This window comes from Passer domesticus, chromosome 12, assembly GCF_036417665.1.
Source record: "Passer domesticus isolate bPasDom1 chromosome 12, bPasDom1.hap1, whole genome shotgun sequence".
NCBI lineage: Eukaryota > Metazoa > Chordata > Aves > Passeriformes > Passeridae > Passer > Passer domesticus.
Window position 1 is genome coordinate 8,305,746 of NC_087485.1, and position 224,475 is coordinate 8,530,220.

At 45.9% G+C, this 224,475-nt stretch overlaps 8 protein-coding genes across 36 annotated transcripts; 4 read left to right on the plus strand and 4 right to left on the minus strand.

Annotated features, from left to right (window-relative positions):
• Positions 1-1,662: 1,662 nt before the first annotated feature.
• Positions 1,663-11,722, minus strand: TRADD (TNFRSF1A associated via death domain). Of its 3 annotated transcripts, XM_064386312.1 has the most exons (5): positions 11,581-11,722; positions 8,831-9,108; positions 6,998-7,190; positions 6,691-6,767; positions 1,663-6,043 (listed from the first exon to the last, which is right to left on the minus strand). In XM_064386312.1, exons 1-5 carry the CDS (start codon positions 11,720-11,722, stop codon positions 5,825-5,827), a joined length of 909 nt encoding a protein of 302 aa, XP_064242382.1. In that variant the 3' UTR covers positions 1,663-5,824. The 3 variants fall into 3 exon arrangements, with proteins under 3 accessions (XP_064242382.1, XP_064242381.1, XP_064242383.1); XM_064386311.1 differs by lacking the exon at positions 6,691-6,767; XM_064386313.1 differs by lacking the exon at positions 6,691-6,767 and having other exon boundaries at positions 8,831-9,521; positions 11,581-11,718.
• Positions 2,512-39,512, plus strand: HSF4 (heat shock transcription factor 4). Of its 13 annotated transcripts, XM_064386299.1 has the most exons (17): positions 7,175-8,402; positions 8,451-9,049; positions 9,903-11,368; positions 11,497-11,683; positions 15,890-16,110; positions 20,892-21,000; positions 22,061-22,188; positions 23,037-23,161; positions 25,379-25,454; positions 26,868-26,932; positions 28,573-28,672; positions 29,357-29,481; positions 31,237-31,461; positions 32,680-32,785; positions 34,107-34,172; positions 35,710-35,797; positions 36,879-39,512. In XM_064386299.1, exons 5-17 carry the CDS (start codon positions 16,030-16,032, stop codon positions 37,073-37,075), a joined length of 1,491 nt encoding a protein of 496 aa, XP_064242369.1. In that variant the 5' UTR covers positions 7,175-8,402; positions 8,451-9,049; positions 9,903-11,368; positions 11,497-11,683; positions 15,890-16,029; the 3' UTR covers positions 37,076-39,512. The 13 variants fall into 13 exon arrangements, with proteins under 13 accessions (XP_064242376.1, XP_064242374.1, XP_064242375.1 ...); XM_064386306.1 differs by lacking the exons at positions 7,175-8,402; positions 8,451-9,049 and adding exons at positions 2,512-2,652; positions 2,808-2,921 and having other exon boundaries at positions 9,903-11,683; XM_064386302.1 differs by lacking the exon at positions 7,175-8,402 and adding an exon at positions 5,925-6,063 and having other exon boundaries at positions 8,844-9,049; positions 9,903-11,683.
• An 830-nt stretch (positions 39,513-40,342) lies between these two features.
• Positions 40,343-52,376, minus strand: DNAAF1 (dynein axonemal assembly factor 1). 3 transcript variants are annotated; one of them, XM_064387266.1, is made up of 12 exons: positions 52,150-52,376; positions 50,861-50,996; positions 49,947-50,038; positions 48,892-49,113; positions 47,990-48,156; positions 47,614-47,735; positions 46,928-47,112; positions 46,208-46,465; positions 45,496-45,605; positions 42,785-42,853; positions 41,481-41,829; positions 40,343-41,174 (listed from the first exon to the last, which is right to left on the minus strand). In XM_064387266.1, the coding sequence occupies exons 1-12, from the start codon at positions 52,277-52,279 to the stop codon at positions 41,077-41,079; spliced, it is 1,938 nt and encodes a 645-aa protein (XP_064243336.1). In that variant the 5' UTR covers positions 52,280-52,376; the 3' UTR covers positions 40,343-41,076. The 3 variants fall into 3 exon arrangements, with proteins under 3 accessions (XP_064243336.1, XP_064243335.1, XP_064243337.1); XM_064387265.1 differs by having other exon boundaries at positions 41,481-41,832; positions 52,150-52,372; XM_064387267.1 differs by lacking the exon at positions 52,150-52,376 and adding an exon at positions 52,023-52,043 and having other exon boundaries at positions 41,481-41,832.
• Positions 52,377-52,391: 15 nt separating this feature from the next.
• HSDL1 (hydroxysteroid dehydrogenase like 1) lies at positions 52,392-57,799 on the plus strand. 2 transcript variants are annotated; one of them, XM_064387270.1, is made up of 5 exons: positions 52,392-52,526; positions 53,300-53,532; positions 54,156-54,601; positions 56,427-56,654; positions 57,518-57,799. In XM_064387270.1, exons 2-5 carry the CDS (start codon positions 53,313-53,315, stop codon positions 57,617-57,619), a joined length of 996 nt encoding a protein of 331 aa, XP_064243340.1. In that variant the 5' UTR covers positions 52,392-52,526; positions 53,300-53,312; the 3' UTR covers positions 57,620-57,799. The 2 variants fall into 2 exon arrangements, with proteins under 2 accessions (XP_064243340.1, XP_064243339.1); XM_064387269.1 differs by lacking the exon at positions 52,392-52,526 and adding an exon at positions 52,727-52,982.
• A 136-nt stretch (positions 57,800-57,935) lies between these two features.
• On the plus strand, positions 57,936-82,331 carry MBTPS1 (membrane bound transcription factor peptidase, site 1). 2 transcript variants are annotated; one of them, XM_064387262.1, is made up of 23 exons: positions 57,936-58,360; positions 60,047-60,539; positions 61,631-61,888; positions 62,326-62,529; positions 62,899-63,009; positions 64,121-64,230; positions 64,600-64,716; positions 65,665-65,732; positions 66,304-66,406; positions 67,107-67,258; positions 68,086-68,247; positions 68,752-68,896; positions 69,927-70,115; positions 70,661-70,833; positions 71,441-71,556; positions 73,492-73,648; positions 74,409-74,533; positions 74,930-75,007; positions 76,582-76,722; positions 79,018-79,149; positions 79,623-79,755; positions 80,402-80,532; positions 81,538-82,331. In XM_064387262.1, the coding sequence occupies exons 2-23, from the start codon at positions 60,353-60,355 to the stop codon at positions 81,732-81,734; spliced, it is 3,189 nt and encodes a 1,062-aa protein (XP_064243332.1). In that variant the 5' UTR covers positions 57,936-58,360; positions 60,047-60,352; the 3' UTR covers positions 81,735-82,331. The 2 variants fall into 2 exon arrangements, with proteins under 2 accessions (XP_064243332.1, XP_064243334.1); XM_064387264.1 differs by having other exon boundaries at positions 79,629-79,755.
• A 2,082-nt stretch (positions 82,332-84,413) lies between these two features.
• On the plus strand, positions 84,414-89,958 carry SLC38A8 (solute carrier family 38 member 8). Of its 10 annotated transcripts, none has more exons than XM_064386676.1 (10): positions 84,418-85,199; positions 85,535-85,849; positions 86,055-86,208; positions 86,343-86,447; positions 86,758-86,815; positions 87,076-87,190; positions 87,305-87,455; positions 87,547-87,746; positions 87,919-87,970; positions 89,131-89,535. In XM_064386676.1, exons 1-10 carry the CDS (start codon positions 84,755-84,757, stop codon positions 89,423-89,425), a joined length of 1,890 nt encoding a protein of 629 aa, XP_064242746.1. In that variant the 5' UTR covers positions 84,418-84,754; the 3' UTR covers positions 89,426-89,535. The 10 variants fall into 10 exon arrangements, with proteins under 10 accessions (XP_064242753.1, XP_064242751.1, XP_064242755.1 ...); XM_064386677.1 differs by having other exon boundaries at positions 84,420-85,199; positions 87,308-87,455; XM_064386678.1 differs by having other exon boundaries at positions 84,422-85,199; positions 89,296-89,535.
• NECAB2 (N-terminal EF-hand calcium binding protein 2) lies at positions 89,467-162,952 on the minus strand. The gene is made up of 13 exons (XM_064386687.1): positions 162,704-162,952; positions 153,953-153,977; positions 125,341-125,449; positions 107,567-107,592; positions 104,846-104,943; positions 94,719-94,855; positions 92,105-92,223; positions 91,908-91,987; positions 91,553-91,609; positions 91,336-91,448; positions 90,930-91,007; positions 90,468-90,559; positions 89,467-90,286 (listed from the first exon to the last, which is right to left on the minus strand). Exons 1-13 carry the CDS (start codon positions 162,899-162,901, stop codon positions 90,258-90,260), a joined length of 1,161 nt encoding a protein of 386 aa, XP_064242757.1. The 5' UTR covers positions 162,902-162,952; the 3' UTR covers positions 89,467-90,257.
• An 18,550-nt stretch (positions 162,953-181,502) lies between these two features.
• On the minus strand, positions 181,503-192,194 carry OSGIN1 (oxidative stress induced growth inhibitor 1). 2 transcript variants are annotated; one of them, XM_064386702.1, is made up of 6 exons: positions 192,034-192,194; positions 187,935-188,040; positions 185,412-185,548; positions 184,914-185,105; positions 184,502-184,593; positions 181,503-183,857 (listed from the first exon to the last, which is right to left on the minus strand). In XM_064386702.1, exons 2-6 carry the CDS (start codon positions 188,017-188,019, stop codon positions 182,864-182,866), a joined length of 1,500 nt encoding a protein of 499 aa, XP_064242772.1. In that variant the 5' UTR covers positions 188,020-188,040; positions 192,034-192,194; the 3' UTR covers positions 181,503-182,863. The 2 variants fall into 2 exon arrangements, with proteins under 2 accessions (XP_064242772.1, XP_064242773.1); XM_064386703.1 differs by having other exon boundaries at positions 187,935-188,037; positions 192,034-192,182.
• Between the last annotated feature and the right edge of the window lie 32,281 nt (positions 192,195-224,475).

Genomic DNA, 224,475 nt, shown 5'->3' on the forward strand with positions numbered 1-224,475 from the left:
CTGTGGCGTGGCTGATTCTTTGTCTCTGCTTTGTCCCTCCCTTATTCCTCTAACAGAGGTCAAGTGTCTGGAGAGTGCCCAGACCACTGTCACTTTAGAAAGGAAAGTTTTCATTTACTTGTCATAAAAGCGGGTTTTGATCTACTCTGCTGTTTTCACAAATACCTGTTTTTAAAACATAATATAAAAACCCCTCTTGGTAAGCATCTGTGCTTTATTTGATGCATTTTTTTATTTCAGCTCGAATGTAGTGCCTTACTGAACACACTGTCTCATGAAGAGTGGGTTCTCGATGGCCACCCTCAGACCCTGCACTCAGGTGCTGCAGGCTGGGAAGGTCCTTTCCTCGTGGCTGGCAGCTGCCTGAGCCACAGTGGGTGCTGCTGACCAGCCCAGCTGATCAGACACCACAGCCAAAAACATCACTCAGCTCCAGCTCTCCCTGTGCCAGCCCAGGGTACCTCTGCTCTTTCCTTGTGCAGCAGCAGCCCCAGGTTAGTGGCCATCCCTGCTGTGCAAGGAGGAGCTGATGGTCACAGAGGCACAGGCCAGCTCCTGTCTGCCTTTCTCAGCAGGGCTGGCTGGGCAGGGAGGGGGATGGCTCCCAAAGCCACAGGGACTCACAGCAGTTATTTCCACTGTGATCCCTCACCCAGGTTTTGGCACCTGCCACGCTGCCTCCCTGGGGTGAGAGTGAAAACAGAGGCTTCCACTGATGTGCAGTGCCTTCGTGGCTGCTGTACCTTGGGGAGTCACACAGGGAGCCTGGAGGTGGAGGAGTTTCTCCATGGGTGCTTCTCCTTGGTGTCTGTCTCACGTGGAGCTTGTTCCCTGGGCACTGATCCGTGGCTGGTTTATTCTCACTGCCAGCAAAGGTGCCCTTGTCCATCCTGTGCTTGTCACTGTCGTAGAGGACTGGGGCAGTGATCTCACTGAGCCCCCTCAGCAGGGCAGCCCTGGTGACCCCAGGGTGGTGTGTCCTGCCAGCTGCTGTAGGGCAGGGCTGCTCCCCTCACTCTGCTCCTGCAGGCATCACGCCATGCAGTTGGGAATTCAGCTTTGTGGTAGATAAAGAAGGGATGATCTTGTGATTGTCAAACAGTGTTTGAGACTTAAGGGATTCAGGGTAAAACACATCTCTGCTCCAGTTCATGGCAAAAGGAGTTTCCCTGGATTCAGCTGTCAGGTCAGGCAGTGGCTTCCTGTGCTAAGCTGCTGGAGGTTTTATACCCCAGCTCCTTGGCTCCCCACCTGTGGGGCAGCCTTGTGAGAGAGCTCCCTGGCAGTGAGGCACTTGAGATTAGAGAGGAGTCCCAGATATCCAACAGCACTGAAAGAAACACAGTGAGCTCCTCCAGGTGCCAGGGCTGGGACAAACCTCCCCTTCTGGCCATGCTGGCTGAAAAAGGCTCGTCAGAGCAGTGACTGGAAAGTGAACAAACACAGAGGCTTGGCTTGGTTTCGTAATCAGAGCTGTTCCCACAGGTGGGACACCAGCCTTGGTACGCCAGTTGAAATGTGTGACTGGGCAGAGCCCTGCTGGGAATCCACCCTCAGGCTGGATGCTCCTCTGGAGCTGGTGACCACCAAATGTGGCCAGAACTTCAGTGACCCCTGCTCTTACTACTGCAGTTAAGTGTTCAGTGAAAGTCTCTGAGGCAGTTTTCATCAAATATATATATTTATTTATAAAAAAGAATGGGAAAAAATATATACCAAAGATCTTTTTCTGTAAAATACAATTCCTTGGAGGCTGAATGTCCTAGACCCAAGTATGTCTGGCATTGCAGTCCATAGCTGTAGGTGGCTGATCCAGATCTGATACTGAATATCATGGGAATTTGGAATCAGATGGTCAGCAAGGGATTTTTCCACTGAAAACTAAGAGACATTAACCAAACACCACAACCAGGATTCTATTAGAGATGTACAGCCAGCTCCCTTCAGGGGGTTTAAAATACAAGCCAGAGAAGAAAAAAAAATACATATTTTTTGACTCTAGGCCTTAAATTGCTTCACTGTTTGAGTTCATCTCCATACAAAAGCCACATGGCCAGACCCCTGTCCAGTGTAAAGCACCAGTGTCATGCACACAGGCTCACAAACCCTCTGATCCCTCTTCTTGTGCCTCCTTGGTTTAAGGATATCAGATACAGTACCAGAGGTTCACCAGAATTTTCAGTTTATCAGCAACTTAAGTGAATTTGAGGCTCCTCATTCTGCCCATGCTCTCTCCTGGTTTCAGAGTCTGGGCAGCTGCCAGGGTGAGGTTCCTTGGGAACAGCAGAGAGACAGTGACCCAGACAGCAGGACAGATCCTCAGTGCTGCACCTGCCTTTGAATGGAAGGCAAAATAAACAGATTTTTTCCTTTCAGACAATCTTGTATCAGGGTATCCTGTCAGGTTTGCTTCTGTCAGATGGCTCATGTCAAAGTATGTCTGGTGAGCATTTTAACCTCACTCTCCTCTTTGTTATCATCTGTTTGAACACTGTAGGTCAGCTATGCCAAAACAAGTAATTCAAATTCTCCTTTGGATGGATCTTTTATCCCTTCTGGCAGACTGAATGGAGACTCCTTCAAATCTGAAACATGGTTAAAACTACAAAAACAATCAGTACCAGAAAAAAAAGCCCTCTTGGATCTCTTCCTGTAAGCACATTTTGGCCTGATTCCTGCTGCTTGTTCTATGGGGTTTTTTTTCTGTTTTAGATTTTATATGCAACTGATTAGCACCTTCATTTGCTTTTAGTATTGTGTTTGATTCTGAAACACTAGCATCACCCCTGAATTTTTCTTTTTCACAGATATATCTCAGTATATGGAGAAGAGCAGTCACTGGGATAAGGCAAATTTCTCCAGCAGCAGCACTGTCCATGGCTTATCTCCCACCATGACGATGATTGCTCATGGAAAAGGAGGTAAGAAACAGCCACTGCTATGTCCCAAACCATGCCATGTGCTCGAGACAATTTCACCATGGAATATTACTGAAAAACCTTTTTCCTTCAAGTCTTTGCAATGAAGGCACCTGTGAATGTTGCTGGAGATTAAGACATTCCAGAAAGGTTGCCAGGGACTCCAGCACTTAATGGCACTTCTGACAGGGAATTCTAACAGGGAATATGTGAGTAAGAGGAAATACACATGCCAGTTACTGGCAGAAAGAAAACATTTACATTCAGAAGAAAGCATTCATGGTTAGTCCTCTGTAAAACAGTAACAGCAGTAAAAAAAGTTTTCTGGACTTGAAGTAGATGCTGAATAATAAGACTTTGTCATTTGAGCATTAACAGATGCTACAAAAACTAGTAATTCTCACTACTCAGTGGCTGCCTTATGACTATATGTGCAAGTTGTGCACATAGAGCTGGTCTGAGAGCTTAGAAAAATTAATTGCAAATGAGACAGCAGGCTATGCATATGACCTTCTTTTCTTAAAAAAGTAATTTCTGCAAAATCAAGAGCAAACTCTCTTGCTCTTAAAGTAACTTTCAAGTTTCTGATTTTTAATTTTTTTTAAAATATGATTTGTCAGGTGGGTTTCTGCCAAACAGAGTTCCCCAGCTGGGATTTGGCAGGAAAGCTAAATACTTTGAGGTATGGATCCACAGCAGCCTAAATTAGATAAGATCAGCACCACTGTGTCAGTCCCAAAAGCAAAACTGTCAGAGAGGTAATTGGTTCATTTTGGGAAGAGCACTGGTACTACTGGAAGGGAGAGGGTAGGATGTGTGAGCAGGAATGGAGGGGATTAAACTGATATAAAATGGCTTAATAAAAGGTGATGGAGCCACAGTCTGCAGAGATGAAGTCCTGCTTCCTTGGAAGGTAGGGGCAAGATGGAAGCAGATTCATTCAGACCCTGAAAACCTTCTCCTCATATGTAATCCCCTTCCTTTCCTTTCCTGTTCTGTATGTAACTTCAGGGGTTCAAAATCTGCAGCAAACAAGTCATGTTTCCCTGGCTTACACTAAGGATGTGAACTCAGCCCATCTGAGGCATGTGGACCCCAGCTGGCTCAAAGCAGCCCATCTAAGTCCTGCCCATCCAGGTCTCCAGTGACTGATGCTCAGGTGTTGCAGGAGAAGGTATGGGAACATCTCCAGCTCCAGAAGCTTGGATCTGAGCCCACATAATCTGAGGTTATGTTCCTCCTTAGTAATTTACAGCTTTGACTCCAGGGAAGGAGTAAGATGTGAGCTGTGGTTTAAAAGGCCTCAAAGTTGTTCCTACCATGACTTCTAGCAGCCCAATATTCTCATGTGCACACAGACTTTTTGTGTGTGGCCAGAGTCCTCCTCTGCACCTGAAAACATTCCCATGGCCCACTGGCTATTCCCACAGATGGGAATGGGAAAAAAGGATAGAATTAATGGAAAAGTATTAGTAAAAACCTATCAGGAAAGCACTGGGAATATGTCAAAGGTAACTGAGCTGCTGTTGTGCTTCACAGGACCTGTGTCATGCCAGACACTCATTGGTCTGTGCTTTGTCACAGCAGAAGTGCAGCTGCTGCGTTGCAGGCTGCCTCAGCCATACCAGGAGACACTCAGCTTCTCCCACAGGAACTGAAAGCAGGAGTCAGCCCTGGGGTTTGGGAGATTTGTCTCTTAAACCATTTTTACCCTGAAAATCAGTGCAGGTAAATCCAGGCACGGTGGCAGGTGATGTTTGATTGTCACACAGTGACAGCAGTGCCAGGGAAAGGCTCTCTGTGGGTCCTGACACCTGTGGGACACAGCAGGGTCAGCTGTCCCCTCCAGGGGCCCAGCAGGCTGAGGGTGGTCAGGAAGTGAGGGAGGGCAGGAGCAGCCAGCTGGGTGTGGTGATTGCTCAGCTCTGTGGGCTGAGGATGGCTTTTGATGCTGCAATGCCCTGAGAGCAGCAGTTCCAAACCAGGCTCCACAGGTAACTTGCTGATGAGGAGACTCTTTTCCTTCCAGCACTGTGTTTTGCCTTCCATAGCTGCAGGCTCCCTCAGGCTGGCAGGCAAGAGCTAATCAACACATCACTGTCTGCCACAGATGAGAAAATGTTGACAATCATTGTCTGAATTTGAGTTTGTCCATACTGTTTGTTCAGTGTCTGCCATTTGTTGTACAGCAGCAATCTTTTTCCCTGTGGAAGACTGTGGCTGTCCCAGGTAGAAGAAAAGCCTTCAGGTGGTGAGAGGTGGGAAGGAGCTACAACAAAGCAGGGCAGAACAGATACTCTTGCCATGAATGTTCTTCAAACAAAGAAGGAAAATAACATAGATTGACACTTCCTTACTTTCTCCTTTTTCTTTACTTGATGTCATGGCTGAGGGCAAAAATGTTTTCAATGTAAAAATATATTGCAGTTCTCCAGGTGATGGCCCTGGAGACAGCCTGAGAAGCAGTGGCATTTTCTGCTTCCCAGAGAAATCCTATGAGGATCCTTGCTTGCTTTTCTCCTCTCCCTCATTCTCCCCTAGGGCTCTCTGTCTGGCTGCTCCCCTGCCACAGCCCTGAAGGAAGCCAGGGTGAAAGCCTCTCACCAGCTCACAGGAAGGTAGTGCTATATTTCTGGAAACACAGTGAAATAAGGCAAGTCAGAGGTCCATGCAAACACAGAACCTCTCCCCTGAGCATTTCCACCTCGATGGAAACCTCTGGTGATACTCAGGACTTTACATTCCCAGACACTGGCAGCAGTTTCATACAGTAGCTAAAGCAGGAAAGCCCTTAGCAATGGCACTGTCCCCTGGGCTCTAGGAGCAGTCCTCACTGGAGTGGAGGCCCAGGAGCTCCTCAGCCAAGCTGACGAGCCCGTTTTCCTCCAGGGCTGCGATCAGCCGTGCTATGGTGGCCTTCTTGCCCTCAGACTGGATGAACCTGAGCAGCATCTGGTAGGCCTGTTCATAGAGTCCCTCGCGGTCGTACTCCAGCGCCAGGTTGTCGATGACAGGGTCACGCAGGGCCCGGCAGGACTTCTGCAGAGAGCGACCCACTTGCTTCCACTTCTTGGACACGGACTTGGCAAACTTCTGGTGGTCGTCTGGTGTGATTGTTCTGTTGTCTGAAAGGGGCAGAGGCCAGGTAAGACACAGAAGTTTCATGGCTGATGTGATGCAGCTTGGGCAGTTCAAGGTTTGGTCAGTATTCTGTGGAGCAGAGTCTGAGCTCCCTCCCAGCTGTTCCCTTACAGAAATCCTCCCACAACAACAAAGCATCTGGGCTTGTCCCTACCCTGCAAGCTTGGCAAGGCCTATTTTCTTTTTTTCTCCCTCAGAACTGTCCTGTGATTTCCCAGAGCTCTTTTGGTGGTTTTTTTTTTTTGTTGTTGTTGTTTTTTTTTTTTTTTTTTTTTGGATGGACATCCTCTTATCTTGTTTTAGCCTTTCAAAGGCAACTTGGTAAGGTCTTTTTGACAAAGTCCCCTGTTCCCTACCTAAACATCCTCAAAACACTGAAATGCTGACAGGAGCTCTCTCCTCAGCTGTTTAGCACTGGAGACTATATACAGCTTAAGCAAGCTCAGAAATTATCTAGCTTATCTCAAGCTGATACTGCTACTGAGACTCTCTGAATGCTCTCTGTAGGGGCAGACCCCAAAGCCAGCTGGCGAACTGAGGCAGCCTGGACAAATTAGTCCTGTCTGAAAGCAGGGCTGACGGTTTCCACAGTACCTTCCCCAGTCTGATCCAATGTACACTATTAACTCACCTCAACCAACTGACATGGAAAAAGAGAAAAATACTCTCTATTCTTCCTTTCACTGTTAATTTTAAAATGTGAGGAACCTGGAAGAGACACAGACTATGAAACATCTGGTTCTGTGCCACCCTGGAAAACAGGTTGATGCCTGATCTGAAGCATCACGACAATATCTTAGGACTATTGTAATTCCTTTCTTATGGGATGCTGGGAAATCTTTGGTTTATCTGAGGCAGACCCCCATATGTAGTCATAACTCTCCCTCCTGGGCTGTGAGGCAGACCAAGGGCTCTGCTGGTCAGCTCTAGCTACTCACCAAACTGCTGTCCCTGAAAGATGAAGGTGAAATGTGTGGGAAGGGAGCTGCCTTGAGGAGGACAAGGCTGAGATGGGGACTTCAGAGATGAGCAGTCTTTTCCAGCCACATTGTTGTTGGTGCTCTGGTGCAGCATCAGGCTCTTGAGGCACTCCTCCAGCTCCGTGATCTCCTCATCCGGCAGGCGGTCAGGCTGTAACACAAACAGCAGCAGTGACAGCCAGGGCCACCAGCCTGCAAAGTGGTTGCTGATGTCAAGAGAGAAGCAATGAGATATAGCATGAGCTGTCAGCCAGCCAAATGAGGTGGTCTAGTGGAGTTCTGGCTGTGATAGGATGGCTGTAAGTGGATTTGAATCTGTAATGTGATATGAAATAGTCAATCTCTCCCCCATGGGTTTTTTACCTGCACCAGAGAGTGCTTACAAGTTGCACAAAACTGTTACTAGCACATGTTCATTTCCAGCAGCCCTCTGCAAGAATTAGAGTGCTCTGCAGGCAGCAAAGCTTCTCCTAACTTCCTGTGAGGGTGAGACCCACAGAACAGAGTGATCTGATCCAACAGCTCATGGCCACCCAAGCAGGCAGCTCCTATTACCTGCCTTCTCTCTCTCTGCCCCTCTGCTCCCTGAGGTTTGCTGTTCCCGAGTCCTCACCAAGCCATTTTTTTTCACTAGCCAAGAGAAAATTAGTCTGACCTCCAAAAAGCAGGTACTGAGAAAAGGAGTAAAGAAGGCAAAGCACATGAGAAGAGACAAGCCTGGCAGTGCTGTGCCTCAATGAGAGGTAAACGCTGTTTAGCTCACTTAGCAGGTACCCAGCCCTGCTCTCAGCTGCTGAAGGCTGTGCCCCAGTGCCATCTTTCTGCCTGCTGCAGGCAGGGTCAGACTGAGTCACTTTTGGGGAACTGAGAATAAGCCCATTTCTTTTGTCCAATCAGCTGGTTCAGCACAGGGAGGGAGCAGCAAGCCACAGTTCAGAGGGTATGGGATATCACATGTTGTTTGGTTTGGAGATGAAAGGTTTGAGTTTATTCTCTGTGCTTACAGAAAAGCAACCTGGAAAAACATGCTCCTGTGCACATTGATAAGTGAGTGCCTGTTTCTCAGAACCATTTAGAGGATCCAGAGCTAAAGTTCCAGATGGAAAAAAAAGAGAGGAGGGGAACAAGTCAGTGAGTTTAATCATGTCAAGTGCCTTGTAGTGAAATGACAAGATCTCACTGTTCTTGCAAGCAGGATTAGAGTGCCAGTGCCAAAGTATGCAATGAACCAAATGTCAGATGAGACTTTGCCTTCAGAAGGGCAGCCTACTCCTGCTGGCAGCAGATGCTGTGTGTCCCCACTCTGACACAAGTTTTGGTGTGATGTGCAGTGTTTGCACTCACTTCCACTGCTCCTTTCCAGGTGCAGTTACCTTTGACACCCTGGGAGGAGGTGTGTGAGACAGGGGAGGTGCAGAGCAGTGATGGCTCAAGCCAGGGCTGCTCCTCTCTGCCTGCCTCACAGCTGTACTGAGGCACACTTGTGTGTGAGCTGCACTGTTTAGAACTCCTAGTGGGGTTAACAGCCACACTAGCTGTTATATACAGAAGGCAGAGAGAGTTAGCAGGATCTTTGCAGGCTGCTTTAGGTAACTCTATTGCCCTTCCAGAAACGTGCACAGCTCTTTCCTGAGGAAGGGCAGAGCTATTTCTCCACATTAGAGTTAAGAGCTGAAGGACTGAGAAGTTTGTTAACCTGACATGCTGCATCAGAACAAGATCTGCACCCACCCCTGCAAGCCCAGTGCCACCCTCCTCACTGCTGTCCAGCCCCCTCCCTCTCCCGCTCACCTTTTCTCTGTAGATGCACTCCAGGCAACGATCCTCATCCTTCAGCATCTTGTCAAGGTGCTCACTGCCAGCCTTCAGCTCCACTTCCAGAGGCACCGTGGTTGTGGCCAGGGAGAGCTGGAGGTGACTCTGGAGGGACTTCTGGAGCGCTCCTTCGCGGTAGCTGCGCAGGAAGCGGCGGCAGTTCTCCCGCCTGCAGAACCTCAGCTGCACTATCAGGTGGGGGTGGCTGCAGTGCACCTTGAGCATGTCCACACCATTCACGCTGCCAGTGGAGTCTGGCAGGGACAAGGGAGCACAGTCACAGTCCAGGCATGAGCCAGCCCACCCAGACCACACCCATCCACAACAAGCCTGCAATGGAGGAGCTTTTGAATTCTCTTTGTGATAAAGTCCTCTGGGGTGAAAAGGTGTGTTCCCCAAGAGGGAAGGATTAAGTTCATGCTGCCCTGCCACCACTGACCCCCATGAAGTATGGTGTCCAACTGAACATGTATGGAACTACATCCCAGGTAATTATATCAACACTGTTTATTAGGGCAAGTTTAAATTTGAGGTTCCATTTCCAGGGCAGAGATGGTTATGATAAACTGGTAGCACAGCAAAGTTTTATAGATGAAAGCTCAGTTCACCTCAGTGCTCAGTCGGCCTTCAGTCCTTGTGGCTGGAGTTTTATGCAGTGATGGAGGTCCTGGAAAGAAACCCAGTGTTTCCTCTCCACCTGTGCCTAGAGGTAACTTTTGTCTCTCTGAGCCTTTAACACATCTTACAAACAGCACATGACAGATCCAGCCACAGGGATTAAGCTGCTTGAGATTGGGCCTTGACTTGTTATTTTGCACAGAGAATTAATTAATGGTAAAATCTAAATAAGGAGAAGCCAGGGATGTACCCTCTAACATTAGTGCAGGAGGAGCACGAGCGATGTGGAAACAGAAAATACCAGGACTTCATTCTTCCTTCTCCCAGCAGAATTTAATTTTTATTAGCTGTGCTCATTATCCTTATCTTCACAGGGTTTTATATGCTGCTGATGAGTTCTAAGTATGTGTTTTTCTCTTTTTTTTTGCAGCAGAGGCCTATGTGAAGCTGCTGTACTGCTTCCAGACCTGGCTGAACCTCGTGGGCTGTCACTGAGGGCTGTGTGGAGGCAGCAGCTCACACTGGCACTACAGCAGGTATTCCTAAACCACATGTCATGGCATGGAGCACAATCTTAAGGCAAGGCAGACTTGTGTGCTCCACCTTAAGCAGGGCAAGTGACCTTGCCTTTAAAATTAAGTATAGTATCCAACAGTGGCTTTGCATTTTTACTAAGTCCTGTTTGCATCTGGTCTAGTTTGGACCACATGTGTAACTGACACATGGGTTTAGGCACCTAGAAAAGACAATTTAATTCACTGTGGATGATTTTTTATCACTTCCTTCATGCTCTGCTTTTTATGAGTGCTTATTAAACAAAATTTCCATAATAGAGCAGGAGGGCTGTGGAGGGAAAGCTGCACAGACATGGAAACCTTTATGAAGAGCTGTAAAGCTGCCTCAACAGATGGGACTTTGCACCTTTTCATGTCTGAATAAGCATGGTAGGATTTCAGTTTTGTGAGCTGTCCTTTAAATGTGTGAGTAGATTCACATTCCAGTGGCACAAAGCAGCCATAAATCAAGCCTAACTGGACAACTGTGTTAGGCTGCCTGCTTCCTGTTTCCTGTATTTGAATGAGCTGCAAAATGAGCAGGCCTGTATTGGATAAACTGACTTGGCATCATTTCCAAAAGAAACTGCAGAAGAGTTAGACAAGCCCAATTAAACAACAGAGTCTCATCTGTGTGACAGGTAAAGAACACATGAGAGTGTTTCTAGGTAAGTTTGTTAAACTGTTCAAATTATTATTACCCTGCAGTGTGCTTGGTGCAAGGGTGGAGAGAGAGCTATAGTTTCATAGCTATTTGCATCTCAAGTAATTTTTTTATGTAAATAGGGTTACATACACCTCAAGCTAATGTGTGTCTGTTTATATCAGAATTTGAATTTGAATTATATCAGAATTTGAATAGAAATTAATTTATACTGGCTATCACTTGATTTAAAAACCAGCTTCTCAAAGCAGGAATCATGTTTCTGTGGTGGTATAAAGACAGCAATTAAATCTTCTTTCACAGCAATTACAATCTTTTCCCCTCTTACATAAATGGGTTTAAATAAATATTCATAATGTTGGATAATTCATAGGATGGTTCAAGTTGGAAGGAAGCCCAGGCAGTGTCTAGCCCAACCTCCTATGCAAAGCAGGGTCAGCTCTGAGGTCAGAACCAGTTGCTCAGGGCTTTATCCAGTCCCATCTGAAAGCCCTTGAGGATGGAGAGTACACAGTCACTCTGGGCAACTGCCTGACTGTCTTAATGGGGAAAATAAATGTCCTTTTATCTGGTGTCTACCTCTCATTTCAGTTTGTGCCTCTTGCCTCTCATTCCCCATGTAGCACTATGACCAGTGTGGCTCCATCTCTCCCTCCCACAGCTCTCAGCAGGCTGTTGGTAGGTCCCCTGAAACCTTCTCTTCCCCAGGCTCAACAGGTCCAGCTCCCTCAGCTTCTCCTCACAGCCCCAACCATCTTGGTGAACCTCTGCTGAGCTTGCTCCACTTTGCTGCCTTTCCTAAACAGAGTGAGCGTGAGCTTTCCTTGCCCGTGAGGGTGAGATTAAAGAAAGGCATGGCACTGCACACCAAGATTCCAGGGGATGGGTACCTGCTAATGCCAGCTTCAGGGCCTTGAACACACAAGGCTTCTTCTGGGAGCTCTCGTAGAGGGACGGCAGAGCGATGGTCTTGCAGGTCGACTGAAGGAAGAGGTAAGCACTGCCAGTCCAAGGAGAGGAGCTGCCTGCCATCTTCAGCACCCTACAGAATCACACAGGCAAGCTCAGAGACCATAAGGGAAGTGGCCTGATGCCAGGGGAGTGCTACAGCATAAGCACAACAGACTTATGGGGATTTACTCTTCACTTCTTAGAGCAGTGCTGATGTTGCTAAAGCAAGCTCAGCCTTTGAGGGGTTTACTGTTACTCTGGAAAGCAACCACAGTGGGACACCATATCCCAAAGACAGAAGCTCACAAAGCTTTGCTTTCATTTTCCACTGGAGTTCATTCATTTTATAGTCCAAAGGCACTCTGAAGCAGAGTTTCAGTCCCTGTGCCTCTGACTAGCCCAGCTGGCACAATGTGAAATGACTGAAGCCTGATGACAGCAGTCCTGGCTCTGGCACGCTCCCATGGACTGAAGCCCTGTGCAACCAGAGATGTTCTCCTTAAGGTCCTGGTCCCCTGGTTCTTCTCAGAGCTCTTGTAACAGGACACTCTACACAGGCAGGACAAGGGTAATCGTTTTAAACTAAAAGAGGGTAGATTTAGATTAGAGATCAGGAAGAAATGTTTTACAGTGAGGGTGGAGAGGCACTGGCACAGAGAGGTGGTGGATGCCCCATCTCTGAAAATATTCAAGGCCAGGTTGGCCTGGGCTGAGAGACCTGACCTAGTTCACGATGTCCCCGGTCACCAGAGGAGCTGAACTAGATAGCCTTGGAAATGTCCCTTCCAACCCAAACCATTCGGTGGTTCTGCGACCCAGGGGTGCCCCTCTGCTTTGTTTATGCCCTTTGTTCTTGTGCCCCCGCAGCGTTAACCCAGCGGGCGAACCCTCCGGTGCATGAGCGCTGCCCCATGCCAGCGCCCGCTGTGGGCTGCTGCCAACACCCAGCCCCGCACCGTTTGCCATCGCGGCTATTGCCTTTTCGCTGCCTTCTGCAGGCGTCAGGCGGCTGCCGCTCAGCTCCCGTCACAGCCTCGCTGGCAGGGGGCTGTCCCTAAGGGAAAAGCGCTGGAGCAGCCGCCGGCCCCGTCCCGCCTCGCCGTGCCGCCCTCGGGGCCGGCGGCTGCCGCCGCTGCCCGGCTGTCCGCTCGGTGCCCGGGGGTGCCCCAGCCCGGCCCCTCCAGCCCGGCCCCTCCAGCTGTGCCGCTGGGACCGCCCGGCCCCGGCCCCCTGCCCCGGCCCCCGGCCCCGGCCCCGGCCCCGGGCGGCGTTACCTCCTCAGCGCCGGCCTCGGCCCCGACACTTCCGCCCCGGCGCGGCGCCGCTCGGCACCCGCTGCAGGCGGGGAAACGGGAAGGCGAAAGTAATCCCAACAGCCCCTGGAACGGCCGGCGGCACTTCCCTTTAGCGCCTTCTGTGTGTCCCGGCCCGCCCCGAGGCCGCCGGGCCGCGCTGCTGCGGGGCAGCCCAGGCCGCGGCTGGTCGGGGCTCGCCGGCGCCTTGACGCTCCAGGTGTCCCCGCCGCAAGGCCGCACTCCCAGCTCCGTGCCTTGGTGTCTCGTGTAGGCGAGGATCTGTCAGAAAGGCTCCGCTCAGGTGGCTCCAGAGCTGCCCGGGGGCTGGGATGGACGGGTCTCTCCGGACCATTAGGGATGGAGGCGAGTGCGGTGGCTCGGAGCCCCTGCGAGGCTTGTGGCTGACACAGGAGAGGCTGGTGGGTCCCGGCTGGCTCTTGTCAGCTCTTCCCTGTAGTGCTGCTAGTGAGAGTTTGGAGAGGTTGAGAGAATGAAGCAGCATTTCCCCAGTTCATGAGAGGTTCTGTGCCAGTTAAAGCATGATTTGGGTCTCCTTGCTCAACCCCAGGTAGCAGCCTCCTGCCCGGGCTGCATCTGCCCTGCACAGGTGCCCTGAGAGCTGAAGGGTGACAGCAGCTCCCTTGCTTGTCCCCAGCTGGTGAAAAGCTGGCATGGGCCTGGGGCCAGGTTTGGGCTCACGTGCAAGCTGCAGTCACTCTGGCTTGGCAGTGGTTTGTGCAAACTGGGGGACTGAACTGCAAAAAAACGCAGGAAGCATTTTAAAACAGTAAAAATACCTGTATGTCTGATGCTATTTTACAACAACAGTATTTAAACAATATAAACTTAATTGGTTTGCTGAAGGAAGGGTGTGCTTCAAATAGATCTGTAAAGGGGTTAATCTGGGCTGGAACTCCTGGGTGCTCTGGATCACAGGATCAAATCTAGTGGGGCAGGCAATGCCCACAGCCCCCTTCAGGGTCAGCAGGTCTGACAGTGCCAATCCTTCTGGAAACAAAGCATTTACTTGCTAACAGTTTAAGCAAGTGAGTTCATACATTTAAGATCTGTCTGATGGGGCTAAATGAACCTGGACATGCCAACATTTCACTACAAAAGCCAAATCTGAAGCAGTGCTGGCTCCCAGAACCAGGTGGGAACTACAGCATGAATGCTGTGGGGAGCATCACCCACCCATATCCTGGAAATGTTTTGTCCATGAAGCCAATCCACCTGCTGTGTATTGTGGGAGTAAAAAAAAATAGCTAGGTGAGATCCTAGTTTCTCCTCTGCTGACGCTTGCTGAGTTTGTGTCTTCTGGGAGCATCCCATGGGATGAAATCAAAGTGCTTGATGAGCACTTGGAGTTTCATCTTGTTCTTTCCCACTTGGGAAGTAAAGAAGGCAGTGAGGGGAGCGGCTGTGGCTCAGTGGGACTCAGTTGGCACAGAACTGGGGTGTCAGGGTTTAGTGGCAGGTCTGCCTGGGGGCTGGGGCTGGGGTAGGACAGGCTGGCTGAGCTGGCAGCAGTCAGAAGGCTAAAAGCATGCTCTTGCTGTCAGTGAGATTCACAGCCCTTCTTAATGGCTCCAAAGGCTCTAAGGAAATCATCAAACAAAAGGAGCTGAACACATGAGATCTCATTTTGCCTTAACTCTTCGGCAGATGTGTGTTAGAGACAGTATTAAAAGCAGAAAATCAATGTCCAAGCTGTCAGGGTGATTGTCAGCAAAAGATGCTGGGTTCCCAGGAAGGAAGCAGGACGGTGTCACTTGGCTGCTGTAGCCGGGCTGGGTGGGAAGGGGGTGTCACTGATATGATGGCAGATAAGATAGCAGAGCTGCTGTGCTGCTGCCACCTCACTCTCCAAGTAAGGAGTCACGCTTCAAAGCAGCACAGTCTAGAAAAGCATGCAGTCGTGCTCCCCTCTGCGTTATGCTTTTTGTGTTGCTGCTCCCTTCTTGCTTCGTGGGTTTCACCTCCAGCCCTTCTTTGAGGCTCTCTTGGTGCACAGGTTTTCATTTAAATGAAACCTGTGCTGCTCAGGGAGTGCTGTGGCTCTGGGACCTGGGGCTTCCACAGCCCCAGAGAGGGCATGCCATGAAATTCAGAGTGAGACTGTGGGACTTGGCCCACACTCCAGTGCTGGGAAGGGGAATGTTTGCTTTTAAAAATCTCTTGCTTGGTTATGAGAGGGCTGAAAAAACATGTCATGGTGGTAGTTTAGTTTGTGCAGAAATCTGGAAGAGAGGTGCAACAATTTTGGAAGAAGGCAAATGGAAAATTAGGTAATGATCTGATGCTCTAAACCTTCTTCCCAGACACTCTTCTGCATTATAACTCACAGGAAAGGTTGATTAAAATACACTCATCCCTTATTGTGTCAGACATTGTAAGTGTGATTTCTGCAAACTGGAGTCAAAGTCAAAAAAGGTTTTTTTCCAAACTGCAACATCTCATCCCAGGCAAGTCATTAAGCTGCTGGTTTCTACTCTAGGCCTTCTGTTGCACTATCAGTAAAAAAATGGATATGTGAGGCTGTTTTCCCTGCAGAGCTTCTGCTTGCAAAGAGGTTTTTCCCCCACAGTTTGAGAAATCTGTCTCAGCTTTTTGAATACCAGTGCAGCAGTACCAGAAAATTCCCTTGCATTTTTATTACTCAGAGTAGCAAAACCTCACTGTAGGAAAAAGACCATTTTTTCCCAAAAAAGCTTTGGTATGACATTTTTAACTTTTGAAAAGTATCACTCAGCTTCTGAGGATTTATTGAAAAAAACTATGAAACAGCTGATCAAGAGATTTTCATAATTTTTAAAGTTCAAATTCAAAATATGGTGAAATGTCAAGTTTGATATTTTTAAACCTCCTCCGTAGTCCAGTTTGATTTGTTAGTTAAATCCTCATGTGTATCTCTGACCCTTTTTTGATGCTCTTGTTTTATTTTTCTCAACAGGGACTCAAGAATTAATTGCAGTTTTGGAAGTTTTCCCATGTTTAAACCTGACTGAATTGGCAAAATGTCTGCTCCAGTGCCAGAACCGTGGCATTAAATCCCAGAAGAAATCCTTGTCTGAATAGTGTGTTATCTTTGAGATGGACACAGAGTCTTCCAGGCATGCAGACAAGGGGCTGCAGCTGCTCCTCCAGCTCTGTGTGGCACTTCTCAGGGGTCAGGTGAGAGGAGTGGGGTCCTCTGTCCAAGCAGGAATAACCTGATCCTTGTTTCCAATGTGTGTCAAACATCTGCTCCACTCTGCTGTGGCACTGCTGACCTTGTGCCTTCTATGTGTGATGATGTTACCTGGCATGACTAGCACCTGCTTATATAAAATTTGTGTTACTTGCTGGGTTTTGTCAGTCCCTAATGGTGATTTAGGTTTTAGGGGAAATACCACATTCTTAGTACACAGTTCTAAGTTGCTCTTTGAAAATGGCAAGAAAAAATTAATGCATTGTTATCCTTATCATGACACTTACTTATCTTTTCTCACCTCCTGGCTCTTTCAGTGTTTGGCCTTAAAGGACTCTGTAGGCATTAGGTGAGAAGTCTGTTCCATTTTTTAGCAGGAATGTTGAGTTTTGCAAGTTTTTGCTAAGGACCTCAGGAAAATTTAATGTTGATTTTATATTTTATTTTGTTATTTAAAGAGCAGTTTCTGAGTTGAAACTACCCTGGCATTAAGGCACACATGTATTTAGAGCTATTTAAAGCTTCTATATTAATGATAATACCATCTTGTCTAATAGATTCTCTATGTAGTTGCTTTTAGCATCCTCTTTTCTCATGCAAGAGTTAAATAATTTCTGTTGACAAATAAGACAGCAGCTAAACCTGCTTACAATTTTGACTTTTCAAAGTCTTGCTGAAGATATACAGCCCTGAGTCTGCCCAGCTCTCGTTCGTCTATGCCAGCCAAAGTTTAGCACAAGAAAATTCCAATCTAACAACTCAGGTGCCTTCAGAAACCTGTGTTTTCTGTGCCTGGGTGTCCCCCAGCCTCTGGGCAGGTGGGTTTGCTCGGGTGCCTTGCCCACCTCCCAGCATAAGGTGGGCAGCACGTGTTCCCTTTGCATGACGCTGCGTATTTATTCACAGCTCTGCGGGATCGGCTGCAGTGCATTTTCATTCTGTGTATTGTTCTCTGGGGCTGGTGATGCCATCCCATTGTGCTGAGTTTTTAAGAGTGTGAGCAGCACTGCTGATGTGACTCCCTGGCTGCCTACTTTCCACTGGCCTGGGATAAAATTGGGTGGCTCATTCTGTGTGGGACGCAGGCGCGTGCAGGGGAGCAGGCGCGCCCAGGGCAATGGGGTCAGTTTAGCTGGGACACTGCAAAGCTATGCAGGATTCACCCAGCTCTCTGGTGATGGATGGATACTCCAGCAATGTCCCAGCCTTCCTGACAAAACTCTGGACGCTGGTGGAAGACCCTGAAACCAACCATCTCATCTGCTGGAGTTCTGTAAGTGCAACAGGTGTTGGGTGTCACCAATGCCTGCAACAACAGGGAGAGCCAGGTGTGAGCCCCAGAGCTGCAGGGCAAAGCAGCTGCCCTCTGCTTGGCAGGTGCTGCCCAGTTACTGGCAGGGTGCAAAAAACAGGATTCAAGTACAGACACTTTTGGATAGACTTGGTATTATTTATCTGAAATAGTGTGGCTTTTCTGTTTCAGAGGAGCAACTGTTTTGTGGGTGTTTAAATTATAATATTTACACGTTTCACTTTGAAACATCCTAAAAAATGTCTAAGGTTCTAATTCTAAGAATTCCGCATGCTTTGAGAGAAATATTTTTCACCTTGCTTGAGTCTGCAGCTCCCTGACATTTTCTAGGAAATGTGCAAAGCCCTTAAAAAGTTTCACTGCTGTTTGGTATTATCTCACGTGTGTTTCTTAGCAGCCTCTCACAACTGTCTAGGTGGAAGGCAGCAGATAAACAGCACTCAGACTCAAACCTATAATTTAAACAGATCTCAGACTGGCACCCTAAATCATTTTGGAAGAGCTTTACTTGATTTTTCAGTGAGTCTGTGTGATGATCATGGTGATGTGGGTACATATTGTCTGTACAGATTCATAGGGATAGATTGCTTTTATTTGGTTTCTTATTTGTCACAGAGGCATTAATATACTAAGTGCAATCAAAGAAATAAAATTGTTTTTCCCCTTTATAAAACACTTTGATACCACATTGTGCTTTTGACCTATGACTTCTGCAAATAATGTGATTTGTTTTCAGCAGGGAGTTACTAGATAAGCTGTGTGAATAAAATTGTTCTCCAAAATCAAGAATCTATAACACAAACAAATTTAAAGGGTGGTGGTAAAAAAGTCTAAAGCAGCCTTTCTTATATATACTTTGTGTTCAGTAGAGTTTTCATTTAAAACCTGAGACAGGATTGGAGCTGCATTGATATCTGTGACCATGGTTGTTTGATGCTGGTGTTACATGGCCATACCTCGGAGAACCACTAAGTTTTAAATAAAGATTTTAAAGCTAGAAATTATTTTCTAACCTGTGTAAATAGTCCCCTCTCTGTTACACTTAGAACACTGTTATTTTTGACTGACCACCACTGTGCTTTGCTTTCCTGCAAACTAACATTGGCTGCAACAGCATCCTTGGAGGTTTTGGTAAGGCTTTTAGGTGTCTCATTTTCTTATTGTTGCAGGCATCCATGTTTCACATATTCTTCAGCTTCTATACGTTGGTGGTGTTGGAGCTGAGAGATTGTGTGCATACCTAAGATTTCTGGGTTTAAACAGTACTTCTAGAAAACAAGATCTATAAGGAGCTATGAACTGTTTCTTAGCATGAAGAAGAGGTGGAGGGGAAATGCATTAATGGTTTATATATACACCAAAGTCTGCTGTAAAGTGGAAAGGAAAAGTCTGCTCTCTGTAGTAGAGTCTGTGGTAGATTGGGCAAGAGGTAATTAAATTAATTTTTAAAATGGAAGTGCAGTAAGGGAGAACTGGCAAATTCCTGGACTAGCACTTGTCAGAGCACAACATGTCTGTCCTGGTAGTTCTGTCAAAAGCAGTAAAGATAAACATCTGCCACGATTGTTGTGCTGCAGAGTCAGTTTTGCTTTGGGCAGAGAAGACTTCCAGAGTTTCTCTGAGTTTGTGCTCCCATGGTGTAAAACAGCCAAGGCACAGCTGCAGTGTGGGAACAAACTGACACGGGGAGCACACAGTAACCCCAAAGTTTCTTGTGTTTGTAGGAGCCCTTCTGAGTGTGCCAGCTTTTGTGAGCATTGTGGCCCTGAATTCAAAGGAATGGTCTCTCATGAGAGGCCATAAAGACTTGTTGAGGTATACAAAACTCATGCTTCTCATTTTCCATCAGTGGGTCCAGCCTGGGACACACAGCTGTATGCCAGAGTAAGGGGGCTGAAGCACAAGGGAAGCAGAATGAACCAGCTGGGTCCCAGGGCAGTGTCTGCAGCGTTGGGAAAGCCTGATCCCTGCTGTCCTGTCTGCAAACTCTCAAAGACAGGATAATTCCACCATGCAGGTTGTCAGTGAATCTCTTAAATGCTTGATCAGCCTTTGCTTCTGCTGCATAGGGTAAGGAACGATAGGGAAGTCCCAAAAAATGGTTCAAGAGCACTGTTGAGGCACAGTCACATTCAGTGTTTGCAGCAGTAAGCAAGGAGCAAGAAGTGCAGCTGACCCAAGGTCCCGTGTTAGTGGGTGTTAATTGTTAGAGCTGGCAAATGAGCCTGAGCTCAGAGACAGCTGGCACCATGTGGTGATGGAAATGCAGTGTAGGCCAGCAGGGTTTGCCAGCTGGCTGCAGGCACACACCAGCCCCTCGTTAGTCACTGAGCTATCTCATGGCCCTGATTCACTCCCTGTTTCAGAGATTTCCAGACTTCCCTGAGAGCACCATGGCAGCTGCAGACCCCCTGATGGTGTGAGATGGGACTCACACCACTGGTACCCTCCTCCTGCACACAGAGCCTGAGGACTCTTACAAAGCACTGTCCTGTGTCACAAACCAGCCCCTGTGGAGTGCCCACCCAGGCTGACACCTCTGTCTGCTGGTAGTAGCACTGAACACAGCAGGATGACTGTGCTGTGCTGGTCTCAGACCCCTCCCTGCCAACAGGGTGCAGGCTCTGGTGTCTTTAGCTCTTGCTTCAAACTCACCTACAGCTGAGGCAAGTCCCTGGTGTCTGCTGATGTCATTGCACTGATGTAGCTGTCAGCAGGTAGAAGGCCAGGCAGGGAAAGCACATGGCCTGCATCTTCTCTGCCAGCAATCCCAGGCAGTTTGCCTTGTTTGGCAGTCATGGATCTTTGCAATGCAACCCAGAAATGGAAGATTTATCTGATTAACACGTGTGTTGCTAGCTTGGGCTGCAGAGCGTGACTGTCAACATTTTGTGGGTTGCCCTTGTGGCTGTTTACTATTAAAAATAATCAATAAAATGTGCGTAGAGCTTCTGGGCAAGTGTGGTGTCTACAGAGATGATTTACTTCTGGCCTTGCTGTGTTTCTTGTGCCATGTCTCCTGCAGGCAGTGCTCCCTCCAGGACTGCTGTGCTCTGGAGCAGATGGACTGGGGTTAGATCTGAACAAGTAGGTCACAATGGCAGGGGTTATAATGGCAACCCACTTAAGACTCGAGTCTTTCTGTGAAGTCCATGCAAGAGGGGATGATCACAGACTATCTACCAGCTGTTTGGGCACAAAAGCCAGTGATTTCTTTCTCACATCTAAGATGTTCAACTAAGCAGTGACAAAAAGCAGAAAAGGATCAAACCTGCAGCCACAGAGGCCTGACTGTAGCAGAACTGAAAGGAACACATCTGTCATTGAAGGCTGTTGTCACTCTTGGCTTCAAGGTGGCAATTCAGAGAACCAGACTTCCCCTGCTGTAGGACTCCTCCTGGACCTCTCATGGTCAGCGATTCTCCCCTGACTTTGTCCTTCTCTCCTTTGCAGAATGGCACCAGCTTCCATGTGTTCGACCAAGGCCGCTTTGCCAAAGAGGTGCTGCCCAAGTATTTCAAGCACAACAACATGGCCAGCTTTGTCCGGCAGCTGAACATGTGTGAGTGCAGCTCACAGGCATGTGGGCCCCACTGATATGGGAGCCATGGGAGAGAATTGTGCAGAGGAAAGTTTGGGGTCTCATGTATGTGCCACTTGTTGTGGCATTATTGCTTTTGCCAAAGAGGTTCTGCCTCTCAGATCCCAGAGTAGTGATCTCCTTGTGTTTACCTTAAATTCCAGCATGGAATTCTGTTAGATTACGTTTCATGATGTGGGCTAAGAACCAGGTGTTCTGCTTATCTTGCATTGATTTGATGACCTATTATTATTAATTTTCTATTTTATTCTTTATGGAGTTTTATCCAGTCACCAACTGTGACACCTCCCCCAGAATGTGCTGCTCTTGTGGGTCCTGTGCCCTGAGCTTATCCCTTTCACCAGCCATATCACTGAACTAGTAACAGACAGTTCTTCTCCCTGCAAACCTTGCCTTGCTAATCAGATGTTTTTACCCCTTAAAGAAGGTGTAATTTAAATTTGGTGTAATTTTTAGCCACTTCAACAACATGAGTGTTCTTATAGTTGTTGGAATCTTTTCAGTGAGTAATTAAGTTCCTTAGTCAAGTTTTAACTTTGCTATTTCACTATAGTAGCATTTTTGTAAATTTTAGGCTAGTTCTTAAATACTGCTTAGAAACTTTTAAGGACTTCAGAGAAGTACTCAAAGCAGATTTCCAAATGTGCACATGACCCTTTGTTCCAGAAGTGGCACCTATTGATGGTCTGTGCCTTTGAAAAACCTTCCCCTGAATCCCTGCTGCTTGCAAATTGAGACAGGAATTCCCTAAGAGCTGGCATTTCAGCTCCTGGCAGACCAATGTGCCTGTGGTGGAAAGGCTTTCATGGCATAGGCTGCAGCCGGGGTGGCCAGTGGGGTACACAGGGCTCTCCCCTGCCCTGGGTTTCTGATGGTTATGACCCAAAAACATGTCCAGGGGTAAGCACTGGCAGCTCAAAAAGTGTGGAGGGCGATCAGAAATGTCCTCAAGAGTGATGAGGGTGGGAGGTGGAGGGAGTGCTGGCTCCTGTTGCCCCTCAGCCGTGTCCTCTCTGTGCAGATGGCTTCAGGAAGGTGGTGAACATCGAGCAGGGGGGGCTGGTGAAGCCTGAGAGGGACGACACTGAGTTCCAGCACCTCTGCTTCCTGCAGGGCCACGAGCACCTCCTGGAGCACATCAAGAGGAAGGTGAGGGCACTGTGTGGGAGGGGGGAAAAGGCACTTGCCAGATCCTGCTCAGCATAACTCCAGCATCACCCTGGTCTTGTTCCTGTCTTCCCCATACACATGTGCACCTAGGCTGCAGGTTCTTGGTTTGCAGGGCTTGGCTTGCATCAGTTTTGTCTGTGTTTTTCTGCTCTGTTGTGCTCTGTCACAAGATGTTTGTGCTGCAGGGCCAGGCTTGCTTTCCATCCCTCTGAATTGTTACTGCTTTCCTAGAGAAATATGGCATATGTCCTGCAGGGTCCTCAACAGCCATCTCTTTTTCTTATACAAGAAACGACCTACTCCTGCCCTCTGTTTTCTGTCTTTAACCTATTATTAATACCCCCAAAGTGTTGTTCTCTTACTGAATTAGCATAGTAACTTCTGAAAAGGGACTTGAATAAAAGCCTTTTGGAAATCCAAGTGTAGTATGTCAATTTGAAGCATTTGGTCAGGCTCATCCCTGTAAAACATGAGTCTTGATTGGGTATCTCTGTAGTTAAAGTAGAAAGATTAAATCAATCCAGATCAATTCCTCACTGATACTCAAAATATCTTTGTTTTCCCCCCAAGCTGATTTGAAATAAGTTCCCACTCTGACAGGCAATGTAATTCTGCCAGCAGACCCTGTGTATGAATAGATGTGTCCTGCACTTTGTTCTATTTATCTCTTGCAGTAGTACCACATGGATAGTTCAGACTCTTTGGCACGTGGGCTGTCCTGGTATTTCAGCTGGTGACAGTCCTGCACCTGAGCCACCACAATAACTGTCTCTGTCCATGGCCCTTCTTGCACAGGTAAAATCTACCTTTGATTTCTTTCACCTCAGGTGTCAGTAGTGAAAAGTGAGGAGACCAAGATGCGCCAGGAGGACCTCAGCAGGTTGCTATACGAGGTACAGATACTGAGGAGTCAGCAGGAGAACATGGAGTGTCAAGTGCAGGACATGAAGCAGTGAGTTGAATCCTACTCAGGCTGCTTCCTATGGGCATTTGCTTCTCTGGAGTGGGGAATGGTTGAAAGGAGGAGCCTTGCACACTTCCCTCCCCAGGGAGCACGTGGAGCCAGGGACTGACCAGAGATCTGTTGAGACATGTAGGATTTCTGTGCACATCTGATCTACAAAATGTGAATTAATGCTCAGCCTGTCTGTCTCCTTTGTTTTCCCTTCACAGATGAGGAAAGCACAGAGAAGGTCAGACAGGAAATATGTGCATAACGTGGGGACTTAGATAACTATTGCCTCCAGATGGAAGTGGTGACAAAGATGTAACTCTCACACATACAAGAGTCCTTGGCAGGAATGTGGTGGAGTCCACTCCAACTATTAAGAAATTACTTTTCTGGTATCATTGACCTCGAAAATTTATGACTGGCCTAAAAAACATAGTATGTTATAAAATATAACGTAAGAACTTCTGTATAATTTAGTCCATGGACTCATCTCCCTGAGACTGTGTCATCTGACATGGCCAGAATTGTTGGATAAGAGCAAACCAAGCTGATGCAATGCTTCCTGCATGTGGCTGCCTCCAGCTGTCTGAGACTCTGGGATTTTCTGACTCAGACATGGTCACTAAAACACTAGGAAGTGGATATGGTTTTACAAATCATGTACTTGGAAAGGTTTTTATTTGCCTCCAGAATTTTAATCTTTACAGACAGCTTTGTTTAAAAAGCACTTGAATAATCAAATAGACCCAAAACTTTTCTTTTGTAGTGAGAGCTGATATTCATACACCACCAGATGACACTGTCATTCTGGGCCTTAAGAGTAACACTGCATACTGGGAAACTTCATTCTAGACCAGCAATAGATGCATATTTTTATCCTGCATCAATTTTTAATGACTCCCACACTTAGCACATGCATGAGTTTGCACTGTGAAATCCAGGTACTGCAGAAATGGGTTTCTGGGCTTGCATTTGATTTAATTTTTAAGGAGCTCCAGTATTAGTGATTTGGCCTTGATTTTAATTTATTCTCCATTTTTGTTTGCTTGCTCCTTCCCTCCATCTGGCAAAATTGCATTCAACTGATGAAAATAATATGATTTTTATAAACTAAGACAGAGGAGAAATCCCAAGCTGATTCCATGTTAAGAAATTTACACTGGTGAAGAACAATTAGGACATAACTCCAGTACAAGCTGTCAGACTAAGGAATGGTGCTTTGCTGAAAATCCTGTCAGGACCAGTACAGAAAGCTCACTGCAGAGATTCTTGCTATACAAGCTGTTCTACTGTTCTCTTCAGATCTCTGGACCTTACCTTCCCAGTTCTAGCATCCATCCACACTAGGAAGACTAAAAAGCAAAAGGATTTATCAGTCTCACCTGTATGATAGGTTTTGCTGGCCTGACAGTTTAGGTACATCCATATACTCTAGAGATAAATTGGCTGGCAAAACCTTTAGCAGCATGGACTTGGCTGGCATCCAGAGCTGAAGGCAGCACAGTAAATAAACTCTGCCTCTCTCCATCCCACCTAGTTTGGCTGACTGTTAGAGGAAGCCTGTAAGCTCCCCTCTGTGCTGCTTTGTTTACAGACAGAAAATACATTTTCTTTATGCAAGCTGGACACAGGTCTGTGCTGGGTTAAATCAGTGGCTCCCACTGATATCATCATTACAGTCCTCCTAGTTCAAGGCTCTGAGATGCAGGAGCATCTTTTTGTCTGCTCCAGTCACTACCAAACATGCATTTGAACCACCACTTGTATGAGTTTTAAGCAGGTAGAATACACAGGGTCTCTGTTCATATTCTTGTCTTTGGGAGCACTGGTGCAGTTGTGGAGAGCTTTTGTTTTCTGGGCTCCCATGGAAGGACAGTCTGGGTGATCCAAATAACTCAGTCACAAATCAGGCCTTTCTGAAATTCTGAGTTTGGCCCAAATGTTCCACAAAAACATGTGTCCTCTTGTTACCTTCCCCTATAAATGTTGGCTTCTCTTTATGTTTTTCCTCCATGCTTTGGTCTATAGTTCTCTTGAGGTCCAGGAAGAAAAAGGAAGGCAATTGTGTGAGCTTGTTTGGGACACTGAAAAGAGCCAAACACTGCAAGAGCCTGGAAGTGAGACAGACTTTGCACAGTTGAATCTAGTGTGCATCATGGCAGCACCATGGGCTGTTGATGTTTCTGTTCTCATGGCAAATGTCTGTTTCACTTTCAGGCAAAATGAAGTTCTTTGGCGGGAAGTTGTTTCTCTGCGGCAGAACCACTCACAGCAACAGAAAGTCATCAACAAGGTAGTTACCATATAAACTCCAAACTTGCTTGTGCTGTCTGGTCTATGTCCTCCTCTGATTTTTTTTCTTGTCCCATAATTTCCACACTGTGATATCACAGTGTAATTATTTTCTCTTTAAGTTGTGTGATGCTTTTATGTGTCCTATAGAAACAGGTCATTAACAAAGCACAGACCCTTAAGCAAAAGATTTTAATTTCTGTGTGAGTCCTTCCTTTGATGTTAGAAACCACTTTTCTGTTGAAATCCTGGGCAGGAGAGCATAACTGTCACTAATTGCCCTTTGTTGGCTGTGTTCTGGTTGTACCAATGCCTTTGGGCTTCCCGAATCTTCCTCTTCCATTTGTTCACGAGAGGAACCCCACTGCTGCCAGCACCTGTGGGAAGCTGCAGGTGCAGAATTGGCCACCCATTGCCCCACTGGGGGATTGTAACAGCCACAGTTACATTTTCTGGCATTACTGGTATAGTTGAGGAATTACTGTACAACCTTTTAGGCTGCAGAACCATCTCCCTTAAAATCTAGCATGACCAGTATAGAAAAGGCCTCTCCAGTGATTCCTGGATGGTGCTGACATGACTGAGCACATCACACATCCCAGTCCCCACGTTCTGACCCTCACGTGGCATCATGGAGTCATAGGACTGGACAGAAATGCACGAGGCTATCAAGCCTTCCTCCAGCTCTGAGGCTGGACCAGCCACATGCTTCATTGTAGAGGCTTTTATGCAACTCTATTTAGTTATATTGAGCAATGAGTAAGAGCCAGCTGTGATATATAATAATAATGCTCTCTTTGTTTGGAGGTCAAAGCAGAGCATTAAGTTCAAGCTGACCTGGGAATATGTTGCTAAGTGATTCCTCTCCAAAGCTACTCTGCTTCCTTTTTAGTGTCCTGTTATATCAACACTGACATTCACAGAACTGAAAAACTCATCTGAAAGAGCTCAGACTTCCATCCAGGCTCTCCGTGGGGAGTTGCCTCTCTCACTTGCAAAGTCTTTGCCAGACTTTACAGCACCTCTCCTAAATGTCTCTGAAAACTTTAATGGATCCAGGTCTAACTCCAGGCCTAGGAATGTTTGCATGTGCACTTCACAGGTCTGTTAGGACCAGCTGAAGTTCTTCATGCACGAAGTGAAGAGAGAAAGTGCTGAGCACATGCATCCAGGAACCCTTGCACAAAGCAGGCACCTGGCTTTGTCCCTTGAAAACCAGGCAGGCTGTTTTGAGTTCTTGGACGGCTCATTTCTGTTTCAGGCTCCAATGTCTCATGCAGTTTGGCTCCTATATTCTATGGCTGTTTTGGGGTGCTGTTGGGAGGGAGGAATGTGTGAGACAAGAATGGCTGCGAGAGCAGGGAGTGCTGAATCACTCTGCTGATTAACACCGGATTTTGATCTCTCCTGACAGCTGATTCAGTTTCTGTTTGGCCAGCTCCAATCAAGCCCCAGCAGCCCTGGGATAAAGAGGAAGCTGTAAGTCCCCGTGTGTGGTGCACACGCTCACGGGTGCATAATGCTGCCCCCTCAGTAAAAGCACAAGCTCAGCTCGCCCGGGCGGGCGGTCACCGGACCAGGGCTCCATGGTGATGGGAGCTGAATGGGCTGAAGTGCAGAGTCAGACCTGCTGACAGGCCCCATTCACTGCTCTGTAGAGAAGCACCGTGTCAGCTCGTGACCTTTATTTGGGGAACACAGCACGCAGAGGGACATGGGAGTGCTAACTAGAGGGAGGCCAAAGGGCAGGACCCCACTGCTGCTCCTACACGTTCCAGTTTTGCCACTTGGCAGCAGCAGGAGCAGCCCACAGACACCTTTAGTTTGACCCACAGTCACTGAATGTGGTGTATATCCAACACTGGCTTGGTGGTGTTAACCTTCAGGCCTTACAAAGAGGAAGGTGGGGAAAAATTTTAGCTGAGGGCTATCTTTAGATAGGCTCTTAAAGGCAAGTGAGTAGAGTGACTTGAATTAGGAAGCTTAGTGCCTTTCAGGAGAGCAGCTATGCCTTTCTTGCCCTGGGGTGCTTGTGATTTAAAGAAGGGGAAGAGACAGTTGAATGGAATTTGCTGAGGACAGGGACCTGCCTCCAGTTCCCACCTTTATTACCTTGTAGGCTTTGACAACTTAGAAACTTCTCCGTGCTGAGGAGAAAGGAGCCAGACCTCCCACAAGCAGCTCAAAGGAGTCAATTTTCATTAAGTCAGTGTCCTTGTTCTTGACTGACTCCTCTTGTGAGGATTGTAAAGGCAGCACAGGATTGAATGAAGGAGCCCATAATCTGTACAAGCCAGCAGGGTATGTGCATCTCTGCCTACCTCCTCTGCTGAGCCTCTTGGAAGAGCTAACACTGCAAATAGCAAAGAAAAGGGCTGAAGGGGAGAATAGCAGCTGCTGGGGTTCATGACTTGGGAAATTTTCCTCCAGTAAAGTGAGCAAGCAGAGAAACGAGATGCCAGATCTGACCTCTAATTTTCATGGTCAGGGCTGTGTCCTCCCTGTAAAAGCTTTGCAGTCTAAGAAATGTCTTAGACCACTGCTTTTTTGTAAAAAGACAAATAATTAGTGAGAAACTGTGCTGAAAAGGGCAGAAGAGCACAGAACTACCTGCACAGCAACTGTATTGACCCCCTTATGATGGGGGATTACACTTTACAACCAGCTGCAATTTGCAAGGTAATTGGAGTTCCTGCTTCCTTGGAAACACAAAGGTCTGTCTTCCATAAACCTCAGCTCTTGTGTCTATATCTGCATCCTTAGTGTTTTATCTTTCACGGTTGTGTTTTCCTGCCTCTTCTAAATGGCTGCAGAAAAGGATGGTGTGCAGCCTGGAGCTTCTTGGTGCAGAGCAGAGTGCTGCCTGGGGGCTCTGGGTAGGTTTGGGCAGCCTGGGCAGGTCTGCATCCTTCCCCTCTCTGTTTGGGTAATGCTCTTTTTTGACGGTGACCTCCTCCAAAACTGTTGTTGGCCTTCCTTGCCCATAACAGCAGGCAAGAAAGACTGAGGAGAACTAGATTAGACAGGGGAGGAGAGCTCTTGCCTCAGGAATGTTTTGTGTGTGAGCAGCCAGGAGCCAGTCAGTACATGATGGAAGATAAAACTGTTTCTCTTCACAGACCTCTGATGCTTGACAACGGGATCTCGGCTGCACCGGTGCCCAAGTTCAGCCGGCATCTGTCCCCAGACCCCCTCCATGACCCCTACTTCATACAGTCGGTGGGTTCAGCCTCTGGCCTCTCTGGGGTGGCTCTGGCTGGGGGGAATGTTTGCAGCAATAATGGAGATTGTGGAGTAAGTAATTTGGCAAGAGTTTGGCAGTGAAGAAGAAACGAGGTTTGCTAAGCTGAGTGACATTTAAAACTCCTTCAGCTCCCCAGTTTTATGGATGCCTTCATGAGGGAGGCCTTGGGCTTTGTGGGGAAAGGCAGACCCTGCACATTGAACTGTCCATGTTGGTTCTCCAGCCTTGTTTACTTTGAGGGAATAAAAGCGGGATTTTTGTAGCCTCTGAGGGATCCCCACCATCATCCAGCCAGACACCAGACACTTCTGTCATGCAGTTAAAATATATGAGCTGGCATGAGAGGCTCATACAGCCCTGTTGGGCAGTGTTGGATCTTTCCCTCCAGAGGAAGCTGAGCAGTCTAGGCAAAATGTCAGACATGGTAAAACCTCTTGGTTGCTGACACTTCACAGGGTTCATTTCACACCTGTACCTCTGTGCGGTTGGAGGAAAAGTGAGAGGAAATTATAATGTTGCATAGTAGGTAAAATCTTTCTTGGTTTCCATAAAGGAGGACTCAAAATCACAGTGAATAAACCCTAGCTATCTCAGATAGGGCCTTAGACCTGTGTTGGGGTCAGAAGGATAAATGTATATGGCTTTTGCTTTCCTCTTAGCCATCAACAGAGCCTGCCTCTTGCTTAAACAGCCCTGCAATTGCTGGAGGACCCATCATATCTGATGTTACTGAAGCATCACCATCCAACATCATGAATATGCAATCCCCTCCTGAAAATGATAGGTAAACATGTTTGTGATTAAAAATAGGGAGAGTTGGGTATAAACATGCTTATGCAACTCTTCTCAAGAGTTTTTTAGGGCTGTAATTCTACCAAAGTTTCTGTCTGATTACAAATCTCTATAGAGATATGGGATGGAATACTTCTTTCCAGTTTGCAAAGTGGGTCAGATTTTCAGAATTAGAGGGGGTTAATAACAGCATAACTTTCAAAACAAAGTCCTGAGTTTCATGCTGAGAACTTCCACTCCCCACTTGGTGAAATGTTCCATGTTTCTTTAGTCCTAAGTCCCAAGACAGGGACAGTCTCAGACTTAATCAAATAATGAGATACTGACACTTGTTGGGTTTGTTGAGAGAGAGAAAGGAGGGTTTCCTTTTGGCTTTGGCAAAGAAGCAGCAATCAAATTGTGCATCTAACAGATGAGAACAGAAAGGTTGCATCACAACAACTTCCGATGTTTGACAACTTTTCTGTGAAAAGGCCCCAGTAACTTAAGAACTGAATGCAGAGGTATTTTAATGCTTATCTCTTCCTGCCACAGACATGCAGTGTATTTAGGGCTAGCAGCAGAACAGCTAAAGCTATGTCAGTGGAAAGTAAGTAGACAGATGAATCATGGAAACAGTTTCTCAGGCATAGAGGCAAGGCAGTTATACTCTAGAAATTGCCTGTAAATCTGTTGCATAATTGAAACCATAGCCATAAAATTAAATAGAAGCATGTAAAGAGCTTCAGATTAAAAAAAAAAAAAAGGCAAGCCTGGAAGCCATTTCTAAAGCAGAAAATCTTTGATATAACCTTCAAGTTAAGTTGCTTATTTCTACTAATTACTGAGTGCCATCTGGTGGCTTCTGATCTGTTCTGTGGCTGCACAACTTTAGCATCTGAGCCAGCCATGGCCCCAGTCAGGTCAGGTGTAGCAACTCCTAAATCAGCTGTGCTTCTGGTGGGAATTTAGGCCCCACGAGATAAGAAGATGACCTGAACGGAATGTTGAGGGAAGCTCTGTAGTGTCACAAACCATCCCTGTTATCTCTGTGCCTTTGTCACTTTGGCTCCAGCTGTGCAGGTTCATAGGGAGCTCTAAAATCTCCTACGAGTAACACAGAGTAGGTTTTTACACTTAAAATGCTTCTAAACAAAATTTCATTGTCATTTATCCATCTGGAAATAATGTGGGGTGCCTCTCCCATTGGAAAAGGCAAACCTCTGCCTCCAACCAAGCAAAACATCTGACTATGACTGTCAGATCTTAACAGCTTCTGTTCAAGTCCTGCAGGGCCACAGGATCCTGACCTGTGTCATTGGGATCTCTAGAGTGCTTGCTGATTCAATCCTAACTCCTGCATGGGATGGTCTTACTGATCCCATTCTTATCTCTAAAGTGGAAGCTTTTCTTTTTCAGGGGAATCTCTTTAGCCCAGTGTCCCTTTAACCTGGCCCTAACACTCACCCAAGAAATGATCAGTGCATAGAAATTTATTTTCCATATTTGCAAAACCATTGAATGGGACAAATTCATTATAGCTGTGACTGATGAAGTGACTGCAGATATTCCAGCTGAGCAGGTTTCTGGAGCTTGCTGAAAAGAAAGAGAGGCTGCTGCCTTCTTTTGCCCATCTGAGGAAATAGAAAGACCTTCTGTGTCAGTTTGGTGGGAAGTGGGAGCAAGGCCTCGTGCTGCTGCCCTTCCCAGTAGCACAAGGCCTTTGCAGAGCAGGGGTGTGTGGTGCTCAGCCTTGTCTCTGCTGCAGGGAGAAGTGCTTCATGCTGATCAAGGAAGAGCCAGTGAGCCCTGGAGTGAAGGGCAGCGCGGAGCCCGAGGTGCCCCTGCCCGGCTGCCGCGCCTGCGCCGAGCCCCCGGTGCTGCCCGTGGCCATGGTTCAGTCTGTCCTGGAGGGCAAGGGCAGCTGTGGTGCAGCCCCACCTGGGACCTCCCAGGCACCCGAGAGGAGAGGCAGGAGGGCCCTGCTGGACAGGTGAGGCGAGCAGGGAGAGCTGGGGCCCTGCCTGCTCATGGGCCTCTCCTCCCATGCCCAGGGTGGGGAGGGAGGGTCACTGCAAGCACCAAGCCTGGGGAGCTCCATCCTCTACCTGTGGCACCTGCAGAGGACCCCTGAATCCCAGGGGACAGTTCACAGAGGTAGAGGGCATGTGAATCACTTGCTTGAAGGAGCCAGCAGAGGAAGAAGTTCAGAGAATGTGCAGAACTGTGGGAGCAGGAAGAGGCTTTTTGCATTGAGAGGGATTTGCCCAAAGTCCGAGTGAAAGCTGGAGCCCAGAGCAGCATCTGTGTCTGTGTGCAGGCCTGCCCTGCACTGTGCTACAGCCCTGCCCAGGGGACTGGCACTGGGACATCAGGCTCAGCCCCAGGGTGATGCCAGTGCCACTTCTGGGGCTGTGCTCTGAGACTGAAATCCCAACTGCACCCATGTCATGGGGAGTGTCCAGCAGAAGGAAAGCATGGTGCAGCTGGGTGGGTGATGGGGAACTTAACTGCAGCTCATTCTTGATAGCAACTGCAGCACTGTAAGGAGGGGAACCCAAAACACTCAATAGCGTTATCAGAAAAGCTTCCATTTTCCTTACAGAGAATCAAAGTCCTCCCTCTGAACCCACTGGATGCTTAAAAACATACTACTAGAAGAAAAATAATCCCTTTTTTAAAGACCTGATTTTATGAGAAAATTTTTATAACTTTTGGGGGCTTTAATCACAGCAGGGCCTCACTGTTGCTCATTTAGCTGAATGTCTCTAGTAAATGCAGCCTGCAGCTAAAAGTCACTCCTTTCAAAAGCATTAATTAACAGTAATTCAGGCATCTTGGACCAAGGAGAATGGCAATGCAGCATGTTCTGGTTCAAAGTGGATTTCTAAAAGGATTTCTTCTAAGGAAAGCTTTAATTTTCCCAGTGTTGAGGAGATGTGCAGAGACTATCCATCCCCAAGCCACGTGTCACCCTGGAGAGGGATTGTCTCATTTGTTTTACCATCTGCCCATCCCCTGTGTGCTCTGCTGAGTTGTACTCTGGGATTAAACCAAGTTTTATGGCATAAACCCAGGCTGACAGCAGGCTCTTGGTTTTCAAAATGAGATTTAAACATGGACATCCTTTTGGAAGGCTGCTCAGTCCTGCTTTCTGTAGGTACCTCTGCAAGTTTCCTTTGTGGCAATGTTTCCCCTTGTGTTTTCTCAGAACAGACATTTCAGACCCGTTGGAGGGCACCGACTGGAGCCTGGAGGGGCTGCAGCTGCTGCTGAGGAGCCAGCAGTACAGCCTGGAGCCTGCCAGCCTCTTGGATGTGAGTGTTGCTGGGAAGGCTGCCTCAAACAGGGCTGTGAAGTTCACAGAGGTTCCTTTGGGCTGTGACTCAGGTCATGCTGCTTGTTCTCGTGTGGCATTTTGTCTGCCACATGCAGAGTCTCAGCTCTGTTTTGACCTGCTCATAAGATTTCAGCTTTAAATTGTGCCCTTCTTTTCTTTTTAATATACATATTTGAACTTCTAGGGGCACAAAACAGTGCATTTGTCAAAAAAATAGACATGAGACCTGACACATTTATGTAGAATTGGTTTAATGTGACTCTCTAGCTAGTTTAGTAATGCTTTGTGGGGGTTAATTTATTTTCTGCGTATTCTACATCTTAGATATTCCTAGATTGTGTTTAGCCTTTCCTTCCTTCCCCTCTTCCTCACATTCTGGGAAGTGTAGCCAGTGTAAAATCCTCTCTATTAAATCCTGAGCTATTTATCAGTCTCAGTTCTTAGATAATCTTTCTTTAGAAAACTGATGGTGGCTTTTTCTTAAGCAGACATGCAGAAATAGGAAGGTTTGTTTATTTCTCTGTTGTACATATAGTTGGTATATGAACGATTTTTTGCCAATAATCAAATAACTGTATGTTAGAAAAAAATCTGTATGTCAAATATATGGCCCCTTGAGGAAGTGCTTCAGGTAAAGGCACATTGTAAGCTTGCATGGATAAACAGAGTGAAAAGTCATTTAAAAAAATCAATCTTATTCTCTTCAAGCATTTCCCAAGTGTCTGTGAGAGCTTTTCTAATGGCTTGCTCTATCACTCACTGTTGGTTTCTGTTTCTTGTTTCTCATTAGGAAGTGTTTTCCTGTTACTGACACACTTCTCTCTCTGTGCAACTGTCACAGGAGTGAGAATGAATCACAAAATTGGCCTCAGATCAACAGATCCTTTTCCCAAATTGCTCAGACTTGTCAAGAAATTGCCACTAAAACCCTGATGCAACAGTAACCTGCCCTCTGCTACCAAACTCTGGAATGCTTTTAGAAGTCATATGAATCTGGGAGTGTCCTAGGACTCAAGAGCAGCAGAAAGGGGCTTTGATTTGTGTGTGAGCTGCCCTGGTTAGCGACAGGCCAGTGGCATGGGGTGTCTGTGCTGTCCCTCCCTGGCAGGCAGCAGGCTCCTGGCTCAGCACAAGTGCCCCCAGCCCAGCCCAGCTGTGCCTGCAGTCAGCACAGGAGCCTTTGTCTGCAGCTGCAGTCAGTGCAGGGCTGCACCCTCCAGCAGGCAGGGCAGGGCAGGGCATGGGAATCTCAAACCATTCCACCTTTCACAGCCCTAACTGTGGTTTTGTCCCAACAGGTCTTTAATCCCAATTTGTCTCTGAGCGAGTGGAATTTGACTGAAGTGGAAGCCAGTCTGCCCCCGGTAAGAGCTGTGTGTTTCTGAGCTATGAAACAGCAATCACAAAACCCAGAATGGCTGGGGTGGAATCACCTTAATGTTCACCCTGTTCCAAAGCCCCTGCCCACTGCAGGGACACCTCCTCTAGATCTATTTGCCTAAATAATAATGGAACTATGAAGCAGAGCTTGTGCATCACTGAGGAAGTTATTTCATAACCAGAGGGGAGAGTGAGCTCAAGCACAGCACGTAGGCATCTCCTGGGGGCAGCATGGCAGTGCTGTATTATACTCTTGACCTGTTTTTCCCACTCAGCCAGGCTTTGTCTGGGGACAACCTCTGACTGTTGGTGTCCTGGAGCCTTTAACTGCAACCGGCTGCTCTAAACTTTCTCTTAGTGAGAATGCCACATCCTACTAATACCATAGATTTATAAAGTGTCTTTGTGGCAGAGATCTTTATAAAATATGCCTTTGCAAAGTGCAGCCATCCCTGTATGTTTCAGGAGCAGTAAAATACCATGCAATTACAACAGAGGTTCCTGCATGCCGGTGCATGAAGAAGCAAGGAGAACTTTTTGGGCAGTATTTCTTTGGATTTGATACTTACACAGACATTTCTGCAGTGCAGAAAGAGCAGGTTTAATAAACAGTGAAGGAAACTGTAGACTCACAGAAGGATTAAGGTTGGAAGTGTATTGCATGGCTGGGCTCCTTTTCCTGTGTGAGAGAGAGTGAATTTTCAGAGCCCTTGCTGACAACTAAGTTGGATGAAGGCTTGAATGGTTCTGCCAGATATCTCTACAACATGCTCAAGTAATGAAATGCAAAAGGTCTCTAAGCCTTCTTCATGGTATCTACATCCTTTTTAAGTTTTAATAATTTTGAATTAGGTAATTCCACTTCCTGAGTATTAGGAAGAAGAGTGTCTAAGAAATAGTTAATATTGATTAGCAAGTCTTGGAAGCAAGGGCTATAACCTTTTAAAAAGAATTGCAATAAAAGGCCAGGAAAGGAGGCTGCAATGTTCAATAGTTCAGTCCTTGAGCCCACTAAATTTCCCAGGAGCTCTTGCTTGTCCTACAGTCATGAGCATGGAGAAGTGTGGAAGCAATATGTGCAGGAGCTCTGTGCTAGAGCACTGTGTAAGCAAAAACCAGTTTCACTTTAAAGACAGTCTTAGGAAAATGGAAAGAAAATCTCTTTCCCCTTTGTACTGGCTGCTGTCACTGTGGGTTTGCTTTGTATGGCAGCCACAGTGACAGCAGCCTGGCCCCTCATGTGACATGAGCTTCACACAGTTTTATCCAATGCTGACAAGGGGATTGCACCTCCCACAGCCCTGTCCTTGGGGCAGATCTGCCCTGGGCATGTGGTGTGGCTGTTCTAGTGAAGGCACTGAGGCTGGGGGAGAGGCTGGGCAGGGAGGATGGCTTGTGTTCGTGTGTTCCTGTGCGTGTTGTGCAGTGGGGTGAAGCACTGGGGCTCAGACATGGCCTAGTTCTAACAAGCTCCCCTGTCTTTGTATAATTGTACATTGTAGTTTATATTTTTGCATCAAGATGCAGCGACTCACGGTGGATCTGGAGAAGAGTGCAACTGAGCTGCCCCCAAAAGTGTTCAACCCACCATTGAACAGCACCTGCCCAGGTAAGAGCACCAGCAGCTCTGTGGACCTGGCAGTAGGATGCAGTTCAGGCAGCCACGTAGGATGTCCAGCATGGACAGTTGGCCATTTGAGGGACCAAACCACATCTGTCATTTTACTTTCATGACTGTCAGTCAGCAGTGTTCCCACAGCAGCTGCTAAGCCACTTCTTGAGCAGTGGGAAAAGGGTGGGGGATAAACTGAAGTGTAAATGGAATTGAACTGGTTTTGCACTGGGTCCCCATCATGTCTGACAGTGTTTTCCCTGCCTGTTCATTGCCACCTCAGAGCAATGTGGTGATCTCAGTGGGTAGGGGTGGTAAGAGCTGGTGCAATCTTGGGGTTCCTCTGGTTCCTGCTGCAGAGGAGGTGCCCCAGTAGCTGCTGGCAGCCAGAGGCACATGCTGTGTGTCCCTTTCTCCAGACCTGTTAGCAGACCTCAAGGGAACAGTCCAGCTGATCCACTTGCTGACTGATAAAGTGTGTTATTGACCTTAGACATGAATCCAGGAGTGTTGTCCTGGCTGTGGAATCATGATGTATGTTCATGTGTGTTCAGCTGTGACAGACCTGAAAGAGAAGCTCTTGTGAGCCCCAGTTTGGTGCTGTGGCCACCTGAACCTGCCCCAGTTTTGATTCATTGTGTGTCATTCAAGGACTTGCAGCCTCAGCCTCTTTCACGAGCACCTCAAAGGCATTAAAAGCCCAGGTACACTGAAGAGAGTCCTTGAGCATCCCCTGTTTGCAAAGCCTTTCCACAAAGAGGGAGAAAGACACATCTTGAGTGAAGGAGAGCAGCTGCTCTCATCCTCTTCTCAGTGTCTCCAACATTCAGTCCCTCTTTCACTTGTGAGGCATCTCAGCTTTCAGGCAGAACCCACCTGGTGATGTGCAGAGAGTCCCCCTTGATTTTAATGGGCTTTTGAGTGAGTCCAAGTTCAACTCAGGTATTTCCAAGCAATTTTGCTGGAGTGAGGCTCCTCAGTTGCTGCTGCAGTTGGGATTTGTCACTTTTCAGTTCTACATATGTAAAACTAGGCAGCCTGCCTTCCAGAAGCTGAATTTTCTGCTGCCTCTTCCTAGGGAAAGATGTCATCCTTGAAAGTGCCCAGCAGTTCCTCCTCGACCGTCAGTCCATCTTTGGGAACGACCTCATCAGCTTGCCTGAAAATTCATCACTTTATGTTCCTTCTGAAAATACAGCTTCCTACATGTCCTCTGTGGGTGTCCAAGGGGATATCCCTCTAAACCTGAGTTCTTCCACGGACAACAGCCAGTGATTTTGCTCCCAAGAAACAAAACCTCTCTCCCACCCATCCAAGCATCCACAGGTTTGAATGTGAAGAAACAAAACCGACTCAGAAACCTGCAATAGAGTTTCTTTTTGTGCACTTTTCTTTTTTTTTTTTTTAGTAGGTGGAAATGGTCAGTAGCTGTTGCATTATCCTCCCTGCACCTGGATTTCAGTGTTTTTTAAAACAAAATGCTACTTCTGGTGCTTGCTCCGAGGCGGAGTGAGAACTTGCCAGAATTTTTTTTCCTTGAAAATACTTTAGAAATTTCAAATCTTTTAATAAAATTTAAGTGAAGAGTAGCTTGAAAGTCCTGAGACTTCATAAAATAGTGATCCTGACTAGTGCCTGCAATGGCAAACTGTTAGATTAGCACAGATTAGCTAAGATGCCTGACCCTTGTTGATGCTGGTAATTGAATAGGAAAATAGTTCTACATGCCAGTCCAATGCTCTAAAAAGATTTTTTTAACCATTTTCTGGGTTTTATGGGATGCACCTCTTCCTCCTAGGGTGAGTAGGAAAAAAGATCTCTTGGGCTATGTAGAAGCTTGTTTTCTGAGTGACCCCACCAGGAATGTGCCCCTGGCTCCTAGGGGAGCTACAGATCATCACAGGCCACAAAACATCCCATGGTGAGTTGAGAGTTTTGTTGTTTGGGATTTGTTTTGCCCCACATTCATTTTCTCTTACATATAGGCAGGGCACTCCATACTTAGAAAAGGGATAGACTTTTCTGCACACACAATTTTCCATGTGCAGAGAGGGCTGAGGGAGTGCACTCTGGGTTTTGGTGCTGGCTAAGTATTTCATGTCCAGTCCAATGGGTTTTTTTCCCTTGGTTTTGACCTGTTCTATTTCCCCTGAAGATGTGCCTGTTGATTTATTGATGTGTAAGATCTGATTAAACAGTTTAATTTATTGGATCCCCTTTTTAGATGGACTCTCAGCTGCTCAGTGTAGGAGAGAGGCAGAATGGTTAGTCCACCATGTCCCACAAACTTTTCTTCTGTCCTTTGTGCATCTGAGACCAGCCTCAAAGGCTGAGCTAACCTTCCCCATCCATGTGGTTTCTGATAACTGAGTTCCTCAACAAAGCACAGCTTTGTTTTTTATGCTGTAGTTCTAATGAGAACGTATTATTTATCTCAGTATCTTCTCCCTGAGTTGCTTTTCCTTAGGAAGGTTACCCAAATGCAGTAGGACAGACCCAGGAAATTCAATTAACTCAGGCCTCCTCAGGGCTTAGACAGGGAGGTTTAAGCTGCGCCAGTATTATCTGAAAAAATGCTTGGCCTGCCTTCATTGCCATGACAATTCTTGGTTATGAACCACATTTCTGAGCATTGTGGGCAAGCAGCATCCACCCCAAAGTGTAGCTAATCACTCAGATGAGTGCAGGCTCAAAATCTCCTCAATAAGATGAGCACTTTTAAAATAGACCTTCCTGTCACAGCCCTTTCCTCCATCCATTTATCACTGTGTGAACAAATGTGTTAGTTCAGAAACATTCACTTTTGAGCACATTTTTGCCCAGCTGAGTCCTGTGCTGGGAGCTCTGTCACTGCCTTGGTGGTGTGGTCTGTGCAGGAGAGAGGTTGTGAGAGCTCCTGAATTAATCCTGGCCACTGTTTGTGTTCAGGACTAAGGGAAAATTCCAGCAGCCCCCACTGGCCTGGAATTTAGATGATGTGCTTGAGTGTATCCTGGACAAGGTTTTTCTTTTTGACAGATTTGTGCTTAGAAATTTCACCTAGATCAGCCCATTTCCACCCTATTTTGCCCTTTCCAGTGATGGAAAGTCATTGAGTTGCACTCTGTTCACTTCTTTTCTCATAGGTAATTGAAAACTGCCTGGTGTCTCCTGACACCGACAGTGTATGCTCAAGATTTACACCCTTGTCTGAGCTTCCACACTCCAGGCTGCTGTCATGTTAACACTGAATGTATTGATGCAACAAGTTATTTAAGCACATGCTTGACTTCCAGCTCCTGAGTAGTTTTCCTGTGTTTCTCTGGAGCCTGTCACGTGCTTGAGGCTGGGCACAGCTCGTGTCTGACGGGATGGTCTGGTTGGGGTTGAGAAATGAGCCCTGTGAGCACAGCCAGGTGCAGCTGGGCCCTGGCTCTGTCTCAGGCTCCAGCCTGTGCTCGTGGGGAGAAGCCTCTCAGGAGGGTTCCAGGGGTTTTCTTTAGGCTTTTTGCTCTACTATAAACATGAGATTGGAGCTTGATGGTGAGAGAGGAACCTCCAGGAAGAGCACTCGGGGGCCATTCCTGTGCAGAAGGAAGCTTGTGTTCCTTGGCTTTTTACATTGTAATTTCACTTGAAGGTGATGTGCTGAGACTGCGTTTTTGCACTATGCTGTACATTTGTAAAGTTTTACAGAAGACACTAATTAAACATGTTTCATTTTTCTCATTTAGTCCTGCTTTGGCATTTCTCTCACTCCTTTCGTTTGTCCCTTATTCCCTTTCTCCTTCCCAGGTCCTCAGTGACAAGTGAAGAAGCATTCAGACTCCCTTGTGAGGGCCCACGGATGGGTTGTGGTCACTGTGTGAACTAAATCTAAAATGTCCCATCTAAAATGTGGCCAAGTAAACACAGCTTGGAAAGCTGCTGAATTCTTCAAACTAAAATGCCACTCAGGGTGGATATAGCTGGTAAAATCAGGATCACAGTAAAAGAATCTATGCTTCTTGAAACTATTTGCTGCTCTTTTTTCCCTAATTTTTCTATTTTTCTTGCTTTCAGTGATAACAGAGCTCAAACTTCACTCTTGGATTATTTTTTTAAACCTTTTGTTTGCAAATATAATGTGATCCTTTCTGCTTACTTGTTTTTAGTGTAGTAAGTGGATACCAGGACAGGCACCAAACACAGCATGGAAAATGCAAAACCCAAAGTCCTAAAAGAGTCCTTATCCAGCTTTCTGTCAGAAAAGGAAGCAGCTACATTTTAGGATGGAGCTCATACAGGTTGGTGGCAGCATTTGCAGCTTTCTGAAGAGCAGATTCCAGCTCTGGTGCTTTCATATAACCCTGTTCCTGAGCTCCACAGTTCCTTGGCTCACCCCCACCCTGTCCTGGAGGCCAAGGCTTTGGCAGCATGTTTTAACTCGTGTAGGGGGAAAATGGATGAAATTCAAAGCAATCGTGTTGTCCTCTCTGAGGGCTTTCACAATTTTGTGTTACTGTGAGGTTTGGTTCTCTTGCCACCAGATGGCACCTAAGCCCAGGTGATAGGAAATACATCTTTTCAACAAGCCCACAGTGATACTTTATTTCTTTAAATGTGCACATCTAAAACAACTGTTAAATTCTATTTATTACAAATTATTACAGATGTATAGAAATATGAAAAAAGACATTAACCTAAACTTGGCTATATTCAAAATACAGATCCTGAGACACATCTCAATGCAAAACAATAAAAGCAGCAGATATAAGTGTATGTTTCATTACAGATGCCCCAAAAGGTAAAACCAGATTTTCTGTGCATGGATGCTATTTCTCTATCTTTTAAGGCATAAACAATCATAATGTTAAGGAATATTAGATCAGTAAAATATTCCATCAAGAAGCAATCTCCATTTGCCATTGGAGTACATCTGCTATGATGTACACTAGTATGGACTTAAAATGAAAATACATGTGGTTACAAATAGAATTTTTATTTAGTCAAATGACAGACACACTGAATTATGCTTGAAACTACATCTGTAATGAAACTCTGGTACATAAACATGTAACTAAGGCATTTCTAGAAGGATGCAAAGACACAAATAACACAAGACTGGAATTTAACCTCAAAACAATAGTTTTCAAAGCAGTGACCTGCAGCTGCCCCGAGGAGCTTGGAGCCAAGGGCAGTGAGTTTTGGTATCACAGTGTTACATCAGCTTTAACAAATGGTCCCATTGCCAGCCCCCATTCTTTGAAATATTTCCACACTGTGCTCCAGATTTGGTCTGTTTTTTCCCTAAGTGATTAATCCAATCCACTCTCATCATCCTTGTCACCTTGTGCTTTATGAGGACATCCTTCCCCCTCAGCCAGGCCCTGTGCTTCTCTGTCACTGCCATTCCCTGTTAAAAGCACAAAAGCAAAGGGCAAATGAAGCTTACTCATGGTCTTTAATACTGAAAAAAGAAATATAGAGCCCAATTTTTTAAAACCATTTAAATGAAAATCAGTAGGAAATTCTCTGTAGAAAAAGAAAACATTTTCATTCCTAATTTATTACTATTCCCACATAAATGAGTGGTAGAGGTGATTGTAACAAACAACATTCAATAGATCCTTCGTAGGATCCTTCAGGAGCTGAACAGATCCTTAGTGTGTCTGTACCAGCCCTGTTTTTTCCAGGATTAATAATGTCACTGTAATCTTACCATCCTCTTCCCACAAGCTTGGGCCATCTGGTTGGTGACAGACTGGTGACAACAGCAGATGATCCTTGGGCTCAGTGGTTACCTCTTGTATCAAGGGTTTCAAAGGGGCTACCTCTTCATCTTTGATCTCCAGGTATCCCTCTGAATTATCAGGCTCTGTAAATAAGCTTTTTAGAAAGGGTCTTAAGTGCTCCTTTTCATGCTCTTTATGGTTCTGACATACATTTGAAAAAATTGCTGTTGGAACTTCTTCTACTGAATTCTCAAGCATACTTTCATTGTTTTCTTCTAATGTGGAATTGCTGTCATTTGTCACTTCAGAAATTATTTCAATCTTTGGGTGATAGTCCTGCTGCAAAGGTAGAAATGTAATTGAAAAATTATTCTTAGATATAAAAGCCAAAGGATGGGTAAATATCTCCTGGATCCATGTAAATGTTGTCAGCTTTAATGTGCTGTTCTCATAAACTATATCAAATATATGCTTAATATGTAAGCTCTGCTGCTTTGTGAATGAATCTTAGATTAGCAATTTCTCAGGAATCACCAATGAACTGACCATAAACTAATTAACAGTTCATAAAAAGAGCAGTGTGTGGGCTCTGTTCTAATATTTTACTCCAAACAGAGGAACCTGACCAACATCTTCATCTGCTTCAGTGGAGAGCTGAGCAGCCTTTGGAGCAGGACAGCTGCTAACACATCCTCCTTCCCTGATCCTCTTTCCTTGCCTTCTTTTCATTGGAGGCTTTGTTAGCCAAGACATTTTGCAACCCCGTTATGAATCTGTGATCAAAAGGGCAAATCAATTCCATGCCTTATGCTGACTGTAGGAACAGTTGGCATTATCTTGGAAAGACTTTTCAGAGCATATCCTGTACCAGCCTCTGTCTCCAGCAAGGCCAGTGTGATTCTATGATCAGCAAGAGAATCAAAACTGTGCTTTTCAGCTTTGCTGTCTTCCTTTTTCTCTTCTTTTTTCTCATATTACCATTTTAATACTGGTACAGTTTAATCTTTAGTACAACACTACATGCTATTAAGAAATTAAACTTATGTAACTGTTGCATTACTGGTCATAAGTTTTTATTTTATTTTTGCTAGACAAGAATATAAAAAAGATTTAAACAAAGGAAGATTTACATGTAGATATGAACTGCTGAAACCATCCCTTTTAGTTTGTAAATTCATAAGTGATTGCATCTCCCAAACAAGCATTTCACAACTTGGATTATCCTCATTTTGCAAAACCTTTGCAAATGTGTTTAGGGAAATTTCATTACTGTAATTAATGAAAATGTTACCTTTTGAATAAAGATTTCATCTTCTGGGGGAAACTCATTTACAACTACATCTTCCAAATCAGGCAGTTCCTGAAAACAATCACAGATCAATAATCAGTGGGAAGAGCTACTGTAACCCATGGAAAATGACATCTCTGGCTCATTGGCCAACTCCTCCAAAGCAGTGCTCATCAGGTGTGAGGCCACAGCCAGCAGCACCCCCTGCCATCCTCTCATGGGCACAGTTTGCTGTTAAGCACATGTGGGAAAGGGAAAATTCATCTCTGTCCAGAAACAGCAAACGGGAAAGCATAGCCCTAATGTCAGACTGAATGCTGTTTTCTACTATGCTGTGTGATTATGAAAGAAAACAGGATAAAGAGTGAGGCATTACCAGGATTTTAAAAGCAAACATGGTTTATTCTCTTTGCTGTTTCCTGTCTATTCAATAGACAATCCCAATTGCAACCCCTCTCTATGGGTAAGTGCCAATTCCAGTCCTGCAGTCTTCCTGACACTACATATCAAATAAACTCTCTTAACCTAAATACACCTAATAAACCAATGTTTTACTGTGAATGCCTCATAATTAAGACACAGAACTGCAAACTTGCTGAGAACTGTTTTTCCTCAGACAGGTCTGATAATTTCAGCTTTTCACTAGAAAATATTATCTCAGACAACTATCATTTGCTGACATGAAAGGAAACACAGAAGGTGGGAATGCAAAATCACAGGTAGAAACTAATACCTTTTTGCCATTTTTTTTACTGTAGGTCAATACTGGGATAAGCATTTCATTTTGTTTTTAGATATTTTTAGCACTTAATGTAGCAGGCTGCTTGGCATGGAAGCATCAGGAACATCTGTAGTGTCTTGTGTGGTGAAGATGATTACACAATTCAAATCAAGAAAGGAAATTTATCCTTCGTGATATGGTTGCAGCTAGTGCAGCATGTCCTGAAGTCACAGAGTTTTATAAAAATTGCATTAAAAATGTACAAATTAAGATCTGAAACTAATGTGGAGTTTGATGTCAACAGGGAGATAGAATAAGTCTTAGTCTTGTTTCAGTCATGAGGTGCATTTGCAGATCAACTACAAGTTAACCCAGTCTAGGTATGTGGGAATGTGATTCCCACACTGCCAAGGCAGGTGCAGCAACAGGAGCTTGTTTCTGCTTGACACAGGGATGTCATAACCACTCAGTTATCCTCCTCCACTCTTCTCCCTTATATTGCCCCTGAGACCATCTAGAGACTCAGGATAAGAATAAGGACTGTGGTGCTGCTCCAGAGCCTCTCACCATTGGATCTTCCCAGCCATTCCCTGCAATGTCAGCACTCAGGTTCTTTGGAATATCTGCAGTGGGGTAAGTACTGGAGGCTGTGGGGAGAGGCTCTTTCTATTCCTAAATATTGTTGGAGAACAAGTAGCATAAAACACTGAAATTAGTGTATTAGTGTGTGATTTGGGTTTGTTTCCCTTCTGTAGAATTAAAATAGTCCCACATTTTACATCTCTTAAAACTCCACAGATGTCTGCTTAAGAGTTACTTTTATACTGGCTTGAAGTTTGTGCACAGGATCATCCTATGGTGCCATAGAGAATCAAGGAAAAACAAACAGTGAATCAAGGAGATCTTCACATTGTGGGTACCTACAGTGTCACTACATATTTACTTCAGACCCTGTAAGATCTACTTTTAATAATAATATTGTGCATAATTTAATTTCTGCCCATTCTCTCCACTACCTTTTTTTAAGCTATGATTAAAAACAGCCAAACAGGAGGAGGCAGCAGCAAACCCTCCAGTGAAGCAGTGGGCTGAGCCCTTCAAGAACATGGAATTTTTGCCTGGGAAGTTAAGAGCATGGCAGAGATAGGAGGCTTTTCTGCCAGTAGTTAACAATGGCAGTACAGGGTATCACAGAGTCTGTTAAGTGCTCTGGGAAGTCAGAAGCTTTTATTGCTGATTATATCATAGTCTGACACTATCAGTTTATCAGCAGTGTCCTAATTAGGACATGTTGAACAATTCTCCTTTGAAGTGAGGTTGTATTTTTCAGTGGTATCTATGTCCTCCTCATGGTTCAATGTGGTAAACACATTTAAATGTTGTATCAGATAGACATTTTAGATAATAGATAATGTACATCACTTATTATATGTCTGAATAATGTACATTTGCTCTTCCTGGAAACAGACATCAGAGTTCTATTTTGAGAATTAATTTATAGTATCTAATACTGCTGGGTAACATTTACAATGATGGGGGTGCTATTTCTTCCCTAGGGTTTTTCTGCAATAGGTCACATTTTCAATTGCACATTTCATTTGGGTTTTGATTAAGAGGACAAATGTGTCTACTAGATTTTTTTCACTGTAATTTCTGTTTTTAAATGAGAGCCCTCATTAGCTTCTCCAGAGAAATGACAAAGATAGAAGGTCAACTTTAGGTGATTCACAGGACAAAAGGATTTATAGGATAAAAAATTCAAGGACAAAATAAACTTTGGAAGAATTCTTCATAAATGCTCCAGTGGAGAGAATACCCCTGCAGCTTTACTTCTTGAGTTTTTCTTTCTGTCTTGTTTTTTTTATTTTTCCTAACAATAGACCTTTCTTAAAAACCTGACCATACAGTTTTATTAGCCAGAATGCTACAAGAATTAAGTTGGAGAAGACAATACACACATGTGAACTTCTCAAAGTCTGAATTCAATACATACATCAAGAGAAAGTGCTGCCAGTGTCTCCAGTTTGAACTGTTCAATTTCATATTTCTCCTCCCCCTCAGGAAGCTCAGCCTGGTCAGTAACTCCCTCCTGTCCTGGCAGATCTGCAGAATAATCAATAGTCAGTCGTAGAAAACTAACTGAATAAAAAACATGTACATTGCAAGCACTGCAGAACCAGACTGCTGGGGACTGACTACCATTGCAGGATCCACAGCTCAATCCAAAGCTTTGTTTTTCTATTATATTCTGGGTCTCTCTCCTTTGTATAAATTAATATTTGCATTTTGCAATAATGTGTTCCACAAATCTCTAAAAGCATTTCTCCATGTATGAAGGTACAAAACCATCTCTAGAGTGATGACCAGCTTCTGTTGGCAGACAGACTGCTCAGTTTATGTGGGAGCAAGGGAAGTCTGGAAACTCTCCTGGCCTTTCACTAAACCTGGCATGTTTGAGAAGTGAAGTTCCACCTTTAAGTTGCAGAAATGGCAGGTTAAGCCTTCAGAAATTTACTATTTATTGTATTTAAGCAATATTTTAACCAGTATTGCTTGATTTCACCTAGTCACTGTGGGAATCTAGTGAAATGTTTTTATGTATGAATTAGCTGGCTTGAGCCACAGCAGAAGCAGTGCTTCACTGAGAGGTTGGCTCATCATCTCTGCATGCTCAGTTTGGTTTGGCTCTTCACTGTGTACATTACCATCTGCCTCCTGGTTCAAATTTGCACACTTGTAAGAGTCTGGTTCCTGTGCATCCTCTTGAACTTCATCAGGCATATTTCCAGATGTGAAATCTCTGCTATCTTCTCTATTTGGTGGAAGTGTTACCACTTCATCACAAGCATCAAACCCCTCATTTTTAAGTTCCTCAGTCTTTTCTTGAGCTTCTTCTTCTGATCTATTTGAAGTTTCTGATGTATTAGAGATTCCATCACCATCTTTTGAATTTGCAGGTGCTCCTACAGAAGAAATAATTCATAAAAATTGCTGAGCTAATCTATCACTGCTCATTTTAAATTTCCAAACACTGCTACAATGGGCTAGAACATGCATCAAAAGCTCCTACTTTGAGCAGCTATCCATGGATGAGTAGTCCTTCCAATGCTGTTTTCCCATCTCAACTCCCCAGCAAACAGAAGTTCCCCAGGAAAAAAAATCATCTAGAGAAAATGCTTAAATAATAAATGTTTGGTATTTCTAATACTTTGAAAAGGCTCACAAGTGACTACATATTGAAATACATCCCTGAGGATTTTGATGGATCAGCAACAAGTGCTGGTTACCCTCTCCTTTGTGCAATCCACTTACTTGAAAAAAAGTTTTTTAGTTGTTAGCCAATCCAAAGATGTATCAGGTAAAGACTCTTCTGCACATTCAAATTGAAGTGGTCACAGACATCTTCCAAAACAGTAAGCACAAACCTTCTTGGGTATCTGTTGCAACTCCTTCCATGCACTTTTGTCTCCTCTTTTCCTGTGCTCTTTGCCTAATTGCTGCTAAAGCATCAATGCTATCTTGGATTTTTTTTCTCTCTCTGGTTTCCCATTTTTCCCTTTCTGCTTTCTCAGCTTCAAGCCCTCCAACAGCCCAGGCTTCTGCACAGGCTCTAATGAAAACACAAAAGCTCACTGTAATACAGCTATAAAAGCCCACCTTTGCAATGAGAGAGAAGTTTAAAAGATTTTGCAACAGCACAAAATAGCTGCAGGAGAAAAAAGCAGATAGCAGTGACAATCCCTTATGCAACAGGGATGTAAATTTATCTCACAAAAGAAGCAGAAATATTCAAATTACATCACCAGAGATTGGTCTGATTTTGGCTCAGCTGTTTCAGACACCTGCTCAGTTTCTGTTGAAGTCAGGATCTGCCTCTGGTCTACAGACATGGTGTGAGACAATTCTGTTCAAAACTATTTTGTGAAAAAATAATTTTTCCTAGGTATGTTAGATGTAGAACTCTGTAGTACAATACTCTTCTCCTCAAAGTCATCCACCTTCAATAAATTACACTGGTCAATCTTTCTTCCATGACAGTACTGACAAAAAATGGATGAGTGATTGTTAGCACTTGATTCTTATAGCTGTGTAAAGATGGCTGTGTTCTTACCTATCCTTTGGGAACACTGGTCTGTCATCCAGGTATGTCAGCTGTTTCAGTCGAACAGTCAGTGTTTTTCTATAGTTAGCAATTTTCCTTATCACCTCATTCCCCATCAAATTCAGCACATGCTAGAGAAACAAGGGAAACAATTTTTAAGCTTGAGTAGCAAAAACCCCAGGCTGGATATGTACTTCCTCTGTCATTTCAAAAGCAAGAAATGAATAAAACATCCAAGGTGTTACAGGTGATCTACCAGAAACAAAACAATGTTTAATGATGTATCTTTTAGACTGACACCTACTGTGCACTGAACTACCCACCAAAGCCACTCAATGGGGTTCACCCCCACACAAACACAAACCCTCAGCTCTTTTTGGCTTACCAGATTGGGCATGGTCTCCAGAATAGCTACAATACTTGGATCGCTCAGATTGTTGTGGGAAAGATCAAGAACAGAAATACTTGGGCATTCCTGCAAGTGCTGGATGTCTTCCACTGTCTGTAACTTATTGTGAGCGATCTGCAGAGTCTGCAGGACTTTCAGACAAGCTGCCAGACAAGAACAGTACAATGAAAGGAAAGGTAAGAGCTGTCACTTCACAAAGGGTTTTATGAGCAAGTAAAAAGCTGCATTGTCAAACTCATAGTTTATATTGAATTTGGAGCTTTTTTCTAAATTTTTTATTCTGCTATATATAATTTTTGGCTAGGCCTCCAAAGCTGCTTTCTTCACCCCAGGGAAAAATAGGTGCTTGGTTTTAGGATGGGAGGTTTTTTTTAATTCACATTTCAAACTAATCAGTTAAACAAAAGCAAGAGCTTGTGTTTCAAAATTCTCAAATGTATGCAAGTTGTAATGTACAGAAATAGTTCTTTATTTTCTGCTAAAGACAGAATCAATATTTTAGCAGGTATGAAAGATTTGGTAATTGTGCCTGCAACTGCCAAAGCACATCGTAACTGTAAAGTAAATGGTGAAAACGGGATTGTCAGCCTGCCTGCAACACAGATAAGTATTGAGATGGTATTAAGAAGTGAGGAAAAACTACTTAATTATCCTAGGTATCCATGTAGTTTTTCTGTAGTAGTAGTAGTATTGTCTGTTTCTCAACATAAGTTTTCTTCCTCCACAGAAGCCCTGTGGGCTTTGGTATGGATATTGTGCAAAATTCTAACACAAATTAAAAAATCCTTTTAAACTAGTGCCACTAACAAAGGCTTAGTCAGAGCTTAGGAAATATGGGCTTGCCAGAGGATAAAACCTGTTGCAACAACAGTTCTTACAGAGATTCTCAATGGTTCTAATGTAGTTGTTACTGATATTGAGGGAATCCAGCTTTTGTAAAGGTTCAAGGTTTTCAATTTTCTCAATTAAATTGAGTTGCAGGTAGAGGCAACGCAACTCTGTCTGAGCCTCCAAGTTCTCAATTTTTCTTAAGCCATTGCATTGCAGCCACAAACACTTCAGTCCTGTATATTCTTCAAGATTCTCCACTCGATCAAATCCTGCAGAGAAAAAAAAAGATGGTTTAAAATGAAATGGCATTGGCTGATAATGGCTCTTTGGATGAGAAAATTCCATGAAACCTGAAACAGCCTGAGAGAACACTGCTACTGAAGTCACTGCAGTATTTCCACTGAATTAATTCCTGGTACTGTTTGTGGCCCATACAGGGCAAAACCAGGTTGGTAGCTATTCTGGTCTGTATCTCAGCAGCCCTTTAGATGCTAAATAATACATAGCAAAACCAAGGGTGAATGCAGAAGGTAGCATATCCTTTTTATTTGGAAGAGTTCTTAGGCTAACTTGAACCAAGTAACTGCATCATGCAAAAACCTGCTCAGAGATCACCAGAGGATGGGTAATGTTCATTCTAACACATTTTGTTTCTTTTAGTAGTGTTTGCAAACATGCAGCAAGTATTTACTGTTTATTTTCCTCTTGACCATTTTTACATGGCAGTAAAAAAGTTCCAAAAGCTGGAAAGATTTTTATACAAACAATTTAAGGAAAAATACGTATATTTTCCTCTGAGTGCAACCCAGGCCAGTATGATAATTTACATTTCTCAGAGGCTCCTGTTTCAGTAAAAGAAACCAAAAATATGTCCATTGATTCCTCTTGATCCTTTGGGTGGCTCCACAAAGTGAGTTAGATGTACAGTTTACTTTTGTACCTTCTTATTGACTCATTTTGTTTCCCAAATCCAGTATTACACAAAATTGTGTTCTAATTTAGAAGAATGACTAGATACCTTACTTCAGTGAGCCATGAAGTAGATTCTCTGCTAAAATGCTACTTAGAATGCTCAAGCTAGGCAGTCATGTCCACATCTTACCTTTATAATGCAAGTACAGTGTATCATTTAAGTACGGGGTCCAGTATAATTTCTGCTGTTTACAGATGTCTAGCAGAATCTTTTTTGTCATTCTAAAATAGTACAGAAAGCAGAAGAAAAATATGTATTTCAGTGCATATTCTGAGATCTTTGGTTTCCTTAGAGATTCCACTGCAACACAATTAACAATTCTTTCATGAAAGAGAAATAGCTACAGCTTTCAAAATTATATTCCAAATTTTAAAAAGTGCTGGGTTTTTTTTAGTGTGGCTTTTCATTTCTACCTTCGAAGTGAGTTACCAGGGCCTTCTGCTAAAAAACAAGAGGGTTTATAGGAAAATGGGCAGGGAATTAGAGACTCCATATTCTTGGAAAAGGGCAGCCTGATTTTATGTTAGCTTCTGGTTCCAATGTTAGCTTCCTCTCCAGTTCCTTCCCCTGTTCCTTGCTGCTTTGGTACAGGACCTTTGGTGGCAGAGCTAAAATGCAATATTTTTCTCAGACGAGAAAAATCAATGGTGATCAACCCAACATTTTATTGAAATGCTGACTCCAAAATAGCACTCAAGAAAGTTTTGCTACACAGCTGTTGGTTGGCTGGGAGTGCCACTAGGAATGAACAGAATGCTTTGTCTGAAGTGATGCAGAGAAAGGGTTAAATCTCCTGGCACATGACTTCCACGGGAGTTTGCACAATTTTCTCCAGATCCATTAAATGATTTCATCATGTGGTTAGAATGTAGTTTGCTACAGTGGCCATAAAACCCAAACATCTCTCCAGATGCTGGAAATATCACTAGTAGCTGATTTATCCATTATTCTCAAGTTCATTTTCAAAACTGTTCTCCAGAACTGAGATGAACACACAGAATAACAAAACTTCTGATGATGCCAACACACCCACAATGTATTACCTCACAGAGCCTCTCTTTTCTTCTGTCATTTGGCTGGATGAGCTGGTTCCAGACTTCTGATCAACACCTGATTTTTGTTTGTTCTCTTGATCTGCTCTGGATACACAGCTGACTTCTTTCTCTTGAGTTTTATCAGCTTTTTAAAATAAGAAAATGAATTGCAATTTAACAGCAAGGGTGGGGAAATTGTGTCATAGAAATATTGAAGAGCACTTGAATATGAATTTAAAGAGAGTGTTTTAACCAAGATTTCTGCTGAGATTTTTAATGAAACTTAACTTTTTTTAACAGCATCATAAAATAAATAGTAGCAATTGAAATCTGCATATTTGATTTTTTAAAATATCTGGAAGTCAGATAGTACCCATTATTCTTAATATTCTTATAATGTACAGTCACAATAAAGTACTGACACCAATGATCTGATGGTGTTAGACATCTAATATATATTACATTTAATTAACACCAATTTTGAGTTTACTGGAAAGAGATTTCAGCAATGGAGTATCAGTCATCCCAAGCAACATTAGTCTAGCTCTTTTACAAATTTTTCTTTTTGTGCTCCTTGGAAGGTGTCTTTACATTGCCTTTGATTAATTCCAATTTCAGTATTTGTCTCTTCAGATACGTACCCTGAACCTTCTACTTGCACTTGTAGTTCATACATTTAAAGTGCAAACAAGACGATTGTACCAGCTTACTTAAACATGACTGTAATTAAAACACAATAATTGGACATAATTAATATCACAAGAGGCAATGGGCTGAAACTGATGCACAGGAACACCTGAACACGGTGAAGAACTTCACTGTGCTGGTGACCATGCACTGAACTGTTTTCCCGGACAGGGCGTGGGGTGTCCCCACTGGAGATGCTCCAGAGCCATCGGGACACTGTCCTGTGCCCGTGCTCTGGGATGGCCCTGCTGGAGCGCGGAGCTCGGACCAGGGACCCGCTGGAAAGATTTTTATACAAACGATTTAAGGAAAAATACGTGTATTTTCCTCTGAGTGCAACCCAGACCCAGCCTGGCACTTGTGATTTAGAGGTCAGGTTGGCTGTGTGATAGCAACACTGCAAGAAATACTTCTCCGGCAACAGTAAAGTAAAGAAATGTCGGGAAAGGAAAAAAGACCACAAGAAGACAGCCACTGAGTACACCTCAGCTATGTCAGGATTTCCGTGACTTTGCTGGCAGAAAGCACACACTCGTATTTGCATCCAGAAGAGTCTGAACAGCCGTGATGCGATGTGCAGGCCTTGGTGCTGGCGAGCCCCAGGGGCTCACCTGTGCTGCCAGCGCTGCCCTCCCGCTCCGGGCGGGCACCGCCGCTCCCGCTGCCGCCCAACGGCGCCTCAGGCGCCGGGACCTCCCCTCTGCGGCCGCTCTCCGGGTCTCCAGCGGGCGCCGCCTGCATTCTAGCACCCCCGAGCCGGGGTGGGATGTACGCTCTGCCTTTTTCAGACAAAATGTCCGCAGCCTTTAGTCGGCGGCAGGCGAGAGACGGAGCGGAGCCCGAGCCGCGGCAGCCGCCTCAGCCGTGGCCATGGCGACGCCGCGCGCGGCCCCACAAGGCTCCGCGGCCGCTCCCGGCGGCCCCGCGCGGCGCAGGCGGGCGCGGGCAGCGCGGCGGGCGGAGGGCCCGGCCCGGGCCGGCCTCGCGGGTGAGGCGCCGGCGGGTCGGGGCCGCGGCGGGGCGGGGTCCGTCCGGGGCAGCCCGGGCTGGGGCTGGGCGAGGGGCCGAGGCGCCGGGCCAGCTCGCTGGGGCTGCGCGGAGGCGGCGCGCCCCGAGCCCGCTGTCCCGCCCTGGGCGAGGGGCGGGCGGGATGTGGCGGTGCCGGGCGGCACGGCGGGTCGTGGCGGCGAGAGGGCGGATTTGTGCTTTTTTAAAAAACGGATTAACCAGTAAAAGCCCAGCGAGGCACGGGTAGTGCGGTGTGCGTGATGCGCTGCACCGTGCCCTGGTTCAAGGACAGTGGCAGACGCGGAGCTCTTGGCTGCGCTGGGGACTGACGTGCTGTCTGAGCCTGCTTTGTCTCTCTCGTGGGTTTTTGTCCTTGAAAGAGCTCGTTGTTTCTTTGTGTCTCAGCTCTAGCGTGCTGGTTATCCTTGCCTCTCGTGTAGGTAGTTTTTCATCTTCCAACATTGATTTTCACCTGTTCAGCTTCTTCTTTAATTATTTTATTTACAGAATCGGTGATCACTGTTGTTGCAGTATAACTGATTAATAGTTCAACCCTAGGAAAAGTGCTAAACAGTACCTTAAACCAGTGAGGTTGATGGTAGGTGACACCCAAATTTTAGCACGCTGTTTTTTCTGCATCAAAACAATGCTCAAACTGTAAAATGCTGCATCTCAAAGGTTATCCATACAGCCTGAAAAGTTTACATGGCTCAGGAGGCAATTGTAATTGCCTGTATATGTTTTTTTTTTCAGGCTTGTGATCACCATGGCTGCCGTGGATCGATTCTCCCTCTTGTACAGAGAAATCAGTCACTCCTGCAGTTTCTATATGGAAGCCCTGGCTGTTGTTGGAGCTTGGTACACAGTCAGAAAGGTTGTGTCTCTGGCCTTGGACACTTACAGCGCGCTCAGGCTGCATGTGATTCCAAGGCTGAGTGGGGAGGCTGATCTCGTCAAGAAGTACGGCACGTGGGCCGTGGTCACGGGTAAGAGATGAAGTGCTGAATTTCCTTGTGTTTGTGTAACATACTGTGCCAGTGCTGTGAAACTTGGCAGCTTGTGGTGCTGGGTGAGCTCCACGTCACAGGCTGGAGCCTGTATTATCTGTGGTTGCAGGTTAATCTGCCTGAGCAGTGGCTGTTGTTCAGTGCCTTTATAAATTAATTCCTCAGGAGATGGGCAAGCTAAGCGAGTTGACTGACTGCTGAGAAAGAATCACAGCAATTGTTGCTCAAATTTGCAAGGTGCATCTTGATCACCTACAAGTGTAGACAGAGATGTAGACAAGATCCTCTTTTTGTTATGGGGTGTTCATATATGCCCTAGTTCTTCAGCAGGGTTTGAGTCCTGCACCTCTGACATCCCTGCCTTTCATTAAGGTTCTCCTTTGAGCTCTCTTTTGTCATAGAAAATATGAAACTTTTATGAGGGGAATTGCAGAAGGTGGTTGACAGTGTTGTCTTTACTGTTGTGACTTTGAATTCAATATATTTAGTGCCACATGATCTCAGAAAAAGGAATAAAGCTATAATTGAAAGAACTGTCAAAATAGAAGGCTGGCGTTGCTCTGTTTTTCAGTTTTGTGTTCTATTGCTGTTTTCTCTTGCAGGTAGCACAGATGGCATTGGGAAGGCTTATGCTGAAGAACTGGCAAAGCATGGTGTCAACATCATCTTAGTCAGCCGGAACAAAGAGAAGCTGGAGGCTGTGTCCAGGAGCATATCTGAAACCTATAAAGTGGAAACAGATTTCATAGTAGCTGATTTCAGCAAGGGGCGTGAGCTCTACCCAGGCATTAAGGAGGCTCTGAAAGACAGAGAAATTGGGATTTTGGTGAATAATGTAGGAATATTTTATGCCTACACAGACTATTTTACTAATCTGTCTGAGGATATTCTATGGGACTTGATCCATGTAAATATTGCTTCTGCTACCATGATGACACATATTGTGCTGCCAGGCATGGTAAAGAAGAGGAAAGGGGCAGTTGTGAACATTTCTTCAGCAGTCTGTTGTCAGCCAACGCCGATGTCGACAGTCTATGGAGCCTCTAAAGTAAGTTGGGCTGTAGTGTTAAATGGCGTGCACTGGAAACACATTCAGCAAGGATGTCAAAATACTTGAATGTTTAAATTTTGGAGTGAATGATACATATATTATGCAGTAAACTCTTCATCCTCACCAGTGCTGAGCTTTGAACCAAAGTCAGTGCTCTTGGATTTTGAGTGAAGTGTGGCACAACAGTCATTCTAGGAGAAATGTTGCCTTTCTCAGATGCACAGAGAGGCAGTTCTGTGGGCCTCATTGAAAGGGTCAAGAATTTAATCTCTCCAGCTGAACTGTGCACATACCTCCAGTCTTGCATACCAATATTTGGTAGCAAAAAGGGTTATACTCATGCTCAAGCCACCACTGTGACATGGAGCATGGCCAAATCAAGCTGCTGCTTCATGTACCACCAATGAGTGTTCTGGCATATTTGGGGACAAGTGAGAAGAACTCCCCCAGAATTGTCCTTCCTGAAGAGATCCAAGCAATAACGAACAGGACAGGGCAGCTGGGTGGTGCTGGAGGAATGAATGCTCATGGTGATGGTGGATTGACACAGCATGACATGCTGCTGAATGCACAAAAGCAGCTGGGATTGTGGAAGGCTCTCACCTAGATCCAGTGTCTAAACACAAGTGGTTATTGCTCCAGCTGTCTGTGGCTGCCCTCTGTTGTAGCCTTGCTCCTGACATAGCTCTTTTATTTCCTTTGGCCTGGAGCAAAAGCAGCTTTTACTACCCCAAGGTGTAAAACTCCTCACAGATTTCCTTCAGTGTGGAAGCTGGCTTGCAATTACAGAATATCTGCCCCTTTGATTTTGCTAAGTGTATGTAGAACTGCAGTCTGAATTAAAACAATTAAAAGGCTTGAATGAAAAAGAAGAATCACAAATGTACCAAAGTTTCTTGTTTTAGCTGAGATAATTAATCCAAATGCTAGGTCAGCAATCCAGCTTTGAGCCTGGCCTCAGAACACAGAAGTGAGAACAAGCTGCTGTAACATCCTAAGCCTCTTTGTGTACTAACAATGAACAATGCTTGAAGTGGTTGCTTTAATTTTCCTAAAGCAGCTGTAAGAGAATTTGTACAAGATGCTTTCCCAACAAACTGTTGGGAAAACCTTTTGCAAGGCTGATGGAAGCAGCAAGATATCTGCTCACAAGCTGAGTCTAAAATGCTCTTTCCCAGGGAGGCCTGGCTGTGTGGCACAGCAGGGAAGGCATCAGTGTTGCTGCCCTGATAAAACTGAGCCAGGCTCATTTTTCAGTCTGATTCCAGCAGTCCCAGTTATCAGCCTTGTGCTTTTCTTGGTCTGTAAAAGTAAAATGAGCTAAAGGAGGTAATGCAGGTACACATTAACGATTCTTTTTGCCTAAGAGTGTCCCACGAAATGAATAACCTGGCTTCTGGAGGAGACAGTTGAATGCAAAATTCACCTGTAAATATATTAAAGAATGGGACTTTATTTTTTTCTTCTGACAGTAGTAGGTAGAGCTGTCTGCAGAGTGTCTGCAATGCTCCCAGACCAGATAAGGTGCTTGTTTTAGATGAAATAAATGGTATTGTCTTATTTTTAAGCAGAAATTGTCAGATTGTGATAAGCAGTCACTTTGTCCTGCAAGTTAGTATACTGTGGCAGGTTTATAGCAAATAACACAGAGAAATGTTTATAATACTTCAGAAAATAATATTTTTATATTATTTATTAAGATTTATTGAGCTGGTACATAAAACTTAAAAAACTTTTATGTAATTTTAATAAAACTTTGCCCTGAGATTTCATTGTTTAAAAAAAAGAAAAAAAAAGTGTCTTTCTGCTTTTGTTTTTCTAGAGCTACTTGGACTATTTCAGTAGAGCACTACATTATGAGTATGCCTCTAAAGGAATTTTTGTTCAGAGTCTGACACCATTTGTAACTACTACAAAAATGTTATCATTCAGCAGCACTATATCAAAGAGATCTATCTTTTTTCCTACTGCTGAAGAATATGCAAGTCATGCTGTTTCTACTCTTGGGTTATCCATAAGGACCACTGGTTGCTGGAAGCATGCAATACAGGTAATGGAATTCATTAAACTATTTCATGTTTGTCAGTAGAAGTAAATCAGCTGTTTGTTTTCTTAGGAGTCTGAATGAAAACTGCTCATTCTGAAAAAGTGTAATACATACTGTAGACTTTAAGGCATTGTGTCATATTTTCTCACAAGTTCTGCTTTATAAACTTATGCTTGGGCATGCTTATTTTTAAGATCAGAGAATGAATCCAATTCTCCCTTGAAATACGCAGCAGAAATGGGAAAGAGACAACTTTTAACTGAAAAGCAGAGTATCTCATTTCCCTTGGGGTGTTGCTGACTGGGCAAGTGTTTCACTGTCTTCTGTAAACAGAAATAGCTTTTTCAGTCTTCATATATTGAGCATATTTGTGCTTTGGGAAAGAGTGGGTAGGGAGGATGGAATAATAGCAGGAAAAAAACTGTATTTTCCTCCATTTGTTAGGGTTTTGATTTTTGAGGCAGACGGTTTTATGCGCATTGGTCACATCTCTTGTGTCCTACCTAGTGGCTTCCTTATGGAAATGAAGAAGTGGGGATTAGTCCAAAAGGAATAAAAGAGACAGGATGCATTCTGGCAAAATGTGGCAATTAATGGAAGTGGACAGAATTGCTGTTGAGAACTTGATCAAATCAGGATTCAGTATTTGTAGAACTTAACTGCTCAGCTGTGGGCACTGCATCCAAAACAGCTGAATGTGTGTGCTTCAAGGGGTTGAATTTAAGGCTCAGCTCATGATATTCAAGCACTTTTTGCCTTGCTTTAGTAGTGATTTGAGAAACTGTTTACTTTAATTAAATGTATCTTAATCTGTCCCTTCCTTTAATTTTTTTTCTGTTTTCTTGTCTCCCTGTGCCTCTCTGCAGTTGACGCTGGGCGAGTGCCTCCCTGAGTGGATGTGGGCATGGTTTGCTCTGTATTTGAGCAGAATTCTACGCAGGCAAGCTTTGGCAGCCAAAGCAAAATAGGAGTAGCTCGATGTCCCACGAGAGAATTCTGATCAGAGTGCTGCAAAAACGTGTAATGCACCTTGGGGACTTACTGTAACTTATCCATACCTTGTTAAGCAAGCTACCTAACCTAGACAGCAGAAGTCTGGATCCTCTCTGTATCCTTGTATTAAATAGCTCCTCTGTTGCTTTCCTTTATGACAGAGTGCTGATGTTCTGGATGTTAATCTCTATTCACTTTCTCATTGACATAGTTGGGCAGGAGCAGCTACAGTGTTATTTCTAACACTAAGTTACACTCCCTCACATAGTGCTACATGATATCCATTTGTAACATTGAGAGAGTGTGCGACTCGTCCGACTCCATCAGAAACGGGACCCGAGGAGAATCAAGCCGTTCAAAACGACAGCTATGAAGTTTGGGAGAAGATGGGGAGCAGCTGAGGGGGTACCAGGGGTCTGTCCACAGCTGACCCAACCTCAGCTGGCCTCAAAGCCGTTTGCTTCAGTCGTGCGGGATAAAGCTTGTGTTGCCAGCAACGCCTTCCGCTCGCTGGCAAAGGGGCTTTAAACCCGTACATTTAATTTGGGTCGGGGTTTGAAGCTGCCATTCCCGGGGTTAACGGGACCCCCGCGCCGCCTCCTGAGGGCTCCCGGGGCGGCACCGCCCGCGCCTGCGCAGCGCGGCCGCGCGGCTCTCGCGAGAGCGCGCCGGTAAACAGCGCTGAAGATGGCGGCGGGCCGGGCGGCGGCGGCGCGGTGAGCACGGGCGGGCGGGACGGGCCGGAGCCCGCGGCTCCCTCGGGGTCGGGGCGCGGGCGGGCGGCGCTCGCTGCCCCTCGGCTCCTCGCCTGCTGTCACATCTCCGCCCTGCCCGGGCCGGGAGCTGCCCCGCACGGTCCCGGCCGCGCTCGCTGCGGCTGTGGTCCGGCCGGACGGTGCCGGGCCCGGCTCGTCAGTGCTGGCGGGGCCGCACGGTGCTGCTGCTGCAGCCGGGGATCCTCCCGGCGTGCCCGGCCCGCGGGGTGGATGGGGCTCTGCCAGGGCAGGGGCAGGCTGCGAGCGTGGGTCCCGTCCTGACCCCACGGCGTGCGTGTTAAACAGCTCAGACTGTGGGTGTGCTGCTCCTTTGCTCTCGGTGTCCATCGTACTTCCTTATCGTGCTTGCGTACAGCCTGTTATTAGCCGCAAGGGTGTTTATTGTGCTCATTTGTGTGGTTGTTTTATTTTATTGCTGTAGGAGTTATTAACCGATGAAGTGATAAGGCAGGCAGAGCTTAACCGAGTCCAGGAGTCAGTGCACTGTAAGTTTGTTGAGTTAGGAATGAAGGGGAAACTTTATGGCTGCTAACAAGCAGTTCCTAGTCTGTCGTGGTGTTGTCAGTCAAATAAAAATAGAGGTAATTTCTGTCCCTATTCCAAGGAGATACTTGATAATGCTAAATAAAATTAAATGAAAATGAAGTAACAGCTGTTGCATTCAGACTCATTTCATCTGTTGTGCTGTGAGGTCAGCCCATCATTCCCCTGAATCCTGGGAATCCCCTAACAAGGCCCCTGGTTTCCAGTCCTGGTCACAGCTGCAATGTACAGTTCTGCTTCCCCAGGTGCTGTGACAAACCAGACACAAATGTTTCTCTTTTCTTATCTTTTAATGGTCTTGTATCTCTCAGTTGCTGGTTGGGTGTTTGGAGTTCAGAAGAATACTAGCATTGCAGTTTTCCTTGAGTGTATTATGCACTTTGGAGCATAAGGAGAGGAGGTTGGAGGTTGTCCCTGCATGTGGAAAACACTTTCAGCACCTTCCTTTAAATTCACATGCTGTTATCAGCTCTTATTTCCTCAGGTGCCCATAACACACACCCTGGCTCAGAAAAGTTTTGAAAGGCTTTTTTTCATGTAGATTTTCAAACACAGTCTCTGCAGCTTTGCCTCTTCTGCTATCTTTTGTCCTTACCTGGCTTTGGCATAGAGTTTGAATCTGATTTGCCTTGTGTAAAATGAGGTTCTGTGCATTATTTCTATTTGCCATGTTTCTGATTGGGGGAAAAAAAAAAAAAACAAAACAAAAAAACCCCATGCTTTTTTAAGTGTTCATGGACACTTTTATCATGTTAGTATTTTATTTTGCACTTTTTCCCTACCATGAGATTTGCATGTAATTTTTAGCTCTTTGCTCCACTTACGTGAAGTGTGGTTGAGTTTGGTGGTCATTGTTGCCTGTTCTCTTGTCAGGTTAATACCTGAGTGTTTCACTCGTGTTCTGCTCTGAGCAAGGGAAAAACTTCAGTGTTGGTGAAAAATTGTGACTGGAATATGAGGAACTTTTTTCTCTATTATTTCTAAAGGAAACTGCCAAAGGTGTCTTCTTTTTGGTGATTTTCAGACTACACAGCACAAATTATTAATGATTCTAATTATTTTCTGTATTGCCCTGCCTTACAGGTTGCCTTGCAATCAGCTTTGCTAATTCTTCTAGGGAGTTAAGTTTGCCATCAGAAATGGAGTACAGGACTGAGCTGGCACATCCTGAGTGACTGAATCATTTAATGCAAAATGGAGAAGAAGCGGAGAAAGAAATGAGCCTGTTCACTAGGCTTGACCTGAAAAGACCATGAAATCTCTACTTACTTTGGATCCAGCTTTCAGAATATCCAGTTGATCAGCACAGTGAAAGCAACGTTTACTGAAACAGAAATGAACTAGTTTATAAAGAAGAAAATTCTGATTTGAATATATGGAATTTTTGGAATGAAACCATTTTCTTCTATGATCATGAAGTTTGCAAACATCTGGCTTGTTCTGTTTGTTATTTTACTCTGTGGCAAAAAACACTTTGGTACCAGAGTAGGGAATTCCTCTCACGAGGCTCACATATGTCCTGGATGTTCTCGTCTTACTTTGAAAGTGGAGTTCACTTCGACAGTCGTGGAGCATGGTAATAAAGAGTTAAGCAGTAAAACAAAAAAATCCATGTCATGTTCATGTGTATGGCACTGATTTGTGGTGTTTGTGCAATTGTAACACTCAGGGTTTCTGTGGAAGCTCATCATCTGTTAAATTCTCAATATTCCAAAAGAGGAACACTTTCTCAAAGGTTGTTTGTTTAGCTGGAGACAGTGTTCCAAAAAGAGAAGGGAGAGGGAAACCCAGAGGGTTTTAAAAGTGAAAATGGAGTGGGAAGGCTTGGGTGGGCAAGAGTAGTGTGCTTAGTAGCTGTTTGTTTTGACCTGGCCAGTAGTAAGTATGCTTGAGGCTCTTTAATAAAATGTAACCACACAGATGGGCCTTGAAGGGGAGAGGAAAGCAAGAAGTCTCTGTGGATTTGTTAAAGAAAAAGTTTGGAAGTGATACTTGCATGGAAGGATGGCAGATAAGAGTGAAGGGAGAGGGTGGAAGGCAGATGCTGCAGCTGGGATGGCAGAGGACAGCAGCAGGACACCTTGCCCTGCATCCTGTGCTGCCTCAGGGACCTGCAGGACTGCAGTGGAGCTGGGCTGTGCCTGGGCGTGTGCAGGAGGGTGACAGAAGTGACATTCCTGTGCTACAGTGTGGTGGTGTGAGCTGGAGCTGAGCCTGCTGACAGTCACTGGTGCAGATCAGGGACTGGGCTGTTGAGTCTGACTTTGTTTTCTGAGGTTGTCATAATTAGTGTCAGTAATTTCCACTAAAGCTCAGTACCATGTAGAGTCTTTAAACCATACCAGTTAAGAAGCACGCTGAATTGGCATATCAGCTTGTAACAATAAATCTGTTCCTTCGCCCCTGCTCCTCTCATGTCATTTTGCTTTTCCCTAATATTTACAATTCTACCTTCCTTTCAAAGGCTTTTGTCCTATTTCTTATGTTTCCAACACGCCCACCCCTTTACATAGTGCAGAAATAAATTGCAAGCTTGTAAAAGCAGCAGAAAAGGGCCTCAAATTGTGATTATTTGTTCCAAGTAAAGAAAAATTCAGACTTTGCAATGTGAATTCATGTGTAAGCTGCTTAAACACCAGTTCTGATAAAGCTGTGCTCTTGTTCCAGAGTATATTGTGGCTTTCAATGGATACTTCACAGCTAAAGCTCGAAGTAAATTTATTTCAAGTGCATTAAAAAGTGGTGACATTGAGAACTGGAGGATTGTACCTCGCAACAACCCGGCCAGTGACTACCCGAGCGATTTTGAAGTTATTCAGATCAACGAGAGGCAGAAGGATGGAGTGCTCACTCTGGAAGATCATCCAAACATCAAGCGTGTGACACCTCAGAGAAAGGTCTTTCGGTCACTCAAGTATTCAGAGTGTAAGTTACTTTCTGTGTGCCTGCGTGGCCTTGGGAAAGTGTTCTTAGCCTTATTTCAGACCATTAGCTTAGTGTTACACAAATGTAAGTGTGTAATGTGTAAAGTGCCTTGCAGTTTTTCTTTAATTAACAGAAATCTGTTCTTCTGGTTATAAAATGGCGAGGATTTTGTCATACGTTTGCTGAAGCATGCTTTATTTCCATCTGCAACATAGAAACATTTCTTTTGCAGCAGTCACTTACCATAGAACAGGGACCTCTGTACCTCTGTATCCATAGTAGATAAACTTCTACTGATGTTGATTAGAGAAATTAGATTCTCAATATTCTAAAACATTTGTTGTAACAAATATGACGCCTTAAGTTTGCATAAGAATCACTTCTATTACGGCTTTCCTCGTGCTGTTTTTAATTTTCTCCATCCTAACTGTACACAGCTGACCCAGTGCTGCACTGCAATGAAACCAGGTGGACTCAGAAGTGGCAGTCATCACGGCCCTTGAGAAGAGCAAGTCTGTCTTTGGGCTCTGGCTTCTGGCACGCCACAGGCCGCCACTCGAGCCGGCGCTTGCTGAGAGCCATCCCTCGCCAGGTTGCTCAGACCTTGCAGGCAGATGTCCTCTGGCAGATGGGTTACACAGGTATGCTTGTGCTTCTTGCCTGAGAACAATAACCTTCTTGGAAAAACAAGTGAAGTGTAAGGAGAGGCTAATTGACTCATGTGTGTTAACCTTTCACTGGCTGCCAGGTTGCAATGAGTGAGAAATAATTTGGTTTGGAATGCATTGTGTATTTATGGAGTGCTTGTTTGTATGTGTGTACTTTACTTAGGGGTAAGTTCATCATGTTTGTGATCTTTGAATTTCTGAGTTGGAATATGAGTTTATGTATTACCTATGACTGACTTGAATTGTAAATTGCTTACTACATTAAACAAAAGTTCTCTTTTAACTCGATAGACTAGATTTGCTATGGAGCTGAATCAGAAAAAGCAATGCTTTCTTTAATAGGTGCTGGTGTGAGAGTAGCAGTGTTTGACACTGGTCTGAGTGAGAAACATCCACATTTCAAAAATGTAAAGGAGAGAACAAACTGGACTAATGAGAGAACCTTGGATGATGGTGAGTTACTGTGCAGTTTTCCAGCTGTTGCTGACACTGGTGTGTTTTGTGCTTGCTGCTGTGCTGCTAACATCTGTTAAAATGGTGTATATTGATATTTAATGCTTAATTTTGCAGTGTCCCAGGCACTTTGTAGTCATACCAAAGTTAGCAGGGACTACTAAGGTTCCAAAAGGGGGGTGCATAAGTGTCCTTGGAGTTGTATGTGACACTTCATCATAGCTGTTGAAAAATGTCAGGGCAAAAAGTTACTGTGCACCTGTCAATACGTTGCTAGAGAAGGTGGCATTTAGAGTAAACCCAACAAAGGTGTTTTCTTCCTTACTCCTTTTCATGTTGCTCTTTCACTGTGGTAGATAATTCCATATTGATGAGGGACAGCATTTTCTTTCCTTACTTTGTAGTCCTAAACTGATCAGAGTTGGGCACCTTCCTGTAAAGATTTTCTATTCTGTATAACTGAACCTCTTTTATTTTCTACACTGTGTTCCTTTTTTTTGTGTGTTGACCCTGACTTGCCCTGACTGTGTGCTTTCACATATTATTAACTTCATACAGTTTGGGTCAGTGAGTCAGTTGGCCATTGAATCTTCCTAGAGTTCAAAGTAGATGCTTGTATTGCTCAGGCTTGTGTGCACCTCCATAGTTTTGTTTACACAGTAATTACTTTACATTGCAGCACCTGCTTTGGATAGTTCTTTCTGTAAGTTCTGTGCCCAGAGGGTTGCTGGACAGGCAGATTTGGAGTACAAAAATGTAAGAAGTCTGCATTAAAATACATTGACTTTGAAATGAGCTGCATTTTCCAAAATACTGGTTTTTGTCATGATTTCATTGGTAGCAATCAGGAGTGGATGGACTGGACAATTAATCACCCAAGTTTCATCAGCTGGTTGTCTGGCTACAGTGTGCTGCAAATTCTGTCCTCACTGAACCTGGTAGCAAAATATGGTTCAAAAAGACTAGGACTGAACCCAGCACTTTTGTTTTGTTGTAAAGTCTGTTAAATGTATGTGATTTTTGCTATAGGTGATGTTCAGTGGTAAAAATTCTTGGCAATGGAATTCTTTGTGTTCTAATGTCTTATTTTGTTTCCTTCTCATGCTGACAGGTTTAGGCCATGGGACTTTTGTAGCAGGTGTGATAGCCAGCATGAGGGAATGCCAGGGATTTGCTCCAAATGCTGAACTGCACATTTTCAGAGTGTTCACCAATAATCAGGTAGTTATTTTACACGTGTTTCAATTCCTGCCTTTCCAGGTTAATGCTGTAATAATCCTTTCCTTTGGGGGTATTGCATGCAGTCATAAATGTAGACATTGATAAGTGGAAAGGATACAGGTTTCTATTTATAAATAGAACTGACAGATTTCTGTCAGTTTCCATATCTGGTATGTTTTTCAGAAACAGGATATGGAAGTCTTAACTGTATAATGGAGTCACTTAAATGTACTGAATGCTAGAAATTTAAGACCATTGTCAGTTTTGTGCTTTATTTTGGTGTTGTTTTTCCTCTCTGTCTAAAGTCTGCATTGTCATGAAATCACAGACTTTTTCTAATGGTAACTTTTTCCCCTCTTTCATGCATAGGTCTCATATACATCTTGGTTTCTGGATGCTTTTAATTATGCAATTTTAAAGAAGATAGATGTACTGAATCTAAGTATTGGTGGGCCAGACTTCATGGATCATCCGTTTGTTGACAAAGTTAGTATGAGGAAATGAAGTGGGCACAATGTTTGTATCTCTCACATAAATGCTGGACTTGCAGAGCTACTTGTTTGTGTCTGGTCCTGCTGACAGATTCTGTGTTTCATTTGTGTGACAGAAATTTTGTACAGTGTACAGGCTTTTAGGAATATGTATAAGGAATGAGTTAAAAAAACCCCAGGCACAATGCAGATGTTCACGGAGTTATGGAAAGTAACTTTAACAGAATGCTTGAAAATTACTCCCAAGCAGACAACTAAAAGGACCTTTTATATGAGACACTTAACTAAAATCCATTCTTGGTTTTGTTTTTTTTTTTTTAATCTCTGCATGGTTAAATTATTTAATGGTAAAAAATATGTACGACATGATTTTAGTGAATTTAAGAACAAATAAGTAAAAAGTGCAGGTAGTTGATTCAGCTCTGTGCTAAGAGATTTGGTTCAAGTTAAGATGGAATTAGTTTTTTGTCTTTGTAAATGTCATAGTTCCCTGAATGTTTGGCCTGGCCTTCAAAAGCATTAAGAGAATGAATTCACTTTTCAACTAAAGGATATAGTAATTCTTTGTAAAGGCCAGTTAAGGGGTTTGAAGCATATAAATTATTCCTTTTTTTTGATTGAAACCTGCATTGAAATTTAATTTGACAGTGACTTCAGTGTACTCCCCAGAGCGCTGCTGGAGGGGATTCAGAATAACTACTTGACTTTGTCATCTGCAGTGCTTTGTTACAGACCAGAGTTTTTCCATTGGTGTAAGAAGATTCTGTCAGCAGTGTTGCTGTCAGGGCTGGGTTATTGATAAAATCATCTTAGGAAAGTTCAGAGCTTAATACTGGATATACAGTGAGATGTATCTTATAAGGCTCAGAAAGAGGTTATGTTTTCTGTTGGAAAAGTCTCTTTTTTGGTGTCAGAGCCTTATTGTAAACATTGTTTTTTGTAGGTTTGGGAGCTGACTGCCAACAATGTCATCATGGTCTCTGCTATTGGCAACGACGGCCCTTTATATGGGTGGGTGTCAGCAACTGCTTCAAAGGGAACTGGCTGTGGTGTGCTGTGGGTTTGGAAGTACTTGTGCTTGGTCAGAAGTTTTCTCTCCTTTTTTCCTCTCTAATCTTAGAAAGTGACTCAAGTTAAACTTTTTCCTGTCCTTATTACTTGCATTTTGTGAAGTACTTAACTAAATGACTTCTTTGAAACAGTAGAAAGTCAGCAGCAGAAGAATGGCAGTGCTTCCAGCTGACATTTCCCTCTTAGTGTGAGCAGACAGCTTTGGGTACTGATCTTGGACTTAAGGAATATAGAAAGGATCAACCCAGAACAATTTGTGGTGTATTTCTAAAATAAATGCCTAAAACCAGGCTTTGTTTTGTCTTCAAGGTACATGATTTGATAGTTACTGAGGTTGTAACTGCCTGATAAGTTGCTGTCACTTGTGAAGTACAAGTATGTGACAAAAACCTGATGGCAGCATTTCTGTTACCAGCATAAACTTATGATTATATCTTGGTTTTTTGGGTATTGTTTTAATTTTATAATATTCCTGTCTCATATTATATATATGTCTCATATATTATTCTAGGACTCTGAATAATCCTGCTGACCAGATGGATGTGATTGGAGTAGGTGGCATTGACTTTGAAGACAATATAGCTCGCTTTTCATCTAGGGGAATGACCACTTGGGTAAGATATTTTCATGGTGGCTGCTCACATTTGCAGCCAAAATAAGGGCCTTGGAAGGGCAACCTTTTCTGAGTGGGCAATCCTATGTTGGAGAAAAGATTTCATCAGAGATCAGAATAGTTAGAAATTCTAAGTCTGTAAGCAAGAAGCTTTTCAGGGTTTCTCATATTAGTCTTGACTATTATTGACATTTTTGATGAATTTAAAAACATCCACTTCCTTTTGATTGACGGTGACGACTTGTCTGTGTGGTTAAATCTGCAAACATGAAGGCCTGCTCTTGTCCTTCAGTTGAAGAATCCTAGGATTTCCAGGTGCTACATGTGAAATGGCACTTACTTGCCTGTGGAGCTGAGGGGGTGCTTGTTGCACACGTGATGTCAGATGAGTCTGCACGGTGATCTTGATCAAGGGTACTGTCACATTCTTCTGTTTGTGTAACCAGTAATCAGTGTGGTTCTCATTTGGTCAGTGGTTTCCTGCTTAGCAGAAATGCTGATCAGCCTAACCTTGAAAAGTTGGGAACTTGTCCTGAACAGCTTGAGTCCTTTGGCTTAGTTGCTATTCTGTTATGCTGAACCTCAGATAATTTGGTTGCTAATTTTACTTCTGAATGACCTGCAGTTAATTTAAGTGCCCAAGTGAAGCCATCAGTGTTCATTTTACATTAGGGCAATAATCCTTTTGTTTTCTTTCACAGGAGCTGCCTGGAGGTTATGGCAGAGTGAAGCCTGACATTGTCACTTATGGCTCTGGAGTGAGAGGGTCTGGTATGAAAGGTGGCTGCCGCTCCCTCTCTGGGACAAGTGTGGCATCTCCTGTGGTGGCAGGTGCTGTCACGCTCTTAGTGAGGTAAGTCTTGTATAAGAACCTCTAGAAAGATACTAATCAGTAGGGTCATAAAAGTCTCTATAAAGGAATCCATCAAATAAAACTAAGCTGTGTTTACATGTAGGAAAACAAACTTGGAGAGTAAAATCACTGTTGTTCTGCGTGAGACATTACCTTATCTGGCTACTTCTGTGTTTCATGAAAAAACTTGAGAACTGGTTTGAATAATGGTTAGGTATTTGGGAATATAATTAGGCAGAACAGTACTATGAGACAATTTTGTCACATTTTTTAATAATTTGGAATTGCTGCCCTTCTGTCAACTGTTGTAAAAGAGCAGCTGCTCAAAGTAGGCATCTTTAGTAGGTAATTATTTATGTACTTCTAAATTTTATAGGATGCAGGGTTTTTTGGGCATTATCCTGTTGGGTAAGTCAGCTGTTGCACACTGAAGAATTTGAAAGTGGGAACTGCAAGTCCATACCTTTTGTTTGTCATAGCTATTCCATATGGATGAGACAAACCTTTATTTGAAGAATATGCAAAAAATTCAAGGTCGTCATCATATTTCCTCCAAGAAATGGTGTATTTTTGTTTGAACAACAGAGGTGTTTTACCCCCTTAGAAGGCAAATATTTTATTTAGCATATAAAGATACTGCCCTGATTGTAATGGCTGCTGGTCCTGGAGCACATTGTAAGGAGAAAAATTCATGTATTATTAGAGAAATATATCAGAAACTTGTCCCTCTTCTACATTAGTATCATGAGAAATCAAGCAATTATAGACAAATATGAACAGAGAATGTTACAGCAAACTGATTTTGTGGTCTATTATTAATGTTTCAGCACAGTTCAGAAGCGTGAAATGGTGAATCCAGCAAGTATGAAGCAGGCCCTGATTGCATCAGCACGGAGACTTCCTGGAGTCAACATGTTTGAACAAGGACATGGCAAATTGGATCTTCTAAGAGCTTATCAGATCCTCAACAGCTATAAACCACAGGCCAGGTTAATTTTAATCCTTAATTAATCATTGGTACAATAGAATTTGCTCTTTTGTTTAAAAGAGCAGGTGGTGCATGTGCAGCTCGGTTGAGCAATCTGTGCTTGTGCAACAGTGAGGACTTGCACAGATGTTGCATAATCTCAGGTATGAATTTTGATCAGAGAATGGATGAAAAGTCATGCAGCAGTGGAGGGGATGATCCTTTTCTCTTGTAGCCTTAGATGTTATGAATAGTGGAAAAGGACTTAAAATTTAACTTTTGAGAATAAGGACCTTCTCCCTGAACAGAGATGTTTCCTTTTTTGTGTGTGAAAATCTTTCCACAAAACTTAAAAAATAGGAAGGGAAGAAGATTTTGGGGCATGTTTGGGAAGTGAGATGAGAGCTTGGTAAACTATGACTGGAATGGTTTATCTGAAACTTTTGTGGTTATGTGTAGTGGTACGTTCTTCTGTTTATTGTTAATTTTTTCCTCTTTAAATTTTCCCTCCTCTGTCCTGCTGTAGTTTGAGTCCAAGCTATATTGACTTGACTGAATGTCCCTACATGTGGCCCTATTGTTCTCAGCCCATATATTATGGAGGGATGCCAACTATTGTTAATGTTACTATCCTAAATGGCATGGGAGTCACTGGGAGAATTGTAGACAAGGTAAGTATTAACTGTTCCAAAATCTGGCTGGTAATGTTGGTCAAACCTTCCCAGAAAATACTACTTTAGCTATGAGTTTCATGGAACAAACCTCACTGCTGGGAGCAAGAGATGCAAAATGTTTGATTACAGGGTGCACCCACATTGGAGGATTTGTCAACCTGAGTTGTCTGTAAGTTTTCAAGCAATGCTTTGGTTTCAGGGTGTGTAACATTTTATCTTTGCAAAACCGGTTTGAATTAGGAGGTGCTTAGAGATGTCTTTGTATTCTTTAATAGCATTTAAAATCTTCTGGACAGACCTTCTTGTTTTGTTTTTTGTTTTCATCTTGGAACCTAAATGATCTCAGTAAAGCATCCTGACACTAAATTAAGCCTTTTCATGGGTCAGGGTGTCCTGAATGTATCAGCTTAACCAGGCTCTGCTGCCAAACCTGTTCTTTCACACCCAGGATGTTGAGCCTGTTGGTTGGCTAGGGAGGCTTTTAATGAAGTGTAAATGTAGAATAGATTTGAGAATTGATACAAGTTAAAAAAGACACCTCTCCTGTAACTCCAGCCAATGTAAATGAGCCTAATTGTAACATTTTAGGGTGACTGTTGTGGTTTGTTTTAGATTCAAGCTTACATTAAAGGGCACTGAAGCTCTTGTCAAAGGTCATTTATCTTATGGTAATACACACAGCTGATGTAATTGGCCTGTGTCTGTTCTACTGTTAGCTGGCCTTGTTATCTAAGGGAAATCTTGTGCTCTCACCAATAAATGTTTGCACATGATCTCAGAATGTTAAAGCAGGGTCACTAGGGCAGCTTCTCACAGACCTGCTCTGGTCTGGGTCATTGACACTGTCACAATTGGGGTGATTCACTGACACAACACCAAACTTTGGGGCTTGGAGGGTATTTTTAAATTTGATGTAATCTTCAGAAGAGCTAATATTTGTTACTTCATGCAGAGGAAAAGGGCTATGTGTGCAAAAAGTAATGATTGCAAAGTGTGTTACCACTGTTCTGTGTTCTTCATTTCACAGCCAGACTGGCAGCCCTATCTCCCCCAAAATGGGGATAACATCGAAGTGGCTTTCTCCTATTCCCCTGTCTTGTGGCCTTGGTCTGGATACTTGGCAATTTCCATCTCTGTAGCCAAGAAAGCAGCATCTTGGGAAGGCATTGCTCAGGGTCATGTTATGATCACAGTATCATCCCCTGCAGAAAATGAAGTAAGTTCTGTGCATCTTGGATTTTCTGGGTGAAGAGTTATCTAAACTGCTTTCTGATACACAAATACCTTGGTTTTAAGGGTTTGCTCTAGCCCTGTCATTTGAAGGGTAAGTTAAATTTGGGTCAGGAAATTACAGAGTACAAATAATGTTCTTTATAATTGAGAGCAAATTGCATATAATTTAGAATCAGGAAACCTCTCTTTGGGACCAGCATCATAATCTCATTTGTTTATTGTGGATTTTAAGTAATGTATTTTGAAAAAGATTGCCTGAACCATGCTTAATTGTTCCTGAGAAACTTCTAAGATTTTGAACAATTAAACCACATCACAGTTTTAACATATGTTAAGTATTTTACATTCTGAGCATAATTATAAACTGTTGAGTGCAGAAAAAAATACTGCAGCAATTTAGGGCAAAAGTAATCTCTTTGGTGACAAAAAGTAGATTGGGTCCCTCCAGTTTTTTGGTCTTTTACAATCCATGGTGAACTGATTGCTGTGGGGAGAAAGCATTTCACTGCAGTTTGTTCTGTCCTTCAGTCTAAGAATGGTGCAGAGCAGACTTCAACGGTGAAGCTTCCAATAAAAGTGAAGATTATTCCTACTCCGCCTCGTAGTAAACGAGTCCTCTGGGATCAATATCACAACCTCCGTTATCCACCAGGATACTTCCCCAGGGATAATTTGAGGATGAAGAATGATCCATTAGATTGGTATTTATCTCAGGTTCTATTAAATCAGTATTTCTTGGTTGTGTGTTAATGATATGGGATAACTTTACTGAATGCTGTAGTTCTGGCCTTTTTCAGAGGGGCATGGGATTACAGAAGTCCATGTAAAGCATTTGGACTCTATGCTTTTGGTGCAGGATTGTTTTTTGAGCTCTGTGGTTTTATTCATGTGAAATGAAAAGCTTTTAAAATGCTCATATAAGATACTGAGACTTTTGTTTGGCTTTTGTATTCTGACCTAATTTCTCACAGGAAGTTAAAGGGAACGCTTTATTAACTGCTTCAGCATTCACTTACCAAACAAACTTGACAATTTAAAAGACAAGAAGAGACCCCTTGTCTCTTAAGGGAGACTGTCTTCAAAGACTTTGCTGATCTTTCATAGATGGAGCAGGGAAGCATCCATAGGAAAAATCATGCAGCAGTACCTCAGTGAGGATTAATTGGGTCAGTGACCAGGACACAAGCTTTTGGAAAGCTTTTGGAGTATGCAGAGGTGGCAGGTGGACAGGATTTCAGAAAATCAAAAGTGGAAATCAGATTTCTACATGCCAGATCTAAATGTCTTCAACACTTTTCTTTTTCTAAGGAATGGTGACCATATCCATACAAACTTCAGGGACATGTACCAGCACCTCAGGAGCATGGGGTACTTTGTTGAGGTTCTTGGTTCCCCATTTACATGTTTTGATGCAAGTCAGTATGGTAAGCATGAGTTAAATGCCTTGTCCTCCATACTGTTAACTTTTTCTGAAATGACCTTTTGTTGGAAGACCAAAAATGTGTTGAGGGTACAAATGAAAATTGGTAGTAGGAAATGGTAGTAGAAAAATGTTTTGGCATTGGGAGTATTTATTATGTATGTGCTGATATTTAGTTGTGTGGAGTATTGCTGGGGAAGCTTGCTTGGGAGTTTAGTAGAATGAATGCAGTTTTCTGTACTTACCATGAAAAAAGAGAGGGAAAGCCAGCCTCTGAGTGGGTTAAAAGCTCCTCAGTATTCAGTCCCACAAAGACAGAACTGTATTTGCCAAAAGGTTTTGGCACAGTCAAAATGAAGCGTGACCTGTTTAACAGAATAAAATCAAAGGTGCCCATCCTGGTTCTTTTTTTATGTTTAGTGATCTTTGATTAGATAAAAGAGTGGATAAAGTGTTCATCCAACCATATGCGATAGCAAAGCAGTATCTGGTTTGTTTCTGTGTTCATCAGGAAGGAAATTGGATAGCTTGGCCAGGCAGGGGACAGAGCAAGCTGTCTGTGCTCTTTTCTGCTTCCATATGCCCCTTGTTTAACCATGGCATGCTCCAAAACCCCTCTTCTGTTTTGGGCTGGGCTGTGTTTCAGTGCACTGTGAGGTGAGGGTGCATTCTCCCGAGTGCCAGTTCTGGGACTGTTGCCAGTGGTAACCTTTTGTTTATCTTGATTCTTCAGTGAATATCTCACCACTGCTTTTAGGTTCAGTGGATGTACACATGGATACATAAATGTTAGTCCTTTAAAAAGTAGCAAAATAGCATTTCTTCTGAGAGCACTAGTTTTATAATTCGTAGAGAGCAGCGTTAGGGGACTTCTCCCTCCTCCGATTCACCATTGTGTTGTACCTCATGTGACTGTAGTTTGTTGGGCTTTCGGAATTTCCTGAAGAAGAAGTGAGGGGAATAAAACTCAATGATCATTCATCTGCCACTTGTCCCTAGCTTGTATTGTTATCACACTTGATGAAAGAGGGTGCACTCTGTCCCATTTCTACAGGATCTTTATCAGAAGGCTTTCCAAATGCAGACTGCCTCGACTTGTGGAATTGGCTTGGTTGCAAGGACCTGTGAGACATGGGGCTCACAGTGGTTTATCAGATTGCTCAGGGTATCATCCTGTCAAGATTTGTGTTGTCTTTGAGGATGGAAATTTCACCATCTCTCTGGGTGATCAGAAAGTAAAGAAGCAAAAGGGCTGGTATTTAGAAGCAGTCTGAAAACAACCATGTTTTCAGAGAATAAAAGTATATTTTTCAGGTTGTGTTTTTTTCAGTGGTACAGAGAAGGTTGTGCTTGCTTCTTAACAGGAGTGGCAGAGGGTTGTGTGAAAGTGGCAGTGGTACTTTAGTCAAGCCTACCAGAACACAGCTGTAGTTTTCAAAGGATGAATCAAACAACGTTTCAGACTAATTACTGCCTACCTGGCTGCCAGGCTGCAGTAGTGAGGGGAGTGCTGTTAGAGCTGGAGCAGTGAAAAACCTCCTGACCAAGCTGCATCTGCATTAGCACTCCAGTTTGGATCAGTGGTGAATCCCCTCATTGTCCAGCTGTGCCACAGTTTGGCTCAGTTTATGGAGCATTTGGGTGACACAAAACTGCAGAACACACACCTGACACATGTGGGCATTCAGTTCTTGAGACCACACAAGCAGCAGTCATAAGGAACACGCTAAAAATTTCATGTGCTGCCAAACTAATTTTGGGATATGTTTGTCTTATGTTTATCATCCTTAAATATGACTTCATTAGATGAGCTGTCAGAGCACATGGACCAGATAACATGAAAGTGTGCATTTGTCTTGGCTTCTGTGTGGGTTCTGTGAATAGTGGTGACATCACAGTGACCAGCCTGGAGAACTCCTGTTTCTGCTTTTACACCCAGGGACTTTGCTGATGGTGGACAGTGAGGAGGAGTATTTCCCTGAAGAGATCACCAAGCTGAGGAGGGATGTTGATAATGGACTTTCACTGATAGTCTTTAGTGACTGGTACAACACGTCTGTGATGAGAAAAGTCAAGTTTTATGATGAAAACACAAGGTACTGACTTATTTCCAAGTGCTTTGGGAAATAAAATGCCATAGAATTGCACATATTACCCTAAAAATCCCAAATGAGATGCACTGTACTTCAGGACTTAGATGTTACCTGTAAGAAGGTGCTACCTTAAGTAGCAGAACTGACCTTAGGCTACAGCTTAAGGAGCATAGCTGCCCATTTTATCATGATTGTGGAGGCGTCTTTGGCACTGTGTTCTACTTTTAATGCCAAGAAAAACATTTACAATGAAGAGAAATAAGAAATTGGAGACGAGACCAACAAATGAAAATGGACATGGTTTTACTTTAGGGGAGCAGAATAGAAAGTAATTGTGCATTGCAAGAGTATCACCAGGTCATGTACCTGTTACTGAAATTACTGCATGTTATATTGCATATAAAGAAAAAATATGTCACATTTTGCTTCTTTATAAATATGAGAAGCAAGGTACATGGCTGTTATTTTTACCTCAGCTTAGCCAAACAAAGAGCATAAGACTGAATTTCTTTCTAGTAAATTGAAGTTGTTCATGCAGCTGAAATGTACTGAGAACTTTTACATCAGTATTATTTAACTTTAACTCAAAAGCAGTGTTGTCAAAGACAGCTGCTTGGATGCCCATGGAGTTAATGAAGGCTTTAAGATGAAGTTCATTGTTTAAATGGCTTTGGAAAAGTCTGTATGCAGGAGGACATGTTATCCAAACTCTGGGAGTATATTTTGTATACTAATAAACAGTGTTACACTGTAATTTTTACAGGCAGTGGTGGATGCCTGATACTGGAGGTGCTAATATACCAGCTCTCAATGATCTGCTTTCTGTCTGGAATATGGCCTTCAGTGATGGGCTGTATGAAGGAGATTTTACCTTGGCAAGTCATGAAAGTGAGTACTGGAGTCCATTGTGTACACAGGCTACAGTGGGGTGTTTGGAAAATGGTTTTCTGCAAGTTTGAGGTTGAGCAAGAGTCAAGGGAACCACTCAGATTCAGTGAAGAGAGTCTCGTAAATGATTTCTTAAATGATTTCTTCCTTTGTAGACTTTTTCATGGTATTTGATTTAGCTTTTTAGTTTAAAAAAACTCCTAAATTGAAATATTTGGAAAGTGTGTAAAGGTGAGCCTCTGAAAGCTGTGCTTAGCAATGCTTTCTCTGCAAATACATTGGTCAAAATGTGCAGATTCAGTGCAGTGTTCCTGGGAATGTTTTCTGCTGGGTTGTTGGGTAGGGAAGGGAGGGAGTGTCATTTTGGTCTGACCGCAGTTTGGTGATGTCTTCCAGTGAATTACGCGTCAGGGTGCAGTATTGCAAAGTTCCCAGAAGATGGCATTGTCATTGCACAGACTTTCAAGGATCAAGGTATGAACATTCTGGTCCTTTTTCAGTATTTTGAGTAGAACTTTGGGGTCACTGCACAAGAAAAGTTGCAAAGTCTAAAGGTCTAAAAACAATAAATGCAAACCCACCTTGACTGGTAGGTATTTTTGCATTTTCTCATTTTGCCTAGAACATGTAGCTGATGCCTAACAGGCAGCTGCAGTGTGACAATGTGCATACAACACTTGGATAGTGCATTATTTAATAATTGTTAATTATTAAATAATTAAATAATGCAATATCCAAGTGTTAGATGCAGCCCTGTGTTGTGATTGCTGTATGGAAACATGATCACACACGTACATGTGTCTCTGGAAGGGGAGGAGTTGTGTTGTAATTGTTACTGGTTGACATTTCTGGTAAGTTTCAAATACTACTGAAATACATCACCTTGCCATATTTAGCATGAGCGTTGTGGTAGCTGTGGTGATCTAAGGATATAAATAAGGAAAAGTTTAGTAGACAAAATGTCATCAGTGAAACTCTTGTAAGGGAAAATTTTATGCATACAGGATGCCTGTGGTCTCAGACTTGAGTGCTCTGTTCTCTGTGCATTTCCATTTTCTTTTATCATAATATCTTTTCATTTGGGAGGGGGTAATTCAGAACTGTAATCGCAGCAGGCAGTTTAAAAAATAAATCTTGTGTTTGATGAGCTTTTAGGAAGTGCTGTTCAGGGCTCTGTAAGCAGAGCTCTTAGGGTGTTGCAGGTCAGGTTTGTGCAGATGGGTGAAGTGTTTGAGTGTGAGAGCAGAAGCACATGCAGTGCTTCTGATACAAGTCAGCAACTGCCAGAGAAGATCAGTGAGTTCATTGTATTTTTGACTTGGCAGAGGTAATTACCCCATGGAGAAATTCTCTGGAGCAGTAGAGCTCATCTGTGTGAGCCTTTTGGAGGAAAGACAATATCCCTGTATGCCAATGACTTACATATTTCCTTATGAGTGAGAGAGAAAGACAGAGTGTCAATTTGACAAGTAGCCTGCTGGACCTGCTTTTTCTGTTGAATCCTTTTCATTGCAATTCCTGAGGCAGAAGAGCCCTCTGGTTTGCTTCTGCTATCTAAACAATGTCTCAAATAAAGGGGATAAATTTCAAATACAAATATGAAATTTGTCTTTATTTTTTCTAATGGATATAATTTTAGGAAGGAAATGTAGGAAACCTTTAACCTAAAACCGGCTTTCTGTAGAATTCTGGAGAAGGACAGAAACAATATAAAGAGCAGAACATTTTGATTTTAAACGTTTTGCTGAAGATGCTAGAATTTTTTATTCAAGGTTGTTGAAGATAATCCAGGTTGTGAGGTCTTTTTTTCTTTCTTTGCTGGAGAAGAAAAAAATTTATTATCAGTAGGAAATTTTACAATCAGGGTCTTGGAGCAGTTTAATTTCTGTCATAACAACATGGTGATTTTGAAAACTTCTTCCAAAAATGTGTGATGTGGTGTGGGGCATTGTTGCGTTTGTCAGCTGGAAATGTAGGCTGTGTTGTTTCATGGGTAGATTGATACTGACGCTCTGCAGGCCATGAAATTTATTTGTGCTTTGCTTTAGGTCTGGAAGTTTTAAAGCAGGAGACTGCTGTAATTGAAAACGTCCCTATTTTGGGGCTTTACCAAGTTCCTTCGGAAGGCGGAGGCAGAATCGTTCTGTACGGCGACTCCAACTGCCTGGACGACAGCCACCGGCAGAAAGGTGGGCACTGCCTGCACTCGCCGCTGTCCTCTGCGCCTTCCACTGCCCCACCAGCAGCAGATGGTTTTTAGGGACTCTAAATATTCCCTACAGGGGTTTAATCTCAGTTCTGCAGAGCTCTGCTGAAATGCAGTGAGGTGCATTGAGAGCAAAAGGGCGCCCCACATGAAGTAGCCCTGTGATAAATGGAGTTGTTTACCACACACACTTATTTCCTGTTCTATAAGCTTTGGGGGCTGATTTTTGGGGTGGGCTGTTTTGCAAGGGGGGGTTGGTTTGTGTTTTTTAAAAATTTTTTGGGGTGTTTTTGTTTGCAGAAGGCACTAATAGTTACACATTCTTAATCTGAAGTTGTGAAGAGGCCATTAGGAGATCCTTCCACTTTTTCCCTAGTTACATCTTCAGCATGTTTATATAGAACAGTGGATTTTATCTTTTGAGTTTGCACCTCAATCTGCCTTGTTCCCTTTGCAATGTTTCCTGTGAGGATTTATGGTAATGCTGAGTGTTTCAGTTGTGCATTACTACTTTCAGGTTATCCTACTTTGACACCAGCTGGTGTAAACATGTCAGAAAGTAGGAACTTCCATTTGTTGTTTGCAGCTCTAGGTAGCAGTTGTGTGAGTTGTGTGTGTGTTTTCTGTGGCTGCCAGAGGAGCCATGCTCTCTGCCTAACACTATGGCTGATTCTTAGAAAATCTTTTTTCTAGCAGTTTGCACATTTTTAAGAGGTTGCTTAGGTTTCTCATGACATGTAAAGCACAAGCTGGAAGATATGTGGCTTGAGGGGAGGAAGATAATCCAATATGTGAAGTCTTTTTCTGCATTTCCACTGAACAGAACTGAATCTTCCTTTTGTGATGAAAAGTACATCTATAATGTTTTAAGCTTTTGTCACTGACATTTTAAAATACTACATTGTGCAATCCATATCTTGGCTGATTTATTTAAGTTTAAAGGAACTTACTGCCTAAGGGAGCTCTCCATTTGTAGCTCATTTCTCTTTCTACCATACATTCTGGGGTTTTTTAAGAATTCTGTGATTTTTCCTTATCTGCCTTTGGGTTGCTTCCTTTGAGTTGCCCTAACACCTGCACATTTGTGCCTTAGTGCTTGCTGCAGGTTATTGAAAGCACATAACAATAGAGAAGATACATAGCTTTAAATTAAGTAATAGAAAATAATGCTCTGTGACCTCCCTCATACTGTTAAATTCAGTGTGACATCTGAAGCAAGAAAGAGTGGAATGCTCTAAAGAAGTCCTTTAAAATTAGCTTTTAAATTGTGAACCACGAGCTATGTCTCCTGCAGAGACATCGGTGGCTTTAACTGAGGAAAATTCCTAACATTTGTGAATATAAATCCTTAAAATCTGTTTGACCTCTTTGAAAAATCAAAGGTGAGGGTTTAAGGGACACTGGGATTATGAAGATTAACTCCCATTCCCAGCCAACTGTTCCTAGGGGCAGAAATTCTGAGAAAAATACTTTGCTGTGTGGTGGAAATAGCTGATAAGGCATTGTCCTACTCCTGCTTTAGAGCTGTGATGTGAACTAGCTGGAGTGCTTGTTCCTTAGGGGTAGCTCTGGATTAAGGTAGTAATAATTCAGGAGAGAATCAAAGCAAGGGATCATGAGCTTTTGAAGTGCAAAATAAACCGTGATCACTTGTATTGTGGTATTGATTGCCAGCCTGGCCTGTACCTCAGCTGCTGTAGGTTATACTTGTACCTTTAGCTGGGATGTATCCAGAATGATTCTCCTTTGTTTGTTTGTTTATTTTTTTAAGCTTGAGAAAGCAAATGAGTCATATCCTTGCACTGTAAACACTGCCTTGTTCTTACTTTTTTTTTGCAAGGTATTTATTTTGTTCTTTCAAAAGAATAGTTGGTTCTCTATTTCCCTGTTAAAAATTAGACCAGAAACTCAGAGCTTTCTTTGCTTCCACTGAAGAACCTCATGATTTTTGTCAAAACATTGATGCCTTGTGCAACCTGGAATTCCTGTATTCAAAACATTTTCTTGTGTTTTGCTCCCCAAAAGAGCCTGGTTTAGTACACAAGGGACAATATTTTAAGATGGAACAGTTTAAGGTTGTGTTTGTGTGTTGCAGGGGAAGGTGGGGTGAGTTGAAAGTTGTATCTTTCTGAAAGTGAGCCTAGAACTTCAGGAGAAAAGCAAGACCCAGCAAACTGGATTGTAACTCTAAATGTTGTTAAAGCCTTCTTAGCAGAAAGATAAGCCATTTAAAATGTGGCATCATGCATATCTTGTTTTGGGGCTGTGAAATCCACAGATTGCTTCTGGCTGCTGGACTCCCTGCTGCAGTACACGTCCTACGGGGTGACGCCGCCCAGCCTCAGCCACTCGGAGCAGCGGCAGCGGCCGCCGTCGGGAGCCGGCTCCTCGCTCCCCGAGCGCATGGAAGGTGAGGGAGCCTCAGTGGCACAAGCTGGAAGGAAGGCTGGGGCAGATCCCTTGAGTCACATGCCAGCAAGATGGGTTTGCTGTGAGCTCTGCAGTGTTGTGCTGTTTTGCTGGAAGAAAGCACATATTGCAGGGTTTTGTTGTGACAGTTTAGTTGTGATTAGACTGAAGAAAACCTTCTTTTCATAGAGTAGGAATGTTCAGATGCCTGGTTCTGTAGGGTGGCATTCTAGTTACTAGCTACAGAGCATTATAAAATGTTCAGTATTATCTCACTTGCTGCCAGAAAAACTTAGATTAACTGCTGTGGTAGATGCAGACTCTTACTGTTTTACGTTAGTTCTGATATTTAGCTGTGAGTCCTCATTACTGTAAACAGCCCCTGGTTTACAGCAGCACTGTTTAGCCCAGGGTCAGTGCTGGTAACTTTTATCTTGCCTGTCTCTGGGTAAGCCAGTCTGTCTCTGCTGTGAGTTGCAGGTAACCATTTACATCGATACTCAAAGGTGCTCGAGGCTCATTTGGGAGACCCTAAACCCCGGTCCCTTCCTGCTTGTCCTCACCTGTCCTGGGCCAAACCACAGCCTTTGAATGAAACTGCCCCCAGGTTAGTATATGTCTTTCTTGTAAAAGAAGTCTCAATTTTGAGTTCAGCTGAAAAATAATTTGTTCTTTCTGCTTTTGAAAGGGACAGCTGTAATGTCTTTTCCTAGGAAAATACCATATTGCAAAGAGGAAATAATGATTAATGCCTCTTCAGTGAATAACTCTGACTCACCTAATAGCTACACTATGAAACTCAGGGATTTTAAAAATAACTTCACAAGTCACTGTTGTGATTGAGCAATTCCAACTTTGAGTGAACAGTCTTGATGAAACCCATCGTCATTGTGTGCCTTGGAAAGAGTTTTCTGAAGCATCTTCTTGGACAGCTCTCCTGGTGCTGCCTTCTCTTGTGCCATTTGTCAGTCCCTTGAAGGAAAGTGCTCATAGCCCTTGTTAATCTGCTGGTGGTTACTTTTGGAAGTCTGTGTGCAAGGGAGTTGTTTGTAAATAGTTACTAATCTAGGTTGTGTCCCTTTGATGTCTGAATTTAAATTTGGAGGCCTGGAAACTGCAGAACCTAAAGAATGGGTCCAGGCTAGTAAGTTATACGTAGGTTGTATAGGTACTGTCACATTGTGTGTTCCTACAAGATTCCTTGCATTAATGAAGTAAGTGGGCAGACACCTCTGTCTTTCAATTTCTTCTAGCAACCTTTGGAAACATCAAAAATTGCTGTCAATTGACCTTGATAAAGTGGCACTGCCCAGTTTTCGACAGAACCGACCCCAAGTGAGACCATTGTCCCCCGGAGAAAGTGGAGCATGGGACATTCCTGGAGGTAAATATTGAAAAGTTTGAAAGTTGCTGGTTTGGTTTGGCTTTTTGCATAAGCTTTGGAAAAAACCCAAAACACAGCGCAGCCATATGAGAGGCCACTCTTTATTTTCAGTTGTGAAAAACATGCATGTAATACATGGCTGTATTATCAAAGGCTGTCTGATGAAGATTTTTTTTTTTTTTGTGTATGAATAGTTTGTTGAATAGAAAGTGTGCATGATATACTGGGAGGAAGATCTTGGTGGATGCATTTTGATAGTTGAGGTTTGTTTGGATGCTGTTCAGTCTGATGGGTCAGCAGCAGCCTCTGTCCTTGGGACTGTGACCACATACCCACTGCTAATTAAAATTCCTTCTGTGAGTGCACAAAAGTAGAGTCCAGAAGAGTTTTGTTAGAATAGTGCCTTAGTTACACTAAAAATTCTGTCTAGCACTCAGAACAGCTTTCAGGTGGGCAGCTCTCCTTCACAAGATTGGCATTGCAGGCTGAGCTGGAAGCAGTTGGAAAGCCTCATGTGTGTTCTTTTCCCAGTCTGAGCTGCTAGACCAGAGACACCTGCAGAAATGAAGGGTTTGTTTCTCTAGCTCATCCTCACTGTATGCACAGTCTCTGGAGCAAGCAACCATGAAATCACTTTCCTCGTTCCATCAGGATTTGAATTACAGCAATTACTTAGTAGTAAGATTATGGTCAAGTGTCTCCATCTCTCTTCTAATGCAAAACAGAAGACTGTTGTTACAGAGGAAATCTGGGCAATGCTTTCATGTGCCCGAATAGGTCAAGGTGGAAATGCTGGTGCTTTCCTGTAATGTTAGCATCCCATCTGATTTTCACTAATCGGTCTGCAGCTGTTAATCTTCCTGTCTGAAATGTAATCTGATTAATGGCTGCCTGGGCTTTGAACCAGAGTTAGGGGCAGGTCCTTCTGGTAGATGGCATTAGCACCGCAAAGCCATCGTGGCTCACGTGGTAACTGCTGCCTTCCAAACCTCTTTGCCTCTCCAGGTATAATGCCGGGCCGGTACAACCAGGATGTGGGACAGACCATTCCTGTCTTTGCCTTTCTCGGTGCCATGGTGGTCCTGGCGTTCTTTGTGGTGCAGATCAACAAAGCCAAGAGCAGGCCAAAGAGACGGAAACCGCGCGTGAAACGGCCGCAGCTGATGCAGCAGGTTCATCCACCAAAGACACCTTCTGTGTGAAAGCTCTGCCTTGCCAAAGATGACCTCCTGTGACTGCTTGCTTTCCAGGCCCATGGATCCAGTGGAGGTGCAGCGAGTGTGCACCTGACATCATCTCATAGTCTTTGGTTTGTGGAGAGAAAAAAAGAACCTCAGCTGATCATCTGTACATAAAACTGCAGCTTTAAGCAGCTGAAGCCACCAAAGACTTGAATACTGTTTAAATGGCTGCTTAGTCACTACATATCCCAAGAGGGGGAAAATGGACCTTTTTTTTTAAGCTGACCAAACTAAAATTTATTTGTTTAGAGGCTATTTTCTATATTTATTGTTGGGGAGGGCGGGGGAAAAGTCACTTTAAGGACCTCTGCTAAGGAAAAACAAGTGCATTTTTTTGGATGGAATGCAATTTTCTAGAATGGTTCTATGCTGAAGAGTATAATGTACACCATTAAAGGAGGAAGGGACTGAGAGAGACCAGTATAAATCAGTGAGGCATACTCCTGCAGTTTATTTTTATAAAGCCAACTACCATGACATTTTGTAATTTTTGGTCACGATTTCACCGTTGTTGGTGAAGCAGATTTTTCAATAAATATGTTATCTATATGAAGCAAAGACATCGTGCTAAGTGGCTCTTCTTTCCATTTGCAGTCAAAGAGAGCAAATTACTGGGTAGAGAAGATTTTCATGTCACCTCTCTTCCCACCACATCTTTGTCCTTACCACCGGTATCCCAAGTTGCAGGCTTTCTTTTGGAGCACTAATTGGGCAGTCATACACACAGTGCTTGCTCTGAGAACTCTTGCACAGAGTTCTGGAAACCTTCAAAACTCTGCAGCATATGATAAGGAGAGAGTTCTTGAAGAGCTGTATAGAAAACTGTCATGGGAATGGCACCTAGCAGCACTATGTGGTGTCACTGTCACAGAGATGAAAACCCAGTCTCCTTTGGTTTGTCCTGCTTGAAAGCCTGTGAATTGTCACTGGCTCAAATAAGGATGCAGGCACAAGTTTCCCCTGTCCGTGCAGTGCCAGTTAATGTTGCCATAATTGAAATAGCTTCTCTCTTTCCTAGTGAAGCTGAGCTTCTCCCTGCCAGCTGCTTTCATCATTGCTGCAGGTGAGCACCTTTTCCTAGGAGCCAGGAGCTGGTGGCTGCCTTATTTGTGAAAGGAATGGCAGCCTGGGCAGGTAAGCAGTGTGCACTGGTGAACTGTCCTGGGTGAGTTCGTGGGCAGCTCTGGGCATGGCTGGAGAGGAGGAGGCAGGGACAGCCCTGCTGGGCAGTCTGGCTGCCCCCATCCTCTTGGGGCTTACCAGCAGGGATGGGGTGGGCTGTGGGAAGTGCACTGCAGGAGAGAACTCTGCTCCATGTAGTCATGGAGCCATGGATAGGGTTTGTGAGTGTCCTGCAAAAAAGATTGGGCAAACCAATTTTCCCTAACTTGAAGAGTGGTTGCCTTTTTCCAGCATTTCTCTTCTGGAGGATGCACTGGGAGAGGCAACATTCTGTTGCCATGGCAGAGAAGGCACAGAGCTTTTTCTTTGGAAATGTTAGTGGAAGCTTGTCAGGGCTGAGAAGATGGTCCCAAGGCTGGGCTTGTGCCATCCCAGTGGGGCTGGAGCCTCTTGTTTCTTCCTTTCTGAACACAGATCCATAATGATAGGGAGAGGGTTTTCAGCATCTCAGCTGTAACGTATGGGTGAGGACCATCACAGGACCAGCCAGCAGCAGCTGTGCAGCTTTTCCAGGTTGTAAAAAATCAATCAGTAAAGGTATGAAATCTCAGGGGCAAACCCTCAGAAGGGATTGCAGGTAGCAAAGCATAATTGTGATCAGTGTTTTTATTTGTATGAAACAAGGACTGTCCATTTGCATTTTTGTACCTTTTACAATCTTCAAAGATAATAATGTGGAAAACATTAACAGCCTTTTTTCCACCTGCCATGCAGACCCAGCAGCAGGTAAAGCTGCCAACCCACAGGGACCCTCAGGTTATGGCTTGCAGCCCAGGGGCTGGAGCACCCAGATAAATGGGAGAAAGGGAGGAAATTATAAGGGAGGGAGCCCAGAGCCACTGAGCAAAGAAGCTGTCTGGGGCTGCTGTGTTGGTGTGGGAGATGAGCTACACCTCTCTGGTTTGAGCTGCACCTCTTCCATCAGAGGGAGACTGGAAAGCTTCGGTGCCACTTCTCAGGTCGGTGCTAATGAGGAGACTTGCTCCTCATCACAGCACTAATGAGAGATTAGAGCTCCACTGCAGCCTTGAAACCAGAATCAAGCTGTATCAAAGCACCAGTCCGAATTAAGAGCCTTTCCCAGTGGCTGGTATTTTACAGCCCAGTGGCCAATTTCTAAGTCGCAGAGGCCAATTATTTCCGAAGCCTTTGGTGTGCAGCTAATGAAGGCTTGGAAGGACCCTTCTAAGTGTTTATAAGCCCTGTAGGCGGCAGAGATGTAATGGAGGTGGCAGGCACAATTAGCCATCCATAATTCCTCCTAGCAGCTGATTAAAGTCTCTTTATCCGTCTTACGAAGATCAGAAGGGCACATGTTTGGGAAATCAAAAATGCATTAGGGGCTGTCAGCCAATGCCAGGGCCTTGGCTGAGCCTGGGGCAGTGGCATGTGGCAGGAGTGGCACAGAGCTGTGTGTGTCCCCCGTGTTGGGAATGGGTCCCTCATTCCTGTGGGGTGCAGCCTCCTCTGTGCAGGTCCTCTGCAGCATCAGTCACCCCATCCTGGTATCCTGGCATCCCCTCTGCCTGTGTGGAGCAAGGAGTGGGATGGGATGGCTCCTCTCCACAGTCTCCCAGTGCAGGAAAGCACGAGTGGGCTTTTAGCTGCTTTGGAGACACGCAGGGGTGCCAGCCTCATCCTGCACCCAATGAGTTATGAGGGGTGGGAGCTGCAGCCGCCTTCCTTCACCCTTCCCGGGGCACTCCCTAATGCCCCTTGGCGGCACTTTCATGCCTGGGTGAACAGAGCAGGATGAGGGTGGCCTCAGTCCGCCCAGCGCTGTGGTGCTAATCTCGGGGATGGTGAGAGCACGGGCCCGCTGCTGGGAGCTGGAGGGGCGCTCTGAGGGCCGGGGGCGCCGCGCGGGGCTGTCAGCAGCACGGGGCTGTCCATGTGTGAGCTCCTTTCAGGGCTTCCCACGGCCAACTCCCCCCGGCGCCCCCTCCCCACGGCCCGCGGGGGCGGGGGGTCCGCGCAGCCCCGCTCTGCCCGCGCCGCCCCCGGGGCCCTGCGGCGGGGCCGCGCCCCCCCGGCCACAGCCCTGCCGGCATGGAGCGGGCGGCGGGCGAGGCCCGGCCCCTGCTGCCGGCGGCGGGGGGCTCCGCCGCGCCCTCCTCGCCCGGGCTCTCCTCCGCCGGCGCCGTCTTCATCCTGCTCAAGTCTGCGCTGGGCGCGGGGCTGCTGAGCTTCCCCTGGGCCTTCGGCAGGGCCGGCGGGGCCGTTCCCGCCCTCCTGGTGGAGCTGGTAAGGGCGGACTCGGGGCGGGGGACGCGGGGCGAGGGGCTGCGGCAGCCCGGAGGAGCCGAGGGGCGCGGGGCCGGGCAGGAGCGGAGGGACGGGACGCACCTGCTCCGGTGCTCGGGGAGCTGGCGGGCACCCCCTCCGTACGGCACCCCCGTGCCGACCCCCGACACATCCTCAGGCTGGTGCTGCCGTGCCTCCTGAGGGATGCTTCTTGCAGCTGGAGCCACACTTGTAGCTCAACTCAAAGTAAACGGGTGCCTGCTCCCGTACATGCCCCCAAACCCGAAGTACCACATAAGGATGTATCTCCATCCTTTTGCTGACCTTTTGCCCAGGCCCACAGGGTGATCTGGCCGGTAACCTGGTCCCTGTCCGTGGGCCGGCTGTGTCCTGTCCTGCCCTGGGGGTGACGGAGGGCGGCGCGGTGCCTTTGCTGGCTGTGTCCCCGCAGGGCTCGCTGGTGTTCCTGGTGAGCGGGCTGGCCGTGCTGGGCTATGCCGCGGCCCTCAGCGCCCAGCCCACCTACCAGGGCGTGGTGCGGGCCGTGTGCGGCGCGGCCCTGGGCAAGCTCTGCGAGGTCTGCTTCCTCCTCAACCTCTTCATGATCTCCGTGGCCCTCCTCAGGGTGGTGGGCGACCAGCTGGAGAAACGTGAGTTGTTTCCCCTCGCTGTGTTTGGGGCTTGCTTAAGGCCGGCAGCTCTCAGGAGTGAGGGGAAGGTGCTCGCACGTGGGTTGGGGTCACCCCCAGGGTTTCCCTGGAAATTCTGGGCTCCCTGGTTCTGCCATGGTGTGATGCTCCCGACCTCCTTGGGCCATCTTTCAGGGTGCAGCTGACCCCCCACTGCCCCCCACAGTGTGTGACTCCCTGTACCCCAACGGGACACTGAGTGGGGCTCCTCAGCTGCCCCCCTGGTACGTGGACCAGCGCTTCACCCTCTCAGCTCTCTGTGTCCTCGTCATCTTCCCACTCTCTGTCCCCAAGGAGATCGGCTTCCAGAAGTACTCCAGGTACTGGGCTATCCCTGTGCTGGCCCACCCCTAGGCACCCCAGGTTATCTCCTTCCAGGAACCTGTGGGGCTGTGGGAACCCCCCTCCTCCCTTCCTCCTGGCTGTGTGCTGATGCTCTCCCATGCCCTGACAGCATCCTGGGCACGCTGGCTGCCTGCTACCTCTCTCTGGTCGTCATCCTGAAATACTACCTGCAGGCAGAGAGCCTGCGATTGACTGAGCCGCCCCAGCCCTCCAGGTAGGAGGGGCAGCCCCAGGTCCCTCCTGCCCTGAACGCCATGGCCTGAGCAGTGACATGGGGGCAGGGCTGGAGGTGGGGCAGGGGTGGCACTGGGCCTGTGTGTGGTGGGGCTGAGCTGGGTACAACTCACAGTGGGTGGTAGCTCCCAGCCCCAGCTTTCACCCCAGCAATACCCCTTTCTCCCAGAACCACTGGGAAGGAGATTCCCATAGGGTGCCATCCAGGCAGCACAGTTTATGGCATGAAGGTTTCTTCTCCATGAGAGCCTCATGCCCTCTGCTCTGTGCTTCCTCTCCACATGCCACAGGTCCTCGTCCTGGACCTCCGTCTTCAGTGTCATTCCCACCATCTGCTTTGGCTTCCAGGTAGGTCACCCTGGCCCCTCTGGCTGCAGCTGCCAGGGCAGTGCTGGCAGGTCTGGTGCCCCAGATCATGGGGATGCTGTCCCTTGAAGGGCAGGTTGCAGGAAAGGGGACCCGTGGCTGTCACCAGAGGTGCTGTGGGGCAGGACAAGTGCCTGGGAATGAGGCAGAGTGGGACAGGGCACCCATAGATGGGAGAGAGGATGCTGGGGGTGGGGGCTGTCCCTGCATGGGGCCCCAGCACCATCCCCCTTGCCTTGCAGTGCCACGAGGCATGTGTGGCCATCTACAGCAGCATGCGCAACCAGAGCTTCTCCCACTGGGTCACCGTCTCTGTGCTCTCCATGCTCATTTGCCTGCTCATCTACTCCCTCACTGGTAACCCCAGCACCAACCCTTCACTCCTCCTTGCCCCGGGGGTCCCCTCTCCCCTTGGCTCATCCATCCTCCTCAGAATTCCTCTGTCCTGCTCACTGCACACCTCCCTGTCAGCAGGGCTCTATGGCTACCTGACCTTTGGCGAGGCCGTGGCGTCCGACGTCCTGATGTCCTACCCAGGGGATGACCCGCTTGTCATCGTCGCCCGCCTGCTCTTTGGCGTCTCCATTGTCACCATTTACCCCATTGTGGTGCTGCTGGGCAGGTGAGTGGAGTGGAGTGGTGACAAGCCGGGTGTCCCCCGAGCTGGTGCAGCTCCCCTGGGTGCCGTCAGCCCCCGCAATCCTCCCTCCCAGGTCCGTGGTGAAGGACTTGTGGGCAGCCCCGAAGCGCGGGGCCGTGGCGGTGCCTGGGGCACACGAGCGGCGGAGCCGGGTGGCACTGACGGTCACCTGGATGGCTGCCACGCTGGGCATCGCCCTGTTCGTCCCCGACATCGGCAAAGTCATCGAGCTCATCGGGGGCATCAGCGCCTTCTTCATCTTCATCTTCCCAGGCAAGGGCAGGCACGGGGAGGGAGGAACGCAGTGCGGGGACACTGGTGCCAGGGGCATTGCTGCAGGGGAAAGTGGCCTGTCCTGGCCCCGTGTTGGGGGTGCAGGGCTGACAATGCAGTGAGGCTGGGTGAGGGGTGCTGTGCTGGGGCTGAGCTTCTGCGCTGACAGCAGGGCTGTGCCTCGTGTGTGTGAGCGGGACCCGCAGCCTTGGGCCACGCAAAAGGTGAGTGTCTGCGTGCTCAGCGGTGGTGGGGGCAAGGGAGGGCACAGGGACAGGGCCAGGGTGAGGTGTCCTATGGGCCGTGGCCAGGGCAGATTCCTGGGGATCTGGTCAAGGTGGGAACCCTGCAAGGAGGGGAATTTGGGTGCCCCAAAGTGCTCTGTGGGGCTGTGCCTGGGAATGGTCCCTGTGTACCAGGGCTGTGTCCAGGCATCAAGGAGGTGCCCAGAGTGACTTTAGGGGCAGAAGAGCTGTGGGGTTTAGTGGCACTGGGGCACAAGGTGGGGTCAGGTTGGGGGTCGGAGGGACAGGGTGCCCCAAGACAGGAGGCCATCAGGTGTTTGGTGTCTGTTGTGCCGGGGTGGTGTGCCCCCATCACCACTCCTGGCTGGAGGGGCTGGGGCACAGCAGCACCCATGTCAGGGGACCTGACATGGTGCTGGTGAGTTTGGGATAAGTGTGTGCTTCAGCCTGTCTGTGGTGCCCCTGGAGGAGCAGCAGAGTTTGAGGGAGGATGGCGATTATGAGGTGGGTGGAGGCAGCACCCCAGGACATTGGGGTCTTGGTCAGGAGGGTGCTCTGGGGACCAGTGAACATCTGGGGAGGGGTGAGGGTGTCCCAAAGGGTGCCAAATGCTGGAGGGGCCAAGGCAGAAAGTCAGCAGGGGCACCCAGGTGGGTGACAAAGGCTTGGAGAGGTCCCTTGGGGAGACCTGCCAGAGCATCAGCCCATCATGAGGAGAAGGGATGACATGAGCTGGGGCGATGGAGACTGCGAGGGGACAGTCCCAGCCTGCCCGGGACAGTCTGGGAAGGAGCACGGTGCTGAGGACCCTGCAGCAGAGCAGCAGCAGGGTTCGGGGTGAGTGCTGCATCCCGGGGGCTTAGTCTGGGGCGAGGTGGGCTGTGTGCCTGGGGAGGAGGGAACAGGGAGCTGCAGACCCAGGGCTCCGGGACTGGGGCTGGAGCTGGGGAGGGGACAGGGCTGGGAGCATGTGGGGACAGGATGGAGCTGGGGCTGTGTGGGAGTGGCTGTGCCCAAGCACAGGGTGGGAGATGTGGGTCTCAGCTCCGTCAGCAGGGCCACTGGGCACAGACAGAATTGGGAATGATAGCGTGGTGGCATCTGCTGCCTTTTTGACGAAGGTTTGTGTGTCATTGCAGTGGACAGGGGGGCTGCTGGGCTTTCTGCCATCGACTGGGAGCAAGGCAGAGGAGCAGGGCAGAGGAGACCCTGCAGAGAGCTCCACAGCCAGAGGAGCTGGGGTGCAGGGGTGGCCCTAAGCGAGGCCAGCTCTACCCCGGCAGCCTCTGCTCGTGTCGCTGCAGGGCTGCTCTCATCGCCTGGGGCGTTCTCTCCGTTCTCGGCGGTGCCTTTGTGTGCGGGCAGAGCGCTGCCCTGGCCGTGCTGGGGCTGCTGCGCTGGGGGAGCACAGAGCCCAGCGTGACCCCACCGTGACCCCCAGCGTCCTGCCCCCGACAGAACACAGCCACACACTGGATCCCATGGCGGTTTTATTTGGCATCACCGTCCCCGTTGTACAGTGGCTAATAAAGACAGGAGAGGGTTCTGGCAAAGGTCCTGTGCCACACACCCTGAGGGACCCCCACGCACGGCAGGGTGGGTGTGGGATTGGCACAGACAGACAGACACACAGACAAAGTACAGACCCCAGGAAGGAGGGGAGGCAGCCACCCTCACGCCTACAAGGCACCAGCTGCAACTGTGCACATGCAAAGGAAACCCCTGGGGACACCCCACAGCTGGAAAGGACTAAGGGGCACCTTGGGAGAAGGGAAACCCCCCTCTGCCACCACCCTGACTCCCCGTGGGGCACGAGTCCCCATCCCTGCAGGCACACACACACATCCACAGCAGGCACAGCCTCAACCCCCATCTCCTCCCTGGGGACCTGCACAGAACCCGACCTACTCCCTGCTTTCAGGGGGGGCTCCAGCCTCCCACCTCCCACTCCCATCCCTCCTTCCTAATGCCTGCCTGCCTGCACCCGTTGTCCCCTCCCCCTGCCTACCTATGTCTGGGGTATGTCCCCCTCCCCAAACCCTGACAGGGATGTCCCCCTGACCCCAAACCCAAGCCCCTCCCTGGCAGTCCTTGTTTCCCCCGAGACCACCCCACAGCAGGGAGAGATGCCCCAGGTGATGGGGTGGCTGAGGGAGGACTCTCTGGGGTGTGGGACACACAGGTGGGAGTTTCCTTCACTGCAGCCAGGTCACACCGACACCTCCCCCGGGCCCAGGGGACAGGTGCTGGCGGGCTCCCGGCACTGTCACTCTCGGCTCAGGGTGCACCAGGCAGCTGCAGGGGAACAGCACTGGAGGGTGACACCTGCCCAGCCCCACGTCACCCTGAACCCCAGCTCAGCCCCTGCTGTCCTTCACACCATGCCACCTGCCCCCCCTCGCTCCCCAACAAGTGGAGAGGTGCTGGCTGTCCCGGGGTCCCTGTTCCCCACCCTCGGGGGTGGCTGCCCTCCTACCTGGCACGGCCACGCTGGAGATGGCCTCAGGCTGGCTGAGCGTGTCCACCTTGACGTGCTGGAAGCTCTTGCAGGTGGCACTCTGCAGGTGCCTGTGCCCAGGTGGGAGAGAGTGGGTGACACCCAGCCCCCCCAGAAACACCATCCCAGCCCCCCACAGCACCAAGGGCTCTGGCAGGGCTGGGTGCCAGCAATCCTGCTCACTTCCCCTTGTGCAGAGCACCCTGCTTGGTTCAGGGCAATGACCCCTCTCATCGCCACATCCAAAGGCACTCCCAGGTGGGAGGTCTAGAGAGACCCACCCCTACCCCCTGTCCCATTTACAGGGACAGCCCTAGGACAGACAGACAGACAGCTCCTCAGTCCTGCCGTCAGACAGGGGACAGAGCTTGGGGCTCAGCTCCTCTAAAACCCCTCCACACCCAAGCATCCCACAATGGGCTTGTTCATCCCCTCCCCTACCTCTTCCAGTCCTCCTCAGTCTCCCAGAACTCATAGACGATGAAGGTGACCCCATCAGGCAGCTTCACTGCAGTGACGCTGGCAGAAACAGGGAGAGGGGGTGAGCCCCCAGCATGGGGCATCCCTCCCCGCTCTGTGCCCACAGGTGTGCTCCCTGCTCTGTGCCCACAGGTGTGCTCCTGGGTGGGCTATCGAGGGGGGACCCAGCCCCAGCAGCCCAGGTAGGGGTAGCCCCCTCCCCCCAATCCCAGCACTCCCCAGCCCACACAAAAGCAGTGTTGGTGGCTGACTGTGGCTACATCCCAAATCCTGGCTGCTTTGCCTCAGTCCTTCCCTTGGTCCCCCGCCCAGCCCATGCCAAGCCCCATCTCCCAGCCCCTGGTGGGCAGCTGCTGGTGGTACCCACTGGAAGCAGTCCCGCTCCCCGGCCACGCTCTTCAGGTACTGCTTCAGGGAGCTGCAGAACTCGCCCAGGTGCTTGTGTGACACTGTCATCTCGTTCCTCACCAGGAGCAGGTACTGCCGGGCCCCAAACACAGCACGTGAGACCCACAGAAACACAGAGAGCCCCCTCTGTGCTGCAGGGGCACCCAGCACCCACGGGGGGTGTCGGGCACACTCACCGTGCAGGCCGTGCTCTCGCTGTCCGACAGCCGCTGCTGCAGGTCAAACCACAGGGTCTGGGAGAAGGGCAACAAGCAGCAGAGGTGGATTGGCTGAGGCTGCGTGTCCCTCCCTGCTTGGTGGATTTCTGTCCCCAGAATTTGCAATGACTGTGCCCCCTTCTCCACAGGGAACGGGCTCCAAGAGCTGCTTGCACCTCCAGTCAGGACAATTCACAGAAGTTCCCTCTGCTCCCATTGCAGCCAACATCCCCAGCACCACATCCTCATCCCTGCCCCAAAACAGCTGGGGCAAGGTCCCTGAATTGTCCCTGGGATGGCAGGACAGTCCCATGCAGGGAAACACGGCCCTTACCTTGTCCTCCAGCTTGCCAATCAGCTTGGCCAGCCTGTTGATCTGCCCCTCCAGCCCCTCTGCCTTGGTGTCAGGGGAACCTGCGCAGAGCCAGGAGACAGTGATGGAGTGAGGGGCACCTGCAGGCACCCCCTGAGAGCCCTGTGCTGCTGCTGGGACGTGAGTGCTCCAAGCCACCCCAGGCAGCCAGCACTTACCAGCCTGGACGCTCTTTCCTTGCTCCCTGGGGACCATCCAGGTGGTGGGAGAGTAGCTGGGGACAGGGTTGTCATACCAGGCATCACTCAGGCCGTGAGCATCCTTGCTGGGGCAGTGTCTGCAACCAGAGAGCACACAGGGAGTCAGGACAGCAGAGCTGGGCGCACACAGAGTGGCATGAGCCACACTGGAGCATCCTTTCTGGCAGCTCTGCCCATGGTGCCAGACCCCTTGGAGGGGGTCAGAAACAAAGGAATGTCAGTGGGCTGCTCCCAACAGCCATCACTTTTCTTTCCTACTTATGGAACAGCACAGCCCTCCTGGCACCACCAGCAGCCTTCAGGGCCCTTTTCTGTCCTAGACAGACACCTGCAACATGGGGCATTCAGGCCCCTGTGCCCAGCCAGCTGCACCTTTCTGGGGCTGGTTTTGCAGCCCAATGGCTTTGGTGGCTTTCAGACAGAAAAGCTGGTGCCACCCAGACTGCCCATGCCTGAATGGCTGCCCATGGGCAGAGGCTGTGTATCCCACTGAGAGACTGCAGCTGCAGTTCTCCTGGAGAATGGAAACATCCACTCTAGCATTGCCTCCAACACGCTTTCTTTGTCTGGGTCCACAAAGCCCATTTGGTCTGGATGTTGCTCAAAGACCCGAAAAACTGTCCTGAAACACTTCCACAGAAGGAGAATCCATAATCACCACCCAGCACCAGGTCCTCAGTGGTCCTCCCAGGACCTCGTTTATTTGCAAGCCAGAGAGAATCAGAGATCTGCCATCCTCACAAGGGCTTGCAGCTGCCATCCATGTGAGTGACATGGGAATGAGTTGAGGAAGAATGACCCTCTCCTTTCTTCTCCACTGACAGAAAGCCTGTGCTACAGAGGGAGAGGCTGAGCAGCTCAAAGGATTTCCAGTGTTTCCTTCCAGCAAGAGCAGCTCTGTGCCAGCTGACTGCTGACAGAGGTGCCTGGGAGCCCTGGCTCCTCTTGGCATCTTTTGTTAGTCAAGCAGCTCCCAGCTGGAGACAATAAGCTGAGTGCCCTGCAGCCAATGGGCACCACACCAGGCAGCATCTCCCTGCCCTCCTGTGCCTCCCCTGGCACCTGGCTCCTCCTAAGCACAATTCCTGGGCTCTCTTTCCCCAACTGCCTTGTAAATCAGCCAGTGTGGGCTCCACCATATACACAGGGACATGGTGTGCAGGTCCCAAAGAACATCTCAAAGATAAGGAAGCAGGAACAACAATAAAGGGTGCAGGAGCATCCCTTTGCTACAAACTGTGCAATTATACCACTGCTGCTCCTGGATTATCTCCTGTCAATAGACAGGAAATTAGGCAAAAACAGACAGAGATTTATTTTAATCAGAATTTAATGAGGTGTCTCCATCTTGGACCTCTGCCTTTGCACTTTGTTCTACAGCCCTTTATTTTCATGCTTTTTAGGCCACCTCTTTGTCTTCATGTGGATGCAGGAGATAATTTTTTTGTGGGATTTGTTTTTCTTTTTAGCTATTATCTTCATGAGAAAACAACTGCAATACTCCCCATTATGATCTGGGCCCACACATCAGCAAATAAAAGCCAGCAAAGTCTTTCATGGGCTCTAATTGCTCTGTCTGATTCTGGGTTTGTTTCCTTTTTATTGTTTTGCAGGAGCTCCTACTTCTTTTTGTACAAGGTTTGCCACAAAACAAAGAGAAGAAAGGGAAGTGAGATGATGAAACCCACAGCATTCCTGCTGGAAAAGCTGCTGGGATGGTGGCAGAGCTGCTCAGGTCTCGCTGTGTTCCACAGTCTGTCTTAGGAGGGAGCTGGGATTTTCACTCTCCTTGTGCACCTCTGCCTGCCCATGGCTTTGGGAAGCCAAAACATCCCCATGCAAGCATCCCGAGGCCTCCTGGTTTGAAGGAACAGCAGGAGAAGGGTTGGTCTGACAAACAGACGGGTTTCCATGGCAACCTGTCCTGGTTAGAGCTGGTGACGGTGGCACTCTGGGGAGCTGCGTGACACTGACACCGAGGGGGCTGTGCTGAGGCTCTGCCTCTGCTGCTGGGACCTCCTTACAGCCCAGCCCTGGCAGCACTCGGGACATCTTGAGGTGCTCTCCTCTGTGCTGCCCAAGCTCAGTGGCGTTGGCACTGGGCTGCTGGCATGGGGACAGCCCTCACGACACCAGGGACAGCACTGCCTGTCCTCAGTGCACGGTGCCTTTTCCCTCCGGATGGTTACTGGCACGGGAATCTGTCCCTGCGGGCTGTCCCCAGCTCACCTGAGGCAGGTGCCCGTGTTTTGCCCTGGGTGGGAGCAGTGGTTTGCTCAGAGCCCCGTGCACCCAGCGCTGCCCAGCCCGGTGCCAGGTGCTGCCCCTGGTTTGCATCCCCATGCACAGTTCTCTTGTTAAGGGTGATGCTGGGGACTGCAGGAGAGAAAGGGACAGGGCAGGACAGAGTGGTTCCCAGAGTTCAGGAAGCTGGGAAGGGAAGCAAAGAGAAAGGCCCAGCTCCCCTTTGCTGCTGCACAATGTCTGCTGCGATTCCCTCACCCACAAAAGCATCTTCCTCCTCCTCCCTCTCCACCCTCCTGCACCAGAGGAGGGCAGGCGTGCTGCAGACCTGGCGGGGTTGGTTTGCTCGTCGATGGCATCCACAGCACTCTCCACGGAGCTCAGCAGTGACTGGGTCTGGTTGGCCGTCTCCTTCAGCAGGAAGCGGGTCACGAACTGGTCCACGTTGCTGCCGCTCTCGTACACCTGCAGAGGCACACGGGGAGCAGGGTGAGCGCCAGTGCAGCACCTGCAGCACCGCCAGGGTGAGCGCCAGTGCAGCACCTGCAGCACCGCCAGGCTCACAGCCTGCAGCACCGCCAGGGTGAGCGCCAGTGCAGCACCTGCAGCACCGCCAGGGTCAGGACCAGTGCAGCACCTGGTCCCTGGTCCCCTCCCACATCCCCACGATGTAAAGAGGTGTTCCCCAAAGCCTGTAGTAGCTCTCTTTAGCATGATCTTAAATGACTTTACTGTTGCCTTGCAGCCAGCGGGTGCAGGTATGAAAAGTGTGTCCTCTGCTTTGGAGATCCCTGCTTGGAGAGTTCAGCATGTGATACAGTGCCCTAGTCCACAACAGTATGGCCAGCCCAGCACTCATGTTAAAGGGGTTTGGGATGAGTCACAGGGCTCAATGTGTTTGACTGACAGAACCTCCCAGGGTAATACAAACTTTTTCAAGACAAAGAACACCTAAAAATATTTTAATAGAACAACTGATCTGCATGAAGCACCCGGGGCCCCTTTCCCAGCACAGCCTTGCTGAGCCCTGCCCAAGGCACAGTCCTGCTCCTGACAGTCACCAGCACAGGTGGGACACTGGCACAGGAACAGGGACACTGGCACAGACTGTCCAACACTGACCCAACCAATCCAGCACTGGTTCAACACCACTCAAACCAGTTCAACACCAGCCCAACCAGCCCAGTGGCCACTGACCTCACCAGCTCTGGCTGAAGCCAACCATTCAGCATCAGAGCTGAAAACATTTGCAGTGCAAAAAAGGCTCCCCGAAACCCAGGCTCAACAGAACCTCTTTTTCCCAGACTCTTTCCCACCCATCAGTGCCTGCTGGGACAGCACACTGCCCAGGCAAAGCTCTGTGGGCAGTCTGTCCCTGTGTGTTCACACCTCCTGGCATGGGACTCCTCTGGGAGGAATGAATGAATTTTTGGAGCCATGAGACAGGGATGGATGCTCCTGGCTCCCTGCATTCCATCAGCAACGACCACGCTCATGGGACTGGAGTGGTCCCAGCACCACTGGTTATCTGAGCATGCAGCAGTGCAGCATGAGCACCCCACGCTCCCCAAAGCAAATTATTCCTGTTTTATGGTGAAGCTATTAACAAGGGTTATTTCCATGGCAACTGGAGCAGCTCTGCGAGAACCCAGAGGGCCTTTATCTGCGCCTTTATCTCCTGTATTAAATCATAAAACAAGAACGAGCTGATGGAAAAACCCTTTGGGGGAACTGCTCACAGAGCTGATTCCTCACCCCTGGTTTGGTGTGGAAGCATTAGTTTCTTGACGGCTTCTTCAGCATCCAATTAGCAGCAGTTAATGACTTCTGTCTAACACAAGAAAACCTGCCCACAGCCCTAGTGTTTCTGGGGGATATGCACCACATGGTGATCCTCAGGAAATAGTGGTGCACGATGAGGTGATGGTGATGCTGAAGCTGTGAGAGGATGTGTAGCTAAATGGTGGATTTTTTATTAACTAACCACAGCCTATAATCTTGGTTCAGCTTTAGGAAAAATCAAACAGGTGATTCCCACATTCGTTGAATTTGTTGAAATGCCCTACATGCAGATTGGATGGATGGATGGATGGATGGATGGGTGGATGGATGGATGGATGGATGGATGGATGGATGGATGGATGGATGGTACAAAGGTATTCCAGCCAGTGTAGAGAAAACTGGGGTGTTTGTGAAGACCTGATGCTTTTTGGCAGGCCAGTAAGACAAATAGATCTGAAATCAAAACAACAGGGATTTTTTTTTCCTCCCACTTAACTAACTGGCCATTTGCCAGCCCAGCTGTGACATTTGCTCTCAGGAGCTGAATCAGAAATGCACATGCTTAGAGGTTTTTTCTGCAATCCCTCAGGTTCTCCTCTAGCACGTGTCTTCTTCAGGGCTGCAAAAACAAACCATTAAAAAGACCAGCTATAAAGGAATCCTTCCCATTGTCTTACTAAAACATTTGTCAGACTATCCTAGTGAGATTTAATGAGGTTTAGTCTTATTAATTCCACCCTGAAGAGTTATTTCCTCCTTGCTTAGCTTGAGAAGTTAAAATATTTATGGAGATCATGTAATAATTGCTGCTCAATGAAGCTGCTTTGTGCCAGAAACTCTTGCACGTCTCCAGGCCTGCTCTTTCCCATCCATCATTTCCAGACAAGCTCTTTGCTGAACTGCCTGGCCTTGACCTCTGCTGCTGCAAACAGGGGGCTGTGAGTGTTTGCAATGAGCAGCAAGTGTGAAAACATCATTGAAAGGATGGCCTTGAGATTTCTGTGCTGATGGCTCTCAGGAGAGCCTCGGACAGCGTCACGATCTGACAAAACAGAGACCTTCAAAAATGAGAGAGGAGTGGGAAAAGGACAGCGTGCATTATTGGGGAAACATCACCCAGGGCTGGGTCTCTGGTCAGCTGGCTGAGGTCCAAACCCCAAATCCACCCTCCTCCTCCACATCACAGGCTGTTCATGTGTCTGTAGGGCACCTTCCCACACACACTGGCAGCCAACACAGGGGCACAGTCTGCTCAAAGCCCCACCACAGCTCTTCCAGCTTTTGATTTCCACAGGAACCCACCCAAAATTGCCCAAATTCTGGCACAGATTAATGACAACACCCCTGGGATGTGTTACTTGTGCAAAGGATAACTGGGATTTTGATGCTGTTGAGTGCTTGGATTTGCCAACCCGTGCCAAGTTTCCCTCACCAAACGCTGCAAATGGATGCTTAAAAATGGGCTCTCATGGCCATGTCCTTGTGGGTACCAAATACTGGGGAATGAGAGTTTTTATGTTATTGAACATCTCAAAGCTTCTTTGCTGGCATTTTTAAAGGTCACTATTCAGCTCATTAAGACTACAGGATGTAAAATATAGATTATTTTGTACCACCCACGAACTCGGAGACCCACTGTGACCTCCCCACATCTTCCCTTTGCCTCACAGGGTTACAGCCTGACCAACAAGGCTTCCCAGGGCTGGCTTCCAGCAGGACTGGCCAAATTGGCTGACAATTACCACGCCTGGGGACATTGATGACTTCTCCAACTGTTAATAACTGCAGTCCAAGCACACCCACAGAGTGAGGCTGCCGAAATGAGAAGGCTTTTCAGTTGGAAACCAAAGGCAACTCTGTTTCACCCACACTTTTCCTCCAGTTAAAAAAGCAAAACCCAACAACAAACCTATTGCCATGCCATGTAACACCCATCAAGCCTCATCCCAGGATGATGGGGAGGTTATCTTCCACCCACCCAGCCCTTTAAAAACCAGGCATGTGTTGCACTGTAATCTCTGAGTGGCTGATTTAAATTCGTTGCTCATAATTGCCTGTTTGCTTCCAAGAGATATTTTCTTATAATTAAAATAACACTCAGACCTGCCTCTTTCTCCTCTCCCTCCCCCTACTTTTTAAATCCCTTCCAAAGCAGAGACCCAAAACTGATTGCCTGGCACATAATCAGTAGGAGAAACCTGAAGAGAACAGGCATTTAAATAGTTGATAAATGAAAGCATTACCATATGAAAGACCCTCAGCCTTCCCGAAACAGCTCTAAAAAACCAAATGAGACACCTGTTCAGATTTAAAACATGACAACAGCATCATATGGATTTGAAAAGTTTTTGCTATAAAATCCTCCTTCTGCAAATTTTAATGTTGGACTCTTCTCATCTCATTCTTACCTTGTCTGGTCCTGAAGGTTTCCTGCTCTGGACCTTTCCCAAGCAATTTATCACAGGACTTCTCCATTCTCACTGTCAGAGAAGCTCCCTGCTGCACTGGGACCCATCATTTCTCGTGCAGCCCAGGGATGTGAAGGGCAGGTGTCTGCTGGCCCACACAGGGGCTGGGCTGCACCCTGATCCCAGGGTCACCTGTGGATCCAGAGGCTGCTTTGCACCCTCACCCAGCAGGCTCAGAACTGGCTTGGAAGTGTGGCCTCCTACTTCTCAACACCCTGGCTATAAATCATCCTTTTGCTTCACACATGCTCCTAATTAGCTGTATTTAGTACCCACAAGGCAGCAATTTGAGACATATTTTATTTCAGTTTTCCAAGGAAAGTGCAGATTTTGTTTTCCAAACAGGACCTACTCAAAGGACCCTGCAGATGTAGCAGTGTGGGATGGTCAAGCTGCTGGAGGCTCAGCCTGGCTGTGCCACATGCTCACGCTTTGACTTGCTCCCTCCCTTCAAAGCTGCTCTCAGACTATTTGGCAAGACAACAGCACTGACACCTTCACCACACAATTTACCTAAATCCCAGGAGCAACAGACCTAAAATAGGAGGGAAGAGGAGGAAAGCCATGTCCTACAAGAGGTCCATGAGAGCTGGAGCCAGGACAGCACAAGCAAGACCTCCAGAGAAAAAGCTCTTCCTTTTCAGGGAGGATGGAGGGACATGAACTTTGCAGCAACAGATGAGCAGAAGAGCAGTGAATGAGGATCTTAATCTAAAAATAGGTCCCAAAAGAGACCTTGGGATTCATCTCCCTGCCAGTCCCTGCTCCCCACAGTCTGGCAGCCCAGGTGGATCTCCTGCACAGCCCTGCTGGGCTGGCAAGAGAATCACTCCGGATGGCACTGCACGGAGAAGCAGCTTTCTGGTCTGGAGTCTGAACAGAAAAGTTAGGAAAATTCAGTTCTTGCAGAACTGAAGCAGCACATTTTGTTTTAAACTGTGGTGCAATATTATCTTAAATCACCTCCAGAGAAGAGTTGCAAAAATATTTTCTGGGAAGCTAAATGAGCACCTCCTTTCCTTTTAGATTGCTCTTCCACTATGAAGTTCCGTAATTTTCTGGAGATCAGCATCTGTTTTTTGCTATAGAAATTGACACAGAAATTGTTCAGAAATGTGTCATTCAAAACACATGGAGAGTTGACTCATCCTTTACCATTTCATTGACCCATCACTATGCTTTTCTTTTTTCAGCCACAGCCACGCACCATGATTACACTTTAACTGCATCTTAGGAGAGTTTCAGACCTGGCTGTGCTGCACTGCAGTGACACCCATGGCCTTCAAACCCAGACCAGGGGTCTTCAGCTGCTCATTTACCCACCTTGAGGCAAGGCCAGAACAGGAGGTCTGTGAGAAGCCTTGAGCAGCTCACATTTTCCGGGCTGGGCACAACCCAGAACTGGCACCACTGTGCTGCTGTGCCACCCTGCCACGGGTCCATCCCCTGGCACAGCACAGCCCTGCCCCAGGAACCTGCCACCCTCAGTGTGAGCACCAAGCCCACTCAGCAGGGCAGGAGAAAACCTGCTCAAGTTAAATGAAAGGCTGAGATAAAGGGTTAGCTGGAGGATGGGAGGAAAATGTTCTTTTTGAGGATTATTTCTAGCGACTATTTTATCTCGAGGTGTCATCATTCAAAAAAGAGCAATATCACTTTTGGCAAGCTTAAGTTTGGCAGGTAAGAATGCAAATAAGAGCACTTTATATTGCTGATCTGAGCTGTGCTGCAAAACAAAAAACACCATCCCCCATTTTTAGCATCCAAGACTGCTGGCAGATGGTTCTTGCTCTGGGGCTGTAACTGAGCTGCTCAAACAAGTGCAGTTTGCTGCTGGGGGCTGAAAAGTGGGGGAGACCCATGGTCAGCCTGGCACCAGCAGCAGGGAGAGGACATCTGCTGCAGCACCTCCACGAGCCCCAGGAGCCCAACATCTCCTGTTCAACTACATCTCAAAAGGCAGAGACAAGAAGGGTGGATTGCTGCAGGAACATTTTAACTCACAAATAACATGCAAAGCTATTCACCTGTATGTAGATACCTCTGGGCTCCCTACTGCTACTGGAGCAACAGCAGCTGGTATTGAAGGTCAATGCACTCAGTTTTTTATGGTTTACATATTCTCACATCTAAATAATGAATTTTAAGGGGAAAATGCATTTGCAGCTGCTTTGGGGACAGTGCCAGTCCATAAGACACATGAGGTGTTTGGCACTCTGACAGGAGAAGGCTCTCAGGGGGTGTGTGTTGTGTCACCACCTGGTCATATTTCCTCTCCAGGTCCATTAAATGAGAGAACTGAGAGACTGGCAGCAGAACTGTGAGTGAGCAAACAAGGAGTAAAACACTGTCTGTCACATCCCTTTGCTCTCTCTCCAGGACCAAGAGTGATGCTGAACACCAAGCAGCAGCTGGTCCAGGGCCACCCTCAGATCCTCAGGGCTGCTCCATAAACCCTTCCTGCTGTACCCTACTCTTCCCTGAAGCCAGTCTCATTCTGGCATGTGCATGGCCAGTTGCAATTTCACCTCCAGTTTTGGGTAATTTTGCTTTCCAAGCACTCTCCTTCCATCTGGGACAGGGCATGCACCAAGGTCAGTCCCCAGTGCTTCTTGGACCTGCCTGCTGCCCAACAGGAGCATCCCCAGGCAAAAATTATTTGACTTTAAATCTGAGCTGTTTCATCCTTGAAAATATTCATCACTCAGCTTTTTTTTTTTTTTTTTTTTGATTCTTTGCAGCTTGCTTTTAAAGTTTACCTCCCCACTTAAGGTCAGCTTTGCTGATTCTTCCATGGTCAGTCCTGCAAAATGCTTAATTGGCAGAAGCTGGAAGCAGGAGCAATCCCAGTGCAGCTGACAGTGGCATCTGGACCTGGCAGGAACAAGGCTAATTGAGCCTCTCGGGCTCAAAAACCCACACTGTTTTTTTTATCAAGCTAAGTGCCATTTCCAGGGGTGTCTGGGTGAGGCTGTGCAGTGGTAAGCACCACCTCTGCCACCCCCAGGCGCTTCCCCTGTCACCCCCAAAGCTGACAGGGGTGGTGGAACACTGGGTGGGTGCTGTCCCCTAAGGAGGGGCAGGGACAGCACCCCCCTGGCTGTGCTGTCCCAGCTCCCTCCACACCCTCACACCCCCTGACCCTGGCACAATCCACCTCCTCCCCCGGCATCTTGGTTCTGGTCCTTGCTGACTGCACTACACAACAGTACAAGAGACTTATACAGGAACATCTCCCGCTGTCAGCTTTATTTAGAACCCAAAAGTTCATTTCCTTTCTCTCCAATTTAGCTCTGCATTTCCAATTGTCACCGGCAGTCGTTTCCATGCGGCACGGACATCACTGTATTGGAAAATCATTACAATGACAGATTTTGTTTTGCTGTGTGAGACCTTCCACTACTGAATCTAATTACTGCTGATACTTTACGAGCTCCTCCAGCACGAGATAATTGCTGCTTTCTCTTTTTATGAGCAAGAAATAACCAGTTGTCTTTTAAGGTGAGAAATATAAACAGCAATTAAATGCCATGGTTCTCCATGCCCTCTTGTCACCTGGCACCCCTCAGAAACACAACCCAGAAAAAGGTTAGGCTCCGTTTATTGTTTGCCCCAAATACATTGTTTGAAAAAGAGGGAATAGGGATGCTCCTAAATGATAGAGAGTGTTCTCCAGCTTAGGAAATGTGTCTTTTATTATGGAGAAGCAGGAGCAGCTCACAAGCAAAGCAGTTTGCTCACAATGCTCAGCATCATCACCCAGCCCTTTGCAGGGTCTGGCCACAAGAAAAGGTGTAGGGACAGCAACAGGCTCGAGCATCAGGGGGCACAAAACCACGCTTAACTCTAGCAAAAACCTGCTGCTTTGGTCAGCTTTCCCCTCTTCCAGTGTTTCTAAAAACTAAATGTATGAATCTTTTAAACATCCTGCTACCTCATCAGCATGGGACCCTTGGTTACAGCATCACATGGGGAGAAGATGGAGCAGAAGGAACCTACCCCATCCCTGAAAGTGCCCAGGGCCAGGCTGGATGGGGCTTTGTTCTCCACTGGTCCAGGGGAAGCTGTCCCTGCCCATGGCAAAGTGGTCGAACTGGATGAGGTTTAAATTCCTTCCAAAACAAATGTATCCTGTTTGAACACTGGAGACAGGTTTCTCTACCACCCACAACAGCTTCTTTACTCTTGTTTTTTTTTTTTTTCCCTGCTTTTTTACATGAACAAAGTGCCTGCCTTTGAATAATTCATTGATGAGGTTTGTACCACTTTGTTCACAAAATCACAGTGGGGAACAGAGTTTTTCATTAAATCCTTCTTTGCCAGCTCCTCTCTGTGATGGAGTCTTGCTCTGCTTGTTCTCTTGCCAAAAATCTGCCAGGCAGGAAGAGCAGCACACGCCAGGGGCTGATGAAATGAGGGGTGGGAGGATGCTGGGGCAGCACTCCCTCACCTGGCTTGGGAAACTCTGCATTTGGGATGAGGGGTTGTGATCCTTCAGTGTCACAGCAGGAAGGTGCCTCCAGTGCTCCAGATCTCCCTGTTCCTCTCCACAAATTAATGAGGGAGGTGACCAGCTCAGGTTTATGTACATAGCCTTGACCTGCTGCAATTAAGGCAGGTGAATCCTGCCAGAATTTGCTGAATCAAGGCAGGGAAAGGTGTTCTTATAAATAACCATCCTGCTTCTGCTGCAGAAGTCTCATCCAAGGTAGTACCCAAATGCTTAGATGCCTGATTTATAAGCAGGGAATAGACCATCTTCCTCTTGCAAAGTATTAGGAAGAGTTAGTCATGTATATTCACACCACATTGGAAAAGCAGTGATGGAAGGCATCACGAACAGCAGGCTGGAATGAATTACTAAGATCTCTATTAGCATGTTAACATTTATTTAAAATACATAGTTGGCAAACCTGATGGTCATGAAAATTGCTAATAATGAATATAAATGAGACATGAACAGACACAGATACTTAATCATTAAAAATTGGTGTTGTCCTGATTTTTTTAACCCTTTCATAATGTTGATAAGAAATCACTAACACTTCAGACAGATCAGTGCTTGGCCAAAGACTTTTGCCTTTAATTTATAGTGGCAAGACATCAACATGTTAAATATGTGCCTTCACTTTCCATGCTGCCTTCCTCACAAAAATCTAATGGAAGAATTTTAATCAAGCAAGGAAATCAAGCTCTTTACTCAGCAGCAAGAAGAGAGAGAAATTTGCCATTTCCCATTCTAACTCCTGAAACTTCTTATCATTGTCACTTCTTTAATGTGGAGTAATTTGAGTTTCTCTTTTAGCTTCAAAGATAGACGGAAGGGAGATTTTGATGTGGATTGCTTGCAGGAGGGTGTAGCTGGATTGGGAAGTGCTTACAACTGCTTGGAAAAAGCAAAACCTTCCTCCCTGGCTTGGCCCTCAGTGCTTGCTGCTCATCAGTGAAGAGGAAAACTGCTTTTTATTCATCATGGCACAAAACAACAATGCAAATGTGGTTGAAGGTGGAAGTGGGAGAAGGGATTGATTATCCTGAGGCAGTAAATATCACTGATACAGCCCAGTTGCACTATTAAGTGGTGTGGAAGGACAGGAAAATAATTTCAAAGGAAATAAAGCTCTATAAACACTTCTCTCAGCCTGGAAAGACAACAAATGACTGGTGTTCCTCTCAGCGGGGATGTTTATATGGTACATCAGCTGAGATTTTACAGGTATTCATAAATAAACTTCAATATGCTTCTTGGTCAGTATCACTGTCTATGGTAGTCCAGGATCATTATCACACGTGATGGATTTTTAAGGACCTAGGGTTACTTTGCACATATAAACCAGGTCATTATGTCTCAGTTGTGGTGCTTGCATGATTCCTCTGCAGTCCTTCAAGCACACAGCTCTCTAGCTTCTAATACAGCAGCTTCACACATGGCAACTGCATTTGGAAAACAGGTTGCCTTCCAAGGTGGAAACTCCATTTAAAGGCAGCTCTATAATATGAAGTTTCCAAAAGCCCTCTCAGTGATGCCAACAACAACTCATGCATTCCAAATCCCACCTGAGAGACCCCGTGCTATTTGCAGAGCAGGAGGACACAGCCCTGCTGAAGAGGATGAGACCTTTCAGATTTATGTGCTCTGTCAATGCAGCTTTCAGGCCGCTCACTCTGAGCCTGTGAAACGTGAGGTGCAGGAAGCAGCACTCACCCGTTTGGTGTAGTCCATGGCCTTCAGGATGGAGAGGTTCAGCATCTCCAGGGAGGCCAAAACATCCTCATAGTCTCCCATATGGTCAGCAAAATAGTCTGGGAAAACCAAGAGAAGCAGGATGGGAACGTTAAGGTAACCTGAGGCTACCTGGCACAGCAAGATCTATTATTGGTGGAAACATAAACCTGAGAGGATGGCTCCAGGGGTATTTTTATACTCTGTGTCCTCAGCCAAAGTCACAATTTGTCCTGCAGGGATGGGAAGTGGTGTGATTCCCATGAAGTTTGGGACCATTGCAGAAAGGAGATGTAAGACCCAGAAGCTCCCATTAAAAATAATTCATCAGGTTCTTTATTTCTATGCCGACTTCTGCATTTGATTCTTTATGGTCTCTCTCCCTTCTACTGCTGGCATGGAGGAAGGGGTCTCAAAAGAAATCCCCTTTCCATTCCCTTGACATTCTTTGCCTCTCAAAGCATCCAAATACCTTCCAATTCACCCCAATTTATATGAGCTGAGACTGGCCTTACATCTTTCCCAACATTCCTATCACATTTACACCTCAGCCCACAACCACAGGTTGAACAAGCTCTTGAGAGTAAAAAAGGAAGAGAACAGGGCTGCAAGCTGGGCCCAGAATCACGTGTTCTCCACAGAAGGAGCCACACGTCCTCTGTGCCATGCTTGTCCTTTCCCTGTTTCTCTGACTGACACAGAGCACAGCAAAAAGCTGTTCCTTAAAAGCCACTGGTGCTGCTCCTCGGCACTAGGACAGGGAGTTTCACACTGAGGTGACATCTCTGTGAAGTGCAGCAAGACAAACTCCAGGAAACAACCCCACTAATTAGGTTTTCTTGGCTTAATTAGAAGTGCCTATAGCTATTTACAGTCTGAGAACATATCCAAAGGGAAGAAGATTTTGGCAGAACCGGAATGTCACAGCATGACTGACAGCAGCTGTTCCGTGATAAGTAAACAGCTTACTCTCATTGCACTGTGTTTGTTTGGCTTTTCCTTCCTACTTGGGAAAGAAAAATTGAACAGATCTGATAGGAAAAGACTTTTTCTAAGTCCTGAAATAAAAAGCTGGACCCATCCATTTCAGGAGAAATGAGCTGTTGTGGGCACAGCACAGCCCTTGAGACTGACTAAGGTGCACATGGGAGCAGAACAGAGCTGACTTTAACAAGGATTCAACTCTGCTGCTTTATCATTATTTATTCATGTGAAGCTACAGGCTCAAGAAATAACTTTTGAGATGCTCTCAACATTTTATAACACACAAGAGACACACCAATTTAGACAAACTGAGGGTTTATGTTTAATACCTAGAAGAGAAGCAAGCAAATAAATCACAGGCGAGGGCAGGTATTCAGGATAACAGATCTAGGCAGGAGCTTGTGCTGATCAATCCTTTCTCTGGCTTTCCCTAGCTTCCCAGGAGGTGATGGGGTTATCTCCCTTCCCTCCTGGCAGCTTCACCCCTGGGAGAGGCAGTGAGATGGGATCACACTGGGTGACAGCCATGTAATTTCCTGATTTTATCAGAGTGATGGAGAAAGCTGTGAGGGGTTAAACAATGCCATTGTTACCCCAAAGCTGTGGGGGTTTGATTTCCTGGGTCAGCTGGCAGGGAGACCTCATGCAGGAAGAATGGAGGGATGGGAACAAGCCCTTCATATCCTCAACAGACCAAAAGGACTTTATGGCAGTCTTTGTTTCTTGCCTAGGACAAGCAGGAATAACCAGTGGAAAGGGGAAACATTGCTGCTTTTGCTGCCAGCTTGGATGCTCAGTGTGGTGTGGGCAGGGCTTGAGGACACCAGGAGGAGAGAAACCCTGGACAATGTCCTGGTGCAGGCACTCCCGGGGACAGAGAACTCCTTAAGGTGTCAGGAATAAGGAGTTACTGCCTGGTGCTGGCACGGGCACCCAGTAACCCCATCCCTGTCTGCACAACCTGCTCCCAGCCAGAGCTCCAAAGGCTGGAATTAGCTGCAAAGTGGTGAAGAAAAATGGTGAAGACCTGCTGAGGTGGCTTCATATGTTATTCTGTGTCCTGGCACAGGAGGGGAGGAGAAGAGATGGATGAGCTCTCTGCAAGGACACCCAGCTCTCTACCCATCTCCTCCCAAAAAGCCAGGGGGCAGGAAACACTTCCCAATGTCAAGCATCCATAGAAAAATACACCTGAGTGAGCAGTTTGAGGCACCTCCTAATGAAGCAAAGCCCTTCAGAAATCCCAGCAGGAAACATTCCCTTTCTGGTCAAGGTGTGGGACAAAATATTATCACAGATTTTCTGTTCTGCCTTTAATTTTGGCAAGCTGTGGGAGGTACAGCAGAGGTAGTGCACCCCTGAGGCAGCCTGCTGGGAAACAGGAAGGCTGGCCTAGGGAGAAGCATGTTACAGGTCTTGCAGGGGAAAATGGGTTTATTGAACTTCAGAGCAAAGCTGGAAGCCACGACACCTCCAGAAATTAAACTCCAGCTTGTTATTGAACAGGGTCCGTGTGCTTCGCTTAGCTCTGACCCCATTTGTGCTGCACGAAAATGAAAAAAGTTCTGCCAATTTTCCTGTGGAATAAGGAGCAGAGCAGCAGCAGGGCTGAGGTGCCCCAGCTGCACAGCCCTGCAGTCTCTGCTGGGTTTCATGCAACCTTCGAGGGCCTCATGCACACAATGATTGCTGTTGCCCAAAAGGAGGGACTGCACTCACCACACAGCTCCTTGGTGTCCACATTGCTGCAAAGGGGACAACGAGGCAGGGAGGAAGCAGGAAAAAAGAAAGAGAGAGAAAGAAAGACAACTTTAGTGACAAGGGCAGATTGAAGGCTGCAGTTAGAATTCCCACAGGCTTAACTCCTGGTGCTCTCCTGCAACATCACCCACCCCCTGAGCATCCCCCAGCCACCAGTGGGACAGCCTGTGGAGAAGAGCAGGGTTGGTGCACTCAGGGCATCTTCAGCATCTGTGCAGCTGGAACAGGTTCACAAGTTATTTTGGACGTTCCCTGAGAGGGAAATGGGTACTTGAACATCCCCCCTGAGGAGGGGGCTTTGCCCCAGGGGGACCCAGCACCCTGGAACATCAGCTCCTCTGACTTACAAACATCCAGCCTGGCAACATCTTGGTGAGACACTTGGTGTGGCACAGGAACGTGTTTGTTCCCATTTACTCAGAACAAAAATGTGCAAAATATACTTTTCTCAGTGGACCAATTCTCCTAATTCTGCCCTTATCAAGCAGCTCTTGCCGGGACTGCCTCCAGACACAATGGCACAATTACTCCTTAACACATGAACATTTAGTTTACATAACAACCTCTCAGCAGACAACCTGCTTGGGAAATAAAGATTGCTGCTAATCTCTTTGTGCCTCCTATTCCCACACAATCATTAGTGCCATTCAAGGACTGGAACGATCCCTTAATAGAATTATATCTTATCCATCCATTTATATCCTGGGAAGTTGTTTCTTTACCTAAACCCATCCCTGCTCTGTCTAACCTGCCAGCATCAGTGGATTAGGGCTTTCTCTGCCAGCCCTGCCTTGACACCCAGACCAAGGCAGGCACAGATGCCTGGAGCCCAGGAGGTGCTGCCTGAGCCTCTGCTGTCTCCTGCTGGAAAAGCACGGGGTGCTGAGCCACAGCCCCTCTGGGTGAGAGCTGCCTGCCATGGGGAGAAGGAGTCTCCTCTTGTCCTGGGCCCTGGTGGAGCAGGACACACTGCAGGGCTGCAGCTGCCCCTCCCTGCAAAATGAGCTTCTGCACTGCTTTATCTTTGTTCTCTTGGAGTCTTTTCTTCCTCAAACCCTGGAATTACTTCCCTGAATCCTGCAAAGCCTCCTGGGGCTGCTGTGGGCTCAGCTCCCCTGATGTTCTCATGGATGCACGGACCCCACAGACACAAAGCACTGTGCAGCAGAGTGCTCCTGATCCCGGGGGCTCTGGCACTGCTCAGCACTTGGCAGCAGGGGATTCCCAACAGGAGCTTCAGCAGTGCAGCAGCAGAGGAGTTCAGATGCATTTCCAGCACTGGCACAGCCCCGTGCCAGCCCCAGGAGCTGGCTGGCTGTTCCCCAAAGCACACAGCCTGGGAAGTCAAATGTTGCTTGCAGACACATGCACGAGAGTAGTTTTGACAGCAGCATCACCCATGAAGTGTTTCAATAATATTTTTCAGAAGACAGTTATTGTTTATAAACACCTACTGATGGGGTTATGGGTTTGCAGCTAGGGCATGTTACTGAGAAAAAAAAAAAAAATCTGTTATTTTATTCCATGTGATTCTGCATTGTAATAATCGATCTGCTGCTGCCAAAATTGGTCTTTTATTTCCTCACATCTTGGCATTGTATGATTTAACTTAATTGTGCTTGAATGTTAACGCAGCTGAGAAGTTGCTTTTAATTTTAAGCCATCTTGCCTTCAGAATAAGGCTAATGAAAGAAATTACTGAAGTCACAAGCTGACTTAATAAAAAAATATGATAATGTTGAGATGAAAAACTGTAAGGAAATCAATGGGTACTTGAGCAGGCTGTTTCCACCCCGCAGGAGCCTGCCTGCTGGGAACATCGCTGACACAGAGCCACGTCCCCACCTCTCTTACAGGGGGTTCTGGCCCAGCCTGGGAGCTGCACAGCAAAAGCCACGTGCAGTACCCAGCTACAAAACAAGTTACAAGCTGATCTGGTGGTTTAATACTTCAGCAACTGAGCCCCACCTGGGTTATGCCAGCAGGGATTTTTATTCTGTAAATATTCAGGATCTGGGGTTCAGGCCTGGTGGGATGGGGGTGGCAGCTCCTGATGAGCTCCTTTGTCATCCCCAGCCCTTCATCCCAGAGCCTCCCCTCAGAGGACATTTTTGGAGCAATCACATATCATAAATCCCTTCAGAAGAAAAACATTTACGTGAGCATTAGTTACCTTTTTTTTTTTTTTTCAGATGTCAAATATTTAACATTCCTGTACACAACAATAAGCTAAAAAGAAAAATCGTGACAAGTTGTTCTCGTGTTTTCAGGAAAATAATTAAAAAAGTCTTTCAAGTACCAGAACACTTGGCTGTGAATTAGCTTTCAATTTTTATTACATTAATATGACTAATTCAAGAGCTTATTGAAGCCATAACCCAACTAACTAAGCAGAATATAATGAAGTTTAAGTAGAAATTAAGGAATAATTAAAGATTTCTGTGTAATACAATTTTTTCTGCATAGTAGAGCCCACATATATCTGATCTTGTTCCAAAACAAAAATCTTTCTTTCAAAGGAGAGAAGAAAACCCAAGAAAATCTAAGTATTTTTGAAAATCCAGGCCTTTTCTCCGTTTTCCAACCAACGAGGCTGTAGCATGGAGCAGCAGAACCCTGCTGTGGTGCACCCTTTGAGGTGACTTTCCAAGGCAAAGATGTACTTTGGAGCTCCTCCATCTGCCATTTGGACCTACTGCTCCAAGAGAAGTATGAGGCAAAGACAAGAGCTCAGATTCCCACCCAGATCACCTTCTGAAAAGGCAGAGCCCAAGCCAGGAGCTACTTTGGCCACAAAAAAGGACAGTTTATTGCTCACCACTCCCGCCCTTTTAAAGACACTGATCTTTGACCAGATGAACATATTGGCAACAGGGAAATTGTTTTCTCTCCTGGTTCACATCCAGCTATTTCAAATAAAAAGAAAAAACCATAAGCACGATACTCCTGTGTGTGTGGGAGTTTAAAGAGCAGTGACCATGCTGTGAGAGCATCCCCTCAGTGGCCTTAATTAAGTGAATTGTCCAGAGAGTAATTACTGATGCATGGCTTGTGCAAGCAAGAGGCTGCCCAGAGTGATGTCTGTGCCTCCTGCATACTCCACAAAGAAGAACATTTCTCCCCACAAAGCCCAACCCAGCATTAAACTGTGGTTTGATGAGCACCTGAGCTATTGGGAAGTCACTTCTCTCTTGCCATGTCCCTGACTGGGCATTGTCCATGGACAGGCTTTTTTATCAGAGCTGTCCTGCACTGACTCTGCTGCTTTTCCATCAGTTCATAAGCTTTTTTATTTCTGTAAATGCCTTTCTTGAAACATGCTGCCATCTTTGAGACTGCCTCCCAGGAAGAAGGCACCATCAGAGAGAATCCTGCTGCATCAGGGTGATGGCCTCAGGCTGAGCATCCCAGCACCAGACCTCTGGGTGGGTGAGGGTACCATGCAGCCCCCAGGTCTTGGGTCAGAACCTCCACCAACCTAACACTTTCTTAAAGTAAATCAATGTTTTCCACCAGGAAAAAATAAATCTGGAAATTCCCTGTGCTGATGATTTTCTCTCAATAAGCAAGCCCAGTGGAGCACAGCACAGCAGGGAGCACCCAGAGGCATCCCAGGGGTGCCAGCATGGCAGGGTCAGGGGTGTCCTGGGCCAGTGCTGCTGCTGACTGCAGAGGTTCCTGAGCAATCCCAGCCAGGAATCTGCAATCCAGCCTCTCTCTTTCCCAGCATCTCCCTGCCTCCCTGAGGCAAGGCTGATGGCCTCTGACTTGCTGTCCTTAACATATTTTTCCAGATTTCAGCTGAAGAGAGGAGAGGAAAAGTTATCTCAGGATGAAAAAGATAATGTGGAGGAGAGGAGGATGAAATTCCCTTGCTGGGTTTCAGCTCAGCCAGAGGAAAGGTGTCCCAGGCACTCCCAAAGGGCAGTACAATCAAAAACTTAACAGGAATTCAGAAGTTGCAAATACATCAAAGTCTCATCTTCACGTTTCTCATGCAAATATCTGCCTGGATGTGCTGCTCAAATGCTGCTCAGTGCCCCATCAGCTTCAGCTGAAGATAATAACCCTTTTCCTTGGGCAGATGAAAGGTTTGCATCAGCAGCCACACGGCTTAGTCACTTCACCAGCACAGAAAATGGAAGGGTTTTTTCCTGAAATCACGTTCTACTTTTATTTCCATCTTTTATTCACAGCTTTGGGTTTGCTACAAGGCTTCAAACGAGCACGGAAACAAATTATCCTCTAGCATTAACCACCTGCAGAACTCATTTTCATTTAGGAAAGACTAAAAAACAACAAGTGCAGCTGGAGTGTATTATTATATCTGATGATAAGGCTTCCAGCCCCATCAGCAACAGTGCTGTGTTATCTCAACACCTCAGAAGTGGCAAATATGCATCCAGATGCCTACTAAGGGGTCACAGATGGTCACTTCTGATCATTAGTTTCTGAGCTCAGTGAAACATGTTTTACACAAACCCCAGAGTGAGAGAAATTATTCCAGGCAGAGCAAGAGAAATACCAAATACTGGAAGCCAGGCAGGAGCTGAAGAACTCTAAAGAATTAAACAACTTCCCAAGCCCATCATTGGATCTTCAGGTGAATCCTGGTAAATCCTTCCCAAGACCTATCCAAATACCTCCCTTATGCCCACCGGATTGCTTAAGGAAAAAACCAAACTACTCTTATGGTATTACTCATAAAAGGACCTCCAAAATCTGGTGTGCCCCATGCAAAGGAACAGCAGAAACCATGTGCCAAGGCTGTCCACAGCCAGAAGGGCATGCAGCCACCTGCAGCTTCAAAGGACACAGCAGAGGAGGATTCAGAACATGTACCAGGTTTGGGCTTCATTTCTTTAGCTGTGCCAAGCTGGCAATCAGGGGTTTCTCCCAAAATCTGAATTATAGGAAAGAGGAAAAGTTTTGCAGAGGGCATATGGATCACCACCTAACTGGGACATGTCCAGCACTGAAGCACAATGATTTAGATTAAAACACCTGTGGAGAACAGCTCCCATGGGGGCTCCTGGAGGGGAGGAAAATGCTGCCTTCTCCTAAGCAAAACAAATAACTTTATCCTTCCCTTGGCATGTGCTCCATCATTGAGCACCTGGTGAGCACAGTAAGGGTCTCTGAAAGCCCAGCAACAAAACATGTTTTTCTCCAAGGCCCTGGTAACATAGAGCATAAAAAACCAAACCAAACCAAACAAACACCCAAAAAAAACAAAGACAAAAAAAACCCCAAAAAATCCCCAAACCCCATAAAACAAAACCCCCAAAACAAAACAAAAAAATAGGGACAAAGAGTTGCCCAGAAATTGAGAGAAACAAAAGGAGGATTTTGTGTGAAGTTTTCCCATATTAATTTTGTTTTACAGTCTCACCACCTGTGGTGCAGGGTTGGGGTTTATAACATTCTATGTACTTTATAACACTGGGGTTTATAACACATGCTGTGTACTTTGAGAGATGGTCTCTCTCCTCCTACTTGCCCTTGCTCTCAACAGGATTTTCACTCACCAGCTGGGCTGAAGTCTGGTGCCCCCCAAGGATGTTCTGCTCACCTAAACCTGGGGTTTGGCTTCTTCCTGCTCCTTGCACACCTTTCCCTGGGATTCAGGCAGGTGATGAGCAAGGCAGGGGCAGCTTTGCCTCTTTCACACCCTGTGGCTCTCTGCTCAGCAGGATGGAAGGAGAGCAGCTCTGGGGCTGCCCTGCACACCTGCATTCAGGCACAGTCCTGTTTCAGTATTTAATATGCTTTAATAGCAATATTTTGACATGGTTTTCTCTGCAGCCCCTTGCCTTTTTAAGCCATCTGAGTTCTCATTAGCTCAGATCCGGTTTCCAAAGCACACTCCCACGTTCACTGGAAATGCTGGTGCCCAAAGCTGAGCTCTGCAACGTGTGCTTCCCCCTGGAGCACCAGGGCAGCAGAGTCCTCATTAAAAGCCAGTAATCTGGAAAACTGATTTTTCAAGGTAAACTGAGCTGACCTTCTCTACAAACAAGCACAGCAAATCGGGTGGGCTCAGGATAAAACACACTCCTTTATTCATCCTGCTTCAAGGCTGTTCCCTCCCTGCACAGGACGCTGTGAAGCTGCTGCAGTCACACAGGGGGTCCCTGGTGCAGCAGCACACAGAGAAACCAGGGGGTCTCAGCTCCCTGCAGGCTGGGCTCCCCCTGCCCAAGCCAGACAAAAAGCATCTCAGAGAGCCACCACTGTGGTTCCAGCATGGCCAAAGGTGCTCTTTTAGGTGACCTTCTGCTATGATGGGGAAGATCAGCAGAAGACCTTCTCCTCCTCCTTGAAGTGGAAGCCCCATGGCAGATCCCTGGGTGTGTCTGGTGGCCCTCCTGGGGACAGTCACACCCTCAGCAAAGTGCCCCAGCCCCCAGCAGCCACTGCCCAGCCCCTCTGCAGGGTTTACAGGCAGAGCTGCCATCCTTCCACCGTGCCAGAGCCTGAGCTTAGCCCAGGACAGCTTCATGCACCCTCAGGAAGGTGCCTGTGTTACCAATCCCATTCCAGATCTGATTGCAAAAGAAAGGACAGAGGGGGAAAAAAGGGTGGCTACCACTGAACACTGACTCCTCACTGATATGTCATGAGGCTGAACACCCCAGATGGGTGGCACACACCCAAAAATGCCTGGACTTGCTCCAAAAAGCCTGTGATACTGGAGTGCAGATGCCCTGCAAAAGGCAGTTGCCATAGCACTCCACAGGAGCAGTAATCAGGGGTGTGATGGGAGCTGTCTCTTCTCTAGTCACTGACCTGCAATACAGCTGCACTCCTCTTGTAACAAACATTATCAAAATGACATGAGGAGGCTGTGAAACTTGCTCAAAGAATCCCTAAAGTCCCAAAGCGTCCAAGGGCAGCTCTGGATGCAGCAGTGGGAGGGCTCTCTGCCCACTGTGACCTGATAGCTCAGCTGCTCTGGGCAGGGTGCTGTAACACCAGGCGTGTGAGTTTGATCCCCAAAGGGACCATCCACAAAGGAACTGGACTCAATAATCCTTGTGCACCCTTCCAAAGCAGAACATCCCGTGAAACCTCAGGTGCTGCCCTTCCTTTGGATTCACCCCCAGCTCTCCTGGCAGAGCCCCTTACCTCCACCACAGTTTTACACTCACCACAGTCTTCAAGGAGAGGGTTTTGGAGTGGCTTTCCCTGGCTTTGAAAAATGGGGAATTCTCCTGCAGTGGCAGCTCCTGCTCTCTCAGAGGCCCCCAGGAGTGACCCTGCTGGTCCCCATGGAACACGGCCCATGTCCCTGCTCTCTCCCCAAGGGGGTGGGAGCAGTGCCCGGGTGAGAGGGGCAATGGGCACGAGGTCCATGCACAGCAGGGTTTGCCTGTGGTGTTCTCCAGGAACACTCCTGCTTTGCTTCTGTAGCTGACAGAACCAGCTTGGGCACTTTGTCATGGCGAGGGCCAAACACTGCTTCTTGTAGCACAACTAATTTAATTTCCTTTCAGGGACTGAATATTTACCATAAAGATGGAGACCATCACAACACCACACATTATTTCCTAGTTTCTCATTTTCAAAGACTGCTGCTGTATTTCAAGGCTGGTTCTGCTCCTCACTCCCTTGGCATACTGATGCTTTCTGCAGCCACAGGCACTTGTCAAACACTGGTCATAGCTAAGCCAAGCCTCCATGGAACCCGATTTCCTCCTTACAGCCACAGGCAGGTGTCAGAAATAGCACAGTGAAGACCCCAGCTGCCTCTAGACCATCCTCAGAAAGTCCCAATCTTCAAACCATCCCTGACACAGACCAGATGCTTTCTTTCATCAGTAGTTTCATGACAACCAAAACAACATTTTCTATGTGCTGAAGTGTTTGACAGAACAAACACCCAGCTCTAATTACCAAGGGCAGCAGGAAAAGTGACTGAATGTGGATAAAAATGAAACCATGGTCTGCATGCTGTTGAAAAACATGCTCAAAGCTCTCAGTAGTTAAAAGAGAAATACATGTCACGTTAAAACAAGGCAGGAGCAGTAAACTGGCACCTGTGAAGTACCAGCCATTTGTTAGTTGATCCATCACAGCTGCAATAGGGCACTGCAGGCTGCAGGCAGTGCCACAGCCTCCAGACCTGGAGTTTGGGTGCTGCAGCGAGCCAGGCTCAGCATCCCTGAGCCCCTGCCCTTCCTGCCCTATGGCTTCTAGAAAATAACATCCAAAATGCAGCACAAAGGGACAATTTCCCACAAAGGGCTGATCATGAATCCCCAGAGTCTGGGGAGTGCAGGACGAGCAGCCCCAGTGCTGCCCTTCACGAAGCCCTGCACCTCTCTGCCCCTGGCTGGGGCACCACGGCCATCTGCAGCCCCCTGTGGGCAAGGGAAGGGCTTTTCCCCTTCCACATCCAGCCAGGATCTGGATGTTAAGAGCAAAGATTGGTGGAGCTGTTTCTGCACAAGGAAGAAACATTTTGGGTGACTAAGGCAATGTCCTCTCGGATCATTCCTTGTAGCTGGTAAAGCCATTTCATGGTTTATTGTCACAGTTGGCCAGAACCTCTAACCACTCACTCACGAAAAAGCTCTCACTCTTGAAAAGCTCACAAAAACTCTGAACAAGAGGATAACACAAAAAAATCTCCTGCTAACAGCACAGTTAATATCCTGAAAAATATATTAATGCAGCATACTAAGCTTAATCCAACAGTTTCTAAGCATAGTCACCACCTTAAATAAAATAGACATTTAAAACATTTTCAAGTCTCTACATGTGCCAAATTCCTAATAAATTACATCAAAATCCTCCTTTTTTATTTTTTTATGGATGACTTTTTCTTGAAAAATATCACTCTGCCCACAAGTGCATCAAAGAAAAGAGAAGGCAAGTTTAATTACAGCCTACAAGTAACCCAGCTGCTAGGAGGGATGGCACTTCCAAATGTATCAAATTGATGATTACTGTGGTGATTAAATTCATCACCTGGCAGGGCCAGGCAAAACTGGGACTGCAGCCCTTGGAAGGATGGGCTGGACACGTCATGGTCAGCACAGAGGCAGCACAGGCAACATCTTTGCTCTCAGAGTACCCACCAGCTCCACTTTGGACATGATTTTCTGTGATATTATCACCACGTTGCATTGAGACAGCTGATTATTTAGTTCTGACATCCTGGTCCCATGCAGTGTCTTCAGCCTGCATGTGGCAGCACAGCCTGCTTGTAAACTTCATCCCCTGCATGCATTTCAGGAGCAGTAAATACAGCAGCTAACAACACATAAATTTTGCTGTCAGCCTTGCTCAGAGTGATCAGCCTTGAGACAGACTTTTAAAATGCCAGCTGTTTGTGGTGCACTCGGACTGCTGCGAATGTAAACTCTTTCACAGGGATAGTTGCTGTAACTATTTTGGGTTTGTGTGCTATGGATTCCCCATTTGTAGAAAAAATATAAAATAAGTAACAGCAAGGAAAAGAACGGTTCCAGCCTGTGATGCTCATTCACAAAGTCCCGAGGCAGCCCTTGTGCTGTGGGGCGCTCATAAAGTGCTTCACAAACCAAAGAGACACAAAATCCTCCGCAAGGTGAACTCCCACACCCTGCTCCGCCACCCGAGGGAGAATTTCCAGCCCGGCCGGCCAAAGGACAGAGCCGGCGGGACCGAGCTCGGCCGCGCTCCGGCACCGGGAATGCGCCCGCACACCGGGAGGGATCACCGGGAGGGATCCCTGGGAATGGACACCGGGAATGGACACCGGGAGGGGTCACCGGGAGGGATCTCAGGGAGCGATCCCCGGGAATGGACACAGGGAGGGGCCACCGGGAGGGGTCACCGGGAGGGGTCAGGGGAGGGATCTCCGGGAGCGGTCACCGGGAGGGATCCCTGGGAATGGACACCGGGAATGGCCACCGGGAATGGCCACCGGGAGGGATCTCAGGGAGCGATCCCCGGGAATGGACACAGGGAGGGGCCACCGGGAGGGATCCCTGGGAATGGACACCGGGAATAGACACCGGGAGGGATCACGGGAGGGGTCAGGGGAGGGATCACCGGGAGGGATCACCGGGAGGGATCTCAGGGAGCCATCATAGGGAGGGATCCCCGGGAGGGATCTGAGGGAGCGATCCCTGAGAATGGTCACCGGGAGCGGTCATCAGGAGCGATCCCCGGGAGGGATCACCGGGAGAGGTCACCGGGAACGATCCCCGGGAGCGGTCACCGGGAGCGATCACCGGGAATGGTCACCGGGAGCGGTCACCGGGAGGGATCCAGCGGAGCCGGGCTGCTGGGCAGGGCTGGGCAGGACAGGGCAGGGCTGGGCAGGGCTGGGCAGGGCTGGGGCCACCGCCGGGCCCTGGGGACAGTGGCGCAGCCGGGGCTGTGTGCCCGCGCTGCAGGGACAGGCGGAGGTGGCAGCGAGCCCAGCCGGTGACAGGGGCCGAAAGGCTGCCGGAGCTCACACACCCACTGGACATCGCTGCCCGGCTTTCGGAGAGTTCCCTGCAGGGCTGAGTTCCCAAAAAGAGCCATCCCATCCCCGGCTGAGCCCCCTCGCCCCGCCGTGCCGCTGTCCTGTCCCCCCGGGCAGCCGAGCCCAGGATGCTGCGGTTTTTCACAGATAATGGCACAAATCCCTCGGAGCTACACTTCAGCTGCTTTTTCACACACTTCCCTCCACTTGTTGGCCCTCTCCTTTACAGCAAAAGAAGCCATCTATCCACGTTTTTAAGCTCTCATTATTTCTTTCTGCGAAATTTTGAAATCAAACCACTAAAACAAATGAATACTCTTTTTGTAGGGAGGAGAGGATCTCTTACGTTTTTATGCACAAACTGTCAACAGTATGAAACAGTCAGAAATGGTCTGTTTTTGATGTGTGAATATTTAACATTTTGCCTAGTTCCACTTGATATGGAAGCCTGGGCTAATCAAATTTCTATTTGTAATCTCTGTAATATTGAACTGCAAAAGAGAGAGGGATTGATCAGAGCTCAGCTGAATGGGTTGCTAATTGCCAGAAGGAAATAAAAAGATATTGAGAGCATGAGGTAAAATTAAATCAGCCTTCTCCTCCTTTTAGATTTTGTAGGTATCTTGTTTATTACCCAAGTTGTATGGAGGAGAGGAAGAAATCAGAGCAGCAAATGTGCAGGTTTGGATATGTAACACACAACTGGCAGGGAGCATGTAAAAGAATAGTAAAGCAAGAATTCCCTGGACCCTGTTGCTGTATTTTTCCCAATATCTTTGTTTCTCATGAATGCTTTTCTTCTGCCATTAAAAAATTATCTAAAAAACCTCTTCCCAAATCCAGTCCCAAGGCAGACAGATTGCTCTGCCCACCAAAGAGCAGCTGGACAAGTCTGCTGCTTGATGCTGGTGCCCTAAGCACATTTTTACCCAGAAAAACCCCAATAAATTTGCACAATTGGAGCTGCAAGCAAAGTCTCCAATCTCCTTGAATGCCTCAGACATGGCTCAAACACAAGTGGCTGGTTAGAATTAAATATCTTGATCACTTTTATGGTTTTAATGCCAGATCTTGGTATCTTTCCATTCCCTAGAATGGAAAACCAGTGATGCAGAATGGCCCAGCACAATCCAAAAAATAAGGTGCTGAGCCCCTTTCCCAGCTAGAAGGGTCTCTGATGTGACAGTTCTTCACTCCATTTGCACAGATAAACCCTCCCCAGTCCTCTCACTGCGGTAAACACCAGCCTGCTGCTCCCAGAGCCAATCTGCCTCAGCACAAGACAGCCTCTCCCCAGGGACCTGGCAGAGAGCCTGCCTGGGAACACACCTGGGAAATAGGATTAGAAACAGAAAAATGGTTTCAAACGTTAGTTCAAACAAGATTCTGTGCAGTTTTTCAGCTCTGTGCTTCTTGCAGTGACCTTCCCACCAGATTTGTTTTTAAAGCCTCTTTTCTATGGTGAGCTGAGACGTTCTGTGTCTCTATCAGCAGGCAGATGCTGAGCACCAGCCTTGGCACCAAGGATTTCTTCACTTACATGAAAAATAGAGCACAGTATAGTTTAAATGACATGTTTAGAGAAGAATAAGCTAGGACTCAAAAACATCTTCCACATAAACAAAATCCACCAAGTGCCCATGCTCTTGAGAGCCAGAAATTAGAGCAAGACATGTAATTTTTGTGCAATCATTTTGTCCCTTTCAGAAGAGACAAGAACTATCTCTTGAATCAGTTAATCAAAATCTTGGCTGATTAAACCATCCGTAGTTTATTTCCCAGGGAGTTAATTGAGAACATTCCATATTCAGAAATGAAGCTGGTTTCAATGGGCACAGCCATCTCTGTAGTGCAGGCTTCAGACAAAAAACATTCCACTGAATCAGGTTTGCAATGCAAATAGCCAAGATTAGGGAGGGGGAGAAAAAAAAAACCAAACAGGAAAAAAATACTCAATCTCAATCATCATTGTTCTTGCTTAAGAAGTAGAAGCACTTTCTGTTCAAATTTGATGGCTGGACTGCAGAAAGCCAGAGAAAAGCACAGAGAGCAGAGCACTGCTCCTGAAGTCTCCCTACACACAGGGATCCTCTCAGCTGGAGATGTCTCAGCAAATGAACCAGAGCTGGGGTGGGTAGTGGGAAGGGAAAGCACCTCCAGTAGTGCCTGGAGGGCCAGTGGCAGCCAAACAAAGCAGTAAAATACACCTTTTCCACCAGAGGAAAATAAGGCCTGGAGCAGAAGGACAGCAGGCTGCTGTCCAGAAGGTCCTGAAGGTGTCCAGGTCTGGAGCAGGACTGTGCTGGAGGGGGGTGTTGAGAAACTCATCTTCACCTTTGGGTATTGATGCACTCAAAGTAACAGAGAGCCAAAATCCATCTGTGCAAAGTGTAAGACCCATTTTGAGAGCTGCTGGCCCCACAGCTGATGCTGTCAGTGAAAGCAGGGGCAGTCCAAGGCTCCTCCCTGTCCTCCCTGGCACTGTGGGTCCCTCCCAGAGCTGGCTGCAGAGCTGGCTGCAGCACAGCCGTGTTGGCACAGTGCTCTCGGGCCTGACACGCTCTGCTCCACCGTGGGACTAATTAGTGCAGGCAGAGCAGCTCATCAGGATCATTACCTGCTTCTGGGGTGGCCCTGTACCGTCCCCCAGCTCTGGAACTGACCGGGCTGGTTCCTACCCTGACCACACCCTGCATCTCTGCACCCTGACGTGCCGACCCCGAATTCCTGATTTATAGCACAGCTCAGAGGAGGAAGGTGACTTCCTCTCCTGAGAAGGATGCTGTTCAGCACCCCAGGGTGGGTGACCAGCTCTCCCCTCCATGCCCTGCGATTTCCCCTCTGGAGCACACCCTGCCCTGCAGGATGGGAGGTGGCACTGCCAGGGGCACTGCAGGCTGGAGAGCTCAGGAGGCTTCAGTTCTCCATTTGTCACAATCCTCTGGCAACTGTGACAGCCTGGGGAAGCCGCAAAGTCTTCTGAGAAGCTGCTGTTAATTATCCTACATGCACACTCCAGCCTTTTCTAGTGTTTGCCACCGGAGAGAAGAGCTCATTTGGACTGGGGAGGGGGGAGAACAAAGCCATTAAAAGAAGAGCTGTAAGCCCAGCAAAGAGATAACAAATGACAGAGCAGCAGAATGCTAATGCCACGTCCTTGTGAATGGACCTGTGCAGCTCATCTGAGCAGTCCTGCTCCAGTGAGCAGATCTCTCCCCAAAGGATTGTCCTCTGCAGCTATGAAAAATGAACGAGATAGAAAAGGAGGTTTTAAAATCCCCTGCAAGGACTACACTTGTTTGGTCAACAGCCATGTCTGACATCCCAGAGCTTTCCCAAGAGCTGAGAGGAGCTTCTTCCTTCCAAGGGGATGCAGAGTGGGAGTGAGTGCCAGCCCAGGGAGCTGGCAGGAGATGGGAGCTGTGAGCCAGACAGAGCAAGCTTTGTCCAGTATGACAAATATATCACAGTAATACCTTTAAAGGGTTTCATCTGTTCATTTGTGACCCTAAAACTTGTTTGACTTTACATCTGCAAAGACTTTCCTTTTCAAATTGATACATCTTGTTAGAAAAAGTAAGCAAGTGTGTGGACAGCTCTGCAAATATAACTGAATTTCTCAGGTAACCATTAATCCAATGTTTTCTAAAGCCCATTTCTACCACTAAACAAAAAGTATGTATTTAGTTATGTGTGTCCATACATCACATGCATATATTGCACAATATTTGTGCTGTTCCAGTAGCTTTGGTATTAATTGTAACATATCATTATCCCTCCAGTAATCTTCAGGCAGCTCCCCAAAGAGCACTGCTGAAGCCTCCTGAAATAACAGCTAAAACTAGTGGTGAAAAACTACCCAGCAATGTCTTGTTCCTGCCCCCCAGCTGTAGCTGGGATGAGAGAATGGGGGCAGACAGTGTGAGCAACAGAGAGAAAAATGTTATTGTTTTGTTGTTGTTTTTAAGCAACAGCAGCTTTATTAATATAATTTTGCCAAAAAACGCCAAGAGAAACACGTGACACCTTTTGCATGTTGCTGCTGCCAGGTGAGTGATTTGGTGATGGTGGGACTCAGCACAGCTCTTGCATTGAGGTCCCTGGCAATAAAACCTGGGCTGGCTGCTTGAAGCCCCTGCCCAGCACCCCACACCATGAATGCCCCAGAGACACTTCCCAGGCAGCCAAGAAGAAGGGAAAAAGCTCATTAGTGCCGCTGGGTTATTTTGGAATCTCATTTGCAGTTCAGCATCCTGCTAAGTGCACCCTGCTGCCAGAGGCACCTCTGGGCTCTGGGACAGGAGCACAGAGTGCTCCAGCCACAGCAGCTCAGCCCTGACCCCCCGGAGCAGCACAGCTCCTGCACCCACAGCCCCCCTCACCTCCCACTCCTCTGCCCAGCTGTTCTCCTTGCCACTGCCTCCCCAGATAATCCCAGTCAAGAAACTGGTGGAGACATTCATTTTATCTACTCCAGTGAGGCAGCTCTCTGATTCTAAAAATACTCCAGGAAATTGAATCAACATTTTGTAATTGGCTGGTAGCAGCAATTACTAATAATCAGCAGGAACATAATTTTCTTCATTTTCTACTCTTGCTGTAATGTAATCTCAGCAGCAAACTTTGCTTTGCACACTAAACAAACACAATGGCCAATATTTTAAAAAAATGGGGAGATAAAGCAGAGTTTCAAAAAACTTAAAAATAAATAAACTTTTATCAAATAGCAAAAAACTGTAATTCAAACAGCCTTTGGGAAAGATCAAGTTAATATTGTTCCCCTGTAAAATGGAAAAAGGAAAGCTCCACTCCACTCCTCTTACTCAGGGCAGCAGCCCCAGTGCCAGAGGCAGCACCCCCCTGGGCAGGCTCCCCCAGAGCTGCCCATCCCCTGTGAGGGCACCCAAGGCACAGCCAGGGACAGAGCACACATGACCTGGGCTTGAAGGACTGTACTGGGTGCAAGGCTGCATCAAGCAAACTACCCAGCTCCTAGTGAAAAAAACACTTTTGCAGAAGGAAGCCTGGCTCTGAATAGGTCTTCTGAAGACTAAGACAGCTCTTGCAGATTAAAAATAAAGAATATTTTCCAGCTAGATAAATTTGCTGTAGATGTCTGTGCTTTCTAAATCAATAAACAAGTGCCAATTCATGCAAGGCTTTGGCTTGGAAGCGTGACCAACTCGTGGCTTTTCCTTCCAGCCAAGAGGAGCAGATGCTCTGCTGCTCTCTGCAAGCATCAGCCCCTAACAGGTATTGATGACTGCACCAAGCCAGCTTGGCTAAAGACAAACCTGCTGTTTGTGGGATGTGGGAGCTCTTGTCACGCCTGGGAGCTGCTCACCAGGACTCCTTGCCAGCAGCACTGTTGCATGGTATCTGCAAATGGCACATTTTCTCTCTGTCCAGCTTAGAAGACATCCCTTACTAAGGCTTGGAGAAGCTGCAAATTCCCTACAATCCCCAAGCAAAAATGGGCTGCAGTCAAATTTCACATTTCAAGGAATCCAGGAGAAACATCCCCACACTCACCCCCAAGTGCCCTGGATTGCACAGGAACCATCTGCATCCTTCCAAAGGCAGTGGGCACTGATAAGCTCAGGCAATAATATAAATTATTTCAGAACAGAGGCAGGTGAGCACCCAAGCCCCAGAGCCCATTGAGAGCCCATCTGGGAGCATCACCTGGAGCTGGATAAATAGACCCACAGAGCATGAGGCAGCACCTGTGGAAGAAGAGCCTTTGCAAAGGATGGATTCCCAGAGTTTAAGTAATAAGATCACTAAACTTTCTTTGGCTCAGGGAAAGGTGAATATCAAGCTGATCTTTGGTACTTTCAACCTTGGAAAACTTTGGGAAGTACACACATTGAAAGACACGATTTTGAGAAACCTTACATTTACTTTGCTCTTGGAAATTCTTCAGCAGTCCTTGTACTGTGTTGATGAGTTTTACAGCTGCTGCTCTGTGCCAGTGCCCTCCAGCACAATCACTGCTTTCCACTGGATCTTTTGGGTGAGTGGCAAAAAATGCACCTCTCACATGGGCAAAATTCCATCTCCCTGCTGCCAGAAGGCCTTATAATTAACCAGATTATTATTTTTCAATCACTTGCTTCAAGACTTCTCATGTGGAATTGGGTTCTCTTTTCTTCGGCTTTTTGGACAGATGTTCTCTCTCCAGAGGAAGAAGACTCACACTGGAATGTGATTCAAAGCTGGTTTTCATCTGTGTTTTCAAACAGACAAAAGCACTCAGGCTTTTGAAGGCAGATTCCTCTTGGAAAGGGAAAACCCACCAGGGGGTTGTGTCCTCTGTGCTGTGCCCAGTGCTCCTGCCAGACAGCCAGGGCTTCAGGCTGACCCCAAATGCTGCTGGACCAGACACTGCCAGGGTCTCACAAACACCTCAGACCCCACAAAGGCAAGGCAGGCAGAGGGAGCACTGAGGGAGAGACAGCAAACACAGAGCGGGGAAGGAAACATCAGCTGCTAACGAGTCTGTCAACTTAATTCGATAGCCTGGCACAGCCTGCAGATGCTTGATGCTCAGGGAGAGCAGTCAGGGGCCGTGTTTAGCTTCAACTTTGATGTTGTGTCAGACTAAAGGCATGCCTGGAGCCCTCCTCTGCCATCATTTTTCCCTGCTGCTGTTGTAGCCACGATGCTGACAGTGCAGGGCTGCTTCTGGTCCAGCCCTGGCTGCCTTGGCCGGGCTTTGTGTGGCCAGAAGGACCACTTGTGTCTTTAAGTGCTGGAACAATCACTGCTTTCCTGGGCATTTTTGGATTGGAACTGAGGCAGGCATTGTCCAGGTGCAGGGGATACAGAGACAGCACAAAGAGGCAGGAGAGGTCTATGCTTAGAGATTCACTCTGCTGCCTTTTATAGCAAAAGCTTTCAGATAAATAAACAAACAAACAAATAAGTATAATGTTATATATATATGTTATATGCTGTATAAATATATGCATATTTATACAGCAAAGCTTTCAGATAAAGTGATAGGGGTAAAAAGGTATTTAAATGCCCACATTAAACGAAGGTGCTGTAAAGGCCAGAAAATGGGCTGAGAAAACCACCAGGACAAAATAAATCATAATATCTGTCAGGATAAGGCACAAACGAGGCAGAAAAGGAGATTTTACAGAGTTTTGCAAAGCAAGCTGCACTCCTGCAGCCTGTGCAGAGGTGAAGCACTGCGGCTGCACACCCCTGCCATGATCCAAACTCTCTGTGGAATGGAAGGGTGTCAGCACACTGAGCTTACTTAGTGTTGTCTGAGTCAATGGTGTGAAAGAGCTTCTCAAGTTCTTCCTCGTTGAGTGTCCCATCAGAAAAGAAGGCCTGGAACTCCTCCAGGGACAGCTTCCCATCATCTGCAAACAGCAACACAGCACCATTAGGGAGCAGCAAAGTCAGGGGGGCAAGGCTGACAATCAAGAGTTATTTACAGATTTAAAGCTTCACACCAAAAATACCTCCAAGTGCTTCTACAAAACTGACCTTGAACCAAAGCAGAGCTCACAGGCCTCAGGGTGGGACCCTGCAGCTCTGGCTGACCAGGAGCAGATGAAGATGCTCCTGGGTATGGATGCACTGGCCATTGGCAACTGATTGGGCTCTTAACCCAAAAGCATGGCTCAAACCCAGAGGAGAAACCAGTGGGCTTCATCCTAAAACTGAATTACATTAAAGAAATTATAGACTGTTTTGTCTACCCTATGTTGAAATGATGCAGGATGCTCATTAAGGGACATTAACTAGGCAGGAAAGGACCCTGGGCTGGAATTAAAACAGACCCAGCAGTATCTTTTGCCATCTCTGCATCCTCTCCAGCACAGTCCATCTCCCTGCTCTGGACAGAAATGTTAAATGGAAGCTGTTTCACTGACATGGAAATCTGGCCATAGATTTTCTGTTATTTTATACATTGGTCCCAGTTCATCTAGTACTGGGGCTACTATGGACTCCTTAAATGACCAAGAAGAAAAAGAAATTATCAAATTCATGTACAAGGGGCTAAAAGAGGACTTTCACAAGTTTAACTGATAAGGTGACAAAGGCTCACATTTAACTGATAAATCTTGAGCCTTGCTCTGTGCTCTGTGCACAGGAACAGAGCTGGCTGTGAGAAAGCTCCTGTGAAGCTCAGCAATAAAGCAACAGGAGAGAGACAAAAGAAACTCTAAAGAAACTTTAATTTGTCATTTCTTGTCCAAGCTGCTGACACTACACTCTGGTGTGCAGCAGAGCCTGGGGGGGAATAACTACCCCAGTCACATATTATTTAAAATCTTTCCATTCATATCCACAGAAGAGTCACAGATTGGAAATGCTGCCTACTTTGTGGAAGGAGAATGTATCATTTATTATTTAATCAAATCAATAATAAACCCTGTTTCTTTTTCAGGAAATGATGCTAGAGGAAAAAATTAGCCAACTCTCCACATACACGTCGATATTTCTTCCCCAAAGCAAGGCTGCTGCTCCTATAAAACATACCTGCATTGCTAAATGCTAACCCAGTTTCCCTTGCCTGGCACAGACAAATTTAGAACAGAGATAAACTGAGTCTAAGATGCCCATTTAATTGGCAATTATGAAAGGAACACAGCAGGAGAACAGTCTACAGCAGCACTGGGTGAAGAGGGCACCATTTCCAGAGCACCACAATGGCTACAGACAGGGTCCAGCTGCCTTTATTGTTTTCCCCATTCCTTCCCCAAAACGTGACCTTTTGCAGCAGGCAGGGTGCAGAACAGCAATGCACAGCTCAGGGAATGGTCCCAAATCTGCTTTTTTTTAGTTTACAGAGCACTAAAGCACCTGTACTTCAGCAAGAACCTATTGCTTGAAGCAGAGTCACCTGGAGCTCACCCTGTGGTGCCAGTCTGTCCCTGGAGGAGATAAAAAGGCTGTGTCCACCAGGAGCCCATCCACACCACCCATCTCACCTCTCCACCCTGCACCACTGCAGGAGAAGCTTTTCCCCCTCAGTGCTGCTATTTATGCAGTATCCTAGCTAAGATCAAGGTTTGGTTTCTTCTGATCCTGACTGGCAATGAATGCACATCATCCAGCACCAAGATCAAAAGGATGACAGCTTTTCTATCCCACAAGGGCTAAACAATTCTTTATATATAGAACACTTCATTGTAAACTATAAATCAGTGCTTGTTCACCTTCAAACTGTCCTTCCACACACAGGGCAGCAGAAATAAATTCCCAGAAAAGTCACATAAACCAACTTCCTGGGAAGGAGAAACTCTGAAGTGGATTTTTTTTCAGGAGAGTACTTTGATTGGAATTTACAGTTTGCTTAACTCTGAAAAACAGAAGGTGTTGCTAAGTTTAAGGCAAAAAATCCACACCTTTTTTCTAGTTTATATCTTATAACTTCTGTCTTGCATTTTACTCTTGCTTGATTTGTTTTGCTCTGGGTCTTTTGATATTTTTTTTTAGCAATGTGCCCCAGGATGCATTTTTGCTGCAGCCTCTGAAATATCTGTGTTTAAAATCTGTGCCAAAACACTGCTCTGAGTCCTGTCTCAGAGGGTCCAGAGAGAACAGGTAGACAGATACCAACTACCATGACAGGCCAGGTCACTGGAAACCAACATGCACTGAATTTTTGGTGGCATTTAACAGCCTGAAGTAATAAAAAACCTGATTGATGTAAAGATCTAGAGGAAGAAGGAGGTGACAGTGAGTTTTATTTAATTTTTATTGTCTGGAGACCCCACAGCGCTGCTTGAATAATAGCATTCTGACCCCACAGAATTTGAATAAAAGTACCAATTTTATTTGCAAGCAGCCACCAGCACCAAGTACCAGTCAGCTTAAAGCTGATGGTTATTTAAAATAAACTGGAATACTTGTCTGCAAACACACAAAGCAAAAGCCTTTCTGAGTAACGAGATAATCCTTGAGCTGCATATCTATAATTGTGGAACAGCCTGAGAGCCTGGGTTTCTGGAGCCCAGCAGGCAAAATGCCTTCAGGGAACTTCAGGGCGATAAGAGGGAGCAGAAGGGAGGGGCTGGGATCTGCCAGCCCAGATTAAACTGTTAAAAAACCCCGGGTGAGGAGGACTGACCACAGTGGTGGTGACACCAGGTCCCCTGGCTGGCAGCTGCTGTGATAAGAGCTGATGGGACACTGTGGCCCAGGAGGAGCCTTATCAGGACAGTCCCAGCTTCTCCTGGCAGCAGAAGTGTCTACACTCAGAACAGAATGGATAAGACTTCCAGAAAGCAGCTTTTGGCAGAAAGCTGCTGGGTTCAAGAGGTACAGATTCTCCACAGGGACAGGCAGAGCCTCAGCTGGTTCAGCCTCACACACTCCCTGCCTTGTAGGGCTGCCCTGGGATCTTTCAGCCCTTGGGAGATACTTTTGACAGGAAGCATAAGGGGAAAATTGAGATTCTTTACCATATCTAACTAAACCAAATCAAATTTCCATCATTTTTAAGATCTAGAGATCTCAAAGAGATCTAGATCATAAAGATCTTAAAATCTAGAGATCTAGATCTACATAGATATTTGTGACTTTTTTTTCTGGGCAACCATACTACATGCAGGCAACCTATTTCCAGTGACTCCCTCCCTCCCCTTTAAGCCCAGCACTTGAAGGTAACACCCAGCTGCCAGCAAGGCCAAGTGCCACTAACTAAAAATTCCTCCCTCGCAGTGATCAGCTGGGAAAAGAGATAATCAGGCCACAGCTATCCTGCCATCATTTCTTCCTGAGAGTGCAATCTTCATTTTCCCCTAGCTTTTCAAAATAATTCAATCACATGCAAAGACCAAAGCAAATGACCAGCCTAACAGAGTTATCAAAGTTGGAACTAACTGAAGAGGGAAGGACATAAGAGAGAGCATCAGAAAGCCCCAACTGGGATGTTATTATATCTCCATTTGCCATCATCAAAATGTGAGGAGTCCAGAAGAGGCTTTTACACCTTCTAATTCACACAATCAAGCTGTTCTCACTCGCTAACACAGCCCAGGGAAAAATCAAACTGAGATCATAAATCGTCTGAAGTATAGGAAATCTGGTGGCTGAGTTTCTGGAAATTCACTCCGTGATACAAATGGCTTAAAGCAGCTACAAAATAAGGTCACTGTTCTGAGCCTGAATTTGCTAAATCTGTTTTCAATTACATGAGGTTGAGACTGCTCATATATTTTCCAGATATATTATGAATATATTTTCCAGCTATTATTATGACTCTACTTCATTACTTACTTTTATTGCTCTATGAGCTCTAAAATGCTCTAAGCTCTGCTTACTTGCAAGTGCCCAACAGCTATGGGTAAGTAAATTGGATTTTATTGGGGCCTGTGAAAAAAAATGAGAACTATTTTTTCTTATTTCTTGGGGGTATGCATGTGCAGATACATGAGCCAGCAAGAACAGGGAGTGGCTTCCACCCTGAACCTTCCATCCAGCCCCTCAGAAGCCAGGAGGAGGGACTTCATTCATTTAACAAAGGGGAATATGGGCTTGAGCTTTCCATCCTGGGCTGTTGGGGAAAGTGACCTGCAGCCCCAGAGATGTGACCTGTGATGAGCCTTTCCACTGGGCAAAGGAGGGCTCTGTGCTCTGCACCACCCAGCCTGCCCAAAAATCACCCACAGCTCCTCACCAGTGACTCAGGCAAAAAGAAATAAATTATCCACCCACTTCAACTGCAGCTCCCAGTGCTCTGCTGGGGCAGTTGCATTTAGCTGGAAGCAGGGCTGGTGATGCAGCCCCAGACCTGAGCTGCAGAGCCTCGGGAGCTCTCAGGGGCAGCACAGCCCACGTTTGGGTGGCTCTGCACAAGAACAGGGCCATTGGCACTGGAACCCAGCCCCTGCCAGTGCCTTTGCTAATGAGATGTAGCACACATCATTACAAGGAAATCACTACAATTACAGTAATTTTCTAGTGAAAGAAATTTATGGAGTGGATCCATAATTTTGAAACTTAACTAATGCCCAGCACAGCTGTTTTCATAAGGGTCAGTGCCACACCAAGCAGATAACCTGAGAGAGATATTGATGTTTCCAATATAGTGAATGATCTCTTTGAAACACTCCTGTGCATTTCTAATGCCAGCTGGGAATGCTGGTGGGTCCTACTTGGTGATGCTGGCACAGAAGAAAATTTCACATGCAAAGCCAGGGACTGAACTTCAGCCTCTGGGGTTTTGCTCACTCAACTCATTGAAAAACACTTGATAAATACTTCTCTGTGTGCTGGGCATGATCCCCTCCTTTGCCTTCTTGCCATGAGCACAGCTTTGGGGTGGTGTCTCCCGCGTTGTGGCAGTGAGCCCAGGACAGCTCCGGTGGCACTGCCCACAGCGCTCCCGTCCCGGGACAGGCTGGGCACCCCAGGCACCAAAGCTCACTGGCAGCTCCACCTCCAGATCACCATCCTCTCTGTGCCATGAGCTCATGGAAACCTCTGGGATTTTTATCTTCCCAGCACAGCTTTCCTTCCTGTGCCTGGATGAGGCCTTGGAGAAACATCGGGTGCACAAAGCGAATGGAAGAACATCCCTTAAGAAGTCAGCCAATTCCCCTCCCGAGTCATTCATCCCAGGAAGAAAGATCATCTCTTCTTTGGGAATTTGGCTAACTTTTGTCTTCATCAAACACAATATTTAGCCAATTTTGCACTTCTCCTTTCTTCTCTGGAGCATAGGATGAAGTTCTGTGGTAAAACTGAAACTGGGACATACCCAAAATCTGTGAATGGCACTTGATAGAAGGACTGAGGATCCTTTTTGTAACTGGATTAGCCTTTTTATTTCCATTAAAATATGGGAAAAGTGACTTTCATTTCAAAATTGCCACATCAGTCAGTATAAGATAGTGAGGAATGACTTAAAGCCTGGTTCTTGTCTAGGGTGATGGGTAATGCTGCATGCACCAAGCAGACAATGGCTGGGAATCTTCCCTGTAGGACTTGGACTGGAGAAAAATGGGATTTCATTGTAGTCAGAAAACTGCACCTCATTCCCATCAGAAATTGCCTGGGCATTAAGCAGTGTCCATTAGCATGCCAGAATTTTCCCCAAGCTGCTCAGCTTTTATCATGAAATCAAGCCTTTTGTCATCCTAGAGTTAGAAGTAATTTTGAAATTATTTTTAATGGCAGCTATAGATAGTTATCAAATGTAAGCTGGTAGGTAGGGAGACAGGCAGGACTGATATAACACATTTTCTCTCACTATCTTTTGTGAAGACTCTACTTCTTTCCCTCATAATTCTCACCCTGCTGTAATGACCTGATTTAAATGTGCATGTGTGTGTGGGGTGGTGGTTTCTGTGCTCACCCATTGTATTGAATGTGGACTTATAATCACAGGTATCTAGAAGAGCCTTCCACAGAAATTCCTGGCTGTTTACAAATGAAGTGCTGGAATTAGACTTCCTCAGGGTGTAAACAGCCTGGCTAGGTTTAATGTAATTGCTGCTTGATAGAGGTTATAGCAAAAATCACCCAAACAGTTAGAAGAGGATTCAGGCAGAAATGCCTGCAGCCCACAATTTCTCCAGCCACCATTTCCCTCCAGAAAACAGGAGGTAACGTGTTTCAGTTTTCCTCTCACTACCCAAGTTATTTGCTCTCAGTTTAAAAAGAAAGGGAATGCCAAGAGCTGATTTCAATGCATTTGCTCCACGTCTGTAGCAGCACAAGGAAAGCACTGAGTCAGCCCCTCCACGTGCAGTTGGTGGGAGCTGCAGGTGATCTGAGCCCTGGGCATGAACATTGGGTCTGGCTTGGGAGAGCAGTGGGAAAACACTCAGGCAAGGAAACCAGAGCCTGCAGTAAGCAACCACCTGGCAAGGAATTCATTTTGAGAGGCAACAGGTGAATTCTCCATGGCTCCTTGGGCTCCAGCCTGGGCAGCAAGGGGGGCTGGAGGGGAGGCTGTGGGGGTGGCTGTGCACCAAGGTCAGAGTCGTAGCACAGAGCAGATCTCTGGGCTATGAACCATAAATAGACAGTATTCAACGAATAAATAAATGGAATGTCCTGGTTTTGGTTAGGATAGAATTAATTTCTTCCTAGAGGCTGTACTTTGGATTTAGCATGAGAATAATGCTGATAACACACTGCTGTTCTAGTGGCTGCTGAGGGGATTGGGGACATACCTTCACCTCTGTTCCTTCACTCCCCCATCAGGAGATCTCTGTTTCCAAGCTGTTGCAGCCATCAGCAGACCCAGCTTAGCTCCAGACTCACAACTGCCACTGCCTCTCAGTTGTTTTTCATCTTAGTTGACCTGAGACTGCCTTTGTATATTGGGTGCTATTAAATGGATGACTGACTTTGAACAACCATAGCTTTTTAGCACCTTTGATTTATTTACTCATTTCAAGTCTCTGCCCTGTGAGCTCCCCAAGCACAGCCAGCACAGCAGAGCAGGAGGTTCCTGTGCAGAGCTTGCAGCCTCCTGACCCAAACTGCCTCACCATCTCTCCCAAAGGCTTTGGCTCTCCACATATCCAAACACCTGTCTTGCTCTCTCCGTTGCTACTCAGTCTCATCCCCTCTCTGTCATCCTGAACATCTGCTGAACATCTACTTCCTTCTTCACTAAAGTGTCTTCAGTGTCTCCCCTCCCCACACATCCCACCTTCTTTTTTTGTTTGAACTCTTAGGTGTAACCTGTGGCATTGTAGACACAGGTACACAAAATGTGAATTTCTGTTTTAGAGGAGATTGTGCAGAGAGAAGTGGTTGCAACATCATCAACCTTTGATCTCTACCATTTGATCCCCAATATTTCTGTTTATTGCCAGGCAGCCTTGTTGCAGACCCCTTCCTGAAACACGGTGCACAGATTGGATATTAGGAAAAATTCCTTTACTAAAAGGGTGGCCAAGCATTGGAACAGACTGTCCAGGAAAGTGGTGGGATCACCATCTGTAAAAGTATTTAAAAGACTTTTAGATGTGGCACTTGGGGACACAGTGATGGACTCCAAGGGCACTCCATGATCTTAGAGGGCTTTTTCAACCTTGATCATTCTGTGATTTCAAAAACATCAGCAAACTTTCCTCTACCAAACCCCTGTCAAAGCCCATGAGCCACTAGCAGCCCCTCTAAATATTTGATCTAAAGTGAAAATGAAACACAACGACAGCATAGCTTGTTGTTAATATGAGATCACTCTGCTTCAACCATCTCAGAGCAGAAAATCCTGACTTCAAAATTTCTTCCTTGCATTTAAAGAAAAATTCTTACAGGGAGATCTTGCTAAAAGAGAGCAGAACCTGTCTCCAGCAGTGCCCTAAAATAACTATTCTGGACAAGAATTACTACAGACAAGGAAAAATGCAATAAAATAAATAGTAGGAGGAAAAACTGATATTTGGATACTTATACTAAATTATTAAATAGCACAGCAGCTATTTTCCTATGCAAAAAAATAGTTAATTTTTATGCATCAGCAAACTGCAGTGTGATACATAATTCCCTGCAAGGTTAAGCATTTCTTTGTGTGCAGAGTAGAGGTGGCCTGGGAATCACAGAGAGATATTTCAGTCTGCTCCTGAGCCCTGCCACATCAAAGCAGAGCAAGGGGTTTATTTGGGAGACTCTTTTGCAATTCCCCACTCACACATCAAAAGCTATGCAGGGTTTCAAGCTGTTGCAGGGCTCTTACTCCTGCCATGCCATGGTGATCCTCCAGGTGCTCCCACTGGGGGAGATTGCTGCTGAGAGGGAGAAGTCTTGGGGTGATGGGCAGAGATGTAAAACCCCTGCAGCTCCTGGTGTGCTCCCCTTCAGGTCTCCTACAGGAATAATATGGGATTTGAGGGAGCTCATGGCTTTCTGAACTCCAAGTGACCTTCACCACACCTGAAGAAAAAGCCTCTGAGAAGCTGCCCTGGGTAACATCTGCCAGAGTCCCCTCTGCCCAGGCTGGCTGAGGACAGGTCACACACACACACACCAGAGCCTGGCCCCCAGCAGCCAGGAGGGAAACCTGGGTTTCTCTCTAGGGACAAGTTAAAATATCACTTCTGAAGCTTATCAGGTCACTTCCCATCCCTGGAATTGTTCAGTTCAAGGCTGGATGGGGCTCTGAGTAGCCTGGTCCAGTGGAAGGTGTCCCTGCCCATTCCAGGGGATGGGAACTAGATGAGCTTTAAGGTACCTGCCAACCCAAACCATTCTATGATTTACTTTATTTCCATCTCCAGGTGGGCAGCCAAAAGCTTCATTTTGCTGGAAATCAGTCCCTGAAGCTACAGTTCCCTCCTGCACCCAGACAGACCAGGAGAGTACAAGTGATATCCTCAGGAAATTGCTGGAGCAGCCCCAGCGAGGGCACAGCTGCTCTGGTTTGGATGTCCCGTGTATCCCACTGAGATTAAGGAACAGCTCAGTGCTTTGACAGCAGCAAACCCAGGGCATGGGGCTCACACAGCTCTCAGACTCCTGGAAGAGCAGCAGTGGATGCATGTCCATGGCAAAGAGGAGAGAGAGAAAGAAGAAAATTTTAGATGCTTCATCTTAAGATGTGGGGGAACACCATTACTTACTGACAGTAACCTCGTGCACTCTTAGAACACACTGCAGCCTACAGAGGGCCCTCACACTGTCCCCTGCCAAATTAATGTCCCCATTTCTGATAGAGAACAGCTCAGATCCCAGATTTAGAAAGGAGATGTCTGTAGTTCTGCACCATGCCCGCGTGGGAATGGACTGGCTGAAACATTTGTGCACTGTCAGCTCTAAGCAGACTGCCAGCTCCAAAGTTTTCAAGCTTTATCATTAAAATTTGTCAGAAACATCAAAAGAAAAAGTAAACCTGGGATGATTGATCGGGAAGTTTCAATCAAGCTGAAGCAGAAGCCAACACTCCCGACTGCAGTGCACCCCAGCTCTGCAACAGCCTATTAAATCCAGATTTCTTGGAAAGCTCAGAAACAGGCACCAAACAGCCCCAATTCCCCTCTGCTCCTCATTAACCAGCCTTCCTGCTTGCTTTTTTAACGTGCAGATAGATGAATATTTCAGAGGGCCAAGGCAGGGTTTGCACTATTTTCAGCTCATTATACCCAGCACTCAGCTTCAAAATGAGGAAGAGGCAAGTGTTTGAGCAAAAGAGGAAAAACTTATGAAAATGCATGGTGTGGCCTCTCAGAAGTGTGGTCCTGGTGTGGCCAGGGCATGGCAGGGACAGAACCTCCCAGGGGCTGAGGCTGTTCTTGGATGAGCTTGCAGCACCACGCTGGATCTGGGCACAGCCTGGTGGTGCTGCCAGAGGCTGCTCCATGAGGGATCACTGCTGCCAGATCCCTGGGAGCTGCTCCTGGGGATCACTGCCCCCTGATCCCTGGGAGCTGCTCCTGGGGATCACTGCCCCCTGATCCCCTGAGCTGCTCCTGGGATCACTGCCCCCTGATCCCTGGGAGCTGCTCCTGGGGATCACTGCCACCAGATCCCTGGGAGCTGCTCCTGGGGATCACTGCCCCCTGATCCCTGGGAGCTGCTCCTGGGGATCACTGCTGCCATGCCACAACAGCAGCCTCTCCCAGGGACAACCTGGACAGGAGCCATGGGGAGCATTTCATCTGCTGCCCTACCCAGGGAAGCACAGTGTTCATCTAAGGGAATTGCTGCAGGTAAAACAATAACACCTGGTTTGATTTCCTGATTTCTGACAGCAGAAGTTGCATTTGAAGCTAACTGAAGGATTTGGTACAACAGCCAGAAGCAGTGCCCAGGGTGCAATGACTCTGCTGGGTCCCTGTGTGATGGTGGCGTGTCAGGAATGAGCCGTGGGCAAATCTGAAAACTCACCTGGTTTCTGTCACTGCAACAGTTCCCCTGTCTCCCCCTTGTAAAATAAGCATTATTCTGTGCTTAGTAAAGCCCTTGCAGTGGATGAGAAGCAGTGGATGAGAAGCAGTGCTCTAAGTGACCTTCCACTGACAGCCACCAGAGGAAGGCAGTGGCAGCGGGGCTGTTTCCATGTGGTGGCCACTGGAGCTGTTGACTGTTGACAAATTAGCAGCAAATTGCTGCAGATTAGAGAGCTACAAACTCATCGCTTTCTGCAGTCCCATGGAACAATATCCAGATTGCATTGGCAGCATCAACAGTTTTCCATTCAGCTAACAAGCTGTGCAGAGATGAAGACAGCAAATTAAACTAACAGGAAAAGCAGATTCCTCATTTGCATTCTCAGAAGGCAGAAGAAGTTTCCCGACTGCTTTATCATCTGCAGCATACAGGACAACCAGCTCCCTGTGCCAGGGCTCAATAGGTGCTTGAATATCAAATGCAGAACCTGCACCATTAATTACTTGTTTCCTCATGTTAATTCCTGAACTGTGAAGTCCAGGTGGAAGCCTACAACATGACCTCCTGCAACACTAATGTTTCATTTTTTGAATCTCAGTGGTCTCAAAATCCCTGTTGAAAAAAGTTTCAGGCTCTAAACAAAACACCTGCTCATGTTTGATGGTCCCTCTCTGAGAAATCCCTTTGCCAAAAGATAATTCTTTTGGGGGTAGTCTCTGCTTCAGAATAAATGAGAGCCAAAGTGGTCCCCCACCATGGGATGCCCTTGCAGGTCTCCAGCATGGTCTGTCCTGGCTCCCCATGGCTGCATGGGGAGAGCAGCCAAGCCAAACCTCACTCAATCCACCACAGCTGCTCTTATTTTTATGCTTCCACTTAATAAGCTTCTGCATTTCCACATTTATTTCCACAGTGAAAATGTAAGCCCTATGCTCAGTGTCTCCAGCTATTTGTCCAGGGCAGGATGGGTGTCTCAGCCCTGTCAGAGATATTTAACTTCTCTAAGGCAAACAATGCAGATCTCTTCTACACTCTTTCATCCAGCAAAGCCTCTGAGCAGCACAGAACAGAGCAGTCCTGCAGGAAAGGCACATCTGCTCTGAAAAGATTGCAAAGAAAAAAACAAAACCTAAATACGTTTTTCTTCTCCAGCAAATTCAACTAGCACCTCTTTAATCACAGATTCCTACTTTTAACAAAGCTGCAGCATGAATAGTGTCTCTGTTTATTTTTTTGTAGTTTGTTCATTTCAAAAGTAGGTTATAAAACCTCCAGAACTCTAATCCAGTTAAGGGAGGAGACAGATAAAGTATTTTGCTGTCTTTTCTGCAGTGACCCATGTAGCAGAGACTAAAGTACAAATGAAAAAAACACAAACCAATAATGAAAACAATAGTACTGGGAATCAGCAGGAGCTGCCTGGCAGAAGCTCCCTGAGCCCCTTTCCCCAGGAGCTCAGGCTCTGCTCAGCATCCCTGCATGCCCATGCCTGCACTCTGCCAGACCGAGCTGCAGAGCCCCGTGCCAGCACAAAGGGCACAGGGAGACCCGTGTGCTAGCTCAGGATTCCTGCAGGGAAGCACCCTGGCCCCACCTTTCAGGTTCCCTATCCTTTTTCCCAGCCCGGTGGTCGAAGAAAGAGTCGGGATTCTTTGGCTCTGGTTCACAAGGTTGTTTATTATCTATTATCTAACATAATTTCTCTCAGACCTGCAGAGATCTGATCTGCAGGTCTGTCAAGGGCACACTGCCCGCCCCTGGGCTGGTGTCTACATTTTATACTACAAGTTACATATACTTTATTTGTCATTATTTTCCAGCACCTATCGCCTATGTTAGACTGACTGCTTCTACTCTAGACCAATCTAAGTGTGCCACCATCACCAGGAAGATGGAGGCTAGGAAGAAGAAGGAAGAAGAACAGGACAATTCCCATGTCCCTCCATCTTGCCTTCTAGACCCCTATAATAAAAAATCCCCAAAACTCCACTTTTCACCCAGTAATTTATTCATTATTACTCTACTTAGACTTCTGTGACTTGTGATTCTTCACACAAGTTTGGTCATTTGCCCCATGGGTTAAGATTGAAATCCCAAGTGTCTTTGGCTTCCTGCCAGGACTCCCCAGCCCCTGCCAGGGGCTCAGACCATCCAGGGCACCCAGAGGGGTGTCCTGGGTTCTGACACCCACCCGTCTCAGCATCTCAGCTCCTCCTGTGCTCAGCATCCCAGCCACCGACCCTGGGACTCTGTGATTCAACCAGGCTGCTTCAGTTTAGCCAAAGCCAAGATGAGGGAAAAAAAGGGTATCTGAAGGACAAAGTCACTGGGAAAATGCCTACAAGTTTGTCGGATTTTTTGTTTGTTGTTTTTTTTTTTTTCCCCTCCAGGGAAAAATGGGGTCATCTGGCTTTTCTTCTTAAAGAAAACTTTCAAAGGAACATTTGAAAATCCCAGACTTAAAGTACTTCAAGTTTTGTTTCAGTTTAATCCTTATATCTTCCCCTGAACACTGACAACAGCCTCTCAATTTTTAGTTTACTTTTCCACAGCAAACCTGAACGAGTCACTGAGTTCCTAAATAGGACAGGAAGAGAAAAAACCCTCTGCTGCAGTTTTTCATTGAAAATTGAGAACCATTGGGATGAGCTGTGCATGGGACTGTTTCCTAACACAGTGCATGGGGAAGAGTCTCCCTGCTCACTCACTCAGCCCTGCTGCAGCTCATCAAAATGCTTCTTTGGGAGACCGTGTTTCAGAGGAGTCTTTGTGAATTTTTAATGCTGTGTGCTACTTAGTGTTTGCTGAATTCACAATTTTTCCACGCCATCTCAGCAGCATCTGCTGCAGCCATGCGACCTGGAGCAGCACACAGCCCTTCCCAGCACAGCTGAGAACCTGGGATCAGGCAGATCCCATGGGCAGTGCAGGGAGAAGCTTCCAGACCCTTCTGCAGAACCCTGTGATGCAGAACTGCCCCAAGGCACCACCCAGGTTTAAGCTGGGAACACAGAGCAGCACTGCCCACACTGGCATCTGAAACCCAGCAGAACAGCACTGCAGCCTCTGCTCAGGCAGCTCTGCTCTCATTTCTTCTTTTCTCTTCAAGGTCTTGCGAAGCCCAGAGGTGAGGTTTGGAGAGAAGAGGGGGAAGAGCTGGATGCTGGCATGAGAAACCAGCTGGGAAGGAGGAGAAAAAGGGGAATGTGGCCTGTGAAAGCCAAGGCACACAAGCTGTCTGACACAAGGGTAAAACACAACCATTCTGCTTTTGGCAGAACCAAATTTACACACGAGAGCAGTGGGTCTCAGGGCCTCAGTCCTTAGGGTGATGTTTAACAGTTTCCAAGGTAAACCACTCTCAGATGAGCTCTCTTCTGCTTCCCCAGGCTCTGGTAAGAAAATCACTGGAATTCTTTTACAGTTTTTTTAAAAAAGAAACAACACCAAAAAACCTCCCACCAGAACCCAACAGCATCTAGATTCACAGAAGTGCCATGCCAGGAAATGCTATACAAGATGCTCATAGGAAATCCAAATTGTTAACACATTTTTTTTTTCTCCCAGAGCTGAGAAGCCCTAAATTGGGAACACAGCCCTGCTCTGTTCTGCTCAGGAGTACAGAGGTACTACAGCAGGAGTAAAGATAACCCAGCAACCAAGAAAGAAAACTCAGGAGCCACTCTGCAAATGGACAACTCACTGTGGGTGCCTGGCTTGGCAATAGAAACACTTGAGGGAACTCTGTACTTCTCTGACACACTGAGCATTATGAGCTTTAGGTAATGGAATAGAAAATGGTAGGTTTAGCCCTTGATGATATCTCCTGTGATGTTTGATCAAACCCTCCTCGAGTGGAGGAGGTGATTTATTAGCAGAGATTGGACTCATTTGAAGAAAGAAGCATCCTGGTGCAGGAGAAGGCTCATCTGAGAGCTTCATCAAAGCAGCAGTTTACAGAGAGGTTTTCTGTCTCCCAGCACTACCAGCTCACATGTCAGTGCCAAACCTGCCATGAAAAATCTTTCCAGAAAGGAGATAAGCATCATCAGAGCCTTGGAGGAGCACAGCTCTCTGCAGGCCCTCCTTTGCCTGCAGGAAACACACTAAAATTCCCTGCCTTCCCAAACTATTAGCACAGGCTGGATTTCTAGACTGGTTCAATGCACAAAGCCATGGGTGAAATATACTAAAAAAAAAAAAGAGGAGATAATAATCTAGGAGATAGGAAACAAAAATCCTGGCAAAACCAGTGGGGTTGGCGAGGGCCAGGGTGCTGGCCAGGCCATGCTGTGGTGCCTGGTCAGAGGACACAGCTGACTGAGGGCTTGGTGACAATTGGCTGTGGGAGATGACACAACATTTGCTGTTTCCTTCTATGTCCACCCTAATCAAAGAGAAGCTAATTCCAAGCCTGTCTCTCTCATGGAGCACACTGACGTGCTTTTGCAGAGAGAAGGAAGCTCACAATGGGCTGGGTGGTTTCCTCCCTGCCCAAATCCCACAGGATTTTGTCTGTCCTACAATGTGGCTCCTGATGCAAGCTCAGCCTCTGTGAATCTGCACCCAGTGCTGCTGCAATAGCCGTGCAGTGAGAAAGGTTTAATCCTCATTCTTGTTTTATAAAAGGATCAAAATGCTCAGCATGCTGACAATTCAAAGGTTTAGCAGTCCAGCACAGAAATACATACTGCAGGCTTAAAACTTGAATACTAAAATTCTAGAAGACAGACAGTAAAAAGAAAAAGAACCCTACTCATGCTGTACTGCAATGGCCCAGTCCTGCTCTGTACTGATTTATGAATATAAGAAAACTGCTTTCTTTCACAGTGCCTTGGCTATCCAGTCACTTGCTGTATGAACACATTTGCTCAGGTTGGTAAGGGGCTCTCAGAAAAAGCACAGGGGAAGGGAGCAAGTGGCCCCAGTGATCCAGAGTTTAAGGCTCTTGATACTGAAAAAACGTGGAGCCGTTTGCCCTGCTAAATCTTTCCTTCAGCTGCAGCCAGGTTTTGCTGAGAGCAGCCTGAGCCTTCAGCCAGGAATGCTGTGTGTGCAGAGGGCTCACCCTGCCCTCACAGGGACATGGGATATGTGGGAGGGAGCAGGGACATGCTCAGGTGCCACATGTGCCACCCACGGCCCCAGCTGGCAGCAGGGCAGGTATCTCTGCTCCTAAATGGTGCCTTGGTCTGCCAATGGACATCTCCTACCCAAATCTACCCTCAACCTCCCATCCTTCTTTGCCCACTTGCCCCATTATTAGCCCCATAGAGGGAGGGGAAATGGGAAATGGGAAATGGGAGAAGTACCAGGTGTCCTTCCTCGTTTGGGCATTGCAAATCTGCCTTTTTAGGAAACACCTGCAGAAATTGTCTGCCCAGGCACTCGGGCAGCCCCAGCCCCATGAGCACAGCTGGATTGCATTTGCTGAACAGCAGTCACCCTCTCCCTGGCTGCTGACCTTTGAAATGTCAGCCACCTCATTTAGAAAGCAACAATTGGGTTTGAAAAGTTTGTAAGGCTCTGTGTCCTGCTCCAGCCAATTCTGCAGACAGTGCTCTGCAGAACGCCTCCCACTGCTTGGTTTTTCCTTTCCCCTTCATCTCCCCAGGATTTCAGCACTTAGCACCTTGTTCTCTCATGCTGCTCTTGTTATAGGATGATTTAATATTCCTGGCTATGAACAGCCCCACTTTCATAACTTCTTTTCAGTTAATTCTTCCCCCAGTTAAATGCTAGAAAACCATTTTCCCCTCTGAGTTCCAGCTTAGGAAAACCTTTTGCAAGATCTAAACTCTGCTGCTTTCCTACAACCAGATTACAGGATACAGGAGAGAGGAAACAAGTTTAGTTCCTTTCTTTGGAAAATATAAATATTTTATCTTGTTTTTACAGTCTTATGCAAGTGCTTCCATTTATAGCACACACTTTTTTTCCCCACTGTTTGACATATACCAAGCGTATGAATTGATACCACGACCACTCCAGCTACAAAAGGATAACAAGACAATTCTGCACATGGCTGTGTTTGCACACAGACAAAGCCTGAGCTTCAAAAAGCCCAGGGACAGGCATGCATTCCCCATTCCCTACCTCTGGTCTCCAATCTGAAGCCCAGACAGGCAAGCTGTGTCTTCCTACCACTCAACTTTCCAGGCAGAAGTGTTTCAAATTAATTCATGGTCCCTTCCTGCCCTCTGTCCTTCCTTTCCTCTCATCCCACCCCATGGGGATGTCACAGGGGTTAATGAGTGCTGCACATTTGCTCTCTGCAGATGGTGCTGGTGCCAAGAAAGTGGCAGCGTGGTGCCATGGCAGCTCTGCAGCTGCTCCTGCCTGCCAGGGTGCAGACTGCCCCATACTATTATTATTATTATTATTATTATTATTATTATTATTATTATTATTATTATTATTATTATTCTACACTGCAGAGCCTATTAATGTGAATACACCAGTAAAGATTTTGATAAATCTTGAGCATTTTGCCAGTATTAATTCAATCTCTTTTAGAAGGTGGGGAGGGATGCATAAAGGAGAAAAGACAGCAACTGATGGTACTACAAAGGCGAGGGAGGAAAAGCAGCCTTGCTTAACAAAGTGTAGCATGTTTGAAAGCCAGCAAACCAGCCAGCTGGAAAAATAACATCTCCACAATGGACAGAAGATCCTTTAGAAGGGAAAATAAGTCTCAGTGCACTCATTTTTATTATCAGGCCAGGCCCAAGCCTGTGCTGGTTCTGGCACAGCAGAACAACACTCAGCCAAATCTCTGTGTGCCTCAAGCAGAGCTCCTGTGGGCTCCTGGAGTCAGCACGAGCACTAGGGACAAGAGCCCCCACTGGATGTGCAAAGCACCAGAAGCAGCCAAAAGCCACACTCAGCAAAGCCTTCGAGTCTTGCTGCTCTTGGAGCCCGAGAGGCTGGGAATCCACGAGCAGCCAGGGGCTGAGGGCACTCCCATCCCAGGCTGGAGCCTCAGCACCAGCACCCAGTGAGGGCAGAGGCTTGGCAGCAGGACCTGACCCTGGATCCAAAGCCCAGGTCCGGGCTGAGTCCACTCTTGAAGCCAAGCCCAGCTGCAGCAGCCCTCTGAAGTTCTGCTGGGGCAGCAGGAGCACTGCCAGAGCATCTCCCTTTGCAGCTGGCACTCAGCTCTGCTGGGGCTCCTGGCTGCACCTCTGCACTGGGCTGCAGCAGGGGCACAGAACACAAAGCTCCACTCAAACAAGAATTCCAAATTATTTCCACCTCTAAAACTTTCTGAAGGTGGTGCAGACTTTTTTCAGTGTATCACACCATGTTCCCAGGGTGCAGCCAGCCCTGGAACCAGAGACACTCAGGCTGCTGCTTCTCAGCCCATGAACACCCATTTTACTCTTTGCTCACACATCCTCCCATGAAAAAAGATTGGCTGTTCCTGCCCCTCAGATGATCCTTGCTGGGAGCTGCAGATGTGGATGTATCATTGTTTCAGCTTCAGATATGCCTTTCCCCAATGCAAGTCAGTAAGATACACCCTTCTCTCACATATATGTTATCTGGTATTTTAAATGAGTGAGAAAGATAAGAGGAAGAAAAAGATGCCCATGATTTATAGCTGTTCCTGGCCAATTGCCTGAACACAGGCTGCCAGAACATATTTTCTCACAATTGTCAGGCAAAAATTGCCAGCACATTATGAGGATAACTTGCAGCAGTGTATTTGTTCTGGATTCAATTTTTGCCTTATTTAATTTTAATAGCTATAATAAAAAATCTTCAATAAATACAGCTGATCTGCAGAAGATACCTAATTAAAAAGGATGCCAGAGCCCAGTGCTCTGTCCCTTGTTCCCACAGCAACAAGAGCAGAGGAGAGCATGCAAGCAAAGAGGCAAGAGGAGTGCTTTTCCTCCACTAAAGATCTGCTCCACTTCCCCTGAGAAAACTTCCCAGGGATTAAAGGCAAACATAGGATAGCCTGGCTTCCGAGAAAGAGAAGTAGCAATAGAAGCTCTTAGTGAGATTTAGGTGGTGTAGCAAGAGAAATAACCTGAGCTGAGGGTCACAGAAGGAGCCTGTGGTGGTGGCAAAGGTATCCTAAGGAGCCCCCACACTCATCACCTCCCCCTGGGTGTGCACTGTCCTTGTGCACCCTGGCACCCCTCAGGGCACACTGGGAGCACACAAACTGCTCCAGGTGGATCAGGTAAAACATCCAGGCTGGAGAAACTCTCCACCAAAGGCAGCGTTGTGCCCAGCCCTCCTAGGGGAGATTCTCTGAACACCAACTGAACCTTTGCATCTCACAGCCTTTGAATGCAGTCTGGGAAATGTGGCACTGACACTCCCAGCAAGGGAGCAGGACAAAACCAGGCCTTTTTAAATCTCAGTTATGGCACATATTTAATCTGCCAGGATACTAAATCCAGTCAAGCTGCAAAAGTCCTTTCCAAGCACTTTAAAATTGTGTATCTGTGAAAAAAAAACCTCAAAAAACCCCACCAAACCAAAACCCAACCAAACCAAACCAACAACAACAACAACAGCAGAAGAAATATCGATTTGCTGTATCTCCTTTGAAAAGTTTCCCTTTGAAAAGCAAGATGAGATATTAATGAGATGGATCAAAAATTGTTAAATCCTCAATGTCCATAATTTCCCTGACTTGCCACTGAAGCCAGAGCCTTCCCTTTCCCGTGTGCAGCCATTTCCATGCAGAACAGACCTTCCTGCAGATACCCTCCTCTCCTGGAACAGGAGCCAACACTCACATCTCCTCCCCACAAGCTCCTGGCTTCCCTGTGGCAGGAGAAGTGCCCCATTCCCCACCAGACCTGCCCAGTTTTTGTCCCTGCCCAGGGATCAGGTGCTCCTGGTGCAGCCCAGCCTGGCAGACCCACGAAGGGCTCGTGGCTGTCACCTCTGGAGCGTGCCCACCTGCCTGGCCTTTATCTCCCCTCTGAGGTGTGCTACCCACCAACCTGAGCCAGGCCAGAGGGACATTCCCAGCACCTGGCCCAGGCAAGCAGCTGGAATCAGCTCAGGGCTTGCGTCATGAACTCAGAAGAGATGTCAGGGCACATTCCCATCGACAAGGAAAATACATGAATGTATTCATAAGGAATGTATACATAATGTTTTCAACTGAAATTGCTATCAGGATACCTACAGCCATGTCACTGCAGGTCAACAATCCTCATACTCCAGAAAAACCAGGGCAAGTACCACCACTTTTAAGGCACTATCAATAACTTACATTTTTGGGGTCGGGTTTACAAGTAGGTAATAGCTCCATAAGTGTTTTATCATGCCCTTTGCTGGCTGTCCTTGTGCCATGTACAGACATTTGCTCTGCAGCCCCCAATTAAATCTCTCAACTTTGACTCTGGAAAGAAACATCTTTAAAAATCCTCTCAGCTAATTGAGCAGCTTTTCAAAGTCTCCTTGGTAAACCACAATCCTTTATTCCCACTCTCCACAACATGGTCATTAAATCTCTTACAATAATATATCCCGTTTACTCCTGTCCAGCTGAAGCCTCTAATGAGGCTTGCAGAAGAAAACCCACATCTCCCAATCCACAAGAAGAAAATGAACTCCATCTTCTTTGGGTTGTACTGTTTGTCAGACCCTACTCAGTGCACTTCAAAGCCAAAGGAGCCTTTGGAAACGCTGCCCTGGGGATCAAAGGCTGAGCTCCAAATTGCCAGGCTAAAGCACAGCCCCTGCTCCACATCCCTTCCCTGCATCTCTCATCCCTCCCTGCACCTCTCGGGGACACTCACAGCTGCTGGTGGTCTCCAGCCCTCTGTACTGAAGGAATTGAAAGGAGGAGCTGAGAGAGAAGGTGGATAGGGCAGGGAAAGAGCATTGCCTGTGAAAATGCACAGGCTGTGTCACACACACAGACCCCACCCCAGAGGCTGAGCACAGCTGCCCTCCCCACTGCCCAGGCCATAAACTGGGCATGAACAGATGCCCAACCCAAACACAGGCATCTCCTTGCCCTGCCAGGTCAGCACTCACTGAGCACAGGGAGCAACAGCTTTGATGGACCACGGGAAGAGGCTCGTGGGCAGGCAGGTCTGGACCTCTGACAGGGACAAACAGACAGCAGGAAGGCTCAGCTGATGGATCAGACTGAAATCCATGTGTGGGGCAGACTGGTGGAGGGTTTCTAATGCTCTGTTCTAGTCTGCTCCTCCACATCTGAGCACAGTGTGGTCCAGCAGAGAGCACAGCTCAGCAGTGGCCCAAGGGCTCAGCAGTGGCCCAAGGGCTCAGCAGTGGCTCAAGGGCTCAGCAGTGGCCCATGGGCTGACACTTCTGCCCAGACAGTGCTCACAGGAAGATCACCCTTCAGGTCAGCAGCATCATCTGAGTTTCTAATGGGCTGATGTGTAGCCTAATATGAAAGTGTAAAATTCTGTGTGTTTGGGTGTCTGACTCTGAGGTCCAAATCCACTTACTGCTGAAGCAGAAATGTCAGGAAGCCCTGAAGGTTACAGCAGTTAATGGCTTTTACCATGGGCTTCGCTCAGCAGCTGAATTTTTGAGAAAGAGTGGAAAGAAAGGCTCAGCAGCCACGAGGAGGGATGGTGCTGGGCACAAAAGGCAGCCAGGAGCTGCCAGCACAGCCCTGGAGTGCAGCAACACGTGGTTGAATGTATTTTACAGACACAAGGCAGCAAGCACCACAGGCAGCAAGCACACCTGAAGGAAGCCAAATATTGGGTAAAGCTGATTTTCTAAGTTGTTCTTTAAGTCAGGTTTGATATTCTAGCTGCAGGCTTTACAGCAAAAGGGCAAGGACACAGGAGATGGCCACCTGCACTGCAAAGAACCTTGAATGGTGAGGAAAGGGCACTCTGCACAACATCAGTCAGGAACCTGGGCTGTCAGGGATCAGCTGAAGTGTCAGCTCGCCAGTTGCACTCTGTTCAAACAGAGGAACATTCCCAGCTCATTATAACCCTGCCAATCCCATTCCCTGCTCGTGGTGGTCACACTGAGACCAGCAGTGCCTCCACTGCCCACTGCAATGAAGGATCTCACAGTACTTTCTATTTTGGCTGCCTGTTCTCCCAGCAGGAAAAGGCCACAGGAACAGGACAACAGAAATAGCAATTTTGGACAGTAATGGGCCATAAATCGATGCTGTGCAGAAATAGGTGGAATATGGGCTGTTTTCCACTGCTGTGGAAATTAAAGTTTTTGTGCTGTCACATCATTGACTTGAGTTCTTGGGGGTTTCTGGGCTAAATCCAAACTTTGCCCAGCTCAAATCTTCTCTGGCTAAGCCTGGCACTAAGCAAACCATGTGTGGGCTCTGATTAAAGCCAGGCTGCTGCATAACTCAGCCTGTAGCACATGAGGGTACAATTGTTAACAAAGTCATAACCCTGTGCACCAAATTCAAGGTCTGCCCTGCAGAATTAAGGTAATCCAGGGGGGAAAAAAAAATCCACCCCTTGATTCTAACATGAATTTGCTAACGAGTAAGAGGAACTGACTTTAGAAAAAAAACAGATCCTAAAAAACTCCCAGCTCTTCATTTCTGCTGCACACAGCATGCAGCAGATACCCTCAAATCTTTGAAGAATGAAAAAGGCAGCTCTGAAAGGGCAAGAGCAGCTGGGAAGGGCCCTTTCAAGCCAGTCAATAGTGAAAATCAAATCACAGAATCTTTTCCTAGGTTCACAGTGATAAAGGGTGGATAGAAGTACTGGCCACATCTAATGACAGCCTGCAGAGCATGGCCAGCAGCCACCTTTCACAATTACTACATTATCTCAAAATTCATCATCTGGTGGATAGGTTTGTTTATTATTTTGGGAACAGCATGTCCCAATTCAAGCAGATGTCCTCCCTTCCAAATCATGTGCTGTGAACTTTGCAAGGCCTTGCAAGCGTTACTGAGACCTTGGGAATGATACAGGAGTCCAAATAACTGAAAACAAATTCAAACTTTCTCCTTGTAAATAAAGGTCACTGCACAGTCTTATGAGGTGCTTTTTGACTGTCACATGAAATCCAGACTATCTAAATGCAAATCTTTTCTTATTTACTTAAAAGACAAAGATAAATACATTTAGACTGGTCATCTGGTCATGGAAGACCTATCAGATTTATCCATAGTTACAAAGCCTGATTCATCACTGAGTTTTTCTACTTATATGTGGGTGGCTGCTAATACTGGTTTTGTTATGCAAGAATTATAAATATTCTCACTGAGAACTAATGACTTAATTTAGATGCACCGGCAGGATACGAATAGCTCAAGGTTTTCCCAGCACATGAGGAGCAGGAGCCATGCAGAAGGTAATTACCTGGGTCTAGAAATAAGTGGTTTTGAAGAGTGATAGCCCATTCAGGCAGGAACTGCAAAACACTCAAGAGCTCACAGTTAAAGCACAATTCACCAGGGCTTGTGACTGTGGAAGGAAGGATTATGTGTGCACCAAGAAGCTTATTAGGTGTTCAGGGTCTTTTCATTCTGATATCATTTATATACATCTGGAGTTATCAGTGCCCTAACTTGGCATCTTTTTAAGATCCAGTAAAAGCACCCAAACTTACAATGCCTTAATTTTTCTTCCGTGATGCCTTGAAAGCCATATTATTGAAGTACAAGTTGTTTACCACCATTCAACTCCTGTGCAAGTGTATTTTCTAAAAGGGCTTCAAATTCATGGGGAAATGGGGAAAAAGAAGTATTTCAAATCTTAAAAACAACTTGTGGACAGTTACCAAGCTAAAAATGGGGTCTTTGGATCATGTGCTCACCAGTGATAATTTTTTTCCATCCATCTATGTGAATTTCTCTGTGATCCCACACTACCAGAACTGAGGAGGCATTTTCACTCCATTTTGCCCCAGTTTCTGTACCAATAACTCAAGATCAGCAAGAGGCACTCTCAGAGTGAAAGGAAGAAAAGGAAGCATTCACACAGTAACCTGTGTCTGGTTGCATTTGTGAATTTGAGCTCTAGGCACATCCACAGACAAACACACTTTTCTTCCTACTTTTGGCTCACTAGAGGGGATCAAAATAATTTCTCCAAGTGGGGTCTGGAAAAGGTGGGTGAGACTATGAGAGTTATTGCCACTAAACATCCTGCAAATTCCCCAGATCTGTAAAGTCCTCAGAGGAACTGTCCCTGCCTACAAACACGAGGACAGGCACACAGCATTTGTGAAGGGCTGGAAATGGCTGGTAGCTTCACCCATGTGCTCCTCTGGAGAATCCCTGCACCAGGATTCATTCAGCCTTCTCCCCTGTGCTGAAGGTCCAGGACTCTCCCTGCTCTCCCATCACCATCCCTTCATCGAGAAATACCATCCATGGGGGAAACCTCACTCTCTTCCGTTGTGTACTGCTGATAACAAGGCTGATTTCTACTCAGGTGACACTCAGAACATTATGAAGAACTTGAGTTTTGAACATCTCAAGCTGGGGCTTTTCATTTGTTTGGTTTTGTTTTTCTGCCTTTTTCCAGCTTTTGGAGCCTGTGAGGTCCCCATACCTCAGGACAGCAGTGGCATCATGGCCACAAAGCCACCAGGCAGAGCAGCAGTGCCAGTTTTGTGTAGGCAGCAGAGCTCCCTCTCCTCACAAGGGCACAGCCCCACTCACAGCTGGCCAGGCTCCTTGGCCAGTCTGGTGATGCTGATGTGCAAAGCTGTTTATGTTCCTCTCTTGTCAGGAGCTCTCTGTGTGCCCCCATGGTTTGTAATTTGTAATAAGTGCAATTTGCTATGCGACTTGTAGCACTGGGATGTGCAGACCTTTCCTTACACAGAATAGCAGCATAAATCTCATTTAATGAGCTCTTAAGTGACTAACAGAAATCTCTGAGCAGCTATTTAAAGGACAAGCCCTACTGGGATAGGAATGGGCACAATGCCATTGCCCTCATGGCTCTTAACCAAAAAAGCCCTTTCCAAATACCAATTCCTGCTTCATTCATGCTTTCTTTCCCCCCCCTTTATTGGTTCTGCTACATCCTCTGCAGGCCTTCAGCTGATCATTCAGATCAACTGAAAACTCCTCAGTACAAGTCCTCTCAGCATTTGTACTCTGGATTTCTTCACTCTTCATTGTATTTAATTTCTGATAACAGAAGCTATTCAGGACAGTGTGCACTGAATGGCTGCACTCCCATCCTTCTCTGGATATAATTTGAAGGGAGAACCAGAACAGTTTGGGCTTGGGCTTGGTACAGAAATCACAGGACAGCAGCAAGAGGAAGATGCCAGGTTGACTGAACCACAATACTAACTCTGGTCACTATCAGGTGAAATACTGCAGCACTGCCAGCTCCTCCTGCCACTTTCTGTAGGTGTTTTATAACCATATGCCAAGGTTTTGGCACATTTCCTTCTTCATTTCTCCTCTTCCAGGGCAGACCACCTAAAGCTCATTGCCTGGGAAGTCAGACCTGTGGATGGGTCAGACTGATGGCCATTGCCATGAGCAGGATGTAATAATTACAGCAAAAACTGCCAAACTAAAGCAGAGATTAAAACTGGCTGCACTTTGCATTTAGTTACACTCAAGGCATGGGGGCTGGGCAGTTGCAGTGAGTTGGAGATTTCCAGATAAAACATCAGTTTTTGGGAAGATGCTTATCTATAATGAATTGTTAGCAGTTTGGCAGTTCTGCTAAAATAAAATTCTTTTAATCTTTCAAAGAGAATCCTGGGCTATTTAATTGATTAGCAGCTTTCTAATGAGAGGATTAAGTACACAATAGATAACTGAGATGATTGACAGCTCTATTGCACCAGCCTAAAACAAGATGCCTCCTTTTCCCCAGCACTTTCCAATTAAATGATTAAGTATTGTTTACTGGGACTGGGAGGATTACAAGACAGTAGGTGGATTTATTAGCAGAGAAAGGAAAAAATACTCCTACACAAAAGAAAAAGATTATTTTGAATGACTAACAGCCATGCCCCTGCAAAGCATGACTAGATCTAACAGAGTTATTCACTCTCAGGTTACATTCCAGCCCTTCTCCCTTTTTCAGACCATTTGTCAGTTTATCCAGTTATCTCCAATTTGCTCAGCATTTCCAGCTGTCTTATGCAGACCATTTTCTGAGTTTATCATGAAGATAGTTACAAAACTACTTGATATTGTCACTGGGGAACTTAGCTCACATTATTGACAGACTCTCACTTCTCTGGAGCAGGAGACCAAGATGTTTTTTAACAAGCAGGAGCTGCCTCATTAGCAGCCCTTTAGTACATGTAGGCATTGAATCAAATCACCTAAATACAAGCACCTGAACATGGCAGGGGAAATAACATGGTTTAGCATCTTGCAGCAAGAACATCCAATTTTACACAAATTAACAATTTATGTGAGAAGGTTTGGAAGAAAGGGGGAGGAGGAAGATGCTCTTAAATTCAAGCTATCAGGCTCCATAGTTACCGTGCCTGCACCAGCCTCTCTGTTTTAACACAATATGTACCATTTTTACCAGGCTGGGGGGGAAAAAATCAAGATCCTGAAAAGATTTCCAAATTTATGACTGCACAATAAATGAGACTACTCCTTAATCTAACAATTCCTTCCTTTGCCTTTTAGGTAAGCCTCTCACACTCTGAACTCTGCATGGAAAAAGTTAAATGAGATGTTGTAGTTAAACCAGATGTCAAGAGCCAAAGTTTTGTTCAGATTTTTCCCTGTCCTATTTCCATAGGGTTCCTACACAGGTCTGTGAGAGTGGCTTTGGCACAGCTGAGGAAAGCAAGGCTTGCCAGCTCTGGGTAAAGCTGCCAGCACTCCCTGCCAGGGGAGCTCTCCCCAGTATGGCCCCAGCACACAGCACTGGGCAGGTAATGACCCATCTCAGCTGGTTCATTGGAAGAGCAAAGCCCCTGCCAGGAACTCTGCAGCTGTGGAGACCAGCTTGAAATATTTTGGTAATCTGTGGACTTGTATTTTTAACAGTCTGTCCAGGGCTCAGGGCCCCATCCTGGGATTCTGACAAAAATGGAAAGTGTGAGATTTTCATTTTCCTCAGAGGGCTGTGCACAGCACCTGCTGTGAGACATAAAAGCAGCAGGCTGATGCTTCCACTGTTCCTTAGAGCTGTAACAGGTAGAGCCATGAATAGGCTGAATTTCAACAAATCAATAAATTAAAGTCCAGAATGTCACAGAGAAATTGTGACAAAGAGATCCCCAGGGATATGAAATACAAAGATATTACCTCTGGCTCTGGAAACCTCTGAGCCCTAGTTTTCAGAGAGGCTGTACCAATGGAAATATTCTTGCACATCTCCTGCAGCAGCTGCTGTGAGCTGCAGGAGGCTGGAGAGGGGCTGTGGGGAGCTGTGATCCCAAAAGGCTGCAGAGGAACACACTGAGCTGATTATAATGAGTGGCAAACTCTGTTATCCAGAGTTCATCAGATACGAATGGCTGGTGAAACTGGTCAGCATGGCTAGCAAGGGCTGTGCCAAGGAAAAAGCAGCATCTGAATAAATGTGAGGAGAACCCCTGGGGGATGAAGAGTCCTGCAGAGGACAGCTCCGGGGTCACAGTCCCTGCTCCATGGACTGAGAGCAGGGATGCCCAGACTGGCCTGTGCTCCAGAGTGCCACCTTACAGGAGCCAGCCTGGGGGGAGAGGAGTCACAGCTCCAGCTGCTCTGTGCCAGCCTGTGCCCAGTTCCACAAAGAGTGAAGGGCAGCGTCATTCCTGTGAAGAACACCCACTGTGCTCCCAAACACTGGAGCTGCAGGTGCCATGGAGAGCACCCACTGTGCTCCCAAACTCTGGAGCTGCAGGTGCCATGGAGAGCACCCACTGTGCTCCCAAACACTGGAGCTGCAGGTCCCCTGCACTGCAAGCAGTGAGAGTGGCAGCAGAGATGGAGAAAGCTCCCTCAGCAAAGAGCATCTGGCCTTCTTTAAGAGAGCCAGCTGTCCTCCCTGCAGTGCCCATTGAGGGTCAGGAGAGGCAGGACAAATTTACTTCTCTGCCTGTGCTCAGTGGCATTGATCTCACCCCCTGCAAGTGCAGCCCCTGCTCTCACCCCTGGAAATTCAAATACCTGCCCAGAACCATCTCTGAAGTCAGCCAGTCTGGTGCCAAGAGCATAAACTAGTTTTTCCTCTCCACTCTCCTTGCATCACACAATTGCTCAGCTTTTCTAAGCAGCAAACTTCAGTATCTCATTACTCTGTCAGTTGCCATAACCAAGTGCTCACAGTTACATGGCATTTACTCCTTATTTAGAGCCAGCTGACAGCACCCTCCTTACCCAGGATACCCATCTATGAGCACCAGCAGAAATCAGGTATCTCCCTTTAAAGCTGGAGGAGAACAACCAAACTCTGCCCTGTGCTCTTCTGCACAACCCTCCCACATGTCCCTCTGCAAACACACAGAGTTTTGATGCACATTTAACTTTCTTCTTGTACAACAGGGAAAGAATAGATACTAGCTCTTGGGATTTTATCGAAGATAAAACTGCTTTTCAGGGTATGGAAAGATCCTGGGGTCGGGCCCACTGACTCTTCTTTCCTTTAGCTTGCTATCTTTCCAGTTCTCTCTTTCCATGCCATTTAATGAAGACTCATCCAAGTTATTCCAAATGTAAGGACTTTGACTGGGCTCAGTGCAGGTGTTCAGCTTTCCCCAGGCACAGATTGAAAACACACATCAATGTGTGCTTCTCTTTGACATGTGGGTCCAGTCCCTCAGGAACTGAACAATTAATATTCACAAACTAGGTTTGTTTTGCAAAGCTACTTCAAGCTTACCAAGGGGTGGATCCTCATTTATCACTTACCTGTGATTTATTTTTATCTTGTTTTTGTGAAATTGCTCTTAATCTGATGGATTGTGCCATGCCAACTTACATACCAGGATCACTTCTGCTCTAAGAATATATTTTCAAAAAAACCCAACAAATCCTTTTCTGATGCTTCGAGTGTATCAGCATCAGACCCAGTAAACAGAACAACATTTAAACACTTGGATGTTACTATCAGGAAAAATAGTAATACTGGCAATAGTCTAATCAAGAAATGTGAAGTATGAATGCACAGACTTACCATTTTTGTCAGCTCTTCTGAAAATCTAGAATTGAAAGAGAGAGAGAAATGTGTTTACTAGGCTGTCCAGCATGGGGGTGAAGCCCTTTGCACCAGGACCACGCTCAGCCCCACACTCGGGGCAGGTTCAGGTGCTCCAGCCCCTCAAGACCCAGCCCAGGGGCTTCACTGAGCTCACCCTGCCCAAGGCTCAGCTCATCTCCCCCCTGGCACTACTGGTGGAAATGCTTTTAGCACTTCCAGCACCTCCCTCACTTAAGAAAGCTGAAACCATGAATCCAACACCAGAAAAACACACACTAAAAAAAAAATCCCAACAGCTGTGCAGTCCAGACAATTTCTCTGGAGTCAATAAAATCTCTTAAACCTAGTTTCACAGCTCTGCACTTCTGAAAAAAAATTATTTACAACATTTTTTTAAAGCAAGTCTCCTGCGTGGGAAGGAGATTATATTTAGACTTAAAACTACAGCGTGGAGGAACAGCCCACAGAGAGGAATCAAATAGCCATTTCAGAAGGAAAATGATTGCAATAATGTGTAGTACTGTAGAATTGCCAGGGAGAAAGAGAGCAGACACAACTGCAATTTTTTCACCAGTCCCATCTGAGGAATTTTCCCCTAACACTGATGGCAAAATCAGCTGGTCACTTGGAGGGCCCTTGCTCTAATTGAGTTTTTAACCACACACACTGATTACACATTCATTAGCTAACCCCACTTGCTTGAAGCATATGTATTACTTCATTTTACATAGTCACACCTCTTAAAAATCCTCTTATGGGGTCCATCTTCAACATCTGGTGTCCTTTGTAGGTGGCTGTTCTTTGACACCCCCCCCTCTTTTGAGTAAGCCCAATATCTTTGTTTTGCATAACTTCTACTTTGTCACCCCTGCCATCCTGCTTGTGTTTTGCATGACTTCTGCATCCCTAAATTACATCCTTCACCTCCTTCTCCAGGGCTGTGCTGTTTTGCTCTATTGATCTTGCCAACAAAATGCAATTAATAGCAAAAGGCCTGTGCAAAGGCTGGAGACTTACAGGTGCCTGCCAAAAAATGGCCACTAGCACAGGTTGGCCATAAATTACCAAAAAATTAACATGGGCAGAAAAGGTAAAATATTCTCATCATCTCTTCAGTCCTGACCCTATTAATTTGAGCAAGAACAGAGATTTTAGTTGTACAAAGAAATTTCCCTGAGGAGGGAATAAAAGCACCAGCAAGACATATCAGAGTCAGCCATAAAATAGAATCTCATATTTTCTGGGTCACAAAACCATTAAATAAAAAAAATACCAGAAGAGAAATTGCTGCACAAAACAAGAGCCCCAAGAGACAAATTGAATTGCAGAATATGCTATTTCACTGAATATGGCTTAATTAAGGAACATTAATCATTCTTTTGTCCGAAGTCCTTGTGAGGCTATGCAGCCTGGGGCAGAGTCAAAGCAGGACTTTATGGTACTTTAGCAGAGGCAAAACCCCTCTGCCTGAGCCAAACCAAAGTGTTGGGAGTCACAGAAACCGCCTGCAAGGATTTCAGCTTGTGGCCACATCAAAACTCCTCCTGTGCTGACCTGCATTTTTTTGGAGCAATTAGAAGGTTTGGGAGGGAAAATCCAACCTCTCTCCACACTTACAGATTTCATTGATGTTAAATTTGGGTTTTGAAAGGCCAGCCAGTCATGGCTTGTCCATGGGAAGAAGGAATAAATCCCAGCAGGACCCCAGCAAGCTGCGTGGCTTTAGCACACATCCCTCACCTGTGCCCAGTGTGCCCTGCCCACTGTATGAAATATTCCTCTTTTCATGGCTTGGACACTCCAAATCCTCACTCCCCATGGGCACTTCCAGATGAGGCTCTTCTCTTCCTGGATGCTGATTATTTCTGGGCTTTTCGTTTCATCAACACACCCTTCTGTTGCTCTTCCCACTGCTTTGAAACCAAGGTATTACAGCCAGCCCAACACAGCAGGAGCAATGCCTGTCCTAAGGTCCCACGGGAGATCACCATCCCACTAAGCACAGCTGGCAGAGGGAGAAGGGGAAAGCAAAACCAATAAGCAAAATGTAGATTAAAATGGAAGAAAGGCTCAATCTGCAGTGCTCTGCTCCATGGAGCTGTTTATCTTGCAAGGAATACTTGGAGCAACAGGGAAAAAAAATGGAAGAAATGTTTAGAAATTGAAGTATTTACATCCAGCTTCACTATGTGAATATTTTAGGGCTTTAACTCTTCCAGACTATTAGTAAATGAACATGTTGATGTGTTGATGAAAGATCACATCGGCTGTGTCACTTATCAAAGTTTATTCTACAAGACCAAGCTGCTTGGCTTTTTTATTGCTAATGAGCAGGATTTATTCTTTCAACTTAATTGAACCACCTAAAATTTGCACACATTAAAAAAAAAATAAACTAGGACACCTGGAGGGAAAAAACAATTTAAGACAAAGTCATCTGTCAGTACAGGCAGGCACTGCATCAAGGTATGAGCTCTGGAATGAGCATCGGGAGGCTGATAAAGATGTAATATAGTCTGTGATAGCTTGGCAGTGCTGCCAAAAATGCTGCTGCTGTGAAGACCCGGGATTTATGTTCTGGCTCAGCAGAGTGCCCTCCCCCACACAGCCCAAAGACACCCTCTGCTCAGGTCTTGGGTTAGTTGTTCCACCGTGGGAAGGAGGTGGTGGGCTTTCCTTAAGGGAAAGCTGTAAGATCTGGGGATGGAAGGGAAACCACAGCCCCTCACATCTTCCCTATGGGCCAGAGGGCAAACCCATAATGGTGCCAGGCTCCCAGGGAGCTGGGGGCAGTGACAGCCCCAGAGGAAGGGAGCACCAGTGAGGCTGCTGTGTCATCCCCAAGGCAGAGGCTGCAGAGCCCATCCAGCCCGCGGCCGCTCTGCCAGCAGCTCCATCCCCTCCCAGCAGCAAAGCCACTCAGGCTCAGCCCAGGCAGCAGCTCTGGAGGTCAGCGAGAGAGGAGCTAATGAAATATGGATGGAGAAGTGCCCTGTCCTGCCAGGCCCTCGGCAGCAGTTGGCTTGCTGTGCTGCACGTGGCCCAGGAGTGTCCCAGGGGCTCGGAGCGGCGCTCAGCCTGGCCAGGGATGCTCCTCCATCAGCCCCTGCTCCCCACCGAGGGGGCAGAGCAGGATCTCAGGTGGGAACTGAGAATTATCCACTTCAAGCATCTCCCCCATCAGCTGTGCTTTGAAGCTTTTAGGCAAAGCTCCTGGAGCACAGGGTAAGTCACAGCGAGCCCACAGGATGCCCACAATATGGGCATTAACCCATTTCATAGGATTTATACAGGCAATGCATGCAGTTTGCTGTCTGTGGCATACTTAACCCATTTACCTGTGCTTTAGATGAATATAAACACTATTTTCTCTAGAGCAAAGAACTTTTGTCAAGATTTCCAATAGGTTTTCTCTAAATGTATGTTTTTGCTATACTCTCAAATGGCTACTACAGATATTTAACTGCCAGAAGTAAGCAATTCAAAACCCTGGTGGTAATAATAAACTTGAAAAAAAATATTATGTTTTCAAATTTAAACATTTGGTTCTGCCTTCTCAAAGCTCCTGGATGAGAACATGCCACACTGGGGGCTGCTTAATGAAGGTTTTCTCACGAATTTTATTAAATTCACAATAGCACTCACCTAAGAAGCCCAAGAATTATTAAAGGTTTGTGGAGTTTATAATCCCTTCACCAGGTTAATAAGATGTTGATTTAAAATAGAAGCAGCTGAGCTGAAATTCTGTTTTCTATCATAATCTGGGTGCAGAATAGAGGACAAACATAATCATGTCTCATGCATGAGGAAAGCCTATGGATGAGAAGGCATCCAGAGACCCACATAGACCTAAAAATATTATTGATCCTCATACTATGTTCCTGCATTCCTGTCCTGGCTTTCTGTTCCTCTCCCTACAAGTCTTGACACTTCCTTTGGAGTTGAGACAAGGCTTTATATCAGGTGTGGCCTTTACCTCTCAAACTTGAGGCACCAGTAGCAATCTCCTCTCCTGCAGCCTCTCTCTGTTGCTATTTCTGGTGAAAATGTGAGAAAATAATGACCTGATCTTTGTCACTATAGACTATGTCTTTAGACATCCTGAGGTTCATGAGTGTTCCCCATGCAAGGAGAAAGGTTTTATTTTGGGTTTCAGTAAGGAATATGCCATTGGTGTAGAAATACTGTCCCACCTGCACTGGTTCCCCACAAAATAAAGCTGCTGCAGAGCTCCAGGTCTCTGGACATTTTCCCACTTCAAAGCAGATCCTTTTTCTTTTTCCCTTCCTCCCCAAGAGGAGAGCAGCTGACACCATGTCCCAGCCTCTGCTTTCACTCTTACCTTCTCTTTAGACTTCACCAAGCTGTCCTAAATTAAAGTTTCATGAGAAAGGTAAGAGCTGCATCTGATGTTCTGACCTGCTGATGTTCAGCACTAGAAGTTACTTTTCTGTTCAGCTTCGTTTTGAGCACCCACTTGCAAAGCCCTGGAGATCAGAGGAGAAGGGATGGGCTCTCCTGTGTGATCCTGTACCTGGCAGTGAGCAGCTCCTGACCAAAGAGAGCCTGGCCTGCCCTGGCCCTCCTCTCCAGCTGTGCCTGCAGGTACAGCTCAAGGGAAGATATCAAACCATGGGCTTCACAAAGGGAGGATAAAGGAGGAGGAAAATAGCCCTCCCAGTTCACCCACAGGGAGAAGGTAAACAAGGACAAAGGAAGGGGAATGAAGCAACCTTGGAAAAAACCCCAACAAACAAAATGGATACAGAAGGAAAAAAAGGTCAAAGCAGAAGAGGAGTGAGAAGGGACCCTGGGATTCTTGTGGCTGCAAGAGCCTTCCTGTTAAGGGCTATACTGGAAATCTGTCATTGACAGAACGGGTGGAAATGGCAGTTCTGGATGTACATTTGGAAATGCACCATTGGCACAACCAGACACCTCACTCAATCCCATGGGGCTGAAGAAGCACAAACCAGATTTGGCCACATAAGTGACATTGCAAGAGAAGCTGTAAGAATGAGAGATGGATTTGAAATTATCTTTCTGTCAAAGAATAAAAAAATCAGATAAAGGTCAAAATTAGTTTTCAGCAAAAGACAGGGTGGATAAAACAGAAAGCTTGAAATGAATGGAATCCTGTTCTTCAGGAGTATTTAAAATAAAGCCAAAAATCAATGCCTTTAGTCCCTGTTGGCAATAAAGGAGGCAGGGAGGCCAGTGCAGCCTGGGGCTCCCAGTCCCATTCCTAACCAAGGCTGATCCTTACTTTAGATGCCAAGCAGGAGATGAGCTGTGAAAAAGACTGAGCATCTTCACCTGCAGCTGCTGTGACTGACCTGGCCTCAGGTGCTCTGCAGTTCACACCCCTGCTGTCAACACAGGCTTTTGGCAGGAGCAGGTGAGCAAGGACAGCAGATCAGGCAGCTCTGAAGTGCTCCCAGAGAGAACAGCACCTGCACAGACATTTCCTCACCTCCAGGGCCATCCACCTCAGCTCTGTGTTGCACATGCACTCATTCACACTCAGCAAATACAATCTCACTTTGGCTTACCCACAGAGAATATTCACCCACATAATATATCCTCCTTTTCATAAGCATTGGGACACTGAGGATTTGTTCTAGAGTGGAAATGCCACCATCTCCTCTTGTGGGCTGGAGCAGCTCTGTGGCAGTTTTTAATACAGGGGGTTTGTCCTGGTGGGTGCAGGAAGCGTCAGAAATCCTGTGCTGGGAGTGGGAATTCCTGCTGCAGACTGCACATGCTGCCAGCCCTGAGCCGTGGGCTCCTGCAGCTGGAGCAGACCCAGAGAAGGTGCCTGAGGGTGAGCACAGGATGGGTACAGAGCCCTTGCCCAATCTCAACCCCTTATGATGATTTGACCAATGTTGTAAGAGCTGACCATTCATTCATTCATTCATTCGAGCTGAACTAGTAAACACTATTCAACCTTTTTAATCCTTTACCTAAAAGGCCAGAGGCAAAGTAAAAGGAAAGCACAGAAGCCAGCCCAAAGTTAAGATCCTCCAAGTGGCAGTAGCCAGGCTGATGGCAGAAGACATCTTAGCCCCTTGTTGTGTTTTGTTCCTTTTCAGCCCTCAGCTTTGTCCACAACAGCACAGTTGTGTTTCTTTGGTGGAAAGAGTACAGGGAAGTTTGTTCTGACACTCCAGACATTCTCATGGAGGAGTCAGAACAGGAACACTGGGCATGGATGAACTAAAAGAAAGCCAGAAGAGGAAGAAGGAGTGACTAAGGTACTATTAGTGTCAAAACCATTTTATCTAATTCATAACCAAGCCCAAGCTTTCCCCTCCTCCCCCAGCCCCCAAGAAACTGCCCACATAGCACACCAGCTCATGGAAACGTGTTAGCTAAACATAAAATCTTGCAGGTCTTTTACTTCTTCCCCCCCCATGGAGAAGCTGCACTGCTGCATGGCTGGGACTCACTGCTTCCCCAGCACATCCATCAGCAAAAATGTGAAGGAGTTAAATGGAAAACAGGTTATCATCCCTGAGCATTCAGTGGGATGCTTGTTACTTTCATGCTAATGTGTGAAAATTAAGCTAAATAGGTGTTCCCTGTTTAAACCCTTTGTATGAAAGGGGGGTCTCGCAGTGCACTTGAAGAGCCCATTACAGCGAAGCCACAGCTTCAATTGGCTTTGCTATTGTGCCTGGAGAAAAATGAGAAAATCAAGTTCTAAGAAAGGAAGGGGGAAAAAAAACCCTAAGCTCTCAAATCTTACATTTCCAGAATCCATTTCTACTTTGAGCAGGTGAGAAAGGGCTCCCAGTACCATTGTGAAAGGGAAAAATGATCAGGAACTGCACGCCCAGCTCTATTGTACTTCCCTCTGAAATAATACAATGCTCTACTGTGTTTCCCATTCTGAAAGTTCATGGCTCTTTTCCTAATCTCGAAGCTCAAAGTGAAAAAAAAAAAATCACTTAAAGATAGTAAAATTGAATGGATAAGACACCATTTTGGTGCCAAAACACTCCTAACTCAGGAAATCTCTTACATAAATTGAATGCTGCTTCCTAATTGCATTCGTGCTCTGAAACTCAGATTCCAAATGATTGTAAAAATTTTGGCAATTTCAGGACAGATTAAAAAACAAAGCAAGCCAAAACCAAAACAATAAAAAAATAGGAAAAAAAACCCCCAAACAAACAGGAACTCCATCCTGAACAAGTTAACTTAAAAGACATAAGGGTGTGTGTTGCACTTGTCCTTTCTGTTTCCCCAAGCTCGCTCCCCCAGGCTGCAGCTGCCCACCTGCAGCCCCTTCCACGGGCAGGATCATCCACCAGGTGCTCTGCTCTCCGAGCTGCTTTTGGCAACCCTCTAGAGACAACAGTTCCTCGGGGAATCAAAATGCCTCTCAGCTCAGGGTGCTCAGAGCTGGAAGGAGTTTCAGACTCTCCAGCCCACGCTAGTGCCTACGGGCTCAGCAAATTATTTACAAAACGTAAGGGCTTGCCTTGAAGAGCTACTACTGCCTATCCTATCTCTGAGGAGAGCATGAGTTATCCTTTACTACAGCCAATGCTTCACTAGTTTATTTTGCATTCATTACTTCTTTTTAATTTATTTTTTTTAAACTAGGAGATAGCAAAACAGAGGATCTGTGTGTTTAATTACTGGATGCTGCAAAAAGACTGTAATTACACCATTTGCACTCCGGCTGATTCCACCCCATTCTCCCAATTCATTTAAGTGCAGACAGCCTCGGTAGCTCCCTAATCAGAATGTCTATAAATACAGCAATCGAGGCACTGAGCACATCCCCAGCAGCCCCCCAAACCAGGATTAAAGACCTACAGTGCATCCTCAGATGCAGGACCTGGGAAAAGGGCTGCAGAACTGAGGTGCACACCCACGCTCAGCCCGTCCAGAGGGTGCAGGGAACAGGGCACCGCAGTGCCAGCCAGCCCCGAGAGTTCAGAATCCTGCCAAGGAGAAGGACACAGGCGACATCTCCGTGCCCATCCGGTAAAAAACGGTGCAGGGCTCGGGAGGGGAAGTGCAGCACCCACACTGCACCCCATGCCCAGCCGGGTCCAGAAGGTGCAGAACCAAGGTGAACCTTTCTCCCAGCTGTCCCAGAGAGTGCAGGGCAGGGGGACAGGGGGCGCAGGCCACCCCGACAGCCTGTGCAGCACCGGGACAAGACCCGGGCTGCACCCCCGCAGCCTAGGCAGCCCAGGGGTACAGGCTCTGGAAAGAAGTTGTTAAATCTGGGCACCCCTACACCCAGGGAGCCCGGGAGATGCAGGAGCTGGGCTGCACCCCATGCCCATCCCATGCCCACCCCATGCCCATCCCATGCCCGGCCGGCCGAGGATGCAGGATGCGAGACCAGCCCTGGTGCCGAGCCGCTGGCGGTGCAGCATCCAGGTAAGCTGAGCACCGCGCTGCAGCCCCTGCTCAGCTGGTCCAGGAGATGCTGGACCCGGGAAATAACAGCGATCCCGAGGGCTCGAGCGGCTGCGGGACACCCACGCCCACCCGGCTGGGGGCTGCAGGAGCGGCTCCAGCCCTGCCCGGCGGGTCCGAGCAGGAGCATCCCCAGGCAGGAGCAACCCCAGGCAGGAGCATCCCTGGGCAGCTCAGCACCCGGGCAGCTCAGCACCGGGGCAGGAACTCCCCGGGCAGGAGCATCCCCGCTGCCGGCGCGGGCAGGCAGGAGCCGGGATGCGGGATGCGGGGAGCACTCACATCGAGGATGACGGAGGTGCCCTTCCTCTGGGCGGCGGCGGCCCCCGGGGCCAGCAGCTCCCTGTCGGCCAGGCCCTTGTCGCCCATCCTGCCGGCCGCCCAGCGCAGCAGCCCGTCCAGCCCGCGCAACGCCGGCGCCGGCTTCCGCAGCAGCTTCTGCACCCCGGCCCGGCAGTAGCGCGCTGCCTGCTCGCACATCGCTCAGCCCGGCCTCATCCCGCCGCCGGGACTCCCCCTCCTTCTCCTCCTCCTCCTCCTCCTCCTCCTCCTCCTCGCACAGCCGCTCGGCGGGCAGCGGGCGGGTCCGCGGGGGACGCAGCCCGAAGAGCAAGGGGGGAGTTTTGGGGTGGGGGTAGGTCAGTTTTGGGGTGGAGGTAGGTCACTTTTGGGGTGGGGGTAGGTCAGCCCCCCAGGCTCCAGCACAAAGCATCCTTTTAGGGATTTATGTCTAAAAAGCTATATCCGTGTTCTCTCCCCTGCACAGCCGCTCTACACTCACAGCAGATTTTAGCTGCTCTTTGTGAGGGCAGAAGAGAATGAATTTGTTGCTAGTGAATAAAACTTGCCCCTGAACTCCTATGCCTCCTTCAAAAAGTCTCTATTCAATGGATAGTCAGAGATTCCAGGTGGGGTATTTCAGCATCTGTGGCTGCAGCACTAACAACAGTGCTCAGCTGGGAAATATTCCTAACCCTGTAATTCTGAGGATATTTCTGAGGATAAACCCTGTATTGTGAGGATATTTCTTTGAGATACTCCTGTGCTCAGCTTCAGCCTCTAAATCAGCAAGATTTAGACCTGCAGGAGAGGCACTAAGTCTTCTGGACAAAATGGCACTAGATAATTTCATTTCCTACTCCACATCTGAGGAGGTGCTCCCAGTTTGAGAAAGGCACCAAAGCAGGAGAGCTCAGACCCAGAAACTTGGAGGTTTCCCCAGAGTTCTGGAGTAGCCACAGGCTCCAAGGGGCTTTTCCCACATGCAGGAACCAGACCCTCTCAGAGGCAGCTCTAGAGGACCTGATGACCCAGCAGGGCCACGTCCCAGATCTGAACAGCTCTGTCACAGCAGCCAGCACACCCAGCAGCCCTGCCAGCACTGCACACTTCCCACATGGAACCCTGAACCTGAGCAGCAGCAGGATCACTCCAAAGGGCCTGGCCAACACTGCCTTCAGTGAAACAAACAGCAGTAAATTGTTTCTTTCAACAGAGCTTACACATTGCAGTTCATCAGAACCCAGATCCTCACAAAAGCCTACCTGGAGGAATTATTTAGCTGTTCTTTAGCTATTCTTCTAATCCCCCATCTGTATTCAGGTAAATTGGGGTGAATTTTCTGTGTTTGAGGTGACAGGTGGGGAATGTGCATTTTCCTCTCAGCTGCTGCTCAAAGAAAATGAGTGGGAGCCCAGTTCTTTCTGCTGGAGTACATGGAGAATAGCTGGAAGCTCTTAAAAGCCTCTTAAACAAATGAGGCACAGAGAAGCCTAGCAGTAGGTCAGGACACCCAAGGGCTGAGCCCCTCATTTCACCAAGCTCTTGCCTTTCAAGGTTTCCTTCTCCAGCAATGCAAAATTCACAGGGGAAAACAGGAATTTCAGGGCGTTATGATGGCTTGTGGAGCACTTCAATGGCTCTGTGCTCTTTCACAGGGATGCTCAGAGCAGTGCACAACCCAACCATCACTCAATTCCCAGTCACATCTCGCAGCAAAGCCCAGCCAAGCCATATCTTGTCCTCCTTGCCATGAGCTGGTGCCAGTCTCCTGTGCCCCTCATGGTCAGAGCTACTCTGCTCTTTTGTACTTGCACAAAGCTCAGATTATTCACATTCTACTTTCTCCTTTAGACAGCCCTCCATTGAATGGCTGGATCAGACTGTATTGATCACATCCAGGTTGGGTTTACAATAAATGCTTGCTAATTAAAACTATTGATTGAATAAATTTAGAAATAAGGTTATTTGGATTTTCCTATTTGCCATGAAGATTCATTACTTGGATTTCAAGTTTGGGGCTATTTCTGTGCTTTTGTCAAAACCATTTCTTGCTAATGTCAGAACCAGCTCTGTGGCATTGAAATACTCATTTTTCCTACTAAACAGATCAAGATAGAAAAAAATTCTGCCATTCAGACATTAGGAAGAAGCCAACCATTTGTACTGGGCTGTGTTACTTGGGGCTATTCCCCAGTTCCCCTGAGGCTGAAGTCTCTCTTTGAAGAAAAAGTGGGAAGATTGTTACTACTAATCAGAGCCAGGTGAGGAAAGCAAGGAGCTCTCTGCTGGTGCCAGACCATGTCACACCACAGCCAAGGGTGGGGGCAGAGGCACAGGGCTCACGTTGAGCTCTGTGTGCCAAACTCATCCCCTGCTTCCTGCCAGGGGACAGGGGACACTGCCTGTCCTGTGCAAACAAACACAGCTGCAGCCAGGGCTCTGCCAGCCTCTCCCAGCTGTGCTGCTGCTCATGGCACTGACCCCAGCCATCCACCAGGCCACAGGAAGAAACCAAAAACCAAACTGGTGATGGACGGGTGGAGACAGCAGGGTTTACTTGTCCCTTCAGCTGCAGCTCCTGGGCATCCAGCACACTTTACTGCATTTCATTAAAAGTGGAGAGAGCAGCACCACCAGCAGCCACTGGCTGCCCTGAAAGCTTTATCCAGTGGCACAGGAATTAATAGGAGAGAAGGGAGAGAATGCAACTAAAGAGCACAGTTAGATGCAGGCAAAGTGCATCCCTGGGAAAGCAGCAAGCATTAATTACAGCTCCTGCTAGGCTCAGCGTGGTCAGGCCAGCAAGGGCCAAGGGCAGCAGAGCCCAGCGTGCAGCACAGCCACTGACCTGCTGGCATTTTGCTTCCCACGCTGTGCTGCAGGCACAGAGCTCCAGCCTGCCCAGAAGAGGAAGGGGGAGCTGCAGGGAAAGGCAGCAGCTGCTGCTCCACCTTCTGCACCCTGACATTTAACACTGAGCCTCCCCTCTGCTGCGCTGGCCGGGCACGCGCCTTGTCAGACCTCTGCAGTGTCATAAATGATGGATGTGATGGACAGGAAGGTTGATAGAGATCAGATCTATGCCCTCCCACTCCCAGCTCCAAGTTCAGGAACTCTGAGATCTAAAAAAGAGTATTGCCAGTCCAGTTTCAAGGCTGACCTTGACCTGACAATGCGTTTTGCCTGGTGCATTTGCAGCTCAGCACGGAGAACAGGTTTACTTCTGCCACTGACAATGTTTGCTCTGCCAGCTTTCATCTGGGGCTTATTCAGGTGCTACATCAGTATTTTCCAGAAAGACTTGGAGCAGGAGCACAAACCATGTGCTGTAATTTCAGATGAGAGCCCATCTGAAAAACACAAGGGCTTCTCTGAAGGGAAGGTCCAAGAGGAGCAGAAGTCCTGCCCACACCCTGGCGTGGGCAGAGGCAGTGGCTTTCATCTCCCAGAACTCCCCTCCCAGAAGGGAGTTCTGCCTTCTCCCCCCATCCATCTGCACCCAGCAGGCAGCTTTATTTAATTAAAAACTTCCAACAGGCAGGACCTGCAGCCTTGCTTGGTGCAAAATGTCACAGATGACTTACTAATATTCACTGATGATTGAGGTTAATGCAACAGTTCAATGGCAGGAAGAGGAAATGGCAACCCTGTCACAGAGATGGGAACTTGGCAGAGCAACCTTGCTCACCCAGCCTGGAAGCAGAGTTGACACTGGTTCCTCTATTAACTTATGTTTATTATAATGTAGTATGTAATCACCAGGTGACTCTGCCAGAAAATGTATATCCCAGCTTGAAAATGCCACTCTGCCAACAGCACCATGGTAACTCCCCAGTCTGAACTGAAGAGCATCCAGGGAGACTGTGTCCATGTCCATGTGCTAGCTCCTAAAAACACAACAAAGCCCTCCCCCCTGCAGGCTGGAGGGAGCAGAGCTCATGGTTTGGTAACACAGCTTGGCCTCCCCACTAATGAAGTGTCAAGTCCACCTGAACACTGGGATCACAGGCTTGTGACCCAGGCCCTGCAATCAGGGACAGTAAACGCTTCAAATGCACCATTTTACGTTGGGTTGATCTTAAAGAGCTAAATTCTTGTTTAAGACAATATGTAGATTTGTATTTTGAATATCTCCAGAGTTACCCTAAGAGACAGAAACCTCTCCTTCCAAGGGCTCCTGCACCCCAACACCCCTCCTGCCCCAGGAGCAGCACTGCAGCCAGGGCAGGAGCAGGCAGGGGTGCACAAGAACAGAGCCTGAGCTGTCCTGGGGAGTTACTCAGCCCACCCAAGGCACCCAATTGCTGCAAACAGAGAGCAGGTGCAGTTGGAGAGTTCTGGTTATTGGTGGTCATTATGCTAAAGGCACAGGAATGCAGGAAACCTGGTAAAGGGGAATTATAGGGACTAACCTCACCATTAAATAAAACTTACACAGCATTAAGATGCCACAGCTCTCAGAGATCCAGACTTCCCCAGAGCTCTGAGATGGTTCCCCAGAGAAATATGAGGATTTGTCATCGTAAGAAAAAACAAATTTTTAAAAATAAAGTAAAAATCAAAGCTCTAATTCATAAGAGACACCTTCCAAGACATACACAGGTTTATCCTGGAGAGGGCCTGGGAGCTGTGAGGCTTCTCCAAACCTCTCAGGAGCAGCACAGCTCCTGCCTGGGCTGGAGCAGTAAAGTTCAGGACACCTGGGCTGGAGCCTCCCCATAGCTCCAGGTATGGCCTTCAGCTCCCAGGATCCTGCCACCACTCAGTGGAAACCTCAAAACCTGAAGAATATTGCCTTTTAGTTATTCTGAGGTGCAGGACTGTAGGTAAACGTGGGTCAAATCCTTCTGCTGATGGCTGCTAAGTAAATTCAGAGGGTGGTGCTTGATTTTGTTTTGGTGTTGGCTATTAAGGGACCTTACCTAGCTCTGTTGTTTTGGTAATTGAAGAAATTAACATTTAACACCCAAACTAACACACCCTTGATTAAAGGCCACTGACTGGATAGACCTTGTGATTGTGGGTTTGCAGGGAAGAGCTACAGCAATGTTTTCCTTGCATGTTTATTACTTATAATGGTGTTCAGATAAAGCAGACCAAAATATTTTTCCCTTCAATATGCAACTGATGTCAGAACTATTAAGGACCCTGGAACAAGCTAATCCACTTCTGATGACCTTTCAAAATTACCTTTCATTTCTTGTGCCCAGTATACCTAATTTCAGATCATACTAACAGTAAGAAAAACATGGAAATAGAGAATTACAGATTTTCAGGTCTTCTAAGTCTGTGTGTGAGCATGACCACAAAAAGTTTAATTTACTGCACCTAAATAAAATATTGCTTCTTCATAAGTAACCTCCCTAATTACAACATAAAACTGATTATTTGCACTGTCTTAATAGTCAAAATGTGCCTGAGAATGTGTTGAGATCAGAGCTCTCAAGCTTCTTCATAACAAGAGTGGGGAGGGAGGGGCTGGCACATTTCCCATTGCTTATACCCTTTGTAATTAATTTCTAAAGTAATTTCCTCCTTTGCTTGGCAGATATCATCTCTGACTGCACTTGTGGGAGGAAAGAAGATCTCCCCAGTTTATTTCTGACAATAAATACAGTTAATTAGTGCTCAGGAAGTAGGATCTGACAGCTTTCACAGAAAGCAGGACTCCCTCTGGGGTTCCCAGTGCAGGCACGGTGACGAAGCCTGGGCACAGGGAAAGGCACAGGGAACACCAGGGCATGGGCAGGACCCTGCCCAAGAGCTGCCTCGGGGGATGGACAGTTCAGAGAGGTAAAATACAAACATTTCTTATTCTTCACATGTTTAGCCTGTGGCTGAGCACCTGGAGGAGGTTCAGAAGGGCACAGAGCTTGCCTTTTGAGCATTCCTTTGCTCTCTGTCCTGAAGTGGTGCTGACACCGCGGGACAGGAGCGATTTTGGCACAACCCCTGTGCCCAGAGGGGCTGAACCCACAAGCCAGGCTTGCTTCACAACAGCCAGCACCCCACTGGAGCTGGGATGGGACCCCTGCCCTGCCCTGGGCTGGCTGGAGGAAGGCTGGGCTGTGAAAAGGCTCTGCTGGCACTGGGCACAGCTGGTGGCTGTGCTGTGCCCTCGGGGACACCCAGCACCAGGAGCTCTGTGTGCTCTGGGGCTGGCTGCTGGCTGTAGGCCTGGGGGGGCTCCCCAGGGCACAGCATCACTGCCACATGCAGAGTGGCAAATGGGACTCAGAACATACACAGTGACAGCCAGGGGCTCTCCAAAGGACACTCACTGCAGCTCCAGCACTGAGCTGGTCTTTGGGTGCAGACCATCAGTTTGGCAGCACACCCAGTGCTGCTCCTTACTGCCCAAGCACCAGGCACATTCATTTCTCCTCCAGCATTTTATTTGTCCTTATTTGCTGTCCTCGAAGTGACAGACCTGGGGAAATTATTTATATATTACACTGCTCCCACAGTTGTTCACCAAGAGTTTGGGAGACTCACTGCTGGACACACACACACACACACACACACACACACACACAAAATCACTTCATGAGCATGTTATTGGGTTTCTTGGCTGTGCAGCTATTTTTAAATGCTGCTGTGTTTGCCACTTTGGGATCAAACTCATGTAATTTAATGGGTTTCACTGAGACATCAACAGGCCCTCAAGGCAGATATCGATTTCCCACAACAAAGCTGCTCTTGAAATAATTTAATGGGATCACCAAGAAGTGACTTTGAGCTGCAGGTGCCGGGATGCTTATGGATGTGAGCTTGCTGGGATGTCATGGAAAATGATGCCCAAAAGCAAGACACCCCCTGATCCAGCATTCCCAGGGGAGCACGAAGATGAGCAGTGAAGCAAGTGCCTTTCCTCCACAACTTCCCTTCTGTGCCATAAAGCCAGAGCTGGAAAAGGGTCACCTTCATCCAGTGGCTGTCACCCCGGTGGAAATGTCCCACCAGCAGCCTGCGCAGCTCCAGAGGCTGCAGATGCACGGCATGGCATGCAAGGACATCTAGTGCCCGATGCCGAGGCTGCAGGGAGGCTCTGGGCTGCAGCAGAGCGGTTTTCTGGGGGCTCATCCCCCCACAGCAATGAAAATCCCCACGGGGCAGCACCAGCAGGATCCCAGCAGGAGGGTCACTGTCAGGCCCTGACAAGGGTCTCAGTGGGGTTTGCCTCTGAGCTGGAGCTCCCCAGCAGCCTGGCAGTCCCCCTGCCTGGGTCAGCTGCTGTCACCCCCCATTCTGGGCAGCTCTGGGTGTTTTCTGGGCTCTGACACCCACGGCTCCCATGGCAGTGAGGGAGCACAGCACGGCTGATGGGCATGGGACAGCTGTGTCTTCACCCACTCTGTGCCCACCTTTCTAGTCCTCTGTCAGCTCTGTGACCTTCTCAAAGCCTGGCACAGATCCAGCATCCCACCTGACTACTGCACCTGGGGGTGGAGCTGACCACACAGTTTGCAGTGTGAGAAACCAGCCCTGTTTGCAAAGGGCATGCTTCTGTCCAAAGCTATCCACAGACAACTGGTGAATTAAAGCTGCTTGGGCAACACAGACAGGGCTTGTCAAGCCCTTGTACAAGCAGAAATGTCAAATATCTGAGGATAATCTGAGCAGTTGACAGTTGAGGAAGGTGGACAAGGACAATCAAGATGTCAAAACAATCTCACAGGGACAAAAGGTGGGAGCATTGCAGACTGACACATGGGTGTATCAGCAGTTTGGGCACTGTGTGTGCATGGCACCTGCACTGCTGGTGTCCCTGCAGAGCCCTTGGCACACGGGATGGCAGCAGGCAGGGCAGGCACCCAGCTGAGCCCAGCCACAGGATCAGCAACTCATCACACTGAGGTGCTGCCAGCAGATGCTCCTACCCACCATCCCCTCCTTAGGCAGCAGCCCTCACTCTGGAAAACAGACATTTTCTTTAAATGAGGATTGGAGAAGACAGCTGGAGACAGGGAAGGTCCCACTGGGCCATACTTCAACAGAGAACCTGCAATAATTACAGATTTAAGATGTCTGTATCTAGCACATCCCCACAGGCTGCAGGGATGGATCTTTTCGTGCTTTAAAGGACAATTTCACTGCAGAAATGAACCTCTTCTCAGCGACAACAAAACCCCTCATCTTGGGGATGCTGAGCTCTGCAGTCAGGAGAGGGAGCTGTGCTGCTGTGGGACTGACACAGGGTCACCTCAGGGAGGGTTGCAAGCCTGTTTCCAAGCCAGCAGCATAATGTTCTTCAAATATTTCTTTAAAGAGATCTTAAATAATGCATCGCCTCTTTTTTTTTTTAGTTGTCTTCCCCTCTCTCTTTGTAAGTTTACAAATCCATAGCTATTCACAAAATCGGTGTAAGTTTATGAATAACTTCAGACCCCCTGAAAATCATATTTTTATCTAGCTTGCTGCCCCTGCTTCAGTGCTGCCCTGCTTGCAAGGGCAAAAGCCTCTGTGTGACATCCTGACATCCCTGAGAACCCACAGCTCCTCCCCATCCCACCTGTCATCTTTTCACCAAAATGTAAAATCCCAGCTCTGACCTTCCCACTTCAGCTTCATCTCAAATCACACACACAGAGGTTTTATCTTTTTAGCTGGTGTTTGAACACACCTTCAGAAACCTCAAACTTTTTTTCCCAGCAAAACCTGTCCCAACAGCATTACCACCCTGTGCAAGCCCAGATCAATGTTCTAGGACTGACATGACAGCTGAATCCCTTTCCTGAAAACATGTCTGTACAGCCCAGGGCCAGATAATTACATAACACCACGTCTGAGTTACTCTGATGGAGACCATCTCCATTTCTGGGCAGATGCCCTGAGCATCTCTGCCAAAGCCTGGGCTGGCTGCCCCTGCTGCCAGCCCAACGTGCCAAGCCCTCAGCCCAGCAGAGAGCAGCAGCTTCTCAGGGCTCACAGACACAGATTTGCAGAGAAAACCCTCTTACAGCACAACTGAGAGATATCTGGAGGGGTTCACCCTTCCTCTGTCTGCTCCTTAGTGATTTCAGATGGCAAGACACAGTGTGGCAATTAAACCCCAGGTAGCTTCAACTTTGCAGCTTCTGGAAGACCACAGGAAAAAGACCCAAAGCAAATCTCAAATTTAAGTGATACAACAGCCATCAGATCTTTTACCAGTTCAGGTGTACTGAATAAACCATCTATTTTTGTAGGAGATGATGCTGTATGAGACATTTAGCAGAAATATGAAGCCAACTATTTATAACTTTTCCCCATGAAAATGTCAGAAATAGAGATATGAAGTGAAACCATGCTAAACTTATAAGTGGAAAGGACTCCTAGGTCACCCACATTGCCTGAGTTCATTGCAGAAAGCTCAGTTTCAAAAGGAGAGATTTCTTCACGGGGCTCCTCAGCACCAGCTGAGGAAGAAGAAGGGATGGTAGAAGGTTTTCTGTGTGGTAGAAGCCCATTTCTCCTGACAGACACAGGCAGTGTGAGCTCTGGGCAGGGTGCCTGGCACCAGGACACAAGGCTCCCTGCTGAGAGATCTGCCAGCAGGTTCCTTCAGGGTCACTTCAGATTTGTGAGGAGTGGCTCTATTAAATAGCAGCTTGCTTCCAGGGCTTCAGAGATAGAGAAACTTCAATTGCAGTGAGATGAAGTGTCTGGAACTCTCTCTGGTTTTCTTTGTGGCAGAGAAAACAATGCTTAAGGGTTGCATCCGTTGGTTTTTTTGGCTCCTCATTTGGATTCCCCTTTTTTTCTGAGCAATTTTAGAGGGATTCCCACCAGGAACCTCACCTGCTGTATCCAGGATAAATCTGTCCCCTTCCAGTAATGTTTCTGAAGGTTTCTCTGCCAGGTGCACACCCTGAGTCATAGCAGATTTACTGCTTCACTTTTGCCTCCAGGATTACGTCAAGTAATTCCAGGAGCCTGTTCTATATTTGAAAACCATTCCAGCAGGCAGAATACCAGTTCAGTGCTCCTGACCTGCTAGATATCCTTTATGGCTGTGGAGCATTCCCAGCTCTTAGTACCAACTTGTAAAAAAATAAACCAGAGCTGTTTGTTTTATAGCACTTCAGGGCACACCTTAATGGCCCATTGTAAACATCAAGGACATAAACAACATTTTGATTGCGGCACAGAGACAAGTCTCCCAACAACCCCTCCTGAGAGGAGCAGGCATGTTGGGTCCCAAAGAACCAGGCTGGAAAGCTGTTGGCTTGGGGAGGGTAGAGTGGGACTGGGAGAGGCCACCCAAGGGCCTGGAGTGACACGATGAGGGGGAATGGCTTCAAAGTGACAGAGGGAAGGGTTAGACTGGACACTAGGAAGAAACTCTCCCTGTGAGGGTGGTGAGACCCTGGCACAGAGAAGCTGGGGATATCTCATCTCTGGAAGTGTTTAAGGTCAGGTTTGATGGGACATTGAGTAAACTGCTCCAATGGAAGGTGTTGCTGCCCAAGGATGGGCTTTGACACTAGAGAGTCTTTAAGATCCCTTCCAATCCAAGCCATTCAAGGTTTTTGTGGTGATTCTGTAGTTTTGTAACATGGCTATATGGGTGTTTCTGGGTTATTGACCCATCCCCTTCCTCAGCCCTGTTTTAGAACATGTTCTGTTGTGCTGGCAAGGTCTGTGCTGGCAATGACAGCAGAGCTGCCTCCTACACCCCACAAAGCAGACACCAGGGCTCATCTCCCCTGGCAGGCTGCAAAAAAGCATTGGATGCTCCATTTGCAAAGCAAAATACCAAAGCTTTGGCTAACAGAATAGTCCCATATGTTTCTGAGTGCACTGCCAAGGGAGGTTTTCTCAAAAACCTTTGGGGATGGGTTTTTGACAATGCAATGCTATGATGTGTCCATCCTCCTCCTGAACTGCAGGCTGTCCATGCCCAGTCTTGTGGTGATTCACATGCCAACATCATCAACAGCTCTCCCAATATCACGTGCTTGGGTGACAGCCTTGCCCAGTATCAACCACAAAATGCTCAGAAGAATGGGCAGAGCCCAGCTCTGACAGAGGATTAGGTACTGCCAGGAGGCTGCATCTGGGGCTGTTCCTTACACAAATAAACAGTGATTGCCTTTAATATTCACTGAAATACAAGCACCAGGGCATCCTTCCACTTGCTGTCAGTAAGGAGTTGAGGTGGCCAGGGGCTGGGGCCAGCAGTCCCACCCTGGGCAAGCAGGCTGCCATAAATACCACCCTGTGCTTCCTGACCAGCACAAGGATGCTCATCCGTGCCCTGCCCTGAGGGGTTCTTGGTCTAAACAAGGCTTGAAATAGCTGAAAACAGAGAGAAGATAAAGGCGCCTGTGCCTTCCACAAAGACCTCTTTGAACCCACCACCTTCATGTCAGTGACGCACTGCCCTTCCAGCAGGTATTTCACAAAATATCTGCCCTTCCCAGACTAACAACACAGCAGGGATCAGCCTCAGCCAAGAGCCACATGGCTCTTCTGGAGGGCAGTTAAACATCCCTAGAAAATGTCCACCTTTAATTAAAAGCAATAAAATTTCCCTGTAATAATATCACTCCTCCACCTCCATGTGCTGCATTTCTCATCCAAAGGAGAGCAAGAAAAATGCAGTCCATGTCCAGCTGGTTTCTGCCCCAGCAGCAGCAGAGCAGCCTCCAAGGAGCCTTCAGCAGCTGCAGGGCTGCTCAGATGCTCCAGCCCAAACCCAAGGAAGTCTCAAATAGTTCATTTTCTTCAGGCTTGCCATCTTTTACCTCTTATCTCTTCACTGCCCTGCTACAGATTTTCCTTCAGTTCCCTTTTCTGGCCAGCCCTCTTTGCTATTCCAGGCACTGCCCATCCCCAGCACACTGAATCCTCCTGGGGGTGCCTGCCCGTGGCCACTGCAAGGATTTCTAAGTCAGTCTTGGCTGGGAGTCAGGTTCCCTAGGATGGACTGTTTATTGAGAATATTGTTATTTGTTATTGTAAGAGTTGTCAGAAAGGAAAAAAAACCCCAACTCATCCAGGTGAGTTTCAAGTCATGATACAAATGGATTGAGCGTTCCCTATGAGAAATAAACTTCAAATTAGGAGGTAATTAGTAAAATACCATCCTGACAAATCTGAGTATTAGGGAATCAGAGGAATATGAAAATTCTATTTCTGTGTTGAAAATGCTTAGTATTAGTTCTTTCACCAAGCAGGGGCCATGGGGACCTTCCAGCCTCACTGGGAGTGTGGGGATCAGACATTCAGCCCCAGGGAGAATGAACCCTTTTATCCTGTGCATTTCTGCTTCCCTTCTCAGTGCAGCACTCAAAGGCTGCTGGAGCCACACACGTGAGGGGTGGTTCATCTGTGATGACATTTGACCAGAGCCAGACTTTATTGTTTTAGCTGTGGGATTGCTTTTAAATTCCCACAGTTTTCCTGACCTAACACTGGGAAAGTGTCACATGCTGCACTTGCAAATGAGGATCTGCTCCAGCAGAGCTGCATCAGTTCCTCTGCAATGAGCCTTTTCCCATTGGGACAGAGGGGTATCCACTACACTGTTTAAAGGAAGAGGAAATTTTTGGTGGAAATGGACGTAACAGAGCACAAGGAAGGTCACAGGGAAGCCTGGGAATGGGAAATTCTACCTCCCTTTGATTCATTTTCCTTTGTTTCAGGATGAGAACAATTCACTTGGCCTGCTCTCATCCATCTCCCCTGTTATGTCATATCCAGATTACTCAGTGGATGAGCTATTTGGAGTGTTACATCAGACAGATAATATTTGTTTATATAACTCAGTCTTTTTCTCAGACTCTTGCTTCTCCAGCTCCCTGAAAAAATACTTAAATTAATATTTATATTTTTAGGAATGATAAATTATATCAACTTCAGGATGACAGTCATCTTCACTGTAAATCAGCACAAGTGGTTGCTGCAGAGCTCCACAACATAGCCTGGGAACCTCTTTTGTTTCTTATAAACATCTGTTCACCAAACATAGAATTACACAAAGGAAGAAACCAGTTCTGGTGTAATACAATTCTGAAATTTCTCCCAGCCTTGAGACAGAGCATTAGCCCAAAAGGGGAGCAGAAATCCACCCTAAGATGCCAAAGGTTACAGTGCTCACTGCAATGTCTGAGGCTCTGCTGTAAGTCCCTGATTGAATGCAGCTTTCTGCCTCTGCTTTTAGTGAAACTTTTCCAAAGGTCTTGCTTTCCCCTCCAAGTAAAACAGAAGAAGGATTTTAAAGATTTTCTTTTCAGAGGAGAAAACCTTCTTACTATTACATGTTTGATCAGGTCAATATATTGCAGAGGTTGCATCCTGCATGCTTTAACTGCCCAAGCCATCCCAGTTATACTCCAGCCAGCAAAAACAATGCCAGTTATTCACCCTCCTGAGAAATCTCTTGCTCAAGTTTTATGAAGGTGCAATATGGGGCATGAAGGATATTTTTGCAAGAAGGGCACTTCAGGCAATGTCCATGGCCTGTAATTCATTCACATGAATGAATTACATGAATTACCCTTCCCTCTCACTGCTCATGTGTCTTACTGTTCATCATCACTGTAATTTCCTGGGCAGAGATTCCATGACAAGAGCAGCATTTACAGGAAAGCTGCTCCAGCAACTTCAAAGGGAGTTTGGCAAACAGGTGCTGGAAAGGGCTCAGGAAAAGGGCTCAATTGCAACATCTGAGCTTGCAACCATGCTCTCATCCCAGCGCCCAGGACTGGCTCTGCCTTCCTGGCTATGCTGACACTGTCCTTCCCAACCAGGAAAACTGCTGAGGAGTGGATTCCCTGTATATCCAGTTTCCCTTTCCTTGGATTTTCTACTTGCAGAGTCAGACCCTGCCAACCCTCTCCCATCTGTGCTGTGCCAGTCCCAGGCGGGCCCCACACCTGCCCTGTGAGGGCTGCCAGCTCAGGCAGGGCTGTCACTCTCCCCTCAGCATGGGAGAGCCCAGGGCACGTCCCACCCTCAGGGCTGGCAGCAGCAGCAGCTGTGAAATCCCTCCATCCCTGAGCCATGTCAGCATCTGCCAGCGCTGCCTCTTTTCCCAGGCTGTGGTTTGATAACACAGTAAATCCACCCCTGGCATCCCAGCAACCAGATTAGAGAAGAAAAACAAAAAAAGAAAAAAAAAGAAAATTCAGCTGCACAGCACGAGGGATTCACATGGCATAAACTTTCCAGCAATTCAGATTTGCTTAGAAACAACACTGCTACGTTAATTTGTGCAACTTGACCTGTCCATCTTTTCTGCAGCCACCATTGCAGCTCGGGAAGACAAAGATCTCATCCCTCTCTGTGTCACCTTGTTCATCACACACTGTGTGTGCTCCTGTTCCCCCCAGCTGGACAAGGCCTGGCAGGCCCAAGCAGGATGCCTGGATGAGGGATGGGATGAACCTGGCATGGACCAGATGCTCCCAGGGCACTGCAGCCACGGGGGCATCTCACCCATCTTCCCACCACTTTGTCATTTGCTTGGTTCTGCTAGACCTTAATGTTTAAAATGAAAAGTCCATTTATTACCCCAGGAAAATACCAAAGATTTTTTTTTCTGGGTAGAAATTCCCTGGCTCTTTCAGTACAAAGACCTATTGGCTGGTTTATTAGTTTTGAAAGCTCTCTGTGCCTCTGAGACCTCTGCTGACTCCGAGTTACCGTAATGCTGGATAACTCGGGTATTAATGCCAAGTTGCAAATGAGGTTTGCTCCACTGGGCTGGCTCTCTAAAAGAATGAATGTTTTAGATCTAAAATGCCTGTGGTCTCGTAAAAAAACGCAGCACTCCTGATTTTCTATTTACTTGCCATTATAGGAATGATTCCATCCTGCCTTTTGCTTGTCCTCTGGTTAAAGTTTGCCTCTCTGGCAAAAGCTCCAGTGGGTTACAAAAGCACAACTCAGATTTGGAAACTTACCCAATACAAAATCCCCAAATCCACACTTTTGTCATCAGCAGTAACTTTCCACGCCCACAAGCCCTGGTGAGCTTCACTCCCAGTTTGCATTAGCAGCTGTGTCCCTGGGCTGGCCCTGCTCTAAGGCTGTGCCCCAGGAGAGCTGGGCTGTGCTGTGCTCCAGCACCCTGACCCCCAGGCACACACAGCCCCTGCAGCTGCACCCCTGCCCTAAAGGAGCCTCCTGCCCTTATTTTCCCAGCCCCTTCACTTCCAGTGAGACTGAGATATGGAAACTCACCTGCAGGGTAAATAACTTAGGTAAATAGCCCTGTCACATTCCAGAGTAGTTTTCCCAGCTGCCAGGGATGCTGGCTGTGGAGCAGGGCCACGCTGCCCGTGCATGGCTGCTGCCTGGCTCAGGATTCCCTTCCTTTCCCTTGTTTCCAGCTTGCTGCGGTGTAGACGTAAAACAAAGCAGAACTGTTGACAGTGCTTCCAAGAAATGAATGCAACCAGAGAAAACTGGCCTGGAAAACAAAACCCATTCTGCTTTCTTTGCAAAAAGTTCATGAGGGCTGCCTGCTCTGCTCCTGTAAATCAATATACTCGTAGGCCCTTCTTCCTAAGCCAAGCTGTGTAACGTGGGTGCCCATGTGGAGCAGAAGGGCACACTCACACAGAGGCAAAACAGAAATAGTCAAACCTGGGAGGGGTTTTCCTTCTCATGCCAGAGCAGAATTTCTCAGAATCACTCTGAGTTGCACATCAAATCACCCAGGTTTTGTCCTGGCCCTAAGGGCTTGTCCCCAGGAATGCCAAAGGAAACTTCCTGGACAGAGGATCCGTGCAGCTTTCCAGGCTCTGGCAGAAGGCAGGAGCCAGCCAACAATAGCAACAAAATTTGTGCTCCTTTTTCTTCCTCCCCACTTAGCTGCTCTCCAGGAGCTTTCTTCCACCTTCATGGCTTGCATAAGAACCCTGGAAGTCAGGCATTTTTCCCTGGAGGCTCCAGGGTTTGTTCCACCTTGAAACCTCTTCTGCTAGAAGACTCTCCCACAGCATCCACTCCCAGGTGTCCCCAGTTAGAAGTAGCTTAGCCTGACCCCAGGAGCTGTCAGTCAGCAGTGATGTGCTGGCTGCTGGCCTGCCCACAAATATCTGTGTTTCACAAATAAAGCAGGTTAATTTAAACCACTACATCTGCAACAGCCTGACAGCTCCCTGAGGGCCCTTTTAAAGCTTAGACTTGGGCAATCATCGGACTTGCAATGTATCATAATGCCCTGTAGACCTTTTAAATAGCGTGGTCTGGCCAAGATGTGGCTGGATTTAGTCCTGTGCTCAAAGACAAAAGTGCTGCCAACAAAGGGAAGGCTGAACAATCAAAGGAGCTCCCAAGATTATTTTACTGAAATTATTTCAATTTAGGTGATACATAAAAGATGGCTCCTTTTAAAAAGAGGCTACCCTTCCCTTCATTTGAGAAACAAAAGCTCCCAATGAACGTCATCTGACATCTCACAAGACCTTCACCAAAGCAAAAAGCAAAAGCACTAAGTTTGTATTTTAATTGCATAATAAATGTACCTGAGTTCAGGCTTGTACACTCAGTTCTGCCACACCTACAGGTGATTTTAAAATACATAAGCCATAACTACAAGGACTCACAAACACAATAAAAATAAAAACCCCACAATTTTGGTTTTTTTTGTCTTGGTAAACTTCAAATCTTCATTTGGGTTCTGAAGGCATAATTTTCCATTGCTCCTGGCAAGTACCAGCAGGTCTCAGGAGCTTGTTCTGCAAGGGTACAACTGGGGACCAAAGGAGGCTGAGGAGCCCTGAAGAAGGGGAAAGGAGTCCCTGACATGGAGCCCGTGTTGTGGCAGGATGAGCATCACCTAGCTGCAGCCAGAGCTCTGTATGGAAACACCAACCTGCCCTATCCAAACTGAGCTGAGCAGGGAGCTGCTGGAGGCTGCCCCGAGGGCCCTGCTCTGGTCACGGTGGCCCTGGGAGCTCCCCAGTGGGCAGCAGGGAGGGGACACCCAAGGACTGGCAGGGGACAGGACAGAGGCAGAGTGGCCTCAGGTGTTACACACCCAGCTGGGTGAGCTCCAGGCTGGCCTGAGCAGCAGAGGAGATGGAAGTGAGGCATTTGGGGTGTCACCTGGCAGAGCTGTGTCACCCTGGCAGGCAGAGCTGGCTGTGCAGAGGGCCCAGGAGGAGCCTGGGTTTATTCCTGGCCCTGTCATGTGCTGCAGGTCAAGGTTGTAATGCCTGGGTGAATTGCACTCATAACAAAGCCGGTATCTGTTGACTCTCACAGCTGATTGTTTTGGAACAATAATTCATAGTTGCCTCCCTGGATACAGAGAACTGAATGACAACTTGGATTAGAAGCACACAGCCTTGCCCTGAGGAGCTGCAGTTGATGACTAAACCACCAATTCTGCTATTGAGATTCCCTACTTTGACATCCCTCGGGGGCAGAATATAGGATATTTTCTAAGCATCAGTTGTGGAAAAACACTTCCCTTTCTGGTCCTGCACGGGGTAGGCAATTAGCTTGTCCCTCTTGGGCAGGAAGGGAGGTGATTTCAAACAGGCACTCCAGCTCCCCCCACCCAGGCTCAGGCTCTGACCTAGTTAGGAGCTCTCCCGTGCAGGGTAAATTAGTTCAGCATAATGCAATATGGGATGCAGGAATGATCAGCATAATGCAATATGGGATGCAGGAATGATCAGCATGAACGCTGTGACTTTGATCTCTGTGATGGGAAGGGCAGCATTTCACTTGACACCAATCTTGTGACCTCATTCCCAGCACACACCAGTGCCCCTAGGTTTTTTTTTTTAAATGCTATTTTGCTTTTGTTCTCCTCCTCATTTGCTTTTGAGACAGGAAGATGTAGCCAAAACCAGCATTTTCAGAGAGGTGAGCATTGATCACTGAACTTTTTTTAGCAAAGGTTAGCTGCCATAGATCACAGAACCACATTAACCCTCCTTTGAAATTGCCAGGATAACAGAATCAGGGGAAAGTAGCAGCTCATGCAGAGTAATGCTGCCAAAGAGAGCCCTGGGGACATTGCCACCCCTCTGGCCAGTGAGCAAGGACACAGAGCAGGAAACTCACTCCCTCCACTCTTCTGTGTTCACAAAACACTGAGGGCACTTCAGTCTCAGCCTGCAGAGAAGAGTGAGTATTGGTATTTTAACACCTTGAACCAGACTCCTCTCAGAGCTGTGCAGTGAAAAAAAGCCCAAACCACCAAACCTAGAGGCAGTAGATAAGCTGCAATAGGGACAATTCAACTAATTAAGAAAATACCCTACAATTCTGGACAACAAAGGTGGCAAAATGTTGAACGGGGCAATCAAATGTTGATAGTGCAATCTCTGTCCTGGAAATTGTCAAATCTTTCCCCAACAAGGCACTGAGCAACCAGGTCTAACTGAGCAACCTCCAATTTAGTGGGGTTGGACCAGACACCTTCAAATCTAAACTGTCACCTTCTGATCTGAGCTGTCTTAACTGCCTTACTGATCTAGGCTATGAGCTGGGGTTGTTTTGCAGACAGGAGTGAGCAGGTGAACAGGAAAGAGATCTAAGATCCCCCAGGCAAGAACAAGCTTGGCAAATAACCTGGTTTGGCACTCTCTTAGCCTCACAAGAGACAGGCATGGCACTTCACAAGGGCCTTTTACATCTTTTACAAGGCATTTCACATCTTCATCCTTTCATCCTACTGGAGAGACAAAGATAAATAGAGAGAAAATTCACAGTAGGGTCCTCCTAGAGAGCAGAGGGATGAAGGATTTAAGCAGGCACAAACCCTGGTACTCACCAGGAAGATGATGGTGATGAACAGTTCATGAGGTCTTTTCTGGGTCAGAGATTCAGAGTTAAAACTAACACAAGGTAAGTATGAAATCACTTTATTGGAAAGTTTCATACAAGAGTAGTCGTCAGAAAAATGATTCAAGTGATACAGTGACTTCACAGACAAACCCCTCCCACATCTCAGCTCCAGCCAATTCATTTACAGATGCCCCACTCAGTTTTTCAGAGCCTTTTGAGTCAGTGAATTTCAGTGCAGCACAGGGAGCAGAGTCTGTTTTTACACCAAATCAAATTAGCTATGACTGAAATTTTTCCTGTGAGAGGTATGAAAGCCCCTGTAGGTCTGTTGAGAATGCTGTTTACAACATAAGACATCAGTGCCATCTACCCCAGCTGATTCAGAACAGACTGAAAGACTGTAACAAAATATTCTGCCAATAAAAATCTTTTAGAAAAACAGTATAAAAACTTATATATATATATAGCATAAAGCTACCAAAAAGTGACTGTGCCATTTCCCCTCTTATACAAATAATATTATTAAAAAAAAATACATTAGTAGTTCACCCAGTATACAACATATTGCACCTTTCCAGAATCCTCTATGCAGCAGAAGCCCCATACAGTATGTGGGTAATTCCAAGATGGACCTGTAGCTCCCCTTCAGTTCTGCCTTTCCCTACAGCAGCTGCCAAGAGTTTGGCTATCACAGGTTTAGGATTTAGAAAGCAGGGAGCTGCAAGATGGCAAACCAAGTATTTGCAAATCAGTACCATTTCTTCTCAGGAAGGAGAAGAACCCATCACAGGAATCTCTTGATTTTTTAAAAAAGAATCATGCATTACTTGTTGCTGGTGTCAGTGAGACAAGACAGTTTTGAGTGTTTGTATGTCAGTTTTTACTGACAGAGTACTCCCCATGTGCCAAAGAGGTACCTGCAGCACCTGGCAGTGATTTCTGGCCTAACAAGAAAATACAGCCAAACCACAGGAGTAAATAAAACCAGGTCAGTTTACTTTGTTTCATGACAAAACACTGCAAGACACCAACAGACACAGTGTTGTGGGCCTGCTATCTGAAAACAATTAACATTGATTCCTCAATCCAATTTTCGGCCACCTGGAGGGTTTTAGATAGAAGAGCAATTCCTGTCTTGCCCCTTGCTTTTCCAGGCACAAGCTTCAGTCCCAGTAACCATGCACAGCTATGCAGAAAAGGAGCTGAATTCCCAGGAATTGAAGATACTGCTGTGTGTGGAACCCACCCTGTACTTGGTCACTTAATCTTCTCAGATAACTCAGCAAGAACTTACTAACTCTCCATATAACCTTGCAGAACACCAGGAATGGCCTTTAGAGTTGAGGACGTACAAATCAGATGATTTGATGGGAAGAGCAGTAACCCATCCTAGTACAGGCAGTGCAGGGATGGGGTTATTTGTTAGGGGGGGTTTTTGTTGGCTTTCTTTGACAGAGAGCTGGCCACAGCCAGGGCCCCTCCCTGCACAAAGCGTACAAAGTTATCTCCTGCTAGAGGTCCCAGGGCATAGAGCCCTTTCTCCTGAGTGCATTCATAGGTGAATGGATCAACATCTATGGGATTCCTCTTTGGATTGACTGGCTGCTCGCTGTCCAACGCCAAGTCAATGCCATCATTTGGCAGAAAGGAGAGGTTGGGGTTTGAGCCAGTTAGAACAAGAGCCATGGAAACTTTATAAGCTTTCTGACAGCCGTTCTTGTCTTGGAAGATGCATTTCTTGTCCTTGCCAAAGGAGAGCACGTGATGCTCAGGGAGGCTGATGTAGTGCTCGTAGGGCCCAGCACAGGCAGCTGTCTGCTCTTTCATCATCTGGTGGACCTTGTGGTATTCAGGGTACATAGTTTTGGGGAGCTGGTTAAAAATAAGGCCAGGATCAGTGACTCGTCGCCGAAAAACGTGGATTACTGGAATATTGCAATGGTGAGCAAAGAGAATCGCATCAGCAGCTGTCAGACCAGCACCTACAATCAAGACTGGATCTGTCATGATGCCAACACTGTTGTTCTTCACTGCTTCTTCTAGGGCAGACAGCTGGTGGTGGACATAGGAGAGGTTTTCTCCCTTGACCCCGAGCCAGGTAGGATTGTCATATGTTCCTGTAGCCAAGACCACATTCTCTGCACAGATGGAGAAGGGCTCTTTATCACCTTCCACAGTTTTGAAAAATCCATCCACCTGAAAGACCTCTGCACTTTTTTCATTAGAGCTCCAAATTGAGTCACTGTCCTCCTGCAGATCTTTCTGGGTGTGGTTGGAGATGCTCTCTGCACTCACTTTCCTCACAGAGGTCACAACAGTGCCACATCTGAAATTCTTCTGCAGTCCTTTCTTCATCACATAGTGTTGGTAATATTGAGCAATGTCCTCTGCTGTGGCCCTATTGTTTCTGAGGCCTCTGTAATAAAGGACAAACAAAGGTCAAGCAGCAGTTAAGTAAGAGACTGGAATTTGTCCCCCTTTGCACTGAATATATCCTAGAGCCATCTATCCTGACACTACCAGAGAAGACTGATCTAGTTTCCCTGACTTCAGCAAAGTCATTCCTGACATACACAGCTAACAGTGAGGTCCAGAAGCTGTTGGACAGAGGCAGCTTTCTCTAGCATTAATCCAACCCCAAGAACATGGTTGGTTATTTAAGCCTTTCTCTAATATCTTGCTTCCATTCCATTTTTAACACCTGGACTTGTTAAGATTAATTGTGACACATGTAAAGAGAAGCAGCACCTCAGAGAATGCACAGTGGCTGAACTGATTGTACTTGTCATCAGTAGGAGCCAGGTGACCATGATTTCAAGCTCTACTCAGAACTCCTGGTCACAGATTCATCTCCCCAGTAGGTGTGGAGAAGGACACGTTCCAAGCAGCACTGCAACTTTATCTGAATCTCTCAATATAGAATGGGCTGGTTTTGGGGTGCAGGAGGGTGTCCTTTCTCTCACTAAATTATCCATAACAGATGGGTACATGCAAGAAGTCCATTCCAGGTTCTCTAAAAAACCCCAGATATTGGCAAATGATCACACATGGATATCTCACCTTCTCTTTTGCTTCAACCATTCTTTGAAAGGGAGATCTGGGAGTCCCATCCATTCCCCTTTGCTCAGGGTAACCATAGAGCCCTCTATAGACTGGAACAAGAAGCAGAGCAAAATTACTTTAATTTTTTAATGTAAAAAGTGAAAGGCAGCTTTTCCATGTTTCAATACGGCACAGATGATGAAATCAGTAATTTCCTCTAATCTGCTGTAAGGGATGAAACCATCCATGTTCTCCAAAAAGAACAAGAGATGGGGAATATAAAGGCTTGTTTTCTTTTTAAACTTTTACTTGTCTATATATATAAGATGTAACACAGCTGACTGGGATTTTAGAGGAGCTTTTCTCTCTCCAGTCAGCACATCTGGCTATTACACAATACACAGACCCCAGCTGGCTCCAATTCACTTACGTGCCAGGCACCTCCAGGAGCATTTCTGCCAAGGACCAGGTGGGGGATGGCTCTGTCAGGCTCATGCCACCAGGTGAGCACAGACTCTGCTGTCCCTCCAAAGTCTGTGTCTGGCCGCTGCAGGGTGTCAAACAGAAGAGCCACAGGGCTGTGGGATCGTCCCTCCAAGCCTTCAGACAGATACTCCAGATCCTAGAGAGAGAAGCACCAGATGCTCAAAGTGCAGGTAGTGCCAGGCAGCAGACTGCTTGTTACTCCAGCATCTCTCATCAGGGGCTTGGTGCTGGGGCAGCTCATTTACTGGCACACAGACCGGTTCTTGCCCAAGGGCTGCCTCGAGGATCTTAGCAGCAAAGATCTGGATTACAAAGCAAAATGCTTTGCTATTTGCTTAAGGCTCATTCTGTCTGTGTACTTTGAAAATCCAAACAAGGTAATAACTTATTACACACCCCTGGGATGCTTTGCTGGGATGTCATAATTTATCTTTACACAAACCTGGTCCAAAAGAGAGACTTCTGGTGCCTCTTCCAGTTTTCTCTGAAGAATAGGATGAGGATGAAGAGAGTGTCTTTTGAAGTAAGGGGTGTAACCTGACAGCAAATATGAGAGACAGATTCCTGAAGGCCCATTCCCTGAAAAAACAATTGAGAAGAGTTTATACTTCTGGAGATAGAGCAGTTCTTTGAGAAGTGCTTCTAATATGCAGACCAATTCTAAAGACATGACACTGCTATGGATACAGGGGATTTCCTGTTCCAGCATGGTCTTATTGGATGGAGTTGGGAAGTCATTTTACCCTTCACCTCACTTGCTCCTATTTGCACTGCAAGGTCCTTAGAACTTGCTGAAAAGTCACAGGGTTAAATAAGTCAGAGGCTGCCCTCACCTGAAGCTTGAAGTCTCTAGCATGGTGATGAATGGAATTATTTCTCTAAAATTAGGGGTTTAGAAGCTGATCATGGGCTGTCCAGGGGCCTCAGCTCTCCTGGAAGCACATTTCACACCAGTGCAGAGTAGTTCACTGTGCACAGGATACAAGATCCAGAAAAGATGGTGACTATTGAAGTGAAGGGGAACCAGTTCTTCTCAGCAAGAAATTCCATCTTTTAAGGGATGTTTGGCAATACAGCCTTGACTAATGGGTCTTGAGGACTCTTTCCAATGGGAACCAGCCCTACTGTGGTACTGCAGTGTGTTAAGGAAAGTCTCTCTGCCATGCCAAGACAAGCCTTAGAACACTGCACTTTGAACAGGTCGCTGGATGGCTGAACTCTTTGGCTGACCACCCAACAGCCAGGAGAAAAACTAGATAAACGTGACTCCAAAGCCTGGTGAGAGCAGCCTGTGGAAAGTTTGCACGTGGCTGTTCTCCAGCATGTTTAATATTTTACAGTGGCTGGCTGCCCAGGCTTTGCTGCTGTGTGACCAAAACCCACGGCAGCGCAGTGACGAGGAGGGGAGGAGAGCCCAAGTGACAGCAGCCTGTTGACACAGTGCCAGTGCTCAAGGGTGACTGGAGCAAAGGCTGATCCTTGAGGATTCCAAAAGAGGGAGGTCATGGCTGCAAAGCCAACAGTGAGCTATGTGAAGGGCAGCCCGTGTCACAGCTGGGGACAAAGGCTGCTGTGCTGACACGAACCAGCAGCTGCAGGTCAGCGTTTGGAATATTCCACTTGCAGGAAAGTTAGCCAAAACCAACAGCAACAGACACTAAAAACAAACCAAACTGCAGCTATAGTAAAATACAACAAATTTCAGGTCACTACTTTGCTTTAGGCAGTACAAGGAGGTACCTAAGCCAAACTTCATCACCTGAGTGCTCAACACTCAGCGGCAGCACACAGAGCGTGTCTAAGTTTGATATGGATGGCCACAAGAACATCTGGGGCTCAAGATATTTTAAAATGCAACTGCTTCCATGAGGCTCTAGCACAGCTGAGGCAGCACTCAGCCTCCCTGGAGCAGGGCCTGGGGAAGTAGCTGGAATCTCCATGCAGTGCTGTCCAGCTGCAGTGAAACATCTGGGCTGCTTCATTCCAGCAGCCTCCCCTGAGTGCCTCTCTTCACACTGCTGCTTGAGGCTTTAGTGCCAACTCCACCCTGGCTCCCTGCACAGGTGCACTAGGGAGGCACCAAAATTTCCTCCTTCCCACCTAGAGACTTGTACAACTGAGCAGCACAAAGCCATTCTCAGACAAGAACTTGCTGCTAGTAGTGTCCTTGTCAAACTTGCTGTCAGCAAGGATTAGGGGTGATTTATGCAGATTTAACTTTGGAGCAGCTCCCTCGGGTGCTTTGAACTCGATGCCAGAGAAGGAGGGAAGCCAGCTCTGCAAGGCATGACACACAGGCTCAGATGAGCAAGGTCCAACACCCCCACAGCTCCGGGCTGGTCAGAGGGGAAGGCTCTGACATCATTTCTTTGCTCCAAGAATCACCTCACACTGCAAGCTCCCTCTTGCAAGGGAGGCAAGACAGTTACTGTATAACCTGGCTTTTTTAACTGGTAGAAACCTGCATTTTATAAGTCTATTAAATCTGTACAAAATCAGTGTAGCTCACTCATGTTTTAAAAGAAATCTGTGAGAAATTTCAAGAAACCTTAACAGCATCTGGAGTACTTTTTAAACAGACAAAATGGTGAAAAAACTCACATAAAGCTACCTTCAATTCAAGCACTACAGATAACCACAGCAAGGCGATTACCTATCTGTACTGAAAAGGTTTCAAATCTTTCTAAATATCCAACAGAGAAAAAGCAGGCTCAGACGAACTGATGCTCAAAAGGTTACCAATTTTACCATTAAAGATATGTGTTTTAATTTGTAAAATATCTTGTTCCTTATGTTCCACAACTCTTAGAGGTCTCTTAGTATTCTAGGAAGTCTGGCTGTTTGGGAAAGGATGCAGAAACAGTAGTCAGGCATTTCTGGTTTGAGTGAGAACATGTGGAAGTGGAACAGAAATTAAAGATAGAGAGTAAAGAGAACACAGCAGTGCTGGCAGGAAGAGGCTTACCTATGATCACAACAGGCAGTGTCTTGAGCCCACTCCTGTTTGAGGGTCTGGTCACTAATGGATACATCTTCCCATCTGGAAGCATTTCTGCTCTGGAATCTACCTACTGAAACAAATATGTTTTGAATTACTTCCATTTTTTGACAAAAATCCACAAGCAAACAAACAAGAAAAACACCACAAGATTTTCTCCAGCCCACTAACTCAGGCTAATCTAAAGTATTATTACCCTGCACTGCAGACTGTCAATTACACTTCCACACTCAGGACAGACCTCCTTATCTTTTTCTCCTCCTGACCTCAAAATCAAAGGATGATTCTCTGATTATGCACTACAAAAGGGGGACACAAGAGTTATTTTTCTTTTTCAGACATGAATTCCAGGGCAGCTGGCAATTTTAGGAACCTTCTCACTACATTAAATGAAGTGTTGCAGCTTGTTAATAAAAACTTCACTTGTGACAATACTCTGTACAAAATGGTATCATTATCACAAACACTTTTTGAAGTAACTTGTGCATTTACTGATAAGTGAAGTAAACCTGGTCTCCTGGCTGCACTTTCAAATAGGTACCATTCTATCACTACAGAGTTTTTTGAGAAGTGCTAGTTTAGTTCTGGAACCTTCTTTCTTAATTTTCCAGAAAATGGAGAGTTCTAGGTCTGAACAAGTAAATAACAAGTCTTTGAATAAAATATACATCATAATTATCTTGGAGACTAAGGTGTCATTAGAGTGGAATCTACAAAACTAATCTAATCATTATGCAAACATCCAATGAACAGTGAATGTTTCTGCCATTCCTGCAGGAATCCTACCATGTCAAATGACTTGAGTTTTCCATGGAATTCAGTTCTACTGTCACTAACCTAGAGAAGTTATTTTTTACCACAATAAACTTGAGAGTTCTGAAATTCAGCATAAGTGTTTAAGTTATCCTACAGAAAATATTTCCTTTTATAAAAACCTTACTGCCACTTTGGAAAGCTAAGCAAAATCCACGGAATGGCACGGCTTTGTCCAGCAGGGCACGCTCTGCACAGCCTTCCCAAGTGCAGACAGATCTTGGCAAGTGCTCTGCACACTTCCATGAGGCCTGGCCCATCACTGCCTTTGACACAGGAATTGCAGCAAATGTCTTCCTGCCCGTGTAATGCCCCTCTTTAGGCTGGCATTTACGTCACAGCAGCTCCAGCAAAGCGCAGTGACTGCCTGGGCAGCCAGGAAACCAGCAGTGAGTTTACAGATCACAGATCCCAGGCTTCAGCAGGAGTGCTGCATTTGCTTGCAGGGATGTGACAGCTCTCATGCACACCAGGGTACAGCCATGGCTGGGCTCAGCAGCTCAATTCCAAGGCAACTGGGTTCTCCACATAAAACAAATTCAAAACTAGCAGCCTTGTCCAAATTATTGGATCACAGTTAGTGACACTTACTGGTTGCCTGTTACCACTTAACTAAGCACTAATCTGTTATGCATTTTGCCTGACAGGGCATGAACCATTTAAAAGACATTATAGTTGTGCTTTCTAATTTAAGTAATTGGAAGCATCAAGCTTTGAAGAGAGTTGGATCTCAACAAAACTTATGTTCCCAATTTAATTGAAGGTAATTGTATTCACTACAGAAGATGAACTCCCCTTAAGGCTTCCCCACAGCCCTGGATGCTGTGGGAGCACAGCCCAACCACCCAAGGATCTCCTTAGTCTTTTGGATAGGTCCTGCCACATTAACCAAAACCTGCACCACCTTCAGCAGACTGTGGTGCAAGTTTACCCCCAGATAACTCCTTCCCACAAAGCTCCAGAGGTGCAATTAGTAGAATTCAGCACTAGCAGCTGGGACTGCCAGAGACACCAAAGGAACAGGGCACTGGTGTGACCAGCCAGGTGCTCCCCTCAAACCAGTAAACTGCAGCATCTAGCTGCAGGTCAGCAAGAGTTTCTTCTCCATGATAACAAATAACCCCCTCTCCATCACTGTATTACACCAGAAGTTCTTATTCATTTTTCCTAACACAGAGTACACATCTTATTTCTGTGAAGCTGCTGGGAGCCTGGAAGAGGAAAGCAAGATCTCCGGAAGCAATCTTCCAGGTTTCCGCTCCACAGCTCCCTGCAGCAGCATGCATGGCAAAACTGCGTGCACATCCGAGGGATTTTTGCTGGAAGCAAGGCCTGCTCAGCCCAGCAGAGCACCTGGCAGCAGCTGCAGGGCAGCAGCAGAGCCAGCACGCAGAGAAGGAGCCTGCCAGCCTGTTGGGAAGGGTGAGCACAGTCTCACGCTGCTGGGTGCCAGCGCTTTTCTGGGGGAGCCTGAAGGGGACAAAAGAGGCAGGAGCCAGGAGAAGACAGGCTGGCAGTGCTGTTTGCTTTAGAGGAAGGTTGCCTTGGCTCCTGGCCATTGCTCTGTGCCACCCCTCTCCACCCTGATAAAGCACAGAGGCAGCAGCAAGCCACTGATAACTCCCTGTGCCACCCTCCCCCCCTTCTGCACCTTTGGACACATGAAAGAGGAGCATTTTCTGCAATTAGACCAAACCTTAATAGCTAGAGGAGCACAATTATTAGTCTGATGAAATTACTGGATCTGTACAGATATGTGAGCATTTTTAACCATGGATTTATTCAGTGCCTAGGGTCACAAAACCCCTAGTAACATTTTAGTGCTACAGACTTTGTTTCCTGAAGATTTGAGCCTGAAAATTCTATCAACACAAGATTAACCACCCTAGCATCTCTCTACAAATGGAAGAAGTCCCTTTTACATCCTATAGCTTTCATCTCTATAATTCATAGTTATTAATTCCTATTTTCAAGTAGAAAGTGAAGCAGGTGCTGAACCTGTTTATAGCTATTCCCATCCTGTAGGCTAAAGGTTTGACTTCTGGGGGTAAAACTCAGAGCATCCCAGGCATTTTAGTTTCAGGCCAAACATTCACCTTTCCTGCCATTAGATGCTAAGGTGGATTATTTTAATTACTGTTTTGGGGTTTTTTTTGCAGTCAGACTCTTGGGGCAGCTAATACAGTGTAGAGGAAAGCCTGTTCTTGCAGAGGCTGTTGGAAAGCAACAGGACATTGAAGTTCATTGCCAATCTACACTGAACTAGTTAGCACCAGAAAAAAGCCTGAGATAGCAAGAAACTTAAGACTGCTCAGGGGCACTCACACTTAGCTTAGTGACACTGGCTTTGGCTCCTGCTTTGAGCCTCCTGCTTGAAATGAATGTCCCTTTCCTTCTCCTCATTTGGGAGAGTGCAGCAAGTTTCACAACTTGGCTTCTTGCTGCTTCCCAAGCATTCCAGCGTCCGTGTGATGTTACATAATTGTTTCTGGCTGGAAAGCTCCCAGCTCACTCTGGGCCAGGCTCTGCATACCTTCCTGACACAGCCTCTGTCTGCAGGGACTGTAACTCACAAACTCGGCCAGTGTGGCTCTCACTCCTTCCAGGCTGCAAGCCTGAAACAGGTTTTCAGTGAGCGAATGAAAAAGCAAAGACACATTGAGCAAGACAAGGACACCCTGTGATCCTTGGAGAAATGGAAAGCCAGGTTACATCAGCCATGTGCAGGTAGCTCTCCCTGTAACAGCCAGGAGATTTTGCTGAAGTCAGAATCACCAAGTGTGGCCTGAACAGCACATGGGGAGAGCTCAAGAGAGCAATGCAGCTGGGGTACAAACACTGGGGGAGGTTAAAAAAGGTACCGCAACACTCAGTTTTAAAGAACAATTCTAACACAGATGCAACAATAGTTTTCTTCAGCTTAATTTCCTCATTAACTCACTTGTTTCACCAGTTTACTATTTAATTAATTAATACTTAAAAAAAAAAAGTAACAAAAAACCAGAGATCTTGACAGCTTTTACATTTTATACTCATTTTATACTTCCCTACAAGTTTCAGAAGCTGTTCTCTCCTTGTATCATCACTCTTGCATGTCAGGCCAGTTACCCCCCAAACACAATTAAACTATGTGGAAAAAATTCAACTTTGTGGTATGTAGTAACACCTTTCCAAAAACACCCCTGTGATACTCAGAAACCAATGTTAGGGTACACCAGACAGAGCTCTCTGTGCTTATTTGGAGCCTTCTTACCTTTAGCTGCAGGTCTGATGAGAGGCAGAATCTTTATGAAAGTGATTGTACAGTCAGGAGAGCCAACCTCACTACAAGCCTGGAATCCTCTCTCTGCTCCAAGACAGCTGTTTAAATATAGTAGGCAACCAGCAGCAAGAGAGGAGAGGAGGAGCCAGGATGACTGGAGGTGGAGCAAGGAAAATACCAATAAGCATGAGTCAGCAGGAATATTTCCCTTCCCAGCTCCTGAATGAATGCAGAGAAACCTCCTTAGTAATGTTCAGCTGACTAATGTGACTACAGCCAAAGCAGGCTTACAGGACCCCTGGCTGCCAGAAGTCCTGCACTGAACAAATATTTCCACTTTTAACCCTCAGGACAACACAGATATATAGTGGGTCTGAAAAGATTGATTTCAGTTTGTGTTTCTTTTTCTTCAGTGAGATAAAGTGTTATAAGCCTTTTGCACAGTAGCAGTAAAATGAGTCAAACTGCTTGCATAAAACTCTGAACCCACCAGGGGATTCATCCAAGGTATCTTACTCAATTCAGGGAATAATTGATCTGGTTTGCTAAATTTAAAATGCCCTTCACAAATTAAATACCTTTATCCCAAAGTGTTCAGTTCAAGTAGTAAATGAAGCACATATTTATCTCTGAGGCCATCTGTTTGGAAACCACAATTTCCAGGAAATCAGGACTGCTGGTAGCAGTTAAAATGCGTACTTTCATTCATGTGATCTAAAAGATAAAAGCAGTTCATGAGAAGGATTTCTCTGCTCTCATGACTCCCATCAGAGCAGAATACTTAACATAAAACTCTGTTTTAATTCCACCAGAATAAGTTGTTTTAATTAATGTGAAGCAACTGTTTCACTCAAAGTTTACCAGTCAATCCTTTAAAAAATCTGACTCAGTAAATGCAGTCAGACTGACGTGGGTGGGGGGAGAGGGGTAAGAACTCTTTCCAGTTTCCTGGGCCTTTATCCAAGGTAGCATTTGCACAGAGCTCTTGAATAACTCATACTGATTTTTTGACAGCAAGGGCTTTTATAGGCATTATTCAGATATTTATTGGCGTGTAACCAATGTGTCCATGTCAGCCACGGAAAAATTAAGCTTTCAGAGAAAATAAGGCATTTGTTTGCTTAGGTGATTTAAGACTGCCCTGTTACTAGGTTTTTCAAATCTGTCTTCAATACACTGCAGTGTTGCATGTCAAACATTGTAGAACAAAGATGTTCAAGTCCATACCTGCTGATACCATAGATACAAGACAAAACCATATATGATGCTTTGGCTGGCATATAAGGAGTACTTCTTGTGTGTGCAAATCTGCAGAAATAAAGTTGCCTTCTCTGTAAAAAATAGGAGATCCTGTCCATTTCCTACTAGAATTTATAAAACTAGAATCTCTATTACCTTTGCAAATAAAGCCAGGATGGCTTCCCAACACCACAAGCTCTATATAGTTCTGTGCACAGTACAATTCTTTACAGGAAAACGTTTATGTACAATAACCCACTGCCCTTCATTTGCTGGTACAATAAGACCATTGAACACAGTAATTTGGGGGCTTCTTTTTTATTGATATCCCAAGAAACACATCACAGAGAATAGACATATATCAAAGTAACTGTTTCTCCTTGTGTACCTTGACCGCAAACAAATGATTCAGCCCAACTCTTTGGATAAACTTTCCAGAAGAAGAGGTAATTGCGCAATATGTAGTTGGCCTTGCAGCCAGCCCTTGACCTACAAACTCATGCAATTCACTTCTATTTTTTCCTGAACTGACAAAGCCATTTTGTTGGTGCACAGAATTAAGATCAAAGCCATAACACTGTGCTGAGGAATACTTTGCACCTGAACCAACCCCTATTTCCTTAGAAAGAAATTTCCTTGTTACTTATTGACTTTTCACCTCAGGTTATGTAAGTTCTACCTGTCCATCTCCTGCTTATGAAACCTGTCAGATTCTGCTGTCTCCTGATTTGGGGGAGCTTAAGCTCTGGTGTCAGAATTCATTGCTGACAGCTCATGGCAGAACCTTTCCTACAGCACTCTCCAGCATCCACCCTTCCCTCTAGGCAGCCTTAAAGTGTGCCAGACTGTGCTAAATTATCCTGACAAACTACATTGTTTCACTCATTAGAACTTCATGTTCTGTTGGTTTTTCATAATGAGGGGAGCACTCCCAGTGTGATCCTCCATGGGCCACAGTACTGCTTTGATGCTTTGGTGTTCTTCTCAATTATGGCAAACCAGAAATCTAAAATTCTGCATGTTTTCTGCCTTAAGAGAATATTAAGTGTTCCATTCACTCACTCACACACAGAATGCACGTCATTTAATCTAAGACAAAATACAAAATCAAATGTTGGAAAATCTGATCAAGTATCTTGGTTCCACACGGTCTCTGTGCAGAACCTAAAACCCAGCTTCACTTTGTTGCTGCCTAAAGCATCTCCACTTTTGTAACCAAGAAAAGCTTACACTTAGAGTTGTATGTTAGCTTAGATACCAAACTAGGACCCACATATGTAATGATAATAAATGGTTTGACATTAATACTGTGACAGTTTACCTGGTTTATTTTTGCTTTAGCTAAGAAAACCTACATTTGTCACCAACACCACAACCCAGACCACATCAGCAAGATGTTCCTTGTGAATGCTGTGGCAGCCCCCAGTCAGAAGCAGCAAGTTGTGGCCCTACAAATTCTGAGAGCAGGTGGACGTCTGAGATAACGTGACTTGCTCTGCTGAATGACAGAGGTAAAAAAGGCTGGAACTCCCAGACAATTGCTAGGTCTGACAGAAAAAGCAGCTTAGGCAACGCTGGAAGTATGAGACCCAGTTCTGCTCTCAGTTAAACTTGTGACTTCCTACATGTGTTTGTGCTTTCACATGGCTTCCTCTAAAGAAAGATTTGGCCCAGACCACATGTCCCAACTTTCCCATGTCCCTGCCAAAGTAATATCTGTTATGTGTTCATACCTCTTTTTGCCTTGTTTAGGCAGCTGGGTCCAAAGGAAGAGAAGTAAAGGTTCACTGCACCCTTTTGTTGTTCACAGGAACATTGACCTCCCAGTCACATAAATGATTGAAATGGTTTTGTTTTAGTAACTTGCTAAATTGTTTGAGGAATGTAAAAAGCAAAACTTTACATTTTGCTGGAACTATTGTAAGATGGTGGTTTTTTCTTTTCCCTGCTTTCAATTCATTACCTTGAAATCATTCCCTGTCTGTTCAGAGAGGGTTGTCTTTCTAAAACAATGAGATGAAACCAAAGAATTTCACCATCCTTCACTGGCCAGGGGCATCAGCCACTTCCACCACTTTGTCTTAAAAACAGCTGTTAAAAAATAGACTTGGGGAGGTGAAAATCAATCACAATACCCAGGAGGGCTACAAAGCTTTCCTGGCTGCATTCAGTCATGCCCTTGGCCACTCTGCAGCAAGGGCCTGTGCACAGCACACAGAGTGTGCCCCAGGGCCAGTGCCTCACTGGGACATTCCCCAGACTGTCTGTCCAGGCTTAGGGAGCAAGAACAGAGAGCGTTGGCAGTGGTCAAGAGGGTCCCTATAAGCACACCCTGAAAGAGACATTCCCAGTACAACACTGGGAGCCAACTGTGGATATTTTGCAAGAATAGTTTACATGTGAAGTATCCGTGTAGAGAAGTAGCAGAGTGCCAAGTGGCTGTGCAGGCATTTCCTCAGAGAACGGGCCAGGATCACCATTTCCCTCCTCAGATGGCTGGATGGTAGCCAAATCTGGGGTGCTTTCTACTCCAAAGCACACGTGCTTCCTTTCAGAAATGAGTAGGATGCAAAGAGGTGCAGTCCATAGGCTCCAGGGACTACAGCCATGCAGGTTTCCCAGGAGTGGATCATTGCAGGCTCTTCATTCCCAAATGCCACAGGCAGAGGAAAGCTCAGCTCCTGTGCTCTGCCCTCAGAGCTCCATTGTGAGCTCAATATCGATGTTTTGGGGGAAAGTAAACACACACACTTTCATGTAAACAAACAGCATCCATGACCTAGTCAAAGATTAAACCACACATTAAACTGGTTGGGAATTTTCCTCTTATCTAAATGTCAATGTATTCAAAATATTTACATGAGTTCTGGAGAGCTGCATGATTTGAAGATACAGCCTTTAGCTTCTACCGTCATACAGTCATGGTTTAGTTATGTTCTTTTAGTCTACATGAGCATTTAGCAACTGATTAATTGAATAAACTGCTGTAGAATACTATGGTGTGTGTGTATGTCCCAAACCACAAAATATCCTTCAAAAGTTAATGTTCATAGTTTCTTGAGTGGAATAACTAACAGAGAAGAAAACTGGAAGTAGTGGGTGCAGCTGGACTGTGAGCACTGAGCATCTTCTCTGAATGTACTTTCCCTTAGGGCAAAACTGCAGTTTCCAAGTACAAGTGAGTAATTCAAAGGTGGAAAAGGAGCATGTGATGCTATGAGCTTGTTTAACTCAGCAACACAAACTTTCATAAACAGGGTTGCAGCAAGCCTTTGGAGTTTCTTGTATTCATTTCTTTGCCACAGCTAAAGCCATTCTGCAGGTCTTTAACCCAGCTTTAGTTTTCTCTACTTTGCCAAGAATCATTTAATCAAGATAAAAGATTTTGTAGCATTCCTTAATGGCTTTGAAACATGTACAGCTAAGGGCACCCAGAGGTAGCCAGACGGCATTTTCAATTATGTCAAAGGAAAATAAGATTTTCTGTAGCAGAGCACAATAGTTTTTAGCTGTGAAGGTTTAGAAGAGGACTAGAGTTATCCTGCAGCTTCCTACCCTCAGGGTTTATTTTCATTTTCCTCTTAAGCACCTGATGCTATCAGAGATAACAGCTGCTCGGATCCAGGTTAGCCAATCTGATATCCCTGACTTGCAACATTTCCTTTCTGCCATAACTTTAAGAGTCTGAGTTCAAAGTGCTTTTTGCAGGCAAGTCCTTCCTTCTTAAGAGTCCTTTCATGCACACTAAAAGGTCAATTGGAGTGATATTTTCTTAGACACCAATTTCCCTTCACAGTAGCTCCAACACTGACTGGCAGGAGTGAAATCTAAAGTCCCCTGGGACTATTCTGCATTAAACCTGGGTGAGCCAGTATCTTCTACAAAGATAATCTTATCACTTAGTCACAATATAACAGTAATGCATTGAAGTGTAACAAAATTATTTCAGAGGTCAGGGTTTCTCACCTGTAAAGATTTTGCACAGTGGATTTACAGGTGAGAAAGAGGCAGGATTTCTGCAGAAGAATAAACCTATTCAGTAAGTAATTCCCAAAACATTTGGTTTAGAAATACATTGCAATTTGTGTAATTCCACATTTAACTGATAGACACTCATTTTTGCCCATGTCAAAGCTTAAAGCTGAACATAGGTCATTGAAACAAGTGTGCAGTGCTGAATTATCTGTCAATAGATATACTCAGCTTGTACCAGATTAAAATCCAATTTCCCCAAGATCTTGTTCAAGTTGTATTTCTGTTTTTTGGAGAAATTTCACTAGAGATATCTTCCACGTTTCTCATTCCCAGCTACTCTACAAAAAACTTACCATTTCTGTTGCAGGTGTATTTTGGCTTGAATTAGTTTAGCTCACATTCTGTTGTTACTGTTCTGGGTTTTCGGTTGGCTGGTTGGTTTGGGGGTTTTTGTGGTGGCTTTTTTTGTTGTTTTTTTTTTTTTTAGTATGCTTTATTTTTTGTCTTTCAAACAGCTTATTTTAGAGGAGAGCTGAGAGACTCTAGATTAATCTTACACCCTTGTCAATAATTATTTTATCATGAGAAATAACTTATTTTTAATCCACTCACATTTTTGGCAGCTGTCAGGCCAGCTGCAGTTTTTATTTTTTTCCACAGAGGAGCTGTCCCAAGCACAGATGAAAAGGAGGAGGTGCTTCTCATTGCCTGGTCAATATTTGTCTTGATTGTGAAAATGCTAAGTTTGAATCATCAAGCAAAACCTCTGCCAAAGAGCCTGCAATATGAAGTGACCCTTTACCTCAGGGCTGTGACAGAGAAGAGCCTGAGTGGCTCTGCTTATCAGCCCAGCCTGAAATGTGCCTGGCACGGCAGAACGATGTGGCACCAAGGTGACCAGAGCGTGGGCTATCTTTGGTGTCTGTCCCTGGCAGCTCTGACTGGGGCATTAGCCACAGCCCTTTTTTATACTGGCACACTCAGGGCTGTCAGCAATGACTGCAGATCAGAGCTGTGTCACACAAACTTCTGCCCTTGTCTCTTGTCTCTGCTGCTGCAGCTCGCTGTGCCTGAGCTGCTCTGGGTGACCCGAGCTCAGAGTGGCTGCTCTGCCCTTGGGACATGCACAGGGCAGGCCAGAAGGACCCAAAAGGTCCCTCCAGCCTCCTGTCCCAGCCTCAGCAGTGGCCATCAGCAGTCACCCACGGGATGGAGCAGGACGTGTATGTGATGCTTGTCTTTTGTCTTCCCCTGCCTCCAGGTATGTGCAGCTGAGCCAAGTGGCTCAAGTCTGATGAGGTTTGTTCCCTTGCTAGTTCCTTCCATCTGTTTTCATCTGGTTCCCAGTGATTTCACATGTGGCCTCTAGTACTTGTACTAAAGGGAGATTACACAACGGATCCCTCTCCACAGCACCATATTTATACATTTCTATTCTATTTCTCTCAGTCCTCTGACTTATTCCAAATACAGAAATTGTTCCATACTCCATATCAACCTGTTTTATCTTCTCCAGATGCTCGTCTCGTATGCTGAGATGAGAAAAACAGCATGTAATCCAGCAATCTAAGCACAGATGAACCATAGGTTTATGCATCAGCTGTCTGGTTTGGCCTCCATCCTTTCCTAGCACTTAATTTCACCATCAGTTAGCACTGAGCTGGACTATTTCTCCTCACCTTAGATTCAAGTTCAGACTTGTCCCTGCTCTGACTGAGCTTCCTTGCCTGGAAGGAAGCCAGAGCATGAGAAAACACAAAGGAATTGTGCAAAAGTGTGAAGTAATAGGACAGTACAGAAGCATTGCACAGATTTTTCTTCAAACCAATGTAGCCAGCCACCTGCCTGATAAAAAGCAAAGTGGCAAACCTTGGAGACTTTCTGGATACTCCTTGTTCACAAAGAAACCTCAACAAAATGACTGAAGGGCATGTGTGTGGGAAAAAGCAAGTTCTCACCTGGTACCTCAGCAGGGAGGAGGCCTTAGGTAAACACAGCAGAGAAGCTCAAAGAGCTCTCATTGCACTCCATCCCCGGCCTGATCTTGATCTGCTCTTATCCTCTCACCTGAATCAAGCATTCACGGGGTGCTTATGCAAAGCCTCTGCTAGGTTTGCCTCAGGAGTGGCTGTTATTCTGAAAGAGACAAAGTACAGGCACCACCAGGAGTGCAACGAACCTTTCCCTCACCTGGAATGGGGACAATGGATATAAAGCAGCACAAAGGTGATGTCCTCGACTTCTAGAAGACTCCCTGTGCTTATTGTGCCTGGGAAACATAGACAAGACTCCTGGGCCTGGGACAGCAAAGCTTCTCTATCTGCCACCACACTGCAGTGCTGACCCCCCTGATGCTCTACCATTGTGTGCCTGAGTACACATGATGCTTCATTCAACTCATCAGCTCAGCCTGTGAATAAAAATATCAGCCATGAGGTCAATTATTATGCCAGTCAATGATCTCAAAACAGAATGAGAAAAAAGTAACTTTAGAAAAGAATTTTAGTTGTACTTATTTATGCAAGCTTGCCATACGTACCTCAATTTTTTTCTGAAATTTTACACCTTTCAATGTGTTATTAATACAAACTATTGCAATGGAACACAATTTTAGAAAATGTCTTTTTTTAAAATTTATTTTTTAGTTTCCCATAAAGCCTTGCTAGAGGACTTTGAGTCCACTCAGCTTTGCAATGCTTTCATATTTTTCAAATGACGTGCATTCAGTATAAAGCCTTGATGGCTTTCTCCTTGTTCTGACATTTGGGAAAGTGTAAACAAACTTGCCCAGCTGTCACCAAACTGCTGTTAGTCTTGGAACACAATAAAAAGCTGGAGTGTCATTACTGAGCTGCATCCTGAGAGTGCTCTCAGCTTGCACCATTCCCCTCAAACACACAGAAGTCTAGTCTAAAAAAGAAAAACACCCAATCAAATAACCAAGTGGCACACAAATGAGCATGTAATAGCAGAAATCCTCTTACAAAATAATAAGAGAATTATATAATATAAGGAACAGCTTTAATCTTAACAGGGTGTTAATCTGTCCCATCTGACTCACGTCTAGGTGTGACTGGTTATCAAACAGATACTTTTAATCATTTAAAGATACAGAAAGAGTTCAGAGATTAAATGTCTGCTTATTAATTGCCATAACAGAGGCAAGAAGTGAACACATATCTCCTGGCCTGTGCTTCAGCCACAGGGCTGCTCTAGGACAAAAGTTATCCAGATTTCTTGCTGTGCTAAAGGTGACCAACCTGTGTCACACCTTTCTGTGCCTGATCACAAGTACCGAGCCCCTCGTTAAAAAGTGCTAATCTTTCTAAGTCAATAGACCAAGTGATTTATAGTTATTTACAATACAGCTTCATTTTTAGTTGTAGCACATGATCCCCCAGGAAAGAATTCACATTTCCCAGCTCTCAGTGGGTTCGTTCTGGGCCGAGACATCTGCCAGTCCCCTCGGCCATGGAACACCCTGGAACACACCCAAGCTCTGCTCAGGCATGTTCTGTACATGGGCATCTCTTCTGCTGCAGTGGCTAAACCCTCCAGCACCACTAGGCTAGAGTGCACCTCAGAGCACTCAGCTCCTGCCAAAACCCCCAACAACCCCTGTGTCTCTATAGGCACAGCCTGTGACACAGATATTCTGCATCTTTGTTTCTCAGTTTCACATCTCTCCAACATGTTGCAATTTCCTACAGAATTGCAGTTTCTACAGAAAATTTGCATATTTTCCAATATACAAGCATTTATTTGCTAGTATATATGGGAATAGCTAAAACAAGTAGTCTGTTCCAGCATATTTGTTGGACTGTGTTAAAACTCTTTGTATGTTGCATTTATTCTGGAGACATGCTTGTCTCACAGCTTCTGATCTTATCTTCAGCCTGTACAGAGAAATTACTCCCATGAACTTTGGAAGGTCAGCTTGTTAAACATCTATCCATTCTCCCCTACTCTTTCTAATCATCTAGAAATAATAATTAACTTAATTTTCTGAGATGGGGATGACTAGTTTACTACCCAATTCATGTTATGTGTTTCAGATGACTCATATAAGGCAACTATGCTGCCTCCAAGGGTTTTTCCTTACAAAAATTCCTCACTAAACTTGCCAAATTGTTTTTTTTTTCTTGTTCCTTATTTCTTCATCCAAGAGGCAACATTCTTTTCTAAAACTTGCAAAAGAGGGCTTTGTGCCATGGTACAGGTATAAGCTTGTCAAAAGTAACACGGCACGAAGCAGAGAGCCTGCATTTGGGACTGTGCTGGGAAATGAAACAACTGAGTCAGGCAAAACTCCATGTCAAACCTCTCCTGCCTGATATCAGCTCCAGTTTTCTGTAGATTCTGCCAAGGTCTTTGGAAATCAGTTGCCCAATACCTCTTTGGGAATAATACTGGCACATCCACCGGTGCAGAGCGGATATTTCAGCAACTTGCTGAAGGAGCGTTTGGTGCATCACAAGAATGTGCCTGCACAGGAAGGCAGTTTCACTGGGTACAGCTGGCAGAGGGAGAAAAGAGCCTGGGGGAAACAAACCCATCTCTCCAGCTGATTAGGTGCAATAACTCCTTGGAGGAAACTTGCTGGTTTCAGCAGCAACCAGCTTCCACCAGCAGACAGAGGTGCCACACGGCACATCCTGTTCCACAGGACACTGCTCTCCACAGTCACTCTAAAACTTGGAAACACACATCAGGGTGTCTTGCATTTGAATGACACCCCCCCACATCTCCAGAGATGTCTTCCTGTCCACTGAGGAAATCACCTGCTGGGAGACCAGCATGTCCCACCTCCCTCTAACGTGTACAAAACCTTGCTGGTTTATGTAACCCTGCAAACATGAGGCTGTTTTGAAAGAACTCCAAAACATACAAGAGATGTCTGAGCAATACATGAAAACAAGCCTGAATTTCAGCTTTACAGAGTTTCATGATAGCAATCTAATATCAGGTATCACAAAGGTTCATTCTGGCTGAGTATCAGTGATGGATAAAAGGGAATTTGTTAGCTGAGATACCATAAGATATTTGCCAGAACTGCATACAACCTTACCTAGTTAGTTCCTTCCATTTGTCACAAAAACTAGGATCATTTTCTTACAGGTTTCATTCACTGTTGAGCAAGGCAGTCAGTCTTTAAAGCAAAAAACAATAAAGTTTTTCAGCATGTAAATGCAGCTCATACAGGTTAATTACTCACTTCAATCTCCTCATCTGAAGCACTAACAAGAGGGAGGCTGTTGGTGGGTAAGGTGTCTGTCAACATCACCAATATCTTACTTTTGGAACATCTTGTGGTTTTTGCTCTTAGAAGGGGTCTGAGCCAAATCACACCACCATAAACAGAAAGGCCTGTCGAAGCAAGGTAAACATTCCAACCAGCTTCAAGGGCATTTGGATTAGCCTTCCTGTATAATTGACATGTCACGATGTTTTTGTAATATAGGAAAAGGTACAATGCTTCTCCATGCACCAAGGCAGTAATCTCACAGTTTTAGGAAGAAACCTGGTAAAGAGAAGATTAATCAAACTAGGATCAGATTGCTGCTTTTATAGTAAGACTTTACAGTTTTCCTAAATAACAATACTTGAGCTTCTAAGTATGGAAAAAAAAAATTAATACTAAACATGGGCATACATCTTTACTAGAGCTTTAAGCTAGACTAGCTTCTCTCCATCTTACATTTATCAAAGGAATGTCCAGAAACTTTATAAGCCCATGTGCAGAGGTAAAACACAGTCACACTAACCAGTTAAAAAAGTACATCCTACACCTCTGTGGACTGCCAGTCCCTCTCCATTTCTTATGGATGTACTCCTAGCCTGTCCTGAAATAACCTCTTCAGACTCTTCTCAGAAACCAAGAGAACTAAAACAAGGTGCACAATTGCTCACACAGTAAACACACAGCCCTACATGATGCAAGAATATGAAATGTTTGTGCAAAACATTGAGTTAGTAAATAAAACCAAATAGATTATAGAAACCTCAATGTGCTTGCAGCTGTATTTATGGTAGCAGCTTCTTTAAGTTGTAGCTGCAAGTCTTTTCTTCCTCTGGCTCACAGCAGCAGCCTGCACAAATAATTTAGAGTTGATCTGAACAGTCTGCTTCAGCCCACCACATGCTGTGTCCATTTATGTGCTAACAGACATTCAGAGATCCCTTTCTTGCTTTGGAAACATCTTCAGCTGCTCTTTCAATTCCCTGACTGCTGCTGAGAGCAGCACAGATGGACTCTAATTTCTCCACCCTAGCATCTGCACATTTTTAGCCCCTCACAAAAGAAGGGCAGGCAACTTCTGACATGCCAGTTTGAGACTGGCAGGTACATTTTTCACCTTTCAGCTCCAGGGCTCTATTCCTGCTGACAAAACTGGGATGCTGCCCTCACCCATGCTGATAAGAACATACTGGTCAGGTGTGTTCTGTCTGGTTTCCTCCTCCCTGTCTCCTTAAATGTCTGCCAGCAAGCTCCATTTACCTTTACCTTTATTCTAACTGCCCCATTCAGAGTGTTTTATTACCTAAAAAAAAAAAGTGTGCAAAAAGGCCTGGAAAAAATTTTTATAAGGCAACTCAGATAAGAAGCTCAGCTGCAAGCAGTGCTGAACTCAATAAAGACAACAGTATCTACAGTTTTGCAATCACATTCCCCTCATTACCAAATTCAGTTTCACTACATAATCAAAGATTAAAAACTCCTATCTAAGAGTTCAAAAATTGAATGGGTTTGTTGCTCTGCAAAGGCATCCAGCTTTCCAAGAGAGTGGACAATGTCAGAGCAGAAACTTGGGCACCTGCTCTGCCCAGGGCTGTGGTCTCTTACTGACCTGTGCATCCTCAGAAACATCAGCACCAAGCAATGAGAGGGATAAAAAGGCTTTTGTCCTTGTCAGGGGTTAGCTCAGCTACCCAGCTCATTACAACTCCCTGGATATTTTCTGCTCACTGTCCAGCACTCAAACTCTGCCACAGACCCCTCACAGCTGCAGAAGGAGCTTTGCTTCTGTCTGTCCTGCCTTCCAGAGCACTTTTCAGCTATACCTGGATATTAAATGTGTTAATTTAAACTCTGAATGTGATTTTAAAAGCAATGGGCAGAAAGATTCAGAAGTTCTATGTCTTGACAAAATCACTCTAGAATTGAGTTACTTCCTGATGCCACAACCAGTGGAAAGATGAAGAGAAGTAACAGAAGGCTCTTGAATCTATGTGAAAGGAAGAGTTTACATTGTTAGTTAACAAAAGCATTACCTGATAGATAAAAACAACCTAGATGGTTATTTCCACACTTGAGTGACATTTTAGAAGTCACTTGAATTCTCTGAATTTCCTGTCCTCTGATTGCAGTTCTATTGTATGGGCAAGGAATACTTTTCAAAGTGTGTTTGTACAGCACTGAGAAAAAAAATCACAACTCCTTTTACAGCTTCAAGAGCTAACATAAACAGTTTAAACAGATCCTTTCTACAGACATATAATGAAGAGCATCTGATTTTTTTAAACACATAATTAGAGGCCTTTTTCAAAAATTACTCATGCCTCTGGTTGGGTAGTCTGAAAATCTCAGCACTTGGTAAATTAACACCACAAAAGAAATTGATATATTCCAGAATTATATATTCATGGTTTCTTGAGGGCTTTTAAAGTTATATACAGTTACATTAGTATTGCAGCAATGAGGTACATTACCCTCCATAAAAACACTGCCTCTCTTCCAGTGGTATTTCATTGTCATTCCTCTAAACCCAGCGTGGTCCTTGTGAACTCCAGCTGGCACCCTCAGAGGACTGACATGTGTGTTGAGTGGCCTGCAGCCATACCTCCTGAAGCTTTCACCTCATACAGCTTCACAACAGGACTGACCAACCTTGTCTAGATGCAATTTCCAAGAAAAACAGCATCACAAGCATAAAAACTGAGCTGGATGAGATGACACCGTGTCTGCATGCAGAGAGCTGGTACCTGGGGATGCAGATGTCCATCCTGACTCCAGACTGAAAACACTGAAATATCAAAGGTCAAAGGCAGCACATTACAAATTGAGGTGTATAATGTATCTGGCTTTAAGTAGTGAAAAGAATCCATGGGGATACTTGAGGTGGGAGGTCATCTTGTGGAAGGTCAGTCTGAGCTCCTGGGAGACACTGGCAACCAAAAGAACCAGAGAAGGATTTTTAAGTCCAGTTACAAGAGAAGCTCAGATATAATATCATGGTCCAGTTCAGATTTTGGAATTACAGCCTGAGGAATTAGCAAAATACAGCAACATTCAATAAAATGCTGGCTGTGTTTTTTGCGTTATAGATACATAAATATTGTGAAGATTGTTTCCTGAGCCCAGCTAATTAGAAACCATTCCACAGCAGCCAAAAGAGTTAACCCCTGCCCCAAAACAATACATGGTGTGACAAGACAGTTCTAGATTGCTGTGGAGTACTTTCTGGATGACAGGTACTATGTAGGAGAGTTTGCATTTGAAATAATATTAATAATATAGCATCAGATGCAGCAGACAGAACAAATCCTGTGCCCACACTACACCACAATGTTCCAAGACAACACCAATGCAGGAACTGGCTCCATAACTACATCATGAATAATAAACTCGTCTCCAGTCCATGCAGCATAAGTGCAAGCAAGAAAAGCAATTAAATTTATGATTTAAAAAATATACAGAGACAACAGTAATGTTCCGGGATCTTTTTTTTACCACATCTGCTTTTCTGTACTACAGGGCAAACACTTTGTAACGTTCCAGTCCAATATCAGGAGTGTTCATTTCTGGGTGATATCACTGTTGTTTATGCACAGCCGTAATGCTGTTATGATTCCCAAATATAAATATACACACACACCACTCCAAAGGTAACTAACTAGTTTACCTCAGACACTAGTTAGTTAGGCAATACTAGAAAGATCAGCATATTTTACACTAGGGAATTTTTGTTTTATCTCACATTTCACTTCTCACCTACCAGAAATTCTTTGCTTTTTGTCATTACTAAGTGCATAAAGACATTAAAGATGTGATTTCAAGTCACCTAACTGGGAAAATCCTCAGCTGGTTTCAGATATTACACATTGGCAGATGTTATGGATTCCAGTATAATCAGTGCTTTGAGAATCACTGAATAAATTGTTTTTAAAAATAGCCCAAAAGAAAACTTGAGTGCTGTCATATGGCATTCTCAGTCACAAACACAGGCAAGAGTTGCTAACACTTCACACTTCCAGGTTTTTGGCAGAATGGTACAATTAGAAAACCAAAACTTTGTTCCCAACAGCTGCCTGACATTGCTTTAAAGATTAACTGGAGTGTTCACATAGGAGAGTTTGTCTCACCTATGATAACAGTGCAACCTACAGCTGATGTTACTGCAACTCTAACAGTGCTATCTAAGGCTTGATTTCAGCTCCTGACATCTGGAATAAAAACTTATTTATAGAGAAGATCACTCAGCAGAAGATTCAGATCCAATTACGCTGCCACAGATTTTGCCACTACTATGCAATTCCAGGGGAGTTTCAAGAGCTATTTGCCCTATATTTATTTGACCTATATTTGATCTTGTATTATAATGCTATTAAAAATCCATTAAAATAATTTGCTTTCAATTGATGTTTATATTTAAAAATCAAGCCATCATTGCAGTTAAAATGAAGAAGCCTTGGCCCTGAGAGGAAGAAACAACCTCCTTGTGCTCCTGCAGTGAATTTAATTTTATTGTACACATCCATACCACTGTGAACAACCTTCAAATCTCAACTCAGAAATCATTTCTGTAAACTATGTTCCTCCAAAGCCATGCTGAAGTTAAGAAAAGAATTCTCAGAACATGATTAATACTGCAAACCATTCAGCAACAGAAAAAGCTGACATTCTTTTTGTTCACCTTTCCTGTCAGTGGTTTTGCACCCTACCCACTCTGCCTTCAGCTGTATCAACACACTGTTTCTTGTGACAGTCAATTAGAATAGGAGCAAACACCTTTTTAGAAAGAAAACCTTGTTTGCACCTTCTCCAAGGCAGTGAACAGCAATTAACTTTGTTCTGTGGCTCTAATGACAATATTAGTCACCAGAGCACAAGCTGGGGTTTTACTTTGCTTTATTCCTCATGGTTAATACTTCATTGACTCCAACCTGAGTGAGAGCAGTAAAATATCAAGGGTGCTCATGAATATCTCTAGTTAGTTGTAAGAATGATCTCGAAACTTTGCCTGAAGGCACCTCTGAGCAGGACACGGGAGGACAGGCAGGGCCATCTGAGAGCCCCGATCATGAGAAAGGCTCATGGTAACCAGGCCAGCCCGAGGTCAAGCCCAGAATTCAATCTGCAGCTCAGCTCTGGTGGGGATAACCAAGGTCAGGGGCAGGTCAGTGGCTGATGAACAGGACCACAGTGACAAGGGCAGAGTAAAAAAATCACTGCCCAGGTCAGGAGCAGCAAGCACCAGTGATAGGCACAGAAAATAGCACAGCTCAGGCGGGGACCAGGGGCCCAGAACTGAGCTTAAATGGGTTCCTGGGGCTGTGGAGATCCCAGCTGAGGCTGCCCAGGCATTAAACCTGCCCTCAGAGTCTCACAGTTATAAAAGTAACTCCTCTCAGTCTGTCCAGGAGGGCAAAGAAATAAACCACTTCAGCAAGACCACCCTAATACTCTGAAACTCATTTTTCCACACCAAAAATAAACCCATTCAGGAGAATGTGGCTAACTTTTCCTCATTTTGCTGTGTGCTGTATGGATGAACAGATGATTTCCATCTCCATGGTTATTAATGTACTGCCTAAGCTTTTGCTTTTATAAATGCACACACATGTATGCATTTGGAAAGACTGGCATCTAACTCAAGCTCTCAGGCCCTAACTGTAGGCCAATAAAATCAGCAAAAATTCATTTATTCACTTCAGTCTGAATCATGCCTCAGAACTCAGAATGAAGCTAAAAGGAAGAACAAAAGAAAGGAAAGATATAAGATTTTCTTGAGTAAGAGTCCCTAAAAATTTCACAGCATGAGATAAATAAAAAAATTTGAAGTTTAGCAATGTGGAATTGAGTATTGATTGCTGTCCCTTGAAAGCAGCACAGATAACATTGTTTTCAGGAGCAACAGAAGTTGTTGAAGGAATAATTGTGGCAGAGACTAGGGCATGGTGGAGGTGGATTCAGAAGCAACTCAGGATTTTTAATATTTCTTTCAGCTCAAATAGATTTAACTGTCTCCAGAACAGTTCTAGATCTTACAGAAAATTTGGTTATAACAATTTGCATAAAGATCAGCTTATCCCATATAAGTCAAACATAAAGTCAATTTTCTTCTGTGTGAAATAAGATCTCTAGTGAGTCCTTTCTGCTGTCCTGCCAGTGCTCTGAACAATGTAATAACTGTAATTTGGGGTTTGAAAAACCTTAAACATAAACTTGACACTGATGTTCTGAAGTTTGGATTCTGAGACAGGTAAGACAGGTCCCTGAATTTCAGGTTAGCATTCATTACCTCATCACATCACTCTCCTAAAGCAGAAAAGCAGAAAACTGGGCTGTGGCCTGCCTGGCACAGCAGAACCTGGTCTCATTCTCTGGGCAAGAGGAGGCTGAATTTGGCTGTAGAGCTCCTGCAATAGAACAGAGTTCAGTTCCCACGGGTTCCCACTGACATGTGCTCTGGGCAAAGCAGAGAGCACATGGCAAAGCCAGCAAACACTAAGAAGGTCTCAGTTATTCTCAAGAGACACAAAATGCCTCAGGCCTCATGGGAGGATGAGCTGTTCCCTGTCACCTTGTCTGACCCTCTAAAGCTCTTCTGGCACTATGAATTCCTAAGACTCCTTCACTGGCACCTCCAATAATTTCCTTTCTTCATAGAGTAGTTTTGAAATTATCTCTGCCTTTTGTTTTGGGGAAATTGATAGCCAGCTTCTCTAACTTCTAGTCTACCAACTTCAGCACAGTACTACAAGATGTGTTTGCACCCTCCAGTAACTAGTGAAATCATGGTTTGTTTTATGTTGAAGAAGGTTCATACTCATTCTAAATAAGACAAGAGTATGAACAGATATTTTGAAAAATAAAATTTGTTAGATCGAGGAATGGTTTTCCCACAACACACAAACATTTAAATAACTGACATTCCTGTCTCAGCTCAATTGGATCCTTATCCTTCTACATCTTCCTCATTGCAAGAATTTTTTTAGTCAGAAATCTTATTTGCTATCCATTAAATAGTTACTGTAGTGGAAGATAAAAGACACCCAGATTAGTATGCTGTGCTAAATAACAGTCACTATCCTTTTTGTTTTCAAAGACCAGTGTCCAAGTAAAAGCATTGTGGAGTTAAGCTGAAAATATACTTATAATAATGTGTATATATATAGCAAAAAGGGAAATGTAGATGAAAAAAAAAAAACATTCCTGCAGAAATTTAGATAGTGAAAAAGGTAATTTAAGTTCGCCTGCCCAAAACAGTATTAGGTAACTGGAGGGAAGGAAAGAAACTCTGCAAAACACAAAACTACCACACAGAAAAATAACTTATTTTTCTTGTTCCAAAGCATTCCAAAACCATGTGTCCTTGGAACATTCTAAATTACAAATCCCCCTTGTACAAAACTTTTCTGGCACCATGGAGCGGATTTGGTTCTGCTCTCTCAGCTGCAGCCACATTCCTTTAGACCACTGCTAAACACATGACTTCCATTTACAAAAGCAAAACCTTTTTTTGGGTCAGGATCCTGAGAGCACCAACAGGTCCTAATTTCCCTCATCAACATCATCTGGGGAGTCCATCCAGGGGCTGTCTGTCCACTGGCCCAGGAGCTGCATTTAAGCTCCAGCCCTTGCTGTCAGCCCTAGCCTGAGCTGTGCACAGCCTGGTCCTCACTGCTGCTGCCCTGCTCTGCTCTCTCCACCTTTCTGCTTGGGACTTTGGTCCAGAAACAGATTAGGGATATGTATTCTATATGCCATAGATTCACTACTTGGGTTTAAAAAGTCCTTTTAGTCACTTCAAGTATGTAGCACTTTGTAGACAGCAGGCAAACCAACATTAAACCTGTCCAGAGAAACTTAAATAAATCTGCCCGTGGATGTACTTTGTTATTAGTGCTTATAGCTCATGACATGAATTTGGCATTTAACTACACAAATGATCTCACTCACATGCTAGTGCAAGCCTTTTCCATCCAGTATGATATGCACAGGATACCACAAAGACTTAAGTATATGCTGGTTTCAAAGTAAAACACCACAAACTTCCAGTAGGAATGAAAAGGTCAGTTCTGCTCTAGATGTCATCAGTGATAATCTGGAATAGTTGGTGTGCTTAGTGCAGAACAAAGAATAATGAAATGGTCTCCCAAACTTAACCCTAAGAATTTCCATTCTGTACTTTCACTTGGTTTCTCAAAGTTGCCTTCAGATCCTCTCCAGTCTACCCAGAAAACATGAGACAAATCAGTGATTTATTCCCACTTTCAAGAACCAGGCCACGTGCTTACTTTCTACATAATAATACACAGAAAATATAGTCCATGGAGAAGGGAAACTGACAATGGTGTGACACTGGCAATGACTGAAAGAATTAGGATTGCTCATTCCAGAGAGGAAGGGGCTGAGGCAGGATAATGAGTGTTAAAACATTAAAGGCTGTTGCAGAGCTCTGTGGAGACCAGACAGGACAATGCTGTAAAATCAAAGCTTCTTGATTTGGCTCTTTATTCTGCACTCTGCACTTTTCCTGAAGCAGACTCAGTTTAGGAACTGACAGAAAAGAGTAAGACTAAGCCAACTTAGCAGGAAGACTTTGAAAGAAACACACTTCCATAAACCCTTCTGGATTGCCCAGCCTACTTTTATCAGGGAAAGGATGAAAATATCTCAGTCTAAGAATTCAGCTGGAGAATGAGTCTTGGTGAAGACTTAGCTATTCTATTTGTCCTGCAGCAAGAATGAGTGAGAACCCAGAGACCAAGCTAAACCCAAAATGAGCTCTTTGACATGCAGGACAACAACCTCCACAGGGACCTGAATAAAATTACTCTCGGAAGGTGGGAGAAAGTTAAGCCTTGCTTTTATGGTAAAGGTGGCTGAACACTGGAATGTGTTTTGTAGACTATTGCACATATTTAAAGCCTAACTGCTCATGGCCCTGTGTACCCTGCTCTAGCTGACCCTGCTTTAAGCAGAGGGTGGGACCAGATGGACTCCAGAGGGCCCTTTCAACCTCAACCATTCTGTTCAGCCATGCTGAATTTCACACATGGTTAAATTATTCACAGGTATAACTTTTAGCTAAGGCTCTCATCTGGATAGAAGGCAGAAATTAAAAGGTAGCTTTCTTAGTCCTCAACAGGTGATAGTGGATAATTTTGTGTATGAATCATAGCAAAAAATAGAGCAGAAAAGCATTTGGGCCTCCCACATAGAGAAAACTGGAGAAAAGATTTGGAAGAACTACTAAAGTTAGCTGAGGGGAATGATCAGAAGGAAGGTGAATGAGCAGGAAAACACCACAGGCAAGGAGCAGGAGGTTTGAAAACTATTTCAGCATGGTCAGGGATCATGAGGAAGAAGTACCACTCCTGACTGAGTGCTGATAGTAGCCTTTGGCAAGAATAACTATTGACTCAGGAAATATCTCACATTTTTTGCTTTACTTAAGAGCTAACTGAAATATTAAAGCAATGTTTTTGTTTGTTTGTTTTTATATAATCTTTAATAGCTCATTTCCTACACACAGAAGTTTCTGGGTAAGGTTTTGGAAAGCACACAGGTCCCTTGGAAGCCTCTAGAAAAGCTCATCTCTGCTGCTTTGCAGGGTCAGTGCTGCTGAACATTTCATCTGCTCCCGACATTCCTGGCTAATTTCAAGTGTGATTGCAGCAGAGCTCCAGTGCAACTTGCTTGAATCACCAACACATTCTTGCACTTACTCCCATTCTTGATTAAAGCTCTTACTCTGCTCTCCAGCCTCTGCTGCCAATGGCTTGCTGTCTTTCACAGCTGAAGGACAGTTATGTAAGGGTCTCCACAGCCCTTATAGCATCAGGTGGGAATTTATCCAAGGTGTTTCATTTCTTAAAAAATTAGGAACAGAACAGACTATAATGGAACAGTATAAAGGACTTTTAAGGCCAGGGACAAGTGCCAGAATCACTCTGGAACAGTGCTTATGTTATGATTTCCTGGGACATTTTGGTTTTATTTATTAACTGTAGGAATTTTTATCTCATGCCAACACTTATGTGTGATCCTAGTATGCAAAAATCTACTTTGAAAATCTGGTGAAGTTCCAGGAAAGAGTTATACAAGCTCCATGTATAAACAGATGATGGAATCCATATTCAATCCTGCTTTAGCAATGTTCAGCTAGAACAGAATCCAGCAAGATCCTCCACTGGAGGTCTATCCTCTGCATCCATTGCAGAACTACCAGTGGTATGGGCAGATCCACATTTGTTAGAGTTTTATGTTGATACTTTTCTCTGTTGGTGCTGGTGGCTTATTTGATAATTAACTTGGAGTGGCTTTTCAGCCTGAGAACTCACAGCACCAAACAGAGCTGTAAAGTGTTAACTCAAAGAGAAGAGAAAGCCTGTGCCTTGTATTGAAGGGCTAAGGATCCAATAATCCAGAGCTTCCTGTTGGAAAATACAGCCCAAAGATATGATTCTATTGACCAGTAGTTAAATAGAATCAGTCACAGGAGGAAAGTCTTGCTTGGAGATGGGATGCAGATTTGGTCATGCCTCTCTGGAGAGCTCAGCTCTTGATCTCACAGTGCACCTCCTGAATTCCACCACCCTCCTCAGGGAGATTGGGGACACAGTTAAATAAGCTCCCAGGCTAGAGCCAGAATGTACAGACCTGTGTAATGAAGCCCACAAACTGACTTTAACACTAACCTGGCTCAGCATGCCAATTTTCTGTGTGTTAACAGTAAAAGACATGATGTGAAAATATCTGCCTGTGCTATATCTGCCTGTGAGAATTCCTTACACATCTGTGAACTGTCCAGGGTTTTTCAAATAGCTGCAGAATCCTGGCAGTACAAGTTGTGTACATATAGCTCGCCTGGTGCTTATTCTCTGTTTCAAAGGAATAAAAAATTCAGGGGATATTAATTTCATTGAAATCCAATATTTCTTGCAGACTAGAAATCCTTTTGATCAGACCTATCAGGTACATGGTACAATTTATACAAGTAATGCAGCAGTGACCTCTGCTGCACAGCTGATGCTATTTCACAGCTAAATTAAACCTGCTGTTAGTACTCTTTCAGATAAGTTAAAACTATATTTTTTTTTTTTCAAAACCAAGCATACTTGCCTCAAGTTAAGAACATTCCTCTTTTTCCTAACTGCTTATCGAGCATAGCATTAGCATTAAATGAACCCTGAACTACCCTCATAAAAACAATTCTGTTAATTTTGCTGGGAAGGAACCTGAGGCACAAATCCGCTGTGCTCACAGTCACACCCAAAGTCTATGGCAGAGGCATCAGTTTCAGGGGACATAATGATTTCAAGCCAAATTCTTTCACCACAGGGTGACACTTTCCCTTTCCTGTCCCAGATCAGAAGAACATCAACCCCCTGTAAAAAGCAGAATGCCCGTACATTATGCTCCACACCATCCATGTGGCAAGGAAAAGCAACACAAACTGGAAAAACAGGAGGCTTGTGACTCTACCAGATCATGTAAGAATACAGAGTCCTAAAGCATCTTCATGAGCAACCATAAATTCTGCTAAGTCAGCAGAGGCAGCAAGGAAAATGTTCCTTCTCCTTCCCTCCCATGACTAAACCTTCTCTTTCCACTCAGTCCTCCACGGCACTGGGTATTTCATGATGAGGGATTTGAGTCTGGCCCTGCACTGGCCCAGCATTACTGCTCAGTTACTGTTCAATTGTAATGAACAAATGCTCTGCTGGCACAGAGCAGAGCTGTGTGCTCTCACTCTGACCCTGGTGGTGAAACCAGGCTGCAGCAAGAGCCAGCTTGCACCCAAGCCCCCCAGCCACAAGCAACAAAACAAAGCAGATTCCTATAATCAATGTTAAATCAATGTTAATCAATCAGTGTTAAAATGGTGTGTCCCTATTTCACAATGTGGTTCTGTCTCAGGCATTTGTTCATCATTGTGTTCTTACTTTTTCTGTCAAATTCCCATTTTCCTTTCTCATGGAAGAGTTTAACCCCCTAAACAAGCTATTTTTCTCTTTTTGATAAATGAAGTGTACCATTCTCCAGTGTCTTGTTGTGAAGTGCTTTTGATGAACCTGACCGTTTCTGGCAAACCATTCTTTGCTTTATTTAGTTATTTTTGGCATTCTTTTCAGAGATGTGCTGGAGCTGTGTGTGGACTTCCACCTTGCTGGTGCTCTCTACACAAACATCACCATCCTCTTTCTATCTCCCTTGCCTTCCTTTCAGTTTTGGAGGAACTGACTTCCAGGATAAGTCTTATTGTCCAGGCAAGCTCACTTTTTTTTTTTTTTCCTGCATGATGGAGTAGCTTCAGCCCTACATTTACAACAAATGTCTTTTGCCAGAATGAGCACAGCAAGCAAACAACCTAGTTCTCTTCTGTATTAAATATTTCACCACTTTTGTTGTATCAGTCACAAAATTGCATTAGCTTTCACATTCTCAGATTAGAAGACAGGGATAATAACTCTTCTACAAACCACTGTGAAGCCCTACCAGTGACAAATCCAATAAATGGCACTTCTCCCCAGCACCTGCTTTCTTAGCTTTTCCTGCAAACTAGCTCATCCTCCCCTTCATGTCTGCTTAATGTTATAAAGGATCTCTTTACTTTTGTAGAACCTTTTATTTGAAATGTCGTGGTATAGTGAAACTTTTAACAAGGTTTATCTATGCAGCTACTCTATGAGTTCATATTCTGATTGCTTCTCACTGAATCCTTTACTCACTTCCCTGTGATTTTTTTCAAAACTTACATCAACCAAACTCCTTTGTAGTCACATTTTCCCTTTAATCCTGTCAGTCAGGATTTTGTAAATCTTGGCACCAACACTTTAAAATTCTGGAATTTTTACAAAACATTTAATGCTTGCAACATATTTCATGGTTGAGCCAAATAATAATCTGGATTTATGTGTTTAGAATGCTTTGTACTTCTGCCATACTGGCACTGTGTTTGTAACATTCCTTGGGGTTCAGTGTAAAAATAACCCAGAAATCTGGGATGAATATATTATTTTAAGAGTACTAAGCATGTACTCTGTACCAGTAAGTAAATTCACATAGCATTCCTGAGTGCTGTCCTCTAAATGAGTTCCAAATGTGCCTGCTAAGCTTGCTGGATCCGTGGTCTCCTTCATGCCTGGTGTCAGCCTGGTGTTCATAGCAGCAATTGTGATACCATCCCTCTTCCAGGCGTAACAGGTAAAGTGGTGGCTTTTCAGTTTATATCTTTCATCTAGGAACTCAGTAAATGGCTGCTTGACTTTTCGAAACAACAATAAAAAAATACTAAATCTTTTGTAGACAACAAATGCATTTCTCTAAGATTTGGCAAAATGAAGCACCTGGAGATTCAAGATCTCTTCAGCAGCTTTGTTGAGAACTTTTGGTGGCAAATGATTCATAGCCAAATGAAGAAGCTTACAGCTGACGTTGCTTGTTAGTCTCTATGTCTACATCACAATTAATGTGTTTTTTCATCCTCAGCTTATACAGGCAATCAGATTCCTACTTTTACCATCAATACACAATAATTGATTTGTACATAGGTTTTAGATTTCTGAATTACAAAGAAGTTTCCCACCACCACCCATGACTAAAATGAGACAGGCCTGCTCTTTTTGTTTGGTTGTTGGGTTTTTTTGTGGTTTTTTTTGGTTGGGTTTTTTTTTTTTTTTTTTGTTTTTTTTTTTTTTTTTTTTTCATCCTCAGTGCCCATCACGTCAGGGAGGTTGAAGCTGGCACCCCAGCAGTCCTATCCAACCTGCAGCACATGGAGAGGGTTTTTAGCAGCCTGGATGCATCCTTTCAGTTGGAGGCACAGCACACTCCTCAGCACAGTCAGCACCTCCTGGGGGCACAGGGGGATGATTTCCATCCTGACCCTGGGAATGTGTGTACCACAGGCAGGGGCTGTGTCTGACAAACCTGAGAGAGCCCTGGAAGCTGTTCCAACACTCAGACAAGGGAGGGACACTCAGAATCCTTCATGCCTGTGCTGATCTGGCACTTTGCAGTCCCTTAAGGCTCCTGCTGTTGTGCAGCCTTTGCCCACACCCAGCACCCTCCCAGATGCCTGCTGGAACCCTTTAATCCTTCTGCTTCCTACAGCCTTACAAAAATTATCTCTTCTGACCTCAGAAGTGATGATTTCTGCTCCCTTCCTTACCTACCAGCTCTGCTGTGAGCTCCAAATGCAGTTCATGTGAGCCTCCCTGCTTAAATATCTCCTTAGATAATGCTAGAAAACACCACATTCTTGTTTACCATGTCACCCCCACTCCCCTACAAATCTCACTGTTGTTGCCATTATTGGTAGTGCCACAACTTGGTGTATCTCTGTAATTTCATTTTTAACCTGTTTGTTCAGCACTGCTGCAGGGGTTCTCTGATCTCCATCAGAACCTCCCCGTGCTGAGCACTGTAAATGCAGATCAGCCCTGCTTCAGCTACAGTTTATAATCTTCCCAGGCAATGAGGTAAAAACAGGGAAGAGAAAGCAAATTTGTGGGAAGCAAGAGAAAGCAGCAGCTACTCAATACAGCCCAGAAAGGGAGACACTGCTCTCAACACGTGAACTGCTCCAGGGCCTGCCTAAAACAAACCAACAGTTTTCCAAATTGGTTTTTTAAACTGCTGTAGTCCTTATTTTCCTCCTTACATGGACAACACTGCTAAGCATCTTGAGATTCAACTTGTAAGTGGAGCTGGTAAAAAGGAAAAGCAGTGATGTTCCCCTATGCTGAAAGGGAGAGCTTTCCCTCTGAAGTGAAACTAAAATTACCTCCCACATGCGAAAGTGGATGTTTGCAAGTTAGGCTACAAAAATTCACCCAAAACCCCCACTTATGAAATATCAGAAAAAAACCAAAACCATATTTTTCCCAGTACTCAAAGGATGAGAGAGTAGTAGTAATGTGGCAGCTGGACAAAACTAAATTATATCAAGTTGCAAGGAGGTAAAATAAATTTCATTCAACACCTTTTATTCTTGTGGAATACAACATTGGGAACTCAGTGGCTTGAAAAAATAACCAAAGTTTTTAATTCTCAAACTGACATATGTGACCTCATCAGAGTAAAGCACTGTTGTCTTTGAGATCCAGCATGTACACTGATTTTTCAAAGTATTTTCTTGGAGAAAAAACAGAGTAACAAACAGGATATAATATGTCTAAACCTCAATATAGCATATTCACACGACAAGGTTAGTTTATTTTTTAGCATCTTTATTCACCTTTAAGTACTTATTTTTATTTGATTTTACTCATCCTGTACAGGGAGTATTTAACTTCCAGCAGCACAGGCCAGTGGTGGCCAGCAGGCTCCACTGAGTGGCCACTGTGTGCCTGCACAGAGAGGCTCCTGAGCAGGGGAATCCTTCAGCTCTTCTCCATCTGCCAAGCAGCACTGAAGTCTGGAGATGGCTTTGGTAAACAGTCACATGAAGAGTTTTCTAGACACCATTCTCATGTCAAACCGGATCCTAGGCATGGGTTTTGTGATTTTACACACTGACCTGACCTACTGTCATGTACCAGAACAAAAACTTCATCTCCTGGTCTCCAGAGACTTAACTCCTGCTTTGGGAAGAAGCCTGCTCAGACAAAGCCTATCAGAAACTATTCAGAGAAACGTCTTTTCTCTGATACTTTCCTCATGGTTTTCTACCAGCTGATGAAGTTCCTCTAAATAAATCATAACTGTTTCCTCTAGAAGTAAATTACAGACACAAAGCTTCCAGTGTCAGTGAAACACTCCCTATGCTAAAAGGAACAAAACTTATTCACTAGTGTGTCAAAATATGCATTTTTAGGGTTATCAGCAAAAAGAGAAGGGAGAAGCCAGAGCACTAAAATCAGAGACTTTTTCAGAAGAGATAACAGTTTTCAATTCTGTAGCTTTGGCCAACATCTAATGAAAACTGCAAGAAAGCAGCATTATGGTTTACAGTGCTATTGAAATTATTCTTTTCAAGATTAGTGTTAGACATTCAGAAACAGATCCTACCAAAGCCTACTTAACAATCACAGATTAAAAATTCATTACAGCCTAGTAAATCTACACTGAACCTTTTAATACAAACACAGTACTTTCAAAGAGCCTACCTTTAAGAGAAGATAAGCTGTGACTACTGGGATTTATCTTCTGTCAGGGCCTGAGAGCACCAAGAATCCCCCAGTCCTCATCAACCTCATCTGGGACTTCACCCATCTGCTCTGCCCACTGGCTCAGGAACTGCATTTAAGCTCAAACCCTCAGCTGCTTTGTTGGTGTGTCAGGACTTAACATTTCTGTCTATTCTTATCATCACCACTTCTGACAGCTTTATTCCTTTTTATTTCACTGCAGAGAGAATCAACTGGTTCTCTTTGGAAGTGTCAGGAACTGAGTTTTTGCAGTTACAGTAGCACAGCAAAGTCACCAGTTCCATTGCTAAGTAAGACCAGGTATAGCACAAATAATTTTTGACCCTATTAGAGATACAGGACAAGAAAATTAAGCAATTGTTTTCTACAGGCAAGCAAGAAAAAGTAGTGATGAAACCCATGAGCCTCTGACCTCAATTTCCTCATAATGTCATGGGGCAGGAAAAAACATTTATAAAGCTGTTAGATAAGCTTATTTTGGTTATATGATGGAGCCATATTAAGAATTCAAGTCAAATGGGGTTAACGGGTCCAGTGGAGGTTTTTTCTAATTGTGCAATGCTAAAAACAATGTTGGACATTGCACAGGAAAGTCTTTGATGTCACATCCTTTCTTAAAGCAAAACTTCACAGTTACTTTACAGAAAGTTGTTTTTTTAAAAAACCCAAAGAATTCAATCAATCTGTGCTTATAGGACCATGTCCAGCTGAGTTTTAAACACCTCTAAAGACTTCCACCTCTCTGGACAACCTGTTTAACTGTTCTATCACCTTTATGGTGTTTTCCTATGTTTAAAGAGTTTCCTGTACTTCCAATTTCTTTTTACTGTTTTTGTGCATTCACTGGGCAACATCAGGTCTTGCTCTGTCTTTGCTTCCTCCCATCAGGTGTTTAAATACATCAGAAAGATCCCTCTGAGCTTTATCATGGAGCTAAGCAATCTTTATTCTCTCAACCTTTCCTCCCATGTTCAATAATCGAATTATCTGATCAATTTCCTGCCCCTTTGCTAGATTTACTCCATGTCCGTCCTGCACAGGGAAGCCCAGAGCAGGGGATGCCACCCCAGATGTGGTCTCACCAGCACTGAGCAAGATCTCTCTTGACTGACTGGCAGTGTTTTTCTGAACACAGCCCAGGATGGCTGTCATCATCTGCCACAAAGGCTCCTTGCTGCTCACATTCAGCTGCTTCCCACCCCAAAGTTCTCTCCTGCAGGGCTCCTTTCCACTGGTTGTTGCCAGCATGGACTGGTGCCCAGGGATATTCCCAAGCATGTACTGGTGCCCAGGGATATTCCCACCCTCTGGGCTGTGGCACTGGACATTCCCCTCTGACCTTCACTGACTTCTGTTTGTGCCTTCTTTCATTCTCCTGAGCTGCTTCTGAGGGGCAGCACATCTCTGACTATTAATGCAGAGAGCCTCTGACTTTGCCAAATGTCTGCTGCTGTATTTTGCTTTAAGAGGAAAACACGTCCTGGAGATGTGCAAACAGACTTAATGCCAGTTGTTCCTCACAATCAAGGACCTGAGCCTACAGCTGGCATTTGTGTAAACTGGGACAACCACGGGCTTTTCCCCAGGCTTGCCAGTGTGAGGGGTTATCAGCTTTTGCACGAATTAAAAATGTTTCCTTTGCAACGTCTGCCTTGGAGCTGCCTGTTTTGGTACCTGCTTTCCTGTGCCACTGAAGCTGAGAGGAAATGGGAATATATGTCACTTGAGGACATGGATAAGCCCCGGGGCTTTTTTTGTATCTTGCAGTACAATCAGGAAATTTGCAACAGGTCATTTATTTTTGTTGCCACTTCCTGGAAAGAACACACTAGAACAAAGTCCACCCAGTAGAGGCTATTCTGACTCATGCCATACTGCTATTTTCAGCTTTAAAATGCAAAAGTCAAAAAAGTACCTCCGGCGATATTATTAGAACTGTTTACTTTTCAGTGACCTCTGTTTGCCTGTATTAAAATGGACTGATCATGTTAAAAGAGTCAAAATATCAATCCCAAAAGATAATGCTGCATTACTGCAACATTTTCTCAAACTATAGGACTACTAGTATATTTTGGCTCCAGTGTCTTTGCTACAGATGAAATGGTGCCTTCCAAAGAAAGCCAGCACAGAGGCAGCACGGGGCACACAGCACTGGGCTCTCCAGCCTGCTTGGACACTGCCTGTTGTCCCTCCTGCTGTGTGTGTCCCTGTTCTCTCATCACTTCCAAGAAGAAGTGACAGTGATCTCCATGGACAGTGATCTCCACGGACTGAGCCATGAAAAAATTTACTGGAAGTAAGTGCCAAGCAGAAATCAAGAATTGCAATGTTCACCCTCCTCTGAGGAACCTTGTTTGTAATGTTACCAACTCAAACATTCAAAAACTCAGCCATTCAAACTAATATGCAGTTGATGGAACCATGTGTAATAAACAATGCCTTGTGTTCTTTTCATTGTCTTCCAAAGTTTTGGGTCTGTAATGAATAGAGTTTCAGATGGTTTTGATTTGGCAACCTCCAAATGAAAGCTGAAACTCAGCCCCTTGATTACTGCAAGATCTGTTAGAAGTACTTTATTAATAATTTTTGAACTGTATTGAGGTTCCATAAGCAGAACTTTTTTTTGCATAAAAATACCTCCTTTCACTCATGCTGGATTCATGTCTCTTCACTCATGCTGGATTCTAGCCCAGGTAAAATTTTTAAGGTTGAGAAAGGCTCTTTTGGTCTGTAAAGGGTAATACAACTGGTGGTGGGAAAAATGTTGGGAAACCAAGGTAAATTCTCCACTTTTTATGTCTTCTGTGTCAGTTGGCTGCTTTCCACAGCAGAGAATGAAGTTTTCTTCTCTGGCAGTGTTCTTCATTCCAGTTCAGTATGCTAATGACCAAATTCAAAGAATATATTTCATCTTAAGCAGAGTGTTTTCCTAGATGACTGAAAGCCCACTGATGTTTACTGCAGCCATTCAGAAGTCTTTCTTCCACGGCACTCCATTCAAGTGGCCTCCAAGCAGGCTTGATTATACCAACACTTACAGGAAATTGGTAGCAATCTGTATGTTTCAGATGCTCTTAATCTACTTGTTGTTGCAACTTTAGAAAAAACCCAAACAAACAAAAAAATCTCCAAAAATCAAATCAGTCTTGCAACTGAAAGACAGCATTTGGTCATGGTCAGACTTTAAAAAAAATTGTTGTTGACAATTTGTGCCCAGATGCATATTTTCACACTCCAGAATTCCCAGGCAGAGAAAAGGCAACACTCAGAATCAAGCCAATTAAAATGTTGCCCACTTTCTGCTGGAAAAATCCAGGGGACAGGCATGGCATTGGAAAATATATTTGTGTTATGCTGTCCTAAAGGAAAAGACTTCTTCTGGGGATTGCTGAATATGGCTGCAGTATTCCTCACCCTGGGACGGGTATCCTTAGGGAGCGAGCCCAAGGGAGTGTTCACCAAGTCTTTGCCTAGAAGAGCTTGGGTTTTGCTTGGTGTGTGTGAAGGCTTTGAAAGGTGTTTATTAAAGCCTCACCTCTGCCACACATTCACAGCAAGGTCACACAATGCAGGCCTCTGACATTTATTTCATCATTAGCTCACTAGGACTACTTATCTGCAGATACATAATTGACAGACCTGGAGGTTTAGCATTCCTCCACCCTGTCTTAACGCTGTTTAGGACATGGTGTTCCAAAACAGATCACAGCTGCTTGGGATGAGGACTAGGGCACTTGTAACAACCATGGTCACCTAAGCTCTCTGCAGCCTGGGAGTTCTTCATCTTGTTCCAATTTACATGAATCATTTGCATCATACCTGTTTAAGATTTCACTGTATAAATAATTGGGTAATGAATCAATAAATTTCTTAGGTAGAATTTAACTAACAGAGGTGCTTGACACTACTCACTTTATGGAAATTGCCTAAGGCCAGAAGCTGTGGTAACTTTTGTTTGTAGTAACTTTTTAGTCATCTCATTAATGACATAACGAATGTTGTGAATATTTCCCAAAATACCATGGTATGGGCATTTGAAGAAACAATTTTTTTTAACAAAACAAACAAAATAGAAAAGGAAGCCTCAGTTCAACTGCAAATCCATGAAATGGAAAAGGACACCATAATATTTTGTATCTTAAAGTATCCCATCACAGTGAGTGAGTGTTGTGCCTGTTTGTAGTTCTGTCTTGCAGAGCAAGATGATTAAATCATTGGCTGCACTCATGCACAACAGCCCAGCCTTTATAAAACTGAACTACATAGCATTTGAATCCTGCAAATCTTAAACCTACAGCATTTTAACATTATCTTCTTGTAAGTCCTCCTGAAATAGACAAGATGCCAAAGAAAACAGCACCTCAGAACCTGCCTCTGTGCCAAAGGTTATCCTGCCCAGATGCTCAACTGGAATAGCCAGATTGAGAAACGATGCTGGGAACTCATCTGAAGTATCCAAGTGTAGTGTTTACTGAATGTGCATCAGAGGCTTTGGTATTTGGGTCATTTCAACGCTTCAGTCTTCTGTCCTGTGTCATTCTTTCACTGTACACACTCACTCTATTTGTGCTTTGTCTTATGCCATGGCCCTTTAATGCTGCTGCTTGTAAAACCCTCATTTTGTTCTAAATTTGATTGTAACTGGGCCCACTCTTTGTGACTTTTATGAGGGGAAGACTTATAAACTATTTGTGTTTTAAACTGTTACTCTTTAGGTATCATTATTATTTCTGCTTTCAGGATGCTAAGGTGTTGTTAAGAACACATTTATGGTCCCTATATGGTCTTAGCTTGTGAGTGAGTCACCAAAAAAGTTTGCATTAAAAAAGCAAAAAATCTAGTTCTTCTTGCATTACAGTTAGGCTTTAAAAGACCTTATTTGGATACTTTGAAAGGCAAATAAAAAAATATGATGGTTTTTAACTGCTCATTCCTTGACAATCTGAGGTCCAGTTTTGTTTGTCTTCTGAACAGAATAAAAACTGATCTTTTAGGTTCATGGTTCTGCACAAGACATTTCTGCCTTGTGGGAGCCTGTAGAGGATTTCCTTGCCCATTGTTTATAAGTGTTCATATTATGTGAGGAGCTTTAAATTTTTCTGGATAAATTATATTTATGTGAAGTACTGATTTTTTTTTTTAAATTAACACATTCAGTTAACAAGTATGTTTAATTAGCTCAGACCTGCACTGCAAATTGGCCTGTAAATTTCTGCTTTCTTCACATATGGATTAAAATTAAGCTTTCTGGTTTTATACTAAGGTTTTTTCAAGCTGAAAACAATGGTCAAAAGGAGTAAACAAATGTGGGATTGTTCCAGTACTTTGTTTCTCCATCACATGATATTCTAAAAATACAGAAGTACCTAAAAATACTTTAGGTTTCAAAGAATTTCTGTAAAATTAAGTCTTTCAAATTTATCTACAAAGCTCCTCTGAAGAACTTTCTCTAATTAGCTGAATGGATTTTGAAGAGTTTGTGATTCTCCTGCAGCACAGTCTGAGCCAGACAGGCCACCCCTTTATAATGAGGAAAACATTTTTAATGTACTTTCCACAGAAGTATCGAATATGGGCAAAAATTAATGTGCTGTTGATAAATCAAAGCCAAGGGGAGGAGGCTCCTGTACCATGCTTCCAGCCTTCTCTAGGATTGTTACAGGCCACTTTTGTCACCTTCACAGCTCCTGCTCGCTCTTACTGAATCTCCCTTCGGGAGGGTGTGCTGGCAGAGCGAGCTGGCGCTGGGCAGAGCTCCACGGTCAGCAGAAGCACACTGTGAACTTCCCACTCGCTCAGAGCGTCCTTCCTGGCAGGCCACACAGCCCTGGCCAC

What these genes read in the sequence shown, in the direction of transcription:
- TRADD (XM_064386311.1), bottom strand. Translation starts at nt 11,722, where the DNA reads ATGGCAGGCAGCTCCTCTCCTTGGACTGGCAGTGCTTACCTCTTCCTT. An exon ending in AGTGCATCTACAGAGAAAAG is followed by an intron (nt 7,191 to 8,830) that starts GTGAGCGGGAGA and finishes TTTGTGTTACAG; the next exon opens with CCTGACCGCCTGCCGGATGA. An exon ending in CTTTCAGGGACAGCAGTTTG is followed by an intron (nt 6,044 to 6,997) that starts GTGAGTAGCTAG and finishes TGCCCCTTTCAG; the next exon opens with ACAACAGAACAATCACACCA.
- MBTPS1 (XM_064387262.1), top strand. Translation starts at nt 60,353, where the DNA reads ATGAAACCATTTTCTTCTATGATCATGAAGTTTGCAAACATCTGGCTT. An exon ending in TGAGAGAACCTTGGATGATG is followed by an intron (nt 63,010 to 64,120) that starts GTGAGTTACTGT and finishes TCATGCTGACAG; the next exon opens with GTTTAGGCCATGGGACTTTT. An exon ending in AAGAATGATCCATTAGATTG is followed by an intron (nt 70,834 to 71,440) that starts GTATTTATCTCA and finishes TCTTTTTCTAAG; the next exon opens with GAATGGTGACCATATCCATA.
- HSDL1 (XM_064387270.1), top strand. Translation starts at nt 53,313, where the DNA reads ATGGCTGCCGTGGATCGATTCTCCCTCTTGTACAGAGAAATCAGTCAC. An exon ending in CAGTCTATGGAGCCTCTAAA is followed by an intron (nt 54,602 to 56,426) that starts GTAAGTTGGGCT and finishes TTGTTTTTCTAG; the next exon opens with AGCTACTTGGACTATTTCAG. An exon ending in GCTGGAAGCATGCAATACAG is followed by an intron (nt 56,655 to 57,517) that starts GTAATGGAATTC and finishes GCCTCTCTGCAG; the next exon opens with TTGACGCTGGGCGAGTGCCT.
- OSGIN1 (XM_064386702.1), bottom strand. Translation starts at nt 188,019, where the DNA reads ATGCTTCCAGATGGGAAGATGTATCCATTAGTGACCAGACCCTCAAAC. An exon ending in ACTGCCTGTTGTGATCATAG is followed by an intron (nt 185,549 to 187,934) that starts GTAAGCCTCTTC and finishes TTGTTTTTTCAG; the next exon opens with GGAATGGGCCTTCAGGAATC. An exon ending in AAGTCTCTCTTTTGGACCAG is followed by an intron (nt 185,106 to 185,411) that starts GTTTGTGTAAAG and finishes TTCTCTCTCTAG; the next exon opens with GATCTGGAGTATCTGTCTGA.
- DNAAF1 (XM_064387265.1), bottom strand. Translation starts at nt 52,279, where the DNA reads ATGCAGGCGGCGCCCGCTGGAGACCCGGAGAGCGGCCGCAGAGGGGAG. An exon ending in GGGCAGCGCTGGCAGCACAG is followed by an intron (nt 50,997 to 52,149) that starts GTGAGCCCCTGG and finishes TATTTTAAAAAG; the next exon opens with CTGATAAAACTCAAGAGAAA. An exon ending in TTTGAACCAGGAGGCAGATG is followed by an intron (nt 45,606 to 46,207) that starts GTAATGTACACA and finishes ATTATTCTGCAG; the next exon opens with ATCTGCCAGGACAGGAGGGA.
- SLC38A8 (XM_064386676.1), top strand. Translation starts at nt 84,755, where the DNA reads ATGGTGAGAGCACGGGCCCGCTGCTGGGAGCTGGAGGGGCGCTCTGAG. An exon ending in CCGCCCTCCTGGTGGAGCTG is followed by an intron (nt 85,200 to 85,534) that starts GTAAGGGCGGAC and finishes CCTTTTGCCCAG; the next exon opens with GCCCACAGGGTGATCTGGCC. An exon ending in AGCCTTGGGCCACGCAAAAG is followed by an intron (nt 87,971 to 89,130) that starts GTGAGTGTCTGC and finishes GTGTCATTGCAG; the next exon opens with TGGACAGGGGGGCTGCTGGG.
- HSF4 (XM_064386297.1), top strand. Translation starts at nt 17,277, where the DNA reads ATGCAGGATTCACCCAGCTCTCTGGTGATGGATGGATACTCCAGCAAT. An exon ending in ATCTCATCTGCTGGAGTTCT is followed by an intron (nt 17,400 to 20,891) that starts GTAAGTGCAACA and finishes TCTCCTTTGCAG; the next exon opens with AATGGCACCAGCTTCCATGT. An exon ending in ATTGAACAGCACCTGCCCAG is followed by an intron (nt 35,798 to 36,878) that starts GTAAGAGCACCA and finishes GCCTCTTCCTAG; the next exon opens with GGAAAGATGTCATCCTTGAA.
- NECAB2 (XM_064386687.1), bottom strand. Translation starts at nt 162,901, where the DNA reads ATGTGCGAGCAGGCAGCGCGCTACTGCCGGGCCGGGGTGCAGAAGCTG. An exon ending in CCATGGACTACACCAAACGG is followed by an intron (nt 94,856 to 104,845) that starts GTGAGTGCTGCT and finishes GTGCCTCTGCAG; the next exon opens with GTGTACGAGAGCGGCAGCAA. An exon ending in ACTGAGGAGGACTGGAAGAG is followed by an intron (nt 90,560 to 90,929) that starts GTAGGGGAGGGG and finishes ACCTGGGCACAG; the next exon opens with GCACCTGCAGAGTGCCACCT.